Raw genomic sequence first — 288358 nt, forward strand, 5'->3', positions numbered from 1 at the left:
TACAGAATATGCCATCATTTCATTGCCTTGATTCTAACTGTTTGTGTCCTAAGATGCAAAAGAGGTCAGTGGCTTTTAACTGTTTACAAATAGGATGTGATTGTAGATGTACAGTTTGGTTGTGTTGAATTATGAGATCTTCAGATAATAAACCATGACTTTTTTGGCTGCTCAACATTAATTGTCTCTTTTTTGTGAATTTATTTGTAGGCTTTTTATAATGAAAGTTACAAAGTCGCTGCACATGAGGCTCTTCTCATAGAGCAGCAGATTAAAAATCTAAGCAAATATTTGAACATTTTACCTGAACTTCTCCACAATCACCCTGAGATAATGTGAGAACAGTGGAAGCTGTAGCTTGCTCCCTCCTCCCCCGAGCATCTTTGGGATCTTGTTGCTCTTCTGTGGCTTCACCTTCCCCACCATCTGTGCCCATCTCAAGCCTCAGCGGGACCATTCGGAACATGAAGCTTAGTGACTTGACAGCATCCTAGTGTTAACCTCTCATACCTCTCACACAGTGGGGATGCCTCCGCCGTGCCCCTTGCTCCCTGCTGCAGGAGCCCAGGGCAGAACTGTGTCTGTATTCCAGTGTATGACTTCAAATCCCGCTCCAGCTTGCCAGCTGTACGCTATTGTCGGACACCATAGCCTAAGCAGATGTTCAGTGATTCATTCGGTGTGTATTGACTTCCATGCTGGTTTTTCCAAAACCAAAGGTAGCTTTGAAAAACCATGTGTGGAGATGTTCAGAACATTAAGCCGAGTGACCTTTTGGGGCTTTGAGTAGTATATAACTGACTTCATAACTTCGTTAATTGTATTGTTAAAAGTGTTTGGGAGTTTTTTGCGCTTGTTATGTGGAAATAAAGTGTTTGGTTTAAAAAAAAATTCAGTGGTTTTGATATTTACCTCATTCTTTTTTTTTCCTTTTTTTTTTATTGATAAAAGGAGAATAAAGAAAAAAAACAAATTTCCACCTCCTCCCAGCCTCCCATTTCCCTCCCCCTCCTCCCACCCCTCTCCCCTTCCCCCCACTCCTCTCCCCCTCCCTCTCCAGTCCAAAGAGCAGTCAGGGTTCCCTGCCCTGTGGTAAGTCCTAGGTCCTCCCCCCTCCGTCCATATCTAGGAAGGTGAACATCCAAACTGGCTAGGCTCCCACCAAGCCAGCAGTTCTCTATTCTCTTGTCATTCTTGAGTCATTCTGAATCCCTCCCCGTTACCAGTACCTCATTCTTGGCCATCGCTTCCCACTGACCCGGCTGACAGACCTCAAGTTCCCTGTGGCCTTTGGGAGTCAGCTTGGTGGAATGTGCTCCCATCCATCCAGCTGTGCTCTTAGCTCTGCCTGCCCTGAGCCGCCCTGCAGACTGTATCCCAACGTGGCAGCCCTTCCTCAGACAAGGCTGTTTTCCCTGATTGTTGGCCCCCAGCAAAGCAGTCCCCTCCCACCTCTGCTTGCTACAGAACCAAAATTCATTGCTGATCATTGTGCAGATACAAGATCAGACCCCCAAGCATCCACTGAGCTCGCCTGTAACCTTCCCTGTCATATATCATAGTGCTTGTTGACATTGGAAGGCAGCAATCGGGATGAGACCTTGGCAGGTCAGAGCACCTGTAAGCCTGGGGTCTGAAGATGGGGCTGTGCCTCTGATGACCGAGCAAGACTGGTGGCATTCAGCTGCCCACCCTCTACAAAGTTCCCCTCTGTTCTTGCTGATTGCTAGGTTTGTGACGCTACAATTGTGTTTCTTAGAGCTAGAATCCTCCAAACAAACCTGAGAGACCCTAACCCTGACATGACTAGGGTTTGGGCCCCAGTGGGACCCTGGGTAGCCTTTAGAAGGTTCAGCGGGAGGGAGAGTCGCTGTGTGTGTAAGACACTGTATACACATGCTCTTGCTCAGCCTTGCTCTTGCTCAGCCTTGAAGCATCTCTGGAGAGCCGTGCTTCTCAGAATGTACCACTTGCCAGCTCCCCCGACTTCTTAAGCTTTTATTTACTTACTGTGTGTGTGTGGTGCACACACCCAGGTTTTCACACATGCCAGAGGAAGTCGTTGGATGTGTTCCTCCATCACTCCGCACCTCATCCTCTCGGGCACGTCTCTCCTTCATGGGCACTAGGCACCCGGCCTCAAGTCCTTGTGGGCTCCCAGAATGCACTTTCCCCACCCCAGCCTCAGTTAAGCTTTAATTTTAGGTCCAGCTGCATACAGATGTTGCATTCTGCTGCTGTTTTCATCTGAAAAATGCTGCTGTAAGTAGGTAGTTGCCTTGCTGTCTTTCAGAAAGCCCCCTAGGACACTGGACAAGGGTGCTGCCTCACTTTTTTTAAAGTTGACTATAGCCAGGTGTGGTGGTGCACACCTTTAGCCCCATTTGGGAGGCAGAGACGGGTAGATTTCTATGAGTGAGAATAGCCAGGACTACATAGAGAAACCCTCTCAAAGGAAAAAAATGAAAAAACCTGACAGGTAAGGTTGCTGAGCCACTGACTGTCGCCTTGAGCTTGCAGCCCTGCCCAAGCCTAGGATGCCTTGTTCTGGCTAGTGGAGCTGATCCGCAGATAGGAAAGCCGTGTTTAGGGGCACTGAAGGAGAACTTGACTTACAGCCCTACCCAGATGGCCCTGGATGGAACAGTCTGTAGCCAGGCATGCAGTGTGGGGGCCTCTGGGTTGTTTCCCTAAGTCATCCAGGTTTTTGGTTTGCTTTGGATTTTTTTGTTGTTGTTGTTTGTTTTTTGTTTTTCGAGACAGGGTTTCTCTGTGGTTTTGGAGCCTGTCCTGGAACTAGCTCTTGTAGACCAGGCTGGTCTCGAACTCACAGAGATCCGCCTGCCTCTGCCTCCCGAGTGCTGGGATTAAAGGCGTGCGCCACCACTGCCCGGCTGCTTTGGATTTTTTTAAACATACTACTTTATGTATGGGTGTTTTGCCTGTTTGTGTATTTTATTTGTGCATCATGTGCACACATGTCTGGTGCTTGTGGACGCTCCCTGGAACTGGTGTTAAACATGGTGTGAGATACTGTGTGGATGCTGGGGATTGAACCCAAGTCCTCTGCAGGAACAGCCAGTGCTCTTAACTGTTGAGCCATGGCTCCAATCCCAGTTGCCTAGATTTTAATGAGTTTGATTGTTTAAAAACAAAACAAAAAAACGATGTCTTTGCAAAGGAAAGCTGGTGATACCTGACATAGAAAAAAAAAAAACCTACACTACCACCTTTTAAGGGTTGGCCTCCAAGCAGGTACCTAGATGGCATGCCACAGCAGCCACACCTGGCCAAAGAGCACCTGAGAGCAAGACTGGCCAGGAGGGCCACCAGGGAACAGATAAAGGAAGCTGGCTAGAGAGGGACTGAGCCAGGACTCTTGGACAGGAGCCATGCTTCTCAGTCCCGCCTGCCTGTGAGGAGCACCCGTGTGCTGGTCCCATGCCTCATTTCATAGGGCACAAGGTTTCAAAGCTTTCTTAGTTCTACAAGCCATCACGTAGGTTCTAGCATTTTGTCTGCCGATTCCTGCAAGGTGTATCCCCAGGCCCAGCCTTATTTCCCACATTACTGGCATGCCACCAGCAGCCCAATTGTTGGTTCTGTGCCAGATCCCAGAGGTAATAGAATGCTTGTGTCCTGAGTTGATACTGCAGCTTAAACAACGTAAACAACGTCACCTCAACCATGGAGACAACACACATGCCTGTGAACGTCTGGATGAGGTCAGCAGACCAGCTGGCTGGGTGGCAACGTCTAGTTGTGACGTTAGACAGTGACAGATGTAACCTAGAGTCATTGAGATTCTTTATTCCAGTTGCATGTGGATCAACAAATATAAATAAAAATTTCAATTAAAAAATGTGAACTAGGGGCTGAGGAGATGGCTTAGTGGGTCTGCTGCTTGCTGTGTGAGTTCAGGTCCCAGTACACACCTAAAAGGTGGGGTGGGGCAGTGTGCTCCGGTAATCCCAGCACTGAACGGCAGAGGCAAGCAATCCTAGGGACTTGCCCAGTAAGCCAGTCCAGCAGACTTAGTGAGCTCAAGGCTCAGTGAGAGACTCCGTCTCAAGAAATAAGGAATAATGGCTCATTAAATTTAAAAAGAAAAAAGTCCTTGCTGCAAAAACTGATGACCTCATTGTTCATTGTTCAGTTTCTGGAGATCACATAAAGGTGTAAGGGGGCAACTGAGGCCACAAAGTAGTCTGACCTTCACAAGAGTGCCACCACCTCATCTACACAAACAATAATAGAGAAAAGAAAGAAGCTAGGTAGTGACAAAGGGAGATGCCAAAAATTGACCTCTGAACTTCACAGCCACATGCACACCTATACACACATATTCATACACCACACACCCATACTCACTCCACAACATGCACACACCACCCACACTCATACACCACACACTCATACACCACACACTCATACACCACACACTCATAATACGCCGCACACTCATAATACGCCGCACACTCATAATACGCCGCACACTCATAATACGCCGCACACTCATAATACGCCGCACACTCATAATATGCTGCACACTCATAATACGCCGCACACTCATAATACGCCACACACTCATGCCGCACACCGCACACTCATAATATGCCACACACTCATAATACGCCGCACACTCATAATACGCCGCACACTCATAATACGCCGCACACTCATAATACGCCGCACACTCATAATACGCCACACACTCATAATACGCCACACACTCATAATACGCCACACACTCATAATACACCACACACTCATAATACACCACACACTCATAATACGCCACACATAATACGCCACACACTCATAATACGCCACACACTCATAATACGCCACACACTCATAATACGCCGCACACTCATAATACGCCACACACTCATAATACGCCGCACACTCATAATACACCACACACTCATAATACACCACAAACTCATAATACGCCACACACTCATAATACGCCACAAACTCATAATACGCCACACACTCATAATACGCCACACACTCATAGTACGCCGCACACTCATAATACGCCACACACTCATAGTACGCCGCACACTCATAGTACGCCGCACACTCATAGTACGCCGCACACTCATAGTATGCCACACACCTCATGTAGAAGGAGCTGCGAGCTATGTTCCTGCCACCTGGCTCCCGGTTGCCTGGCTAGCTTATGCCCCGAAATAATTATACGGAAACTGTATTCTTTTAAACATTGCCTGGCCCATTATATCTAGCCCCTTATTGGCTAACTCTCATATCTTGACTAACCCATTTCTAATAATCTGTATAGCACCACAAGGTGGTGTCTTACTGGGAAAGATTCTAGTGTATGTCCTTCTTAGGCTGGAGCTTCATCATGTCTGACCCAGAGAGGAGCGGCATGGCATCTGCCTCCCTTCCTCCCAGCATTCTGTTCTGTCTACTCCACCCACCTAAGAGCTGGCCTATCAAATGGGCCAAGGCAGTTTCTTTATTAACCAATGAAATCAACAGATTGACATATGACCTTCCCACATCACACTCATATGCCACACAGCCATAACCACCCACATTCAGACACCACACATACCCATACACCACACATTCACATACATCACACACTCAGATACCACACACACCCATATGCACACACTCATACACCACATACACACACACTCCAGCTGGGATGCAGTTGAGAAGCAGATCACTTGCCTAGCATATTTAAGGCACTGGGAAAAAATAAAAATAATTTTTTCTCTCTTAATTTTATAGGTATTGGGCTGGAGAAATGGCTCAGAGGTTAAGAGCATTGCCTGCTTTTCCAAAGGTCTTGAGTTCAATTCCCAGCAACCACATGGTGGCTCACAACCATCTGTAATAGGGTCTGGTGCCCTCTTCTGGCCTGCAGGTATGCACACAGACAGAATATTGTATACATAATAAATAAATAAATAAATAAGTATTTTTAAAAAATTATAGGTATGGGTGTCTTGCCTGAATGTGTGTCTGTGCACTACATGCAAGCAGACCCAAGGAGGCCAGAAGAGAGAGTCAGGTCCCAGGGGACTAGAGTTACAGGTGGTTGTGAGCTGCCATGTGGGTGTTGGGAATTGAACCTGGGTCCTCTGGAAGAGCAGCCAGTGTTCTTAACCTCTGAGCCATCTCTCCAGGCCCCCAAATAAATATTGTTAAATTGAGTCTTGCTTTTGAAGTGAACCAAGCTTTAGAAACCGCTTAAGTGGGGCTGGAGCAGTTAAGAGAATTGACTGCTCTTGCAGAGGACCCCAGGTTCAGTTCCCCACACCCCATGATAGCTCACAACCATCTGTAACTATGATCCCTGGGGAACGTACAAGGGATCCCTTTAAAGTCATCAGACAAGCACATGGTGCACATATACACAAGCAGGAACTCATGCACACCCATAAATAAGTGTAAATTTTTGAAAAAATAAATAAAAGCTCTCAGGTGCAACCCTGAGTGTCCCTGAGAGTAAGGGAGCAGACCAGGGAAGAGCTCTTGCTTCATGCCAGGCCCTGGGAGCTGGTGCGGGACAATCGTCTATATTCTGTCAATTATATTTTAAATAAACACTGATTGGCTGGTAGCCAGGCAGGAAGTATAGGCAGGAAAACCAGACAGGAAGTAGAGGTGGAGCAATGAGAACAGGAGTATTCTGGGAAGAAGGAAGCTCTTCCTGCAGTCCTGTCCAGACACCTAAGAAGCAGGATGTGAGCTACCCTGATGAAAAAGGTACTGAGCTATGTGGCTAACACAGATAAGAATAATGGGTTAATATAAGTTATAAGAGCTAATACAAAGCCTGAGCTAATGGGCCAATCAGTTTATAATTTATGTAGACCTCTGTGTGATTTTCTTTGGGACCTAATGATTGTGGGAACCTGGCAGGACAGAAACCCCAACAAAGCAGGCCCCTCATGTTACAAGAGCTAAGAACACGGATTCAGACACAGAGGCTTGCTCACCTGCCCCCAGAGCCACCACCACAGTCAAGACAGCATCTGGCCTTCTTTCTTGAGCTCAGTCCCGTCCCTCCCATGATTACAGCCCTCCAATGGCTGTCTTCAGCAACTGGGGAGAACCAGTCCCTCAGCCCAGCTCAGAGGCCGGGACCCCCAAACTTGTCTCCTGGTATCTGTGGCAACCTCTTCCCTCCTGCCTCAGAACATTTGTCAACTGCCTGAACCACTCTAATCTCAAATGCACAGCAGCTGCCTCCTGACTCCATCATAGGCTCTGGTACTAGCTGAGGGAACTCTTCCTGGGACTTCAGTGCAATGTTCCTCTCAACTAGAGAAATTTTGTCTCCATCCTTTCTGGGACGTTTGGCTTAAATGCAGTCTGTAGTCTGTAGACTCTGTTAATGGAGAGAAGAGTGAGCTCCCTTCCCCACCAAAGATGAGAAGCTAAATGTTGCTAAACTTAGCACGCAACAGGCAGCCTCAGAGAAAGCCCACAGTGTTGAGGACAGCAGCGGTGGTTCATCACTCGCAGGCTGTCCACATCCTCAGTGCCATGCTGTTTCAGACAAAGCCAGTGCATCCCCGCCATCCATCGGCTCCAAAGGCGATGAGAATGACTCACGGAGGAACTCCCAGCTGCCAGGTCTATGATATGTGCCCCGATCTTACCATAGCATGGGGGTCCCGTGTGATCTGCTCCTATAGTGGACTCCTGCCGGCTTTGCCGCTTGTTCATGCCCTCAAGGCTTCTAGCCCTTTCTTCTCTATTTGGCTTCAGGTTTCCTGGCAACTTTCCTGGCCCCAACACAGCTCCCTGTTTAAGAGACTGGGGGGAGCTACAGCAGGCAAGATCTAAGAGGCACCCACTTACTCACAAGGTAACCTGCACCTTCGGGAAAGGACCCCCACCCTGGAGACAGGAAATTAAAGGGATAAGGGCAGGGACTTGTGTTTGTTTTCCTTTTTGTCCTTTCAAGAGAGGCTCTTACTTGCAGCCCCAGGCTAACCTCCTACACACCATCCTCCGCCACAGCTTCTAGAGTGCTGGGCATACAGGGATGCACCCTGCTCTCGTTAGAGACTGCTCTTAACGCCCTGGTTAGAAAAGGTGGGCGGCTGCTGAGGCACCCTGGCCCTCTGTCCTCTGACCTCCCAGTCCTTGCAATTCACGTCGCATAATTTTCAGAGGCTGAGGATTGTGCTCAGCAGTGCTGGTTTCCAGGTTACATTGCGAGCACCGTACAAACAGCGTTAAATGTGCTCAGAATCCAGCTGGCATCACCGACGAGCTTACAGCCCGTTCAACACTGTGTTTACCAGGTCTCCCCCCACATCCTCCACAAACTGTCCCTCCCTGTCTAGGCATCCAAGTTGGATGGGTGGAGGGCGAGAGCAGAACCATGAGTCAGACCTGAGCCACCCCAACACCCTGCCTCTGCATTGTGCCACTGTGTATGCTGGGCTGGTTTGTATTTCTTGATTCTCCTGCCTCTGCCTCCTGAGTGCTATCAGGGGGCGGTCACTTTGCCTGCCTAGTCTGGATGTTTCTATAACTGGAATCTCCCAATACACAGGCTGCTAGGTCTGGCTTCCTTCAGGCAGTTCATGCGAGTCGCAGCATTGGCACCCAGCTCTTTTCCACACCCTGCTCGCCCCACTGCTGCCACTTCTTCCCCTGTGTGGGCTTTTCGGTTCCCTCCCCTCTGACGCTGTTAAGGACAGAGCTTCTGTAAATATTCCTGTGTAGTTTTGTGCAGAACATCAGCTTTCCAAGAGAAGGGTGGGGGACCTGTTCTCCCCACCCCTCAGTACCCGAGATTGCAAACAGAGGCACAGCACCTATGTGACATTGTGATGGGCGCTTCATTGTTTCAAGTCTCTGCTTCCTCTGCTGGAGACACGTGTTATGAGGCCACATGTGTGCCGTTCTAAAGCTCCGAACACCAAAAACCTTTCGGTAGATTTGTGTTAAACCCATGTGGGACAGAATTGGCTGCATGGAGTTTGTGTAAAGGATTTGTTGTTATTTTCTTAGATGCTAACGATGACGCTCGGGGCTTTACACACATGCTGGGCTCTGTTCACCAAACGACACCCCAACCTTATTCACAGGCTTTATTTTTCTTCTAAAAGGTTTGTCTGGGGAGGGGGAGATGGCACAGTGAGGAAGAGAGCTTGCTGTGTGAGCATGAGGACCGGAGTTCAAATCCCTAGCAACTGTGTAAATAAAGCCAGGATTTGCCGCATGCAACTGTAACCTCAGTGGGAAAGGGCATGGAGACTGGATTCAGTGGCCACCAGCTTGGCCGAAAAGATCAAACTCCAGGTTCAGTGAGAAACCCTGTGGAAGAGGACACTTACATGGGTGCAAGCATGCGTACTTGCACATGGTAGACACGCACACATAAACATCCTTTAATGGATAAATGAAATGGAAATATGAAGTCCTGTTCTCAGGTGGAAACACGGCCGTGCTTGCTCCTGGAGGATTGCTGAAGATGTCACCAGGGCTAGTTAAAAAGCAGAAAGAACAATGTGTGTCCCTCCTCCCCCAATAATGCCACTTGGGCCGGGCTAATTTTGCTTGCTATGCAGTATTCCAGTAACTGAAACAGGTTTTGCAAGCGTTTGTTGGCCAGATAGCCAAGCATGGAAGCAGAAACCCAGCTCTCCAATGCTTCTTCTCCCCATTGTGTGCACATAGAATAGAGAAGCTGGTAATTGGAGGTGTGGGCAAAGGTGACTGCAGATACCCTGGGCTCTGCACATGCATCACCAACCACAGCTCTTCATGGGACCCCTGGTTAGGAAATAGCAGCATCAGCATATCCCACGGGTAGAGTTTGGGACCTGTGAAGTTAAAATGTCATCCACCCGTCACCTGTGAAGGCCTAAGTCAAGGGTTAGTGAACTTGACAAGAGTGATCATCAGGTCCCTGAGAAGTAATCTTGGTTAAGTGTTATCATCATAGCACATATGAGAGATGCTATCTATATCAGAGCTAGCAGGAGACTATGTCACACAGTGCACATGAACACACACATAAACACACACATGAACACACATAAACACACACATGAACACACACATAAACACACACATAAACACACACATAGATGGATTTTTATTTTGTTCTATGTTTGAACAGGTAAAAGGCATCTGTCAACTTTATAAGTTTGTTTGGACTGCATAACCAAAGTGTAATATAAATCTCTACCCACACCGTATGAAAGGACGGCATGTAATAATAAGTCGTGAGGCCTCTGTAGCCAACAAGATTTATTGTGTCTCGTCTCCTCCTCCTGCTGTTCCCATGCAGAGGGATCAGTTTACATGTCACCTGTCCTGTAGTCTTTCTTGGGTTCCTCTCATGTCTGTAGCCAAGATCCTCAGGAGGACTCCCCTTTTCAAATCTGATCATTATTAATTTTGAAGGAATCCACAGCTTTTCACTTCCTGTGGGAACAAAAGCGCAACCTCTCCCCCCAACACTTTTCATTGTGAACTTCCATTCTGAAGCTAAGACACCCATAAAGCATATAGGCTGGTTTAATGCAGCTGTCCCTTCCACAATCCAATGTCTCTCAGAGCTGTCGTTTCCTGTTAATTGACATTTAAAAAATTCAAAATTAACAAAGCTCCATATAAGGTCCAAACTCCCTGTGATATAATTTATATTTTCATCCTTATGTGACTTTTTTATATGACTTCACTCTTTCTTTGAAGACTTTATTACTTTTAAACTATTTTTTTTCTATGACTGTCTACAGTTTTTTTTCCTGTCTGGACCTGGTTTTACTGGGTGCCTGCAGCATTCTCTGACCACGAGTCAAACCTTAAGCCCACTGTGTAGCTCAGCTCATAGGGTTGGTGACTCAAGCCCACAGGCAGTGGCCAGGAGACCCGTCTCTGCACAATGCAGCCTGCCTGAGAGACTGCAGAACGAGAAAACCGCATCTGGCTCTGTGTTTGTGTTTTTGGAATTTTTGTTTTTAATCCCGTTCAGGTCCTATGTGGAAGTACGTGCCCCCATGGTGGACACCACATGTAGATGGAATTTTACTTGGGCCCCAGCTCAGAAAACATGATAACAGAGACTTGTTATTAATTATGAAAGCTCAGCCTATAACTTAGGCTTGTCTCACTAGCTCTTATAATTTTAATTAACCCATTCAATGAATCTATGTTTTTGCCTAGTGGCTTTTTGCCTTTCCTTCATCTTGTACCTCACGTTTCCTCACCATGTCCTCTGGTGACTTCAACTTTCTTCTTTCCACAACTCTCTGTCCCCAGAAGTCCCACCTAACCTCTTCCTGCCTAGCTAATGGCCATTCAGCTCTTATCAAACCAACCACACTGGCACATCTTCACACAGTGTAAAAGAACATTCCAGAACACATATACAAATACACATAAACATACACATACACAAACCCCCACACACACACTTTTCCCTTTTTTGATTTAGGGGGCCTTAGGCATACAAGGCAAACACTACAGACTGACTTATCCCCAGCCCCAAATTAGTGATTTTTAATGTCAACCTAGAGCAATTGAAGCCAGGAAGTTTGTTCAAATTTCTCCTCTATCTGACTAAGAAACGCATGAAATCCATGATCCGATCAAAGACTTTGTGATCAAAGTCAAGACAAGATGGGATGTGAAGGCATGTTGGTGAGGAGCAGCCTGAAACCCACAGTTTGCAAGGTTTGAAGAGGTCCTGACAGAATTCATGGCAGGCATGGTGTGGTGGTCTGGATGAGAATGGTCCCACAGGCTCATGGGTTTAAATACTTGGTCCCCAGTTGGTGGAGCTGTTTGGAAGGATGAGGAGGTGTGGCCTAGTTTGAAGAAGTGCATTACTGGAGCAGGCTTGGAAGTTTCCAAAACCCACGCTATCCCCAATTAGCTCTCTCTGCTTCGTGCTTGTGAATCAGACGCGAGCTCTCAGCTACCATGGGCCCATTTCATACCCAGAGCCATGCCTTCCTGCCCGCTGCCATGCTCCCCATCATGATGGCCATGAACTGTGTGATAGACAGAACGTAATTGGCCCCCATAAGCTCATAGGCAGGGGCACTATTGGGAGGTGTGGCTTTGTTGAAGGAAGTGAGTCTTTTTCTGTTCCTGACCACCAGCTCTCAAATAATGATGCAGAGACTTATTAATTATGAAAGCTCGGCCTATAGCTTAGGCTTGTTCCAAACTTGCTCTTATAACTTAACCCATTTATATTAAATATAATATATATTATATTTACACTCTATCTGCATTCTTTCATGTGGTATTATCTCTCTTCCACCTTGCACCTCCTATTTCCTCTCAGTGTCTCATGGCTTCTCTGTGCACCTAGATTCCTCTTCCTCTTTCTTTCTCTCTCCAAAAATCCCATCTATACCTCCTGCCTAGCTATTGGCCATTCAGCTTTTTATTATACCAGTCACAGAAATACACTTACGGTATACAAATATCCCACAACATTTGTGTGTCACTGTGGGGGCAGGCTTTGAGGTGTCTTTTGATTAAGTTTTGCCCAGTGTCATAGACCATTTCCTGTTGCCTTCTGATCAAGATGTAGCTGGTACCACATCTGCTTGCATGCTGCCATGCTCCCTGCCATGATGATAATGGACTTAACCTCTGAAACTGTAAACTTCCATCTCAATTAAATGTTTTTCTTTATAAAAGTTTCTGTGGTTGCCGGGCAGTGTTGGTGCACTCCTTTAATCCCAGCACTCGGGAGGCAGAGGCAGGCGGATCTCTGGGAGTTCGAGGCCAGCCTGGTCTACAGAGCTAGTTCCAGGACAGGCTCCAAAACCACAGAGAAACCCTGTCTTGAAAAACAGAAAAAAAAAGAAAAGAAAAGAAAGAAAGAAGAAAGAAAGAAAGAAAGAAAGAAAGAAAGAAAGAAAGAAAGAAAGAGGAAGTTTCTGTGGTCATGGTGTCTCTTCATAGCAATAGAAACCCTAACTGAGATATTCCTCTGGAACTGTGAGCACAAATAACTCTTTTATATATTGCCTTGGTCATGGTGTCTTATGGCAGCAATAGGACAGCAGCTGAGGCACACAGCAAGTGCATGGCAGGATCTTAGTCAAAATACCAAGCCACCCCAAATCTGCACAAACCAGGGCCTTTGGAAGTTTAAAATGCCGGTTCCAAAGCCAGCTGGTGGTGAGGTGGGACTCAACAAAGCTAGAGCTTCTGTGTGACTTCAGAACTGCCCAAAGAGCCCCTGTGTGCAACTCATGTCCCACCGGGCAGACAGACAGTAACACAGTGACTTGGGGACAGCTTGGCTGTTTCTGAATAAACACATACCGACCACAGGTTCCGTGCTTTCATTTCCTGGCCACCCAGACCCAAATAATCACACACAAGCTATATTGATTACAACACTGTTATGGGAGGTCCTCCCACTCTTCCAGCCTATCGCCACTGAGATACCAGCCCCTTGGGGCGTGGTCTCTCTCCCTTTAAAAAAGCGGCCACTTCCCTCTCCTCTCTCTCTTCACTTCCTGCTCCGCCGGTGACTTGACTTCCTTCCTGGTTACGCAGAGGGCTGACAGTGATCTGTAAGTTTTTTCCCCTTTAAATAAATATCACCCTATTAATCATAATCCCAAATTGGTGTGGCATTGTTTGTGACTTACGCCTTCATTTGGCGCCCAACGTTTGGTTTTAGAACCTCTCCCGGCTCGCAGCCGCGAGTTCGGCTTGGCGGCCGGAAGTTCGGCTTGGCGGCCGCAAGTTCGGCTTGGCGGGCGCTTGTTCAGCTTGGCGGGAGCCCTTGCTTCCTCAGCCGCTGCCTGTGGATTTAAACTCCACAGGCCCGCGTAGTCTCTGCCCGCGTGATTTGCTCTTTTCTGAGTCGTTTTCAAATCTCCCTTGCAAGCACAGCTCTTAAGTGGCGCGAACCAGAGCACGCGGTTGCTGAAAGCTGCAATCCCTCAGGGTGACTCTGTCACGTGGAGGCATAAGCGGCTTCCAGGTTGCTCTTCTCTACCCCTGGATTCTGGTTTCTGGTTCCATCTCTGGAATTGATTTAATTACATTTACTTTGTTGAGCAACTTACATTTTCCAGTTTTTAACAAATACTAGGCGGACTCTGAAACAGGACCGTGTTTTCGTCGAGACTTGGCAACAGCGCCACCTGCTGGATAATAGGTAATAATGGCAGTTCTCGTTTCCAACGCGAATTTTACTGTTCTGGTTACCAATACAATGGGTTATATCATGCAAGGTTTATATGACTATGGGGATAACTTAATTTACTGGTTACTAGGTTTCAGTATTCTTTTGCATATTCTATCATTTAGGAAGATCATGGCACTCCTAAGAACCATACAATCTTTACTAGAAACTCATGCAGGTCAGGAGATTAAGGATTCAAAAGAGACAATAATAAAAAGACTTGAAATGATTGAAGAAATGATTGGAGCTGGTGAACAGAGTAATAAGGCACAAGGACAGGATACAATGCCAACACCAGCTATTAGAACTGGCTTACCAAAGGTTTTAGCAGCATACCCTATACTTAATTCTGACAAAGCGTCAACTTCTAAAGGCTCAAAGGGAGTCAGAGAAGCTAGATGGACGCCAATAGCAATGAATGATCTAAAAGAAATTAAGCAAGCTATTGTTAATTTTGGCTTGCACTCTGCATACGTAAAGGAAATGATAAGGACTTGGGCTTCTAATGCTAGAGCTACCCCCCATGATTTCCATCAGTTAGTGTCTGCAGTTTTAGATAATGGACCTTCCTTGATGTTTGGAATTTATTTCAGAGAAGAATCCAAACATATGGAACAGCAAGGAAGAGCAAAAGGTATTGAGGTTTCCCAAGATCAAATTCTTGGTGCAGGAGAATATGCTGATCCACAGGTCCAAGCTCTTTATGATGATGAAGTACTGTGTCTATGTCACCAAGCAGCTTTAAATGCTTGGAATAGGATACAAGATCCAGCAAAAAGGGTTGAATCATATACCAGAATTAGGCAGGGACAGAGAGAACCCTTTATTGACTTTTTGCAAAGATTAATTAAGGCTCTGGACATAGGGGTAACAGACCCAGAAGGTAGACGAATACTTCTTGAATCTCTAGCTTTTGAGAATGCAAACATAGAATGCAAAAAGATAATTGGGCCTTTAAAGTCTAGATCAGCACCTATGGATGAATGGATTCAGCATACGATGAATGTTGAGACGTTTAGCTATAACGATGAATCTTGGGTAGGAGAAGCGATTTCCACAGCAATGAGGAGACATCAAACTGCCAGGTGTTTTAATTGTGGTAAATTAGGACATCTGAAAAGGGATTGCAGGCACAGAATTTCTAGGAATATTATCTCCTCTGGGAATGACAAAGATAGGAGACCTAGGCCTTCAGGTATATGTAGGAGATGTGGTAAAGGCCGACATTGGTCCAATGAATGCAGGTCAACAACAGACAAACAAGGCAACCCGATACCGTCGGGAAACTCCTTGAGGGGCCTCTCGCAGGCCCCCAAGCCAACAGTGGCCCAGTCATTCCCAGTCACAGTGGAACGTCCCTCACCAAGAAAATTAAAAGCTCCAATTTCTGCTGTAAAAAGTAATACTGGTCTAAATGATGAAATCCATGTGGAGGATGAGTCAAAAAACCCAGTTGGACAGAGTAAACGTATATTTTGGCAGACTTCTATTAATGATCAAAGACCAAAGCTAAGAGTCTGTATAAATGGCACTTTTATTGAAGGCTTATTAGACACAGGTGCGGATGTAAGTATCATTACCCCAGAATCTTGGCATCCGAATTGGCCTCTTCAAGAGGTAGATGTTCAGTTCCTAGGAATTGGAACCCTATCTCGTGTAAAACAAAGCACAAGATGGGTTGAATGCATAGGGCCCGAAGGGCAAATAGGAAGACTAAGGCCATATATAGCCAATATTGCCATAAATTTATGGGGCCGTGACCTGCTACAGCAATGGAATACCCAGATTAACATTCCTGTAGTTCCAGGAACTCATAATTCTGGGAAGTATATGATGAGGTATTATGGAAAAAGGTCACTAGCCATTCAGGCTGTACAAGAACATACAGCAAATACCAAACCTTTAGAGGTACCAACAGCCCTACCTTTAAAATGGCTAACTGAGAAGCCAATATGGATCAAACAGTGGCCTCTAGCTGAAGATAAACTACAGGCATTGGAACAGCTGGTGCAGGAGCAACTAGATGCTCACCACATTGAAGAATCAACCAGCCCTTGGAATTCTCCTGTGTTTGTTGTAAAAAAGAAATCTGGTAAATGGAGAATGGTGACAGATCTAAGAGCTGTCAACAAAGTAATTCAACCTATGGGCTCACTACAATCTGGAATTCCTTTGCCTTCTCTGTTACCAAAAGGATGGCCTCTTATAGTTATTGATTTGAAAGATTGTTTTTTCACTATACCGTTACAAGAAAAGGATAGAGAAAAATTTGCCTTCACAGTGCCTACTTATAATAATTCTCAGCCCAATAGGAGATATCAATGGACTGTCCTCCCACAGGGTATGCTCAATAGTCCTACACTGTGCCAATATTTTGTAAGTAAGCCATTGGAAATAATTCGTAAACAATTCCCCAAGTCCATTATTTATCATTACATGGATGACATCTTGTTATCTGATTCAAATAAAGATACTTTAGAAAGGATGTTTGAAGAAGTAAAGAAAGTCTTGCCTAGGTGGGGATTACAAATTGCCCCTGAAAAGATTCAAAGAGGAAATTCTATTAATTACCTAGGTTACAGAATAGGGTTAGAGAAAATTAAAACGCAAAAGGCACAAATTAGGAGAGACCGGTTAAAGATTCTTAATGACTTCCAAAGATTGTTAGGAGACATTTCCAGTCTACGACCAGCTGTTGGGATAACACCTGATCTAATAGTTCATTTAAACAAAACCTTAGATGGTGATAAAGATTTGAATAGTCCAAGAAAACTGACAGCTGAAGCAGAAAAGGAACTGACAATGATTGAGGAAAAATTACAGGAGGCACATGTGGATAGGGTGAACCCAAATCTTAGCTGCATCCTAGTCATATTGCCTTCCAGAATTTCCCCTACAGGGATTCTAATGCAGAGGGAAGATATTATTTTAGAGTGGATATTTATACCTAATAAACCAAGTAAAAAATTAAAAACTTATGTGGAAAAAGTCTCTGAATTAATTATAAAAGGTAAGCTGAGACTTCGTCAACTAGCAGGTATAGACCCAGCAGAAATTATAGTGCCTTTTACTACAGAAGAAATAAAAAAGTTATGGGAAGACAATGAACCGTGGCAAAGAGCTTGTGCTAATTTTTTGGGAGAAATTAATAGCAACTATCCCAAAAGTGGTAGACTTAACCTCATAAAAAGAACTTCTTGGATTCTTCCTAGAATTGTACGTGATGCTCCAATAACTGGAGCCCGTACATTCTATACTGATGCAAATAAATCAGGGAAAGCAGGTTACAAGTCAGATGAATTGAGTAAGGTGGAACAAAGCCCTTATAATTCTGTCCAGAAGGCAGAATTATATGCCATTCTTATGGTGCTAAGGGATTTTAAAGAACCTCTTAATATAGTTACAGATTCACAATATGCAGAAAGAGTTATCTTGCATATTGAAACCGCTGAATTTATACCAGATGACACAGAGTTGACTTCATTGTTTATCCAGGTACAAGACATAATCAGGAACAGGCTTTGTCCGATGTACATAACACACATCCGTTCCCATACAGGTCTGCCTGGTCCTCTAGCCCAAGGCAACGCTGAGATTGATCAATTATTGATTGGAAGTGTGTTGCAGGCCTCAGAATTTCATAAGAAGCATCATGTCAATAGTAAAGGCCTAAAGAAAGAATTTTCCATTACTTGGCAGCAAGCTAAGGACATTATAAAGAGATGTCCTACTTGTTCTTTCTATAATCAAACACCGTTGCCTGCAGGGAGTAACCCAAAGGGCACTAAGAGAAATGAAATCTGGCAGATGGATGTGTTCCACTTTATAGAATTTGGTAAATTAAAATATGTACACCACACCATAGACACGTATTCAGGTTTTCAATGGGCTACTGCCCTGAGCTCAGAAAAGGCTGATTCAGTAATCACACATTTATTGGAAGTTATGGCCATCATGGGTATACCTGCGCAAATAAAGACAGATAATGGTCCAGCATATGTATCTAAGAAAATGAAACGCTTTTTTGATTATTATAATATAAAACACATTACAGGTATACCAAATAATCCTACAGGTCAGGCAGTTATAGAAAGATCAAATCGTACTATAAAGGATATGCTGAACAAACAGAAAGGGACCGAAAATACCCCCAGAAATAGATTACATAATGCTTTATTAACCTTGAATTTTCTTAACGCTAATGAGAAAGGAACGACAGCAGCAGAAAGACATTGGATAATGGAAAAGTCTGCTGAACTAAATCAACCGATTTATTTCAAAGATGTGCTGACCTCTCAGTGGAAGCCAGGAGATGTGCTACGTTGGGGAAGGGGTTTTGCTCTTGTTTCCACAGGAGAAGAAAAATTGTGGATACCATCAAAATTAATAAAGTTTCGATTTGAAGAGGAGAAACCTCTTGGAAAGGAGAAATGACAACTCATCCACAATGATGATATTCATACAGGTGGTAAGAAAAACATATAGAATGGGGGCAGGGTTCTGTTCTTATCTCCACAGGAAAACACTCATCTTTGAGAAATTCAAGGGACCCTGGATGTTTGGATACTGACAGATGGAAAAATACCTGCCCGATAGGAAATATCAAGAAAACTGAATGGGTTGTGTAAGTAATATTAAACCATATTTCTAAATTTATAAAGCTGGTTTTGAAGTTGGACTCTGGCTCAGTCCCTCTCCAATTCCAAGCCTGTTAGTAAGAGAAAAACCCAGAGTTTCTGGAGTTTCTGTCTCATGTCAAGAGCCATGATGTGGGACAGAAAGAAATATGAGTTTAGAAAACATCTTTGCTTTTCTTCATATCTATCATACTTTTCATTGAATATATCTATCATGTCTTTCATTGAATATATATATATATATGTCTATATGATTAATGCTTAAGTTTTTCATAATGAACAATGAGTTTTTCCTGAAGTGACATTTGAAGTTTCCAGGAAGAAGATGGGGCCCCATAACAACAACTCCACCTGGTTGATATGACGTCATGATACTGATAGCGCTACAACAAGACCTGCTTTGGGTACCAGCTGCACAAGACAGTTCCAACTTGGTTAGCTGAAATGGTGCACATCTTATACAACATTTTGGCCAGACCTGCACAAAATACTCAGAGACTATTGGCAATTTTAAAAGACATTGATCTTGAAATTTAACCATCATTTTACTTTCACAGGATCCCCCAGAAAGAACGTCGCCCCCATGACAGCTGGAAGTAATTCTAGAGGACGACGTCCCCTCTCCCAGTAAAGTTTGCCCTTGGGTTTAGGGACATCATTTAGGGGTTGATTATAATTAGTATACGATTGAGGGTTGGGGGAGGAATTTTATAAGCTCAGGGATCATTTTGAAAAAAAAAAGAGGGATGATGGGATAATAGATTTGTAATTGTGAGTTACTGTTTTTAGACAAATATATTGGTATAGATTCTTGTATATTGATACAAAGTTAAATTATATCGACTATTGTATGCATGCATGTTTCTACCTTGTTTAAAACATTATGTATTGACATATATTGTATTGTATATATTTACCATATTGCTGTGTACATTTCTACCTCTGATTAAGATACTTATATAATGTTTGTGTATTGATATATATTTACCCACTACAATGTATATTTGTACATTGTTTATCTTTGGAGGTCATTGTCCTCATTTGTTTCACAGTCGTTTATTGTCTTAGTCTTTAAGTTAGATAGTATTGAGAATTATATAGACTAATAGTCATCTAAGTTTGTCATTTATAATTAGACTAATCAGGTTCTTTAGATATATAGAGATTATACTCAGTATAGATAGATAATCTTCAACTTCTTCAAAGAGCTGTAGAAAATGGCCTTTAATCTAACTCAGAGTTTTGTGGTAGTGAGACACAATTGCTCCTGGCAACACCACTCTATTCCCGAGAGAATGTTGAGCACCAAAGACACTCCATCTGGAGCCTTTCCTTTTGGCAGAACTGGCCTTTGGGCAAAGAAATGCCCGTACCTCAACCACCGACAAAGATACAGAGCATGCATCAATGGATAAAACAGGACTGTCTTATCCTGCCAAGACAGGGTAAGATAGTTTTGAAAAGTTGCTTGCCTTTGAAAATGGTGTGTCAGTTATGTTAGGCCTTAGCCAAAGTTGGTTGCTTCAACGCTGCTAATGTGACTTTGGGTGATTGCCTAGGTAGCTAGTTGTCTCTGTGATTTGTTGCATGTTTTGGAAGTTGTTTTATTGAACTTCCTAATTAACCAGGTAACATTATTTCCCTTCTCAGATCTTTGATGGGGTTGAAGACTATATAGATGTAGTTACTTTTCTCTCATGACTTGGCCAAGTTATTTATTATACAAGACCTAAGCTAGTTAGAATAGGATATTTGTACTTATTGTATATAATTTCATAGTAGGTTTAGAACTCTCTTATTTAAACAAAAGGGGGAGGTGTTATGGGAGGTCCTCCCACTCCTCCAGCCTATCGCCACTGAGATACCAGCCCCTTGGGGCGTGGTCTCTCTCCCTTTAAAAAAGCGGCCACTTCCCTCTCCTCTCTCTCTTCACTTCCTGCTCCGCCGGTGACTTGACTTCCTTCCTGGTTACGCAGAGGGCTGACAGTGATCTGTAAGTTTTTTCCCCTTTAAATAAATATCACCCTATTAATCATAATCCCAAATTGGTGTGGCATTGTTTGTGACTTACGCCTTCACAACACTGGTTGGCTGATGGCTCAGGCATATTTCTAGCTAGCTCTTCCATCTTAAATGAACCCATTTCTATTAGTGTATGTATTGCCACATGGCTTTGGCGTTACCTCATTTTCTACATGTCTTGTTTCCCTAGTGGCTGGCTGGCATCTGCTTGACTCTGCCTACTCTCTCTATATATCTCTGTTCAGATTTCCTGCCTGGCTTTACTCTGCTAAGCCATTGGCCAAAACAGCTTTATTCATTACCCAATAAAAACAACACATATACAGAAGGACATCCCACATCAGCTCCCTTCCCTAGCCGTTACCGAGAGAAAAGATGTGTCTACATCGGTATGTCTACTATTGCTCATGGCAATCTGACCACGGAGGGGCCAATCCAAATGTCCACTAGTAGAATAGCTGAGGAGCAAACTGCAGCATAGCCCTGTTGATCCAAGCAATGGGAACAAGTGCCAAAATCATTACGCCAAGGGAAGCAAGCAACACCCAACATGTAGAGAGTGTGTATGTGATAGATACACGGACACATCTGTAAAGACGTCGATCACAATCAGGGGTTGTGGTGGGGGTGAGGCCTGGGGAGAGTGACAGCATTCAGACACTAGAAGGGACAATGGCTGTTACCTTGTAGTGATGGTTTTGGCAGTACGTGAATTCTCCAGGCTTGGGTTTTTAGCATGTGTGGTTGTCAGTCTCCATAGAACCACTTATTAATAATTCTATTTTTTAATTAACTAGTTAATTAATAAATTATTTATTTTTCTATTTATTGTGTCTGTGTGACTTGGAACAGCTTGAAGAAATCAGTCTTCTCCTTCCACATGGGGTGGAGGATTGTACTCGGGTCATCCGGCTTGGTGTCAGGAGCCTTTACTGAGACATCTTTCTGGTCTTGTTTTCTGTTTTTATTGCTTTACCTTGAAAAGGGGGTATTAACTGATTGATATGTGTGTGAGCGCGGGCAAATGTGGGTGACTTGTGCTGTCTGACGTTTGCTGTGGTGCTTATCTGTGTCTAAGGAACCAGTTGCAAGATTTTTCCCTCCGGGACCCACTCTATCTGTAAATGGAGGAGGCGGCCACAGGGGGGCGCACCGAGATGCTGTCTTCTGATAAAAAGACCAGCAACCTTGTTTAGAAGAATGCTCAGCGGGCTTTCCCACGTGATCCTACTTGACCAACACTTGTAGATTTCACCCTGGAGAGCGCGACAATTTCTCACATCTCTGACCTGGCTGACACACTCTCAGGAAAGCAGATCGCCTCACTCCTTTTCTGTCCACGGACCCACTAGGAGATTTTGCTTAAACGCAGGGCTTGGCTTGCAAAATCAGGGATAGAGCCAGAGGGTGGACTACAACAGGCTTAGGCTGTAGATCCCCAGCGGAACCTTCTAGAGGAGTAGATTCATCCACAGAGAACTGCACCTCTGCAATCACTCTGTCTCTGGTTGCCCGCTGAGAATGGTCCAGAGATGCCTTACTCCTCTCCATCCTGGAGGGTTAGCTTCATGCACGGAGATCAAGGGAACACTCTGTCACTCCCCTGTCACAGTGGGAAAGGAGTCACTGGGGTGCTGGACAGCCTGGGTTCTCAGTCTCATATCAAGGGTCAGTGCATTCCGCTGGGCAAAGCGTCACACAGTGAGGCTATGGCTTACTGTCCTTGTCACTGCCACATCCCCAGCTCTGTTTCTGGAGAAGATGGCACCGCCCAAAGAAGCATGCCAGCAGTACTTGCTGCCAGAGGGGACCAGTTAAATAAACCACAGTGCACCCAGAAACTGGAATACTCAGACACCAGACAGTGAAGTACATTTATGGAGATGACAATAGGGTGTCGTTTTTTATTTTGAGGGAAAATACTATCAATGAGTCACACTTCCCCTCCAATGACTGTGCCGAATCTTAGAAAGCATATTCGGAGCCGGGGTGGGAGTGGGGGTGTGAGGCCAGGTACAGTTTGGTCGCGGGCATGGTTGTATAATTGGAAAGGGGTCATAGTAATATGATAAAAATCAAACAGCAGCCCCTACCTCAGATCGACTCAGGATATCTGATGTCGGGGGGTCGGAAAGATGGACCCACACAGGGAGTTAAAGCTACACCCGACCACACTTTCCAGTTAATACTTATCCAAGCCAGCAAGCTGAGGCGGTGGGTCTGTAGACTCGTCTGTACAGCACACCTCCCCAGTTCTAGAAACTCCAAACTAGTTTCCTTCTAGGAATAACGGGCGGGTGATCAGACAAAGCACATTCGGTCTCTCCGCTGTGATTTGTGCATAGTTGAGCATATGACCCAATGGGAACCAATGAAAATCTAGTCCAGCGAGTTAGGCCTGTTGTCAAATCTCTTAAGGAATCTTGGCTTCCTACTGGCCTTGAACTTTTGAGGAAGTCCTCGGTGCTTTTCAAGATCGAGGTGGAGAAAACGTTTGCTCTTGAGAGAAGACAAGAGGAAGCCTAGGCTGAGAAGCAACCCGAAGGCCGCAATCTGAGTGCCTGGAATCTGCAGCACCCGAAGCTTTGGATTCCGAGCCAACATTTTTGCTCAAACTAGTGTGAACTTAGTAGCTCACTCGCCTGCGCCAACTAATAAAGATACTTCGGACAATGATGCAATATCCCCATTGCCTGTGGGCAAAACAATGTTATTGTTGGTTTTTCTAAAACTTTTTTTTTTGAAAGAGCTAGACCCAGAGATTCTTCTCTTAGAAATATATTAACATTTCACTGCTCAAAAGTAGAAATTGTACCCGTGGGATAGCAACCTCATAGCGCGGCCATGTGCAGCTCCTCCCGCAGGCAGCAGGAGACCACTTGAGACAAATTCCACCGAGAGAGTGGTGTCATACGCCAAAGAACTCCAACAATTTTTTTTTTTGCATGGGTGGAGGAGTGGGCAGGTAGGCCCTCCCCACTGAGGTCCAGGCAGGGTTAGCCAAGTGCAAGTGACCCTCCTGCAGCTTGGCATTTTCAGAAAGGAGTAGTTTGTTGGAGTCCGGGGAAGCTGCAGCCTCAGAGGACTAAAGCCCCTAGCAGACCATGGGGAGAACTATGGAGACCAGGATGATCCCGCCTTCTGCTGTCAGTAAGGGGAGAACCGTTGAGAACCCACTTCTTACCGCTCGTTATGGGATGGAGCCTGTTGTAATGGTGAGGACTGTAGCATTCAGAGGTCACTGCCGCTGGTGTGGTGATGGACACTGGTCATCAGGAGGCTAAGTCAGGAGGATGACATGTTCAAGGCCAGCTTGGGCAACATTGCAAGTTCCAGGCTGAACTGGACAATTTAGTGAGACTCTGTCTCAAAACTAACACAAAAATAACATTAGAGGGCTATGTTATAAATTATGACCTATGAACATTTGCAACAACCTGCTTCTTCTGGCCAAGGGCAGAGTAGGCACCACTGTAGGACTATAGTGTCAACAGGTGCCTTGCAGGCAAGTGACGCTTCCCAGTGGCTGAGGGCCCCCTATCTGCCGTCTCAGCCTGAACCCTGCTTCCTATGGGGTGCGGTAACAGGCCTGGAGCCAGGTGTTTTGAACTGTCAAGATTGTACCTGAGAGGTTCAGGGGAGGAACCTAGTTATGAGCCAACAATCCCAACAGTACTAAAAATGATCGTGAAGGTAATTTAATACACAGGAAAAAAGGCATGTTTGTTTCTCACAGAGCAAAGCTCAGCAATTGGCTTGCCTTCTCTCCAAGCCTCAGCCACACCTGGGTGGTTGATTCCTCTTTTTACAGATGTGCAAGTTTGAGTGGGTAGAGCAACTTCTTCCGGCCATACGCCAGCTGAGCCACAGGGTCTCTCAACAGAAAACGCCTGTGCAGGGGCCTTCCTGGTCTATTGAGATACCAGCACCTTCATTAATGCAGCCCCTACGGCCCTTACGTGTGTTCCAGCATCTGCCCTTGTCAAAAGACACTGTTGTTTGTGTGTATGCGAGTGTGTGCACACATGTGAAGCCCCGCGGTCCATGTCAGGACCTCCATGCCTTTCCATCTTACTCTTTGAGACAGGGTCTCCTAATAGACCCAGAGCTTGCCAGTTTGGCTAGACTGTCTAGCCAGCAAGTCCCTGCATCCTTCAGTCTCTGTCCACCTCCTCTACAGGGATTATAGGCACACACTACTGTCTCTGGCTTTTATGTGGGTGCTGGGGGTTTGATGGGGGAGTGTCATATATCAATCTGTTGATTTCATTGGTTAAGCAATAAAGAAACTGCTTGGCCCTCATAGGTTAAAACATAGGTGGGAGGAGTAAACAGAACCGAATGCTGGGAGAGAGAAGCTGAGTCAGGGAGTAGCCATGATTCTCCCACTCCAGGCAGACGCAGGTTAAGATCATTCCTGGTAAGCCAGCTCGTGGGCTACAGCAGATTATTAGAAATGGGCTAGTCCAGGTGAGAGAGTTAGCCGAGAAAAGGCTAGATATAATGGGCCAAGTGGTGTTTAAATGAATACAGTTTGTGTGTTGTTATTTCGGGGCATAAGCTAGAGCTAGCCATGTGGGCGGCTGGGTGCTGGGGATGCAGCCCCGCCGCTCTTATTACTACAGGGGTTGAACTCAGGTTCTTCCTGGTACTCACACAACACGCATGTCACAGACTGAGCTGTGCCACATTGTCACACATACCACGTGCCTCTGGGTGTAGGCAGGATGCTTGCCAGTATGTGCAGGACAGGTGCAGGCTTGGGCCAGTTAACAAGGGGACAGTGGTTCTCAGAGCTTTTGGCCTGGGGAACCCCTCATTCTGAAAGACTTCAAAGAGCTTTTGCAGTCAAACGTCTGGTTCTGACTTACCCTTACACACAGGAGTTTTTGTTAGGTAAACTAGTTCCAGAGTTTATTAGACACTTACGAAGCTATTTTAAATATTTATTGATCCTAAGACCAACCTCCCTGCATGTTTGTTCAAATCAGTCCTGTTCCCCCAAAGTCTCAACAAAGAAAGTGTCACTGTCCCTAGTGTTTGCAAATTTCTCTTTCTTTTTTTCTTTTCTGTTATTATGTAACCCAAGCTGGCTTTGAACATCTGATCCCCCTGCCTCAGCATCCCTCATAGCACAATCACAACAATATTGGATTTTGCAAATTTCCTTAAGACTTGGCTTCATAGAAGATCCCTGGATTCTCACAGCCGCTGGAAAACTTAGCTGTGGGATAATCCTTTTGTACACTGTGAAGATTTGTTACTCGGATTAGTTTTTTTAAAAAAAGCTGATTGGCTGGTAGCCAGGCAGGAATTATAGGTGGGACAACCAAACCAGGAGAATTATGGGAAGGGTGGAGTCAGGGAGACTCCAGCCAGCTGCTGAGGAAGAAGGACATGTAGAAAATGAGGTAACAGGCTTTGAGTCACATGGCAGAGCATAGATAAGAAATATGGGCTAGTTTAAATGTAAGAATAAGCTAGTAACAAGCCTGAGCTATTGGTCGAGTATTTGTAATTAATACTAAGCCTTTGAAAGTGGCTGCAGGACAGGAAAACTCTGCCTACATATGGTGCCCAATGTGGGGCCACATACATCCACATAAAACTTGAGAGAGTTTAGAAAAAGATTCTAAACACACGAAAGAACAGAGTCAAGCACTGCTTCTTGATAGCAGTATTTTCTCAGGTGAGCTCTGTTTGCTGGGTAGGAACAGAGGCATGGCTCCTTTAAGAGCCAGAGCTATTGGCCAAGCATTTGTAATTAATATTAAGTTTCTGAGTGATTATTTGAGAGCAGCTGTGGAACAGCAAAACTCCGCCTACAGAACTCCGTAGAATGTTCCTGAGCTGATGATGAAATCAGATGAGAAAGAAAGGAGCCCTTGGGGCTGGGAAGACCGTTATAGGCAGCATCTCATGGCATCTACATGGTGGAATATCTAGGTACTATTATCATACATCTCTTCAGATGGGAAAATACTGGATACTTCAGGCATTTGCTCTTAGGCTCTGACCTCATTCACCTGCAGCTGCTGTAGATAAGGCGCCAGGTCTGTGAGACCTTGAAACTGAACCCCCAGAACCGTGAGCACAGTAAATCTTTATGCTTCGTAAGTTATACAGGCTCTGAAAGTGAGCTATAGCAACAACAACAAGCAAACGAAGATAGTGAACCAGCAGCTTCCACCAGCACCAGTCTGGGTTAAAAACCAAAAAGAGTGTTACTTTCTCTCTCTGAAGAGAAAGAATATGCCTTGGAGTTCTTGGCCCATCAGGGAGAGTGCTAGAGCAAAGGCTAGCCCTTTGCAGGCTAGCTCTTCACACAGAGCGTCTTTCTCACCATCATCACACCTTTGGGCACCTGCTACACTGTGGACATCCGTTTGCAAGGGAGTGTTTGGAAGCCTGCACCTGCAAAGTGGGTCCCTTAAGCATCTGTCTCATGACATCCATCAGAGGAGCTCACGGTTACTAAGCTGGAAATGTCCCATGTTCTACTCCCAGCTGGGACTCTTTCTCTCGTGTTTGCCTGATGTCTAGGGAAGCTGGTCTGTTTCAACTTGGCTGGCTCTTCCAGCGGCAAGAGACAGCAATATCTGGAGAAAGCATTGTGGGGTGGTTGAAAGTGGATTTTCTTTCTTTCTTTCTTTCTTTGTGTGTGAGTGTGTGTTGCCTGCACATGAGTGTGCACATGTTAAGGTCCAGAGGAAGATGTGAATGCCTTCCTCCAGATGTGGATATCTTCCTCTATTGCTCTCCACCTTGAGACAGAGTCTCTCATTACACTGAAAACACACTGTTTCAGCTAGGCTGGGTGGTCAGTGAGCTCTTGGGATCCATCTGTCTCTTCGTCCTTTCAATCCTGGAGTTACAGGCAACATGCAGCTATGCCTAGCTTTGGTATGGGTGCTGGGGATTTGAACTCTGGCCCTCAGATTTGCAACATAAGCAACTGTACACATTGAGCCATCTCCCAGCCCAGTGAAGATATTTTTAAAGATTGTAGATGTGTTGTATCCATAGCCCAGGATATGGATAGAATGCTCTTTCAGCATGCACAAGGCCCTGGGTTCTATCCCCAGCATCAGAAGAAGAAACAGAGAAAGAAGAAGATGTGGAAGCTTCAGATATTTCGAGGAGGAATCACAAGTTCATGCAGAGCTTAGCCTAGGACTTGTAGATTGAGAGACCAGGGGGCTCAGAGGTACAGCATATCCATGACAAACACTCCGTTTTAACTTTGATTAAGACAAAAAACTATATCAATGAAGAGAGTCCATTAAAAAAGAAAATCCAGACCAATGGTTCTCAACCTGTGGGTCACGACTCCACTAGGGATCACATATTATTATAATGTAAACATTATATTTACATTATAATTCATAGCTGTAGCAAAATTACAGTTATGAAATAGCATCGAAATAATTTTGTGGTTGGGGGGTTCACTACAATGTGAGGAACTGTATCAAAGGGTCACAGCAGTAGGAAGGTTGAGAACCACTCATCTAGGCTTTGGAATTTCTCTTGAAAAATCAGGAACTCTGGTTCCTCGAGACCCATGTTCTTAAGTAGCAGCGAATACCTGGGAGGAACGAGCTTGAAAAGGACCTGAGCTGCCACCAACCTGGTACGAGAAACCATACCAGCCAGGCTTATTCACACAGTTGCTTCCACCTAAAAACCTTGTATTGTTTTTAGTGGTGTGTCTTTGCCTGTGTATGTGTATAGGTATGTGCAGGTTACCATAGAGACCAGAGGTATCAGATCCCCATGGAGCAGCCTGATGTGGGTGCTGGGAACAGAACTCTAGTCCTCTGGAAAAACAGTACCTGCTCTAGCACTGAGTCATCTCTCCAGCCTTGCTCCCATTTGTAAAGGAGAATTTTAAATATGGTGAAATGCAACATTTCAACCTATTCAGTGCTCAGTGCTGAAGGTAAGGGGCAGGGGGCAGGAATAGGTGGATCCCTGGAGCACACCGGCCAGCCGGCCAGCTGAACTGATAAGTTCCTGGCTCCTTGAGAGAGACTCTGTCTGTGAAGGCTGTTCTTGGTTATCAATTTGACTCTATCAGGAATGAACTATAATCCATAAATGGAGGGCACACCTGTGACCCAAATCTTGAGGCGAGGGGACAACCTGCCTTTGATTAGAAGAATCTTTGATGTGGAAGACACAGGCCTTTAATCCAGACCTTGAGCCAGGGATGGGTTAGGGGTGTGTGTGGCAGGGGAAGACACCTTTTATCCATACCTTGAGGCTGGCTGTAAAGCACACTTTTAATCTGGGCACACCTTCTGCTGGAATCCTATAGAAGGACAATGGAAGAAGGAAGGATTTGTGCTTTGCCTGCTTGTCCTTGCCTCATCAGCACGGCCATTCCAGCTGAGACACAGCCTCGTGGGACCAGACAGCTTCTAGATTCTTGGGCTTTCCATTCACGACCAGTCACTGTTGGACTGCAGTCTGTAAGTCATTCTAATAAATTCTATTAAATTCCATATCTCTATCAATCTATCCATCTATATCTATCTATCTATCTATCATCTATCTATCTCTATCGCTATAGATGATATAGATATATGTAGAGATTCATTCCATATGTTCTGTGACTCTAGAGAACTCTGACTAATACAGACCCTGTCCCAAAACTAAGATGGAGAATGACTGAGGAAGACACTGAGGATCACACAGACACACAGACACACACACACACACACACACACACACACACACACACACACTTTCTCTCTCCTCCACCGGTGGAGAGAGTGCCCCGAGTTCTACTTTCAGCCACTCCATTCTCCCACTGTGGTCTTCCCGACCTTTGAACTTCCTGTCCCGGGGGTATCAGGTGTGTGCTCTTTTGTTTGTGAAACTCACTGCTGACATTGTGAGTCGCAGCGGCTTGTTCTTGGTTTGCTGTGTTTGTTTTGCTATGCTGGGGATGAAGTGCAGGGCCCGGCACTTGCCAGGCAAGTGTTCTGCCATGGACCCCAAGCAGCCCGGTGGGATCCCCCTATGCAGCTGTTTCGAACAGTATCCCAAGGTGCCTGCGCTGCTTCCTGCTCTCCTGTCCCAGGATGTCTGTCACTTTCCTGCTTTGCCACAACTCTGCTGTGCGTGGGTGTTTGCAGGAGGTGAGTTATCACTGCCCTTGAGAGGTATCTAGGGGCGGGACCGCTGTGTCACAGGAGACACGCCCACCTGGCAGGGACATCTGCACAATTTTATAGATAACATACCTGGGCATTATGTTAAGTATAATAAGCCAGACTCAGTAAGGTAAACAGACATCTTTTCTCTCATAAGTGCAATTCAGATTAGAAAAAAGTGTGCCCATGTGTATGACAAGGAAGCAGAAGGAGCCATCCGGGGTATGGACACATTCATTCAAGTGGGAAGGAGGAGCGAGAGGGGGTGACAGAGGCAAAGAAAGACAGGTACCGCACACATAGATTTCTTCTCGTATGTAGAACATAGATTTAAACTTGTATATGGGAGGGTCTAGAAACTGGGGAGGGGGGATCTTGAGAACAGCTCTTTAACAGAAGCAGAGGGAAGAAAGAGGGCACATGTTACCCATCTGGGAGGAGGAAAAGAGCCGGCTGGAGGGGGGCAGAGGATGGCTTGGATGAGCACAGGGTGCAGGTGTGAGAACGCCGTTGTGCAGCCCATCGCTTTGTAGGCGATCTTAATTAAGTTTTCAAGTGGAAGGAAATATATGGGGCATGCAGGGAAGGGGAAGGGTGGACAATGGGGGAGGGGAGACCGAGGAAGATGATGGGGGCTGGGGAATGAAAGTACAGCATACACACATATGTGAATAGCCTCAGTGGAAGCCGTTAACTGAAAAACATAAAGCAAACCAAAAATTAATAAAAAGAAAGGCCCCAGAAACAGGGAGGGGGTGCTGAATGGGTCAGCCCTGGCCCTCACATATGACAATCATGAGCTTTGTAGAACATTACAAAAAGGTTCCTAATTTGTGACGCCACTGGGGAGTGGCTCCCTCCCATGGGGGTGCATTCTCTGAGTTGGTGGCAGCACCCCGTGTCCTGCTTTACTGGATATACGGGCTTCCTCTGAAAGCTCCTGGAACCTGTCCCCTCTCCCCAAATGTGCTCAAAGAAGTTAGGACTGGATTGGGGCTGCAATGTGTCATCCGCAACAACCCACTTCTGTCCCCGGTGCTGTGTCCTCCAGCCACAGAGTCTCAGCGGCTCCTTTTGAAAATCTCTCTCTCTGGCAGGCTCTGCCCTCAGGACCAACGAACAAATAACACTAGGTCCCTCTGCCCAGCTGCACACACCTCCAAGCCACTGCCTCTGCCCTCTGAAGACTCTAGAATTCCTTGGTCTGCATTTACACCTTAGCTCTGCCATTTGTATTAGCTGGATAGTCACCTTTCCCTACCTGGCTCCTGGCCAGGAAAATGGGCATACCAACAGAACCTTCCTCGGAGTCTGTTGGAAATACACACACACACACACACACACACACACACACACACACACACACCCCAAGCACTTAGAACAGAACCTGGTGTGGACAGTCACAAGATTGTGTTTCTCTTGCCTACAGGCTACTCTATGCCAGGGCAGGCACAGAGAGAGAATGTAGCCACAACTACGCTCCAGCCGTGACTGTCTTGTGGTGCATTGCCACAGACTGACTCTCTTGGAGATCGAAGACCGAGGGATAACAGGGGTGAAGGCTTAGGAGAACCCAGGATTCGGCGAATGACAGACAGACACAACTCTAATGAGATTTGAATCTGCTGCAACTTTACTAAAATTCAAGCATCACTTTTAAGAGATTACAGAAGGAAGTTGGCAGACATAAAAGTTTCTATAGAAAAATGATTACAGGCAGTTGATTATTCTCAGCAAGTCTTGTGGTCAGGGCCAGGTGGGCAGAGCTTTTCTTTGAAATTCGTCTCACACCACTAACTGTGCTTTCTCATGGCCCTAAATCATATCTGCCCTCAAGGTAACCAAGGTAACCCAAACACCATTCTTCAGGATTCCACACCCAGGGTTTGTTCCAATATTGAATGGCTGGCTTCATGTTATCAAGAATAGCTTGCCTTTGTTTTCCTATCTAAAATGCACCAGGGGTTTCTCATTCTGGCTAGCCTCTCCATAAATGGTAACTCATGCCATTCCATACATTTTCCTTCATAATTTGCCCATCTTCTACCAAATCTCCTATCATGAGCTCTTTCTGTTCTAGGGTATCTGTAAATTCCCCCAGAGAGCGATCCAGAGTCTTAATGGCCTGAATCAAGGGAGGGAACTGCCTCATCCTCCGTATTCAAGGAGCCATTGGAAATGTTTTCTGGTTCCTTGAACAGATTAAATTTTTGTCAAGAGAAAAATAGAACAGAAGAAAGGATAGCAGAGCCAATGCAAGAAATCATCGCCAGGAACAAAGTGAACGAGGTCGTTGAGGCTAATCAGGCACCTCAACTTGAGCAGACTGCCAGGGAACCGCGGGGGGCCAAGCTCCAAGAAGCACGAGCCCCTCATTTTGAGACGGCCACCACCTGAGAGAGGCATTTTGTCACACAGGCGAGACAGCCGTGGATGTGGCAGTGTATGCCTGCTGTGGCCAGCTCTCTGTATTACTCTAGAAAGGAGGGACACTCAGGATAGAGTCTCGAGCTGTGCTTTGGGTTGCTATGACAAACGTAGCTGACAAAAGCAAATCAAACTGCAGTGATGAAGTCATCTGGCTTCAAAGCAGCGGGTGAAGCAGCAGCAGCGGGAGGCACAAGTCATGTACCCACAGTCAAGAGGCAGAGAAGGATGAATGTGCTCTGCTCACTTGTGTGTGTGTGTGTGTGTGTGTGTGCAATGTGTGTGGGTGCACTCACCCTCACACGTGTATAGAAGCCAGAGGTTGAAGTCAGGTGCCTTTCTCTGTCATTGGCTATATGATGGCGAAAGTTTTCAAAATAGGGTCTCACTATATAGCCATGACTATCCTAGAACTCACTGTATAGACCAGGCTGGCTTCAAACCCACAGAGATCTGCCTGCCTCTGTCTCCCCAGTGCTGGGATTAAAGGCGTGCGCCACTACACCTTCCTCCTACCTTATTTTTTAGGCAGAGTCACTAAACCTGAAGCTCATTGACTGATAGACAGGCTGGCCCGTGAGCCCTGGGATCTGCCTGTCTCCTCCTTCTAGTGCTGGGATTACAGACATGCCCTTGATGCCCAGTTCTTTTCATGGAAGCTGGGGGTTCAAAGCTCAGGTCAAAGCTTGCACAACCCTCCTCTCCTGCTTTCTTTTTAACTCATCCCATAGGACTATGTTGCCCACATTCAGGGTAGGTTTCCCGGGTTACACCTCTCTGCAAACATCCAGGCAGACATACGGACAGGTCTCACCTAGGTGGTTTTTAATCCAGGTACACCGATGGTGAAGGTTAAGCATAGCAATCTGCAAATGCTAGAAATGAAAGTGTTTGCATCCCCGAGCAGCTGAAAGCCTTGCGGCTCTTCTCCTGACTACCCTGGAGTACTGCCTGCTATGTACGCTTTGTCTGTGGCTCAGGGCTCAGCACTGCCTAGATGCCGTGTGCCTGCCCTGCTTCAGTCTGAAGAGATGAAAAAGCAGTTACAGCCACACTGATTGCTACTGTCAGTGGTTGGGGCTGGAAAAGTCCTTCTGGGCATGTCCCTTTTGTCTCCTGCACCCCCTCCTCCCCCTCCTCCTCCAGCTGTCCTAAGGCTGCCTACTCCCAGAGTGGAGGGGAGGCGGGAGAGTGGGGGAGAAAGGCAGCCCAGTGCCCAGGCTCCAGTCTCCCCTGCCTCTCCAGGCCATGGGCCCCCTGCCAGGTGAGGGCACTGGCCAAGGCCCAGTGAGAGCAGGGAAGGCCCCTTCCCTTGCAGGGGCCTGCTCAGAGTTCAAGGGTTCTGAGGAGATCATCCAGGCTTCCTTTAAAACTGCTGCCGCTGCCGAGGCTGGAGTTTGGAGTTTGACCTGTGTGGAACCTTTCTCAGCAACAGGCAAGGAGGAGGCAGAACCCCTGCTGTCCCTGCCACTCTCTGCTGCAAAGGACAAGAAATCCTAGGGGTCTCCCTTCTCCCAGTCACTGCTTTCTGCCTCTGAAGTCCCTAAGAGCCTAGGGCGGCAGAGTCTGCGTCCAGAAGAAGGTAAGATCCCTCCTCCCCAAGACACTCACTCTCCAAACTGAGAAGCCCCTCGGGTCCAAGGACTGGATAGCCACTCTGACGGGGTCCCACCTGTGAACTTCATGGGAGTCAGAGAAGGTTCGTTTGCTCCTAGCCTGCAGAAGGTGGTTTGGGGGTATCAGTAGCAAAGGCCAGGGGCCCTCAGTTCTTCCACATCACCAAGTTCAGAGACACTGAAGAATGGGAGCCTTGGGTGCCTTGTCTGTCAGGTGAGGATTTGGAGGTCAGCCTGGCCCAGCCCCCAGGTGTGGCAGAGTAGGTTCCAGAGAGCTAAGGAAGGGAAAGAGCTGCGGGGGTCACAGGAAGCTGGGCTGGAAGGATGTGTTACTGCTGATAATGAGCAAAGATGAAGTTATGGCCCACCTGCATGCCCACCTGCACTTCTGGGATCTCTTCCAACTGCACAGCTGCCAGGGAGGGTGGGTACACAGACAAACCCTAAGGCCATTGAATACACTCCAGGAACAGAGCTTAGGGCAAAGCTGAGAGCCAACCCCCGTGGCTATGAGCTGGTCAGCTCTGGGAAATGGCTGATGGGTGGTTCTGGACCTCTGACTTGGAGAAATGCTGCCCTTGTTGGGATATTTGTTTGCAAGACCGGAGTTTATGGAGTGTCTGCTTTGGGGGCACAAGATGAAACAGACGAAACATCCCTGCCTTCCTGGTGTTTACAGTGCCATGAGACAAGGAGGTACAGGAGAGTTCTACAGATCATGGGCCACGCTTCATTAAACCACAGAGTCAAATCACATTTGGTGTGAAAGGAAATAACTTGGGGACCTGACAGAGGCCAGGAGAAGGCAGTTGGCCTCTAAATAGTGAGGGGGTAGGGGGAAAGTGTATCAGAGTGAACGGGTAACCGAGGACCCTGAGATCATAGATAACTTTCACGGAATAGACAGAAGCCAGCAAGTGATCTTATCTATGTTCAAATACCTCTTTGGCTTCCATAGAAGGGAGAGGTGAAAAGGAATCTAAATTAGCCGTGGGTAGGAAGAGCGGAACTCCTTGCTCCGGGCTGGACCAGAGTGAAGGTGGCTGGAATGATGGTGATTTAAGTGAAAGGAGCAGATTCGAGGCTTGTTTTGGAAGTAAAAGAGAATAGAGCTAGAGTTGACTAGATTCAGGACGTTGAGAAGAACATGATGAATTATTTGATGGATGTCGATATGCTATGATATTTTTGGTTCTTGGACACAGTGCTTGGCACACCAAGCTCTCGTATGTCACTTGTTGAAGGAATGGTGGGGCATACTGATGGATGCACGGATGTGTGGATAGGTGGACAGATGGATGAATGGGCGGGTGGGTGAATGGATGGATGGATGGATGGATGGACGGATGGACAGATGGATTCTTGAGTGGGTAAACACATGAAAGAGGAATTAATAAGCTGGTGGATGATTGGATCCACGGCTGGACGTGACTTAAGGGTGCTTTGGGCTCTTCAGGTGTGAGTGGCTAGTGGCATGGCCAGAGCGGCAGAGGCACCTGCTTTCCTGATGAAGAGTTTGGTCTCTAGCTGGTGCATGCTAACTTTGACTATCTGTAGGCGTCTCTGTGAGATGCCACGTTGGCATTTGAATGACCACGTCCTGTGACTTCTACTCTGCTATTTCAGGGCAGAGCCGTGACTGAATGGGATAGGTGAATGGAGAAGACTCATCCAGTTCCCCTGCACGCCCATCTGTCGCCCTCTGTGGCCCACTGGGGCACAATGCCTTGCTCTGCCATGCTTAGAAATTCTCCCTTCACCAGCAGAGCTGTGGTTTTTCCTAATGTCTCAGAGTCTACCTTCAGCCCTTTCTACAGTCTACAGTCCTATGCCAAGCATCAAGAGGCCAGAAGCCACAGAGGCCGGTGAGCCCCGTCTTGTGGTAGCCCTAGGCCACCTCATCCTTCTTGGCCTTGCAGTGGTGCCGCTCCCTGTAGCTAGGCTGGTCAACCACCAACTCCCTAGGCCAGGCCAGTCAAAAGGCCAGCTTGGGGTTTTGAAGTGACAGGTTCCTCCACAGCTGTGACTGCTGAGGAGTAGGAAGGAGGGTATGAGTGGCTTCAGATCAAGGCTTGGTGTCACATCCAGGATTCTCCTGCCAGGGGTTCCTATCTGATGGTGGGTAGAAGTCGAGGAGTTAAACCCAGGCTGGGGCCTCGTTCAGTCATTTACCAGGGGCATGACTTCAGGTCAGGCCTTGGCTTTACCTGTGCAGTGGGAACAAGGATGTGGGGTGGTGTTAATAAGAGGCCTGACCTCGTAAAGGTGGGTTACAGGTGAGATTCACTCGTAAGCAGCCAGGTCTTCCTGACGGCTAAGTCCGCGCTCTGCCTTCTTCCTCACTGCCGGCATTTGAAGGCTGTGAACACATAAAACATCCACTTCTAAACGATGTGGCACAGCTTGTTTGTTCACTGTGATGGATCCCTGACTGTTTTCCCATTTTATAGTTGTGGAAACAGTCTTGGGGAGAGCTTATTGTTCGATGTCACAGCTAGAGGAAGCAGAGGTGAGATCCGAGCCAGAGCTCTGAGGTCCTGAAGTCTACACAGCTGGTTTACAATGACACATCTATTTCCCAGGGAGTCTTGGCCCAGAGTTAACATCTGTAACTAGATGGTAGCTGTCATTTTTTCCGTGGTGCAAGGGAACCACTTCCTGCCTCCCCTTTTGTCTTTTTTTTTTCTTTTTCTTTCTGGGAAACTTGCCAGTGCCTTGGCAGAAGTATCAAGCTTGACACTTCACGTCAGGAGTGTCTCTAACATACAAGGGGGGCTGCGAACACTAGGTCATAGGTAACACTTCTTTTCTACCCGTTGTGAAAAGTTTGAAACACACATAAGTTATAAATTTAAAAGAAAAATGTGACCCTCCTCAGCAGGCACACAGAGGGCCAGGCTGAGACAGAACAAAAAGGAGCAAAAAAGGAGGCTACCTGTGGCCCGTTAGCCTGCTTGCCTGCTCTGGTTCTCTTGGCCCTTGCACTGTGGTGTGGAAAATTTTCACATCTCCCATAGCACAATCACTGTGTAAAAGGCCAGAAGGGAAGGGTGGGAGCTGTCCCTGTTTAACTGAGCTTCCTTTTGTGCTCTGGCCACTAGGCAACCTCAAGGGCAGCCTGTTCTGTTTGCAAAGAACGCCTTTGTCAGGACTCTGCCCTCACCCCACCCCTCAGGAAGCGAGCTGGCAGGGGCTCTGAGAAGAGAACCTCGGGCCCACCGTCACTTGGCCCTCTAAGGCAGGCTGGGATCAGCAACCATGGTGCTCTGCGCAGAAGGTGCTGAGCGGAGGCCATTGTACTGAGCAGTTCTGGGTAGCCACAGCATGGCAAGGGACTGCGGAGAAAACTCATGGGGATGGGAGCAAGGTTGCCTCCCTAGATGTCGAGAACTTGGCACACAGGTAGTACCTGATAAATACTTGCTCTGCTGAGCCCCCGAAGTCTGATGGAGCTCACCATGTAGAGCCTAACACAGAGATAATATCTAATGATGTTCCATTGAACTTCCAGGGCCTAACACAGGGCCTGGCACACAGCTGGTACCCACTAAATAAATGTCTTATTGAGGGGCTAGAGAGATGGCTCAGTGATTAAGAGCCCTTGCTGCTCTTCCAGAGGACTTGGGTTCTGTTCCTGGTTACCACACAGTGGCTCATAACATCCTATAATCCTGGTGCCAGAGGATCTAGCACTCCTTCCTGACCTCATGCACTTACACAGTACACATATGCACATACATGCACACAGACAGGCACACACACGTAAAGTAAGTAAATAAAACACTTTAACTATCTTACTGCATGTCCAGCGTATAACATGGCATAACATAGCTGGGGCTTAACAAATACTTTACTGAGTACCAGTTCTTAGCACAAAGAAGATGTAGTGGTACCTATTGAGTGTTTGTGAAAAAAGAGCAGAGATAAAGGAAGAAAAGGAGGGACAGGAGAGAAAGGTGTGGGGCGGGGAGCAAGACAGACAGTTGCCTGGAAACACAGTGACCTTCTACCTGATATTCCGGTAGCACCTATGGCTTTGACTGTGGCACGTGCAGGATTTGACCCGGCTCACTTTGGCTTCTTGATGTCTTGTTTCTGTGAGCTGAAGGTGTGACGAGGAGGGTGAAATGAGGGAGTGTGTTATATACTCTGCACCTGCCTGGAAACACAATGACCTTCTACCTGATATTCCGGTAGCACCTATGGCCTTGACTGTGGCACGTGCAGGGTTTTACCCGGCTCATTTTGGCCTCTTGATGTCTTGTTTCTGTGAGCTGAAGGTGTGACGAGGAGGGTGAAATGAGGGAGTGTGTGATATACTCTGCACCTACACTAGTCACAGTGAGGTCACACAGCTGTGTGCTGAATGTCAAGGAAGCTGAAGGCAGGCATGCGGCAGCACTGCAGGGTTCCTAGCATTTGGTCCATCTGTCCGAACCATGAAGATGCAGTCTCCTAGCTCCACTTCTGAATCACTTAGAAGCTGTGCCAGCCTCCCCTGCAGTGATGAAAGACTTGTTTATCTGCAGGGCCCCTCAGTGCCTGGCAAGCAATGCACAGGAAGGGGCCTGGGGGTGAAGCTGGGGACACGGATGGCCCTGCTATCTCTCCTCCTTCTAGCTTCCCTCCCTTTCCAGACCTATTTTCTAGATCCATCTACCCCTTTCCAAGGTATAGCAACTATCCCAACCTGTAGCTACATCCTATGCTTACCCAGGATCCCCTGTTTTTGGAGCAGCCGATCAGCTGAGCTGGGCTCCAGGTCCACTCACGAGCTGTGTGACTTCAGACAGGATGCTTTGTCCCTAGGACCCACAGCTTCCTCACCTTTAAAGTCAGAGAGAACATTTTCTACCCAGTGGGGTTTTGACCCTTGAGATTGCACCCAAAGTCCATGGAGCTCCTCTCCAAGCCTCCAGAGTCTCTCCATGCTGGAACCTATAAAACCCCACCCCCACTCTAAATCCTGTCTCTGGTTCACACAATACCATGGCTCAGATATCATCATCCCATTCCTCAGGGGCCAAGGATCATACCTGGCTGGGGCTCAGGTGAGGGCAGAGCTGGATGGGCATTTGCCTACTCCTTCCTTACGTGTTAGGACACGAGACACAATGCCCATCTTCCAGGGGCCTTCCTTCCTCCCCTTCTTGCTTCCTTCTTCGCCATAAGAGCTTATATCAGCACTCGCTCTTGTCTTCTCTTCCTTTGAGAGGGCCTCCGGCCCAGGTCTGAAAAGCTAGGACCATCACTGCATCAGAACTAAAAGCATGGTTTTACCTAGGGAGAGACTGTCAAGGCTGGTCAAGGGGGCCTTGCAGGGCCCGGAGCACCCTGAAGGCAGCATCTCCTGTATGGATTCTTGCCAGAGTGATTAGGGGTTCTGGTCTCAAAAAGGATGTGGGCAGGCAGAGCGGGTGGGTAGGGGAGGACACGGACACAATCTGAGGGTGAATCTGGATGATATAAAGAAAATGGAATTTGGGAACTAGAGAGATGACTCAGCAAGTATAAGTATGTACTACTCTTCCCAGCACCCTCATGACAAACCAGACATTCCTACAAAGGCCTGGAATTCCACACATGAGTAGACACATGTACACACGGATGTAATACAGGCACATACAACACATAAATAAACCAGCAATCTAACATGTAAGTAGCAGGCTGGGCCATGCTGATGCAGACTCGCAGCAGGTTCAGAGCCAGCCTGGGCTACATAGTGATTCAGGCTGTACTATATAGCAGGATCCATTCTAGAAGCCAAAGCAAAAGAAATAAACCGCTCAATAAGTCAACAGTACTGAGAAAGAGAAAGCCAGCTCTAAGGACTAAGAATACCCTGCTAAGGTGCTTAGACCCATTCTAAAAGTCAAAGCAAAACAAGCAAACCACCCCAAAAGTCAATAGCACTGAGAAAGAGAAAGTCAGCTCTAAAGACCAGGTGTATCCTGCTCAGGTGACCTGGGCTCTGTGCAGCTCCCAGCAGAAGCAGGACCCCATTTCCCTGTCCCTCTTACCCCATCACCAAGTCTTATCAGCAAATTCCCAATAATTTCTCTACTCCTCTCCCTGCGCTGTGGTTAGAGTGTGTGTGTCTCCTTAAGAGTTCATAGGTCACAACCCAAGCCCCATTGCTATCTATAGTGATAAGGGATGGGGCCGTTGAGAGGTGCTTAGGTCATATAGCAAATCTCTCACAAACGGGATTGGTTTCCTTATAAGAGAAGCTTGCTGGAGGCTGCTTGCTCTTTCCACCCTGGGAGAAGGCAGAAAAGGCATCATTTAAAGGAGATCAGCCTTCGCCAGACAGCAAATCGGTCGTCACCTTGATCATGGGCTCCAAGGCCTCTAGAGTTGCAGTCAATGGAGTCACGCCATTGAGAACTTTTTCTGGGGACTGGAGAGATGACCCAGTTGCTCAGAGCCCTTGCTGCTCTAGCAAAGCACCTGGGTTCAGTTCCCCCCCGCTCCTATCAGGCATCTCCCCCCCCCCCCAACACACACCTGTAATTTCAGTTCCAGCAGCTCCAGCACCTTCTTCTGGCTCTGCAGACAGCGGCATGCAAATGGCACACATACATACGCTCAGGCACAAGTATGTACACATAAAAATGTATTCAGGCTAAGGTGTTTTGTTATAGCAGCAGCTGAGGGTGAAGAGATAGGCTCAAGTAGCAGCCAGAGGTAGGCAGGAAAGTGAGCATGAAGAGCCCATGGCTCTGCCTGGACGATGTATCTCTTCACCCTCAGCTGCTCACATTATCGCCTTGTTATTACCGTCAGCATTATACTGCAGGGCTGGGAATGGAACCTGCGGCCTCGTGCACACTAGGCAAGCGCGCCACCACCGAGCCACTTTTCCAGGCTTTATTAAAAATTCTTTGATGACATTCTTTTTAGATTCATTTTATGTGCATTAGTGTGAAGGTGTCAAATCCCCTGGAACTGGAATGACAGACAGTTGTGAGCTGTCATGTGGGTGCTAGGAATTGAACCCGGGTCCTCTTAACCACTGAGCCATCTCTCCAGCCCCCTTTGATGACATTCTTTAGCCTAGAGCAAAAGTGTGCACTAGGGATATTGGTCTTTCAGGATGTGAGAGCGTTTTGATTGTGACAGTTTACACCACTAGACACGTAGTATGTAGAGACTTGTTGCAATGCCCAGAACTACTTCATAGCTAAGGTTTCCAGACATCCCAGACAGTCATGTGGGCAAAAGGCATGCTTGCAATATCTAGAACCTTCTCCAATTTATGAGAGATACGTGTGTACTTGTTTTGGGTTGTTTGTTTGTTTGTTTGTTTTTTGAGACAAGGTTTCTCTGTAGCTTTGGAGCCTGTCCTGGAACTAACTCTTGTAGACCAGGCTGGCCTCGAACTCACAGAGATCCGCTTGCCTCTGCCTCCCGAGTGCTGGGATTAAAGCCCTGCACCACCACCACCCAGCCCAATTTTGGGTTTTTTGTTTATTTCTTTGTTTTTTCTGAGATAGGGTCACTCTACATAGTCCTGGATGTACTGGAATTCACTACATAGACCAGGCTAGCCTCGAACTCACAGAGATCTTTCTGCTTTTGTCTCCCAACTGTTGGGATTAAAGGTGTGGGCCACCATACTCAGCCATGTACTTGTTTTTATTATTCATAATATCTTCTACAATATTTTTCCTAAGATTTTTTCTTAAATTAGAAGCATGGTTACCATAGTGATAGCGATAGCTCAGTTGTAAATTTGTTTTTCTTTCTTTCCTTCCTTCCTTCCTTTCTTTCTTCCTTCCTTCTTTCTTTCTTTCATTCTCTTTCCCTCTCTCCCTCTTTCCCTTTCCTCCGTCTTCCCTCCTCCCTCCCTCTTCCCTCTGGTGCATATACAAGGTCATGTATGCAAGTATGTGTACACTTGAGTGCACATGCAAGTGGATGCTAGAAGTCAAGTTGGATCAACTCCAAAAGTCTCTCTTTGAAGACCACACACCTTGCTTTTTTGAGATGGCATCTCACTGGGATCTGTGTCTCACAATTAGGCTAGCCTGACTGGCCTGCGAGCCCCAGAGACTTTCCTGTTTCTGCCTCCCAAGAGCCTAGATGACAAGATCGGATTACTAATCCCAGTTTTTGTTTTGTTGTGTGTTTCACTGCAATACTGAGGATCAAACTCGGGCCCTCACGCTCATATGGAAAGCACTTTACCAGTGACCACCCCCAGCCCCAGAGCTTAAATTCTTAACATTTTACTTGTTTGTTTCTTTGAGACAGGGTTTCTCTGTACGTAGCTCTGGCTATCCTGGAACTCACTCTGTAGACCAGGTTAGCCTTGAATTCACAGAGATCTGCCTGCCTCTGCTTCCTGAGTGCTGGGATTAAAGGTGAGTGCCACCACTGCTTGGGCAAGAACTTGGATTCTTTAAAGATCTGGTTTGTCTGAGTCTCTCCATTTGTCATAGACTGTCACTGTCTTTGGGGAATTAGTTCCAGTACAGGACTGCACACCAGGGACTGTCAGGGCTGGCCACTCCTTACCCCACAGTTTATAGGGAATGGCATAATTATGCCCATGCCCCAGTTAGAACCACCTAAGGGATTTTGCTGGTTTCTCATGGTTGCTGCAGCCTGTTATCCCAGACTCAGTGGCTAAAACAATCCACTCTTATTATCTTGAGTTCAAAGTGCTAGATGGGCCTTACTGGGCTCAAATCTAGTTGTCAGCAAAGACTGGGGAGACAGCTCAATGAGCAAAGTACTTGATGTACAAGCATGAAGACCTGAGTTCAGATCCCCAGTCCCCCTCTATAAAGCTGTGTGCTGCATGCCTGTAATGCATATAATGTACGTAATATCTGTAAGCTCTGAGAAGGTCAGAGACAGGCAGATCCCTGGGGCTTTCTGGGTAGCCAGTCTAGGCACTGGGTCAGCTCCATGTTCATTGAGAGACCTTATCTCAAAAAATAAGGTGGAAAGCCCCAAAATGAAGACACCTAATGCTGACTTCTGCATCCCCCACACACACACCAGGTCTGTGCAGTGACACACACATAGGCCCATCCACAGCCTGCATACCTTCTACCACACACAGGCACACACATATGACTTGCACACCCTCCACCACACACACACAGGCCTCAGCAGAGCTGAGTTCTTTCTGGAGGCCTTGGGCCAGTCTTCTCATTTGCTTTGTCAGCTTCTAGAAGCCACCTGCATTCTTTGGTTCAGGGCCCCTTCATCCCGTGTCCAAAGCCGGCAATGCCAAACTGCACACTTCTAAGGCTGTCACCTCTGGCCCCTCTGATTCGCTGTCATTTGTGATTGTATTAGATGCTCCGAGGTACTTGCAAATTTTAAGGTCAGCTGGGTAGCGGTCTTATTTCTCTCTGTGAACACCACACAGTCACAGGTTCTGGAGATTAAATGTACATACCTTTGGGGTCATTATTCTGGCTATCAAAGGACTCTCTTAAAATGTCCACAGAAGAGCAATCTCCAGAGAAATGGTTTCTAATAGTAGTTGAAAGCATGGATTCTGGAGCAAGGTTATTCAGGTTCAAATCCGAATCCTTCCACTTGAGCTGTGTTACCTGGGCAAGCTAGTTAACACTTCTAATTCCTTCTACAAAATGAGGATGATAACGAAAGTGATGGCTTTGCAGGGTAGAAAACACTTAGAGGGAGTCCAAGCAGGCCGCAGCTGCTGTAATGGGTGTATATTAAATGTATGCAATTAGGCCGAGCGGTGGTGGCACACACCTTTAATCCCAGCACTCGGGAGGCAGAGACAGGTGGATCTTTGTGAGTTCGAGGCCAGCCTGATCTACAACCCCCACCCCCAAATGCTTGCAATTAATGGGCAGATGCAGTGTTAGAACAAGACTGCTGTGTCTGGCCAACTCTTCCCATTTTACTCACTGTAAACTACATGCTTACCAAGTAGAAGAGTGTGCAGACTGTTTTTTTTTCTTTTTTGTCTTTTCAACACAAATTTAGACATATGTAAGAAGAGGGACTTTCAGCTGAGGCATTGTCTTCATCAGATTGGCCCTGGGGCAAGTCTGTGGGACATTTTCCTGACTAATGGTTGTTGTGGAAGGGTCCAGACCACTATGGACAATGCCACCCTAGGTAAGCAGTCCTGGGTGATCTAAGAAAGAAGTCTGAGCAAGCCAGGAAGCAGCACCGCTTATGGCCTCTGCAACAACTCCTGCCTTCAGGTCCTTGCATGAGTTCCTGTCCTGACCTCCCTTGGTGATGGCCTGTGACATGGAAGTGTAAGCCAAAAAAACCCTTTACTTACCAAGTTGCATTTGGTCATGGTGTTTATTACAGCTGAGAAAGCAAACTAAGATACCTGGAAAGAGAGAAGCTCAGCTGAGGAATTATCTCCACTGGATTAGCCCATGGTCATACAAGATATTTGCTAACTGACATGGGAAAGCCCAGTCGCTGTGGGCAGGGCCGTCCCTGGGAGGTAGGCCTGGACTGTATAACAAAGGTAGGGCAACATGAACCTAGGAAGGAGCAAGCCAGTAAGCAGTGTTCCTCCATGGTCTCTACTTCTGTTCCTGCACTGAGCATCTGACTTTTCTTTCCTCAGTCATGGACCGTAGCATGAAAGACAAGATAAACTCTTTTCCAAGTTGCTTTTGGTCATGGTGTTTGCCACAGCAACAGAAACCAGACTGAGACAAAAAGCATGCTGGGACTTTATGTATCTTATTCTCTTTTTAACAGCATTGTGCTATTTAGCCCAGGTTAGCCTCACACCCAGTAATCCTTTTGGCTCAATCTCTAGAGTTCTGGGATGACTAACCTGCCCAGTGTTGTCTGTACTCTTTGAATTGTTTGTTCTTTATATTTTGCTGAGCAAGAAGTTGAATTGTTAGCAAAACCAAACAAAGAAATCAACTGTAGCAATGTGAGCACCTTCTTTGTGTTTTCTAGGTGGGTGGAAGGGTGGGTGGATGGTAATGGTGTGTGGGGGGATGGACCTGACTTCCTGAAGCTGGCTCCACCACACTTCCATGCAGGTAGATCTTTGTAGTTGTTGCTGCTGCTTCATGGGGGGAAGCCACAGATGGAGTGAGGGAAGGGGCTCTGGGATCTGGAATCTAACTGCTTTGCTCTCCCCAGGACTGGGACGTTCGTTCAGCACCATGGAGAGTGGCATCCTCAGCCCTCAGCCTCCACAGTCTGATGCCCTGGAGGCTTTTCCCCAGAAGAATCTGGAGCCCGGGGACATCGCTGTCCTGGTTCTGTACTTCCTCTTTGTCCTGGCTGTTGGATTATGGGTAAGCCAGGAGATGAGGTGAGAGATGGGGCGAGGAGGGAATATCTGGTCCAACTCCAAAATAAATCCTATCCTTTGGGAAAACAAGATACTGAGAGAGGAAGAAATAAACTACAGCAATTAGAACTTGAAGTATGTGGAGGCAAGTGATCTCTGTGAGTTCAAGGCCAGACTGGCCTATATAACAAATTTCAGACCAGTCAGGGATACACAGTGAAACTCTGTTTCAAGAAAAAAAAATCCCCCCAAATATGTGGAGTGCCTGGAGTACAAGTCAGGAGTTAGAATACGGGAGGTTCGGGAATTCTTTTTTCTTAAATGCACTGTATATCAACTGTGTTGGTCAGTAAGTCAATGCATGTTCACTTGTTATTTTGGGTAATTTGCAAGGAAGGTCTCTTTTTAGAAAACCAGTATTTGTCTTACTCTATGCACATGTGCATATATGATCATACCCACAGAAGTCAGAAGAGACCAGAAGAGAGTGTGGGGTCCCCTGAGTTACAGAGGGTTGTGGGTCAGTTGATGTGTGTGCTGGGAACAAAATTCTGGACCTCTGAGAGAACCATATGCACTTTTAATCACTTAGTTGTCTCTCCAGCCCCTCAATGAAGATCTTTTTTAAAAAAAATTATATATATATATGTATATATATACATATACATATATATATATATATATATATATATATATATATATATATATATATATATATATTGCATGTATGCCTACAGGTCATAAGAGGGAACCAGATCTCATTACAGATGGTGTTGAGTTGCCATGTGGGTGCTGGGAATTGAATTTATTCAGTGCTCTTAACCTCTGAGTCATCTTTCCAGCCCCACCTCAAGGAAGATCTTATATCATTTTACAAACTAAAGAAACCTAGGTCCAAAGAATTTAGATTTTTTTTTTGTTTTTTGTTTGTTTGTTTGTTTGTTTCAAGACAGGGTTTCTCTGTAGCTTTGGAGCCTGTCCTGGAAGTAGCTTTTGTAGACCAGGCTGGCTTCGAACTCACAGAGATCTGCCTGCCTCTGCCTCCTGAGCCACCACCACCTGGCCAGAATTTAGATTCTTTAGTCTGATACTAAATTATGAGACTTGAAGCTAGAATCTGCACTTCCTTTACTTTGAAGCCTATGCTCTCATATACACACACGTATATATGAGTGTTGTATGTATATAAGTATATGCATGTATATATGTTCATTTTTATGGTAATATAGCTATAGTCACATGGTTCAAAATTAATAGTAGTTTAATAAATAGCACATAAAGTCCCACTGAGACCATTCCCTTCATAGGTGACCACTATTATTAACTTGTGAGCATTTGACATACTGTTCACTAATGTACTCTTCCAGGTTTAAAAGCAAATCAGAACAAATTATATGTACTTTGTAGCCAATGTCTTGCTACATAACCCAGTCTAGCTTCAAATTTGTGATCCTCCTGCCACCGGCATGCCTTCCTTGGGCTGGCATTAGTCTGCACACTCAGCAGTGATGTATGCCAGCCTGCTCACTCTTAGTAACAGTGCGTTGATTTCATTTTTGCCAGCCTGCTCTACATAGTGAATTCCAGGTCAGCCAGGGCTACATTGCAAACTCATCTCAAAATTTAAAATAAAAAATGTAATTCACAGCTGTAACTTTTCATTACAGTTCCTAATTAATTTATTTAAAATATAATTATTTTAAATGTATCTGAGCTGGCGCTTGTGAAAGACCTTACAGAAACATTTTCTAGAACACTAAAACAATGAAATCCATTATTAGCTGCCACTGGCAAGCCACTGATCTGCAGCTCAGACGTCTAGAGGATCCTGTAGGTTATCACAAACATGTGAGCCGGGTGGTGGTGGCACACACCTTTAATCCCAGAACTTGGGAGGCAGAGGCAGGTGGAACTCTGAGTTTGAGGCCAGCTTGGTCTTCAAAGCGACTTCCATGACAGAATCTAAAGCCAGAGAAACCCTGTCTCAACAAACCAAACCCAAAACCAAACCAAACCAAACCAACAAAAAACCAACCAAACAAAACACCAGCAGCAGCAACAACAAAAACAAGTGACGTGGGGACTGGCAGGGTGGCACTGGCCAGAGATGAGGTCTGAGGTCGCCTTAAGACATTCACATCGAAGTTTCAGTCAGACAAAATGAATCTCGCTCCATGGCCTCCCCATTCACAGTCCCCAGCCTCTTCGGATGCCTGAGCACTGGCGTTCTCCTCACCAGCCCTCTCCTTCCTTGCAGTCCACGGTGAAGACCAAGAGGGACACAGTGAAGGGTTACTTCCTGGCTGGAGGCAACATGGTGTGGTGGCCTGTAAGTGGTCTCTGGTTGCGTTCCTCACTTGGCAGACTGGGAGGAGTTCTGTGGTGGGCGTTTGCACAAGGCTCTGCTTCCCAATCCAGTCATCCCTCAAAGACTCTTCAAGCCCTGCCATTGTTTTGCTCCATATTGTCTTCAGGTTGGAGTGAAAGCTAAAGAAAGTCTTGCTCCAATTCAAATTTATTTACACAAAAGAACCCATCAGTGCACCTCTAGGATGGTTGCAGAGGCCCAATTTATCAATATTACCACAATCTGCTGACCTAGTTTCTCAAAATATCCCTCCACCATCTATTGATCTGCCATCTACCTTCATCTATCCATCCCTCAATCCATCCATCATCTGTCACTTGTCTGCTTTGTCTTCTCTCCTGTAAACGGAGACTGCTCGTTCATTTCCCAGCTGCCCAGACCTGAATAATCACACAGAAACTATAGTAATTACAACATTGTTTGGCCTATTAGCTCAGGCTTCTTATTAACTAACTCTTACATCTTAAATTAACCCATTTCTATTCATCTGTGTATCGCCATGAGGCTGTGGCTTACTGGGTAAGGTTCTGTCTTCTGAGTCTTTCTCCTTAGGCCGCTACATGGCATCTCCTTGGCTCTGCCTACTCTTTCTCTCTCTACCTCTGTTCAGACTTCCTGCCTGGCTTTACTCTGCTAAGCCATTGGCTGAAACAGCTTCTTTATTAACCAATGGCAATAAAATATATTCACAGTATACAAAGGGGACTCTCATATAATCTCCCCTTTTCTGTCTAAATAAAAAGGAAACTTTTAACTTTAACATAGTAAAATTACATATAACAAAACAGGTATCAAGCAAGAATTGCAGTTAAAATATTTCTTTGTGAATCTAAAGTTTTATATCTAATTTATCTTTTATTATAACTAAGGAAAACTATAACTATCTGTTTTCAACTGTTCAAAGACCCCAGAAGGATATAATATTACCTAAGTAAACAGGAAGCGCATTGTAAGCAACTTCCAAAACTCTAGTATTGACAGAGACATTTGGCTGTTTGGTCAGTCACCCAAAGTTCTTCTCTAACATTGGGGCACCCATCTTCAGCCTACAGTAGCTGGTAGATTTTTCCATGAAGCGGGAAATTTGAAAGACTGCTTTGCCTATATTGGCAGTTTGTCAGTTACTTTCTTTTGTGTCCTGCAGAATGTCTGGCAGACTCTATCATGAAGCAGGAACCCCGAAGAACTGTCTCACCCTCTTTAGGCAACTTCAGCAGTCATTTTTCTGTGGGTCCTGCATATCCACTTCATACAGCATACCATCAAGCAGTCCAGGCAAGAGCAGTTTCTTGCCCAAATGGCTAACAAACTCTATAAAGAACCTTTTTGATGCTCATCTTAAAGGAGCCGCACCTCTGTTCACTGCCAGCAAACAGAGTCTATTTTTAAAAAATGTGGCTACTAAGAAGCTATGCTTAACTCTGTTCTTTTGTGTCTACAATTCCTTCCCAAGACCTCTTAGTTTTTATGTGGATATAGTTGACCCTATTGGGCACCATTTGTAAACAGAGACTGCTTGTTCATTTCCAGGCCACCAAGACCCGAATAATCACACAGAAACTATATTAATTACAACACAGTTTGGCCTATTAGCTTGGGCTTCTTATTAACTAACTCTTACATCTTAAATTAACCCATTTCTGTTAATATGTGCATTGCCATGAGGCTGTGGCTTACTGGGTAAGGTTCTGTCTGCTGAATCTTTCTCCTTAGGCAACTACATGGTATCTCCTTGACTCTGCCTACTCTCTCTTCTATCTCTGTTCAGATTTCCTGCCTGGGTTTACTCTGCTAAGCCATTGACTCGAACAGCTTTTTTATTAACCAATGGTAATAAAACATATTCACACTATATAGAGGGGAATCCCACATCACTCTCCTACTGTAATATCTCAATAGACAAACAATTCCAACTTCATGGAAAACACCACTCCAGACTGTTCACCCTCTCCAGGCCCAGGCTAGCATGGGAAATGTTTTATTTCCTGACAGCATCCCTGGGAAATGTTTTATCTCTGATTACATCTCAAGTTCATCGTTGTACCATCACCACGGCTAGGGTAGACTGCTGCACTGCCTGAGCTCCAGTGTAGCATGATTATTAAGAACCCACAGGCTGAAGACCAGAAAAGCAAAGCCGCCAATCACTAGAGAGTTCTTACCTCTATGACATCTTCAGATTGAAAGGAGAGTGAGCACTGTCTGTCAAACACACGTACACACACATACACACACATACAGGTGCACACACACATGCATGCACATGTTGTTGAGTTGGAAAGCAGAGCTGGTTTGCGTTATGAAGTATTTAGCAGGAATCCTGTCCATCATGGATGCTACACACAGTTGTTCAAGCTGTGCCCTACACACATATGGCATGTAGGATAGAATGGTCCAACATTCTCTATTTCCCCACCTGTCTTGGTCTCTTTGAAGAATGGTTCAAACTAGGAATAGGGACAATTTCCCAAGTCCAGCTCCAGGACCTTTCCCATTTGTCTCCACACAGGTAGGTGCATCCTTGTTCGCCAGCAATGTTGGAAGCGGACACTTCATTGGCCTAGCAGGGTCCGGTGCTGCTGTGGGCATTTCTGTTGCTGCCTATGAGCTTAACGTGAGTTTTGCCGTGATACGGACATCTCCCCTTTGTTCCGCAGTAGAACCCTGGGGAGGTGTGGGAATGCTTGCCACTTTAAACGTGAAATGGCATTTTTAGTTCAGCAAACAGGAGGTTTTAAATGTACTCCTAGCCAACAAAATTTATGTGGATCTCTCTGTATCTGCTTGGTGGGGACCCATTGGGCCACAACCCCCAAAATCAAGAGGTGAGAGCTCAGGATGCTTCCTCGGAGAAGTAAAAAATGGCAGGTGGCGGGTGACAGGAGGCATAGCTGTATATTTTAAGTGTCAGTTGACCATTACTGGAACAAAGTGCTCAGTAGGATGTGCCCCTCATGTCCCTAAAGACACGGAGATGTCCTATCAGGCCTCTCAGAGTGCCTTCTCCTGCATGTGGTTTTTATTTACAATCATGAGCACTTTTACAGTTTTTACAGACACCTTTGTCACATACACTCACACGGTAGGAGTCGCGCCTCCAGGCTAGGACTAGGTGGCCTCAGCATTCATGCTTGTAAGCACTGCGACCTTGGTCAAGCTACTTGACTTTTCTGGACTTCCTGGATACATTAGGGAGTAACCATGGGTCCCTGCCATGTAGCATCCACATGCTACATGTATTGATTGAACTCCTAACTGTGAAGGGTGCAGAGGAGATGCTGGCATAGGTTAATTGTTCCTTCAGTACCATTGGGCCGATTCTCCTGAAGCAATCTAGTGAGGCCCTCTGATGTCTAATTCATACGGGAGGAAGATGGCTCTTGAGACCTGTGGTAACTCTCCCAGAATCCTCAGCTCCCTTTTGGTATAACCCACCACTGCAGGGGAAGAGAAGGGGTGCAGAAGTGACCACTGCAGGGGAAGAGAACGGGGTGCAGAACTGACCAAAGAGGACAGTGCTGTGTTTAGGAGACAGAATTAAATGTCCCCCAAGTCTTTTAGTCTTTTATTTCCATTTTCTTCTCTCCTACTTTATCATCTTCTCTCTCTCTGTTTTGGGGTTTTTGTTTTGTTTTATTTTGAGGGCCTCACTATGTTGCTCAGACTGGTCTCAAATTCTTTGGCTCAAATGACCCCGTCTTATCCTCTAAGAAGTTGAGGCCTCGGGCGCTCTGCCCTGTGCTGTTAACCTCTTGCCATTTTAAACATGGAAATACATAAAAGCCAGGAAAAGTGAACCACTCAGCAAGGAAGTGACCAATGCAGGGGCGGAGTGTAGGCTAGACCAACTCAAGACACAGGGGAAGGGCTCCATCGTGTGGGCAGAGCTGACTGTGTTCTGCCTGTGTTCTTTTGAGCAGGGCTTGTTTTCTGTGCTGATGCTAGCCTGGATCTTCCTTCCCATCTACATTGCTGGCCAGGTGAGTGTGAAGGGAGTGGGGGACACAATATGGCATGGGAACACCTTTGGGAGGCCAGCCTGCATCCCCTCCCTCCTGTGGATAGCCATCTGACAGCCATTAAGTCTCCTGGCACTGGGGACAGACGTTGTAACAGGTGAGAAAGAACAAAGGAACCCCATCCCACACAGATCTGACTGGTACCCAGTATCCTCAGCACACACGGGGTACTCAGAGGCTGACCTCAAAGCATCTTTTCAATGTCAGAACACAAAGATAAGCCTTACAATCCCTTACATGTATAAGCCATAACATGTTGCTTTTAGCTAAAATTCAAGCACACATATATATCCATATGCATGTATTTGATGCAGTGGTTCCTTTCCTTTATGCTCAAATCTATAAAAGCTATTTCTGACTGAGATGGAATGCCAACATTGTGTTGCACAAACAAGAAATCTACGTATGTTTGTGTGTGTGTGTGTTTGGCTGCTGGGGATGGAGTCAGGACTGCTAACACTGAGCCACACCCCTAGCCTAGACTTGGTGGAAAGCAGTTTGCAAGGGCTTTCTAATGCCACTGTCAGCCGCTTGTCACTCATGTTCCTGAGGCCTTCGTCTCTGTCAGGTCACATGACATCATAACCACCCACTGAGCAAGCAATAGCTGACTTTAACTTTGTAATATGTAAATTTAGAAATAGACAAAATGGGAGGAGTTTGGACATTAGACATTATGTAAAGTTAAAAAGTGGTAGTGTAGGGACAGAGGGATTCCCCTGGGGAGGTTGTCAAGAGTCTAAAGGAGGCTTGGATGAGCAAGGGGTCCTGGGTCTGCTCATGAACTCTTGCAAAATAGGTAAAATAGGGTGCATACATAAAATATCTCAGGTATTCCAACACAGGACTGGGAGTGATGAGCATGAATGTGTGTGTGTGTGTGTGTGTGTGTGTGTGTGTGTGTGTGTGTGTGTGTAAGTATCAATACATGTGTACCATAGAATTTGTGCAGGTCAGAGGACAACTTTCAGGAACTGGTTCTGTCTTTCCATAGGTTCTGAGGATCTCAGGTTGTCAGACTTGGGCTGCCAAGCACCTTTACCTACTGCAAAGCGATGGATTTTAACTGACAGACTGGGGGCAGGAAAGGGGATGGTGAGACGCAGGTTGTTCATCAGAGTTGAAGGGGGATTGACGGGTGTTCTCAGCTGACGGATCCCATTTTTTTTCTGGCCAGTAGAAAACAATGTCACCTGCTGAGGGGTTGGCTAGGGGGCATGGGGTGAGATTGAGAAAAGCCACAAAGATCTGAGAAAACTCAGGATGCTGTAGCTGTTTGTAGTGGTGAACCCGTCAACAGCCACGTTGCCTTCCAATGAAGAGGGGACATCTTTTCATGGTACACGAGGCCAGGAAAAGGGACGATGAAAACAGAGCTGAGCAACTCTTCTGTTCTCTAACAAGATGAAATTGGGACTATGGTGGCGGCCAGTGGTACCTTAGAAGCCCAGACAGATGAGGCCCTGGGTTCCATGCTCAGCACTCCAAAATAAGGAAAAATAAAATAAAATGCCTGGGAATTTTTTTAGACATCCTTTGGGCGGCATCTTTCAAGTATACAAAGGAGAGAGTGAGCCCATGCTGGGTAAGTGCCACGGTACCGAGAGCGTAAACCACCATCCAGTTTGCTTTTACTGGAAGTCAAGGCAGGCATGGCAACACATAGCAAACCTGCAGCAAAGCCATAAAGCACAAGCGTGTCACTTAGCAAACAGTTGTAAAATGAACACCATATCCGGATGTGAACCTCTCTTCCAGATGCTTTCTTCCCCTTGAGTCCTAGCCACTCACAGCTTTGGTTATACACCCTGCAGAATGTCGCTTCGTTTAGCTGATGTAGCGCCTTAAAGCTGTGTGTGGGTAGAACCGGGATGTGGGTAGCTAGCCGTCCTCAACTACAGAGTGAGGTGAGATGGGAATCCGCTGCCCTCGCCACTGTGGGGCAGGTCGGCTCCAGCTCCTGTAACTAACTGTTCGGCCACATGTGGGCTTTTAGTTTGTTCTGCTGGGCTGTGAGGGACAATGCTCCTTAATGATACCTTCTTCCAAGTTATTTTGAGATGAGGTCTTGCTTAGGCTGGCCCCCCACTCACAATCCTCCTGCCTCGGCCTCCTGAGTCCTGGGATTGCAGGTAGCTTCTACGCCTGGCTTACACAAGTCTTAACGCGCGAAAACACATGCCGAGGGTGAGACTCTTCGGTGAGGGGAGCCCCCAGACTTATCTTAGGCTCACATGAGGCGGCAACCCCTCACCCAGAGCAGTTTCACTCCGCACCCCTCGAAGCGTTTCAGAGCCCATGTTGTCCAGTATTTAACATCCTTGCCAAAGTTTTGGTATTACCTGATGTTAAAACTCTGTGAGCTGTGTGCGCGTGCATGCGTGCGTGTGCGTGTGTGAATACAGCATCCATGGAGGCCAAGGAGTCAGATCCCTGGAGTTGGAGCGACAGGTGGTCGCAAGCCACTCGATGTAACTTGTTGCAAGAGCAGTAAGAGTTCCTAACTACACAGCCGTCACTCCAGCGCCACCTCTGACCTTTTAGTTGTCAATTCAAATGACTTTCTGGTCATTTGAAAATCATCTCTGAAGCTTGTAGACACAGTCTGGGCCTGGACTGTCCCCTGAAGGTCATAGTGTTACCCTGGATCTCCAGTGAGGTGCCGTTAGAGGAGGGATTTAAGAGGTGGAGCCCTTGGAAAGGACTGTGGGACCACTGTCTCTTCCATTTCTTCTCTTTACTTCCTGGCAGTGAGGAAGGCACCTTTCTAGGCCATAGGCTCCCAGTGTGGTGCCGCCTCAGGTCTAAAGAGACAGGGACAACATCAAAGACAACACCATGAGCAAGTGAGCCCAGATTAAACTGTGAGCCTTCACGAATTGATCACCTTGAGTGAAGGAAAGAGAGTCGTCTAGAACTTTCACCCAGTTTTATGTTTTTAAGCTGTATCACTTGTTTCATTGATTTATAAATTCTGGAGTTTACAAAGTCAGTTCTAGAAATAAGCTGTTGGAATACTTAGGAGTTACAAATATCATTTCTATCCCGAGGCTTGTCTTTTTCGCTGCCCCCCTTTGTGTGTGCGTGCGTGTGTGTGTCCGGGGATGGACCCTGGCCTTTCACAGGTCAGGGAGGCATTCTATCTTGTTACACCCAGTCATTCACTTAATTACTGGAGTTTCTCCATAGACGGATGTCAGTCTTAGCATAGTCTCATTGATCACCTTTCATTTCAATGTCTTGCTTAAAATGCCTTTTCCTAGTTAGGTGTGATGGTTCATGCCTGTTATAGTAAGATTCAGAAGGCTGAGGCAGGAGGATTGCCATGAGTTTGAGACAAGCCTAGGCTACGAGTTCCAGGCTAGTTTGGCCTATAAAGTATATAAACCTTTTCTCGTGTAATAACAGAAACAAAAATCTTTACCTACTCCCAAGGCCAAAGATGTTTTTCTGAATACTATCTTCTAGAACTTCCCCATTTGCTGTTATCCACTGAGAATTTATTATCTCTTCATTATTTGTGTGTGCCTATATGTGTGTGCACACATATGTGGTATACATGCATGTTTATGCACATGTACATCGGGGCTAGAGTTCAGCCTTAGGCATTGTTTCTCAGGGGCTGACACAACCTTAGTTTTTTAAGAGAGGAATTCTTACTGGGATCTGGGGCTCACCAATTTGACTAGGCTGACGGGGCAGGATCCTGTCTCTGCCTCCCCAGTACTGGGATTTCTAAGTGTGCTCCACACCCATTTTTACATGGGTTCTGAGAATTGGACTCTGGTCCTCATAGACTGAGACCTCCCCAGCCCTTCAATACAACTACGCTTTACAGACTGAAACCTCCGCACGCTAGAGGACAGCGTCAAATACTTGCATCCTTAGAGACTAGCTTTGCTTATGAACATGGAGATTGAGCCATAGCCCTCAGGTGCCACCAAGCAGCCGTGGTGCACTCTGTGATTTCCTCTGTGTGACCATCCAGTGAAGAGCCACGCATTAAGCTTCATGCAGGTGACAGTGACGTCACAGAGTGGTGAGGGAGTTCCCATGGGCATGGGTGACTGGATCTGATCTGGAGAGAGGACACAGTTTCTGGGATCCCCCTCCACACCCTCCACCATCAGGGGAGAGTGTGTGTGTCAGCCAGAGCTCTGGGAGCTGGAGCGGTAATCTCTAAGGTTGGTGTCTTTTGTTCAACTTATCTTGTTTGAGTTAGCTTTTGGGACAGTCTCGGCACTGGCTCAAGCTGACCTTGAATCTGTGATCTTCCTGCCAGGATTATGGGTGTGTGCTACCTTATCTTGGCTGCTGTGTCTATTTCTTTGGCCCAGTCATTCAGCACCAGCAAGAGGGATGGTCCCTCTGTGATCCCTTGGGCTGTGGTTTATGTCTGTAGTCGGAGGAGTCTGTGGCCTAGACTTTCTGACTCACTGGCCTATTTCCTGAATGGCTTGGACTTTAGAATAAAGGCTACCTTCAAGATTGGAAAGCTTTTTGTGTAGTGTGTGAATGAAGCAAGCTCTCCTTTGTTTCCTTCCTCCTCCTCCTCTTCCTCCTCTTCTCCTGTCTCTAGAAACTTCCTGTAGCAGCTATCCTCCATTGACCCCAGGGTCAACTGATAGTGAGAGCCAATGAGAGGAATCTAGCTCAGGAGCCAAGCCCAGATGGCAGTTGTCTTGTCAATGGCAGATTAGATAGTGGTTGTCCAGAGTGTCTTTTCTTGGTACATTTATCTGAATGGACCAGAGCACCCACTGTACTCCCTGATCAAGTCTCAAGTCCCAGAGTGTACAAGGCTTGCACTATTCCGACAGTGTCAGAACTTCATATAAAATACTTCTGGAAACTTCCTGCTGAGATTACCTTGGAGAAAATCAGAAGACTTATGCAGGACATCCATGGGAGTCAGAATCCCAACTTGTCTTTTGAGGAGAAGAGATGAATAGAGAAGCTTTATTAAACCTGTCAAAACTATCTATTGTTATCTTTATTGTTTGCCAGTGTTTTAATATGAAAAATTCAAAGATGCCTAAACATTTAACTTATCTCACTTAAAACACTAGAACATTCAGTCAGATTCTACTATTAAGTTACTAGTTTAACTTTTTTGAGTCAGGTTTTTACCAGGTAGCCCAGGCCGGCTTCAAACTGATAATCCTCCTGCCTCAGTCTCCAGAATGGCCACTCAGCCCATATTAATCATTTTTTCATCACTGCAACATAATACCTGAGATAAACAGGGGTGGGGTTTATTTTCACATTTCCAGAGGTTTCAATCTCTTGTTAGCAGGCTCCCTTCCTTTAGACCCATGACAAGGAAGAAACATCATGGAGGGGAATGATGGTGGGGAAGGTGGTTCACTTCATGGCCCCCAGGAAGCAGAGAGACAGGGAGGAGCTGGTGACAAGGTCTATCCCTCAAGGCAGGTCTTCAGTGACCCACCCTTCCAAACAGGTCTTCTTAGCTCCCACCACCTCCCGATAATATCATTAAGTTAGGAACCCATCAGGAGATGAATTCATTGCTAAGTCAGAGCCCTCCGGATCCAAACACTTCTCTGACTGGGTCCGTCGACTGGGACCACGCCTTCCACATGTGAGCTTCTGGAAGAGGTTATGAGACCAAACGCAGCCTTTCCAAATGAAGAAATATGCCCCATGAGTGTCATTATCCTATCCTTCCCCATCTGACTCCTGGGACCCGTGGAAGAACACCCGCTGGTTAGAGGTCCCAGAGTGGCACCCCAATCATGGTTCTCAGCAGCACGGCCATCCCGGAAGCATCCCACATGGAGTGACAGTCTCTGCTTCAGACTCCCATCCCCACATCCGGGCACTGCCAGAACTCAGTGCCTCTGGGATGAAGACGCTCTGTGCACCATTGCTTCCTTCTGGATATTCTAGTCCCAGAATTCCAAAGGGAGGATGAGCAGATGGAGATTCCTGCAGTGATTTCCGTGCTGTTTGTGGGGCCAACTACGCCGCACCATGGAGTGAAACTCCTCTTTCCAAGGTCTTTTAGGGCTGTTTTTTGTTTTGTTTTTATCTTTTTGGTAACAGGGTCTTACTGTACAACCTTAAACTCTCAATCCTCCAGCCTCAGTCTCCTGAATGCTGGGATTACAAGCATATACCGCCTTGCTTGGTGGGTTTTGCCCCTTAAGTTTTGAAGTGAGTTATATTTTGCTCTTAACTGACATGCAATCACTGTGGGCATTTCATCTTATCAGGGGACAGAGAGGGCAAAGTCTCGTGTGCAGCCTGGGTATCCTTAGCACTTCAGCAACGTTCTCTCTAGCTCCTCTCTTTTAAAATAAGAACATTATTCTTTGACAATTTCATGTATGTACAGGACATGTTATGACCATATACACATTTCCTCCTCCAATTCCCCACCCTAGGTTGCCCCATTGTGTCCCCTTACGATTGAATGCTATTGTTGTCCCCTCCTCCTCCTGATACCCCGCTGTGTCCAGTTAAAGCTGCGCATCCGCTCATCTCTGGCCCCAGGAGCGGCTCTCAGCATCAGGAAGTTGCTAAAAGAGAACAGACGGCATACATCATTGCTTTATTCTTCCCTATATTTATTTTTCTGGGTTCCCTTAAATTTGTAAATTTCCACTTACAGTAGTAATTTAAAGTTTCAAGGGTTGAAGTTAGCTCAGGGGAAAAACACTTACCTAACATGCAAGAGGCCCAGAATTCAATTCCCAGAACTTCTTTTAAAAAATCATTTTGGGGAGCGGGGATGAAGTTATTTCGGTAAAAAGATAAGTTCACTTAAATAGAGAAAACTAAGCTAAATCCAGCATACAGTAAAACTAGGCTGGAGAACAGAATGCCTCATGTTTATAAACACAGTAGTTGGGGTATGCCCGGGGGGGCGGGGGGGGGTTGAAGTGGCTCAGCCAGGAAAGGTGCTTGCTGCCAAACCTAACAACCTGAGAGTCAACTCCTGCAAGCTATCCTCCGACTTCCACACTTCTCCTGCAAGCAAGCTGTCTTCCGATTTCCATACTTGTGCACCCATCACACACACACACACACACACACACACACACACACACACACACACACACACACACACACACACAAATAAATAAACCTGAAACAATAGTTAGGTTAGGTGCACAGCCCTGTACAGAACCCAGCCTGCCCCCTTTCCAAGTCTCCAAGTCTTCTTCCTCCTTAAGTCTGCTGTGGAGAAGCCCAAGATGATGCTCCATCCTTCTAAATTTGTGGGGTTGGAGGAGGTGGGCAGGGCTGGTGGCCAGGCTGAGGAGACAAATGCCCAAAGTCAGCTGAGTTTGATAAAGCTGTTTTAACTCCTAGGTAACCACGATGCCGGAATACCTCAGGAGACGATTCGGGGGCAAGAGGATCTCCATCACCCTGGCTGTGCTCTATCTGTTCATCTACATCTTCACCAAGATCTCGGTAAGGTGGACACATGGCCTGGCCACCTTCCTGCAGCACAGTGAGAAGCTGGCCTTAGTGTATGAGGGTTTCCTCCATATCTGTTTCTCCTCCCCTGGGGCTGGTTTGATGTTGGAAGTAGAGGGAAGGGGGTAAGATGGGCGGAAGAAGCATGTAGGAAGGAGAGGCAGAGGCAAGGAATCCTTCCCGATGCCTGTCAAAGCTGGCTTGAATACGTCTCAGCTTGACAGTAGGGTCACTGAATAGAGACACAAGAACCACTCCCACCCCCCTGCTCTTGGGTAGGACTGTGACCTTCCTCCAGAATCAGGGAGTGGTAAGATGTTAATCGGCTGTTTTGAGATAGCCTGGGCCTGCCTCACCCTGACCTTTGGATGACCTCCAGGAAGGTGACAAAGAGCAGGTGCATCAGAACTTCCAGACGTGGGCTGCTCACTAGGTTTGGCTCTGGGGGTGGCAATGATCTTGTCCCACATGGAGTAGGGGCAGAAGAGATTCCACTAAAGACAAACAGCAGCAACTGACTGTCCTAGCTGCAGACACAAGGTACTGCTAGGATGGTTACTTATAGTCTGGTAAGGGGTGAGTGTCATCTCAGGAGGAATCCACCAGTTGGAAATAGGGGTGCTGCCATGCCAGATGGCTGGACCACCACCGGTCAAAGCTGGAAGATGCATCCAAACATATTATGTTGGGAGACAGACTGTTTCTGAAAGCCCAGAGCCTTAGAAAATCAGAGTGAATAAAGGTTAAGCCTGCCAACTTTGAAGGGCTGGTGTAAGCTCTCACCCAGCTCTGTTGCGGATGAGGGGAAAGTCACACAAGAGCTTTAATGAGAGAAGGATGATGTCATCCTGGGTGGAGCATGAAGGCTGCAGTGTGGAGGAGAGTGGGCAGAAAGACCCACAGAAGAAGCAGGAAGGTCATGAGGCTGTTGCCAGAGTACAGGGCAGGCATCTCAAACTCACTTGCCCACGGGGCTTCATTTTGATCCCCCCAGTTTAGGATGAGATGGATGAGGAAATAAATGTGTGTGACTCTTCTGTATTAGTCAGAATCTGGGAGAGAGCCTGTTCCTGGGAGCTGCTGCTGTTGCTGCCCATCTTCCATCCACTGCTGCCTCAATCCACCATCCATTCCGTGGTCCATGCATCCACCCACTCCTGCCTCAATCCACCATCCATTCCGTGGTCCATGCATCCACCCACTCCTGCCTCAATCCACCATCCATTCCGTGGTCCATGCATCCACCCACTCCTGCCTCAATCCACCCATCCATTCCGTGGTCCATGCATCCACCTGCTCCTGCCTCAATCCACCCATCCATTCCGTGGTCCATGCATCCACCCATGTCTGCCTCAATCCACCATCCATCCTGTGGTCCATGCATCCACCCATGTCTGCCTCAATCCACCCATCCATCCTGTGGTCCATGCATCCACCCATGTCTGCCTCAATCCACCCATCCATTCCGTGGTCCATGCATCCACCCACTCCTGCCTCAATCCACCATCCATCCTGTGGTCCATGTATCCACCCACTGCCTCCTCCATATCCATCCATTCTCTAGTTCATCACCCATTCATTCACCGATTGACTTCTCATCCTACAGGGAGACATGTATGAGGGTGCCACCTTCATCCACCCACTGATTTCTAATCCTACAGGTAGACATGTATGCAGGTGCCATCTTCATTCAGCAGTCCCTGCACCTGGATCTGTACCTGGCCATCGTGGGGCTCCTGGCAATCACAGCTCTGTACACTGTTGCAGGTATAATGGGACGTGCATGATGCTCAGAGTTGATGGGCAGGGCTGTGGGCCACCCATTTTGTTCTGGCACACCTTCTGGTGTTCTAGTGTGCTAAGGCCATCTACTCACTAAATCTCATCCCACTACCCTGAACGATGACATTTTGTTAGCCATTATCCAAAGGAAAGAGGGATACTTAATAAGAAAAGGAATTATCCAAGAGCATCACAAATGAGCCAGACAAGGTGGTTTATGCCCATCATTCCAATACTCAGGAGGCTAAGGCAGGAGGATTCTGTGTTTGAGGCCAGCTTGGGCTATGGACTGAGACCCTGTTTCAACAAACAAGCAAAACATCCCACAGCTACACAATGTTTTCCTATTCTATGTTCCAAAAGGACTAGTTGAAAACCTACTAAGTGCTAAGCATGTGAGTCCACATGTATGATCCGAAGCTGGGCAATAAACAGCCGATTTTGAAGCCTGAGTTTAGGCAGCTTTATTTTTTTTTCCTCTTAGATTTGTGACCAAGAAAGTGATTGGTGCATAGAGGGCTTTCAAGTAGCTGGGGTATTTTGTTTTGTTTTGTTTTTTTTTAAATAGTCACCTGTTTACGCTGGCTTTGCCCTTCCTGCCTCCTCTTGGTATAATTCATCCCACAAATGTACATGCATACACACATCTTCACGTTGTGGATCACCTACTATGTGCCAGGCACCATAGACAACGGGATGGGAAGGAACCAGAAAGACAAAGTCTGTCCCAGAACTTAAGGACCTGAGGTAGAAGAATGTTGAGCTCAAGGCCAGCCTAAGCTATACAGAGAGACCCTGTTTCTTAAGAACACCATATAACAAAAGAAAACCACCAAAACCAAATTAATAATAAACCCAAAACTCTTGTGTTCACACATGCATGTTCTCTCTCTCTCTCTCTCTCTCTCTCTCTCTCTCTCTCTCTCTCTCTCGCTATGAGGAAACAAATGAACAAGGAAATCAATTGGTAATGTCAGAGTATATTATTATACTTGATAAAAGCTATCAAGGGTGACCATGAGGCTGGGGACCAACCAATAAAAGGAAAGCTTTTTAAAACACATAAAGCACTCAGTCAAGGGCTCTCAAAGGCAATCTTTCAACCAAATTGAAACGGCATGAGAAGTGAGGAGAACCCCAAGCAGAGGGAAAGACAACTGTAAAGCCCGAGGAATGAAAGCACCCTTTCCCCAGCCATGGAATAGCAGGGGGCGTCAGTGGCAATGACAATGCGCCTGTGTTCACTGAACTCCAGGCAGTGCTGCGAGAAGGGTGTCCTCAGAACCTAACTGCAATGGCTCTGACGAGGAACCAGCGAGGAGGCAGGGAAGGACCGAGCTCTGGGGCAATATCAGGGAAGGGACACCATCCAACACTTGGCAGAGGCCCCAATACAGAAAGCCTACTGGAAGCCACGCACTCAGAACAGGAGGAGAGAGTGAGCTAATTGTCATGGCCATCTACAAGTTCCTTCTACAAGTTCCTTGTTTGGAGGAGTCGGTCTCCTCTGTGAGGCTGGATGTTGTATGAGGGCAGGAGCATGCCACTTGGTGGGCACACAGAACCTGATAGCATGCTCGCCAGATATTCAGTGGCCAATTAAACAAAATGTTTAACTGCGCCACGGTACTTGGTAAGTAGGCGGGATTCAGTACGTATTGGTATAGAAATAAGATGGGCTCAGTGGTACCAACTGTGGACTTTTATGACTTCTGGCTCACTTGAGGGAACATCAGAGAACTAGGGTGGGATTGTAAACCAAGTCCCCCATTACTTGAGAGAGGGCTCCATTACTACTGACCAGGAAAGGGACTTTAAGGGTACCAAACCCTTCTACATGCTTGTTTTTCTCTTTCCTTCTCTCTCCCTCCCTCCCTCCCTCCCTCCCTCCCTCCCTCCCTCCCTCCCTCCCTTTCTCCCTCTCTCCCTTTCTTCCTTCCTTCCTCTCTTCCTTCCTTCCTCCCTCTCTTTTTCTTCCTTCCCTTTCTTTCTTTCTTTCTTTCTTTCTTTCTTTCTTTCTTTCTTTCTTTCTTTCTTTCTTTTTCTTTGAGACAGGGTTTCTCTGTGTAACAGCCCTGGTTGGTCATTTTGTAGAGCAGGCTGTCCTGGAACTCACAGAGATCCACCTGCCTCTGCTTCCCGAGTGCTGGGTTTAAAGGCGTGCGCCACCACCACCCAGCCTACATGTTTTTCTTAACTGTGTAGCAGTTGCCCTCACATAAACACGTTTATATCAGGTAACAGGTCAACGCCCCTTTCCCTTACAGAGGGGGACACTGGAGAGTGGCTGGGCCTAGTACTCTGTCCATGTTGATGGCCCTGAAAACACCACAAAGGTTTTTAGGGAGGGCAAGTTCAAGAGAATCCTCTTAGGTAACCATGATGGTGTCAAAGAAGCCTAGGTGGATTCCGGATACCTAGGACTCACATTCTTCTTCCAGCCTTAAAAATGAGGGGTGTTGGGCCAGAGAGATGGCTCGGGGGGTAAAGGTGCTGACCACAAAGCCTGTCAGAGTGAGTTCAACTCCGGACCCCACATGGTGGGAGAAGAGGCCGAGCCCCTCAAGCTGTCTTCTGACCTCCATGCACGCGCTGTGTCACACGGGTACATGCACACGCAAATAGGGAAAAGGAAACACTGAAGCAAGGGAGAGGGCGACAGGGCACGGGTGACATCACATGTGACATGAAAGCAGAAATGAAGCTGTGGCGAAAGGGGGCCAGGGTGATGTGGGACAAGAGGGAGAAGAGAATTCAGAACTAATTCTGTTTAACTATTCCATAATGAAACCTCATATTTGGCATGCTAAATGCTAATCTAACTTTTTTTAAAGATTTATTTATATATTTATTATATATACAACATCCTGCCTCTATGTATTCCTGCATGCCAGATCTCATTACGGATGCTTGTGAGCCACCATGTGGTTGCTAGGAATTGAACTCAGGTCCTCTGGAAGAGCAGCCAGTGCTCTTAACCACTGAGCAATCTCTCCAGCCCCTAATCTAATTTTTTTTAATAAAAAAGGAAAACATTCAGAGTTAGGCCTGTGGTCCAGATCCACTTCCTCTATCAGTGAGGAACTGCTGTGTAACAAGCAAGCCACATGCCCTGTAACAAGACACCTATACAGCGAGGGGCTTAAACAATGGCTTGCTAATCCCCGGTAGTCTGTCGGTTGCCTGGATGGCTGATTTGATGGTCTTATCTGGCTTTGTGGAATTGTAGTTCAGTGGCAGCTGGAACAGCTGGCTGAAACAGATAGCCTCTCTCATGTGGTGGATGGTTAGCTTGGGCTGTGGGGAGCAGATTCCCTTCCTTTGAGTTAAGTGGGGCTGGAGACTGAACCTAAGGCTTGGCAAGTGCTCTACTTCCAAGTTCCTTCCAGCGGCCTTAGACTTATTTTTGTTATGCCCAAATCCATGAAGTCCTCCAAAAGCCAACAAGGAGACCGAGTCCCATATGTAAAAGCAAAGAGCCTTTGTTTTATGCAAGTTTGCAAACTAGGTCTGTCTGCATGTCCAATCTATTGGAATAAATGGAGAGCCCCGAGCTCAATTAGTGTTGGGTTTTTATAGTAGTAAAGATGGGGGTGAGGGGTTTCTGAGTGAGGTTCAGGACCCCTGATTGGCTGACATTTGTCTAGGGGTGTCCTGGTGAGTGTGTGCTGGCAGGTGATCCTATCTACAGCAGTTGGAACGTTAGGCATTTCCTTTGGATGGTTTGTTCTTGAGTGGTGCTCAGGTAATCTCAGTTTGTGGTTCTTCCTGCAACCAGGTATTGCTTCAGGGTAAACTACTGAGACTCAGGCCTTCATTAAACTTATCAGTGGCTGAGTCCTACACTGGCAGGTGATAATGGCTGGAAGTAAAGAACTTCCTTTGGGTGGTCTGTTCATATTTAGCTATCACGGCTGGCTCCTACAGTTTTAAGACATGGTCTTAAGCAGGACAGAACTCCTGCCTCTCCTGCCTCTACTTTCCAAATGCTAGGATTCCAGGCATGCGGGACACAGTTCCTGAGGCTTCTTACAGCATACTGTTCTTTAAAAAAAAAAAAAAAAAAACGAAAGAAAGAAAGAAAGAAACTATTCAAAATCAAAAAAAAAAAAAGAAAAGAAAAAAAGAAAAGAAACTAAGCATACTGTTCTCAGGGCAGCAAAATCCCAGCGCTCCTAAAGGGAGCCACATGCAAGCGTGTCCACTCTATCTATTCCTTTGATCACAGCAAGTCACAAGGCCAGGCCCATACCACAGAAGTAGAGACATCAACCTCAGCTCCCCATGAAGGTGCAGCAAAGCAATACTGTGAAATGTTCACGGAACACAGGGACCAGCTGAGGCAGCCATCTGGGCGGGCCTCAGTCCTGAGAATTTGGTGGCATTTCCACCTTCTAGGCTCCCTCCAGCCCAGAGTAATCCTCCCACATGACCTGGCCCTAACCTGTGCTCCTCCTTCCAGGTGGTCTGGCTGCTGTTATCTACACAGATGCTCTGCAGACTGGGATCATGCTCATAGGGGCATTCACCCTGATGGGCTACAGTAAGTGGGGACCTTGGCTTTCATCAGTAGGATGCGAAAACGCAGGGACCAGGAAACATGCTTAGTTACTACCTGGTCCCTCCCATTCCAGTGGGGGAGGGGGGAGGGAAAGGGAGAGAGAGAGAGAGAGAGAGAGGGCATTTGCATGTACAACATCAGATTTCTTCTTTAGTTACTCTTCACCTTAATGTTTTGAAACAGTCTCACTGAGCTTGGAGCTCACTGATCCACCTACACTGGCTGGAGTTGCTTGTTTGCCCCTCCCCCAGGCTCTGGGGTCACAGCCATGCCCCCACCCCTGAAATTTATTTATTTTCTTTTTCCTTTTTTTAGTTTAAATTAAACTATAATTACACCACCTCCCCCTTCCCTTTCTTCCCTCCAGCCCCTCTTGTATGCCCCTCCACTTCCTTTCAAATTTATGGTTCCTTTTTCTTTACGTATTATTGTTACACACATATAAGTATATAAATACAACCTGCTAAGTCTTGTATTTTTGTTGCCTGTGTGTATATGATTTCAGGGATGACCACTTTGTATTGGATAACCAATGGATCTACTAATTTTCAAAGTGAAAACTTTGATAGTTTTTCTGATAATGGTATGGATAAATGATGACATAAATCATTTATGAATGAAAGGGAGAAAGGGATAACTTTCAGTCAGGGATGGTTTTGACCTTGGGAGATGATTTAGACACAGAAGACTATGACAGCAGGACAGTGTTTTCATACGCTCTGCACCCGGTGTCACCACTGTCTTACATGACACGTTAAAACACGACATTTAGATGCATGTCCGTGTAAAGTTCGGGCCAGTGACATCAGGGGTCTCCATCATTCTCTCTCTCTCTCTCTCTCTCTCTCTCTCTCTCTCTCTCTCTCTCTCTCTCCCTCTCTCCCTCTCTCCCTCCCTTTCTCTCTCTCTCTCTCCCTCTCTCCCTCCCTTTCTCTCTCTCTCTCTCTCTCTCTCTCTCTCTGGTATGTGTGTGCGGTGCACGCATGTATGTATACACGCATATTTGCTTCTGTGTGAGCACATATGCAGGGGTTTTGTACTTGCGTGTAGAGGTCAAGGTTGACATTGGGTGTCTTGTGTCTTCATCTCTTCACATGAACTCATCAGTTCTAGCACAACTAGTCAGCTCGCCATGGAGGGTCGGTCTCCACCTATTACAGGCTGATGTTACAGATGAGTTATCACACCCAACTGGTGCATCCGTGGGCTCTGGGCATCCAATTCTGGTCCTCATACTCACATGACAAGTGCCTTAGCTCCTGAGCCTTCTCCCTAACCTGCTCGTCTCTTAGATTGCAAAGCTCAAAGCTCAGCTGCTAAACAACCCAGCAGATAGAGGAAGACGGTCGTCAGGTGTGGTGACGTACATGTGCAGTCCAGGTACTTGAGAAGCTGAAGATGGCTTGAGCCTAGGCGTTCAAGGTCAACTTGGACAACATAAAGAGACATACTATTTTAAAAACAAACAAAAATGTTTGGTAATTGGCTCCAGACCTCAAACCTCAATCATCTTGCTGCTGCCCGTGAAACTGGTAATATATCCGTGGAGATGCAGAGGACTGGGTGCCCAAGGCACCGGAAGTTATTTGGCTTTTAGCATTGCGCAGGGCACATGTCTGCATTTTGGATATACGCCACTTTCGACTTTCAATTGAGATTTCAAAGAAATAATCACAGAGTAATACATTTGTCTCATGATTCAAACGACAAAAACCACTTGCTAGCTTTTAGATAGATTCTTCTGCACTCTTGTGAAGGAGAAAAAATATTCATTTCTATTTTCTCTCCCTCTCGTAGTAAATCTTTGTCTGAAAACGTCCCTGTTTATTGATTACTTTTGAAAAATGCCTTCACTGTATATAAAAACCTTGGCTGTGGTTTGTCTTCCCGGTACGTTAGAGGAGCCTCTGCTGCCCCTGTACCGCAGTAGGGAGGTCTGCAATTCTCATTTTTAGTCCTGTTACCCCGAGTCCCACCTCCTACTTCGGTTGCCTTGAAGGAAACGATTCTGCTTCATCTTTTTTATTTTTAACTTTTAACACCTTTTGCCTTTTTCCTCACAACGTCTCTGAGGCTGGCCCTGAACTTCTGACCCTCCTCCTTCTCCCCCTAATCCCCCCACCCCACCAGTACAGGAACTATAGGCATGAGCCGCTGTGCCCGGTCCCTTTACCTTTCATTTTCAGCCTTTCTAGTACAATAGATGGAAATGGGGGTTGTGTTTATCCTGATTGATTGGTTACTCCTGAGATTTGGAGAATTGTAATTTAAATCCTGGCTGTCCTGGACTTGCTATGTGGACCACACTGGCTTCCATCTCGCAAAGACTCCCCTGCCTCTGTCTCAGGCATGCATTACCACACCTGGCTAGTGTCTTTTACTCTTGGGACTCCAGTGTCACCAAATCTGCTGTATGCCAGCGCCTCACGGCCTCTTTTCTTTTGTATTTCACTTTGAGTTATTTCTATTCTCCTGTTTCCCAGCTTGCCGATGGCTTCTTTGGCTGTGTTGTCTGTTAATGAGCTGACTGATGAGAGATTTGTCATCTCTGTTACCATCCCCATTATATTCTTTCACCGTTTCCTCTCTCTTTCCTCCCCCTTCTCTTCCTTCTCCTTCATTTTTTCAGCCTCTATATGTTGGCTAAGCATACACTCCGGCACTGAACTATGCCCCCCAGTCCCATTCAGTCCTTCCTCATGTATCTCTTTGCTGAGATTGTCCATCTAGTCGTGAATATCGCCCACGTTCCCACTACAGCCTATAACCTATTAATCAGTTATTTTTCATTTCCTATCTGACAGTTGCAACATCTGGGGCACCTATCAGTTTGCCTTTATGACTTTGTTTCGTGACGGTAGGTCATTTTTCTTTCTTTCTTGGGTACCTCATAATTTTCTTGGACGTTGGACATAATCTATAAGACAGTAGAGATTGGGGTAATTTGAAGTTATGTTTGAATACGAGCATAGCTCTTTGGCCAAGTTGCTAATGGAGGGGCCAGTCTGGTTAGGGGCTGAGCTGGAGTTTAGATTTTTCAGTGACTTCTCTGGTTGCCTTTCATGCACCGTCAGCTTCAGATGCCTTGGGCATTATCTCTGCTGTGGGGTCTGCATCTTCAGAATTTGTTTCTTTTTAAACGTCTGTGTTAGCTTCCCCATGGCTGTAATAGAATGCCTGACATGAACAACTTGGAAACAGGAAAGATTTGTTTCGCAAATCTGGCTCACAGTTTCAGAGATTTCAGTCTGTTATTGTGGGGAGGACTCTGTGGGACACAAGTTTACATCATTACAGCCAGGAAGCAAGCAGATGACAGGACACAGCAGGGTGAGAGACAGACACCTTGCTTTGCTCATATACAGAGCGTGACATTAAATTTGATTCAAGAGAAAGTAAAAAAACCTTAATAGTCCAGTGTCTAAAGAAGTAGCCAGAACACTTGACACCAGAAGCCGTCCTAGGAAAAGGAACATTCTTATTACTTCATGACATATAAAATATAAAATATATCTATTGAAATCAATGAGACAAAGTTATTATTTACAGATACTGATATGATCGGCTGTTTAAAGACCTGGAAAAATGACCTGAAGAAGTTGAGTAGATAGAGACTAAAATCAAAAGCATGATCCTTTATCAAAGTGAAGCTTCACATGGTACCCTGACAGTGCCTGCACTGTTGCTACTCAGAGCGCACTTCATGGACGGCAACACAGCGTCACCCTGGAGCTCATGATAGGAATCTCAGCCCCCAGCCTACCTGCTGAGCTTCAGAAATCAGACAGAATCATAGCCCCTAGCCATCCCTCTGGCCCACGCATTGTCTGTACTTCAACAATCAGACAGAATCCCAGCCCCTAGCCATCTCTCTGGCCCATGCATTGTCTGTACTTCAACAATCAGACAGAATCCCAGCCCCTAGCCATCCCTCTGGCCCATGGTCTGTACTTCAACAATCAGACAAATCCCAGCCCCAACCTTCCCTCTGGCCCATGGTCTGTACTTCAACAATCAGACAAATCCCAGCCCCAACCTTCCCTCTGGCCCATGGTCTGCGCTTCAGAGATCACCAAGTGATTCATGCTAGCTTTAGGAAGCTGGACCCCACTCCTATTCTAACTCTATCCCAACTGCTCTAATTGCTGTCGTTTATCTGTTCAAGTTCACTTGCTTCTCAAAAAATTTTAATTTCTTTTATATGTTTGGGTGTTTTGCCTGCTTGTTTGCCTGTTCATGTGTGTGTGCAGTACAAGCTGAGGCCAAAAGAGGGCGCTGGATTCCCTGGACTGGAGCTAGAGATGGTGTGAGTGCTGGGTATCGAACCCTGGTCCTCTTGAAGACTCTTAACTGCTCTTAACTGCTGAAGCATCTCTCCAGTCCTCACTTGCTTTTTATATGGCTATCTTACATTACTGACAAAAACCGCAGCCCCAACTGCTACCACAAAATAACTTTTCAGCTGATAATGATTAGCAATAATTATTACATATTTCAAAATAACTGGGAGAAAGGCTATTGAATAATCCTCAATACAAAGAGATGAAAAACTCTTTGACATGATAGGCATGTTTAATTACCTTGGCGTAATCATTATAGACTGTACACATACATATCAAAATATATTATTCCCATTAATATGTGTAATTATGTATCATTCAGAAGTAAAATAACATTTTTTTAGGGCAGTGAAGATGAACAAAACTCTAACATCCAATAGCTAGGTTTTGTTTTCTCCGTGTTTTTTGTGCACCTGTCTGCAGGAATCCTGAGGGTGTGTGTCATCCCTCCCCACGTGCTCCTATGGAAAAGCAAACAAACAAGCACCCCCTCCCCAAATTCTACCTTCCAAAACCAACTATACTGAATCTTTTCAACAAATGAAGAGGAACAAATGATCTGCAGCTTTTACTAGTCTGCTTTTCAGAACTGTTGTGGCAGAGTCAATGCTAAGCATTTTGTGGGAATTACATCATTCTTCCATGCCCTGGCCTCAGGGGGCTGCTGCACAGTCCCTACCCACAGCAGGGAAGGCTGACAGCAGAGGCAGGAAGTGGCTTGCTTAAGGCCACCTCTTGTGGTACTATGGCAGATGAATAGCTGAGAAGTTCTGAGGCAAAAGCCTCAGGCCCATGGACCAGATCAGGGTACCTGTGAACTTGGATGGGAAAAAAGATAAAATAAAAAAGAAACACCCTGTCTCTATTTCTATCCATTTCCCAATTATAAAGGTAGGTCACACACAACAGCAGTATTTGCAGGACCTATGGCTTTGATAACAAAAGATATCCCAAGTTTCTTTTAACTGCATTAGAGTTATTGCTGATTGTATGTATGTGTGTGCATGCATGTGTGTGTGCGTGCATGTGTGTGTGCGCGCACGTGTGTGTTATATGCGCACATGTATATGGGTGTACTTGTTTATGAGTATATATGTGGAGGCCAGATGTTGATATTAGGTGTCTTCCTCAATCTTTCTACCTTTTTTCTTTTTCTTTTCTTTCTTTCTCTTTTTTGTGACAGGATCTCCCACTGAATGTGGAGATCAACTATTGACTAGACTAGATGACCAGCAGACCCTTCTTTTTGCCAACCCAGTGGTATGGTTACAGATGTTCACCAGCATGCCTAGCTTTTATGTGGATGCTGGGGATCCAAACTCAGGTCTTCATGAGCCATGTCCCCAGCCCACTGCTATTAGAATGCCTATGTGAGTGTGTGTGTTCGCAGCTTCATAACTAAACTATTCTAAGACCTACTATTTTATTGTTTATCATTAGACCAATTATTTAATGGAGCAGGTAAATTATTGTGTCACATTTTTGTAGTTTGATGATTGCTTTCTACACACGCACACTCCTCTGTGTTATGTCCAAATCCGTGAAGTCCCCCAAAAGCTAACAAGGAGACCAAATCCCATATGTAAAAACAAAGAGCCTTTGTTTTATGCAAGTTTGCAAACTTGGTCTCTCCGCATGTCCAATGTATTGGAATAAACGGAGAGCCCCAAGCTCAGTTGGAGTTGGGTTTTTATAGTAGTAAAGGTGGGGGGTGAGGGAATTCTGAGGTTCAGGACCTTTGATTGGCTGACATTTGTCTAGGGGTGTCCTGGTGAGTGTGTGCTGGCAGGTGATCCTATCTACAGCAGTTGGAACGTTAGGCACTTCCTTTGGATGGTCTGTTCTTGGATGATGCTCTGGTAATCTCAGTTTGTGGTTCTTCCTGCAAGCAGGTATTGCTTCAGGTTAAACTACTGGGACTCAGGCCTCCATTAAACTTATCGATGGCTGAGTCCTACTCTGGCAGGTGATAATGGTTGGAAGTAAAGAATTTCCTTTGGGCGATCTGTTCATATCACGGCCGGCTCCTACACTCTGTTCTTTATATTGTGCATTTAGAGTTGATAGTCAGGGCCAGTGAGATGAGTCAGTGGGTGAAGACATTTGCCGCCAAGCCTGATGACCTGAGCGCAGTCCCTGGAATTCACACACTGGAGGAGCACTGGCTCCCACAAGTCGCCCTCTGATCTAACTTTGACACACTGTGGCCTGTGCACACGGATACACCCATACACCCAAGTCTCTGCTAGTGAATAACTAAGTTTCATTAAAAAATTATTCTGAGATACCATCTACAGTGGCTATCAAAGGCACAAGAGAAAAAGGACAGAGGTGAAGAACCCTTAAGGGGACACTGTTGCTCAATAGCTCTGCTCCCACTAGGCCATCATCTTGCGACAGGCTCCACGAGCTCCTGGCAACCTTAGGTTTCCTCTGCATCCTAGGTTTTGCAGCTGTCGGTGGGATGGAAGGCCTGAAGGACCAGTACTTCTCAGCCCTGGCTAGTAACCGGAGTGAGAACAGCAGCTGTGGGCTGCCCAGAGAAGACGCCTTCCACATCTTCAGAGACCCGGTGACCTCTGACCTCCCCTGGCCTGGGATTCTGTTTGGAATGTCTGTCCCGTCTCTCTGGTACTGGTGCACAGATCAGGTACGGGAGCTGGCTGACCCCCCGCCCCCCATGCTTCTTTGCTGGGCTGACTGGCTTCAATGGTGTGGCTTGGCTGTGTATGTTCCTCTGTCCCCCATCTCATCTATCCCCTCCACTTTCTTCTGCTCTGCCTGCCGTTTTGCTTTTTACAAATGCTAATGGAAATTCAGGAGCCACTGATTTTTGAAAAAGGGGGAACTTAATATACCCTACTTGTCTGGAAAGAGCCAGTCATAAGCTCAATCATACGGAAGATGATAAATTTCAAGATTTGCAATGAGCATCTTCTGTTCAACAAATATACCCCAGGCATGCCTCTGGGCACTTGAGGAATCTGGAATGATTGAGCTATCCTATTATTGCCTGGGGAAGACAGAGAGTTGACAAATAAGCATTTTCTGTGGGACATTAAAGGGTGAGGCAAAAAAAGTCTGAGTGAGGGGAATGCAATTTAAAATAGGTTGCAAGAAAGAGTGTGGCTGAGGAGGGACCTGAACAAAGTTGGTCTCTAACACACACACACATACACGCACATACACACGAAATTAAAAACAGAAAGAACCACCCAACTGCTACAATTTCTATCATTTTTAGAATCTGAAAGTCACAGACTGATGATGCCCAGTCATGACCAGGTTTTTTTTTTGAGTTCCCAATGGACGAATCCCTTGGATTTATGTTTCCCGCCAGCACTTACTTATTGTTATCTGGGAGCTGCATGGATCAACACCAGAGCCTTGCATACGCTAGGCAGGTGGTCTGTTTCTGAGTTGCAGCTCAAGGCCTGGCTCTCCTTAAGTATCAGACTTTGTGGGGGATATGGGGAAAATGGGTGGGGGAAACTCAGATGCTATTGATGACCAGACATCAAAATATGGGGTTAAACCCTTACATTTGTCCACTTCTCTCTCTTTTTTAAAAATTGTTTTCATTGAGCTCTATATTTTTATCTGCTCCTCTCCCTTCTTCCCGCTTCTTCTACCCTCTCCCACAGTCCCCATGCTCCCAATTTACCCAGGAGATCTTGTCTTTTTCTATTCCTCATGTTGATTATGTCCATGTACATCTCTCTTAGGGTCCTCTTTGTTCTCTGGGATTGTGATTTGTAGGTTGGTTTTCTTTGTTTTATGTCTAAAACCCACTTATGAGTGATTATATATGATTAATTGTCTTTCTGGGTCTGGATTACCTAACTCAATCAATATGATGTTTTCTAGATCCATCCATTTGCCCGCAAATTTCAAGATGTCATTTTTTCTGCTGTGTAGTACTCCATTGTGTAAATTTAGCACATTTTCCTTATCCATTCTTCAGTTTAGGGGCATTTAGGTTGTTTTCAGGTTCTGGCTATGACAAATAATGCTGCTATGAACATAGATGAGCACATGTCCTTGTGGTATGATTGAGCATCCTTTAGGTATATACCCAAAATTGATATTGTTGGGTCTTGAGGAAATTTGTTTCCTAATTTTCTGAGAAATCACCACACTGACATCCAAAGGGGCTGTACCAGTTTGCACATCCACCAGCAATGTAGAAGTGTTCCCTTTTCCTCACAACCTCTCCAACCTAAGTTCTCATCAGTGTTTTTGATCTTGGCCATTCTTATAGGTGTAAGACAGAATCTCAGAGTTGTTTTGATTTGCATTTCTTTGATGGCTAAGGATGTTGAGCATTTCCTTAAGTGTCTTTCATCCATTTTAGATCCCTCTATTGAGAATTCTCTGTTTAGGTTTGTACCCCATTTTTTATTAGATTATTTGTTCTTTCGATGACCAATTTCTTGAGTTCTTTATATATTTTGGAGATCAGTCTTCTGTCCAATGTGGGGCTAGTAAAGATCTTTTCCCATTCTGTAGGCTGTCGTTTTGCCTTGTTGACCACATCCTTTGCTTTACAGCAGCGAGAAATGCTTTCCTATAAATAAGATAGGCAGACTCAGATCTCAGTTCCACCAGTGAACTACACAGGGCCAGTGAACACACCGTCCTCAACTTCCAACCACCTCCACTCTGCTCCAGGTGATCGTTCAGCGGAGTCTGGCTGCCAAGAACCTGTCTCATGCCAAAGGTGGCTCCCTGGTGGCTGCGTACCTGAAAGTGCTTCCCCTTTTCCTGATGGTGTTCCCCGGTATGGTCAGCAGGGTCCTCTTTCCAGGTGAGGAGGCTGTTGGGGGCAGCGGTCATCGTCTGTATGCAAGTCTCAGGCTCTAGGCAATGTTCTAAATGCGACACTCATTGTCACACAAGAACAGGTCAAAAGGCTTGGCCTGGTGACGGGATGGAGGTCTCCCCATCTGTCTACTGACTTCACACTGCTGTCCAGCACTGACTCAGCACACGCGACCCACTGGTATTCCAAGACGAGGGAGCAGATGCTTACACGGAGCCTGACACTGTATTCTTCCAACCCACAAAGTAGTCTAAGGTTATGTGGTTTCACATGCGTGCTTATTCCCATAGAACAAGTCACGTGCCCATGCTTTAGGGTTGAAACTCAGTGTTCTGGTAACTTTGGTCTGATGGAACCCCTCCTGTGATAGTAAATATCAGGGGACATAAATAATCCTGCAAGGACACACACACACAAACACACACACACACTTTAATTTTTGAGACAGGATCTTACGTGGCCTTGGCTGGTCTTGATCTGCCTCTCAAATGCTGGGATTACAGGTGTGCGCCACCATGTTTGGCTAGCTATTTTTCTTTACATGCAAACAAGAGGTTTCTACATGTGCACAAACAATACTTAGGCGGGTAATGTGACCTGGAGTCTCTGGTGTCAGGAGATGGTGATCTACACAGAAAAAAATCTGTTTCTCTTTTAAACAGTGAGCATTCTTCCATAAGCACCAAGGCTGTTACTAACTCAAAGGAGACCATAATTCAGAAAACATCGTCCCATCCCTTATCCCTGCAGGTTATACCAGTGGTTCTCAACCTGTGTCTCATAACAGATTATGTGACATTATGACTTAAAATATTAGCAAAGTTACAGTTAGGAAGTAGACATGAAATAATTTTATGGTTGGGGGCCACCACAACATGAGGAACTGTATTAAAGGGTCACAGCATTAGGAAGGTTGAGAGCCACTGAATTATAGATGCAAAGAAAGAATAGAATGACCGAGTGGTGGTGCACACCCTTAATCCCAGTAGAGGCAGAAGCAGGCAGGTCTCTGTGGGTTAGATGCCAGCCTGGTCTACGGAGTGAGTTCCAGGACAGCCAGAACTATGCAGAGAAACCCTGTCTCGAAAAGCCAAAATAAAATAGTAGGTTGCATGACCATTCATTAACCAGCCCAGTTAGGTCTAAGTCATTTAGAATCTTGACAAATGAAGGGGGAGCTGGGGGTAGGACACCAACCACGGTGTTGAATTCCGAAAGCTTGCCTCTCCAGCCCTGATGGGGATCGCAGGTCATGCCTCCATGCAGAGGGCACACAGCATGGTAAAAACCATGAGGGGGCAAAGCCCGAGATCTTGGCTTCTTGGTGATTTGATGGAAAGCACATGGCTGCTGAGTTAAACCTGACAGATTAAAGCAACCGCATTGACTGCGGACCTGCTAAGGGTCCTGCGGATAGACAGCACTGATGGTGGGCTTCATTCTGGAGTGCCTATGCTTGAACCTCACTCAGCTCTGCCGCTCAGGAGCGATGTGGCCTTGGATACATCATTTAACCTCTGTTTCCTTTGTTTCTTCATCTGTAAGATGGGTGGGAGTGAAATCTATGTCAAGTGAACTTATTTTTTTTTAAGATTTATTTATGTATTATGTATACAACATTCTGCCTCGATGTATGCCCGCACGCCAGAAGAGGGCGCCAGATCTCATTACAGATGGTTGTGAGCCACCATGTGGTTGCTAGGAATTGAACTCAGGACCTCTGGAAGAGCAGCCAGTGCTCTTAACCTCTGAGCCACCTGTTATGTGTACGTAGTTGGTTAACTAACAGGTAGCAATGCTATTGAAGAGTGTGTTAATTATCACAGGGCCTCTGGAGTCAATTAAAACTTAGTTGAACCAATCAATTTCACCAAGGTGAACAATCTCTGTGTGTGTGTGCGTGTGCGTGTGTGTGTGTGCGTGTGCGTGTGTGTGTGCGTGTGCGTGCGTGTGTGTGTGTGTGTGCGTGTGTGTGTGTGTGTGCGTGTGTGTGTGCGTGTGTGTGTGTGTGCAGATGCATATGCACAGCAACGGTTGACCTTACTTTGTGAAATGGCCTTACTGACCTTGGTGCTCACTGATTCAGCTGGACTAGGGGGCCCTGAGTCCCAGGGATCAGCCTGTCTCCACCTCCTTGGCACTTGGATTACAGACCTGCACTGTGCTCAGCTTTTTTGGGTGCTGGGCACCCAGCTCCGTCCTCATGCTGTGGAGTAAGCACTTTACCGACAGGCCACTTCCCCGATCCTGGACAGACTACAGGAAGAACACTGTGTTCTTCACTGGGCGCGATTTGTAGACTTTGCTCCAGTCACGTGCCCCATACTTGAAGGGTAGGAAAACCCTTTGTAGGAAAAACCCTTGGGAATTAATGATCAGCTAACTGTCTGAGAGGCCCCTGCTCCTTCCCAGTCTGTGGAGAAGGGGAGTCTCCCCAGAACAGAACGGAGCTACACAGGTTTGAACTTCAGCAATGGGAGGCTTCTGTGCCCCAGCAGTGAGAATGTTGAGTGTTTCCTTATCTGCTGGTTTCCTCAAAAGCTCTTGATTTTTCTGAGGGGTGGGTGGGGCGTGTATATATGTGGCATATGGTGTATATGGTTTTACATGTGTGCAGGCACACATACATATGTGTGCATGTACATGTGTTGGCCAAAAGTTGATATGATGTGTCTTCCTCAACTACGGTCTTATTTTTAGTATAAGACAGGGTCTCCCAGAGAACCTGGAGCTCACTGATTTGTCTAGGACAACTGGCCAGCAAGCTGCAGCAATCACCCCGTCTGCTTCCCTAGCCCTTACTCCTATCCTGGCATTACCAGTGTGTGCCACTGCCCCAAGCTTTTCTTATAGGTGCTAGGAGCTCAACTCAGGTTCCCATGCTTGTTCAGCAAACATTTTACTCACTGAGCCATCTCCCCAGCTCAATCTTAACCCCTTCTGAGGGACACATCCCAATGACCTAAGGGCCTCCTACGAAGCTCCACCTCTTAAAGGGCCCACCATCTCTCAATATTGCCACACTAAGTACCAAAACTCCCAACACAGGAATCCAAACCACGCCCTAGCCACAAAGAGGTGCACTGTGGAGACCAACTGGAGAACCAGGGTGGATAGAAATCAGAGCAGCGCTAGGGAGGGAAAAGAGAGGGGACTGGAGAGGTGGCTGCTAATGTGCTTCCAGAGGACCTGAGTTCAGTTCCCAGCACCCAGGCTGGGACCCTTGCTGGCCTCTGTGGACACTGACATTCATGAGCACAAGCCTATATACAGACGCAAGCATGGACATATAATTCAAAAATAAGATTTTTTTTTTAAAGAGAGAAGAGATACTCAGAGTTTGAAGCTCACAGTGAGTTTGAATCTAAACTGAGCAGCTGCACCTGAACTCTCTGAGCAGCTGAGGGAGGCAGGGAAGGAGGGGTGGGAAAGTATTGACAGGGCTGGGGTGCAGCTCAGTAGCAGTAGGGTGGACGCCCGCTCTGCACAAAGCCCTGAGGTTTAGATCCAACACCAAGAAGAAAAAAGTTGAGTGTTTCTCAAAAAGTATCATGGAGGAACTTCACCATAGTTTTAATGTGCATGATGTCAGCCAATTGTTACGCTCTTTTTTTTCCCCATTGACTTATTTTTAATTTTAGTATGTGTGTGTGTGTGTGTGTGTGTGTGTGTGTGTGCGCGCGCACGCACATATGTATGCCAGCGTGCCCTGTCACCTGTGTGAAGTCAGAGGACAACTTACAGGAGTCACTTCTCTCCTATAGAGTAGCACATTAGGATCGAACTAAGGTTGCTGGGCTTGCTAGCCCTTCCTTTACTTCTGAACTGTGTGTAGGTCGGGGGAGGGGGTGTGGAGTGGAGGTACGTGTGCATGTGTGTGCGTGCCTCATGGAATCCATGCAGAGGTCAGAGAGTCATGTGGGCTTTGATTCTCTCCTTCGGCCACACGGTCCCTGGGGATCGAACGGGTTGTCAGCCTTGCCAGCCCTGTCGTTCTGACTGTGTGAAACTGTGTCTTAGCAGTATAGTTTCAGAGAACAGCCATGCTAATGTTATGAGATGGTTACGTCATCATCCCCTCCCCCCACTGCTCTACAGACCAGCAGCGGGGGCCCAGAGAGCTGAAGGGGCTTGGAGTTGGGCTCTTTTCTATTTCCCTCAGCTCTAAGCTCATAGACCCTTCTTCTGGTGCCGGTCTGCTTCTGGCACACGGTAGCCAGGCTCAGGGCCTGTCTGCCTCACTCTGGCCTTACATTTCCTCCATAGATCAAGTGGCCTGTGCTCACCCTGACATCTGCCAGCAGGTCTGTAGCAATCCCTCTGGCTGCTCAGACATCGCATATCCCAAACTTGTGCTGGAACTTTTGCCCACAGGTAATGTCCCCTCACCCCTATACTTAGTCCCCTGAACCACCTAGAAAGGAGGATATTGTTTGGGTGCTGATCTGAGGTAGGGACAAGATGTAAGAGCTATGGGAACCCCAAAGACTAGATTTTTGGGAGGCCCACAAAGTCTTGTCTGACTACCCCACCAAAGGGTCTACTTCAGAGCTGAGCCATCAGGATCAGCTGGCTTTAGGCCTGGGATGGCAGGGTCACAAGAGAAGGCAGAAGCGATCAGCAGAAAGCCCAAGGCCTATAGACCTCCCTTCTGCCTCCCAGGACTTCGTGGGCTCATGATGGCTGTGATGGTGGCGGCTCTCATGTCCTCCCTCACCTCCATATTTAACAGTTCCAGCACCATCTTCACCATGGACCTGTGGACCCACATCCGGCCACGGGCATCTGAAAGGGAGCTCATGATTGTGGGCAGGTAAGGCCATATAGAGTAGGGACTCGGAAGTGAAAAGCCCAGATACCTAGCAAGGAGGGAACTGAGCTCACAGACAGGCAAAGCCAATGTGCCTGAGCTTGCTCAGCCTCTGCCGTTTACTCTGCACGAGTTAGTCGCTCATTCAGGAGACGCTCTGTGAACACCTGCTGTGTTCCAGTACTTAAAACACTACCTAAAAATGTTCCAGCATTTAAAAACAGTCCTCCAGTACCGGAGCACAACACCAAAAGATGTGCACCTGTAGGCATGAAGCTAGAGGTGGGGAAGAAGTCAAGCAGATGATTAAAGCCCTAATGAGTGTTCCGACTGGGAATCAGGAGACCAAACTTTCAGACGGGAAGCACCAATCTGGGTTAGGATCTAGGGGATGGTAGGGAGTAGCTGGGTAAGACTGGGGGGTGGTGATTTCTATTCCAAGACTCCCACAAAGTCCTGACGTCTAGTAGGAGAGCAGAAGTGAGCGTCATGAAAATGTAATGGAAAATAGACACATGTAGAGAGATGTCTCAGCCATGCGTCAGGGAGAGAGGACTTAGACATGACCCTGAATGTTAACCCACTAAAGAAAAGCCAGAGCCGGGCGGTGGTGGCGCACGCCTTTAATCCCAGCACTCGGGAGGCAGAGGCAGGTGGATCTCTGTGAGTTCGAGGCCAGCCTGGTCTACAGGACAGGAACCAAAAGCTGTGGAGAAACCCTGTCTCGAAAAATAAATAAGCCAGATGCACTGTACTTGATCACTTGAAAAGCACCAATAAAGAGATATAAAGATAAGTCACAGACTGGAGAGAATATTCGCAAGTCACATTATAGGCTTAATGTGTAATCTAGAAAATATGAAGAATTCTTGGAACATAGTATGGCCAACCATGAAAACAGCTGAATAAACATCACCAATGAAGATGCAGAAATGACTATGAGCCAGGGACAAGATTCTCAGCATCATTTATTACACGAGATAACACTACATCCCACTAGAATGCCAGTAACAGCCAGGCATAGTGGTGCATGCCTATCACCCCAGCTCTTGGAAAGCTGATGCAGGAAGACCTTGAGTGTGAGACCAGCCTGGACCACATAGCAAGTTCTAGCTGTCCTCACATTTTTTTTTTGAGACAGAGTTTCTCTGTAGCTTTGGGACCTGTCCTGAAACTAGCTCTTGTAGACCAGGCTGGCATTGAACTCAGAGATCCAGAAATCTGCCTGCCTCTGCCTTCTGAGTTCTGGGATTAAAGGTGTGCGCCACTATAGAACTCTTATACACTGCAGGTGGGATTATGAATGGTTCTATTTAAAAAAAATCCTACAGCTTCTTAAAACATAAAGCATAAACTTATTCCATGGTTCAACAGTTTCCATTCCTAGAAATGAGAATGTATGTTCCAAAGACTTATACCCAGATGTGTATAGAAGTAGATTACAGTATCCAGATGTTTATAGAAGTAGTTTACTGTATCTAGATGTTCATAGAAGTAGTTTACTGCACCCAAATGTTTATAGGAGTAGTTTGTTGTATCCATATGTTTATAGTAGTTTACTGTATCCAGATGCTTATAGAAGTAGTTTACTGTATCCAGATGTTTATAGAAGTAGTTTGTTGTATCCATATGTTTATAGAAGTAGTTTAGTGTATCCAGATGTTTATAGAAGTAGTTTGCTGTACCCATATGTTTATAGAAGTAGTTTACTATATCCATATGTTTATAGAAGTAGTTTGCTGTATCCAGATGTTTATAGAAGTAGTTTAGTGTATCCAGATGTTTATAGAAGTAGTTTGTTGTATCCATATGTTTATAGAAGTAGTTTGCTGTATCCAGATGTTTATAGAAGTAGTTTGCTGTACCCATATGTTTATAGAAGTAGTTTGCTGTACCCATATGTTTATAGAAGTAGTTTACTGTATCCAGATGTTTATAGAAGTAGTTTGTTGTATCCATATGTTTATAGAAGTAGTTTAGTGTATCCAGATGTTTATAGAAGTAGTTTGCTGTACCCATATGTTTATAGAAGTAGTTTAGTGTATCCATATGTTTATAGAAGTAGTTTGCTGTATCCAGATGTTTATAGAAGTAGTTTGCTGTATCCATATGTTTATAGAAGTAGTGTAGTGTATCCAGATGTTTATAGAAGTAGTTTGCTGTATCCATATGTTTATAGAAGTAGTTTGCTGTATCCAGATGTTTATAGAAGTAGTTTAGTGTATCCAGATGTTTATAGAAGTAGTTTGCTGTATCCAGATGTTTATAGAAGTAGTTTGCTGTTGCAAAGAAGGGGCAGGAATTCTGTCATAACTGCTGAAAGACAATACATGGGAAGAAGTGGTGTTCATGATACACTTTTCAGAAGCATTGGTCAGGTGAGATGGCACGACTGGTAAGGATGCTTACAATCAAGCTTGATGACCTGCATTTGATACTCAGGTACCACATGGGGGAAGGAGAGAACCAATTCCCATAAGTTCTCTGACCTCCACGTGAGGGTCATCCACCCTGAATGCCCCTATAAAGTAAGAATTTCTTTTTCAGACAGGGTTTCTCGTGTACAGCTCTGGCTGTGCTAGAACTCACTTTGTAGACCAGGCTGGCTTCAAACTCAAAGAGATCTCCCTGCCTCTGCCTCCTGAGTGCTGGGATTAAAGGTGTGTGCCACCACTGCCTGGCCCAAAATAAGAATTTTAAAGATTTATTTACTGTGTACGACTGTTTTGCCTGCATATATGTCTGTGCACCATGTGTGTGCCTGGTGCCCTTGGAGGCCAGAAGAGGGCACCAGATCCCCTATAACTGGAGTTACAGACAGTTGTGAGCTGCCATGTGGGTACTGGAACTTGAACCCCGGTCTTCTGGAAAAGCAGTCAGTGCTTTTAACTGCCAAGCCATCTTCCCAGCTCCAATAATTTTTTAAAAGCTCAATGAAATATCCCAGTGAGTTAGAACACACACGAATTCCCAGCCCTTGAGAGGATGAGACATGAGGATCATATATTTAAGGTCAGCCTGAGCTACACAGGAAGTCCCTATCTCAGAAAGGGAGTATGGAATATGGGTATGTGTTACCCCTGATATGGACCTCAAAGACCAATATGCAGCCGAGTGAGCAGCTGAAGGCCACATTCCGTATGGCAGAGAGCATTTGTAGGGAGCTCCAGGAGAGGCGAGCGTGGAGGGAACAAGCACATTCATGACTACTCAGGGGTAGCAGAAACAAAGAATCAATGGGGAGCATTTGGCATGAGGGGTGTGCTCAATGTTGAGAGTCATTTGGGTTGCATAACTGCAAATTCAGTGAAGGGCACGGTATCATACGCTTAGGAGGGATGGAGCTTGTGTAACTATGGCTCAGTGGGGCTGCATGATCAAGGGGGGAAAGCAGGTGTTCAGAGGGGACAGACGCGTCGCTCTCTCTCCTTGCAGGGTGTTTGTGTTTGTGCTGGTGGTGGTCTCCATCCTCTGGATCCCCGTGGTGCAGGCCAGCCAGGGAGGCCAACTTTTCATCTATATCCAAGCCATCAGCTCTTACCTGCAGCCGCCGGTGGCTGTGGTCTTCATTATGGGATGTTTCTGGAAGCGTACCAATGAAAAGGTAAATCTGGGATCTGGAGAGATGGCTCAGCAGTTGAGAGCAGTGGCTGTTCTTCCAGGGAACCTGGGTTCTAGTCTCAGCACCCATATGGCAGCTCACAACTGTCTGTAACTCTAGTTCCGGGGGATCTGATACCTTCACACTGATGCATATAAAATAAAGTCAAATAATTTTGTTTAAAAAAGATAAATCTGGATTGGCAACATAATACCCAGGTACTGCCCGTGAGCACTGGGAGAAATGGTAGGGAATGGTCTGGCGGGGGGCTTGCCTGTGTGGGCTAGACTTGGGTGTCACCAGGGAGAATGAGTTCTGTATGGGAGACAAAGGAAGGGGCCGTCAGGCCTTAAAAAGATATGATGGGAGTTCTCAGACGTGTCTTCATGTGTTTGCTTTTTTGAGTCAGGGCCTTCCTATGTAGCACATGTCTATTTCTGTGTTAAAACATCCTGACAAGAAGCGATGTAGAGGAGAAAGAGTCTCCATGAGCCTGCAGTTCCAGGTCACAGTCCGTGGTATGGTCAAGGTAGCAGGAATTGAAGCAGGCAGTCACATTATAGCCTCATATCACATCCAGTCCAGAGTTGGGAGTGTCTGAGTTTTCCACTGGTGTGAAGAGACACCATGCCACAGCAACTCTTTTTTTTTTTTCGAGACAGGGTTTCTCTATAGCTTTGAAGCCTGTCCTGGAACTAGCTCTTGTAGACCAGGCTGGCTTCGAACTCACAGAGATCTGCCTGCCTCTGCCTCCCGAGTGCTCGGATTAAAGGCGTGCGCCACCACCGCCCAGCTCAACACAGCAACTCTTATCAAGGAAAACATTTTATTGGGGCTGGCTTACAGTTCAGAGGTTTAGTTCATTGTCATCATGGCAGGAAGTATGGCCGCACACAGGCAGACATGGCACTGGAGAGGTAGTTGGGAGTTCTACATCCGTATCTGCAGGCAGCAGGAAGACACTAGGCCTGGCTTGAGCTTGAGCACCTGCGACCTCAAACCCCGCCCCCAGTGACACACCTCCTCTAACAAGGCCACACCTCCCAGTAGTGCCAGTCCCTATGAGCCTATGGGGACCATTTTCTTTCAAACCACCACAGGAAGGGTGATACAAACATGCTGAGTGTTCAGCTAGCCCAGGACTAGCCAGGCTAACATAGCCCAGGACCCCAGAGCAGAGAATAGCGCTGCACTTTCAGGCTGAGTCTTCCTATATCAAGACAATCCTTCCCCAGGCAGGCCCACTGACAAACCTGATCAAGACAGTCCCTCACTGAGCCTCCTTTCTCAGATGATTCTAAGTTCTGTCAAGCTGACAAAACTAACCATTATACTCAGGTTGGCCTCAAACTCACAACCTTCATGCCTGAGCATGGGTATCAGAAGTTTTAACCACCATACTTGGCTTCATGACACAACTCTTGCCATTAATAGAGAAGCCAGAGTAGAAGGGAATGAGTGTGTCAAGTGTAATCAGTTCACTATAGTTGGGCATCGACATCTGCTGTGAGCTCAACCGGACTCAACCAACAGCAGAGTGAAAATATTTAGAGAGAGAGAGAGAGAGAGAGAGAGAGAGAGAGAGAGAAAGCCATGTCCTTCCTGAGCAAGTACAGACTTTTTTTCTGATGTTAACCTCTAAATCAATGATTCTCAACCTATGGGTCATGACCCCTTTGGGAGTTGAATGATCCTTCACAGGGGTTGCCCAAGACCTTCAGTAAACAGATATTTACATTAAGATTTGTAAAGATAGCAAAATTACAATTATGAAGTAGCAAAGAAAATAATTTTATGGTTGGGGTCACCACAACATGAGGAACTGTATTAAAGGGTCGCAGCATTAGGAAGGTTGAGAATCACTGCTCTAAATAATATAAGGTACCAACTATTTACATAATACTCACATTGCACTGGGTACTATATGTAATCTAATAAAGCATATAGGTGGGTATGCACAGGCCATGTGCAAACACTATGCTGTTCCATACAAGGGACATGAGCAGCTATGGACTCTTATCTATGGGTCCAGGAACTGATCCTTCATGATACCAAAGGCTGACTGTATTTGTAGGAGATGAACAGGTACATAGCTCCGAACCTTTGCAATGGAGTGAGCATCGTGGGGAAGACAGACTCTTGAAATGGCTTCTGCAAGCTTTGCTGCCCTTGGTGTCCCTAAGATGGCTTTGCTCTGGTTTGCAGGGTGCCTTCTCAGGTCTGATCTTGGGTCTGCTGTTAGGATTGGTCAGGCTGGCCCTGGACTTTGTCTACGTGGAGCCTCGGTGTGACCAGCCCGATGAGCGGCCGTCGGTGGTGAAGGACGTCCACTACCTCTACTTCTCCATGATTCTGTCTTCTGCCACCCTCATCACTGTGTTCACCGTGAGCTGCTTCACAGAGACGCCCTCCAGAGAGATGGTACATTTGGGTTGACGGGCAGAGCCTCTGAGACTCATCCAAAGTGACAGAACAGGGACTCCAGGTTTAAGCAAGATGACTGAATGTTCAGAAAGTCCAGAGTGAGACTTTGGGGACATGTCGATGCAGAACTCAGAAAAGGTCACCAGACTCCATTTCTTACTTCTGCTTCAATTCCCAGGCCCATGGAAAGCCAAGGAGTTCTTAGGGCTGTGTCCCTGCCCCACCCCACCCCTTTTATTTAAAACGCCATTAAGTAAAGTCATAAGCATTCCTAGACCTGGTTCTTAGCAGCTCCAATCAGCTCAGGTGCAACCTTGTCCTTGAACCAGAAGAAAGGTTGAGCTGCAGGGCCAATCTGGTGACTCACACAGTACCCTGGGGCTAGGACAGTTAGATGCCAGTGAGAGGGTGCTACCAGAAGACTGGGGGGGGGGGGGATGACTGGGACGACAAGACAAAGGATGCACACAGCAAGAGGTACAGCCTTGGGCTCTGAGGAGTGGAGGGAATTGACACTGCTTGGAGGAGAAGGTACTGCAGCGGTGTCCAACGTGAAGGCTGAGGTGGATGCTGGGTTAAGGGAAAGGAGGAAAAAGAAAACCCGGCAGCTTCCATCTGCGTCTCACAGTTACCTCTCTTCTCAGGTCAGCCGCCTGACTTGGTTTACTCGCCATGAGCCTGTGGTCCAGAAGGACCCGGTGCCACCTGCAACCCCCCTGTCTCCGACCCTTCCTCAGAATGGGACTACAGAGGCCACCAGCACCAGCATCCAGCTGGAGACAGTTGAAGAGACTAAGAGCAAAGCCCATAGCGGTGAGTTGTCTCCGGTCTCGGGTACAGGTGAGCTTATGAAACATTATGCATGCAGATCTGTTAGATCACCACCCCAAAAAGGGGGAAGGTTTTGAAATCCAGCATCCCCTGGCTCTGATGCCTTCCCCGCCTAACCAGAGGGGTCTCTCCAGAGACACACAAACAGCACACCTAGAGCCTAGCAGGACTTCATGCAAGCCTACACCATAAGCTGCAGCACTTCTGCAATCTTCAAATTCCTTATTTCAGGCTAGCTCACTTTATAAAATGTGAGTTAACATTTTATTGGATATTTCACATGAGATTTCCAAATTTCCATCTCTTGAATGATGGGAAAATCTTGGGACACCAGGCTTCCATGTTGACATGGCAAAGCTATATAACTCCATGGTATGAAGAATCATATTACCATTAAAAATATAATTGGATACTAACCTATAACAACTCAAGTTAAGAAACTCCGCAGATATTTTTTCTTGAGCCCCCCCCCCCCCCCCCCGTGCTAGGGATTGAACCAAGGGCCTCACGCATGCTCAGTCATTCAGTCTGGAAAGCAGGAAACTCCAGATCACATTTTTTTATATATAAAATATTTAATTTTTAAAACACAGGCTAGTCATGTCACATAAATAGTTCCAATTTTAGGTTAGCTGCTGTGGCCAGCAGAAGTGTCATGTGTGATGAATAAGAATAATTTAGATGTTGTCCCTTATAGCAAAGTCTGAAGTGCTAAGACTCACCAAGTCACATGTTTTAAAACCTGGGGAGAACATATTTCTTCATAGAGGTGAAGACACTGTCACCACATTCAGTGTGTTAACTGGCTTCCCCTGACTCAGCTGTCTGGATTCCTGTAAGCCCAGGCTGCACGCAGAGAAACAGAACTTCACAAAAGTGTCTCAAGTCCTTCATCCTCCTGGAAGGCATTGTGATGCAGAAGGGAAATCACAGCTGGGTCCTAAGGCCATCTCAGTCACTACTGACCTGCTATGTGGCTTTGCTAAAGTTAGTGTTACCCTTGATTTCTTCATGTGAAGACAGGGATACTCTTCCAGACTTAAGGTACTAATGGATACAGTCGTTCCTCAGTGCCTGAAAGAAACTGATCCCAGGACCCACAAGAGTACTTAAAATCTCTAGAAATTCAAGCCCCTTGTATAAAATGGCAAAGTAGGGGATGGCAAGACAGCTGTGCTTGCCTTGAAAGCATGAAGATCTGAATTTGATCCCCAAAACTCATGTTAAGAAAAAAGCAGCAGGCTCATGGTGACATGTGCTTGTAATCCCAGCACCTGGAAGGTGGAGCCAGGCGAAAGAAAGAAAGAAAGAAAGAAAGAAAGAAAGAAAGAAAGAAAGAAAGAAAGAAAGACACCTCCTGAAGAATGACATGAGGTTGTCCCCTGGTCACATGCAGGCAACACATGTGTACCCCTACACACATGTATTCACAAATGCCACAGTATTTGCATATATCCTATGTACATCCTGTGTACTTGAACCATCTCTATACATCCCGTATGATGTCGGTGCTGCGTGAGTAGCTGTTATACTGAATTGTTGGGGAGGAATGATGAAAATCTCTGCACTCCTCTGAGAATTTCTGATTCACATGTGGTTAAATCTCCAAATACGGAAGGCTGGCTATGCCTTCCACAAGAACAACAGGGATTCCATGTCTCCGTTCATGAACGCACGTTCAGTCCGCTTCCTCCTCTTGACCTTCCTTTGCTGGGTCCTTCCTAGACGATGTGACCCCCAAGCAGTCCAAGGTGCTGAAGGCTATCCTGTGGCTCTGTGGAATGGCAAAGGACAAAGAGGACCCCCCAAGCAAAGCAGAACCTGTCATAGCTTCCTTGGAGGAAAACCCCTTGGTGAAAACCCTGCTGGACGTCAACTGCCTGCTATGCATCTGCTGCGCCTTCTTCCTCTGGGGCTACTTCGCCTAACGCAGGGTGAGCCCTGGACTCGAAGCTCTGTTTTCAGTATCTTGTTGTTGTTGTTGTTTTTTAACAATAGAAAACAAAACGATAATAAAGCTTGTGTTTGTTTACCATGAAGCTTCAGAGGTGCTGCTGATGGCCCAGTTGGCATTCTCTTCTCGAAAGGAACGGCTGGCCCTGGAGCTCCTCTCACTGTGGCACCTGCTCCTGCTTAGACTTTATGGGAAACACACCTGTGTGCCGAGCCCTGACACTTCACGCACTAAAAACCAGGGGCTGTGTGGTGGCACATGCCTGGAATCCCAGCCCCTTCTGAATTAGAACTCCAAGTTTGAGGCCAGTTCGGGCTACGTGGCAAGACTCTGTCTCAAACAAAACAAAACAAAAACAAAAACAAAAACAAAAACAACCCTCCCAAAACAAACAACAAAACCCCTAAGTAGTGGTGTACTTCTATAATTCCCAGCATCTGGGAGGAGCAGGAACAGGAGTTTTAGGGTTAATGTCAACCAGCCTGGGCAACATGAATATAAAATATGAAAGGAAAAAAAATGAGAAAATGAGGTAACTGTGTGCACTTCTCAAATTCCAGCTTAGTGGCTGGAGAGATGGCTCAGAAGTTAGGAGTCCTCGCTGCTCCTGCAGAGGACCACAGCTTGTTCCCAGGGTCTCCTAGCAACTCCAGCTCCAGGGATCCAATACTCCCTTGTGGCCACTTCCATGTATTTGCATGCATGTACACATACACATGGACACACACACACACACACATACATAAATAAATAAAAATAAATCTTTCTAAAATATTCTGACACCAGACAGCTAGAAGGATCCATCTGCACAAAGCCTCCAACTGGTTGGGGGCCAGTCATGTCCAGGACTTTGTTCTGTGTGGAGCCCTTCTCTGGCAGCTTCTCTCTTCTGGGTCCTGATGGAATGGCTCAGATTCGCATTTGCTGTGTGGACAGCTAAGAGCAATGCCACCTCTGAGGTATCCCAGGACACAAGCTGCCCAGAGCTAATATAAAAGGATGATGGGTATATCTACTTATGGGCCCCACCCCACTCTCCTGAGACTCCAAGTTCGAGGAATTTCAAAGCTAAATAGAAGTCACTTGGCCACCTACTCATTCAGTAACCTGAGTTCCTAGGTGACAGTCACAGTGACAGGGACCAGCTGATCCAAGGGGAGAGGTTCACCTGTGCATACCTTTCCAACACTAATCCAAACAAAAGACACCCTAAGCCCTCCCAGACAAGCACACCGGAGGTTTGTTGCTAACATAATTCCTAGTCAGTCCCATGCAAGTGAATTCTGGCAAGAGCCCAAGATGACTTGGGAGGCAAAAGCGTTCAAGGGTCAACTCCACAAAGTAAGTTTTCCTCTCCAGGAGCTAAAGGAGGACATGGGGAGGCGAAAGGACTTCCACTAGAGTCCTGTACTCGTTGCAATCCTAACCCCAGAGACCTCTACTGCCTCTGGTTGGAGTCAAAGGTAAGTTTCCTGGGGTGGGGGTGGGGGTGGGGGGTTAGTTCTCACAGCTGTCATTCAGGACACAGACATGTCTCTCCTGAATTGCTGTCACCGGCCTTCTGACAGGCCATCCCACCTCTCTCTTGACCACTCGGCTGCCCCAGGCAGAGGGCAGGTTGACCAGGACTCCTTCTGGTTTCGGTTCTTACCACTCTCCCTTGGGAAGTCTAAGTCAAGCACACTCACGTTCTCTCCTCTGTACCTAATGTAGATGGTGTGAGGGAGCCTCGGGAGTGTGGTCAAATATTGAACAAATAGGTCTTTACCCACACTCTTATACCAGCAGCCTCAACTAATTAAATTCTACTCTATGATTTAGCCGCGCACACAGAGACATCACTTCTTCTGGAAAGTCTTCCTTAATCAGCGCCCTCCCATGGCATATGCATTCAAAATGTACCAAGGGCCTGGGAAGATAGCTCAGTCAGCAAAGCACTTCCGTGTAAACATGAGGGTCTGGGAACACATCCCCAGCACCCACCTTGAAAGCCAGGTGTGCTAGAGAGACAGACAGGAGGATCCTTGGGGCTTGATGATCACCCATCCTACTTGAATCAGTGAGTCTCAGGTGCAGTGAGACTTTGCCTCAGAACATAGAAGACACCTGGAACATCAGCCTCAGGCCTCCACATGCACACAGGTGGGCTTTCACACGTGCAAAAACACAAGCATACATACACGTGAAATTGGAAAGGAAAAAGAAAATGTTGAGAGCAGGCCTGAGGCAGTGAACTCCACAGAAGCAGGACCGAGCCAGCGACCTGGGTTGGAGCAGGCCTGGAAGGTAAACTCCACGGGAGGAGGAGCAGATCCAGACCAGGGACATTTGTGGAGGCAGGACTGAGCCAGTGGCCTGGGCCAGAGCATATCTGAGACAGCAAACCCCCCAGGAGCTTGTACAGGGGAGCGACTGCTGAGCAAGTGGGCCAGAGCCAGAGACTGCTGTGTGTCCAGGTGTGAATCTGGAACGTTCAAGGGAGTAGACCTGAGCTAGGACCCTTGCAGGTCTGGGCATGAGTCTGGGACCTCTGAGGGAGTAAGCCTGAGCCAGGTCCTCTGCGGGTCTGGGCGCACCCAAGTCTGGGACCTACAAGGGAGAAGATCAGAGCCAGACCTTTGCAGGACCAACCCCAAGCCAGGAACCTCCACAGGAGCAGATCCAGACCAGGGACATTTATAGAAACAGGTCTGACCCGGCAACCTAGGCTAGAGCAGGCCTGAGACAGCAAACTCCAAGGGAGTGGAGCAAACCCCGGGAGCGCTGAGTGATGTCCTGGAACACGGAGTGACCAATGGGTTAACTAGAATCATGGCACTGACAGTACCATGAGGAACAACCATCTGAGTCTTGGACCCACTGGCACCTAGAAGATTAATCACCAGAGTCACAGGCAGCCCCAAGTACACACATTAGAGGACAAGATGAGTAGGCAAAGTAAGAACACACACAACATCTCAAAGAGCAACACAACGCCAGTAAAATCTAGAGACCCCACAACAACAAGACTTGAACAACCAAACATAGATGAAGCAGAAGAAAATGACCTAAAAAATAACTTCAGGAGAATGTCTGAGACTCTTTTTTGTCATTTTTTTAAAAATTTATTTATTTATTAAAGATTTCTGCCTCCTCCCCGCCACCGCCTCCCATTTCCTTCCCCCTCCCCCGATCAAGTCCCCCTCCCCTGATCAAGTCCCCTTCCCTCATCAGCTCGAAGAGCAATCAGGGTTCCCTGACCTGTGGGAAGTCCAAGGACCACCCACCTCCTTCCAGGTCTAGTAAGGTGAGCATCCAAACTGCCTAGGCTCCCACAAAGCCAGTACGTGCAGTAGGATCAAAAACCCATTGCCATTGTTCTTGAGTTCTCAGTAGTCCTCATTGTCCTCTATGTTCAGCAAGTCCGGTTTTATCCCATGCTTTTTCAGACCCAGGCCAGCTGGCCTTGGTGAGTTCCCAATAGAACATCCCCATTGTCTCAGTGTGTGAGTGCACCCCTCGCGGTCCTGAGTTCCTTGCTCGTGCTCCCTCTCCTTCTGCTCCTGATTTGGACCTTGAGATTTCTGTCTGGTGTCTGAGACTCTTAAAGAGGAAATGAGAAATTTCCTCAAAGAAATGGAGGGAAAGACAAACAAAAAATTGGAAGATATCAGAAAATCCCTTAGAGAAAGTCACCACAGAGATCCCACTTGCCTCTGCCTCTCAAGCCTAGCATATTTTGTTTTGTTTTGATTTTCGAGACAGAGTTTCTCTGTGAAACAGTCCTGGATGTCCTGAACTCACTCTGTAGACCAGGCTGGCCTTGAACTCACAGAGCTCCGACTGCCTCTGCCTCCCAAGTGCTGGGATTAAAGGCACTCACCACCACAGTCAGACCTAAGCCTAGCACTTTTAAAGATTTATTTTTATATGTATGAGGGTTTACCTCATGTATGTATGTGTACCACTGTGGAAGCCAAGAGGGCCTCAGAACCACCTCAACCACACACTGGAATTACAGATGGTTGTCATCGGCCATATGAGCACCGGGCACCCAACTCTGGTCCTCTGCAAGATCAGAAAACGCTCTTAATCTAGCCCCTCCTTCTGCTCTGGTTGTATCTCATGACTCCATCTTCCTCTGACTTGAACCCTCACTGACTGAACTTATCGACACCACCCCCATTGATGCCGTCTCTGTCACCCATTCTCTTCACTGCTTCTCACTGATTCCTCCTCTGGTTGATTCCGTCTCCCACCTCTCTCTCCACCTGACACTCCAGCCTCATCTCCCTAGCCCTCCTCACAGCCACCCCTTCTTCATGGGTCATCCACTTGATCTTCAAGCTCTCTCTTTTCTCAAGTGCACTCTGTGCACAAAGAATGAGCTTGGATTTAGGTAGAAAGGATGGGAACAAGCTTGACGAAGCACTCCTCTTATCAAATACAACCTTGTGTGCCATTTGTGGTGACCTTTAATGTGCTGGCGGGTGGAACTGACATTCAGTGGTCCTTTCCTGCCTTGTTCCCTTCCTTTGCCTGCGGGAAGAAGCCATGACTTGCATGTAAACTACAGAATATGGTCACAGAATATGGGACGCCACCGTCCTGTCTTATGTGTAATGGTTATATTACACATGACTGTCTTGGGCTGAAGAGACAGCTTAGCTTGTCTAGTGCTTGACCTGGGTTTGAGCCCCAGAACCTGAATTAAAGGTGAGGCATGGGGGTAAACACTTACAATCCTAGCTCTAGTGAGGTGAGACAAGCTCACTGCCAGCCAGCCTATCCTTTTCAGAGAGTTTTGGACCAATGAGAGACCTTGTCTTAACAAACAAGATGGACTGATCCTGAGGAATGTTAGCTGTCCTCTGGTCTACACTCACCTGCACACACACACACACACACACCTGCACACACACACACTCACCTGCACACACACACACACACACACCTGCACACACACACTCACCTGCACACACCACACACACACCTGCACACACACACCACACTCTCACCTGTACACACACACACTCACCTGCACACACACACTACACACACCTGCACATACACCACACACACCTGCACACACCACACACACCTGCACACACACACCTATACACACACTCACCTGCACACACACCACACACACTTGCACACACACACTCACCTGCACACACACCTGCACACACACACACCTGCACACACACACTCACCTGCACACACACCACACACACCACACACACCTTCACACACCTACACACACACCTGCATGCACACACTCACCTGCACACACACCACACACAACTGCACACATATTCACCTGCACACACACACTCACCTGCACACACACCACACACACCTGCACACACCACACACACCTGCACACACACCACACACACCTGCGCGCACACACACACACACACACACACACACACACACACACACAAACAGCTGGAGAGATGGCCCAGCAGTTAAGAGAACCTGTGTATGTGGAAGGCCCAGTTTTGGTTCCCAGAACCCACATGGTGGCTCACATCTATAACTCCAGTTCCAGGGGATTCAAAACCCTCTTCTGACCCCTGTGGGCACCAGGCACACATATAGCAAAACGAGTAGGCAAAACACTCATACTCATAAAATAAATAACTCCAAATTAAAAAAATAAAGACGACGACAGTCTTGTTAGTTGACTCACTACGGCGACTTCCTGGCTCGGTTGATGAAGCCGCTGAGCTAATGTAAAAGAAGCCGAGGAACTGCTGCAGCCTCCAGGAACTGCCACCTGCAAATGATGGCCAGAAAGAAGTCAGGACCTCAGACTTGTGGCCAGAAACGCAAAGAAATAAAGTTTGACATCCTGCCTGGGGGTGGCGAAATCTTCCTTCTCAGCTACGGCCTCCAGACAAAATCACAGCTCCTACCTGACCCTTCCCTGCAGCCTTGTGAGACCTGGCGCAGGGGTCCCAGCTGAGCTTTCCCTAGTCCCTGACCCTCAGGAGCTAGGACGTGTGTGGTCCTCTGTCAGAGACTCATCACTGACAGGCATGAGGTGTGAAGGCAAAGGGTGGAGAGATGGGGAGTGGGAAGCAGGGAGCAGAGGCTGGGCACTTGCCCGATGGCTGTGTGGGGTGGGCTGGCCATGGCCTGCTGATGAGAAGCAGCCAGCTTCTTTAGACTAGCGAGTAGGAGGCATTTGGCTGGCTGTCATAGAAACAAACTCAGCCAACTTTATGGAAAACAGAAACAAAGCGATTTACTGTGAGGACATAGTACAAAAAAAAAATATAAAATAGTCCCAAGGACATGTGGAGACTCTTGGAAAACCCCTTCAGCCTTTGTACCTGCCTCCCAGTACAATGAAAGATTGCTTCCTTCCAGGCGGGTTTTCTCTGGCATGCGTGGTTAGCTACTGATTGTCACCTAGAGATCCTAAGGGGTGCGCCAGGAGAGATGGCCCTGCCTTCTGGATAAGAGGCTCATGAATGCGTACAGCCGTGTAAATCCACAGTGGCCCGGGAGGTACAGCCACTGGAGTGTCGACAGTCTCATTGTTTGGCTGCCCAGGGCCAGTGGCTTCCCCCTGAGGCACACTTCTCCTTCCTAGCTCCAATGTTACACGATAGAGGTGGAAGCGGCTGATCTAGAAGCATCTAGTGGAGACTGAGTCTGAGAGCCCGTGTGGACTCTAACATACAGGGATGAACAGCAGAATCTGGAAGAGGCTGGAGGAGCTACCGCATGCAGGAAGCCTGAAGGCAGACGACAGACGAGCAACCGGAACTAAGCTTTGTCTTAGTATCTTCAGATGAGCTCACACTGGGAGGTGGAGCCCCAAGGGATCCAGTCCCACTAGGGAACCAGGTCAGTATAATCACCTCTACTCTTGAGTGACCACAATGTACACCTCTGACATTCGGTGGCCTTCATGAGCAGGATCAAGAGCAGGAGGCCGAGTGGGCACTCGAGAGTGGAGAGAGGAAAGGGTCTGTGACCCTGGTGTTATGTGGGGCACACAGCACTCTGAGCACACCACCCGAGCTCTTGAGAAAACTGCAGAAGAGGGAAACCATCTGAAAGGCGGATTCCAGAAGCATCTTTCTGGAGGCCATCATTTTTTCTGGATTGCCAGAGATGCCACCATGTATTAAGATGAGGCTTCTTCTGGACAGACGGGGTAAAGCACTCTGCCATATGCAACGTCACAAAGGGGCACAAGCAGCTCCCCTAAAAGAGGCAGTGCAAGTCCTTACAGTGAAGGAGGACAGAGGAGCCAGGTGCCATGCTTGGGTCTGCATCTGGAGAGCCTTGGATGTGACCTGGAAGCTTGAGCTGAGCCACTAGGTGCCTGGACCTCAGTGAGGATGGTGGTAGCTTCGGTTTGGTATTTTTTTTTTCTGACATATGTAGAATCAAATTTTCATTTTTATCCTGAGGACTGGGCAGCCAAGACTTAAGACAGGGTACCACAATTAAACAATGGGAGTTTGGTAAGTCATAGAAGCACTGACTCCAGGCATGAGCCACAGGTAGGAAGAGCTAGTATGAACCATCCTCGTTCCCAGCCCTGCCCTCTCTCCAGAGTGACGGCTGCAGCATTACAGTGAGGTTATCATCAGGATCTGTTGACACTGCTCACACAGGGTTTGCCCTGGAAGAGGGGGCAGTGCTAAGTACAACCTGCAGAGACACTCCCCACAGGCTTGGCTGGTCCTGTAAGAAAACCAAAGACAAGGGAAGACGTGGGAGCCTTCAGCAGACAGAGACTTCAACTTATGTTTTACAAGATTTATTTTCTCTTATGTGTGCTTTGTCTGTATTTATATATGTGCACCACATGAGTGTCTGATATTCACGGAGGTCAGAAGAGGGCACTGGATCCTCTGGAGCTGGAGTTACAGCTGTGAATCCTCACGTGGGTGCCAGAAATTGAACCTGTGTTCTCTGCTGGAGGAACAAACACTCTTAATGGCTGAGTCCTCTCTCCAGTCCCCAGACAGGAACTGAAAAGGTGGGGAAAATGTTTCTAGGTGCATATATTCATTGTAATCAACAAATATAGCAATTTAAAGTGTTTTGGGGATGGAGGGAACTATGAGGGAAGAGAAGTATTTGACTGTTCTTGCTTAGATGTGTGTGTATGTCGAGATAATGACACTATATGCACAGACGGGTGTAATTTTTGGTTCATTTTGTGGGATGCTTGCAGCTCAGACTGGCCTGAACCCATGATGCTCTTGCTTCAATCTCTTGAGTGCCTGGATTCCAAGCAGGCAGATACTATGCCCAGTCACAGTGTCTTCTAAGCCAGAGGTGGTCACAGATATCTCAATATGCAGTTTCAGGCATCTAACTCTGTCGGTGTCTGCCCCTCTGTGTTACCAAGAAAGCCACCCTTTGTGGGCCCCCAATAAGAACAAATGTCTGCACTGACAGCCTCACATTCTGCTTTTCCCAGGAGTCTTACTTTTAAACGGGCAGGAGGACATTCAGGTTACTGGAAAAGAGAATCCCCATAAAGTCACAGTTCCTGATGCACACGCAAGCCCTGGAAGTCATTGGGAGTCAGCTTCTGAGTCTAAGACAGTCTGGACAGACCAGAAAGAGACATTAAGACTGTGCGACCCCAAAGCAGTCTAACCATGGAAGGTTGCTAAGGAACAACCAGGCAGCTGGGTCTTACACTTGTCAGTCTTTCCCACCAATGTGATTTTTGTCTCTAATCTTTCTTTCACCTTTCAGAGACAGGGTCTCATGCAGTGCTTTCTGGCCTATAAATCATTCTGTAGTTGAGGACAAATGACCTTGAACATCTGATCCTTCTGCCTGTATCTCCCAAATACTGGGAAACGGGTATGTACTACCATACCCAGTTCCCCACCCCCACCCCAGTCTTGCTATATAACCCAGGCTGGCCTCAAACCTATAGCCCTCTCCTCTCCAATGCTGAAAATAGCAAGCTAGCATCTTTCTATTCTTTCAAATTACACACACACACACACACACACACACACACACACACGCCAGAATTTGCCTCCAAGAATTAGCAAGTTTTTATATAAACCACAGAATATATTTAATTCAAATTAAACATGAAACTAGAATAACATTCGGTCTTTATCAAGTAGCAATTATATTGTTTTGTTTTTTAAAAAAGAACAGTATATTTCTCTCCATATTCTGGCAATCCACAAGGCACGACTCACATCCAGTTTGATGAGGCAACAGAGCCAGCAGTCGCCATCAATGCTCAAGGTTCTGGGGATGGGAGGAGACACAGACTGTATTTAATACAAAATGATTCTGCAGCAAGTCTGAAGGAACGGAAGCTCCCTCTGGTATGTGACAACCAAAGTCCGAGTAGCAGGAAGTAGGCAACTTGCATAATTAATGTGTTTTATTAAATAGATAGGTAAGTCTCTTCTTAGTCACTCCAAGTTGCTGTCTGTGTTAACAGCGCAGGCAAAGGCTTCCCATACATTTCTCAGCAGTAATACTCGTTCCACTGCAGGTATTTCTTTGTTCTATCATTTTTGGCATGATTTTCGTCTTATATAAAACAATCCAACTTCGTCCCGACACAGGTCATTCAGCTTTGAGTACTGGCCCTTTACCTTCTCCTCGGGCCGTGGGAGTCGAGTCCTGCGTGGTCAGACTTTCCTTCCCCCACTGAAAGCTTTCACTGTTTGTCTGTAGGGACAGAGGCTTGCCTGACCCAGTTCTGCTCACAGGATGGAGGGCCAAAGGCTGGCAAGTGGCTTTCTTCACAATGCGGTACTTTCTGTGTCATTGTCAATGTCCAGCAGAATGTGTCCTGGCACTTCTTTGCTTGCCAAGTCTGAATGTATTTCAGGAAAGACGCTGCGAAGTGATTCTGAAACCCTAGAATTGGTGTCTGGACAAAAACATGAAGAAGCATGGTATCAGTGAGGGTAAGGTCCAAGATGCCCCCAAAGGCACTGAGAAGAGAGGCTGGAAGGTTTGAGTCAGCCCACATACAAACACAGTCTCTTTCTAGAGGCTGCAGGAGCCATGAGAAGTGAAGCCCTTGAGAGTCTAGACACAATTGCCTACTGCAGTCCACGGGTGCTCCTGAGAGCCTGGGCAGCCTCAGAGATGCGACCCTTGAAATATGCTTGCTTTGAGCAAAGGACATTCCACTCTCACCTAGATCTCCAATGACTAACTGTGGGTTCCTAACAACCTCTAAGTTGCAGGGGAAGAGCACCCGGTGAGAACTAACTCCTGAGGACAAACTGCGACCTCAACCTCTACTGAGTCAAAGCTGGACTGAGCCGTTCTGAGTTGCAGGACTATCCTGGGCACTGCAGAAAGCTGAGAAGTCCTGGCTTTTACCCACCAGATGCTGGTGGCATACGGACTACTGACCCCCCAGAGCGACAACCTGAAATGTCTCCAGGCCCTGTTAAGTGTCCCCCATGGGGCACACATACCACGCTGACAACTAAAGCAGACCACCAAATCTCTAATTACTTTCTTCTAATGCTAATACACTGAAATCTTTCCATGTCTTCTTAAGTTGACGGAAAATTCTTTCAGTAATATGGCAAATATACGTTCCTTAAGCCACTGCTCCTCCCCTTCCATGCTCACAAGACCCCTTTGCTCACCACAGCTCTCTTCCAGACTACCACCTGCCGGGGCCTGATCTGCTTGCTGAGGACACAGTGATAGTGAATGAGACAGACATGGCCTTGATGAAACCCACAGATAAGCCAGGAGACTGGTTTCTGTCCCTTCCCTGAAAGCCCTTCCTTGCCTCTGTCCCTGTAGTTTTGAGCTATGGTCTTCTTTTTCCTAGGGGTATACCCCTTTTATCTCAGACTCCAGGATCAAGAGACTTGTCCTTGCACCATAACTGTGGGAAATGCCTAGATTATGGAGGTGCTGAGGAGTTGAAGGTCCCGGGCATTCAGTGCCATTTCAGACAGTTCAGGTTTTACAGTAACTAGAAAACCAACGGAACAGGTTGAATCTCCTTGTTCAGAGATAGAGCAGCAGCAGTGCGCGTGCACAGAATCAGGGATGTCAGAGACTTGTGGCTCACCCCGGGCAAGGGCAGATCTGTCTCGTTCAGTGCCTTACAGCCATGACGGGCACAGAGCAGACACTATGAATCCTACAGCTGGGCAGATAGATAGTGGGCTGGTGCAAACATCCTTCCAACCCTCCCTTTTCACAGCCTCAGGCAGAGAGGTAGCCATGACTCAAAGGCAGCAGCAAACAAGAAAACCATTGCAAATTCAGTGTCTTCCCTGCTATCCTACCATGGATGGCACTGCCAGTCCAGAGAGTTCCCAAAGACAAAGGAACAGGCATGAGCTGGTGGAGCATGCACAATGCAAAGACACACTAACCAGATTTCTGCTTGTCAGTATCTCTACTTGTGTGCCAGCTATGAACCCTTTCTAGAGAACAAACTGGCTCTTTTTTCCCCCTCAACCATCAGACAGAGGGAGGTGCCCAGGGGCACCACTTTATCAAGGTGACAAGCCAGCATGAATCAGACATGAAGCAAAGCCAGCAGGTCTGGGCTCTCTGGAATTACATTTCTCTACCTCCCCAAGGACTGCGCTATTCCTCCATGAGGGTCCTGAAGGAGAAGACATCATCTGAGGAGAGAATGGCTGAAGTCTTGAACACCCAGTTCATTGCAGCAAAGGAAAGGGTTACTTCAGAAGATACCCACAGCCTTCTTTTCTTCTCTTAATGCTTCTACACATCTCTAGGTATGAATTTATATGCTTTTGGTATATAGCTTGGTCTATAAGTTTGCTGGTTGGAGTTAAGTTCATATTACAGATAATTTAATAAATAACAAGAAATCCAGAAAAGAGCATCTGGTAACAGGCCTTGGCCTCAAGGCACAGTGAAGACAGTGTAATGAACTTGGGGCCCCTACAAATGGAACCCATTCTTTGCTGAATGAATATTTTTATTTGGGAGACAGGCCCTCCAGGGGGCAGGACTGGCATGCTACAGTTTTGGGTATGATCTAGAAGAATTTTCACTCAAATAATTTTGATTATGTGCTTTAGGTTGTAACTCTTTTCTTAAAAAAAATGCTATTTTGATAATGACTCGTACAAGTATCAGATCCAAACACACCTGGAAAGCAACACAATGCAAAGAGAAACATCAAACACCACTGCCACTGCCCAGGCTCTCCTCGGTTCTGACATCAAACACCACTGCCACTGCCCAGGCTCTCTCCTCGGTTCTGACATCAAACACCACTGCCACTGCCCAGGCTCTCTCCTCGGTTCTGACATCAAACACCACTGCCACTGCCCAGGCTCTCTCCTCGGTTCTGACATCAAACACCACTGCCACTGCCCAGGCTCTCTCCTCGGTTCTGACATCAAACACCACTGCCACTGCCCAGGCTCTCTCCTCGGTTCTGACATCAAACACCACTGCCACTGCCCAGGCTCTCTCCTCGGTTCTGACACCCTGGATCCTCCTATCCCTTACCAAGCTCTGTCTGTGAACAAGAGTCAGTTTCTCGCTACTCCAGCCCAGTGGTTCTCAGCCTTCCTGATGCTGAGACCCTTCAATACCGTTCCCATGTTGTGGTGATCCCCAACCATAAAATTGTTTCGTTGATGCTTCCTAACTATAATTTTGCTACTGTTATGAGTTGTAATGCAATCTTTGTTTTCCGATGGTTGTCTGAGGGTTGTGACTCACAGGTTGAGAACCACCGTTCTAATCAAAGGGGAGATTATACTCACTCTCACTCAATATCTGACTTCCCATGAATATGCCGTCTACATATTAAGCTGCAATTAGAAGTAGAAGCCCAGCAAATGTTTAGCTACTGTCATAACAGCACACGTAGCTGGTGAAATAGTGAATACTATGTTACTATGTGGGCAATGACATGATGTAAAGGAAAATCAAAATGTTGGGGTAAAATCCACACAGGGCAAAAGAGATCATGGACCACGATGTCTTCAGAAAACAGAATAAGGCACCCTTTAAAGGCAGGCGATATGCAGACTTCCACAACTATAATAAATGAAGATCTGAACAAGTGGCACCCCTAACCTCTGCCTCTCTGGGTCCTAGCAGGCCTAGGCTGACACATGACATGACAATAGATAACTATCTTTCACTCATCTGCTGCCCAATACGGACTGTCGGAACCTTTCTTAATCCATCTAATTTAATTCCTTTACCACTTGTGCCTTCCCAAGAATGTCTCCGATGCTACAGCACATGCTCTGTCTACTACATCTCAAGCCTGCTGGGATGCAAATGAAGGAGTCATGAGGCCAGCCCAGGACCACCTGTTACAAGTCTGTGAACACATTTAGTACTTAGAACAAATGGACAGCAAGCACGGATAAGGCCAGCCCTCCTTAGTGCATGCACTATTAGTAGGGATGCAGGCAGGCAGGGTTAGGGTGACTGGTTAGTGACAGCCATTAGTGCACAAATATGATCATAAAGTAGCAAAAATGCTTTGGCCAATCAGTTGCCTTTTCCTTACCATTAAACATTCCAATTTCAGATCTTACTGAATATGGCAGGTCATACATCTAAATTAATTATTAAAACGTTTGAATTAGAATACTCTTTCTAAAATCCTCCTGCTTTGCAGAGTTACAGTGAGAGTTTGACATTCAGAATGACTGAGAGTCCTTCCCTTCTCCAGAGCTTTGCAGAGCCCCGAACTTTGGAGAGGGGAGTGGACTATTAAGTCAGCTTGGCATTCACCTTAGTCCCTTAAGCCTTACCCAGCTCTTTACAATTAAATAATTAATGGGTGAGATGTTCTCAGGTATCTTTCCAAAGTTCTCCAAGCTAAAGCATGTCATAACAGACTGTGCTACAAAATCACAGGCTATCTCCAGGAAGTGTCGCTAACAAAATGACCTAGGGGATTCCTAAATTCCAAATGCTAGCCTTCTGTACATTTCCAAGGGTAGGCCAGTGGATGTTAAGATTAACTTTATGTTAATGCTATAATAATACAAAGGGAATTGCAGAGGCCATGTATTTCCTGTGCTAAGAAAATTTACAGTAAAGATTAAAACAAATCGGTAGCATCTTAGATCATTTTTGAATGTAAAATTTCACCTACCTAACTATAAAGTATAGTGAATAATAAATCAATTAAAACAATCTGTTGGCATAAAACACCACAAGTGACTATGGTATTACAGAGTGGGCATAATTCTGGTTTGCAGTCTTCGTTCTAGTCTAGATAAAAGGACAAGTTTGAGTAAAATTTTGGTGTCATAAGTATTAAAGTGTTAAAAGGCTCAGCCTAAGCTAGGCAGTGGTGGCGGCGTGCGCCTTTAATCCCAGCACTCGGGAGGCAGAGGCAGGTGGATTTCTGTGAGTTCGAGGCCAGCCTGGGCTACAAGAGCTAGTTCCAGGACAGGCTCCAAAGTAACCCTGTCTCAGAAAAAAAAACAACAACAAAACCCCAAAAAACAAACAAAACAAAACAAAATAAAACAAAAGGCTCAGCCTTTTAGTTTAATCACTCAAATACTGGACTAATCCAGGCCCTGAGAAGAGCAGACAGATGCCTGTATCCTCCTCCATCGTTTCAACTTGAACTAAGCTGTATACATCCTACAAAAGGCTAAGGGGTCTGATTAAAGCAACTGTACCGTACAGGAGTCTTCTGCTGGCCCACTATGTGCCCAAAGGGATGATCAGATGAGCCTCATTGTTTTAAATGCCCATACAGCTTAGGAAAGCAAAATGTAAGCACACTGGAATGCAAAGGGACTTAAGGGAATTCAGGGGAGGATTATTTGGGGAAGTTTGGAGGGGGCTGAGAATTTTAGACACCAATTAAGAAGCTCCATGCAGTTACCTTGCATTTAAGATACAAAATTAAAAATTAAAGCACAAAACACGGATGCACAATTTTCTGTGTGATGGTTCCCTGGGCCTCTTTGTTGGGCGCTGATAGGCCAGTGACAGGTGAAATGGTACTGAGAAGAGCAGAACACTGGGAGAGGGTAACTCAAATGAAAACTGGAACAACACAGCATCTTACTGAGGGTTTCAAACTGAGATCTCAGCCTAGGGACAGCCACCTCTTAGACTTGGGGCAAACCAAAGCCAAAAGTGCTTCTGATGGGACAAAAGGCGTAGCTCTATGTCACAGAATGGACGGCTGACTGATGGCTACGGCATGGCCGCCCTGAGCACAAAGTCAAAAGCACACACACAGAACATGGCTAAGCAGGAGCGTTTGCAGCTGCAGTTCAAGCTGCTGAGGGGTTACAGACCTTAGTTCTGGAAACCTTCCCCACCTGTGAGGGCACTGGGAAGGGCATCTAGTGGGAAACAAACAGCAAACAAACCAATGTGGCTTTGTGCTAATCAAATAAACATCCTGCTGTCATAGGAACAGTTATTAAACTATAATAACATATGTTAAACTAAGCATTATATTCCTGGAAAGGATCTCCTGTAGTTAGCTGACTCGTTATCTGGTGCAGTGCTGGGTCATCCTCTATTGAGAAGTCCACTGTGAGGGTGGAAGCACCGGAGTGCAGTCCATGTAGGACAGCCCACAGCTAGGCTGCTGAGATTAAAAGCAAGCTGCTGTTAAGAAATGCTGCACAGTTCAAATGACCATTAAAAACACTAAAGAACACTATCTTTTCAAACTATAAAGCAAAATCCAGTACCTGGAGTAGCAATATTCTTGATATAATAAAATAAAACAATCATGCTTTGTAGGATATCTATAAAAACATCCCTCAAAGTAGCACTACAATCTGTACAATCAACTCCATGCCCAGGGCAGATCCAAGAGGATGATGCAAAAAATCTCCACTCATCCCTGCCAAGCCATTGGAGGCTAGTGTGGGTTTGCTTGGGAGATCTGCCTTCCCGAGCATCTGACTTAGCATATATAGTGCTTCCTACTACACCCACTTCTGAAATTCTGCACTTGGTATGTGCATTTTTTACTTTTAGAAAAGTAGTTAAGTCCAGGATGACCTGGAACTTGTTTTGTGAATGAGGCTCCTGATCCTCCCATCTTCAAGGATGGATCACCAAGAAGGAATTCACTAAGATCTCCACGCGTATGTCGTACAATACCTTCTATCTGGACTTAAACGCATTTACACTTTCCAGAATGTGAATGAAGATAATCTTACACCCAGAAGAAAACGACAGGCTTTATGATCTGTGTCATTGGTATTCATCTCTGCTGTCTTGGCATGAAAACAGCCATAAACGGCTTGACAGAGCAGGTGTGACTGCGCTCCCAACATATGTGACTTGCACCTGGCTTGGGAATGACTGCCATCAAGGGAAGGCTGAGGGAACACTGCATCCCTTGCTACTCACCAGTGACGATTCTGGAGGCGGTGGGTGCTGTGGGCATGAGGCTGCCATCCCCTGTGTGGGCACCGGGAGGGTGTGGGGGTGGCGGCACGCTAGGCCGGTTGCGGGGCTTGGGTACTGGCCGGGGCCTTGGGAGGGTTCCATGCGGTTGTGTGGTCTCGCTGTGCGAGGGATTCTGCTTGGCCAAGGGTGGGGTGCTGGGTGGTGTGGGGGTTTGCGGTGGCGTGGGGCCCGGCTCTGGTCCCTGCTCGCCCAGCCGGGGCTGTGTGGGGGGCTGCGGTGGCGGGTGGTTGGGCGCCTGGATGGGAGGCAGACTGCTGGAGCAGCGGCGCATGCCCTGTGCCTGCTGCGAGGTTGGTGACGGGCTGCGAGTGCTCGGCTTTGGTGAGGTGCCTGTGCCTGGGGAGCTCTGCCCACCAGGGTGGCCAGGAGGTGGGTTTCCTGGTTTGGGGGGTGCCGGGGCAGGTTTCTTCACAGCTGCACAGAAGAGTGAAAACAGGGTCAGTAAGGGGAGAATGCGGCTCAGCAGGCCCTCATGCCTTCCCCCATGAGTCAAGAGGGGGGTCTGCTGTGCGAACCCCAAACCCTAGACCAGTCCACCCCCAAGAACATCTGACAAACAGCTATGGAAACCCAAGTAAAAACCAAACTGGACTCTTGTGCCAGGGAAGTCTCTTGGGCGGGAACTGGTATGGAAGATGGCCACTAGGAAGAAATAGAAAATTTGAACCCAGTGTGGAAGTAATGACTGCTGTCACTGGTGTCTCAGTTGTGGCAAATGCAGTCTGATGTTGGATGGTAACTGTGGGGGTAACAGGGCCAAGTGCAAGAGGGAACACAACTTCTCTGTAAACCTAAAGTAGTCCAACATAAGGGATTTATGTAAAAAGCTAAGTACATGATATACAGAGGCCTTTAGTGACCTGTCATTTTACAAGTTCAAAAGGAAGAAAACTGAAAACTGAGTATAACAGAGGCCACACACCCATATAAAACAGCAAACTGTGGGCCCTCAATGGCCCTTTTTCCAGAGTCCCCTCATGACTTCAGTGTGGAAACAAACCCAGGAGGGAAGAACAGAGAGGCAGCCCACCCCACTCAGAACTCCGCCCAAGGGAGGCGTGAGGAGGGTGGCTGCTGGGGGTCTCCATGATGGGCAATCATTCTACTGTAGGACTGGTTTTTACTCAAGGAAATTCTACCAATTCCAGACACATTCTAGGTAGAATTAATTAGAAATAAGCCTGCAGCTGTTTCTCTAACATGAGCTGAAACAAATTCCTACTCTGAGACCAGCTGAGATCTGAACAGACTGTAGGAGAAGATGGAGGGGCAGAGAGGAGAACCCTGGACATGTTTCTGTTTCTCCTGAAGTCACACAGACAATCCTGAGACAGGGAGAAGGAATCAGAGGACAGAAGAAAGTGGTGCCCACTCAGCTGCACACCAGGCTTGCACACACTGCATGCCCATCCCTGGGGCACACTGTGGGACTGGCCCACTCAGCTGCACACCAGGCTTGCACACACTGCATGCCCATCCCTGGAGCTCACTGTGGGACTGGTCCACTCAGCTGCACACCAGGCTTGCACACACTGCATGCCCATCCCTGGGGCACACTGTGGGACTGGTCCACTCAGCTGCACACCAGGCTTGCACACACTGCATGCCCATCCCTGGGGCACACTGTGGGACTGGTCCACTCAGCTGCACACCAGGCTTGCACACACTGCATGTCCACCCCAGGAGCTCACTGTGGGACTGGTCCACTCAGCTGCACACCAGGCTTGCACACACTGCATGCCCATCCCTGGGGCACACTGTGGGACTGGTCCACTCAGCTGCACACCAGGCTTGCACACACTGCATGCCCATCCCTGGGGCACACTGTGGGACTGGTCCACTCAGCTGCACACCAGGCTTGCACACACTGCATGCCCATCCCTGGGGCACACTGTGGGACTGGTCCACTCAGCTGCACACCAGGCTTGCACACACTGCATGCCCATCCCTGGGGCACACTGTGGGACTGGTCCACTCAGCTGCACACCAGGCTTGCACACACTGCATGCCCATCCCTGGAGCTCACTGTGGGACTGGTCCACTCAGCTGCACACCAGGCTTGCACACACTGCATGCCCATCCCTGGAGCTCACTGTGGGACTGGTCCACTCAGCTGCACACCAGGCTTGCACACACTGCATGCCCATCCCTGGAGCTCACTGTGGGACTGGTCCACTCAGCTGCACACCAGGCTTGCACACACTGCATGCCCATCCCTGGAGCTCACTGTGGGACTGGTCCATTCAGCTGCACACCAGGCTTGCACACACTGCATGCCCATCCCTGGAGCTCACTGTGGGACTGGTCCACTCAGCTGCACACCAGGCTTGCACACACTGCATGTCCACCCCAGGAGCTCACTGTGGGACTGGCCCAGAGTGGAGAAAGGAAGCCCAGGGCAGGCTGGTTACTTTCTAAGCAATCACATACCTAATAAATGATGGAATAGATTCACACCTATGTCCTGTGGCCTCCCTGGATTCTTTTTCTTCTTTCTCACACAGTTTCTCTTCCTATTTATGGGTCCAGAATCCAGTGGTGCCTGCTCTGCTAAACTAGCCTAGAACTCTGAGCCCAGCAATTCAGAAGACCTTTCCCCACAGAAACAACCAGTCAGTTTATAAAGGAAAAGTTCTCTGGAATCAGTTACACTCTGGTTGATGAAAGCAATGAGAAGAAAAAAGTTTGGTTTCCTGCTCTAAGCAGTACTAACTGTACACTCACACTGAAGAGAAATTCACGCCTGACATTTACAGCGCAGGAGACTCAGAACAGGAAGCCTGAGAAGAGGGCAGCAGGGCCCAAGGAAGGGCTAGAGAAAAAGGGGTCTTATCTGGGACCATGGTGGAGGCGCTAGCATGCTGAGGTGTGGCTGTCCTGTGGGGAGGCCTGGGTTTTTGGAGACAACTCTCTGAAAGCTGAACTACAGCTGAGCTCAGGTAGGAAGACTGTAGGCAGGACAGATGAAAAGGACAGCAGTCGAGGATAGGTAGCATAAGGATGAAGTGGGGGCCTGGAGCCAGACCGGTACGGAGCTTGCCTTCTTGCCTGAAAGATGCGTTAATGTACATTAACATTTGTGGAGTGCTTTTAAAAAGCATAGATACACAATGCCACAGGTGAGTGAGAGTGGCAAAAATCTGCAATTCCAGCACCCAGAAAGCTGAGGCTGGAGTGTTTAGGCTGTATGAGGCTAGTCTGGGCTACACAGTGAGACCAACAATGAATCTAATACTTGTAACGCTCCTCCACTTTTGATCCTCCTATATCTTACCGCTCCTCATATTTTTATTTCTCCTGGATACATTAGGAAAGGTCAAGCTAGCATCCTATAACCAGTGTGTACCTTTAGGCTAAAGCAGAACACATACTTTGGAGTCCAGGGCCTTGTTCCTCCTCTACAACAGCCTTGCATTAAGGGTAGCATCAAAGACACCTCCTGCATTCCTCTCCTGCAGCCGTTGAGCTTCCATGGGTCACTGCAATGGTCTAGTCAAACGTTCTGATGACACTGCCTGAGAACTGCCCATCATCTCCCCACCTCACCCGCCTCATCCCAAGCAGCTCCACTACTTAGCTGCCCTGCTTCATTAACTGGCTTTGTGGGGAAAACATTCCAACCCTTCCTAATCTACTCAGCTTGGAAGAGTCTGGACGCCTCTCCCAAGCAGTCAGTCCTGCGCCTTCCATGTTCCCCATTACAGTATGGTGCCAGAGACACGTGCTTACCCTTGCATGTGAGGATCAAATGACAAGAGCATGGCCAGAAAGAAAGGGTACAGAGCAGCCAAGTAGAGTGGCCTGGCTGCTGCTCCTGGAGCCCTTGCAGCCCACATGCCTAAGTGTGAGCATCTCCCATGCTGAACACATACAGTTAAGGCATCAGCTGGAGAACTAAGATCTAGTAAGGGAAGAGGCTCTCACTGTTGCCGTGCGTTTTTCTAATGGCCTGACCCTGGACAAAGTGCCGCAGCCTCTCTGGAAGTACAGTGGCTCCTCTTTTCTCCTAATCTGTCCTCTTTTCTCCTAATCTGCACACTCCCATGAGCACGTGTACAAGAGTCTATGCAATATTATCACAGGCCTAGTGCTATGACTTCAGTGCCCTGCCCCCAGGCTGTGTGTTGGTGTTGGGAAGCAAGGCCTAGTGAGGAGCCTCATGAATGGCTCCTTGCCTTTCTGGAGGGAATAGGTGCTCTAGGGTAGGAGTCTGGCTCCCCAGCTCTCTTCTGAAGCCCTCTCCCTTCTGCTTTGCACAGTGCCCTCACCATATGCTGAGCAGAGACTTGCATCATGTTATCCTTGGATTTCCCAGCCTCCAGGACTAGAATCCCAAAGAAATCTCTTCCCTTTACAAGTCAGATAGTCTCAGTCCTAACACCCAGTTATCCTGGCGGTCCCGAGGTGTGACTTCCCTGCTGTATCATGTCTACACCCTCCTCATCCCTCCTACCTGAAGGGTTTCCAATGGTAAAGGACTGTCTTTCCCTAGTCTTAATTTCAGGGAGATGTAAACATGTACACACACACACACACACACACACACACACACATACACACAAAACTCAGAAGCATATGTTTCACACATGTGCCCCTTGCTATGACAAATTCCCTGTCTCTTGGTAGCCACATTACAAGACCCTGTAAGGTGTGGATCTTTTACACTCTAGTAAGCACTGCTAGGGAACTCAGGACAACCCCGGCAACATGGAATTTAATTGGCTTGGCCTGGAGTAAGGGTGTGGCTTCCCTGGTACATCTCTTCTGGAACTTGCTCCTCTCTAACTATGGTTCCTCCACTTCAGCACCACTAACAGATGGGCTGCACATTACTTCAGAAGACTGCACACTATGGTTGCTTAGTAGCATCCATGGCTTTTGTCCTCTAAATATATGTAACCTCTTTCCTTTTGAGACAACCAAAACCAGCTCCAGATATCAACAAAGGTTCAGCATCAGGGATTGTGGTGTTTTGAATGAAAAAGGTTCTCACAGGCTCATGTGTTTGAATGCTTAGTCACCAGTTAGTGGAATTGTTTGAAAGATTAGGAGATGTGGCCTTGGTAGAGGAGGTGTGTCATTGGGGGTGGGCTCTTTAAACCTCAAAGCCCACCCCAGGCCCAGTGTATGTATCTCTATGTATCTACTGCTTGTAGATCAACATGTAAAGCTCTCGCTACTGCTCCAGCACCAGGCCCGCCTGCTTCCTGCCATGAATTCATGGACTAACCCTTTGAAACTGTAAGCAAGCCCTCAATGAAATGCTTTCATCTAAAGGGTTGCCTTGATCATGGTGTCTCCTAACAGCACTAGAACAGTGACTCGGGAAGGGAGAAGGTCAGTTCCAGGTCTTCTAGTCTGTGAGGTACCGAGAGTCCAGACCATACGAGCTTGCTGAGTGCCATCTTTGTGGCAGACACACGTAAGGACAGGATGCTGAGGTGCACAGACAAGGAAGACCTGAGCTCGTTAAGATCTTGGAGAGAATAATAAACAAGACTTAAAAATTCATGTCAAGACAAATGCTCGGTAGCCAGGACAAGGCCTCAGGCAGGTAAAGCAGTGGCTATGCAAATGTGAGGACCAGGCACAGGAGCACACCTGGGATGCCATGGCTCCAGTGGAGGGTGGGAGGTGGAGACAAGAGACTCCCCACAAGCTCCCATGCAGCTGGCACAGCATACACAGTGGAAAAACAAGAGACCCTGTTTCAAACAAGGAGGAAGGTGAGGCCCAACACTCAAGGCTGTCTTTCGACCTCCACGTGTGCACTGTGGCCAGGGGCTTGGGAAGATTAAAGAAGAAAAATGCTCTGACAAATATCCCCAGCAAAGCCAAAGAGCAGCAGGACAGAATGACTCGTGCCTGTAGCAGAGATGGGATTTGGTGACACAGCTCCTTTGTGTTTGAAGGCAATGGCCCTGGCTGCTGGGTTGAGGAGGGCGAAGGAGACAGATGGAAACTGTTTAGATTATGTTACTCCAAAACCAGAAAACCCTGTGCCCTGAAGCTCCAGTTCACAAAGCTTGGAAGCAGAGAGGCTGCAGTGGCTCCGAATCACAGCAAGACTTGGGACCCCAAATCCCTAGAGACCCGGGAGTGACTGTAGAGTCCTCTTCCTGCTGTTAAGCTTTAGCGTTCCTGTATTTCCTTTCTCTATTTTCTTCAGTTTCTTCCATGTTTTCCCTCTTTAACAACTGATTTTCCTGCTTGATTTTTGGTAACAGTCATGAAAAAGATTTCTTAGGGCTTTCATAACCGACTTTGGAGTAATTACAGGAAGTTCTTCCACCCTCCTAAGCACAAGGAGTACAGGTCACTTACCTCGCCGCACAGTGTGAGGACTGGGACCAGCTGCACTGTGAGGTGTGCCCGCTGAGAGCTGATGGGAGCCGCCACCAGCCTGGGCCTGGCTTGGGCCCGTGGCCGCCTGGTTGTTGTTTCTTCCTGGTGCAGGGACAGCTGCAGATGCAGCCTCTTTGGGTTTTGGAGGGCTGAGAGGATAAAGGTGAAGTTAGATCTCAGGCTTTCCCTGATAGACCAGCTAAGCACTCCATAGAATAGTTGTTCCTTGGTACGGGGTTTGGGGTGGGAAGTCCCGGGACTTCCTACAGATACCAAAATTCAAGGATGCTCAAGCCCGGTATGTAAAAAGGCATCAGAACCTGTCAGCACCTTTCTGTGTACCTTAAGTCAACTCTCATAATTAGCAATAAAGTGGAAGAGCTACAGGAATGTCTGGAGAATGGCAAACAAAATGTTTGATACAGTGGTTTCTTTGTCTTTAAGATTATGTGAGCTGGGCAGTGGTGGCTCACAGCTTTAATCCCAGCACTCAGGAGGCAGAGGCAGGTGGAGAGTTTGAGGCCAACCCGAGTTCCAGGACAGGCTCCAAAGCAACACAGAGAAACCCTGTCTCAAAAAACAAAAACAAAAAAGTGTGTGTGCACATACAGGTGCTTGGAGAAGCTAGAAGACTAGGGTTACAGGTAGTTGCAAGCCTGTGGGTGCTGAGACCTCAACTCTGGTCATTTGAAAGAGCACCAAGTAATTTAAACCACTGAGCCATCTCTCCAGCCCTTTAGAAACAGTTTTTTTGTTTTGTTTTTGTTTTTAATTATCTGAACCACAGTCAGCTGGATCTGTGGATGCCAGAACCCAGGAAGATGAGGATTATTTGAAATTTTCAATAGCTTGTATTGGGCTAGTAAGCTGATAATTACTCAGAGACTAGACATTTTGAAATTCCCTGCAACAGACTAAGTTTCAGCTACTCTGGCACAGAAATTAAGGTCAGTCACTTCAGACCACCCACAGGAAACCTCAAGTTCTGTTCTGCACGTACTTAAACTGGGCGCTATTTTAAGAAAATAAGGCTTGGGGATTTTTGTTAGCTATTGTACAAAATGAACACTGCAAAGTGACACTCTGATTAAGAAGGGCTTAAGTCACATCGTCTGGATCGAGAGAAGAGAAATTCTGAGAAGCTGCTCGATGACTCAGCCTAAAGCTGACAGCAACAGGGAAGGGTCAATTCGGGCTTCCTACTTCCTGGGTCACGACTTTCTATAACAAATATTACAGTCATTTTGTCAAGGTCACCAAAGGGCAGATGTGAAGAATGCAGAGAAATATCTCAGCATAAGAAACAAAGAGGAGACTGATGGCTGGCATTCCACTCCCCCTGCAGTAAAGACTAGCTACTTTCTTCTTTAGCTTTGGCTAAACAAACAGAGTCACGAGGAAATGAAGATTTGTGCATTTGCTTATACTCTCTTTCTGACATAAAAAAATATCCCCTAAAGCCAAGCCATGTATGGGGAGGGGTCACGAACAAGCCAGCCTGGCATCTACGGCACATACATAGAGCTGGCCAAGGGCAAAGCTTCAGATTTCTTGACTGAGAGATGAACTTCCCTAGATTATGGGAATGGAGGAGGACTGAAGAATGCACAGAAGCACTGGGTCCAGCTATGGTAAGAGAATAAGAGTCCTTTCCTGTGCTTCTGTTTCTCTCTGACGCTGTCTGCCATGTTTGAGACAAGGTCTCACCATTACCTAGACTGGCCTTGAACTTGTGATCCTTCTGCCACCCAAGGAACTGGGATTATGGGCGGCACCACCAGGACCAGGTATATTCCTATCTTATCAACAACTTCACTTCCCTCAACCAAAAGATGCAATGAGAGGTTCTCCAAGGAAAATGCACCCGAGTGTGGTAAACTATGCATGGGGTAAGTGGTTTTGTTTTGCGCATACTCATTTCACCTGATATATGATCATTTGGCACTGTGTGGCTGGCCAAAGATGAGGACAAAAACAGTGACAATTAAAAATGCACTCTCTGGCATGGCTCATCTTCTACACAGAGAAAACTGTGGCCTCTGCCTGATCGGCATGGTGAACTGAGTAACAGCAGCAGAATGAAGGTCTCCTCTTAAAAGTGATTTACTGTGAAGCCTAACTCCAAGTGGCTTGTCAAAAGTTCAAGTGACTGAACAGGCCTTTTAAGGAGACATGGCACTTTGTTTTCTTCCTTGAACCCATGTGTCAGCTCCCTGTACAACTGAAAGCCCTGAGTGGTGGAGGAACCCTTAGTCAGCCAGTGTGCTGGTAGCCTGGTGCAACAGCAGCTACTTGGTGAATCTGTGCAACTGAATGTAATTACTGAACGCGAGCATGGATGACGAATGCCGAGAACACTGTGACTCAGCTGGCTCACTGCTTCCAAATGCTTCTCAGCATTGACAACAAGCAGAGTGCATGTGAACACCGACAGCTGCACACTGAAGAGGCCGAGCACACCGTTAGACACCTGTTAGTCTCTACTCTGCAGCACCAGAGCACACAAGCAAGTACTGCTTTTCTCTGAAGACAGAAAAGCAGACAAGCAATCTGCAGTATTTTCTCCCCTATAACCAAAGGCATGAAAGCAAATCTGATTCATTCTCTGGGCATGGCTACCATGCCAAAGACTGCCACCTGGAAGAAGGCAGGGGCATCTAGCCTTGACTGCCAGCAGAAGTGGGCTCCTTACCTGCTGTCACCTGGGCTCAGCCCCTGCTCCAATATGCCCGCAGAAGAGGGGACAGGCCCACCCCCTGAGCTGCTGTCAGCCCTAGAGCTCTGAGAAGAGGGCTCTGGACCTGCTGGAGCCAAGGTGTTGCCATCTGTGGGCGGGAGTGGTGGCTGGAAAGCAGGGGATATATGCTTTCTATTTAGAGTGCCACCCCGCCGATGAGCCTGGAAGTCCACAAGCTTCACACCAAAGCTACACAGAGAGAAGAAATAGTCAGCACACCACGCAAGCCAACTAAAGAGACAGAAGCCCGCTGGTCCTCACAGGTTAAAACCACAAACGGGACGGCCGCCCACATTCCCCAGCATGCAGTTAGGTGGCAAGGTTGTATCAGTGGTCATCCCTGTTACCAAAGTGAGCGCTTGGATCTGGCTTTAAGCCCCAGCAAAGCCAGCGCCTCACACTGATCAGGTTGGTGTATGCAGCTGAGAGCAAACAGGCAGGTCTCATGTGGAGTAACGCGATGTTCTGTGTCAGTTTCCCTCCTACCTGATTCCCACCTCAAACCTGAGTGTGGGAAAGAGGTGGAAGCCAAGCCCAGAAGCATACCAGTGCTGGCAAGAACACACCACACTGCTTCTCAGCTTGCATGGGATACAGAAACATTCACGTGTACACATGAGGAAACAGCCGAAAGCTATGTATGGCTGGAAAAAATAACTGCATTTGGGAGGGTGGCATCTGGAGGATGGGGCAGAAGGAAGACACTCTTCATTCAAGACCATTAATGCGTAGACTTTAAAACTTTTTTTTTTTTTTTTAAGTTTGGAAAAGTAAAAGATACGGGACTCCATTAACTGATGTTTACTGGAGAACACACAAAACAGACAGCTGAGAATGGTGTGTCATGGCTAGTGAGTCTTGTAATGCTGAAACTTGAAATAGGGGACTATCTGTTCTACTAGGCCACCAGGGAACAATGGTAAGGCGCTGAATGGTGCTCAGGTGTCAGAACTCAATTATACAGGATGATGGTGGATTTATTTCAGAGAGAGACCAGGGAAGTAAAGCTGTCTTGAATAAGAGAAGGCCACTGTGAGACTCAGCCCGACGACTCTGGATGAAGATGGTGCGCTGCTTAACACAGCTCTTATGGGGAGCTACTGTAAGTTGCTCTCCAAAGGCGAGAATCATACGTGATCTAAATTAGCACTGAACATCTCATAAGTTGTCCATAGACAATACGATGGAAAGATGCTGCCTCTAAGTTTAAAACATACGTTTTACCCCTCTAGAACTGTCAAATTCTGGGGCCTCTCCAGCTCAATGTTAGATTCAGCAGTTAGCAAATAAAGCAAGGCCAAGTAATGTCAAAAATATGCTTCTTTACAGCTCTCTGGGAAATGTGGTTATCCTTATATGATGCTCAGCCAAAATCCACATGTGTTATTATGTTTCTTTTCTCTTGTTTCCTAACACTCAAATACACTGGTAGATTTAATATGTGTGATGCTATTCCATTGTGGGGCACACAGGGCATCAAATAAAGCCTGACACACAAGGCATGGATGTTAACAGACAATCTACACCCCCCCCCCCCCACACACACACACTTTGTGGTCAGATTAACACCTGCAGAGACTGACAGTGTGGTTTCTGAATTATCTAGACTTTGTAAGGCAGGATTACACAGGGGGTCAGTAAGCCAGTACAGGATACATGGGTCAAATGTCCTCCGACACGATACCTACTACTTCTGTGGAAGTGACCAACTCCATACGTACCTCTCCTTCTTCACCAAGTCCCCTTCCATCACTGCCATGCTGGCAGGTCGCTTCCTCTCCAGAGTGCCCGAGTCAGAGTCATTTCCAGTGTGGGTTGAGTGATTAGAATTTGGGGTAGCAAGAGGAACAAATGCTTCTGATACATTGAATTCTATCTCTGTCATAAGAGAGATAAATAAATGAGAGACTTGGCACAAAGGGGAAGCTCTCCAACACCCCAGCAGAGTGACAGCCTCCATATTCCACAAGGGCAGCTCAAGCACTCTGATCTGAAAAACAGATCCTGACCCCAGTGGGAGGCAGGCCAAGAAAGGCCAGCTGAGCACACACTTCTACTGCTCTAAGAGAAATCCAAGAGTTCAGAAGGAGACAGGACCATGGAGAACTTACTGAACCATTTAAAAAGGGACAGAGCAGTACTTTGATATAAAATAGGAACAAAAAGCATCATCAAATGCTCAATGTCTTTGGCATTTTTTTTTTTTGCAAGAAACACTTTCTTGAAGGAAATCCCAGACAGCATGTCGATCTTCAGTCTCCTACTCATCTTCGCTAAGTAACTGCAATGAGTGATTCTTGAGGACAGGAAGGCAGAAGAGAAGAACTGAGCCCAGCCCAGGCATCAGGAGCTTACACTGCAGTGGACTGGGCAGCTAGGCTGCACTCAGAAAAGCAGGGCTGGGACATGTGGACTCAACACATATGCAACCAGTTCCTGAAGAGGAAGCCATGGGAACCTCTGTGGATCCCAGGATTGCAACAAGAGAAACTGGAAAACTGACTAGCTACAGAATGAAAATGTAGCTCTCTGACTTCATAAACCAGGTCCAATCAGCCCTAGCCTTGCCTGCTTTACTTTGTATCTTTGCACAAACCAAACAACTATGCAGGTAGAGTCAAGAAGAAACCCTGTTCTCAGGGAAGAGCCTCTGGGCAGTCAGTATCACCCACCCCTGAAAACGGACCCTGGTTCCCTTTTCCCAGCATCCGAGTTTGTCAAACCTTTCTCTCTCCAATATCCTAATTTGCTATATGTTTTAAATTTATTTTATCTATGTGGCTGCCTTCTCAGGGAACCCAGGTTCCTTCAAAGAAGACAGTATGCAATCATAGCAACAAATAAGCATTTAATATATACTGTGTGAATATGTTTTAGTGAAGTTAAAGGAAACAGAAAATAATATAATTACCATTATATCAAAATGTAAATGCACATGAATAAAATCCAAAGCAGTGTGAGAAAGTGAAACCAATTACATAATCATCAACAGGTTTTCTTCTTTTTAAAAATGTGGTATACTGTAGAAGAATGAAAACAGACCCACATCTATCACCAGGCACAAAACTCAAGTCCAAATGGATCAAAGAACTCAACAAAAAGCCAGCCACACTGAACCTTATAGAAGAAAAAGTGGGAAATACACTTGAATGTATTGGCATAGAAGACCACTTCCTGTATATAGCCCCAGCAGCATAGACACTGAGAGAAACAATTAATAAATGGGACCTCCTGAAACTGAAAAGCTTCTGTAAAGCAAAGGACATGGTCAACACGACAAAATGACAGCCCACAGAATGGGAAAAGATCTTTACTAACCCCACATCAGACAGAGGTCTGATCTCTAAAATATACCAAGAACTCAAGAAATTGGTCACCAAAAGAACACATAATCCAATTTTAAAAAAAATGGAGTACAGACCTTAACAGAAAACTCTCAACAGAGGAATGTAAAATGATTGAAAGACACTTAAGGAAATGTTCAACATCCTTAGTCATCAGAGAAATGCAAATCAAAACAACTCTGAGATTCCATCTTACAACTGTAAGAATGGCCAAGATCAAAAACACTGATGACAACTTATGCTGGAGAGGTTGTGGGGAAAAGGGAACACTTCTGCATTGCTGGTGGAAATGCAAGCTAGTACAACCCCTTTGGATATCAGTGTGGTGATTTCTCAGAAAATTAGGAAACAACCTTCCTCAAGACCCAGTAATACCACTTTTGGGTATATATCCAAAGGATGCTCAATCGTGCCACAAGGACATGTGCTCAACTATGTTCATGGCAGCTTTGTTTGTCATAGCCAGAACCTGGAAACAACCTAAATGCTCCTCGATCAAAGAATGGATAAAGAAAATGTGGTACATTTACACAATGGAGTACTACACAGCAGAAACGACATCTTGAATTTTTCAGAAAAATGGATGGATCTAGAAAACATTATTTTGAGTGAGGTAACCTAGACACAGAAAGCCAATTATCACATGTACTCACTCATAGGTGGTTTTTAAACATAAAACAAAGAAAACAAGCCTACAGACCACAATCCCAGAGAACTTAGACAACAATGAGGGCACTTAAGAGAGACTTACATAGATCTTATCTACATGGGAAGTAGAAAAAGACAAGATCTCCTGAGTAAATTGGGAGCATGGGGACCTTGGGGGAGAGGAAAAGCAGGGAGGGGAGCAGAGAAAAATGTAGAGCTCAATAAAAATCAATTTAAAAAAAGTGGTATATTACTGTGATATAGCTTCATCAATCAATGAGTCTGGAACCATGATTACCTCCAGGGAAGAACCAATCTGCATGCTGGATGATAGGTTCAATTACCGCGACCACGTGGACAGATGTGGCAGCTGCTATTTCAGCCAGTGTTCTGCAAGGAAGTTTACATAATTAAAATTCTCCACCGTGGCAGTCTCATTTCTGCAGGCTGCCAGGGCATCTCAAAGATTGCTGATGGATAAAATACTTACACACAGATACAAAATTTAAACCCACAGGCCCTATCCTATGAGTTTGTCTGTAATGGCCCAAGAGGAAAAATTATCCAACTACTATCAATTCTTCCCCAGCAGAGTGGTAACCACTGCTGTGTCCAATGGGCGGGCACCAGGGCAGTGACACCAAGAATTAAAGATGCATCAGAGCTGGGTTTGAAATTGACTGGAAGAGGGCTTGCATTTCCACACTGTAACAGTAGCACACCTGATAGGCAGACCCAAGATCATCTAAACTACTACTGCCCATGATGTCACCAAGCACATGGGTTCTAAGTATACTCATAGCCCCTGCCTTCTATGGCAGGGCAACATACATATATATGCTCTGGTTCAAGATAATAGTCCAGATGCTGAAAGGGTTTGTTACTAGGGCTCAAGAAAAAAAAAATACAGTCACTATCACTGCCACCAAACATCCTTAAGCAAAACACTACCAAAGCAAGCCACTTGCAATGTGCCTGGAGGTTACAATGCACTCACAAAGCCTTAGGTTCTCAAAAGACCTAAATTGATTTTAATATGTTATGGAGCTGTTATAGTTTAGACATAAAGTGTCCTAAGCAGTGGATTCAATCTTGGACAGGGACTGGAAAATAAGGGCTCTGACCTAATCAATGGATTCATAATTTGATGGCATTATGAGGAGTTGGGGCATGGAGGGAGCTGGTCACTAGGGTGTATGTGTCATGAGTTACTATCTTCTGAGTCAAGCAACATCCATCTTGGTGAGTTCAGCTACCCCCACCCTCACCCTGACAAAAGATCAACCCAGCAGGGTGTGTTGATGGTGTACGCCCCTGCACAGAAGGGTGGATCAAGTCATGAGACACTCACCTGAGTATCTAGCTGCTCTTGACCCACCTGGACCTATTTGACCAAGTGCCCTGGGGTAGGGTGGGGTGTGGAGCATTATACAGGCTGAGGAAGACCAGTGTTGGAGCTCCACCTATTTGACTATGAGGGAAACCCTTATCTCTGTTCAGTAAGGCTTTCCAGATGCAGCCAGTTGGGGCAGGAGTGCCCACACCCCTATAAGTAATCACTGCACTGAGGCTCTGTAAGGAAACCCAGTAATTCACTGGTTCCCCAGAATACACTGTGGCAGAACCAAGCCTCGGTTTGTTACTGGGCCATCAGGAGAAGAGACAGATGCTGCTTTACAACTTGAGGAAGGAATTTTATCAACAGTGCCTTTAAAGACTTCTGGTCCTTTTCTCTCTGGTTCTCTGCATCCTGGCCAGTGCGAAGTGGTGACACTTTCTGCCTTGTCAGATGCTCACAGCTATGAAAGCAGCTGATACCTGAGACCAGGAGCCTAAATAAACCCTTTCTACTTTTGAGCTGTTCTCTCAGGTAACTGTTACCATAATGAAAAATCTGAGTCACAGGGGCCTGATTTAGGAATCAAAACTGGACTCCTAGAAACTTTCTCAGGTCTGACTGCCTCAAACCAACCTCTCCTGTCTCAATGTCACTTTAACCTCAGCCCCTATCAGACAGTATCACTCATTTTCTAACCAAGCAAAACATAGAGATTCTTTTGAATTCCAGCACGATGCAAGCTCTGCTGGCAAATTACCCTTTCCCCTTCCTCCCTGAGGATTCTGATCAGCTTTCATGCTCAAGTGCCCCACCACACTGGGAGACTGTCCACGTGCATTCTATTCCAGTGATCCTTTTAAAGGAGACTCTGCTGATTATTCGCAAAGCTTCCTTTCAGGCCTTTTGCAGAATTTTGGAGCTCCTTCCTAGCCTTTGTTTATGGCGTTTCCTGACAAGTTTCTGGGTGTTACAAAGTGTGTCTACTACTGTTAAATGTACTGACTTTTAACTAACTGAGCCACACTGTTTTTTGAAGTTTGTTTTTTCCTTTGAACATTCTTCGTGCCCCCAGAGTTAAACAGCTACATCACTTTCTCTGTTGGTGTTTTGGTCGGGGTTTATCTGCTCTATGACCTCTGCAGTTAGCCTGTCTTCCTACTTACTTGTAGTTTTGCTTTATTACACTGTATGCTGACAACTATTTTTCAAAACAAGACTGGGCATACATGAGCAAGGGAATGACTGATTTGAACTGTGTCTTTGCAAAGCAGGCCAGCAGCAATGATGCAGTGACGGGTAAGGATACAGACTCTGACCAGTGTCTGAACCCCACCACTGCCCTGACCTGTAGCCCTGGGCAAAAGACTGGCTCTCCTCAGACTCAGCATCCTCATCTATGGATCTGGGAGTAGCACTTACTGCACAAGATGATGTGTGAGGACAAGGACCATCTGCAGATGACAACCTGCTCTCCAGCTCATCTTTGTGCCCACCTGTTCTACTTAACCCACACTGCTCAATGCCAGCAAAAGCTTCCTAAATGCAGCCCTGCGAAGTCGCTCTGCTTAGGATCCTATCAGTTACTTCCACACCACTGTGACAGAAGGGCTCAAGGAAGCAGAGGTTTGTTTTGGCTCGTGGTTTCCATTATACCAAGGTGAAAGAACTATCACGGCAGTCAGAACTGTTTATTTGGAGGATGTTCATGTGGTGGAGAACCAGCAGGCAGGAACCAGGGGCAGGCATCACCTTCAAAGGCAACCCCTAGAGACCTACCTCCACCAGGCATGCCCCATTTCTCAACAGCTCTGAAACCCCACAAAATAGTGCCATGAGTGGGAAATAAATGTTTAAAATGAGCCCATGAGGAACATTTTAGATTAAAAACACAGCAGGAACCTTGACAATTCTCAAAGGACCCAGGAAAGAAAGTTCCAAACAAGCCAGCAGCATGCGCAGGCCCTTCATAGCCTGCCTCTGATCTGAGACATTTTCCAGTTACCCAGGACCATCCTCAAAGGGCAGACACCACGCTCTGCCTGCCTATGGGGCTTTCCCTGGTCTCAGTGCCAGGGGCAGGAAACTATTCCTTCACTAAGGTGAACACGTGCTGCTCCCCGAGGCGGGTGCTCACCAGCCTCCTCAGTCTGCCACATCAGTTCACCTACACTGCCAGCCTGAAGGGGCAGAACACCCCTGAGGTACAGGGCTATTCTGAGGTTAAAGCATGTGGGAAAAGTAGATGCTAGAGGGAGCTCTGAATTTCTTTTCCTTTCCGAGGGCAGGAGATAAACTCGTGAAAAACACCTTCCCCACACCAAAGAAAAGAAACATTCTTGGCACCCATGACAGGCTGACAGGGCCAATCTGTACCCATAAACTGTTGGGCCAATCCATATCTTCCTAGCACGTCTCTACACTCAACTGTCCAGCCTAAATCATCTCGCCACATGCTCACAACTACCACACTGCTCAGCTATAGCAGCACTTCCTGTTTCATGCAGAAACCTGTAGGTTTTTCTTCTGTCAATTTGTTTTATGTCAGTTAATTCTCAGGCACAGCTACAGACACTTAAGGACTTGGGTCACAAGCCTATCCCCCTTGTACTGTAGCACACAGATATGTGTCTAGCTTTTTACCACACAGGCTGTTTGATTGCTCAGGAATGGAGGCTCTCTTAGGACAGGAACAATGTCTCTCTGTGTGTGCTGCACAGAGACATCACAGAGTTCACGGCTGTGTCCTTAAAACACCAGTTGGATGAAAAGGCAACTTTGGAACACCCTGAAGTCACCTACAGTCTGAGTGTGTCTTTTGAACTCTACTGCTACCCATGCTAATTGCCAGGAAGGAGAAGTTTAGGCATGAGGTGAAGAAGAATCACTTACCCTTCTTGTTTGGCCCACAACAAGTTAGGGCCCAGCACAATGGCAATGTTGCTAGGAGTCATTTTATTAACATCACTGGTCTGGGCAAGCTTCGCAAGGAACTTGATTAAATACCTAGGAGACAAAACAGAAGGGCAGGAGCATCACCGAAACACTACGAGGGTCCCTGTGCTGCCTGCCTAGTTTGGCACAGGTAGCTCAGGTGCTTACTACAGGCTGTGGCTAAACTGGGACCCGGCTCACGGACAGTGCTGCTCACACTTCTCGTGCACTCATTCTCTCTCTCTCTCTCTCTCTCTCTATATATATATATATAGAGAGAGAGAGAGAGAGAGAAATTTCAAAAAAGAAAATGTTATTTTTAAAAAGTGGGCAATGAGAGAAAAAATATGTATTATGAATTATTATGAATGTACTTGCACATGGGCACACACATACATGTATGCACACAAACACGTGCACACACACAGAGGCTCTTGTAGAGTGGAAAGATACTGAAGAAACTATATATTCTGTATTCTGTATCTCAGAAGAACTAGGTGGCTAGGGACAAGAGATTGTTCAATGTGTATCTTTTTGAACTTTGGGACCATCAAAATGCCCTTCATTATTATTTTTTTTAAAAAAGCAAAGATTATGGAGAAAAAAAAAAGAAACCAAAAGATCAAACACCAACATGCTAAGGTCTGTAACTGAGATGCCACATCACACCAAACAGATTCCCATTATCTGCCATCTGACAAGGTATGTTATACTTTATCAACTAGCAGCTCGCAAGGCAAAGTCAATCCTTCAAATGAGGAGAAGGAATATCAGATATAGCTGAGATAAAGACCAAAACCAAGCTCAAGTCAGGTAGCATTTCACACAAATCACCTGCAAAGTGAATTTTAAACAAATCTCATACACGCACACATGCACACACACATTATATTTATTCCTGTGTGTGTATCAGAGAGGAGAAGTGGGGAGAGACAAGGAGAGGACAGAAGGACACATCCTTCAGGAGTCACTTCTCTCCCTCTTTCTCGTGGGTCCCAGGAACTCAGCTTGTTGGGCCTTTACCCACTGAGCCATCTTGCTGGACCCTTGGCTTGGTTTTAACTGGCAGTTCCCTGGGGCTACCTTTCCTTCACACCTCTTCCAGGTTATAGAAGTCCAAGGAAAAGCAGCAGTCCCAGAAGTTTGCCCATGGGAAGTTTTCTTAAAGACATTATTTAATAACATACTGAAATACAATCTCCACTGTACAGTGACTTGAGCACATAAAAGGGCACAGAAACAGTAACTACTGATTAACTGTGCATTTACATAGGGACAGCATGGGCTCCAAATACAATGTACAGCCACTGAAGCTTCTCATAGCAGTGTTTCTGCTAACAGCTAAGGTGTCGAAATGATCAGACCATCTGTCTACATATCAGCATCACCAGTACACTAAGCAACCCACCCCATCCCAGCAGCTCCGTATTATTCTGCAAAGCCTTCTGAATGTGCCAAGCATGCTTGAGGTAGGGTCATCTTGGAAGAAACATATCCACTTCAGGGTCACTGCACCTTCATTTATAGAATCATATACACTCTGAAGGCTAATTTGATGTCAACCTGACACACCTGGGAAGAGGTAATAACTGGGGAAAAGCATCTACCGGACTGGCCTGTGGGCATGTCTGTGGTGCTTTTTCTTAATGACTGAGGTAGGCGGGCCCAGCCTACTGCAGATAGTGCCATCCTTGGGTAGGTTGGCCCAGGCTATGTGACAGCTAAAGAGTAAGGCTGGGAGTAAGTATAACACAGTGCCTTCCATAGTCTCTCCTTCATTTGTGCCTCCAGGCTCCTGCCAGAGTCCTGCCTTGGCTTCCCTCACTGATGGATTGTAACCTTAAAGACAACCCTTTTCCACCCCAGCAGCTTTTGACTATGATGCTTAGCACACAGCAAACTCAAACACATACCTAAAGTTAACAAAGTTTTGTGGTGGCAACTTCTGACACGTCGTCCATAAATATTGAAGTTTTTTGTCTTGATCCTGCACACTAGGAAAGAAATGTACACAAGAATTGATAAAAGCACATGCTATTGATCCCCATATTAATGTACTATTATAGCTCAGATCTGCAATGTCTCTCAGAGGCGCCTGTGCTAAAGGCTTGGATGACAGTCTGTGTTGCTAGCAGGAGATGCTGGAAGCCTGAGGTAGGGTACAGTTGGAAGACTTGATGCTAGAGGGAGGTCTTAGAACTCCAGTCCCTACCTTGTGTCTACTGGCCAGCATGAGGCACATGCTTCTACCACCATGATGTATGGCGTAGCCACAAGTCTGAAGCAACAGGAACTGAACCTATGACCCCAAGAACCATAATAAACCTATTTCTTATAGCAGAAAACTAACGCATGTTCTTTATCAAGTGAAGCTTGTCTCTGTTTTCAAAACTGCAAGATAGCACTGATCTGAGAAATAAATAATTTTGGGGTCAAATCCCAGTTCCACACTATTAGACTGGGAGCAGGTACTTCATCTCACCAAGTTTTGCAGGACAGAGGAAGAATGTTGATTCTGTTGAACGTTATTAAGGCTAGAGGCAGAATCCTGTGAAATCACAATGCCCCAAGCTTGGCACAAGCAGACGCCTACCACTGAAAATTCTAAGAATGTGTGTATTAATTAGCGGCACTATGAAGCCTAGCGTTCCTTAACATAAAGGCAGCCTGATCACAGAACAATAGCCAAGACCAGGAGCCCAGACCTCTGCTCTTTCTTGGTGTCACCTCTGCTCCAAAGTCCAGGCTGGGGCTAATCCCTGTGTGGAACAGTTTTAAGAGCTCTGACTCTACACAGGCCAGGCTGGGGCTAATCCCTGTGTGGAACAGTTTTAAGAGCTCTGGTTCTACACAGTCCAGGCTGGGGCTAATCCCTGTGTGGAACAGTTTTAAGAGCTCTGGTTCTACACAGCTTTGATGCACAAACTTCCATAAACACAAGATGGGAAGAAGAGAACCTACAAAGTCACAACTCTGTCCTCTAGAGAGTGCAGCAGGTAGCCACAATGCTGATGAGTTACAGTGCAGGAAGTCATCTGATTATTCTTTAGAGGACAGTTACCAAGCCAACAGGATGGCTTTTTCCAACATTTTTCTACTATAGCGTCTACCTGCCAGCAGAGAGACACCTCCTCCTTAAGGAAGAATTTTAGAGTCTAGGAACCTAGAGGAGAGTTGAGGTGAGGAGACTACCCGATACAAGGAACCCTATTGATGCTGACTGCTGACTCATTTAACTCAGTCAAAAGACAGACTGAGAACTTGTCCTTGAACTTAAAACCTCACCACCTACCAGGGAGAAAGTCTCTTAGTCCACAGTGATCGCAGATCCCTGAGAAGTCACATAGAAGCCATGATGGCTCTATCTAATCATGGTCAGCTGGGAAGGAAAGTGACAGAGTGAGCTGAAGGGGGAAGGGCGGAGGTGGAGGTGAAACTAGTTGGTCCTTCCTCAGGACTGAAGAATCAGACAATCCAGAGAGGAAGTGAGAAGTAACAATATCACCCAGCTGGCCAAGGAGAAGCTGACGGCATCTGAAATACACTGTCCTGTTACTAGGCAGGCTAAGCTGAGGGTGGAAGACAAGATCAAAGTATGGGTAAAAACTTTGGGGCAGAGAAGCCTCCATCTGGATGCCAGTTCTGACAATTCCCAGTTCCTGTATCTGTACAATGAAGATAACAAGAATATGTGCCTATTCTGGATGCTCGATGCTTATTAAGAATGGCAGGAGGGAGTACGGCAAAGCTTAGCACACAGTGGACACTGAGAAAAACACTATTTCTGCAAGTAAGGGTCTTATTCTATTGCTGAAGAGCTGAACCTGCAAGCAGCCGGTAGCACAGGTACCCTATAACGTATGACCCAGTCACAGAGGGGTTTGAGATCAGCTCCTTCATTAATGCGGTGAAGCAATACTAGTTCAAACAACAGCACAATCCGTGAGCTCTTTATAGTAGCAATACTGAGTATGCTCACTCTGGATGCAGGTGGAACAGGGACACATCCTTATGCATGTATTTCAGTGTCCCGTGAATCCTGAGAGTCAAGGACTTATAAATGGGACACAGTATTTCATCATTGCTTTGAACTTTTAAAACTGAGCATTTAAAACTTACCTTGCAACTTGTGTCCATTCTTCATACAGATTGAAAGTCATCAAGGGCTCAGGTAATTCCCGCAAATAGGACTTCAAAGCACCTAAAACCATGAACACATTCTGAGCATGCAGTGGGGGCCAAAGCTGCATTGTTCTGCAAATGAAAAATATCTCACATACAGTCTTCCAAGATGCACAGAACAAATCATGATCTGGCAGCAGTGCTTATACAATAAAGCCTTGCAAAAGAAATTCAGTTCTTTGCAAAAATACACCAAGAGAGCAATGGAAAATAAAATTCACTTTAAGGTAATTCTATTAACATACAAAATTTCTCCAGGCAAACGTAGGTCATGAGTGTGACAGGAAGAAATATATTTTCAAAATAAATAAAAACTACATTTGAGCACACTGTCTTTACTGAAAAGAAATTTACTCTAGCCACACAAAGCAGGGCTGGCCTCATGGGTAGAAGACAAGAAAGAGACTCCATCACGTGAAAGGACAATCCTTGGCATTTCAAATAAGGGTGCCGTGTTTGTCACCTTCGCTTAACAGAGAGTGAGGGGGAGAAGAGAACCCAGAAAGAAGAGAAAAGATGTATACATGTGCACACACAGTGCAGGTTAGGAGATTCCATCAGTGACTTGATCAACCACTCCTCAAATGACAGCTGTTCTTTCTGCTGGCAATCTGAGCTAGAACTTGCTTCCACTAAAGACAGGTAGGTTTGCAAACAATCCTTGGAGCTTACCTGCTACAGCATGGGGGTCTGAATAGAATTCATCCAGGTGAGATGTGGAGCAGTCCAGAGCAGCTTTCAACTTCTTTAGCTTAGAGGCTCCAGCCCCAATCCGAAAAAGGCCCTAAAGACAATAAAAAGCCACCAGCAGCAAGTCAGAGCAGAATCTCACCCTGGGATCTTCAGCTTGCTTGTGAGAGCAGCCACAGTGCCCATCTTACAACACCATTCCAAGGAATGAAGAGTGTGGTGTGTGCCCAGTGTATGGTGACAGGCAGAACAAAGACCTTCTTTTTATGTTTAAAATGATTTTATTGAACTATACATTTTCTGTGTTCCTCTCCCTTTCTCTCCCCTCCCCTTTAACCCTCTCTCATCTTCCCCATGCTCCCAACTTACTCAGGAGATCTTGTCTTTTTCTACTTCCCATGTAGATTAGATCCACATATATCTCTTTTAGGATCCTCATTGCTGTCTAGATTTTCTGGGACTGTGATTTGTAGGCTGGTTTTCTTTGCTTTATGTTTAAAAAACACTTACGAGTGAATACATATGATATTTGTCTTTCTGGGTCTGGGTTACACTCAATATGATGTTTTCTAGGTCCATCCATTTGCCTGCAAATTTCAAGACGTTGCACTTGCATAGGAGACCACTTCCTATATATAACCCCAGTAGCACAGACACTGAGAAAAACAACTAATAAATGGGACCTTCTGAAACTGAAAAGCTTCTGTAAAGCAAAGGACACAGTCAACAAGACAAAACAAGCAGCCTACAGAATAGGAAAAGATCTTCACCAGAACAAAGACCTTCTTAATGCTAGTTCTCGATCTCTGGAAAAGCTTTTATATGTCAGGGCATTGATTACTGACTACTACACCTTACAAATTTAGTTTATTCTTTTTAAAAATGACATCTCAGTAAAAACAGACCAGACTGCATGCCACTTTCACTGACCTCAATGTGACTAAGAAAGAAAGAAAGAAAGAAAGAAAGGAAGGAAGGAAGGAAGGAAGGAAGGAAGGAAGGAAGGAAGGAAGGAAGGAAGGAAAGAAGGCAGGCAGGCAGACACATAGAGATCAAACCAAGAGTGGCGGGTATATGAAGGACAGTGGATCAGGATTTAGGAAACGGGCTTAAGCAGTAAGTGTCAGGTTTCTCAACACTTCATACACCCAGAGATTCTTCACTGGGAACAAGAAGGAAGTGGTGGGAGGTGTCAATGACAATCAGAAGTCACTGGAGAACAAAAGCAGGCCCAGTTGAGAAGCACAGATTGGGGCTTTTGAAAGTTGAAGTTAGATACCAGAAGCCAACATGAGAGCTTCTGGGATGTTCTTAATTTGGGTTGGATTAAATACCAAAGTTTTATTTGTGAAAACTCACGTTGCTGTTCACCTGCAGCGCCTCTGTTCTTCTGCACGCGAGACTTCAACAGACAATTCTTTTTTTTTTTTCAGACAGGGTTTCTCTGTGTAGCCCTGGCTGTTCTAGGACTCTCTCTCTCTCTCTCTCTCTCTCTCTCTCTCTCTCTCTCTCTCTCTCTCTCTCTCTCTCTCTCTCTGCAGACCAAGCTGGCCTCAAAGTCAGAGATCCAGCTGCCTCTGCCTCCTAAATGCTGGGATTAAATGCATACACCAGCATCACCCAGCTACAAAAGATTCTTTAAAGGACAAAGAATCTTACATTTTGAATCTAGCTCTGCCCTGGCATGAACTCTTTGCATGTTTACTTCTATGTATGGGGAGAAATAAGAGCTGTCCTGCTTGGTTCATGCAGGTATTTTTGGTATGGATCATATAAAATGCAATACATAAATGTACCCTTTAAAACCACTGTACACCACACAACAAAAGGTCATGGATGTTCTCAGCTACCAAAGCATTGTCCCAAACCATAAACAGAGATTGAAAGGAGACAGGACGGTGAAAGGTCAGAGCGCACTGCAAGCAGAACGAGAGCACTGCTCTGTGAGGCCGCACCTTTATCTATTAAATCAAGGTCCATGAATCATTGGAAAACAGGGAGCATGGGGACAGAGGTTTGCAAGCCAATGAATGGTCTGTACCTCCACATTGGCTGTAGCATAAAAGTGCATGGGGGGGGGCAGGTGGTAGTGATGTGGATAGAGGAAGGGTTAAATGATTTGGCAGGTGGAACCTGGGGTGCCTCTCACCTCCTCCTTCATGCCAGTCTCCAGCAACAACATGACACAGGCCTCAATAGGGAGAGCAATCTCACGACCACTCCTCTTCAGGTGTTCCTCCAGGGGTGTACCGAAGGCTGGCTTCTCTGCCCACTTATCTAGAGCAGAAAAGAGCTGGTAAGACCTCTGACCACCTCATGAATCCCTGAGAATTTTCTTTCCATAGAACCAAATGGCTCCTTTGTAGACTGGTGGCTGGGGCTTGGGGAAAGGAGAAACACTCAGACATTTGTAAACGTAAGTGAGCACAGCCCATGTATCAGGCCGGGACAATCACTGGGGGACAGAGGCTCCTAGCACACCCTATGGCACGACTTGCCCAGGGGAGATACTGATGGTGGCCTTGAACCTGTACCACACACAGTGAACACTTGTGGAGCTAGAGCCTTGCATTAAAATACAGGCTACATCTGAGCACACCGTCTTTACTGAAATTGACTCTAGCCATGCAACGCAGGGCTGGCCTCATGGGTAGAGACTCCATCACGTGAAAGGGCAATCCTTGGCATTCCAAATAGGAGTTTTTGTTTGTCATCAAGACCAAAAAAGGTCAAGGGGAAGGCAAAGTAGAAAACACACTGTGGTATGCAATACTGTCCGCTAACCTGCGTCTACTTTAGAAACCTCTGGGAGAAAAACTTTTATGTATGTGGTTCCCAAGCAGCTTGGGCTAAAGGCTGTGCTGATGGTGGCATCATTGTTTTATGACTTTTGGGTCACAGGCCCCAATTCATACACTACAGATCTGAGGCAACTCAGCAGAAACATGCACAATGAAGCAGTCATACAAGAATTTGGAACATGGACATGCTAAATCAGAATATGAGGTGCTCGTTTGGCCTGGCCCGCCTGTGGGCACTGCAGAGGTCTAGTGCTGCCTGGAGAACACACAGAAACCAAAGAAGGAACCAGCACATGAGCCTGTGCAGCTAAGGAAGAGCACATTCTCCCCAGCCTCTGATGGATGGCCCTCCCATCACCACCCAACTGGAGGGCTGGGTCTGGACAGGGCTGTCCAGGGACACTTCCCTCCCCTCCAAGCGTGAGATGGGGCTCCTTCCCCCTATACAGAGAGGAAGGGAGAAAACAAAACACCACAGATGCACAGGCCTAAGAAATGATTGGAAGTTTAAAATGACAGTAAGAGGAAGTGAGGAAAGATGAGAGAAAGGGGTGGAGACAGAAGACAGAGAATAAAAACACAGACCAAGTATATGCCACTCTCAGCTTCTCACCTTTGGCCAAGTCCTAGCCCTGTCCCGGGGAATTTTCTCCTGTCCTACAAGACAGATCTATGACAGTTGTCTAGAAGTCTAGATCTTATCAGAATACTCTGTCCCTTTTACTTAAAGCATTGATGGTCAACCTTGCTCAAAATGGTCATAAGACTGTTTTCTTAGTGGATACATGAGAGGTACTTGGAAGTTTTGCATATGATACCTATAATCACCTCTACAACATATCCAACCCTAGACACTAACGTCAAACAGAAGACAGACAAGCTGGGAGGAAGGAGCCCAATGCCTTGCCCAACTCCTGCTTCCTGTCTCTGTATTCTATTATAAAACTATGGTCTCAGCCCTCAAACTAAAAATCCCAACTTTTTTTTTTTTTTTTTGGTTTTCGAGACAGGGTTTCTCTGTGGCTTTGGAGCCTGTCCTGGAACTAGCTCTTGTAGACCAGGCTGGTCTCGAACTCACAGAGATTCACCTGCCTCTGCCTCCCAAGTGCTAAAATTCCAACTTTTAAAAGAGCAAAATGTCTTTACTGAGAGTCATAATTTCAGTCACGAACCTTGAACAATCTCAAAAGGGAGTTAGGTAGGAGGCAACCAAGAGAACTGCAGCAGCATTTTTGTGGCTGTGTCTCCTGTCAGTCAGCATGCCCTGTGGTGAACGTCCTTGAAGCTGCTCATGGGTCAGGACTGCTACACAGAACACCACTTCCCCACACACGTGCACCAACCAAGGCTCTGCATCTCGACCCCTCAGTGAACTTGTCCAGAGCATCAGAAAAGAACCATAAAAGGGAGATCCAACCCACCACCACCTACCTCATAAATATTTATACAAACTTTAAAACCAATGGCACAGGAGCCACTGTGCTGCCTCTTGCCTTTGGGGCAGCCCACTGCAATCTCTCTTTGGAGTGCCTGTCCTGCCAAATGAACTGCTGCTTAAGCTTTTCCTGTCTCTCCACTCTTCTTTGAGAAGACAAGAACTGCGACCTCCATATCACTGAGAGATGGCTACACTCCGTCCTCTCTTGGGATGCTGTAGTAAACACTAGCAGAGGATGGCTCACCACCTACTGAGGAGTGTCAGCAGCAGGGGGAACAAACGAGAACCTTCTGACCTAGACACAATTCCAAAGGCAAGTTCCAGTTCAAACAACAGGCCTACTTTGTGCCAAGTATTGCAGCAGGCACACAAAATTCATAAGGACCCCTCCCCCCAACACACACTTTCACAGTAAGAGCAACTGAGCTATGAAGGACACATAAGACAGACACATAAACATGTAACAGCCATTAAACAGACAGGACATAATGCTAAGACGTGGCGATCAATGGTATAGACGAGGGTCGCAAACACAGTTGTTGGGCCAGGCTGGAGAGGCTCTGGCTGCAGCCACTCTGAGAGCTGGATGGAGGTCTCCACAGTGGAAAGCATGCTGTGCTGAGATCTTTGAAATATTGACGAGAAGCCTGAGGTCAGGACTGTTCAAAAGTGTCTGGTCTTTCAATGGTGGCAACTAATTTTTAAAATAAATTTGAATGAGCTATGGTTGTTTGCGACTTCTGGTGTAGACCATCAATGTGACAGCAATTGAGAGACAAAGAACTCAGTGCTCGCTGCAGTGGTTAGAGAAGGCTCCTCAAAGGAAAGAGTGAGGCAGGGCATCAAGAAGCAGACAAGCACACATAAGGGAGTTGGCTGGGAACAGCACTAAGGGACAAGGAAATGAAAGTGCAGGGGGCTGGTGGGACAGAAGGAAGGTGGAGCTCAGTGCCAACTACCCAGAACCCAGTCATAGGTAGGCAAGGGGATAGAATGCTGGCTCTCAGGTTTCACAGTTGCAGAGTTTTGTGAAAAAGGCCAGTAAGAGAAGACAAGGAGGGAAAAACAGCTGAGCAGGAGGTCTTGGGTGCTGTCTATGGTCAAAGGCAAAGGAGCACAGATCCAAGGGAACTAACTGATGCTCACAGTGCAGTGAGGCGGGAGGGAGCTGTCAAGATGCAAAATGTCTAGAAAGAAAAACCGGATGAGGGAGGAGAGGAAGAACAGAAGAATGGGAATGGACCTCAGAAAAGGCTGACTGCTGGGTGGTACAGGATCAAAGACATACGGAATCCTAACCTGACTGCTGGGTGGTACAGGATCAAAGACATACGGAATCCTAACTGGGAAGGAAGAATGAAACCAGGAAGATGTCCTCAGTGCTCACCTGGGCTGTGTCAAACACCAAGATTTGGGGGAAAGGTTGCTGTTCCTTGGGGAACTGTAATTTCCTTTAATGGTGGAGTGGGCACATAAAGCAAACTGCAAAGGGTTATGGGTAGGAAGGTGGACAGCAAGGTGGATATTGGAGTTCTCCAGGTTTGGGGACAGAAAGTTCCCACTGCATAATTTTTTTTTCTTTCTAAAGATATGCTGAGTCTTTCTGAGAGAAGGCCACTGAAGAAAAGATGGGCCCAAAAGAAAGGTAGGTACAAAGGCAGGTAGAGGCGAGCGAGTGACCTGGGAAAGACAGAGCACGCTTCTTCACAGCAATGCCTGTCACAGTCCAGCCTTCCCTCTTCTGTCCTGAGCTCCCCTCTGCTCCCCTGACTTTCTGTAGATTTCTCTGAGGAAGAACACTGAACAGGGAAAGTATGACTTAGGAAGCAAGGGCAGCCTGTCCTGAAAAGAACGGCCAGGTAACGAGACACACTGCACTGCACACGGCATTGCTCCAGACCCTATGCTCGCAGTCAGGCTAGAGGAGCTCAGAGTCCACAGTGTAAAGCATCCACACAGAGTAACTAACTCATCAGGACTTCCTGAAACTTAGGAGAACACATGGCATTCTCTAGGGGACCAGCCGCACACACATTTGTGAACACCACACATTTGTCACACTCAGCACCTGGACAGATACCCTTGCAGTACCAGCTCAATGGCTCCACAGGGGATGTACAGTCCGAATGTCAGCTCTCTGTAACTGTGAACTAACAAAGTCAACAACTGTAGACCAAAAGCCTCTGGAAAGGCTGTGGGCACAAGGCACTCGCCTCATATGTGTATGACCATTCACATATGTGTATGACCATCCCTAGTACTACAAGGGAAAAAGGAGAAAAGAAAGAAAAAGATGCTAGAAAAGGCTGATCTGAACCGAGTTTGTAGGAACCTTCGTTTTCTTGTCATTATTTCTCAAACAATGCTATTTTTATGTATTATCATAATACACATTGTAAGTCATCTGGAAATTAAAAACTGTGTGGAGGGTGTTTGCGAACACTATGCTGCTTTACATAAGGGACTTGGAAGGCTGGGACTTTTGTTCTAGAGAACCAATTCCCTCATGGACACCAAGAGGCAATTACAGAAACCCAAAGATAACAGAATAATTTCTGCCTCAACAACTGCCCACATATGCTGATAACTATTCCATAGTAAATCAGTGAGAAATAACAGCAAGAACTGAGATTGGGGGAGGCTTTACATACCCAACTTAAAACTACACACTAGGAGAGAGTTCAACACACTGCTAGACAAAAAAGTTACATGCTTCGGTAGAGCAGACAAAATATCAAAGCTGGTAAGAGAGCAAGAAATGGAAGAAAGAATCTTTCTACTGAAGGTTAGAAAGAGGCAGCCATGGCCTTGTGATTTGATTACAGTAACTGATGTGGCATCAAGGGCTGGCTTGTCAAATTCTTCCTTGAAAAATCTGGAATCCATTTTCTAAAGGGATGGACGCTCTACGGAAAAGACAAGCGCTGGAAAAGGATAATTAGATGGCAGAGACTTGCAAACCTCTTCAAGGAGCAGAGGCTGCTTATCTTCAGTGGAAGGTGTTGGAAAGTGCAATGCTCCGTTAGTGTGTTAATTAGGGTTTGGAAGAAATTAGAGAATGCAGCAAGAATGAAATTACGCTGGGAAATGCTAGGCAGAGAGGCTCATCTCAAGGAAAGGCATGCAGAGGCAGGGTGAAGAAGAACAGAGGCGGGGGAGGGGCGAGAGGAGGCATCAGCGGACACGCAGGTTACATTACCTTGATGGGTGCGCATTTCGGGAAGGGCCTTTTCTAAGACTGCTAATGCTTTTCTATGGTAATCTGCTTGGGCTTCTAATAACTGAGAACAGACCCACATTCAAAAACAAAAGTAACGTTAGCATTGGATGGACACAGACACAATGGTTGAGCAAAACTGAAAATCAACTCTTTCCATAACGCTTAAATCATTCAATCTTTATAACGTGTTAACATTTGGTTGAGGGAAGGTACTTACCGTTACAAAGAATCTGCCGTACTCTCCTTCTTTGGCCATGAAGTTGTACATATCTGCTGCCAGTTGATCCTGGGTAGAAGATGTGTCACTAACATCAGTAAAGAAACTGGCACCTGACAACAACCTCTAGGATTTCTTAGATTAAAGGGGACGTGAGCAGCCACAGGTGAAATGTCTACTGACCGAGTTACTGCACTGAGGCCCGATGGTGCGAGGGCTCAGCCGATAAGGCACCTGCCTCCCTAGAGATGGCTCAGCTGATAAAGCACCTGCCTCCCAAGGGTGAGGACTCGAGTACAGTTGGGTACTATGTATGCAACTGTAATCTGATACTCCTACAGTAAGATGGTGGCCCACACGGGACAATCTCTGGAAGTTTGTGGGTCAACTAGCTTGGGTACACAGTGCTGAACAGAGCCTGACTCAGAGAGAATGGAAGGCAAGGAGCAACACCTAAGACTGTCCTCTGACACCTCCAAACCCACCCACCTATCACCACACAAACACCAAAACAGAAAGAGAAAAGAACAGAAAAAATTTTTGATTGGCATGGAAGGAAATCAGAATGTAAGGGTTAGTGTTAATTCTCAACGTGACAGGATCCAGAAACCTTTAAGAGACAGGCGTCCAAGCACCGCCCCCTACCCACCCTTGAAGGAATGCCTTGGAAGGATTAAGTTAACCAGGTTGGGGTAGAAAGACCCACCCTAAAAGTGTTTGGGTCCTAGACTGTATAAACCTAGATATTTGCTGGTAAAAATCAAAGTGTAGACTATAATTTGGCATTTATTGCCATTTGGGCTCTGGATAACAAAAAGGAGGGAAAAGGTCATATTTCTATTGTCATATAAATATAAAAATGTTTATGGAAAAACCCAGGGTGCTAGAAGCAGTAGTTTTCTGTTAGCAGCAGTAGATGTGGGCAAAGAGAAGGAGAAATGGAAGCAAGACTTCACTCCGTAGCGACACTTTTTAATACGTGAACTAATGTAAATAATCGTTATGTAAAAATTGCTGTTATTTTTATTACCTTGCAGCACTGCACCGAATCTCAGGCCTTGTACATTCTAGGTAAGTTCTCTATCACTGAGCCCAATTTCTGCCTTTTATTTTTAGACAGTGTCACTGATGTCCTAGTTGGCCCTGAGCACTTCCTGTAGCCCAGGCTGGCCCTGAACTTCTAATCCTTTTGTTTTAGCCTCTCAAGTAGCTGATATTACAGGCTTATACCATCAGGACAGAAATTTAAAAGACAGATTTAGCGTTTGAGTATACATTTCTAATGTTTCAAACATGTATCTATAGACATTCTACATGTATACAGAAAACCCAAATATTAGAAAAACAATACATACAGCCTGAGTGAGCTTTGATTTGCTTTGTTTTTCCGAGACAGGGGTTCTCTGTGTAGTAGCCCTACCTGTCCTGGAACTAACCCTTGTGGACCAGTTTGAGGCTGGTCTCGAATGCACAGAGAGCCTCCCTACCTTTGCCTCCCAAGTGCTGGATTAAAGGCGTGTGCGCGCCAGCTTGAGTGAGCTTTTTAATGTATTATCTTCTGTTTTTACCACAAGGTGCACAAAGTTACATGAGGATTCTCTTATTCAGAAATGCACATTAAGAACAACAAATATCCCTTTAGAATAAATGAGAAAGCAAGAAGTAGATTTCCTCAGACCTCGCCTTGCTCCTAACCAGAAAGGGAAGGAAAGAAAAATAACAAACAGTTAAATAAACGCTAAACACAAACTAAAGCTGGGGACAACCTCTGCTGCCCAACACACTGGAACGCGGCAGTCCTGTAGGCTCAAGGATCAGAAAATTGCTAAGCATGGAGCCTGGTGAATTAAGGAAGAACTATATATACATCATGCATAACGACAGCTTATCTTTTATTTTTTGAAACAGGGTCTCACTATGTAGGTTAGCTGTCCTGGAACTCACTATGTAGACCAGGCTGGCTTCAAACTCAGAGATCCACCTGCCTCTGCCTCCAGTGTGATGGAATCAAAGGCGTGTGCCACCATGCCCAGTTTGCTCAAGGACAGTATTTCTAAAGAATTAGATCATCAGCACACGGAGAGAATGGAGCAGTGTCTGTGGGCCGGGCTGAGTCTAGGAAAGAACAATGCCTATGAGACACTCCTCCAGTTCCCAGAACCCCGGAGATAATGCCTTTCTCTACTGGGTTGGACATGTGCCCCTCTAAACATATCATACTCGTAGCAGTCTCGCTGGAATATGAATTTTTTTAGTATTCTTTTTTGTTTCTTTCTCCCTGAGTTAGAGTCTTGTGTAGTAGCCTATGCTGGTCTCAAGCTTGAAGCCAAAGATGACCCTGAACTTCTGATCCTCTAACTTCTACTTCTCAAGTGTTACAGTCACTACTCCCAGTCTGTATGGTTCTGGGACTGAACCCAGAGCTCTGTGCATACCAAGCCAGCATTCTACCTACTAAGCTAAATATGATCCTTTATAAACATAAAAATTGTGGTGCAACTCTGTGAGGTACAGTTTCATTTTTACCTGTTTTATTCAGCATTTAACAGTTTGGAGAACAATAACTGCTATTTTTCCTTTTTTGGTTTTTCAAGACAGGGTTTCTCTGTGTAACAGCCTTGGCTGTCCTGGAACTCACTCTGTAGACCAGGCTGACTTCACAGAGATCCACCTGCCTCTGCCTCCCAAATGCTGGAATTAAAGGTGTGCACCACCAACTGCCCAGCAATAATTGCTATTTTAAGGGTGTGATTGTAACATGGCCCAAACAAACCAAAATGTAAGAGTTCCAACACAACCTAGGAGGAAATGAGTATTTCTGGAAAAAGATGAGCAACAGCAAGAAAAAAAAAATTGAAGATCCTAAGAGTCACCAAAGACTTGCTTCCTTAGCACCTCTAAAAGAAGCGGAATAAGTATCTATTTTCATGACTAGACCTGGGGAGAAAAATATCACTTAGTAATATAGCCAGCATAGAGTTTTTGAAAGTATTTTTGGAATTAAATTTTTGAGAGAAAAAAAATATTATTCTCCTAAATTACAAACCAATTGTTGTAGAAACATTAAAAAAAAAATTCTTCCTGCCTGAAATGGTGGCCCAGGCCTTTAATCCCAGCATTTGGGAATAAGAGGTAGGGGGGAATCTCTTGAATTGAAGTCAGCCTGATCTATAGTGGAGTTCAAGAACAACCAGGGCTACATAGTGAGATCCTGTCTACAAACAAACAAACAAAAAACAAAACAACAAAATCCTTACCTTATTAAAGTAAATAAGAGCAATTCACTATATAATAGATGTCATGTTTATATCAGAAAACCTATACAATACTGCTGTCTTTATACTGCCATCTGTCATTTTAATTGTAACTTTATATTATATTTAGTTTCTTTCCCTCTCTCAACTGATTATTTTTAAGTAAGCCCAGTCAAGTTTTCCTTAAACATCCCACTTGCATTTTAAGATTTATTTTAGTTATTCTTAGGTTATTCCGTGACTGTGCTGTGTATGGGTATGAGCATTTGAGTGTGAGTACCTGCAGAGGCCAGAAGAGGATGCTGGATTCCCCGGAGAAGTGGGGGCAGGTAGTTGTGATCCACCCACTGTGTGCGCTAGGAACTAAATTCAGGTCCTCTGCAAGAGCACTATGGACTCTTTAACCACTGAGCATCTCTCCAGACCCCACTTGGATTTTAAAATATATATTCTTTTGATTGTAAAATAATGTACAGTATTAGAAAATAAAAACTAACCTGTGGTCAGGATGTAGTATATGAGAGGAGAGTAAATAAAAATAATAACAAAATAAAAACTACTCTTCAATATCATTCATAGTATTCTGATATGAACTAGGTGAACACTGAAGAATTTATAACATGACGTTTTGCCTATGATTTACAGAAAACAACAGGCGGCTGAAGGTCTCCCCAGATAAGGGACTCCCATACCTTGCACTGTTCAACTTTGTTCCCAGCTTCATCCATCTCTTCCTTTAGGGTGTCTATTTTGGATGGAAGCCCCTGAAAGTTGGTTCCTGAAGACTTGTGTGCTTGGTTCCACCTGCAAAACAGGAAGAGCCAGATTGAGAAGAAGCAGTGCAATTTTAACCAGGAGGCAGGCCCTGAAGACAGAGACTTCCCTAGCTGACTCCCCTGTACTGGAAGCAGACTCCAGAAGGCCTTCTTTCCTAGGTGTGGCCTCCAGAACAGAAGCAGGCAACACCAGGCACTGGCTTCTCCACAGGCAGGACTCCTGTGGTGCTGGGGGTGGCATTACCAAGAATATCCTATGTCACACAGCACCGCTGCTGGAACACAATCTGTGGACCTTCTTTTCTGCAGGGCCCAATCACTGAGTCCTTGCCATGAGGCACCCTCTTCTGGTTTGATCTGGAATGTTCCCTATATACTAAGAACAAGTCCCTGCTCTTGAGGACTCCGTATGATGCACCTTGTGACCATGTGAGACCTGTGATTGTTCTTAGCAGCAAAAGTTAGAACGTCAAGCCTGTAGCTATGAAAGCATTTCAGATACACATAGGAATAGCAGAGGGGCAGATGCAAATAATGGGTCTGTAACATTATTTCTGGTTTTCAAATATGCTTTGACCCTCTGAATATAGATAATGTCTGGTCTTCTTGAATATTTAAATATCAATAGTATGCACACACAGCATGAAAACCTACACTAGCAACTTTATAAGTTTCCCATTCTGCTGCCCTGCCCTGCAAATGCCATATTGTACCTATTCCCCGTCCCCAGTATGAGGCACAGAACGCTTCCCATGTCTACAGAGGCAAAACAGTCAATGCTGGGCTTGAGAAAAGCACAGAATTTGGAGTGTGACATCTTGTTTGCAGAGCAGTTCCAGCTTATGTAGCTGTGTAACCTGGCATCTAATCTCTGCCTAGGTTGTCTCATCTATTAGGTGAAGCTGATGAATACTGTCTATCTTGCAGAACTAAGACAGGGAATAAAAGAAGGGACAAGCAGCCAGGCATGGTGGCACATACTTTAACCCCAGCACTTCCAGAAGCAGAGGCAGGCAGATCTATGTTGAGTTCGAGGCCAGCCTGATATACATAGTGAGCTCCAGGACAGTCAGAGTTACGTGAGACTATGTCCCAGAACTTCAAAACAAAACAAAACAAAATAAAACAAACAGAAACAAAAAACCAAAAACAAAACAAAAACCCAAAAAGGAGGGGATAGGCACAACTGCCTGCAGAGCATGTACCACAGACTCTCACTGCATTAGATTCCATTTTCCTTCAGCAGAGCCACAGGAACAAGTAAAGGCAAACAAGGAATACTCACCCACTGCAGTTTCTCTGATACCCACTTCAGTTAACTCAGTGAGTATGATTATGGACTAAGAATCAGAGTTGGATATCCTAGGGCACATGTGCTTGAGATGTTCATGTCCTGACAGATAAACTTCTATGTTTTGCTTAGCCAAGCACAGTGAAGGGCGCACACAATTAACTCAATTAACTAAGCAACAGACATTCTTTCTCCTGAGTAAAAACATATGTAGGGGGGCATACTCCTGATCTCGCTGTCTTGCAGGGCTCTAGACACACATGTATACATGACAAGGCCACAGCAGAACTCTCTGTCAGAGTACTAGTCCTGCCATCTGCTATTTCTAGGGCATGGAGTAAATTATACAGTCAGCATGTGTTGGTCTCAGTCTGTCTGTGAAACAATCCTCTTCAGAGAAACAGAAGGTGCTTGTATCAACCCCATCCTGGCCTTTCCAGCCACTTACTCCCGAGGCATTGCTGGCAGAGATGCCTTCAACCCTGCATAGAGCCACAAGGAACTCACAGTGTTCCGTTCGTGAGTCCTTCCCTTCTTGATCATGGAGGTTTAAGACCTCATAAGATGTCCGGATCACAGATCTATTATCTCTCAACTCCAATGTCTTGAGAGTTGTGATCTTGGAAGTGTCAGCCGCCAACCCTTTTCCTATTAAAAGCCTTAGTTTAGAATGTTCTAACAATATCCCCACTGTCATACTTGGAAGGAGGTACACACAGGTTGTGATCTGGCCACTGACAGAGGTGTCTGTCTGACTCTGCCAGGCTTGAATGCTGACCACAGGACAGAATTCTGCTGCATTCATCACTGATCTCACAGCGTCACCTTACCTTGCTCGGACTGAATCCCAGTCCAACACCAGTCTGGCCAGCTGTTTCCTTTGCTTTTGGATGTTGGGAATCTCCACCTAGAAGGAAGAATAGATCATACAGTTACATCTGGGGATTTTAGATGAGTTCTTCAAAGAAGAAAACTTATTTACAATGGATTTTTATTTTTTATTTTTTCAAAGACACAAACTTCCCTTACTTCCCCAAAAAGTTCTACATTAAAGCTGATGCTGATTTAAATTCTAGGCCCACAATAACCATTTACTATCTGATCCCTATCAGGCCGGGCAGCACAAGAACCCACCTCTGCTATGCCGTAGAGAGGGTCCACTATCTCCTTCTCAACAAAGACTTCGTGCTGGGAGAGCTCAAGAGCCAGCTGGTTCTCAGCATCACCACAGGTCTCCAGCATCTTCCTTTAGAGACAAGACACCAAACAACAACCATGCACTCAGAAACAGGTACCAAGTGGTCACGTGGCTGCATTCTACTCTATGACAGGAACATAGCAGCGCACTTCCCAATGCAGCCATTACGAAGTATGCGCATGGGCTATCACCTAAAATACAAGTCCAGATTTATGCTTTAAATGAAATGAACTGAGACTGAAGGGTGGCTCACTGATGCCCTCAGTTCTGACCTGAGAACAGAGGGCTGAAGGGAGGAGGGGAGGACTGTCTCTGGCATATACTTATTGCATAGGGAGATAATGTGTGAACAGTGCAGCCAGAGCTCAAAGAATCAGGTTCTCATGTCAGGTGAAAAGAGTGTTGTCAAAACACCCTGAAAAATTTTAACATGTGCAAAAGGTCACTCACTACGTGTGTCTGTTATTGCATCTGGCTTTAGCAACACTTCCTCTAGAGTTAACACCAAAACTGGGTCTCTAGCTTACCAAGTATAGATGTGGGTTTCTCCCCAGCACCACAAGGTTGAAAACAAGGTTCTCAACTGCAGATGAAGTGGCTGACTAAATGGGCCAAGAACACGGTGCTACTCAAACATCATACTTCCTTTTTGTTTTCCTTAAATACACAGCTGATATAGCCAAAAATATATGTGCAAATATGTAACCCCATTAGCTCATGCCTCCCTCCTGCCTGTCTTCTGCACCATGACCCTCCAGCGGAGCTCTTTTGGCTACAGAAAGGGTGTGGTGTGGTGAGAGGTGGCTGTGGTATCACAGCCAAGCTGAAGAGTTTGAATGCAGGCTTTGTACTCTGCAGCTGTGTGGTCTCAGGCAGTCTCCCTGCCCTTTCTCCTGCCAGCATCCCTCGTGTAAAATGGAAACGTTAGTACTGTCTACTTCCTAGGTTGTTTTGAAGGCTAAGTGAACTAATACCTGGAGAGAATTCGGACTGGGCTTGTACGCAGCATCACTGCTGTGAGGAAAATGACATCAGCACAAGGAAGCAAAGATGGAGATATGCACTGGTTTTAATTTAAAAAATCTTGAAGAAAAAACTTAAAATTTTCTAAACATACACACAGTACGTGAGCACACATGTGTGGTGATAAGCATTCTAATTACCCAGATAAAATCATTATATATCATACCACCATAGACCATAAGTATACAATTATATATGTATCAATTAAAAATAAATATATGTTAAAAAGAAAATAGACTAGATATAACATTTTGAAGATAAAACAACTACCACATAAGCCACATAATTTAGGAAATGCATTCTTTTGAAACCACCACCTTCTGTGTTTTGATGGCCATACTTAAAGTCAGTGACTCAGAAGGACCGAGAAGGACTTGTCAATACTAACTCAGAGCCTACATTGTCATCGGCAAGTCTACAAGTTCATGCATAAACATGGGGAACACATCCTGACTCCCTGTGCATGGTTCCTTTTCTACCCAATTCCATCCAAACTCCTAATAGAGAAAGACATTCCCAGCACCCCTGCCCTGGGTGCTGCTCCCCTGATGAAATAGACCCCACTGCTGTGCTCTGAATTCCTATGGTGGCTGCCAGACACAGCAGCTGTGCACTTCCCCCAGACTCTGGGCCAAGGGCTCTCCAGAGCACCACTCTTACCCCAGAAGAGACTCTTCTAGCTGGGCTGAAGCCTCTTGCAAGTTCTGGGCGAGCGCTGTCAGAGGAAGCTTTTTCTGGAAGGCAAAGATAAGGTGGGTTTTTATCTGCCGTTCACAACCATTCTCATTGGTCTGCTTCAGGTCACTCTGGGTACCCCTGCCCTCCAGGAAATCTGTAGAAGGAAAAGAGTTGTCCCTGTAGCTCAGCCTGCGGCTGTCCTTGGACTAAATTAACTCAGGTGTCCTGGCACACAGGGTGTGTTCAGCACACGGAGTGTGCCTCCCACATGGGGAATGGCCAGCACGTGGTGTGTGTCCAGTACATGGGGAGTGGCGAGCATAAGGGGTGTGCTCAGCACACGGGGAGTGCTCCCACAGAGGTGTGCTCACCTGGGGCTCAGCAGCTGCTACTGTTGCTGCTGTTGTTATTGTTACTAATTAATCAGGTGCATAGAAGTGCAGATAAGTATTACTTATCTGAAATCTTGGGACCACAAGTGTTTTAGATTTTTAGGCTTTGGAATAGGTGCACTGCCTTTACTGATTAAATACCCTGAACATGAAAATCTAAAATGTGAAATGGTCCAAAATCTGTACTCATAAAGGTTTTAATTTAAAAACATTTTGGATTTTAGATTTTAATTTAATTAAAAATAAAAAATCATTAAAAAGTAATTCATTTGCGGTGTGTGGGAGGGTATACCTGCACTGATGCCAATGTGGAAGTCGGAGGACAATTTGTGGAGTCAGTTCTCTCCTTCCTCCCTGTAGCCCTCTGGAACTGAACTCAAGTCATCTAGCATGATGGCAAGCACCTCTACCAGCTGAGCCATCTTGCTGACCCTTGTTTGTTAACAGGGTCTCCTGTATCCTGAGCTGGCTTTGAACTCACTACGTAGCCAAGGATGACTCTGAACTTCTGATACCTCCGTATCAACATCCCAGAGTGCTAGAAATAAAGGTAAGAACTGTTACGCCCAGTCTGGTGCTGGGGACTGAATCAGAGTTTCACGCATGCCAGGCCAGCCAGCACTCTATCAGCTGGGTAGCAAAGTTTCAGGGTTTCAGATTGTGTTCTATGAACAGAACTTGCTCTCTAAATATCATCACAAGTAAATACAATAAAATGTTCAACTTCAAAACTTAAGCTAGAACATTCTTAATCTGGGTCTTGATTTGGCTATAATCCTAAAATTCAGCTTTAAATATTTAAAAATAGCTGAACAACTTTTGTGGTGTTTCTAAGCACAAAGCCAATCATTTTCCCATCAGTGATCTGTTCTTTATCAGCAATAGGATCATCTGACCAGGGGAATCAGACCCAGAGGTGAAATGGCTAGCCTGGAGCCTCCCAGAGCGCAGAAGTGCAGACCTCACTACTGATCAGCAACACAGCCCCAGTCTGGCTGGCATTATCTCAGAGCACACGGAGAAGAGAAGAGGCCTGGAAAGTAACAGAGGCTGCTTCTAACAACGTGGAGCTTGCATTCTGTAAAGCCACCTCACTCTGCCTTCCCAGTGAAGAGGACACAAGGTCAGACATTGCCTATTGCCTGCTTGCCTGAATCCATGGCTTGTGCCATTTGGGAGTCCTTCTAGACAGCCATCCACGAAAGTACCAATAGTGGTGCTCTGGGGGAGGGAGTGGGTGGGAGAAACAGGTCTGGGACAAACTTCACTCATGTTCTTTTGCACATTCTGAATTCAAGTTTATCCACATGGCTGGAGAGATGTCTCAGCAGTTAAAAGCGCTTGCTACTCTTCCATATGACCTGGGTTTGATTCCCAGCAACCATAAGGAGACCACCACTAGCTGCCGTGCTCTCAGAACAGAAAGATCTGAGCATGACTAAGGATAATTCAAGGTTTGGGTGAGCTCCTTTCAAAAAGAGATGAAATGTAAGATAAACATAGTAATCAAAAGAGACAGACTTCATGCAATTCTAGAACTCCATGGGTCTAGGAGGAAAAAAAAATCATAAAGAACCTATTTGAGAAGTGCCATTCGTGATTCCTGACTCTACAGCTGTGATCCTGTTTCCTGAAACACATAAACAAGGAAATGCCGCTGAACGAATGGGTGAATAGCTCTCCATTGATGACGGCAACCACAGAGAGGCCAGCCGAGCGCTCTTAAAGGCTCACTTCATGAGTTCTGCTATGTCCGCTCGGGCTCACAGAGCTGAGAGAGCTGTTCTCCATCCCTCTTCCCACCCTCTGTCTCCTCCCATGTGGTGGAGCTATTGCTATGCCCTTGGGAGACATCTGCTTCCTGGAGTCCCTCTCCATAGCATATGCTCTCCTGAGGACTCCTATTTTCTCATCACTGTCATGGCAACTCTTCTTGACTCTCCCCAGAACCTTTCATTTGGCACAATTGCTTGAAGCTGTATATAAAAACAAAAAACAAACTAAGGTATCAGACATCAGGATGAAGCCCTTGCTCCTCTTGCTGGCATGTTCCCACCGCTACCAGTAACTCTCCTCTTTACAGCCCAGGCACTGACTACTCCTTTGCTATCTGTCCCCAGCCCTCCCATCGCATCCTACGCACGTTTTATTCACTATGTTGTTTTGCAATTACTCAGTGGTGGCATCCATCACCCAGCTGGGCCATGAGCACATTCGTTCAGTTTTATCTCTAGCACTCAAACATATTTGATAAACATTCTGTTTGCTTTCAATGACTAGGTGTGGCGGTTGGGAAGACAACGGAAACAAATAGGACATGGCTGTGTAAAGGACAATGCTATATTTAGGGACTGCTGGTATTATGTGGCTGGACTGCAGTGGGAATGAAGGAAGCAAGAGACAAAGAAGCTGCAAAATGGAATTAGAATACAAAGAGCTTAAGGCATGCCAAAGAGTCTGACTGTATTCTAGGCAATGGTAACCAGCAGAGCCCCTCGAGAGGTCCCACTCGTTTTTCGGACCCCTCCTTGTGTCCAGGTACGCTACCAGTAGCACAGAATATTCAGTATCTTCTCACCTTGGCGACTGACTCTGATAATAAGACTGAAGCCTGACTAGAAAGGATGAAAACTGGAGGCAGGAAATGTGGTTCAGCAGGGAACCAGGACAACAGCCCACACAGTTCAGTTCAGGTATTCAGGATAGCCAGGTCTCACCTTAAGGAGCAGGTAGGGATGAGGCAGGGTTGAGGAATTTTAAAGATATCCACAATGAGAGTCACAGGGCTGACTAGCAAGGCAGCTACAGGAGGGCGGAGACAAGGATGGAAGGTCAGCGGAGCAGAAGCCAAGCTGGAAGAGGAGCAGTGGGAACAGAAGCAATGACTCGGTCTGTCTCTGAGAGGCAGACCAAACCCAGAGGTGTATGCAAATGTCCACTCCATTTACATAATTGCAGAATCCTAACTATTGTGCAAGGCTGGGAAAACCTTATGGTCAGATGCCCTGTAAGTAACTGTGGGAAACAAAAGAAGCAACAGACACTAGCTTCCTGGTGCACCACTCAACTGTCATTTGAATGTGGCTCCAAGATGCATCTACTACTCACATGTCTCCTCTCGGCATCGGTGCCATGCTGACCCTGGAAGCACGCTAGCAAACGCTTATGCGAATGGTGGCACATTGACCGCACAGTGTCCAGGCGCCGCTCAATCTGTCAAAGCAGAGACAAAAGGTCTTAAGGAGAAATCCAGCTTCTTCCACGTGTGGTGTGTGTACAGAGGTAGGAAAAGCAAACTGCAGTGAAACTTCACAGCTCTTGGGTGTTGACAGAGAGCCCCTATTCACTCACACCACAGTTCTTACTGCTGACACTTGAAAGTCCTGGGTTGCAGGAGGCTGTCCTGTACACTGTGGTTGTTAACAGCATCTCTGGTCTCTACTTATCAGATGCAAGGAACACTCCCCTCCTCAAGATGTCAATATCTCCAGGAAAGCAAGAGCTGGCTTCTTTATACTGAAATGTTCTAGAATCCTCCAAAGCTGAACCTGTTCCAGCTAAGAAGACATTCATGACTATGCCTATGAGGCCAAGAGTGGCAGTCAGTTTACTGGCTAGAGCACCATCAAAGCTCTGGTCCATTCAAACAAACTCCTATCTAGGGTCACATGGGAAAAGTCAATTGGGACACCAGAAGCACAGACAATGGGGTCTTCCTCACAGGGCAGGAGACCCACAATCCACATAGCACAACTGAAACAAGACCAGTATCAAAAACCTTCATACTAGGTTTCAGGTAGGTTTTGGTTTCTGTTTAAAGACTCCCCATAGTAGAATGGACACCCAGCAGTAAGAAACACTGACCCAGGGACCCACACATCTTGAATAGTCTCCCAAAATAAGACTGCTTGGATATAGCTGTTTATGGCAATGAGGACTGCTTGTTACAGAAAGGAATGCCAAAAATGTGTATTCTGATGACTCATGAAGACTGAGAGCAAGCCTCAGGGATGCTTTCTAGCCTAACGAGAAATCAGCAAATTCAAAGCAGAATACATTTTGACCCCTAGTTGCTTTGTAGCTGTTTCTCAAAGGTACCGGGTACTAGATGCTTCTCTTTCAGGGCTGTGACATGCAGACAAGCTGACATTCAGGAGCATGTGCCACAGCACCTCCCATGCACAGTGGCCACAGGTCAGAGCACCTGAGAACTAGCACTCTCCATTTGCCACAAGAGCAAATGAAATAATTGAAATCCTGGCACTTTTTACCAACACGCCAACTCCATGAGGACAGGAACCCTGTCTGTTTTGTTCACTGGTTTCCCCAGGTGCCTAGACTAGTGGCTGCTACAGGATCAGAAAGGTCTCTACTTTTGACTATGGTAGACAAGTACCTAGTACCCTCCTGTGCCTGGTCTTAGAAAAGCAACAGGGAATACAGTCCAGTCTCTGCCTGCCGGGATTCACAGCCTCCTGGGGCAACACCATGCTACTAAAATAAAAGGCAGCTCCGGCAGAGAGAGATGGGGGAAGGAGGCAGTGTTACCTCAGAGGCAGGCTAGCAATACATACCTGGTAGCCTGGAATAGAGAAAGAGCAAAACCAAACCCCTCTCTCAGGCTCCAGTGTCAGGACCCCCCACCATTTGGTTCATTCTCTCACTAGTCCTCCCAGTAAGCCCATTGGGTAGAGACAAGATTGGTGGAAACTGAGGCACTGGGGGACTAACTCAAACCTAGGCCACAGGGCCAGCTCGAGGCAGACCTGTAGTGGAGTTAGCAGTGGGAACCATTTTTCCCCCCTTCAAGTTAAAAACAGTAGAAAAGAAAAAGGAAAAACATCTGTAGCACTTACAACAAAGAACAGTCTGTTACCAAACCAGGGTGGTCCAGCAGGGGCAAAGCTTTCACACTCCACAGACAACAATGAAGAGCTACCTCTGAGCGCCATCAGCCCTTGGCTCTCTGATCTCAGAACTTCAAGGATTAAAAGAGATAATGTGTATTACTGGGGCAGGATGGCATGAAAACCTAGCTAAGACTTGGCTGACACAAACAGTACTTCAGGAAGTCAGAAAATGAATTTAAAATATGTGCCCTGAACTAAGAAATGTCAAGAATGTAACTCTCTAACAAATCTTTTGTGTTGTTTTCTGACACAAGGTCTCACTATACACATGCACACACACACACACACACACACACACACCACGGCAGAGACTGGCCTTGAACCTAGAATCTCCCTGCCTTGAAAGACAAGAGGGAGAACACAGGCTTGGCCTGCTCTAGGGTCCAATCCCCAGCACCAAACCCCAAATCAAGCGGCCCTCCACATCTATGGTTTAACATCCTTGTAGTTAGCCAACTACAGACCAGAAAACATTCAAAGCAAAAATGTTTTTGTAAGACCATGTGTGCACTTCTCATTGCCGTTCTCTGAACAACACAGCACTAACATCGTTCAAGGCGCTGAGTAACCAAGAGGGGATTTAAAGTGCAGACGAGGCTGGCATGAGACTCAGTGGCAGAGCACTGCCTACTATAAGTGAATAAATAAATAAGAATGCTATCTAAAGGATATCGTACAAGCTAAATTCAAATGCTGCATTGTTTTGTGTGAGAACATCTAGAATTAATCTGTCCATGGAAACCGAGATGACTATATTCTACCTGCAGACTGCTGACACAATTTGAAATGTCTGGCAGGCTGTGATGAAGCCCTTTTCTGACTGAGGAAGGGATGACAGTCTGCGGGGACCAGAGACTCACTGGAGTAGACAGACTGCTGTGTAAGTTAAGGAACCACAAGGATGAGCAGTTTAACAAAGACTCCATGCAGCCAAGGCTCACTCTCCCTGAGCCTTCTGTAGTGGGTGGAGATGTGAGCAGAGATGAGGCATAGAAAGGCCCCAGTGTCTTTTCCAAGACCAAAGACAGGGAAACATATTGACAGATGGACTAGAGTGGCCCTGGCCATGGTATCCTGGCAGGAAAATGGAGGAAGGTCTGAGCTGATGACACAATGTGTCCCAGACCTCCAGCTGGTTATGCTAGATCTAGCCATAAACAATACAAGCCTAAGTCCTGAGACCCGAGCAGCCCAGAGATGGGGAGAAGCAGCAGGAGCAGGAGAGTCTCTCTAGGTTAGAGCTCTAGGTTAGAGCCAATGGGGCCTCTAGCAGTGGGCAGGACCTGTCCCCTCAGGGGCAGCATCACAGCAGTGGATCAGAGTACCAGCCAGCCCAGAGCTTGTGGTCAGGCCACTGTGCCTGGGGACAAACTGGGCCCTGCCCCATCCCCAAACTTGGAGCTTGGGAGCAGGAACTCCCAAGATGACAGAGGGTTTCAGATCCCCTCCTCTCACCATCCCATCTCACGCTTCTCTGTTCCCACTCAACGCCACGCTAATTCAGTTATTCTGTTCCACCTAGGAAAGAGGAAGTGAAAGGCCTCAAAGAGCCAAGTCTCACCATGTCTACGTCACCCCCCCCCCCCCCCCGTCCCCAAGTCTTCCCTTCTAACTATCTCCTTTGTTGGGTTTGAACCCAGGGCTTGTGCATGCTAGGGAAGAGCTTTACCAGAGTCACACTGCCAGCAATAGACTTATTATTTGTTTTCATTTCATGTCTTTAAAGAGATTGTTTTAAGACAACTTTATTTTGATAGGCCTAGAAGTGTAGACCTCATGGGAGGCTAAGGTAGAAGGGCCGACAGACAGTTCAAGGCCTGGAAGGGCTACAGAGTAAGTCTGAGGCCAGCCTGGGCAAAGCAGTGAGAGCTTGTCTCATAAATGACAATAGCTGGTGGTGTAGCTCAGTGCTAGAGCGCTCGCCCAACATGCATGCATGCAACTGACCTGGGTTGTGATCCTAGTCATGAAAAACATGTATTTTGTTACCTGTAGCAGATCTTCACTCAGGACTTCTGTTTTCTCAGCTCTATGGGAAAAATAAAATTCAGAATTAGAAGTGCAGGAAAAGTAACCTGTGAAACTTAAAAATGGGTAACTGGGGATTTCCAACCAAACAAGCAGGAAGAAACTTACATTACAGGGCAACTTAAGCAAAACCAAAGGAAAACAAACGAACATGCTGAGCAGCATCCCAACAGAAGGCCATGGTGTGGGGCTGTGGGGAGTCTCACTCACAGCCTTTCTCCAGGGTTGGTCACACAGCATTCCAGACTGAGTCTGTGTGTCCAGAGTATGATCCTGCATTAGAAAGGCCCACACAGGCCATGCTTTGAGAACCACCTCCTTTGAGAACCGTCTTCTGAAGGTTCAACTTCAGGCACTAAAATGATCAATCTAAGTTTTCATGCCAGCCCTACTGAGAGAAGTCTGTCCTGAATCTCTACAGCTTGGACCTCACACACCACAGTGGCAAAGGCTCCTCCTTTCTTTAATGTCAAGGGGAAAGGGAGTTCTTTCCCAGGGCGGTCTTTGCAGGGCTCTGCCGTCAGAGCTCCTTCTGTCAATTACCTAGGTTGCAAAATAGGTTGACAGAAAATTAGAACACAAAAGGCACAAATTAGGAGAGATCGATTGTGGACTCTTAATGGATCTCAAAGATTGTTAGGAGCTATTTCCAGTCTAGACTAGCTGTTGGGATAACACCTGACCTAATAGTTCATTTATGCAAAACCTTAGATGGTGACAAAGACTTAAATAGTCCCAGAGAATTAACAGCTGAAGCGGAAAAAAGAATTGATGATAGTTGAAGAGAAATTACAGGAGGCAAATGTAAATAGAGTGAATCCAAATCTTAGTTGTATTCTAGTCATATTGCCTTCCAGAATTTCCCCTACAGGAATTTTAATGCAGAGTGAAGATATTATCTTAGAATGAATCTTTTTACCACATACACCAAGGAAAAAATTAAAAACTTATGTCGAAAAAGTCTCTGAATTAATTATAAAAGAAAAATTGAGACTTTGTCAACTAGCAGGTATAGACCCAGCAGAGATTATAGTTCCTTTTACTGCCGATGAAATTAGAAAATTATAGAAAGACAATGAACCTTGGCAAAGAGCTTGTGCTATTTTCGGGGGGGGGGGAATTAATAGCAATTATCCCAAAAGTGATAGAATTAACCTTACAAAGAGAACTACTTGGATTCTTCCCCGAATTGTATGTAATGCACCAATAACTGGAGCCTGGACATTGTATACAACTAGGTTAAAAATCAGAAGAATTAAGTAAGGTGGAACAAAGCCCTTATAATTCTGTCTAAAAGGCACAATTATATGCTATTCTCATGGTGCTAAGGGATTTTAAAGAACCTCTCAATATAGTTACTGACTCACAATATGCAAAAGGAGTTGTCTTGCATATTAAAACTGCTGAATTTATACCAGATGATACAGAATTAACTTCACTGTTCATACAGGTTCAAGATACAATCATGAATAGGCTCTGTCCTATACACATAACACAAATCTGATCCCATATGGGTCTGCCAGGTCCTCTAGCACAAGGTAATACAGAAACTGATTATTGACTAGAAGTGTGCTGAAGGCCTCAGAATTTCATAAGAAACATCATGTCAATAGCAAAGGTTTAAAGAAAGAGTTTTCTATTACATGACAACAAGCTAAGGAGATTATAAAGAGATGCCCTACTTGCTCTTTCTATAACCAAACACCATTACCAGCAGGGAGTAACCCAAAGGGTACTAAAAGGAATAAGGATCTGGCAGATGGATGTGTTCCACTTTACAGAATTTAGAAAATTAAAATATGTATACCACATATCTTATTCAGGTTTTCAATGAGCAACTGTCTTGAGCTCAGAAAAGGCTGATTCAGTAATCACACATTTATTAGAAGTTATGACCATGCCATCATGGGTATCCCTGCACAAATAAAGACAATGGTCCAGTATATGTGTCTAAGAAAATGAACCGGTTTCTTGCTTATTAAAATATAAAGCATATTACAGGTATACCAAACAATCCTACAGGTCAGGCAGTTATAGAAAGATCAAATTGAACTATAAAGGATATACTAAACAAATAGAAAGGGATGGAAAATACCCCCAGAAATAGATTGCATAATGCTTTATTAACCTTGAATTTTCTTAATGCTAATGAAAAAGGAACAACAGCAGCAGAGACATTGAATAATAGAAAAAACTTCTGAATTAAATCAGCCAGTATATTTCAAGGAGTGCTGACCTCACAATGGAAACCAGGAGATGTGCTACGTTGGGGAAGGGGTTTTGCTCTTATTTCCACAGGAGAAGAGAAGCTATGGATACCATCAAAATTGATAAAAATTCAGTTTGAAAAAAAGAAACCTCTTGAGAAAGAGAAATGACGGCTTTATCCACAGAGGTGGCAATCATACAGGTGGTAAGAAAACCTCATAGTGATTGGGGCAGGGTTCTGTTCTTGTCTTTGCAGGAAAATATTTGAGTAGAGAGACCTTGGACATCTAGATGCCTAAAGACAAAAAGATATCAACAAGCAAAAAGAAATCTGCCTTATGATGCTGTATTATCTACATGGTTAAATTTGATTATTTGGACACGTATACATCTCTACTTAAAATTAAGAGCTGGCTTTGGAGTTGGACAATGGCTATTCTCTAAATCCAAGCATGTTGTTAAAATTCAGAATTTCTGTCTCAGGTGAAGAAAAATTCAGAATTTCTGTCTCATGTAAGGAGCCATCTGGTATGGGACAGAAAGAAGATAGATTTTAAGGAAATATTTTAGTTGTCTCCATGCCCATTTCGTTTATATCATATCTTTCATTGAATATATGTCTATACGAATAAGTTCTCCACAATGAACAGTAGATTTTCCTGCAGTAAACTTTGAAGCTTCCAGGAAGAAGATGGGGCCCCATAACGACTCCACCTGGTTGATAAGATGTCATGATGCTGATAGCACTACTATGAGACTGGTTTTTGGGTACCAGCTGTGGAAATGGTACACCTTCTTACAACGTTCTGGCCAGAACTCCAAATAAGAACTTCACAACAAACAAACAAACAAACAAACAAATAGAACCTATCGACTACTCATAGACAGACCATTTGTAATTATACAAAACAGCAATTAATCATCATTTTACTTTACAGGATCCTAAAGAAAAAAACATTGCTCCCATAATAGTAGGAAGCAATTCTAGAAAGTGACGTCCCCTCTCCCAACAAAGTTTGTCTTCAAGATTAGAGACACCATTTAGGGGTTGATTATTACTCACATGGGGTAAGGGGTATGAAAATTATGTAGGCCTAGAGATCTCAAAAAAAAGAAAGATTGAATGGGATAATAGGCAATTTAGTGTAAAACTTATTCACACTAATAAAATAATAATAATAATAGTGAGCAATAGAGTGAATACTTGTGAGCTATTATTCATGGACAATTTACACTGGTATTTCTTGTATATTGATACAAGTTCAAATTATATTTGTTATTTCTGTTCATAATATCTGTACATCTATGCAAAGTTATTCTGTCATATTGTATGCATTTTCTACCTCTGTTTAAGACATTTTGTATATTGATACAATTTTAGGGTATATTTATCATATTTCATTATATATTTCTACCTCTGATTAGATATTTATGCATTGTTTACATTTTGATGTCATTGTCCTCCTTTACTACACAGTTATTTAAAGACTGTTTAATATTCTGATATGAATTCTTTTTTTTTTTGATTTTTCGAGACAGGGTTTCTCTGTAGCTTTTGGTTCCTGTCCTGGAACTAGCTCTTGTAGCCCAGGCTGGCCTCGAACTCACAGAGATCCACCTGCCTCTGCCTCCCGAGTGCTGGGATTAAAGGCGTGCGCCACCACTGCCCGGCTTCTGATATAAATTCTTAATCTTTAGGTTATATAGGTATTAAGTATTATAGATCAATAGTCATTCATGTTTGTTATACTTTTAATCAGACTAATTAGGTTCTTTAGATACACAGAGAATGTACTCTGCATAGATAGGTAACCTTCAACCACTTCAAAGATCTGTAGAACATGGCATTTAAATAATTTAGAATTCTGTTGCCATGAGACACAATTGTTCCTGCCAACAGTGACCAATTCCCAAGAGAGTGTTGAGCACCAGAGACACTCCACTTGGAGTTTGTCTTCTTCTTGGCACAACTGGCCTTTGGACAAGAAACTGCCCATGCCTTAATCACTGACAAAGTGCACGATGTCCGGACTGGACAAGCAGGATACAAGAAAAAAGACTGTCAAATCTTGCCAAGACAGGGAAAGATGGTTTTGAAAAATTCCCTGCCTCTGAAAATTGTCAGTTACTGTAGCCTTAGCCAAAGTTGGTTGCTTTAACATTGCAAATGAGACTTTGGGTGATTGCTCAGGCAGCCAGTTGTCTCTGTCATCTACTGTACATTTTGGAAGCTGCTTGATTGCACTTCCTGCCTACTCAAGTAATATTATCTCCCTTCTCAGGCCTTCAGTGGGGTTGAAGATTAGATAGTCGTAGTTACCATCCTCTTATGATCCAGCCAAGCCATTTCCAATACAAGATTTAGACTCCTTAGAATAGAATGTTTATTAAAGCATTTAGCATACGTTCCTTGCTTAATATTATTTATGCTGGTTGTAATTCTAATCTTATACTTGATATCTGTTCCTAGTATATATAGTTTTGTATCGGGTTTGAAACTCTCTTATTTAAACAAAAGGGGGAGGTGCTGTGGGAGCTCCTTTCGCTCCTTCAGCCAATAGCCTTTAAGATACCAGTCCACTTGGGCATGGCCTCATATACTATAAAGGCAGCTGTGAAGTGTGTGCTAACTCTCTTGCTTCTGGCTCTCACTTTCAGCTGCCAGACTCTGTTCCTGTTCCCTGTTTGTGCAGAGGACTACGTTCTAGGACAGTGATCTGTGAGTCTCCCCTAAATAAATAACCATTTATTACATGTAATTCTGAATTAGTGTGGGATTATTTTGTATCTTCCACCATCAGTGCCCAGAGCAACTACTAGATGGACTGAACTTTACAGAGAAGGGGTGTGGCCAGCTATCAGAAGAAGGCATGTTTAGGTTGTTGGAGTCCAAAGCTGAAGAAAACTGCCCAGAGAACCAGTTGCTAAAGGCTAGCTGCTATTATTAGGAGGATGACTCTTTAGGAGATAGGGCCTAGCCGGAGAATTTAGGACACTAGGCACGCCCTTGGGTAAGATGTGGGGATTTCAGCCCTTTCCTGTCTCTCTCATTTTTTTTTTGATACCATGCAGTGGTCAGATATTGCTTGTATTCTCATAATATTCTGTGCCATCATAGGCCCAAAGCAACAGAGAGCCAAGCAAACATGGGCTGAAACTATGAAGCCATAAGCCAAAATAAACCTTTCTTCCTTTTTTGTTGACACAGATATGTGTGTGTGTATGTATGTATGTGTATGTGTATGCGTGCTATTCCCAAGTGTGTGGGAGCACGTGTGCACAGGTGCACATGCTTGTGTGTAGGTACTCATGTAAAGGCCAGAAGTTGATGCCTGGTGTCCTCCTCAATTGTTCTCTACCTTTTAAATAGTGTCTTCCACTTGAACCCAGAGCTTAAGGACCCAGCTAATCTAGCAAACAATCTTGTCCTGAGGACGCCACATCAGCTACCACACTCACTAGCTCTTCAGCCACAGAGCCACCTCACCGGCCACCCTTTCCTCAAGTGGCAAGTGTTTTGTCCCAGCAGAGGATGCTTCTCTGCAATCCACAGGGCTGTTCACTGACATATAAAACCTAAAATTACTAGAGTCAAAAGTATTATTTTTGGAATTGTGGTTCAACTAGTGATTTGAGAAACTGTTTGCAATACCTTCCAAATTTCCAGTAAAGATAAACAAGAAGAGTTTCAAAGAAAAATAAAATTCTGAATAGTTGGGGAGTTTAGAAGAGGCCCGAATGAACTAGAAATCTGAGGCCCTCCCTCCTGACTTTCAAAACAGGGTATCATCACTATGTAACACTGGCTTAGAAGTCACTATGTACACCAGGCTGGCCTCAAATTTAGAGTTCTGCCTGCCTCTGCCTCCTAAATGCTGGGGCTAAAGCATGCACCACACACCTTGCAGAAATGACTTTTTAACAAACTATGGCAGAATGTTGGGCTGCATAATCTTAGCCTTGACCCAATATAAAAGGAAAAGCTGTGTCCAGAAAGTGGGGGAGATCATTACAATGACCTGAAAACACAGCTCAGATCAGGCCTATGTGTGAGCAAGGGAAAGAAGCATCAGTGCCCTCTGGCCTCCACTTGGGACAGTGGCATGTATCACAACGGGCAGGGCTACAGAAGATTCTAGCATCAGGTGTGATACGGTGTCCCAGGTAACCTAGAGATGCCTAGAGAAGTGGCTCACTTATCAGATTCTGCAGGTCACCAGAACTCTGCCCTGATTCAGATGTCTCCCCACACCAGAGGGGCAGAAGCTAGAGAGAGCCAAAGCCGCAGTGAGCAGAAGCAGAGCTCTGATCTCCATGAAGGAGTTCCACAGCCAACAGTCTCAGCCTCGGCTTGAGAGGCTTGGACACTGCTGAAGTGCAGACACTGGTAATCACACCAGCTGGGGAAGCGCAACAGGGCCCCACTGACTGGGAGATCAAACGTACTTTAAAATGAGACCTGGAGTCAGTCTCAAGGAGTGCACCTGGCATGAGACCCCCAGGTATGTGAAGTACCCAGATCCCTCCACATCTCTTACCTACAGCCTCATCTCTGGTAAAAGACCATCCTGGACTTTGACCTTGTTCCTCTCTCATCAGGACCTGTAAGCACCAGTCTGCACCTACCTCCACCCTGAAGCCACTTCGTCCCAAGGCTCTAAGCATTCTCACAACTCTAAATAAGAGCATGAAAGTGAGAAGAGCCAATCTGTCATCTCACAAAACACCCAACACGTAACCAGCAGAGGGAAGCATGCTCTACAACCCCACTGTGAGCGCTAGAAGTAGCTCAGAAGGATGGTTTAGCTGGTCCAGGAGAACTAACTGCATGTGGTTTTCTTCAATTCCTTGTTCAGTGATCTTCTATGGGTAGACTTGAAATCAACTATAAGGGCTGGGTACAGCTCAGAAACAAAGGCTGGCATGTGCAAGGCCCTAGTTCAAACCCTTGGACTGAAGATACAAAACCAGAAAAACAAATATAATACAACCACCACAAACAATTCAAATTATTGCTTTGTAAATTTCTGGTTGCTTGAATTTGGGGGTGGGGGCAGAATCTTATGTAGCCCAGGCTGGCCTCGTTATGCAGTTAAGTATGATCTTGAACTTCTGGTTGTCCTGCCTCTACCTCCTAAGCATTGGGACTATGCAGGTATACTATCATACTGATGTTGCAGGGAGCGGGCCCTTTTGTTTTGTCCCAGACGCCCCACTAGTTTACACCCAAAATAATCACACAGGAACTGTATTCATTTAAACACTGCCTGGTCCATTAGCTCTAACTTCTTATTGGCTAACTCTTACATATTAGTTTAACCCATCTCCGTTAATGTGTATCGCCACATGACTGTGGCTTACCAGCAAGATTCTAACCAGCATCCATCTCAGGCAAGAAATCCATGGCTTCTGCCACTCTTCCCTTCTTTCCAGCATTCAGTTCTGTCTACTCTGCCTACCTAAGTTCTGCCCTATCAAAAGGCCAGGGCAGTTTCTTTATTCAACCAATGAAAGCAACACATAAACAGAAGGACCTCCTACATCATACTGACCTTTATTAGAGTTTAGAGATATAGGTTTTTAAGATTTATGAATTTATAAGCAGTGATATAATAATCAAATATAAGTAAGCAAACATAAACAGAAAGCAAGTAATAACTTTTTAAAAAACTAAAAATGAAAGACCAATTAGGAAGAGTCACAATACATTACTACACTGAGCTGCAAACAATTAGTTCTAATAACTTAAAGATCAAATAGTAATATAGCCAAAAATTATACCATGTATTATAAGGATGCAGAACAGAAGTAAGAGAGGTCTACAATAGTTCTCTAATCAGAGAATAGCAGTTTGTTTATAAACACAGATATAAATAGCTGTCATAATAAATGGCTATAATTCCTTACTGCTAGGCAGCTCAGCAGTCTCCACCTCCTCAGGACTGGTGTGAGATACCGCATCTGACTTTCCTTGATGGTCCCTTCCTGTTTCTTAGCAGTCTCCTTTCTGCTTTTAGTAACATTTTGAAGGCATTTATCTTTACCAGAGATGTAAAACTCTTACCTGGGGAAAGGCTAGCAATTATTCAGAATATTAGCCAAAATGCACACTCAGGAAGGAGTAAACTAGCTATAAAATCTGCAGGATTTCCTAAGATGTATTATATTTACTGACTGTAGTGCTTTCTCACAAGGTAAATGTGAACTGTGTTAATTCTGACTAGTTGTCACTGTTTTTAACTTGTTAGAACAAAGATTGGGGACAATGACTGAACTAAGACATCTAAAGGTGAGAACAAAGAAAACAATTTTACAAAACAAGCCAGTTGTACAAGATGTTTGCTGAGTCTCACATCTTACTACTAACTTCAACTCTGTACGGTCAGAGCCTCTTTGTGTCCAATGTTCTGTGCTTGAAAACACACTCCAAAGTTTCCTGTCTGTAACTGGAAACAATAACACTCAGGAAGGAACTTCCCACTCGCCATGCTACTCTGGGCTTGTTTTTTCCTATGCAGGCCACTCTGCCATCTCACAAGGCATTCACACACGGCTTACTCCACACAGAGTACTTTTTCTTTTTTTTTAAATTTGTGTGTGTGCTATAGGCATGCGTGCAAATGTGTGTATAGGGAGGCCAGAAAAGGACATTAGGTGTCTCTTACCACTCTCTTGAGACAGGGTCTCTTACTAAACCTGGAGGTCACAGTTTTGGGCGGCAATTAAGATCCAGGTCTCTGTGCCCCTTGCAGGGATTACAGACTTTTATGCAGGTGTTGGGGATTCAAACTAAGGTCATATTGTTCAGCAAGAGCTCTGGTCTGCTGAGCCACTACTACCCCACCCTAAACACTCTCCCCAGGCAGGATTTTTCTCGGAGTTTTTCTAAAGCCCTAAGATTTCTCCTGGAATTCTTGAGGCCTCAGAGCAGGGTTGTGTGTGCCTTCACATGCTTCCATGTCCCGGGATGAGGTCTGGGAACTCAGCCCTCCATGGCCAACAGTAAGTTGTTTTCAGCCCACTGTCTAGGCAAGGAGAAAACATGACTATTTCCAAACTGAAGCGTTCAACTTACAAAACCAGAAAATACCCAGAGTCATGCATAAAACACTTCTAGTTGGCTTGACAATACTCTCATGCAACCATGGACTCATGTCTGGCAAAGCTACTGTCATGGTGACACCCACACACCAAATACTAGTGTTATAAACTGCCATCTTGTCTCCTGCAATGCCAAGAACACTAGCCTAGAACATCTGTCATGGAAACCACAGGCTTCCTAAAGACCCCGAAGTCCACACCATCCAAGTAACCTGTGAGCTTGCAATCACTGAGCACTGCTGACCAGACTGTGGCATACCAGTGTCTGAGAGCAGCCCTCACTCCTCCCATGCACTGAGTGCAGAATTCACCTGCCACACAGGAGGAGACATGGAGTAGAGGACTGTATCCCCAGTAAAACCCAACTAGGACACTCTTTTTCAAAGAAATGAGCAGGGCAGTGTAGGCTTGAATTCAGTGTTCACAATGGGGAGGCTGGAGGTCAGGAGTTCAAGGTCATCCTCAGCAAGTTTAACACCAGCCCCAACTGTATTAAAATTTTATCTATGCTTCCCTGTGTTGCTCTAAATTGAAGCTAGTGATCCCCAACTAGAAGTGGTTGTCCCTTTACCACCTAACATCCGAGGGCATCTCGTTTGAGCTGGTGCTGGGAGGATGCAACTGGTGTCTGAAGAGTGGAAGATGAGTCGATCATCCCAGTACGCTGCTGTCTCCTCACCAGGGCAGAGGACCAGGGCAGAGTGACTGGCTTGCTTCTGCCTTAGTTCTCCTCTGCTGCTGGAACAGACTGCCACAAACTGAGTGGCTCAAACAATACACATGTATTAACTTGCAATTCTGGAGGTCAAAAGTTCAAAGCAGGTCTCTCTCACTGGGCAGAAATCCAGGTGTCAGCACTGCCAGGCTCTTTTCTGGACACTCAGAGGAGAATCCATTTCCTTCCCTTTCCAGCTCCTGGAAGCCACCCACATTCCTTGGCCCTTTTCTGTACCGCTCATGCCAGCAACATGCAATGTGCACTCAGTGCTCTTCTTCCCAGCCCAGCCTCCTACACAGAACTGTCAGGGACCTCCTCCTTCTTCCATGATGACAACGGGTCCACCTGAAAACCCAGTGTAGTTGCCACACATGCACAGGTTCTAGAGATTACAGTGTTGACACCTGCAGAGACAGCATCCTTTTGCCCATCCCAGATCCTACATATGGACAGTGCCAGGGCTGAAGAATCTGATTTCAATGACACATTCACACAAATATGGAGTCATGCATATATGACACCCACCCACACAGGTCCCAATGGGCAGATACACCCGAGAAGCATTCTCATGGGTCAGAACCCTCGGCCCTACCTCATTGTTTTCATGAGCTAGCACATAAATTCCTACGTGTGCTGTCTGTTTAGACACACAGATCATCACTGAATGAAATTAAGGCAGTGTTTCCCAAGCCCTCCACCTTTCTGTGGAGTCTACTTGACTGTGACTTAAGACAGGTCCAGAGTGTCAACCTCTATATCACGAAAGAGTCCTCCAAGGGCTGCAGGACACCTCTAAGAGCCCTTCTGGTAGCTGAGACATCACAGCTAAGCTTGCTGGGTGCATCACAGGCCCGGATAAGCTGCCCCACCTCTGATCTCTCACTCAGTTCTTGCTCCATTTCCCATGAACAAAGTGAGGCTCTGGAAGTAACTTGCCTATGGCCACAGCATTAGTGTCAAGACTCAAATTCAAACCCAGTGTAACTCATCCTCAAGCATTAGATAGTGTTATTACAGGGTTCAACAAGCTACATCTGCATGCCAAAGCCAGTCAGAGAAGCTAAGAGAGTGGTATTTTTCAATAGTTAAAAAAGGAAGAATAATGTTTGCTAGCACTTGCAGTTCAAATGTCAGCATGCGTGATTTTGTGTGTGTGTGTGTGTGTGTGTGTGTGTGTGTGTGTGTGTGATGGCGTTTAGCTTCACTTGCGACTACTTGCAACCCTCTTAGAAGAAAGCCTCCATAGAGGAATTCTCTAGATCAGGCTGGCTTGTGGGCGTGTCTGTGGGTGATTGTTTTCACTGTTGACTGATAAAGAAGGACCAGCCCATTGTGGGGAGCACCACTCCCTAGGTAGGGGATCCTGAACAAGGTAAGGGGGAAAAGCACACCTACAGCAAAAGCAGCAGCAATAAGCAGACAACATGGGGGCAGCTGCCCCCTCTGCTCTTGACTGTGGATGTGATACGTTCTTCTGCTTAAGCTCACAGCTTGCCTTCTGCTCAAGGATGGACTAGAACCTGGAATTACAAACAATATAAACCCTTGCCTCCATCAAGCTGCTTCTGGTCAGGGTGTTTTATTACTGCAACAGAAATGAAGCTAGGATAAATAAACAGTCTATAAATAAAGTCTACTGGAGCACTGCAAGGCCTGGCAGAGGAGATAGTGTGTCATCAGAGCTCCAGGTACCCACTATCATGGCATTTACGGAAAGCGCGTGCCAACCTGGTCCATACGAGCAGCTCTGACAGGCCTTGCCAAGACCCTGAAAGCTAGCTTTTGAGCATCACTCTGTGGACTGGCGTATGGGGCTAGTCTCAGTTAGATTTTCTTTCTCAATATTCTGCATTTTATTCAAAATGTGCCTACCAACTACTGCGCACAGTGGTGGCTGAAATTCTCACACAGCCCCAAAGCAGACACAACTCAGGGCTGGATACAGTGGTGACAAAGGAAATGAGGAGGTACGTGTGTCCTCAGCCACCCCGGTCCTTCAGGCACAGAGACAGTACACTCGTTTCTCTCTGCTCACTAACAAACTTCAGGACACAACTGAAAAAAGCACAGCTCTCTACACAAAAAAGGGCCCAGCTAATTTTCTTCTGGAAAGACCAAGAGAGAAATATTCCAGGCTTGCAGACCACACTGTGCTTCGGTTGCTCAACTCTGCCAAAAGTAACCACAGATAACACATGGGTGAATTTGACTGCTAAGACTTAGCCAAATTGGTTCTTTCAGAGTAGAGGCTCCTATTTCCAACCCTGATGTGCTAACAGAGGTAAGCGAGTATACAGATGGGGTACCAATACTGATACCAAACACCAATGCCATCCCATTGCCTCTGAGATCACACAGATCTATTTGGCTTATCACACAGATATATTTGGCTTATATATTTGTATGTAAGATCACTGTCCTGTCCACACATCCATTTTGATAAGTAATAACAAGAAACTACCACTGAATGTTAAATTTATTTATTTATTTATTGTTTTTTTGAGACAGGGTTTTTCCATAGTTTTGGAGCCTATCCTAGAACTAGCTCTTGTAGACCAGGCTGGCCTTGAACTCACAAAGATCTGCCTCCTCAGTGCTGGGATTAAAGGTGTGTACCACCACTGCCAGAAATGTTGTAATAATTTTAATAAACTGATTTTAATTCTACTTACCCGGAAACAGATAAATGTATCTGTGAAGAACAAGGGAAGCTACAGCTCACCAAGGAATCGCACTGTTCTACACAGCTGCACATTGCACACACAATCGACAGGGAATCACAGAGGCCAGTCTCACAGATAAGAAGTGCACTGCAAGCTGGCGGTGGTGGCGCAAACCTCCCAGCACTCAGGAGGCAGAGGCAGGGCAGGCAGTTCTCTGCAAATTTGAGTCCAGCCTGGTCTACGTGAGCTAGTTCCACGACAGCTAGGGCAGTTACATGGAGAAACCTTATGAAAGAGAGAGACAGAGAGAGAGAGAGAGAGAGAGACAGAGAGAGAGAGAGAGAGAGAGAGAGAGACAGAGAGAGAGAGACAGAGAGAGAGAGACAGAGAGAGAGAGAGAGAGAGAGAGAGAGAGAGAGAGAGAGAGAGAGAAGTAGATTTCAATCCCTAGAAATTCAAGTTTTGCAACATTATCATCTCCTGATTCCAAATCCCAGAGAACTGCAGGCACTGGGTAAGTTCTTACCACTTTCTTTCACCAGCTCTGCTGTCTTCTGAGCTGCTAAAAAGGAATCTACAATCTACTTAATTGGATTTTTAAAAATAAAAGCCCCTCTCATACTTTATACATCAAACAATTTGTTACACATTCCACTAAGTAGTTTCAAAGTCCTGAGTTCACAGAACTCTAAAGGGGTCACATGGGGGCACGGAGCTCCCATGCATGACATGTAAAGGGGAAGGTGCTTCTCCTGGGAAAGATCATACAGTAAGTATGTAAAAGGACACGGGCAAAGAGTGCTAACATTTCTATACTCTGAATGCCGAAGCATAGGGTTTGTTTAGTTTCTCTACAATGGAGCTACAACTATTTATTTTTACTTTAAAAAACACAAAGCCTTATCAATCTTAATCTTTTCAGACTATTACTTGAATCTCAGCCAATGACTAAGCCCAACAGTGACATCTTATCGTTCTCTCACATACGTGAGCATGTCCGCAGTTTTCTGTTTGCTTGCTGGCCTTCTCACCTCTGGCACATGAAATGGAATCTATTTGCCAGCCCTATTCTAACCATGTGGCCTAAGTCTCAAAGCTTCACCAAAACATACTGCCTACGACAAGGTTCAAGGAATCTTCTGTCACCAGCACACTGCCTTTGTCTTGGGAGAAGAGACTCCTAGCGGACCCCCCACGTGCCTCATTCCCTAGCCCACTTCAGCGGTTTGTGTCACCTGCCTGGGCCTGGAAGAGAGTTTCAGATTGCAACTTTTCTTCTAGCAGTCAGAAATGGAAGAAACACACAAGATACTGCAAGGCAGACAGAGCACGGCGCACCATGGCCTATGGGAAAAGTTACAAGAAGGGGACCTATTTATTGCTACGTAAGGCAAAAAGAGGCCTGAAGGAGCTGAGAACCACACACAAAGTCTCCAGCAGTCTGGGGCTCAGTGGCTGAGCAACTGTCTAGTATAGAAGAGACATGAGAGCTCTAGGGTCTACACACAGACACAGACACAGGTGTGCGTGCACACACACACAGCCAAAAGACCACAAGTTTACATGCTCAGCAGTCTACCCTAAGCTAACTCAGTGCTGGTATCTTGACTTTGGAAAGTGAGTTTCCACAGAAATCAAGTTATAGATGACCACAGAATTCCCAACTCAGCTCACAAAGTTTTAGCTGATGTAAATGGTAGCCCTAGGAGGGGTCTACTGTTTCTAGTGAGCCACTTCAGACCCAGAGAATAGTGATGAAAAAAATAAAGAGAAAAACAGTAGCTGCTAACCTGAGGTGCTACTATTCTGGCACTCTGAAAATGGCCAAAAGAGGCCACTGGCAGGGCAGTAAAGCAGAGCAGCGGTTGGCTAGGAGGAATGGTAATCGCGTTTCACTCTAAAAGGGCTTGAGGGATCATACTCAGGGTGATGAGAAATTTGCTAGAACTCACTGAGTTGTGATGGAGAAAGGTCATTGGTTAATTAATAAAAAAACTGCTTGGCCTCATAGGTTAGAACATAGGTGGGTGGAGTAAACAGAACAGAATGCTGGGAGGAAGAGGAAGTGAGGTAAGATGCCATGCTCCCCTCTCCCGGGCAGACGCAATGAAGCTCCGACCCAGGATGGACATAGGCTAGAATCTTCCCGGTAAGCGCACCTTGGGATGCTACACACATTAATAGAAATGGGCCAAGCAGTGTTTAAAAGAATACAGTTTGTGTGTTGTTATTTTGGGGCATAAGCTAGCCAGGCAGCCAGGAGCTGGGGCAGCAGGAACACAGCCCGCAGCTCCTTCAACAGAATGGCCCCCAACGTGTGGACAACTGCATCCACATAAAGCCTGAGAAAGCTTGGGGAAGAATAGAGTAAAGCATGTTGTCTTGGTAGCAGCAATTTCTCGGGTCCACTCTGCTTGCTAGAGGCAAACAAGTGCTCTCATCTAAGAGAGGCTTCCTGACTCAGCTTTAGCTGCAAAACTCTGCAGCTCTTTTAAGAGGTCCTGCCACGAAACACGAAAAGCTGAATGCATGCTTTTCGGTTTTCAGCCATAACAGGAAATAAGTTGTGCTGTTTTAAAATGCCGGTTTTCTGGGCCGTCCTGCCAGGGCAAACTCTGACTCAGACTCAAGCAGGTAGTCTGACTGAATGTGGTCTGTGAGCAGAATGCTGCAGTTTGCTTGCTGGCAGGGACCTTAAAACACCATAGAGTTGTGGCGGTAAACACAACCGGTACCTCCGTCATGAGGCTGGAAAGCTAAAGAATGGGCTGGATCTAGCTGCCAAAGCCACGGCTTTAATCCTACCCATACTGCTCTGTAATTTAAAGGCTCATGTGTTCAGAAAAAGGGAGATACAGTAAAGAGAGATTCGAAAACAAAGAAAACCTCTAAATGATTTACAGTGTGTTGAAAATATATGCAGACTAAAAGTTAAAGTTCTTAAAGTAAAAAACAAAAAAAAGGAAGACAGAAAGTAGTTGGGTGTGGTAGGACACACCTTTAATTCCAGTGCCTAGAAGGCAGAGACAAACAGATCTCTGTGAGTTCAAGGTGTAGTAGGTACACCTTTAATCCCAATGCCTGGGAGGCAGAGACAGATGGATCTATGAGAGTTCAAGGACAGCCTGGTCTACAGAGTTATTCCAGGTCAAAGATATAAAGAAAACCTGTCTCAAAAAGTAAAAATAAACAAAATAGAGTTAAAATAAAGCTGCACAAAGATGGAAAATAAACAGAGAATTTTGATACTGTATGCTATTATGCTCTCTTTGAATTGCTTGAATGCTGAGGAAAGAGCAACAGCTGCTAAAAGATATTTGTTTATAAATACTGATAAACTAATCCAAGATAGATATTTTGAAAATACCTTGACTTTAAAATTTGTATCTAAAAATATGATGCTTTGGAAAGGAGTTTCTTCTTTTGTTTTCACAGAGGATGAAACCCTGTGGATTGCTTCTATCCCAGTATGGTATGATAGACCACGCCCTCCTGAAAGGTTGCTGTGAACACCTCCAGAAAATTACTTCACTCAAATGCTGACTGAGATGAACCTGGCACACAGGTTATACTATAAAAGACCTAATTAACAGCGCCCCTATACAGCAGGAAGGAGTTTGGAGAGAAATAACTACGTCCATATTCCAAATATTGTTTATAAATGTTCTTTTACATTTAAAGGGGGATATGATATAGGTATGAATAATTTGCATTGATATGGATTTTGCTTTAGTGATTTAAATTTAAGGTCAATTTTGTTATATGTATATGTGTTTCTGATCTTGATTAAGGTATTGTGATTGTGTAGTTCATTTAAAAATCTAACAAATATAGGTTGTTAATGGATAATCATCAATAATAGTCAAGCTTGTAGTTATGTTAGATTTTCTAGATGTACATAGATATATTTTAGATAAACATTCTTCATATCTTTCACAGACTACAGAATATGACATTTAATGTTTTAATAACTTAGGGTTTTTCATGACATTGAGACACTCTGCTCCTGGCAGCACCAATCTACTTCAAGAGGAAGATGGGCATAGAAAAGGCTCCTTATGGAGTTTGAAAGCCATTTGGGCAAGAAACTGCTCTAGCCTGGACTATTGCATAAACTGGACACAGAGAACCCGCAGAGAGAGGATTACTGAACTTGCCTAAAGGTGAGATGATCTTTCGGGGTTCCTGATTCATGAAGGAGTCTGCAAGAGATTCTGCAGGACACAACAGATAGTGACTGAACTGCCTTTGAAATTTCCTGCTTCATGGAAATGTCTGCTGGAAACTATGGGCCTGAAGGCCAAAGATGGATGCCCCAATGGTACAAAAAAATTTTGGGTGACTGTCCAGGCAGCGAGATGTCTCTGTCATTTCTAGAGTTTGGAAGTTGCTTATTTTTTTGTTTGCTTAGATGATACTGTATTCTTCTGGAGTCTTTGATGGAGTTGAAGAATAGATAGATAGTTATAGTTTTCCTTTGTTATGATAAAAGATAAAGTAAATGTAAATATTGTAACTAATTCTTGCTTTATAACTGTTTTGTTGTATGTAATTTTTTTTTTTTTGCTTTTTCGAGACAGGGTTTCTCTGTGGTTTTGGAGCCTGTCCTGGAACTAGCTTTTGTAGACCAGGCTGGTCTCGAACTCACAGAGATCCTCCTTCCTCTGCCTCCCAAGTGCTGGGATTAAAGGTGTGCGCCACCACCGCCCGGCTGTTGTATGTAATTTTGCTATGTTAAAGTTAAAGCCTTCCTTTTTGTTTAAACAGAAAAGAGGAAATGATGGAGGAAGGTCATTTGTTAATTAATAAAAAAATTGCTTGGCCTCATAGGTTAGAACATAGGTGGGTGGAGTAAACAGAACAGAATGCTGGGAGGAAGAGGAAGTGAGGTATGACGCCATGCTCCCCTCTCCTGGGCAGACGCGATGAAGCTCTGACCCAGGATGGACATAGGCTAGAATCTTCCTGGTAAGCGCACCTTGGGGTGCTACACACATTAATAGAAATGGGCCAAGCAGTGTTTAAAAGAATACAGTTTGTGTGTTGTTATTTCGGGTAAAGCTAGCTGGTGGCAGAAGCTGGGTGGCAGAATGCAACCCGCAGCTCCCTCAACAGAGTTGGACATGTGTAACAAGTGACTATTATGATCCATAGCAACCATGTGTCTTCTAACGGCACCGCCAACGCTGATGGACCAATCTCCTGCATAGGGAAGGAGTCCCAGAAGACGCAACTAAAAGCTCCATCACTGAGGAACAGTGCACTGTGGAAGCATTTCCCACAGATCTGTAGAGATGCTGCTGCAAACATACCTTTGTGCCCACCACAGGAAGACAGGGCACAACGCTTGATAAAGGAGAATGGCTACCACTTTATGTATTTACTGCTGTTCTAGTTTCACTGCTGTACCTGTGGGAAAATACCCAGACAAAAAGCAACTCAAGGGGAGGAGACAGAGGTTGATATCAGCGTACAACTCCATCACTGAGGAGAATCCATGGCAGCTAATCGCAGGACACACACAGTCAAGAGCAGAAAGAAATGAATGCACATGCTCACTTGCTTGCCTGCACTCAGCTCTACTTCTCCATTCTTACACAGCCAGGTACCCAGAGCAGTCTCGCTGGGTTGGGTCTTCCCACGCCAATTAAGACAACACTCTATAGACATGCCCACAGTCAACCCAATGAACACAATCCCTCACTGAGAGTCTTTTCCTAGGTGACTCTAGCTTATGCCAAGTTGATAATTAAAACTAATCATCACACCTACATTTTCATTGTTATTTTAGAAAGTACTTCTGAAGCCAGACATGGTGGTATAAATCTTTAATCCTGGCACTCAGGCAGAGGCAGGTGGATCTGAGTTTGAAGCCAGTCTGGCCTACAGAGTGAGTTCTATAATAGCCAGGGCTACATAATACAGAGACCTGTCCTAGGGGAAAAAAGGAAAAAGGAAAGAATGTACTTCTTCATTTACAATGGCAACAGCCTCCTATATCTCAAGCTTAACGATTCTCTTGCTCTGATCATGTTCTTTTGGGACTGATTTAATCTCATACATCATGTAACAGAAGAACAGGCCACACCACACAGCCCAGGTACACAGCAGGTCTATCATCTAGATGTGAAGTATACTCCATAATGATTCCACAGAGATGAACTCACATTACACTTCTGAAGTGCAAACCTGTCCTTAAGGGAACCATGGCTCAATATCCCTATGCCTGGATGCAACACAGAGCCACTGGGAATTAGTAGCAGATCTTACCTGCCTCCTCTTTTAAATGTTTATGACATGAAAATATGTACACACGTACGCACATGCGCTTGTGTGCAGCACTCTGATCACATTTGGAGGCCAGAGGTGAATGTCAGGTGTCTTCTCTACAGCCCTCCACCCCCGCTCCTTTCCTTTAAAGAGAAAGCTCTGCGCTGGTCTGCAAGCACAGCTGGCACGGGGAGACACTGTAGCAGAAGTCTCAGGGGAGGCAGAGTCAGGAGGACAGAGCAGTGGGACCCAGCAGTGAGCAGCTGCAGGTACAGCCATCCAAAAGCCTCCCATACACTGGGGGAGAGCATACTCTTCCCAGCTCAGGGCTGCCTGGAGGACATCTCAAGTGTGTGACTCACGGCTGGATCTACTCTTGCCTTCTTTTCTTCCAGGAAGTCACTCAGCAATAAGAATCTGGCTGTGCCAGAGACTGAGTTTCATTTCAGGGAAGGAGAGGAATTAGAATGTGACAGGAACCAGGAACTAGGTCTGTGGATTCAAGTACTCCTGACTTTGTGTGAGTGTCCATTCCACTGTTAAAATGGTAGTCATCATGACTCCAAGACAGAAATAAAATACCTTCATACTGGTTACTTAGAAACAGTCTTTCTCTTTTATTTCGTATGCATGTATTTTATGTGTGTGGGTACTTTGACTGCATGTATTACATATGTGAAAAACGCGTGTGCCTGGTGCCTGCAGAACCATTACGGGAACTGGATCCCTTGGAACTGGAGTTAAGGATGGCTGTGAGCCAGCATATGAGTGCTGGGAATTGAACTTGGGACCTCTGGAAAAGCAGCCAGTGCTCTTAACCACTGAGCTATCTCTCCAGTCCCAAAACCATCCTTCTGATTACTTATCTCATTTACAATGGTCCTTGGTCTTGTCATGGGATTGTCAGCTATTCAGAAAAGTACAACAAATTTGAACACTCTTTGGACAAAAACCACGTGTTACTCAAAGGTTACCAAGCCAGTCTAGTTTCTCCCAGGAAGAAGGTACTGTGCAAACATCTCACAGTAACAAAAGATAACGCTAACAGAGGGCAGGGCAGAACAGCTTCCAAGGGGAAAAAGGGACGGTGGTGGTGATGACACCCGTGGAATGGGAGCCATCAGAGAATCACGGGTACACAAGAAATAGGACATGGAGAGACAGGATTCGAGGGGCAGTGCTGTCCTCCATTAAAGGCTCAACATTTTAAGCTGCTGAGCAACACTGGCTGGAGGAAGCAGTTCCCAGGTAAGCGTTCACAGGGCCAGAGCCAGCTTCTTCCAGGAAGCACAGGGCCCAGAATGAACTTGCCCTAAAGCATTCAGATTTTAGATTGCCGTTCATTCACCCAGTATTTATGGAATACACAAAGGTCAAGAACTGAAGAGGGGGAAAAAAGAGACTGAAGTGAGTCAGCCCCCACCCTTGAGAAGTTTAAGAGAAAGAGAAATGTCAATGAACAACCCCATCCACAGGAGAGTAATGGTCTGTGTGTCCAGGACAGGCTTCTGAAGCAATTCATGCAGACTTCAGATGGGTCTAGGGAAAGGCGTGGAAGGGTCGGACTCAGCAGGGCGGAGCCCTAAGGGATCCGACTGTGGCGTACAAGAACAGAGGTAGAGGCTGACTCAGGCCTCTGCAGCTATCGCAGACTCAAGAGCACAGACCCCGAGCCAGCTAAGCAGCTACTTATTTCAACAGCCCAGTTACCATAGCAAAACCACTGGTGCAAACTACACACCAGAGAAACCCTTAGAAAGAAGGGGAGGGACAACGGAACAGGACCTATAGACTAAAGACTGGGGAACTGGGATTCCTGGGCAAAGGATGTAATTCAGCAGGCAGAGTTCTTGCCTAATATACATAAAGCATTGAGGGTCTAAGCCAGAGTTTGTCACCCCCCCCCACAAACTCTTGTGGGGGGGTGTCAAACAATCACAGGGGTTGCCTAAGACTATCAGAAAACACAGATATTTACATTACGATTCATAACAGTAGCAAAAATAGTTATAAAGTAGCAATGAAACTAATTTTATGGTTGCAGGTCAGCAGAACATGAGGAACTGTATGAAAGGGTTGCAGCATTAGGAAGTTTGAGAACCACTGTTATAAGCACTACATAAACCAGGTGTGCTGGTACAGGCTAGTAATCACACGATGTGGGAGGAATAGGTGGGAACATCAGAAGTTCAAGGCCAGCCTGAGATATGAGACTCTCTATCTCACCATAAAGCCACACACCCCACCCAAACCCAGAATTTCTATCAAGAGAGTGTCCCACTTAATACCAGACTGCCGACATTAACATTCTGGAAGGTCTTAGGAAGGTAGAACACGTGGTTAGCACATACAAGGTCCTCATATCTACCCCAGCACCACAGAAAAGTTTAATAGCTGAACAGGCGACATTTGTACATTATCATCTTTTATGAGAACACTCAGTACACTAATAAAATGATAAGAACATTTATAGCCCAATCCTTACTTTCTGAGGCACACATGGCTAGAATCACACCATGTGACCAGACTGAGCCTCAGAAAAAAAGGGACCTCAGCGTCACACAAAGTCGGGTTCCTCTTCTGTTTTCATGACAGATCCTGCTGGCAACTCCACCATGAACTAAGCATATGATCTGAAAATACATGCCTTCACCTTCCGGCCCTCATTTTATTCTATGTGCATGATCATTCTCACAGAGGCTACAATTAAATAGTCAAAAAGAGAATACCCAAACCTGCTTTGAAAATGCAGGACCATCTCTACATCTTCCAGATGTGAGCGGCACTGAGAACCTGAATAACCGAGCTCATCTAGGTTTCTACAAAGACTACAGTCACAGAGGTAGCCCACAGAAAGTTCCAAGTCGGGCATGCTCACAAAATGAAAGGAAAATCTGTTCACTTGGAAAATCCGGGTGAGGCTGCTCTGGAGGGAGGATAGGGAAATTCTGGGTGTGGAATACTATAAATCTTGACTTGATTTTTCAAAAGTCCAGGGAGCACTTGGAGGATGAGAAGTGTTGTAGACAGTCAAAATAGAAAACTCATTCAAACATGTGTTTGTTTATTTTTTCTCAGAAGGATCCACGGAATAACTTAATGGAAGCTGGGTGGGGCTGTGCAGCAGCGCTGAATCCAACCCCAGCTGCTATCGAGCACGCTCACCACAACCCTCTCGTGATTCAGTCACTGAATAAACATTTGTTCAGTTCACCTCCATGAGCCATCATGAGTAAGAGATACGGCCCCTGTCCTAACAGACAGCGAGACTGTCGAGGAAAATGAGCAGTTTCTTCTAGGCAACGAGCACTCCAACAGGGAAGCTCGTGGCACCCTGGACACTCTCTGCCATCACAGCTATCTACCGGACCCATTATTGTGGGCTCCATGTGACCGAGTTTCTCTGTCGGAAATAATCCTAAAATAACTCTGTGATGTGTATTATTATTCCCATTCTATCGGTAAGGAAACTGAGGCACAGAGAGGTAACTTGCTCAGGTATCACGAGTGGGCTCTGAAACTGGATGCCATCTGCAACGATGATCTTAACCATCTCATGGATTCACCTTTTATGCCTCAGGACAGCCTTGAAAGTATCACTATTACTATACCCAGTTCACAGATGAGACACCCAGATACAGACAAGTTAATTACCTGCAGAACAGTGGATGTCGCACAGTAGCAGAGTACTTGCCTACTCTGGCTCTAGGTTCAATTCTCTGTTAATAAAAATAAAAAATCAAAACCGCTTGCAGAGAAAATTAGAAAACAGAAGGAACCTGAACACCGATCCCGGATATCAAAAAGGTTTTCTGAAAGCAGTGACTCCCGTTGTCTAATCTAACGGGAGAGTTGGAGACGTGAACATTGGTAGGACAAGCAGACTGATAGTACCTAAACTGAAGGGCATGGGGCTGCTAATCTATTATCCTGGCCTTGTCCAGTACAGGGGTAGCTGCAACAGACCTCTGGGGAACTGGTGGCATTAACACACATCATGAAGTCAAATGAGGTAAAGGGATGCAGAGCCTGCTGCAGAACAGTCGGAAACCTGAGAGAACACTGTGGGGCTCTGGACCTTAAAGTGAGGGGCAGGCAGTCATCCTCTCGGGCAGGGAGGCAGGAGGCTCAGCTCTCAGTGCATGGACACAGGCCTGATAAGCTCTGGGGAAGACAGCAGAGCGACAAGACAGCCCAAAGGAGACTATGCAAAGCACCAACAAGCAAGACCCAAATACTGCAAGCTAAATTAAGACATGAACAGCCTAGAAGGGGCAAGCCATTCTCACTTTCCATACGCAGCTAGAATATGGTCACAAACAACTATGGGAGGGGGACCAACCCAGAAGACAATATGACAGTCAACAGAACTAGACTCAGAGACAGCAAAGGTACTGGCTGAAATTATCGCACAGGAACTTTAAAAAATATATATGATAGACATATAAAAGGGGTTAGTAAAAAGGTAAACAGAACACATGAGCAGATGAGCAATCTGGAAATGTACAGAAATTCTTCTGTCAAAAACACAGGGAGAAAAAATTAGAACAAACTGCCTAGGATCGCCGGGCAGTGGTGGCGCACGCCTTTAATCCCAGCACTCGGGAGGCAGAGGCAGGCAGATCTCTGTGAGTTCGAGACCAGCCTGGTCTACAGAGCTAGTTCCAGGACAGGCTCCAAAGCCACAGAGAAACCCTGTCTCGAAAAAACAAAAAAACAAAACAAAACAAAAAAAAAAAAAGTGCCTAGGATCTACAAGACAAAATCAAGTCTATCGCTTACGTCATGAGTTCTAGGTAGGGAAATGAGGGCACAGAGACAGAAGAAGCATCTGTAGAGCCGACACCTGAGGATGTTCTAAAATAAACTAGGGAAGGCTGGAGAGACGACACAGTGGCTAGAGCATCTGCTGCACACCCATGAGGAATGGAGTTCAGGGGGCAGAACCCACATAAGCTAGGTATCCCATCTAGAATTGGAACCCTAACTCTGAGGGGGAGCAAAGAAGGATTGCTGGGGCTTGCTGACTTCCACCTAACAAAGGAAGTACAAGGCCAGGTTCAGGGAGAGACCCTGCTTCAAATGGATAGGTGGAGAGTGACAGAGGACCCCTGATACCTCTTATGACATACCCACCCACCCAAATACAGCCACAAGACATGAGTGGACAGTTTTTTTTAAAGATTTATTTATTTATTGTGTATACAACATTCTGCCTCCATGTATGCCCACATGGCAGAAGAGAGCACCAGATCTCATTACAGATGGTTGTGAGCCTTCATGTGGTTGCTGGGAATTGAACTCATGACCTCTGGAAGAGCAATCAGTGCTCTTAACCATGAAGCCATCTCTCCAGCCCCGAGTGGACAGTTTTTAAAAAAACAAATGAAGGACATTAACCTAAAGATTCAACAAGACCATGATCAGGACAATTATCTATATTCTGTCAATTATGTTTTTAAATAAACGTCGATTGGCCAGTAGCCAGGCAGGAAGTATAGGCAGGACAACCAGACAGGAAGTAGAGGTAGGTCAAGGAGAACAGGAGAATTCTGGGAAGGAGGAAGCCCATTTCTCCCCAGTCCTGTCCAGACATGGAAGAAGCGAGATGTGACCTGCCCCACTGAAAAAGGTACTGAGCCATGTGGCTAACATATACTACAATAATGGGCTAATATAAGTTATAAGAGTTAATAAGAAGCCTGAGCTTATGGGCCAATCAGTTTATAACTTATGTAGAATTCTACATGATTTTTCTTTGGGACCCAACAACTGTGGGAATCAGGCAGGACAGAAACCCCAATAAGCAGGCCCTCATGTTACAAGACCAGAACCCCCCAAGTTGGATAAATAAAAAGAAAAAAAAATGTCAGTATTATAAAAACTGTTGTGTAAATGTTCAAAGCAGACAGAAGGGGGAAGGACATACAGAGAACAGAAAGGGGAAGGACATACAGGGAACAGAAAAGGAATGATGGCTGATTTGCAAAAATACCAAGACCAAGGGACAACAGAACAGCATCCTGGGGACCTGGAGAAAAATGCCATATTTAAAGAGACAAAAGCCAAAAGGCCACCTCCAGGAACCCCTGTTCACCCCTGGAGTGGGGAGGGAAAGGCAGATGAAGGGAGGGGCTGGGAAGAGCGCACTGACAGGACTGCTGTGGGCTGGAAAGACTCTTAGGGAAGCACAGCCTGCTCTGCAGAGGCTGCATGCACTCCCCGAGAGAAAGCTCAGCATGGGAGGAGAGGGACTCTGCTCCAGGCCGGTGCTCTTGCTATCATACTTTCAGGCCCAGTTTGCAAGCAGATAGTCTAGCAACAATCAGTTTAAAGACTTTATCTACTTTCCAGGAGAGTTTCAGCATGGTATGGCTTTTAAAAGATTACCAAGTTTCAACTCTCAAGACTTGAACTGGTCTCTGAGGCCTTGGGAGATAGAAAAGCTCGGGCTGCGAGCCAGGTAGGCTCTTTAGAATTTTAGTATTTCTCAAACCTGACACTGCTGACATTATGACCTAGGTAATTCCTTCCTGTGGGGGCTGACCTGAGCACTGTGAATTACTTCATAGCATCCTGGCCTCTACCCACAGAGAAATGAGTGACAATGTGTTCTATTCTCTCCTTCACCCACAGTCATCACAGAAAGAATGCCTGCAGATATTCCCAAACATCCCTGGGAGAAAAGGGGCCAAAACTGCCCTCAGCAGAGCATATTCAGAGAGGTGTGTCTGTGTGTCGAGGTAACTGTAGTGGCCTGGCTGTTGGGGAGAGCCCTCGATCCTGGGAAATGATTGACTTTCTGTCCACACTTGATTTCCTCTTCTGAGCAGGTAAGAGTGGGTTAGTTGTTATTTTGCATTCTGTTTAGTTGCCCACCTTTTGTCAAAGGCTGGGTGCAATGGCATTTCTGAAGTATGTCTAATGTCCCACTGTCCGGATCTGGACAAAGAATGAGTGAACAAACTGTACTTGATTTCCCTGCCCAGCGACCCCCTTCTTAATAGGCACACCTGGGACTTTTGCTAAATAGCTTCCACTACCTTTTTTTCCCTAGAACTTAAAAAAAAAAAGTCTGACATTTAATGGATTTTAACAGGGGAGAAAAAAAAATATACAGGTTCAGTCAATCATCTTAAACTAATGTAGTAGTTCTCAACCAGTGGGCCACAACGCCTTCAGTGGTTGAATAGCTCAGGAGTCGCCTAAAATCACCAGAAAACACAGACATTTATATCATAATCCATAACAGTAGCACAATTACAGTTATGAAGTAGCAATAATTTCATGGTAGGGGTTCACCACAACATGAGGAACTGTGTTAAAGGGTCGCAGCATGTTCATCAATGTTCTAGGTTCCCTCCTCACCGGGTTTGAGATGTACTGATAGACAGCACACCAATGTACTGTACAGCAGCAGCGTGCTATTGTTGGTCATCATTTGCCTAAGACTTTGTCAAAAATAAATTTATAGCTGGGTGTGGTGGTATACTACGCGCCTTTAATCCCAACTCTTGGGAGACAGAGGCAGGTGGATTTCTATGAGTTTGAGGCCAGCATGGTCTATATAGTGAGTTCCAGGACCAGCCAGGGCTACATAGTGAGACCGTCTCAAAACAAAATCAATTAATGAAGGGGGGGCGGGCAGGAGATAGAGTGCTTGACCTCCAGGATTACTGGGAAATGTAGCGTTCCTGCATGAGTTATCTGGATGCTGTACAAAGAGGATATTAGTTTTCTCCTGCAACCATGAGAACATCTTCAAATGCTCTGGTATGGCTCTGGTCCTTGATCACGCTAAGCAGGAGCTCTCCTTCCCACCAGCCGTCGAACTCTGAAGGTGGAACCTAAAACATCCCCATAAGTCTATTTGGAAGCTCCCCCGACCCCCCCCCCCCCAGAAATGTACTGGCTCTTTAGGGTTGGGGAATATGTCCAATAAGCCTGGAGCCAAGTTCAACCACTACCTAAGACCTGAGCAACCATGAGCAAATTACTTGGTATCTCTGTGCCTGTGCTTATTACAAAATGAAGCTAGGAAGAATATCTTATAGAATTGAAAGATTCTAATTAATACATAGGCAAAGCGCCTATGTCCTAGAAAGCATGTAACAAACTGTTTTTGTTTAGTTGCAACATAAAATAGCTATGGCTCCAAACTCTACCAGGTCTGTGACCTCTGCTCCTGTCTTACCACTAAAAAGGGGCAACAGCAGTCACTTCCCAGGACTTGTTGAGTCTAAAACAAGTTGGTACATGACTAATATTTGAAACAGTACTGATACCTAGCAAAAATCTAGTAAGTATTAGCTATCATCATTGTAGCTGTTTTTCCAGAAAGTTCCTCCAGGTAGTTGTGTGAAAGATGTGATGGGGATCACATATTGGAGTCTGTGTTGAAGAGTTTTATGTCAACTTGATAAAAGCTAGGGTCATCTGAGAGGAGGGAACCTCAACTGGGAAAATGTCTCCAAAGGATCAGACTACAGAGCTGGGAATAGTTGTGTATGCCTTTAATCCCAGCACCTGCAAGGCAGAGGCAAGCGGATATCTGTGAGTTCCAGGACAGCCAGAGTTACCCAGCAAGACCCTGTCTCCAAAACAAAATAAATCTATCAGGCTGCATGCAAGCCTGTAGAGTATTTACTTAATTAGTGATTGGGGTGGGAGGGTCTAGTCTATGTGGGTGGAGCCACCCCCAGGCTGGTGGTCCTGGGTTCTGTAAGAGCACTAAACAAGCCAGTAAGTAACACCCCTCCATGGCCTCTGCCTCCAGGTCTCTGCCCTCTTGAGTTCCTGTCCTAACTTCCTTTGATAATGAACTATGATGTGGAAGCAGAAGCTGAATAAATTGTTTTCCTCTCCAGGCTGTTTTGGTCATGGTTTTTCATCACAGCAATAGTAACCATGACTAAAACAGAGGCAAAGAAAATACCAAAGGCCATAAGAAGATGGGACTCAAGTGAGGAGGGGAGAGCCCATACAAATAGTCAGACTCCTGCAGAGGGAACAGGAAACTGGTACAACCACGGATTGAGCAGGAACTGTCCCAATGGCGATGAGCAGGCCTCCATGAGTGGGAAGTAGGAGCCTCACACAACCACCAAGAGCATCTACTTGATGCCTGCTGGATACAAGCAGTCTTCATTCTAAGGAAGTATCTGAAAGATCTGACATGGTGGAGTGAGATCAGCTATGGAAACGCTGAGTTCCAGGGACCTGCAGATGGCAGGCCAGTGGGCACGTCCAATGGGATACAGAGGCACCTGGACCAGAGGTGCAGCACGCTGTGGGTACTGGCAGCAACTGTGTATTTCAGGAGTTTGCTGTGACAGAGCCTCAGGCGTACCAGGAAGATGCACAGCAGGGAACAGAGAGACTCCCTGCAGAAGGAAGGGAAGGTGCCAGGAGACGGGTGTTTAGAAAGCAAGGCTGAGTGACAGGCGCAGGAGAGTTGAGGACAAGAAGGCATGTGGGTGTGAGGCTGAGAGGAATGGATAGTGCACAGGAAGAAGAGAAGCACTCCAACCCCCACAAAACCCATTTCCAATTACTTTTCCCTATATTTATCCAAAATTAATATTGCTATCACTCCTTTTCTACAAAAGTCTAGTTTCTACAAAAACTGACTTAAAGATTTCACTTGGGGGCTGGAGAGATGGCTCAGAAGTTAAGAGCACTGATGATATTCCAGAGGACCTGGGTTCAGTTCCCAATATCCATAGGGCAGCTCACAACCATCTGTAACTCCAGTTCTGGGAGATACGATGCTCTCTCCTGGCCTCCGTCAGCAACAGACACACATGTGGTACAGAGACAAACATGCATGCAAAACACCCATACATATAAATAAAAGCAAATTTAAAAAGCCAGGTGGTGGGGCAAGTAGATCTCTGTGAGTTCGAGGCCAATTGGTTTGGGACTCATTCGTTAAAATAATATCTTTGTTGGGTCTTGTGGATACAGAAATAAGCCAAATGGGTACCAGAGGTCAAGATTCAGGGCACTGACACGAAGGTAGGGGAAACTGTTATCAACTGGAAGACAGAGTTCTGTAGAAGAAAGGGAGCTGAGAAGGAAGGGCAGAGGAGGAAGGGAGTCAGGACCTCAGGAGGCGGGAGGATGAAGACATACCTGCCAAATGACAAGAACAGAGTCTGGTCAACTCGACCCTAAGGCTGATAGTAGGATCTCCAGTTTTCTCTGGAAATTGGAAAGGCAATCCAAGGGGAGTGGGTGTGTCTGGGGTAGGGTGGAGCAGCTGTGAGAAGAGCGAAAGTCTGCCAAAGGCACTCGAGAAAATGAACTGGAAAGGAGCCAAGGATGGGAAGGCAGCACTACAGCCCAGTGGAGCTGGAGGTGGGAGGTTTTGTCAGCCCCAACCTGCACAATTAGACTGTCTTTCTGGACTAAAACCCACATCCCAGGTACAAGAGAAGCCAAAGGCAAACACTTTGCAGAAGAGGTGAAGAGAAAGGCCAGCTGCACCGAGTTTTGACAGTGGCGTTCAAAAGGAAAGGGCACAACTGACTACGGACACACAAGAAGCTCAGAGGGAACTGCCTCGGAAGGGGACTCCAAGAAGGGACAGATTGTGATCAGAGCAGACAAAGGATCAGAGGGGAGCTTCTAGAAGTGGTGTAAATTACACTGACATTCCCACCAACAGTGTATGGCACAGGCTCTTGCCCTCCGGTGACAGCAGCATACCGTTATCTTGAACTTGGCCAATTTTACAGGCGAAAAATTGAGTCTTGAAGCTTTGAATTTCTGAAAAGTCACAGCGGCATGGTGGCCACGCCTTTAATCCCAGCACTCGGGAGACAGGAGGACACAGCACTATAAATCTGAGGTCAGCCTAGACTAGTCATGCTTTGGGCCACCCTGAGCAAAGCCCCATCTCAATGAAACAAACAACAACAAAGAGAGAGAGAGAGAGAGAGAGAGAGAGAGAGAGAGAGAGAGAGAGAGAGAGAGAGAGAGAGGAGAGAATCTCCTCCATTCTTAGTTACCTGTACGCAGCTATGAACGTTCTGTTTATTGGCGCATTGGGCTAGTGTTTTTTAAATTGAAAGCTTTATACATTAGGATATTAGCCATCAATTATGGCTACTATTTTTGCCAAACAGCATTCAACATAGCATTCAACATAGTCACAACAAGCCGGGCGGTGGTGGCGCACGCCTTTAATCCCAGCACTTGGGAGGCAGAGGCAGGCGGATCTCTGTGAGTTCGAGACCAGCCTGGTCTACAAGAGCTAGTTCCAGGACAGGCTCCAAAACCACAGAGAAACCCTGTCTCGAAAAACCAAAAAAAAAAAAAAAAAAACCATAGTCACAACAGACAAAGTGACTTATTTTGTTGTGCTAAGAAATAAACCTAAGGCCTTGAGCACCTAGAAGTGCTCTACCCAAAATTTAATTGCTTAAATATGCAGTTATCTATTGTTCTTTCTCTGCACTTTTATACCAAATCACGAAGTACTTTACTTCCTATGATAAACTGCATTTATTTCTATTAATTTTTTAATGACGTTTTTCCCTTAAACTGGGCATTGAACCAAAGAGCTTCAAGCATGTTAGGCAGGTTCTCAAACACTGAACTGCTCCCAGGTGGTGCAGGAGGTCCTTCTGTTTATGTGTTGCTTTCACTGGTTGAATAAAGAAACTGCCCTGGCCTTTTGATAGAGAAGAACTTAGATAGGCTTGGAGAAGACAGAACTGAATGCTGGAAAGAAGGGCAGAGTGAGAGACACCATGGATCTCCTGCCTGAGACGGACACTGGTTAGAATCTTGCTGGTAAGCCAGTCATGTGGCGATACACAGATTAATAGAAATGCGTTAAATTAAGATGTAAGAATTAGCCAATAAGAAACTAGAGCTAATGGGCCAAAGAGTAATTTAATGAATACAGTTTCTGTGTGGTTATTTGGGGTGTAAGCTAGCCAAGCGGCCAGGACAGAACAAGGGCCCGCTCTCCGTGCAACACCCAGGCACTGTATAAAACTCTTAATCCATTTGGGGTTTACTTTGGCATACGATGGTGAGGTGAAATCTAACCTGACTGGTCCCCAACCAATGCTAACCCGTTGTCTCAGGCCATTTCCTTACTGTCTTGTGATACCTCTTTATCACAAATGCATGTCTTAAACATACCAGGGCTCGTTCCACCGTGACGTCAGGAGCCCCTGAAGCACAGCAGAGGCAGACCAGGCCAAGGTGAGAGGAAGAAAGGGGGCAGGGTAGGGAAAGAGAGAGTGGGGGGAAAAAGGGGATGGAGGGGAAAAGAGAGGAAGGGAAGAGGGAAGGCGAGGTGAAGAGGGAGAGAGAGGATGTGCTGGCAGGCTGGAGATGGGCATGGGGGCACCTCAGCTCCTCGGCTCAAGTTCAGCACACTCACTACACACCACAGCCAGATCTTTAAAATACCTCAGGCAACTCGCCTGAAGAAAGGCGATTCTGCCGGGAAATGACTTGATGACTAGGAATTCTCCTCCCAGAGGGAACACTTCTGCTTGGGGGGAGCTCACATCTAACATGTGAGCAAGTGTTCTAGAAACTGGTGAAAGAGCAGAGACCCACATGGACGTGAACGCTGCTATGGCATCTCTCCAGAGAGCGGCCACAACACGAGCTCTGGCTGAGCTTCTTCAAGAACTGCTGGGTTTGCTGAGCTGCCAGACTGGAAGAGGGGGAGTAGCTCACCTTAAAGCTCTTGCCCATGGCCTTGATACCTCTGGAGCCTGTGAAATTACAAACAGCTCCTCTTGGAGAGTGAAAGGAGTTCGGACCTGAGAACTGTTACAACCTCTACCTAAAATCTTCAGCAAAGCCTCTATTGAAGGATGCCCTAGCAGTCAGAGCCTACAATTAAGTCTATTGCCTTGTGACTTGCTAACTAGTTCCTCCACCAATAATCCATTGCAAGTGCTTTACCATTGCTCATCTTGCAGTTCCTTGTCTGAAGTTCACTGGTTTTCTCCATAGTCAGACTAGGAAAAACTCAGCATCCTGCCAGGCAGACACAGAACAAGTGGGCCATGTAAAATGGACTCGGCCCATGCGACTGTGAGAGGAAATGCACAGTTCACAGCTGACTACAGTGGTGTATGGCTGCCATCCAAACACTTGGAAGGCTGAAGCAGAAGGGCTGCCAGGAGTTCTGGGCTAGGCCAGCCTTGGCTACATGTCAATCCCAGTCCAGCCTGGGCTACGCAGTGAGACACTGTCTCCCGCTCCGACCCCTATACATACACACAAGTAAATGGAATACATAGTCACCCTCTACCTTCCTATTAGAAACGCATATTCCAAGCCTCCAGCAAGGAATGGTTCCTAGAAAGAGCTGGATGAGATCACCTGGGACGTGAGAGCTAAGTCCCAAAACGAGAAATGTCAAAAAGTGAGACGCAAACCTGTCAGTCCAGCTGAGGCCTTCTTCCCAGCGCACGCTACCATTTCCACTCTTCTGAGGGCAGAGGTCCAGTCACCCTCATGTGGGAAGGTCATTTGTCTATCTGTTGCTTTCATTGGTTAATTAATAAAGAAACTGCTTGGCCTGATAGGTCAGAACATAGGTGGGTGGTGTAGACAGAACAGAATGCTGGGAAGAAGGGAAGTGAGGGCAGACATGATGGAGTCAGCCGCCAGGTCAGACATGCTGAATCTTTCCCTGTAAGCCACCACCTCGTGGTGCTACACAGATTATTAGAAATGGGTTAATCAAGATGTGAGAACTAGCCAATAAGAGGCTAGAACTAACGGGCCAAGCAGTGTTTAAAAGAATACAATTTGTGTGTTGTTATTTTGGGGCATAAGCTAACCAGGCGGCTGGGAGCTGGGTGGCAGGAAGCGGCCCACTGCTCCTACAATGAAGGATGCTCTCTCTCCTAGTTTACAAACCTCACTTTCACCTGCCTATTGGCCCTTTTCTTCAGTTTTTCTTCAGTTCATCTCAGCCCCTCCAAATGCAGGCAACATTTGAGAAGCATATCTGCTATGTTTATTCTCAGATTTACCCATAAGAATATCACATTCCAGTATGATCTGACTGGTCAACATGTTGGGCTCCCCTTTTCCCAATTGGCTCTGGAAGTATCATTAAGAGACAAGTTTGCTTTCTTCAGCAAAAATACTCATCTGCAAGCCTTATAGTTGGACTCAAATAGGGAGACACACTACACGCTGTGTCTTAAGGGAGCGATGCTTACAGGCTTCATGAGTAACCCAGATTATAACACCTGCATTTCAGTAGGATTGGTGCTGGAGAGTTTCATGTCAACTTGATACAAGCTAAAATCATCTGAGAGAAGGGAACATCATCTAAAAAAATGCCTCTATAAGATTGGGCTATAGGGCGATGGGGGCACACGCCTTTAATCCTAGCTCTCAGGAGGCAGAGGCAGGCAGATCTCTGTGAGTTTGAGGCCAGCCTGGTCTACAAGAGCTAGTTTCAGAACAGGCTCCAAAGCTAGAGAAACCCTGCCAAAAAAAAAAAAATTGGGCGATTGGGCTATATGAGCTGGAGAGATGGTTCAGTGGTCTTGAGTTCAGTTCCCAGCAAGAACATGGTGGCTTACAACCATCTATATCTGGTGTGCTCTTCTGTTGTGCAGGCATACATGTAGGCAGAACACTGTACACATAATAAGTAAATCTTCTTTTAAAAGATAATTTTAAAAAAAATTGGTCTGCAGGCAAGTCTATGAGGCATTTTCTTTATTAGTGATTGATGGGAGAGGGCCCAACCCATTGTGAGTGGTGCCATAACAGGATCTTGGAGTCTGTAGGAAAGTAGACTGATCAAGCCATGAGGAGCAAGTCAGTAGCAGCACCCCTCCGTGGCCTCTGCATCAGCTCCTGCCTCCAAGATCCTGCCCTGTTTTGAGTTCCTGTCCTGGCTTCTGTCAATGGTGGACTACAACATGGAAAAGTAAGCCCAATAAACCCTTTCCTCCCCAATTTGCCTTTTGGTCATGGTATTTTACTGAAGCAATAGAAACTCTAAGTAAAACAGGATTCAAGTACTCCTGATGCTTCTGCAAAGCCAGGTAGGAATAGACTCACAGACCTTCCACACAACAACAATACAAATAAGGATACAGCAACACACACACACACACAGAGAGAGAGAGAGAGAGAGAGAGAGAGAGAGAGAGAGAGAGAGAGAGAGAGAGAAGAGATGGATGAGTGGATGGAGGGATGAAGGGATGGATAGATAGATAGATAGATAGATAGATAGATAGATAGATAGATAGATAGATAGATAGATAGAATGAATGAAAAAAGAAAACATCTGGAAAGCACATAAAAGTCTGTATTATATGAAAAGAAGTGCCATGCCCAGTCTCCCTATGACCCCAGGTAGATCTGCCTTTACCAAGTCTTCCTGAAGCTTTCAGCCCACAGATTACTAAATCATACATTTCTGGTAAATAAATTATTTTTGTACCAAAATAAATTACGGCCTAGTCTTTAACCAACAACAACAACTTAGGGCTTCACACAGAGTAGGTACCCAATAAATACTACTATTGGTTTATTTATTTTATTTTTCAGACAAGTGGTCACTAGCTCAGGCTGCCAGGAATTCACCATTTTCCTGTTTCTGCCTCCTGCGTCCTGGGATTCTGGCATATACCACTACCACACCTAGCCCAATTAATATTTTAATGAGTGCCATCTCCAAACAATCAGAATTTTAAATTCCTTAGAAGCTAGAAAAGACACAAAACTGAAAATGATCATATGAAAAGGACTGGCTAAAATCCTGATTAAAAATCCCTACAGCAGATTGTGACCACCAGTCCCTGAGACAGTGCAGAACTGGCGCTCACACATTTGCTGATCCCGAAGCAGTGGGAGCAACAGGGGCCAGCAGAAGACCATAAGAAAGAGGAGCACGAGACACACAACACAGAGGTGAAGAGTCACCCAGGAGCCTGTGTCAGCAAGGAGCAGCTGTGCCTCACTGTCCTCACCTCTCCCTGTCCTTGCTCTCTTTGCAGCTTGAACACTGTAGCACTGTCTGAGGTGCTATGGCCTTAGGTCTGCTTGTCCTCACCTCTCCCTGTCCTTCCTCTGCAGCTTGAACACTGTAGCACTATTTCCCCTATCTGAGGTGCTATGGCCTTAGGTCTGCTTGTCCTCACCTCTCCCTGTCCTTCCTCTGCAGCTTGAACACTGTAGCACTATTTCCCCTATCTGAGGTGCTGTCTGTCACCTTAGGTCTGCTTGTCCTCACCTCTCGGCCTCGTGCCACAGTTTCCTAGCCATACCTGCTCCCAGACTTCAAGCCCAAAAGCATCATCTTCACTTTCTGAGCTGCCACACAAAAGGGCCCCCAAATCTGATTGCAGTAGTCTGCAAACCATGATCTCTTCAAATTGGAAAAGGAAATTAACAACAGGCTGCAAAAAGGCGCAAGCTATGAACACTGCCTGTCTCCAGGAGTTGGTGGTAGTGGTCAAAGACTATATTTTTCATCTTGACATCTGGGAGTTTAGAAGGTGTGACAAGTATATTATTACCTGCTAACATACCCAGATGCAATCACAATGAGGGTCTTACCATTGTCTGAAGAGAGGCATAAACCTGCTGAAAACTGGGCAATCACCATCATGCATGACAGAGGACTCTGTGAGGCCCTGTTCACCATGAAGCACTGCGGGCAGTTAACGGCTGTTAGTGGAGGGGGTATCATTCTTTCTAGCCTATTCCTGCTCATGCAAACAATCATGATTAAGCTAAGTGGGTCACATACAAAAGCTATGAAAGTAGGGGCTAAGTGAAACCCATTATATACATGAATAAAATTATCAAAAATCTTCTTTTAAAAAGAAACAAGTACAGAAAATTAAAAGTGCACTACAATAAATATAATAACAACACAATGGAATTTCAATGAGCAACCAAATTTCTCCTGGGAGGAAAGATGTAATCAGTTAATATCAGGTTGGTTTTTTTTTTAAGGACACAGCAATTCTAATGTTTCTGAAAGCTTCAAGAAGGAAGCTACACTCTACACTGTCAGTGCATGCCAACGGCCGTCCTCTACCCAAGCGACCATAAAACAAGTGCTAAGAAGCAGACACAGCTGTCTTTCTGATTTATAAGCAGAAGACATTAAAGGACAGAATACACAGGGTCAGGTCCCCTAAGTTTATGTCTGACCTGTTGCAATTCTGTTGTCACCTACTATCTCCATGAGTCTGTATCCAGAGAGGCCCTAACTGAAGACATGCCCCTCCAGCCACATGTCAGAGATCTCTGTGCTACACCCAACATCCTCAATCCTAGACATCCCCCCCCCCCATATAAAGTGAGTGAAGTACTCCAGTGTATTCCTTCAGGTATGGCCGGGTTTGGTTTCAATCAGCCACTCCAGCCCATACATCTGCAAGTATCCAATGACCATGTGAAATCCAAGCTGGTGGACTTCTAAATGTGTACACTGCCGAGTGACAGGTAGCTGAAAGACCCTCCCTGCATCTCTCAACATGCGTTGATATAAATATTTGTGTTCATCTGAGTCCCTCTTGACTTGTCCTGTGACTTATGATGTAAAGCATTTATAAAGCACTCTTTGACTCATGTGACAGAGGAGAAACTAGAGAAGAAAAGCTGATGAAATATTAAAGGAGAGACCAAACGGATGGCTAGACAAAGCATCTCTGATAAGGCAGACGCCTAAAAAGAAAAACTGTGGGGAGGGAGGAGAAGAGAGAAACTTCTTCAGCAGTCAATATCCAGTAATAGGGAAACCCAAACCAGGAATCACTGAAAGGGCGTGGCCCAGAATCTCCAGTCCTTACCACTAACTGAAAGAGATTGGACACTGTTTCCACGGTAAACATGCTCTCCTTCACGTGCAGCAATTCGGAGCTACCCACTCAACACAGTTCCTCATCCAACACAGAAGCTTTCCACGGATCTGTTCTATCTTCTGGAATTTGCCTTAGCTGCAAACTATTCCAGAGCATATTGCTCCGCACAATTTACTGCTGCGCTCCCTTCGGCAGCAAACTAGTTGGAAGACAATCTTCAGTTCAGGAGAAAAATGAGAGCTGACTAAGGTGACAGGAAGGATGTCCATGAAGAACAGAAACCACGTGAAAGGATCAGAACAGGAAGCTGGGGGGCAGCGGGGGGGGGGGGGGCGTGTAATAACTTTAATCCCAGCACTTAGGAGGCAGAGGCAGGCAAAGTTCAAGGCCAGCTGGTCTACAGAGCCAGTTCCAGGACAGCCAGGGCTACAAAGAGAAACCCTGTTTTCAAGAAACTAAAACTAAAACTAAAAAAAAAAAAAAAAAAAAAAAGAATAGGAAGCTCATGACAGTGATAGCAGGATGTAAAATGTAGGGGAGAAACAGGACTTGCAGAACCGCTTGCTGGGGGCTGTGATGGCATTTGTGTCCTTGGAGAAGGAAGAAAAATTTTTGTTCTGTTTTATGGTCAATGAGGACAGAACTCTGGGCTTCACATATGCCACAGAAGCACTCACTGGTGAGCAGCATACCCAGCCCAGCAAACTCACTGTAAACTCTCTGGGTTCTATGGGCCAACCAGGTCACCGTTCTAATGACTCAACCCTAGTATTGTAGTGTATGACTATGCTTGTTGCAAAAAGCCTCCTTTGACAAAACAGGATGGATTAGATTCAGCCTGAGGCAAGTCTGGTGATCCATCGTGTAGGAAAGTTAAGAAAATGAGAATTTAAGATGAAGGTCATGATGAGTTCAATTTCTGCAGCACACTTAGCCAGAGATGTTCAAGACTAAGATGGCAGTATCACCTGGGAGTGAAGTGAAGCCAGGACCAACCAGATCTTAAAACTACAAACTATCAGTCAGGCGGCGGTGGTACACACCTTTAATCCCAGCACTCGGGAGGCGGAGGCAGGTGGATCTCTGTGTGTTCGAAGCCAGCCTGGTCTACAAGAGCTAGTTCCAGGACAGGCTCCAAAGCTACAGAGAAACCCTGTCCCTAATAACAAACAAGCAAACAAAAAAAAACTGCAAACCATCAACCAAGAAGTGAGAGTTATGGGGCTGAGGTCACCCAGGGAATGGTTTGGGAGGAGAAGCAACCAACAGCGCTTCTATAGTGCCACTATAGTTGGCTTTCCTCTGTATTCCCATGTATGGATTCAACCAACCTGGGTATGAAATACTTCAGGGAAAATTACTTTCGTCCTCAACAGATTTTTCCTTTACCATTCTTCCCTAAAATATACAGCATAACATTTATATAGTATTTACAATGCACTAATTATACTAAGTAATCCAGAGATGATTTAAAATACATAGGACAATAGCAATGGCTATATGCAAACACTATAGCATTTTCTGATACCTGAGCATCCTAGACCAATACTAAAGGTACCCAGTGACAAATATACGAGTGTGCAGTGTTTTCTAGGACCATTATGCTCCTGGAAATGGAGGAATAGCATAGCACAACCTTTCTTAACTCATTCTTTTTTTTTTAAAGGTGTCTCATTTTTAAAGATTTATTTTTTATGTTTGTAAGCGCTTTGCCTACATGTAGTATGTATGTATGTATGTATTATGTATCTATGTACAGCAGGTGTATGCAGTGTCCAGGCCAGAAGGGGATACTGTATACCGTGGACTAGAGTTACAGACAGCTGTGAGCAGACCTTTTGGTGCTAGGAACCCAGTCCTCTGGAAGAGCAGGAAGTACTCTTAAGGTCTGAGCCCTCTCTCCAGCTCCAAGGATTCCTCTTTTTAAAGTAGGCTTTCATTACCTTTTCTAAGGTAAATAACTTTAAGTCCAACTGTCTAGAAAATAAGGCAGTTCTAAAATAAAATACCTACCAACATTTTTTGTTTTCTTCTTCTTAGAAGGTATTTCATATAAAAGTAACACATATATAAAAATAATATATGACTAACAAATTAGCCATCTACATCTTAAGAAGTAGCTAACTAGCTGGGCAGTGGTGGCGCACGCCTTTAATCCCAGCACTCGGGAGGCAGAGGCAGGCGGATCTCTGTGAGTTCGAGGCCAGCCTGGTCTACAAGAGCTAGTTCCAGGACAGGAACCAAAACTACAGAGAAACCTTGTCTCGAAAATCAAAAAAAAAAAAAGAAGAAGAAGAAGAAGTAGCTAACTACTACCACCAGACAACTTTTCATGCCACAAGTATCAGTCTCTAAGCTAGAGGTCAAAGCAGACGGCCCAAAGCCAGATAAAGTTTGCAGATATGTTTTCTTTGGTTTACATGAATAGAGTTTTTCTTTTTAGTTGCTAACACTTAGGTATCATAAAACTTTACAGAAAAATCAGCATTCTGCTGCATCATTGAAAATGGGAGATGTGAGGGGGCTGGAGAGATGGCTCAGGATAGGTAAAACCACTTGCTGTTCTTGCAGATGACCTAGGTTTAGTTTTCAGTACCCACATGGTAGCTCACAGCCATTTGTAACTCCAGTTCCAGGGGATCTGGTGCCTTCTCTGACCTCTGAAGGCTCCTGCATGTATGTGGTGCACATATAGATGCACAAGCACTCACACTTACAAAATACATGTCTGTCCCTCTCTTTTAAAAAGAGAGATGTATGTACGTTTACCAAGGCAACAATTGGCTGAAGGTAAAAAGTAACCCCCTCTTTAAATGGATAAGTGTTCAATAGCCCCCACCACTCCCTGTTCTCAAACCCACTCCCACTCCATTTCTTTATCTGCCCGGGCACTTGAGTTTGTGATCCCTGCTCATACACTATTAATTGTAGTTTCTGATCTCTTGAAGTAAGGAAAGCAGTATTTGAAATGAAAGACTTACAGTCATTCATATAGGTACATTACTATAACTAGAATAGATCCACAATCCTTTTCATGGCGGTGGGGCAAAAATAAAATTAAATTTGAAACTTACCAGGCATACTTGAAATCCACTGACTATAAACTTGACCTGTGATGACTAGAAGCTACCATGGGCAGCTACAGTTTTCTATGTCCTTTGGGATAATTATATGTACACGTTTTGCTACAGAAACAGGATGGGTTTGAAGCTGTTACTCAAGACTCAGCTGGTGGTTATCTATAATACCAGCATATATGCACACTACTCCAGGGCCTGAAAAGTTCTGAAATCTGAAACTTGTCTGAAGGTGACAAAAAGGCATGCCTGTCATCACAGCATTTAGGAGGCTGAGGTAGGACAATCAGGAGTTCAAAGCCATGATGGCCTATAGAGCAAGACCCTTTTGTCAAAACAAAAACAAAGGCCTCAAGGGTTTCACATCTGGAACTGTGGGTCCTTAGGCCTTCAGGAAATTAGATGCCAAGTAGATGGAATGAAATAACTTGTTTCAGTGGATTTTTACTTGGTTACCATGGTATCCACCTACGTTTAGAAACAGAATGATACATACAAAGTATTCCATAGTAGGCATGGTGCACCCTCCATTACAACTGCAAACCATGCAGGGTGGTGCCCAGCACCAGGAACTTGTGTCATGGGGTGATTCATGAGTCCCATGTTGTCGTCATAAATAAAGCTGATGCTAGGTGACCACATCCTTCTGTGGCTGTTTTTAACTCCCCCGACTCCCCAGAGGGAGATGGATTGTCATACACCTGTAAATAGGCTGTTTAGTATTCTAGAATTCCTCAACCTGCAACCCACCCAAGGCGACCTCAGATGATCCAACAAAGAAGATACCCAGATGTGGATCTTTTCCCCACTCCTGCTGTATTGGAGGCTGGGTGGAAGCCACTGGGCTTGGTACCTAGATTTCCTTGGGTTCAGAGATCTCTGGGGGAGAGGTAAAGTGAAACCCAAGGAGAGGAAAGAAGCCGTTAATTAGTGAGAAGCAGATGCTATGGCAGGCAAAGCAAGCAGCTGGTGTGTGAGAGACACGCACAGGAAGTGCTGCCTCACAGAGTTTTATCAACACGGTGCCAGGGGACCACTGTGATATCAGCAGGTAGCAATGTCTTCTGGCTAACGGACGGCTGCCTCTGCTCCTGGAAAGGCTCCTTGGATCTCAATGATGAGGAAGAGGTCAGCAAGGACTATAAAGAGGTAAAGCCCACTAGCTACGGGCTGCGCACGCGGGGAGTGGATGCCTACAATGTGAAAGCTGCAGCTGGCTCCAGGACCTGTACTAGACAGGGATATTTGATACTGACAGAATTTCCAAGATTCTTCTAGAAGAAGCACAAGATCCATATTTTTCAGAGGAGAAGCACTAAATCTTTAAAGTTAACAATACATGAATAAGCACTGAATAAAATGAACAGAATGCATCTATGACCCGCAAGCCAATAGTCTGCCACCTTGGGCTGTGACCACTCACATACCCAGAACACTGAGGAGGACTAAGTCGGGTTTCTAAACCTCCGCACCAAGGCAGCTGGTACTGTACAATTCCTTGCTGTTGGCACTGTTCAGGATTTGCAGCCTCAACCCACCAGATGCCAGCAAAAAATGCCAGCAGCAACACTGTCCCCACCTACCCAAGTCATAACAATCAAGGCTGAATAATGGCTCAGTGGCAGAGCTCTTGCCCTCAGCAAAGCCTCTAAAAGCCTCCAGATAGGCCCAGGGTCCCCTGAGGAAACACAGCCTCAGGTTGAGAGCCACTGAGTTACAGCAGCATCGCACACAGCTTCCGAGATCTGATGGAGGCAGCTCTGAAGATGAATGAAGCACCACACATGTCCGCTTCAACAGCACAAATCCAGTTTGGAGCCACAACTCTGTCACGGACCAGCTCCATGACCTCTTTGATCTCTGGCTTCCTTATTGTTAAATCGAGAATGAACACATCACTCCAGAGCTGCTGGGAGAATTCAGGGAAACTCCTTATGAGAAGGAGGGCATTGGGTTAACGATCATGGAAGATGTTTAAGATGTTTGTTCATAAACATGACACCCTTCCTGGTGAAAGGGCAGCCTGAGTTCTGTGGTCAGAAGGACATGGGCTGCAGGGGCAGAAGCCCCACACCATGTTCTGCATGGGTCACTTAGTCGCTGTGCCAACCAGGCGAGTCATTTGTCCTCCTTCATAAAATATAAATGGTAGGCGCTGTGGGTGAGAACCAGGCCAGGAGGGGGGGCACAGCCCTTGGTAAAAACACACTGTAGAAAGGTGAAATAATTACTGAGGCCCTAATAAAGGTCTTGGCAAAAGAAAATGAGCTCCCCAACAAAGTTAGAGAACCAACGATGCCATGGTATCAGGTAAAGAAGGAACCAAAAAGAGGTAACTCCCAGGTCCTCTGAGATAAGCAGATGCCAGCACAGAGCCACTGACCACACAGTTTTGTGTCGTGTCGTGTTACAGTGCTTGTTTAACTTGAGTTAAATGCCATCTAATGGTCACCACAATCTACATTTCCGGCATCTTCCTGAGAACTCCAGAAGTTGGGACCCACATTCCCATAGTCCCCATAATCAGAACTTGCCTTCCAGGTTCTCTGTAGTCCTTCCCCGGCCCTGACTTAGCAACGACAGCACTCGGATAACTCCCGTGGGGCAGACTCTGCCAGGGAGATGCTCCTAACTACATCCCTCCAGTTCCTCTCTTGACACATGCATCTCCTCACTTCATACTTCTCATCCTCCGGGACAGCCTCCTCAGCTCCGGACAGCATTCTCCATCTGCCACCATCCTGATCCCCTGGTATACCATCCGCCTCCACGAGATTAACTGAAGCTAAGAGTTTTCCAGAGAGAATGCCTCTCCGTTTCCACAGCAAGACTGGAAAAGCCCTGTGGGGTTTTTCTTGCTTGCCTAATCAGAGTCTGCCCATTCTCCTTCTGCTTGTAACAGCACCCCAGTTTACCTTGGGGAACCAGCACTCCTACACTCTCTGGGTGGGGTTAAGTCCATTCCATTTCCCAGGAAAGGCATGTGACCCAGAAAGAGAGCCAATCCCGGGGCTTTGGTCACAGTCACAAAGTATTTTTTTCCTCTGAGACTTGTGCTGAGGATAATGAAAGTCTGTGAACCCAGCCTGTCTAAAGAGTAAGCCTTCCTGGATGCTACCAAATCCAACACTGGTGTGGCTGGGGCAGGAGGACTGGGACTCCTGGGCTACACAGTGAGACTGTCTCAACAAAAGCTGCGCTGTCTGGACTCCGGCTCACAAGTCAATGACTTCCTTCCTGCTCAGGCACCTTGAATTGTGTTTTCTCATCACCAGAAGAAACCTAATCATTACAAGAAAATCTGAAAGAAGTACTGGAAGGCAGAAGGAAACAAAAGGCCCTGCACATCTCCAGTGTGCAGCTTTTGTGGCCTCCTCCATCCAGCGGCAGACAGGTTCTCCTCTGTGTACTAGCTCTCCTCCGAAAGTGCTTATCTTATGTTTACAATTATGTGGGGCTTGCCTATCTCCTCCACAGATCTACTGAGCAGCTCCAGGGCAGAAATCCTGTATTTATCTGATTCTTTACTGTCGCGCGGCGGAATGCATTAAGGTCTCAGTGTCCACTGAATATCTGACTCACCAAAGAGCAGGTGGGCAAAACCAACCCTCCCCATTACTCTTCTTTAGGGCACCCACATCATAAGCCTTGCTCACATCACCAATAGACTCATCCATCCTCTGTACACACATTGCATCATGATAGCTCATCCTTTCTTGGCATTACTAATCCTCCACCTGCTGGTCCCATGAAACTTTATGGTGGAGCTACTCCCAAGTATTCCATCCTACAGGAATACCTCCCTGCAAGGCGCCATCTAGAACTCTACAAACTAACAGTGGGCTTTCACATATATAAATTCCTTCTCTATACAGATCACGGCTGGGAGAAATCTGTGCTAGAAAAGCATTGATCTTTGAACTAAATTACACCCATGTCTGCTTCCGGTGTCTATCAACCATCTGGCTCCATTCAATAATAATTCTCAGCTCTGTCCTCCCATTTTTTTTCTACCACGTAGGGTTAAACAGGAATACACACACACACACACACACACACACACAGAGAGAGAGAGAGAGAGAGAGAGAGAGAGAGAGAGAGAGAGAGAGATCGGCCTAGGAAATCGACAGCAAGAGAGCAACAGGTTTTCTCCCCAGTAAAAACAGATGTTCTGACTTGAGTCTCACAACTGCCACACCCTTACAGCTCGGCAATAGCTGCAGCTTCCACTGGCATCTAGTAATAAAGATTTTTAAACAGAGTCAAAGGTCAGGGCCAGAATTACTGTCCCAGTATGAATCACCACCACTCTATCCTGTTCACATTTTCCCATACTTAATCCCACAGCACCGGGCAATGTAGTCAAGAGCCAGACTCCTGGAATTAACCATTTCGACAGCCCATCTGTCATGGGATAAGGGTCACAAGCCTTGGGAATCAAAGACACACAGGAAAGACACTCAGGGTGCTCAGTCCGACAGGCGACTCAAGCAGGTAAGGCTGCAGTTTGATTATAGAAAAGCGGTATCATGACGGTGCCCATCTGGGGCATCATGGATCTTCACAGGACACAGAGACTATCTAACGCCGAGAGACCCGAAGAATCCCTAAGAGGTGTCTATCAGCTAGATGTGAGGAAAGAGGCTTCCGGGATGTCCAGGAAGAGGATAATGCTTAAAGGGCTCTCAGGGAAACTGAAAGTGGGTAGGCACGGCTGGAATGTAAAAGTAGGAAGGGAGGCTAAGGGGAAGCAGGAGTCCACAGAACTCTAAATAGCTTTAAAGATAGAAAGCTCTCAGAACTTTACATAGAAACAGCAGTTATCCCTTTTTGCACACAATACAAAACCTAATAAATTAATTAATTAAGAAATAAAAACGATCTAACAAATAATATATCTTGGTATTCACTAAGTTTTGATTCTGCCATGCGTACTGCTGAGAAAGGGGTACAAAACATAAATTATTATTTTTATATAATATTTTTATTTGAGCCATTAGGATTATTTGCCTTGATCTTCCTCTTTCTTAATTCTACAAGCAACAGAAAAATAGACGTGTGGGTTTAAGGGGCAGGATCTGATTCTGGATAAAAGATAATGCATACCAAAATTACAAGACGGGGTTTTTTTTGAAACTTCGTAACAAAACTTAGCAGAAAGTTGAGGGAAACGAAACATTCTAAAAAGCAAATTTAGAAAACTCAAGAGGAAGTAAAAGTATTTTCCTACACATAAAAAAAAGAAGTGTCTCACGTGCTTCAACCAAACCAAACTCCCCTTAACTGTCAGGGGAGGAGGGAAAGAGCGAGAGCTACGAAAAAAATTCATCTATCTCCGTGCAGAATAAACAGCAAATTGGTTCAGCACGGCTACCCGGCTATCCGCCCTGCAAGACCTTGAAATATTTGTTGCAGATAGCACAGCACACGACAACAGCCTCCTGGAGCTCTAAAAACCGCACACATCGTTCCTGTTCTACAGCCACCCATGTGCAGTCCCTCCTGTATTCTTTCATTAAAAAAAAAAAATCAGTGTTTCCTGTCAAGCACTCCTGCAGTATCAAAGAAACACAAAATATCTGTTTCCACATCCAAGATGAGAAAAGACATCCTTTTCCCTTTCCAAACTTCTGAACGTCAAGAACTAGCAACAAGTTCCCAATAGTCTAGATTTTGAGATCGCACTTCTCGACTCCTTCACAGGGAGACTGAACTTCTCTGGTCTAACACCCCTTCAGGTCTTCTGGGAGAAGAAAGGCTGCAACAGCGGGTCGGCGGGGAGAGCCTGGGAACGCCGCCCCCAAAGCTGCGCGCCTGGCACTGCGTTAGGAACACAAGTTTGCGGAGTTTTCGCGGCAGGCGGAGAGCTCGGGCTGGCGGGGACACAGGGCAGTAAAGGCTCGCGGGGGTCTCCCGAGGGCGATGTTTCTCTGGGCAGGACAATGGGCAGCGCCCAAGCCGCAGCTTGGCGCAGACCCCCGCCCGGCTGGCCCAGGCCGGGCCGCGCCCGGTTCTCCCCGTTCCCCGGCTCGTCGCGCGCAGGACCGGCCCGCCCCCCGCGCGCCCCCCGCCGGCGCGCCCCGCGCACTCGCCTGCCGACAGTCTGGTTGGCCAGCTGCTTCATGCGATTGAATTGCTTCTTCATGGCGGCGGCGCGACGGCGGCAGGCCGCGGGGCTCTGGCCGGGGAGAGCTGGGGACTGTCTGGCGGTTCCTACATCGCTTCCCGGCCCGGGAGGCGGCGACGGAGCATACAGTTCGGCCCCGCCCTCGCCGCGTCACTTCCAGCTCGGCCGCCCGCCCCTTCTGCTCGACCGACCGAGTGAAGCCGAGCCGAGCCGAACAAGGCCGAAACTAGAGGGGTGGAGTCGAGCAGGTGCGAACGGACCCGAGATGGGTGGAGCTAAGCCAATCAGGGCGGCCCAAAGGAGGTGGGTGGGGCCAAGCCGAACGGGTCCGAAGTCAGATAGGTGGAGTCGAACCGTGCCGGTCAGAGCCGGGCCGAAACCAGAGAAATCTGGCCGAGCAAGACCAAGGGAAGCTAGGCGAACTTAAGGGTGGAGCTGAACTAATCGTCAAGCGGAGAAGGGTGAAGTTGAGCCAATCGGGGATAGACGAGCGTGGCTCAACCAAGAAGGGCGGAGCCAAGACCCGCGAGGGCCCCTGAATGCTGGCCATTCTTAGCTAGTGCCCAGCGTTAAAAGCCGAGCGGAGCCGAGCTTGGGTACCTACTCTAGAGGGGTCAGCTAGAACTCGGGTGAGCCCAGTAGATCCGGGTCTGGTCGCTCAAGGCGGAACACAGAGAGCTGGGGCCTTGTCCAGCCGGACCCGCGAGCCGAGCCATCCTAGAAAGAGAGGAGCCGGGCCAAGCCAAGCCGAATAGAAGGTGTGCTCCTAATTGAGTGTGCGAGTCAAGCGAGGGAGAGCAGAACCGAACTAAGTGAAGTTAAATTGAGCTGGTAGACCGAACCTAGAGCGGTAGATCAGACCAGGGTATATCCTAGCAGAACAGGAGCGAGGCAGCTAGAAAGCGGAGCGAAGAAGCCCTGCGAGGAGCTCCAGGCCCTGAACAGTCGCACCCCTTGTCCTCTGTCCTGCTCAAAGGGCAAAGTAGAGAGAGCGAGCGAGCGAGCGAGCGAGAGAGAGAGAGAGAGAGAGAGAGAGAGAGAGAGTCATGGAGGCCTGCGACTCTTTTCAGTAGCTGCTCACTGGTCCACGAGAAAGGCTAAAAGAGTAGGATCCATCAGATAAGGACCACCCCTTGAGTATACACACATAGGACCTCAGCCAAAGGAGACTGGTCTTCACTCTGCACTCACGAGTCTCTGAGTCCCTGCTGCCTTAAATGACCATAGTCCCACAGGCAAAGTGAGGCAAGAAAACTTGCTGGGATCATTTGCTCCAACTGAACCAGGTGCATTTTTTGACCTACAGCCTTGTTCTCTTTGCTCTGCAGCCCTTGATCCGTGTAGACAATACTCCCTGCATCCAGTGGGCTGTGGCTTCCTTCACAAGCTTTGTGATACTTTAAAGTGTCAACAGGATCTAGAATCACCTTAGAAACAAATATCCGCCCATGTCTGTGAAGAATTATCTACATTAGGGTAATTGAGATGGGGAGATCCACTCAAAATGTAGGCCACAGTGTTCCATGATCTGTGGCCTCAAGCTGCCTGGAAAGGAGAAAGCTAGCTGAACCGAAGCCATCAATGCCTTCTGCTGTCTCTGACCGTGGGGGCGTGTGGCCTACAAGCAGAATCATACTCCTACTCCTTCCTCATCATGGCCGACATCAGACTAAACCTTTCCTCCCTCAGATTGTATCTTGTCCAGCATTTGCTCACAATGGAGATCAAAGTAACTATAATACAGGGGGAGAACAAAGGACCAAGAAACTTAAAAATCTGTAGCAAAAGCCAGGCAATTGTGGCACATGCCTTTAATCCCAGCACTTGGGAGGCAAAGGCAGGTGGATCTCAGTAAGTTCGAGGCCAGCCTAGTCTACAGAATGAGTTCTAGGACAGCTAGGACTGTTACACAGAGAAACCCTGACTCGTAAAAAGGAAGGAAGGAAGGAAGGAAGGAAGGAAGGAAGGAAGGAAGGAAGGAAGAAAAAAATCTGTAACAATCACAACTCAAGTGTGAAGCCTTGAGTCAGGCAAGTCATCAACATTAGTTACAACAGAAAGAGTTGAAATAAGGTTTTGCTTCTTGAGAAGGAGTCTCATGCAGCTGAGGATGGCCTTAAAATTTAAATCCTCTTGCCTCCACCTGCCAAATGCTAGAATCACAGGCTTATGCCACCCCACCCAACAAGACTTATTAAAGCAAGACCCACTGGGGCTTCTAAATCATTTGCCAAACGTGAGTCAGCCATTGAGTCACTACGTTCAGATGCTACCACGAAACTAGACTTTGGTGACACAGGCCTGAAATCGCAGCTACTCGGGAAGCTGCGACAGGACGATCACAAATTCCAGGTCAGCCTGGGCTGCAAAGGAAAACAACAATGAAAAACAGATGCTCTCATTATATCGGGGACCACTGGACAGTCTTCTTTCAGTTGTGGTGAAGGGTTGGTTTATTCTTTATTTAAAAAACAAAAACATGGGCTGGAGAGATGGCTCAGCGGTTAAGAGCATTGCCTGCTCTTCCAAAGGTCCTGAGTTCAATTCCCAGCAACCATATGGTGGCTCACAACCATCTGTAAGGTCTGGTGCCCTTTTCTGGCCTGCAGGCATACACACAGATAGAATATTGTATACATAACAAATAAATATTTAAAAAAAAACCCTCAAGATTCAGATATGGGGTAAAAACCTGATTGATCAGAGAAATGGCAGAGAAACTACCAGTGACCTCCTCTCCCCTTCCTCAACCCAAAAGGACTGAGAATCTTTCTAAACCCCTCCCTACTACTTGCTGTGTCTCTCTATATGTTCTCGGTCCTCCAAAACCTCTATGGCTAACTTTGGTGGACTAGTAACAAGCTCCACCCTCTGATTCAAAGTAAACTTTATTGTCAGTCTCAGGAATGCAATCAAAATATCCCACAACATTGCGATACCTATCATGCATTAGCTTTACAAGTGGATGACATGATTTTTAATGTCAGTTTGGTCATAACATTGACAGATGAAGTTGCTTTTTTCGTTTGTTTGTTTGTTTGGTTGGTTGGTTGATTGGTTTTGATTTTTCAAGACAGAGTTTCTCTATATAGCCCAGGCTGTCCTGGAACTCACTATGTAACCAGGCTGGCCTTGAACCTAGAGGTTCTGCCTCTGCTTCCTAAGGGCTAGGATTAAAAGCATGTGCCTGGCACAACAGATGAAGTTTTAAGACGTGAGTCTGAAGCTAACCTTTAAGGTATGTTGGTCAGGCTCCTAGTATAGAAGGGAAAGCTATTAGGTGAAAAATGGAGTCTACCAACAATAAAAAGACATCAAATTGAACATAAACAGAACAGAAGCTAGGGTATTGTCAATCACCAAATTTAATCATCAATCACAGGCATCCAGAAACCTCAGTGACTGTGAACCAAAGACAGAAGAGTTAGAGATTATCTTTCAACCAAGTGGTTCAGAAACTGAAGTCACTGATCTCTAAACCTCAGACTGCTAAACACTGGTCTAGTGCCAGAGGCATAACTCATCAAGTAAAGATGCTTGCTGTCAAACCTCACAAACTGAATTCTATCCCTGGAACCAACATGGTAGATGCAGAGAACTGACTGCAGCAAGTTGTTCTCTGACCTTCAAGTGCATACTGTGGCACATGCGCATGTGTGTGTGCGCGCGCACACACACACACACACACTTAGAAATTTTTACTGATCTACCTACAGAAAAAAGAAGAGCTAAACCCCAAAAGTGAAGAACTTGAAGACACAGTTAAAGTCTTAAATAAACTATTATGCCCTATAGTGATGGAGGAGGGTCTATGTGTTACTTTCATTGGTTAATAAAGAAACTGCCTTGGCCTTTGATAGGCCAGCCCTTAGGTGGGTGGAGAAGACAGAACAGAAGGCCAGGAGAAAGAAGCTAAGTCAGGCAGTCGCCATGATTCTCCCACCCGAGACAGACGCAGGTTAAGATCTTTCCTGGTAAGCCACCACCTTGTGGTGCTACACAGATTATTAGAAATGGGTTAATCAAGATGTGAGAGTTAGCCAATAAGAGGCTAGAAATAATGGGCCAGGCAGTGTTTAAAAAAAAAAACAGTTTCCGTGTAATTATTTTGGGTAAAGCTAGCTGGCGGCCGGGAACCCTCCCTGGAGGCAGGAAGCAGCCCTCCGCTTTATACTACACTATAGAATATAACACATAGGGTTTGACACAGGAAGAACTCATCTCTGTGCAAAAGAAACAAAGTTTAAATATAGACCTTTGAAAGTACAGACACTATAGAGCAAAGTGATGGAGTGGAAGAAGAGGGGACATCTGAAAAACCTAAGAGAGGTTCAGAGCTTACAGAGGAATTTAATATATACTCCTAAAAAAAACAAAAGTTATAGCAAAGCATAGGAGAAAAAATGCCTTGCATTCACAACTGAAACATGGAAGAACACCTCAGGGAACGACAGAGTGGAGTGACCCTGTGCCTAACCCTGAAGTGCTAGATGCTGTCACAGAACTACAAGCCATGGTGTGTCGATCAAATGTTAGAAAGATGCACTCAAGGAGGAAGCAAACGTCGGTAAAAAAAAAAATACTGAATATAGGAGCTGGAGAGATGGCTCAGAGGTTAAGAGCATTGCCTACTCTTCCAAAGGTCCTGAGTTCAATTCCCAGCAACCACATGGTGACTCACAACCATCTGTAATGGGGTCTGGTGCCCTCTTCTGGCCTGCAGACATACACACAGAATATTGTAAACATAAGAAATAAATAAAATATTTAAAAAAATACTGAATATAAAAAGCAGTGTAAGATGCCTGCTCCAGTCTTTGAAAAGAAGGGCAGGGGTTAGTTTAAAAGCTAGCATGTGAATAACTGTCTCTCCTGTAGCCAGCTCTTTTCAGAGAAGAGTCCAGAAGCACAGTAGGAACTGCAGCTCTGCTGGTAGAGTGCTTGTCTAGCTCACATGGGGCTCTGGGTTCAGTCCTTGGCACTGTGCACATTGGCTATGGCAATACATGCCTGTAATTCAGCAATTGGAAGGCAGAGAGAGAAGGGTTGGGACTCCAAAGTTATTTTTGGCTATATACAGAGTTGGAGATCAGCCTGGGCTACATGAGACCCCGTTGCAAAAAAAAAAAAATGTAATTTTCAAAACACAGTAGAAAGATAAAAAAATTGACTGCAGGAAAAAGATGGATTCAAACAGATTTTCATGTTTTCCAAAGAGGGAAAAGTCCAGTATCTGGATATAGAAACTAATGGAAAAGGAAGAAAAAAAAACAATCATTCCATTGTTCAAGTTGGAAACTCTACTTGCAAATGAAGAGAATGTGTCTCTCATAAACAACAACCACAAACAAGATAAGGCTCCTAAATCAGCTCGAGTTAGATGACCTGACTAATTGCCTGCTGGGAGATTTAAAGGTGAAAGGTCTTCATTAGTTCATGTGCTCACACCTAGGCCAGGCCTCAGCACTGGGTAGCCTGTGAGCTTAGAGAGACATGAGGAGCCTTTAGAGCAGGACTCCTAGAACTTATTCTGCTTGCAAACATCACCTGAGGAATTTTTATGCCATTTGCTTATCATATGTATATCATAAAGAGTATATTTTAAAACACTTTTTACCACTTGTTAAAGATGAAAGCAAATTATACTCTAATGATTAAAAACTAGCTCCATTTCAAATTAAATTTTAAACTGTTACTATGTATAAAAGAAAAACCTAGGAGTCAACAGGACCTTATTCTTAACCTAAGGATTATTAACCACCAGATGTCTGGACCATGACCCTAAGGGCAGCCCTGTCAGCAGTTGAGTCTTGACAGCAATCTAAAGAGGATGCTGATCTCAGAGTCACCTGGCTCATTTCACAAAGTGTTCCCCAAGCCCTTATTGTATAATTGTTATTCTAAAATACTAACCTGATGCTCATTCTGCTTCTGTAATCTCATTTGACCACTGCTTGCTCAGAATAAAAAATAAAATAAAACAAAACAAAACTATATAATGCTTCATGGAACAGAAAATCCCCACAGCTGAGACAGTTATGTTTGTGCCTTTGAAAATTCCAGTCCTGTCCTCACCTTTGTAGCAGCTATCAGGTTGTCAAAGGAGACTGTTGTTGCAAAGTTTCTATTAAAATAAGCTTGTCTTTTTGTTTTTTAAATTGAAAGAAGTTTTGTCTGTTAGAGTCTGTCCATGGTGGTTCAAACTCCACAATTATGGAGGGCCCAGCAAGACTCCTGGGAGACCCTGACTCAGGTCTGGGCATCAGGAAGAAGCTCCAAGACATAGGAGTGTAGGGAGCCTGAGATCATGGCTGCCCCAAATCAATGGTCACTAACCTGGGATAGGTCCCCACGTGGGAGCAAGTCCAAAGTAGATTTGATAGTCCCTAGGCAGGAGCCCAGTGTGTCACCATCAACAAATTCCCGAACTGAAAGCCAGGCATTGGTGACACACGCCTTTAATCCCAGCACTCGGGAGGCAAAGGCAATCAGATCTCTGTGAGTTCGAAGCCAGCCTGTTCTACAGAGTGAGTTCTAGGACAGCCAGGACTGTTACATAGAGAAACAAAACAAAGTAAAATTTTCTGAATTGAAAATAAAAACAAGAATTGCTGACCACAATGTGCATCTGAAACTCGGACCAATCATTGTCCTGTTTTGTTCCGTTGCGGAATCCGAACAGTCTGGGGAGGTTTTAGGGTGGATTGGATGCTGTTGTGAACCAGCCTCTGGGCAGAAGAGAAGGTGTTCTTTTATCCCCTTGGTTAGGAACTGTTAGGTGTGTGATGAAGGTGGCAACTGCATGTTTGTTCTTGTTTGTTTTCCTCTGACTGCATGCATGAATGTTCTGTCTCTTTAAGTTATTGTTTGATGGATCTGTGTTTTCTGGTGTGCCCATAAGTTTTGTTGCAGACACGGGAGCCATACCGAGCAAGCAAGGGAAAGTGGGGGGGGGGGAGGCAAGCACAGCTGCACCAAGTGTGCCCCTCACTAGTTCATCTCTCAGCTCCCTCCTGTAGTGTCCTCTGTCTCTAGCCAAGGCTGGCTTGTCTCTCCTCATCACAACCTAGGAACACCCTGATCTGTCTTAATGGCAGCTCTGGCTGCTGCCTCCCTCTGCGCTGACAATTCTTCAGGTGAGGCTCCCTACTTAGGTGATTCTAATTTGTGTTACATTGACATTAAAAGAAAGAAAGGAAAAAAAGAAAGAAGGGAGGAAGGAAAGAAGGAAAGAAAGAAAGACCCAAAACAGTTTTTTACCTGCAGACAAATGATGGTAGAAAAATATTAAAGTAAGTATTGGATTTTAACCTCAAGAATATTATTACAACGGGCCCTTTTACAACTGTAAGCTTTGATGATGTTGGAGCCTTCTAGGGAGCAGGAGAATTAACCAGCAGGTACTCTGCCAGGTAAGGGAGGACCACGGACGAGATGGACTAACTAATCGGATTTGGGCTTTCATGATGTCTCCCTTTTGGTCTATGCAGATAATCAAGGGAGCTGTGTGGCATTGTTGCAGAGACTGTGTGTGCTCAGCAGGCATAACTGATAACTGTCAGGTGAAGGGTGGGAAGTTAGAGTAATGTACAACACCGTGAGAATTTTGGAGTAGACTATAAACACCTCTTGGTCACAAGTGGAAGTTTCAGTGAATGCTTATTTTGTATTATAGGGTTTTTGTTGTTCGTTTGTTTGATGTTCATTTGTTTTGAGACAAGGTCTTTGTCCATAGCTCAGGCTAACTTTATATATCTCAGGTTAACTTCAAACTTACGATTCTCCCTCCTCAGCCTCTCAAGTGCCACCATGCAAAACAAGCTCCCTGATCATGAGCACTGATGTATGGGACTCTGAAGACAATGGGAGTCCTCTGGCAATGCTTTATGTCATGGCCTTAGAGAACGCAGAGGCAACTGTTACCTTGGCATATGTTTTAAGTATGTATCTGTAAGGCAAGAGATGATCTGAGGTCTTCACCCACAAGGCAAACTCACGATGCTTGAGTTTCTGAAAAATATTCAGATGGAGCCACTTGTTGGGTGGGACATTGCCACAGTTTTAATGTTTGAGTTTAATTCAAATATTGAGATCTTAAGCCTTAAGATAATAATGTTTGAAGGTGGAGATTTGAGGATATGATTAGGTAATTTGGACAAAAAAAGGTCCTCATGATGGGATTAGGGGCTCTTGTAAAAAAAAAAAAAGCTTGAGAGACCCCTGATGCTTTCTCCAAGTGAGAACACAGCGAGAAGGCATGATCTGTGAACTGGAAAGATGCTCACCAGACACCAAATATGGTCATTAGCTTCCCAGCCTCTAAGACTGTAAGAAACAACCTTGTCATCTGTGAACCACCAGATTTATGGTCGCTTGTGAGAGCAGACTGAATGAACTGAGACAACACTCAGCACGCAGATGACTACCTGGAGTTGGGCGATTGTGCCCACCTTTGTGTATTGTTTTTAATTTTATAAGCCTTATTATTAAAACATTGAAAATAAAAACATCACCTCCATGATTAACCAGACCCAAATTTTACAACTCAATGAACTTTTATACAGTTAGACTTGTCATTCAAAACAAATCTGTGGATCTTCACATTAAATTTTGCACTTTTTCTGGGGAGGGGGTTTGAAACATGGTTTCTCTGTCCTGGAACTTGCTCTATAGACCAGGCTGGTCTCGAACCCACCGCCTGGCTAAATTTTATACTTTCACTGTCTCATTATTTTTTAATTTTTTTTTTCGAGACAGGGTTTCTCCGTAGCTTTTTGGTTCCTGTCCTGGAACTAGCTCCTGTAGACCAGGCTGGCCTCGAACTCACAAAGATCTGCCTGCCTCCCTAGTGCTGGGATTAAAGGCGTGCGCCACCGCCACCCAGCTCACCGTCTCATTTTTATTGAGGATATGCTAGCTATGGGGGAAACAACACTGCGATGAGCTTCATCAACTATGATGGTGGATGGCTCATTTTCTTTCTCTTTTGGATTTTTATTTATTTATTTATTTATTTATTTATTTATTTATTTATTTAAATATTTATTATGTATTCAATATTCTGTGTGTATGCCTACAGGCCAGAAGAGGGCACCAGACCTCATTACAGATGGTTGTGAGCCACCATGTGGTTGCTGGGACTTGAACTCAGGACCTTTGGAAGAGCAGGCAATGCTCTTAACCACTGAGCCATCTCTCCAGACCCTCTCTTTTGAGATTTTTAAGACAAGGTTTCTCTGTGAGGCCTGGCTGTCCTGGAACTCACTCTGTAGGTCAGGCTGGCCCCAAGCTCAGAGAGCCACTTGCCTCTGTCTCCCGAGTGCTGGGATTAAAGCCATCACTGCCTGGCTGCACAGACACTCTAATGGGAGTTCACTCAGTCGATCCCCAGGTTAGAAAGGGGTCTAAGGGAGGGGTGATTCTCCAGTGCCACCTCATCTAACAAGATGTTGCAAACAGGAAGGCTACCCCTAGCATCAGGTCAAATATGCTAGAAAATTCCATTTTGGCTCCAATCTGTAGGAAGGTCGTCTTCTTCATGCTTAGCTGTGCTGATGCTTCCATGGCCCAAGGGCTAATGTGTGTCTTGTTTAGGGTCACAAGCTCAGGGTGTGTGTGAGCCTCCACTGCCAGAAAAGCCCAGAGTGTGGCCAGAATGTGTGCCACTCTATTGGCAGTAGTACACAGCCAAGAAAGTGATTTGCATTAGAAGTCCACAGACAATTTATAATCACACTGAGTCACCCAGAGCCCCCAGGAAACATGGGTGGATATCATTAAGCTCACTGAAGGAGTTTCTGATAGTAACAGCAGGAGCGCCTGTTGGTTTCATTTTAGAGAAAGAAATTCTAGAGCTTTTTGTTGGAGAAGCCTATCCACGGCAGGCTAGGTTGTTAGTAACAGCACAGCTGTGCTTGAGTTCAATTTGTAAACAAAATATATTCTCATAATAATCCAAAAAGGACTAGAAAATAGTGATTAGTTATTATTATTATTGACACTTATTAAAGTGTTTCTCTGGAGGTTGTCACAATGCAATGTCGTCCTGTGTTGTAGGAGGAGGCTTGTTTGTTTCCCAACCACCCAGACTCCTGAAATAACTACACACAAACTGTATTAATTAAATCACTTCTTGGCCTATTAGCTCTAACTTCTTATTGGCTAGCTTTTACATCTTAATTTAATCCATTTTCATTATTTTATATTTTACAACTAGGCTCGAGGTCTACCAGCAAGGTTCCAGCATGTCTGTCTCTGGCAGTGGCTCCATGGCTTCTCTCTGACTCTGCCCTTCTTTCTCCCAGCATTCAGTTTAGTTTTCCCTGCCTAGCTCTGCTCTACTCTATCACAGGCCCAAAACAGCTTCTTTATTAACCAGTGGTATTCACAATACACAGAGGGGAATACCACATCAGTACTGTACTCTTGGAGAAAGGCAGAGGTGTTAGGGTCATCCCAACAAAGATTGTGTCTAGTGGCAGGGTTGTTCAGGTACCCTGGGGGTATCCTGTCCCTTTCAAGGTGAAAGCAAATTGTGACTGAAGGGCCATTCAAAGAGGCCCTTCAATTCTAGACCATATGGGACCGCTATCCCAGAAAACTTGCTGTCGATGTTTTTTTTACCTACCAACACCAGAGGTGATATACACTGCCAAGATGGGACACTAAGCCTGTGATGTGCTTTGCAGGGAACCACTTCAGGAAAAGGCATGTTTGTTCCCTGTGGTGGTTAGTGTTAAATGTCAACTTGACAGAATCTAGAATTCCTTGGGACACAGGCTTCTGAGAATGTTTGTAGATGATTCTCTTGTTATTATTTAAGCGAGAAAGACCTACACACCATGGGCAGCAGTATTCTCTGACTGGATCTTGGGTTATGTAACTAGAGAAAGGGAGCTGAGCCCCAGGAGGCATCCACTGCTCTCTGCTTCCTGACTGTGGATCCCATGTGACCAGTAAGCCTCCTGGTCCGGCCAGCATGCCTCCCCTGCCCACTCCCATGTCTTCCCTGCCATTGATCCCTCTGGAACTGTGTGATAGTCTGAATAAGAATGACCCCCATAGGCTCATATATTTGAATGCTTGGTCCCTAATTGGTGGAACTGTTTTAGAAAGGATTAGGAAGTGAGGCCTTGTTGGAGGACATGTGTTACTGGGGGCAGGCTTTGAGGTTTCAATGGCCCATAGCAGGCCCAGGCCCAGTCTCTCTCAGTCACTCACTTGCTTTCCCTCCCTCCTTCCCTCCCTCTTCCTCTTCATAGAGTCTCTCTCTCTCTCTCTCTCTCTCTCTCTCTCTCTCTCTCTCTCTCTCTCTCTCTCTCTCTCTGCCTCCACCTTTCAGGTGAGATGTAAGCTCTCCTACTGCCGCAGCACATGCCCGCCTACATTCTCACTCGCTCACCACCTTGATGCTCACCACCATGATCTCATCCTTTAAAAATATGAGCAAGCCCCTAATTAAATGCTCTCTTTTATAAGCTGCCTTGGTCATGGTCTCCCTTCACAGCAGTAGAACAGTGACTGAAACAAACTCTAAGACAATATAAAGTGTTTGTCCTTTAAGTCGCTTTCGTCAGGGTACTTTATCACGGCACCTCAGGATTATCTCCTACAACATATCAGAACTCCAGTTGTTCCTATTGCCATTTTCCCTGGAAGTTATCAGTGATGACCTGTGCCTCCAGTAAATAGGAAGTAAAACCAAAGATATGAACACGCATATTGATTTATTATTTTTCTTTTGAACAGACTGAGTCAGGTTGTAGTTCAATTGGTACAGTGTTTGTCTAGAATGCACAAAGCTCTGGCGGTGGTGCATACCTACAATCCCAGTACTGGAGAAACGGGGGGGGGGGGATTAGAAATTCAAGGTCATTTTTGTTTACACAGTGAGTTAAAAGCCAGGCTGGGTTATAGGAGAAACTACCTACAATTTTTTAAAAGTTGAAATGTAGTCTTGCTATATTATCCAAGCTGACCTCCAACACAAGGCTCAAGGGGTCCTTTTGGCCAAGCTTCCCAAGAAGCTAGGACTAGAGGTGTGGACCATGATGACTGAGTACACGCGCGTGTGTATGTGTGCGTGTGCATGTGTGTGTGTGTGTGTGTGTGTGTGCGTGTGTGCGTGTGTGCGTGTGTGTGTGTGTGTGTGTGTGTGTGTGTGTGCGTGTTTCTGGTCTTAGACCCAAAACCTCGGGAAGGATAGGCAAGTGTTCATCACTGCCCTATCTTCACACACCTTTTATAGACGTGATTCAAACTTCATAAAACTAGATTTTTTCTTTTACTCACTCCCAAACAACAGACAAAAAAAATAAACCCTTCAGTTTTATTTAGAAGGTGTTTTATAGTGATCCACCATGAAATACGGACAATGCACATTTGAAGGCGCACAATTACGAAACATCGGCGAAACTGAACTCCCTCTCTAGCGTCACAGACCTCTCCTTTTCCCACCATTTTATGTCATTTAAACCTTGATTCCTATATACTCCTCATGTACTATTTTTTTTATTATATACATTATCTAAAATTAGTTTTGCTTGGCATGAACTTTATAAACATGTAAAAATATCTCTCACAGCCGGGCGGTGGTGGCGCACGCCTTTAATCCCAGCACTTGGGAGGCAGAGGCAGGCGGATCTCTGAGTTCGAGGCCAGCCTGGTCTACAAGAGCTAGTTCCAGGACAGGAACCAAAAGCTACGGAGAAACCCTGTCTCGAAAAATCCAAAAAAATAAAAAAAATTATCTCACGGAATATCCGCTGTTTCTGAAACAGAAGTCAAGGAATTTTTGTCTCGCCACAGCCCCCACACCAGCCCTAGTTTACTGTCACGGTTATGCAGTTTTCCATTCTATTTTTTACAAATTTTTCTTCTCGGTTGTCAAGAACCCTAACCAGACAAACGCTCTGAGCCACTTCCTAATATTTCAAATCGTGGGACCTGCCACAGTGTTGACTCTAAAATTTGTTACATTGTTGAATGACACTGAGAGGCGACAGAAAGTAATACTTTAGACTTGTTTCTTCTCCATGGATTCTCTGCTCTTTGTCCCAGTGCTAAGGATCCTCCTCGCACTTCTGCCCTGAGTTGACCATACTTATAAAAATTCCTGACCAACAATAAAGCAAAAGAAAACCCCAGAGCACCTAAGACTACATATCCCAGAAAGCACCGCGGCTTTCCTAGCCTCTCGGGGTTACCTTAAGAAACTTCCGGGGTTTGTGGGCGGAGCTTAAAGAGCCTTACAATGGGCCGCTCCGTGGTCTGACTGGACGAGGAGCTTGGTCTAATAAACGTCATGACCCAGGCGCCAATCAGCAGGAAGGTGGCAGGGCGGCCCGCGGGGGCGGCGTCACTGGGCTGCGCCCACCTAGCGAGCCCCTAGTCCTGCCGCTCTGGTCCTTGTCTGTGTTTTTTGTCGCGTCTCCCACTGCTCGTCGCCCCCGTTTCCATGTCCCTGGTGGGTGCCGCACCCCAGAACATCCCACGAACATGGCCACCAGCTCGAGGGAGTCCTCGTTCTCTTCCTGCGCTTCGAACTCTGACCTGGATGACGAGGGAGTGCGCGGCACCTGCGAAGATGCTTCTCTTTGCAAGAGGTGCGTGGGGGCGCGGGGCTCGAGATGGGCGCCGGGGTCTCGGGCCTAGGTGGCAGGCAGGTCGCTGTCCAAAACCCACGCTTGGACACTGGGGGAGGAGCTGCCGCACCCACCTGGAGCGGACCTTTCTTTACGCCTGGGAAGTGCACGGAGCAGGGAGGGGTTCATTTAAGTCATACTGACCGAGTGTGTGTGAACCTGGGGTACCACGACTGGTCGTAAGGAGCTGAACCAAGCTTACTTGATCTTAGCCTTCAGGTAAGACGGGGTATGTTGCAAGTATTAACTACAGCTTTGATGGGTTGGAAGTGCAAATTTTCTTGCTTTGTAGGTTACAGCCTGTTAAAATTGGGCATGATTCCTGTGCTCTTGGAACTCAGTCCTCCGAGGGGTAGGATGTAGGTCCTGGGCCCCCGCAGTGTTTGTTTGTAGAGTCGGTACCACACAGAGACCCCCGTATTTGTGGAGTGGTAGCAGATTGTGGTGGGGCATTGCCAGTGCAGGTGTACCTAGAGAAAACACAAAGCTTGCATGCCATTCATTCATTTTTATTTCTCGCAACAAAGTTATTGAGACATTACATTGTGCTAGTTGGCAGGGTTTCAGTGATTGCGAATACTGGTGGAGCAGAGCAGACTTGGCGTGGACCTACTAGACTCACAGCCCAGTTGGGAGGAAGAGTAAGCTCATCCTTTAGTTCTGGGCTCTTAGAGAGTCAGCAATATCTTTAGAGTGTGGAATTTTTACAGGGATGTTTAAACTGGCAAGAAAAGATGGAAAAGGGAGTAGGACAATGTTTAGAACAAGGGAGGAGTGGGGGGGCTTTAGAATTAGGACAATGGAATAAGAGCTGGGGGCCGGAGAGTATTATAACAGTGTGGGGAATACAACCTTTTGAGTGAAGTCTTAGGGATTTAAAGGACCAGTTCTGGAGCCAGACTCTGCCAGAGTATAAACTTGCTCCTAACTTAAAAAAAAAATGTGTGTGTGTGTTTGTGGTGTATGTGCACACACACGTGTGTGGGTGTATAAACCTGTGGATGCTGGAGGGGGATGTTGGGTGTCCTGCTCTGTCACCCTGCCCTGTTCTCTTGAAGCAGGATCTCTCGCTGAACCCAAGACTAACCTTTTCAACTAGACCTTAGCAATGTCAGCAATCCGCTCTTTCCTGCAGCTCTGGGAATACTAGTGTGTGCAGTCATACTCCTTTTAATGGGTTGCTGGGAATCCGTCTTGGGTCCTCTTGTACAAAAAGTGTTCTTACCCACTGACCATCTCATCAGCCCTCTAAGGTTTTTTTTTTCCTTTTTTCTTTTTTCTTTAGTTTTCTTGTCTCTGAAGTAGGGTTGGTGGGGCTGGGAAGATAGCTTAATTGGTGAAACGCTTGCTGTGCAGGCATGAGAACCTGAGTCCACATCTCCACCACCCATTAAAAAACTGGGCATGGCATGCCTGCGACCCCAGCCTGGGGAGGTGGAGACAAAGGGATCCCTGGAGCTTACTGACCAGCTAGTCTAGCCAAGTTGGCAAGTTCCAGGTTCAGTGAGAAAACCTGTCTCAAAACATAAGGTGGAAAGTGGTAGAGGAAGACACCTAACACCAACATAAGGGCTGTGCATATGTATATTAGCGTAAATGAAGGCAGACAGAAATTATAAGAATATATTCAGCTTTAATTAGGGAAAGACTCACAGAACCCGTGGTTCCAGCAGAGAACAGGAAAGCAGAAGGGGCGGGGGAGAGCACACCAGCAGTATTTATTAGTAAAAAATCTCCTCAGGCGACCCTGCCCTACAAGCAAGGTGATTGGCTGGGGCTACCCCTACACATGTGTATGTGCATGCAGAGCCGTACACACCTGCACATGCATGTGCAAACACACATGTATATCACACAGAGTAAAAACCAAAAATACAAAAGACAGTGGAGATGCCAATGCTGGTTTCTTAAGTGCTTTTGAAGATTCAGTGATGTTTACTATCAGTAAAGCGTCTAGAGCCATGTGGGCACATGGTAGGTGTTGCTGGTGGTTGTGTTATGCATTCAGAGGTATTTTGCACTGGGTCCTTGTCTGTGAGAATCAGTATATTTTTAAAAACGTATTCATATCTGAGTTGTGTGAGTGCACACTGTGTTGGCAGGCAGGGGTTGCCTGCAGAGGCCAGAAGAAGGTGTCAGGACCCCTAGAGCTGGAGCTATAGGCAGTTGTAAACCACCCAGTGTGGGTGCTGGGAGTTGTGCTTGGGCTTCAGTACTTGATCTTAACCACTGAGCCATTTCTTCAGCCCCCATAAATTAATTCTTAAGATATACATGAGGATTCATTGTCTTTGCTTTCTGTGATGCTGTGATCAGCATCCTTGAAAGTTTTTTAAATTACATTTATTCACTTTGCATATGTGTATAACAGCAGATAGTTTAGACCAGTGGTTCTCAACCTTCCTAGAGCTGCGGTTCTTTAATATAGTTCCCCATGTTGTGGTGACCCCCACAACATAAAATTATTTTCACTGCTACTTCATAACTGTAAATTTACTATTGTTATGAATCATAATGTAATTGTCTGTGGTTTCCAATGGTCTTAGACAAGCCCTGTGAAAGGGTTGTTTGCTGCTCACAGGTTGAGAACTGCTGGTGGAAGCCGAGTCAATTCTTTCCTTTTTATCCAGTGGATCCTGGGACTTGAACTCAGGTCATTAGATTTGGTTGCAAGCTTTTTTTCTTGCTGAGCCATCTTGCCTGTGAGATCAACGTCTTCATGTCACATAAAACTTTTCAGTCTTGCCAAAAGTTGTGATATCACTTGATTGCTTTTGGGACATATGAACAAAATATTCTTCTCTTTGCCTAAATCTTCTTCCCTATCCCTTGCTTTTTTAAAAAAAAATGGTAATAAGGGGCTGGAGAGATGGCTCAGAGGTTAAGAGCACTGACTGCTCTTCTAGAGGTCCTGAGTTCAATTCCCAGCAACCACATGGTGGCTCACAGCCATCTGTAATGAGATCTGGTGCCCTCTTCTGGCCTGCAAGCATACATACATATAAAACACTATATAGATGATAAATAAATAAAAAATGGTAATAATAAAGTTAACATATCTTTTAGATGTGAGGTTTAAGTGAGATAATGGATGCAAGTTGATGCAAAAAAAGAAAATTGATACTAATGTACCAATTGATAATTTGGTACAAAGTAAAGTTGTCAAAAACTAGTAATAGTTTGGATTTGGGTTTGTTTTGTGTTTTTCTTTTCTTTTCTTTTCTTTTCTTTTCTTTTCTTTTCTTTTTTTCTTTTTTTGTTGAAGATGCTGACCACACTGTAGCTGGCTCCTGCCACCCTGAGTTACAGCATCAAATCCTGAAACAACATTTAAATAGTCAGCCCGCCTCCCAGGGCCCCTACAGTTCTGTCACTGTGTTTTGGTTCGCTCCCTCCTTTGGTGCAGAGTCCTGGAACAGTGGTGAAGTTGTCTGTGTCTGAGGTTGTGCCGAGGATGAGTATGGAGTGTCTTCAGCCATAGCAGGTGTTTCAGGTTGGATGTTATTGCCACTTTCAGCCACGTCATCATCAGGCCGCCAGCCTCCTTTGATACCAATGCTAGCAGCAGTCAATGGAAGACTGACTGGCTATCATAGCCAACTCTCCCTGTGCTGTCGCTGAGTATGGTTTATCCCCTCCCAGGATGGCAAGGCTTGGTTCCTGATGTGTCACTGTGGGAAATCATGCCTTTGAGAGCAGTAGAGGCCTTTAAAAAGGCTTAATGCATTTCTTTTCTTTTTTCTTCTTGGTGTATATGTGTGTGAATATTTGTTTGTCTGTGAGTGTTGGTGGTGCATTTGTGCGCACACACACACCTGTGAAGACCAGAAAAGGATGTTGTAAATGTCCTTAATCATACCCTTTTCCTTTGAGGCAGGGTCTCTTGCTGAACCAGGAGCTTTTGGTTTCCAATCAGGTTTAGAACCCGTAAGCCTTCCCACCCTACCCTGGGATTACACGCATGTGCAAGACCAGGTTTGGGTTTTTATGTGTGTGCTGAGGTGCTTGCTTTTAACTACTAAGTCCTGTCTCCAACCCTGGATATTATATTTCTTGAAAAAGGGAGTTTTTATTCTTTGGGACTTGGTTGGTTGTTGTGAGAGTGGGCTGTCATGAAAATCCTTGTTTCTTTCTTTTTTATATGCCTCTTCCCCATCCACTTCTCTCTTACTACGGCACAGTCAGGGGTCTTGCCAGGTTGGTGCCTTGCTGTTTGGACCTCTAGCCACCAGAATTATTTGTCAAATGAATGTCTTTGCCATTTAAGGTACTAAACAGAGCTGTTCTGTCACAGCAGCAGGAAAGAGACCCCGACTCTCTTTGTGTTCGTCATGCTGTGCTGCCAGGCGCCCTGTTTTTTGTTTCCTAGCATCCGCAGTACCTGCACTATTTCCTCTGGGATGACTGCCCCTCCAGTGTCTCAGCCTCTGTAGCCATTCCCTGTGCCTAATGTTGATGTTTCCCTAGGGGTGTCCTTTACTCGAAAACTTCCCAAGTGTTCCCTCGTTTCTCACCTATAGCCCCAAGGATCAGGTGTTTGAGGATATATGAGGTGTTCGTGTTCTCTGTGCTATTTGTTACCCTTCCCATTTTTTTGAGGTTCATTATATCCATCTGGATTGCTCCCCCTTTCCCAGTTACTCAGCCAATTCCTTAAAGACCTGGGTGCATGGCTCACCTCTTCTAGCCTTCCTTATTTCTGTCTTTCTACGCATGGGCCTTGGGGCAACCTCTCCAAATCCCACAGCTGGTTTTTGTATCATCCTTTATAGGGTCTGATATAAGATATGGAGCACTTCAAAAATTTTTGTATCATCTGTGCACAAAGGCCAGACTGACCTCTGTGCCGTTGCAGTTTTAGAACATGTGGTGCTGAAACACGCACCTCCTGTAATTCTTAATATAGTCAATATGTGAGCTCAGTGTCCCTGTGAGCACCAGTTTGCCTAGAGGTACTCAATCCTTTGTGACCACCCTTTCCCACCATGATACCGTGATTCTCCACCCTTGGGTACAGTCTTCCTCTTTTGTAGTTGGTTTGTTCAGTTATTGACGCTTCACCCACTTTCCTTAGGGCCATGGCTTTCCCTATCCTCGAGTCAGAGCCCAGAGTTCATAGTCCACCCTTCAGCAGTTGGTTGGCAGTGCCCCTATCTCTCTCGTCCTTTGGTCTTAGTAGACTTCTTCAGTGGATTAAGTGAGCCGCTAGAAGGCAGACAGTAGCAAGGAGTGGTCCTGCTGGGTGTGGTGGATCTCAGAGAAATGTTACTGCTTCTGGTTTTCATTTCCTCCTGGAATATTTGTAGAACACATAGTAGGGCAACTTGATACTACTGTAAATGTGTATCTGTCAACCCTGTCTGTGCCCCTAACAGCTTGTCCGTAAAGAAATTCTGTCTGTGTCTGCTTGTGCACACGCACTTCCACGCATACACATGTGTGTGCTTATGTATGTACTGGTGCAGTGCACATGTATGTGCATGTGGACATCAGGGCTGGATGTCAGGTGACTTCCTCTATTGTATTCTACTCTAGTTTTTGAGGAAGAATTTCTGACTGAACCTGGAGCTCACAGATTCAGCTAGATTCTTGGCCAGTGAGCTCCAGGGTCTCCTTATCTGCCTTCCCCCAGAACTGGGGTGGCAGTTTTACAGTTTCTGGCTTTGTACATGAGCGCTGGGGATCTAAACTTAGGGCATCTATTTTGCTTGCACAGAAAGAGCTTTGTTTGCTAGGAACACTAGGATTATAGATATTCATGCTAGGTGTCTGGCTTTTTTGTGTGTGTCCTGGGGTCTAGGAGCTAAAACTCACACCCTCATGCTTGTATGTCAAGCACTTTTTACCTGTTAAGCCATCTCCCTAGCACCTGGTTTGTCTGTTTGTGAGACAGGTTTTATTGTATAGCCTAGACAAGTCTTGAACTCCTGTCCTTTGTCTCAGTCTTGTGAGTAGCTGGGATTAAATTTCCTAATACTGTATCTACTTTCAGACTTCCTTCCCCCTCCAGTATACTGCTTAACAGAGGCTACAGAAGCCTTCGAATGGCACTGCATTAGTGTCCCTCTAAGAGCCTTAATAGTCCTTCCCTGTGGTGACATTTGCCTTTGCCCTGTAGATCACACCTGAAGCCAGAGAAGATGAGTTTAGTAGCTGTACTCTCTAAGCAGGAGGGGAGAGAAAATACTTCTTCGGATGTGTGCGTCAGCCTGGTTGTTTGTAGGAGGGTCCATGGAACAGATTTTCTATGGCTCAAGTGCTAATAGGCGAGGCCAGGCAGTTCTACTGGGGTGGTGCCCTCAGGCATGTTGAAAGGTTTGTCAGGGAGGGATTGAAACCGTGAGAGAACCTGGTCACTTGAGAGCTGGAAGAGGGGGATGCCTGGTATTTTTGTAGGTGACCCAGTGCCTGTGCTGGATAGTTTTTGGTCTACTTGACACAAGCTCGGGTCATCTAGGAAGAAGGAACCTCAACTGAGAAAAGGTCTCCATGAGATTGACTTGTAGGCAAGTCTGTGGGGGCATTTTTTGGATTCATGATTGATGTGGGAGGGCCCAGTCCACCGTGGACAAGTGACAGTGCCACCCTGAACAAGTGGTCCTGAGTTGTTTAAGAAAGCAGGGGGAGCAAACCCTGGAGGGCAAGGACACAGTAACACCAGTAACTAGTGTTCCCCAGAGCTTCCACTTTGGTGCCTGCCGACTTTCATTTGTGATAGACTGTGATCAGGGCATGTAAGCCGAATATATCCTTCTCTGTAAGTTGTTTGTGGTCATGGGGTTTCATCACAGCAATAGTAAGCAAACTGAAACAGTGATCTTGGATGCCTTGTGTGAGTGTTCTGCAAGGTTGCTCACGTCCCACAGGAAAACAGCGCGGTCTTGCTGTGGGTGCCAAGCCAGCTGACCTCAGGTGAAGACCTGGCTCCTGCTAGCCAGCCAGTTCCTAGAGGTAGGTCAAGGCTGCTTTCCGTGCACGCTGGAAGAGGCGCTAGGTATGAGCAGAAGCATTGGCCCTGAGGCGGAGCAATATGTTAGAACTTGCCAGAGATGGGCAGTGGGCAGCAGGAGAGGCTTCTGCAGGAGGATGCTGGGGAGACCCACAGAGGGAGGATGTAATGGGTGCACTGACGTGCCTCCATTCATCGTGCAGGAGATGGGTGGTGACAAAGGGAGCCTTCTCTCCGTTGCCACAGCCAGTGCTTCACCTCCCTCCCTCAGTCCCCTAATACATGTCTGTATTCTACCTGCTAGTCAGGGTCATTTTTTTTATAATCACAAATATTATTCTGTCACTTGAAAATCTAGATCTTTATCAGCCACAACGTACAAATCTCCAGTGTGATGTTTACCCACTGTGCCTTCCTGTGATCTGTTCACTCTCCATTGACATCTGTCTAATTAGAAATCCCCACTCAGCTGTCTCAGAATGGCACCCAATGCCTACTGCTAACTCCCAGCTAAAGATTACCCTGGCATGTTCTTCTGCTGCCCATCCCTCAGCACAGTGACCCCTGGTCTTCAGTTCACAGATGTGGTATGTTCTGTTACCTTTTCCTCCCAAAGTGTTTCTGGAATCTACTTCCTTCTTCTGCCTCAGCTCCTGGTTTCTCAGTGCAAGATGAGGCTCGGTGTGATCAGAGTTAAGGCATTAGTCTGCCTCCTGGGCTGCCTTGGTCGTTCTTTCTTCTAATATATGTGTCATAGTGCAGCCAGAAGTTTGGAAAAGGCTGGCCTGGGTTAACGGCTTCCTATTGATAATGACCTTCCCCAGTCGGCGGGGCCCTGCTCTTTCGGACTTGTGTCCCAGCATCACTTCGTCAGCACCACTCTGCCTTCCTCTGTGCTCCCCTTCCTCAGAGCCGCTGAGCTTGCTGGTCCCTCTGCTTCAAATTAGTTGGTTTCATGTAATTTTACAGATCTGTACATTCCTTTACCCAGAATTCTATCAGTACAGACATGAAAAACCAAATGGACCTCTTAGAAACCAGACAGAAAACTAGCCACATACCTGTCATGCCATATGTGATTTGTGTGTTGGGGTGTGTGTGACTAATGAAGGTTCCACTGAGAAGATACATCTACAGTAAACACTTGGAGAAGTTGAGGGGGTGAGCCCTGGGGACATCTGAGGAAACAGTATCCTAGGCAGAAAAAGCCCCCCACCCCACCCAGCATAGCCTGCTGCTGGACCTGTTCCATAAGCAGCAATACAGAGTGATTGAAAGAGAGAAGAGTCTGTGCATGATAGGTTCTCATAATTAAAACAATAATTATTTTATGTGTATGAGTGCTCCGCCTACATGTGTGTATGTGTACCACATGCATCCCAGGTACCCACCAAAGTCAGAAAAGGACATTGGATCCTGTGGGACTAGAGTCACAGATGGTTGTGGCTGATGGGAATCAAACCTGCATCTTCTGGAAGGACAGCAAGTACTCTTAACCACTGAGCCAGCTCCCCGTCCCCTCTTATAACCTTTCTCTTATGAGTTAGGAGCCATTAGAGGATTTTGAGCTGGAGAATAAAGTTGCCTGATTTGGGTTTTAAAAGGATCTGGACAGCTTCCCTGTGAAGAACAGACTGTAGGGGGCAAAGATGAAGGCAGGAAGATGAAGACCAGGAATACCTTCAGTGAGAGCTGCTGGCGTTCAGGGCAGGCTGGTCGTGGGGGCAGGACTGCAAATCCATCACATTCTGGATGCTTTGGGAAGGAGGAATAACTGATAGAGAGGCCAACAGATGGATGTGGGTGAGACTGAGTACTCTCAAGATGATTACAGGATGTTTATCTTAGCTCAGCTGGGATGGGGCTCCCTCAAACAGATGCCTCCGATACCCACATGCTATGACCTGCATGGGATGTCTTGATTGGGGTGGTAGGAGGATGAAGAAATGACAGACTCATAGAAATGTACAAAAAAGCTGAAATTGGAAGGGCCATGCTCTCTGAAAGTACACCAGCAGCCCAGACACTCTGTGTTTTTATTATGTACTGCTAAAGGAGTCAGGCTAGCTGATCTTTGTTAGGAGAGCAGTCTCGGGCTGCAGTCACCCCAGAGGAGGAATTTGTCAGCATTTGTACAGACATAAGGACCAGAAGAAGGCCTTGCCGTTCCTCCAAGCCTGACCTGGGGAAGTCCTTGCCAGTACCATGAGTCTGAGGCATTAAGGTTCGTGACATGGCTGTTCCCATATCAGCAGTGCACATTGACTCAATGCTGCATCTGTTCCCATACCTTTGTTAATTGTTTGTCTAGCACTCTGTGTGTTTTCTTTGTGGTCAGCAGCTCAGGCATAGTTTACAAATCCATTGCTTAATGTTGAGTCTCCAGGAGAATAATAAACTCCGCACAGAGCAGGGATGCATACCTGTGAGCCATGTGCCACAAGAGCAGGTTACAGAGTTACCTTTAGGCAGAGCTACATTTGCCCAGAGGGCTTTGGCCCAGGTCTTTCTGGTGCACTGATTACATCTTTAGAACTGTGCACCAGAGAGCAAGGTGGAGATTTTGATCTAAAATATTTCCAAAGCAGGTTCTATTTTCCATTTCAAGAGAAAATATACTATTATAGAAGTGGACCATTCTACTGAAGATAAATGAGCTTCACAACTTGCCCATGAGTGAAGTAAATTACCACTTACAGGTGGGTGCTCCCTTCCACCCACCTGTCTTCCTTCCCTCCTTCGTTCCCTTCCTCCTCTTTTTCCTTCTTCCCTTTCTCTTTCTGATTTATCTCTGTAGCCCTAGATGGCCTCAGGTTTATGACCTTCCTACCCCAGTTGGGAATGTATCCATACCTCACTCAGTCTGCGTTTGTGCTTTGCCAAACCTACTTTCTCTTTTCTTTTTCTTTTAAATTGCATTTGTTTGTGTATGTGTGTAGATGCGTCGGAACAATGGAACACATGTAGAGAGGTCATACTCATTAAATTTCTAAAGAATAGAAAGGAGAAAATCATCGTATTGTGACCACCACCACTTTTCCATATGCTTTCCAGTAAACGATTCTGGGGTGTAGTTGCAGAATCATCTCAGAAGAGAGTTGTGTGGGTTGTATTCTTACGCAAAGTGAACATGTTATGAATTACGGAATCGCCTCAGTTTCTTAAGTTGTTTATCAACTGCCAGGTAGAAAATATTCTCTCCTGTTAGTTTCTATTGAGTAGTAGCTCCTATTTTAATTTATATTTACAACTTAGAATGTTCATTTTTAATCTGCTGTCTGTTGGCTTTATGTGGATAGTCACCATTTCATTTTTTCTTTTGGGTTGTCTTTTTCCTGTTCTCTGGTTTGGTTTTGCTTGCACAGCGTTGTAATTGGACCCAGGGCCTTGGATTAGTGCTAGGCAAGAGCTGCATTGAGCTACATTCTTCTTATTGGTTATTTATATTTTTATTTTTGATTTTTAAGATTTTTGAACCCTAAGGATCGTAATTTTCCTTCTGTATTTGATGAGGTATTTTCTGTAAGGCTGATGTGTGTCTTTCAGTTAAATTTGTTTGGTACATTTCATAATAAAGGAAGTTATTAATGTTCATGATGCTATTTCTGACACTAGTTGGGTGTATGTGTGTGCATGAATGTGCTCATATGTGCACACACTCTCTCACGCATGTGAAAGCATGGAGATGTCAGGTACCTTTTTTTTTTTTTTCGAGACGGAGTTTTTCTGTAGCTTTGGGGCCTGTCCTGGAACTAGCTCTTGTAGACCAGGCTGGCCTCGAACTCAACAGAGATCTGCCTGCCCCTGCCTCCCGCGTGCTGGGATTAAAGGGGTGCAACATCACCGCCTGGCTGTCAGGTATCTTTTCTTGATGGCTCTTCACTTTTATTTTTTGAGACAGGACCTTATGGAATCTGAAGCTCATTGATCAGTCAAGCTCTGGCCATTGAGCAGCAGGGATCCACTTGTCTCTGCTCCACCCAGTACTGAGGTTACAATATACCATTGTGCCTGAGGTTTACCATGGGCCCTGGGGATCTCAGCTCGGGTCCTTATTGTGCATGGCAGGCATTTTATTAAGTGAGCCACCTCCCCAGTGCATTCTTTACTTGGGAAGGCCATTCCTGTTCATTGTAAGGGTTGCTTTTAGCATTTTGGTGGGTTTTGTTTTTATGTTTTGAAATAAGATTTATTATATGTGTTATAAGGTTACAGTGTTAATTTTACCCCTTATCTGCTGACTTTGGTGACTTGAACCGCATGCTCTGTATGTACTGAATTTTCATGTTTAGTGTGTATATGTCTACCTTATTGCTTTTGTTCACTTTGATGACTTAAATCATTGACTTAAAAGTTACTTAATTGTATGTTATCCTGAGCCCTTTCCCTTGTTTTCAGGATAAGGAAAGTTTATAAAATTCTCCTAGTTCATTTGATCAGCAGTGGTTTAGGAAGGAAAAGCAAAAGGAGAAGATGGTGGCTGCAGATATGTGCCGTGAGCCCCCTTTCATCAAGGGGGAAAACCTACCGAAGAGACTTCTTTTTGTTTTTGTTTTTTAAATATTTATTTATTATGTGTACTATATTCTGTCTGCATGTATCCCTGAAGGCCAGAAGAGGGCACCAGACCTCATTACAGATGGTTGTGAGCCACCATGTGGTTGCTGGGAATTGAACTCAGGACCTTTGGAAGAGCAGCCAATGCTCTTAACCGCTGAGCCATCTCTCCAGCCCTTTGTTGTTGTTTTGAGACAGGGTCTCTTCATGTAGCCTTGGCTGCCCTGGAGCTTTCTATGTAGACCTCAATCTCCCGCTCTGCCTACCCTCCCACATGCTGGATTTAAGGCATGTGCCGTCATCAGAGAGCTATATCCCCAGCCCTAGATTAGACTATTCTTGGACATTCTACAATTAATCATGTAGTATATATTCTTTTTTTCTTTTTTGACATAGGATTTCACTGTGTAACCCTGGCTGGCCTGGAACTTACTGTATAGAACAGTAACCTTGCACTCAGAAAGTGCTGGAATTAGAGGCTTGTTCTAGCATTCAGTGTATTCTTTGAGGTTTATTGATGTGTATATCATCAAAGATATACAGACACAGACAACAAAGTAGATTTTAATCAGGAAAACTCCTGCATTCCAACTTGGTCTAGCATGAACTGAACCAGGCTTCCAGTTCAATAGAATCGACTGGCTGAGTGTTTCAAGGAAGAATGAGAAAACACCGAAGTGTGCAGAGGCTCAGTGGGGTTAGGGAGTTGGGGCTTACAAACCCTGGGAAGGCAGGGTTGGCTCATGTCAGACCTGCCTGGTTTTGTTAACTGATGTTTGTGATGTCAGCCCTCCCTCACCTGCCAGGCCAGGAGACAAGCAGGGCCCAGCTGGAAGAACAGTTGGCTCCTTGCAGCAGCCTCAGCCTTTCTTAGACAGGTGCCCTAAGGTGGGCTAGGGTCGTCCTGGAGGTGGGTCCCTGAGCTGTGAGCAGTAGTGTTCATGCAGATCTGGATAGCCTGTGGCTAAGGCCTGGTCAGCAAGCGAGCTTAGGAGTCTGCTTGGTCAGAAGCCGACCACGCCTGTTTCTGTTGTCTGATCTGTTCACTCACCTGCTGATGGACATTCAGTGGGTCCTTTGCTCAGCGTTCTTTTTTCAGTCTTCGTTTCTCTCAGATTTTTTTTTTTGGAGTTGCCTAGTTGTGGCTGTTATTTTCAGTAATCTGAAAATATCTCTTACATTCTAAGAGACTGGAACTTTCTCTGGACCACACAGCCAGTTAATAATACACCTTGAGGTCACTTAAGACCAAAGACTGATAGCCTCCTGTATACTCAGACTGTTTGCTTAACCTGCCTTAAGGAGAACAATGGAACAATCAACCTTACTTGCCTTGGATTCCCGTGAAGCCAGCTTTTACAACCTTAGCCAAGGCGTAGCTGCACTCTTCAGTTCTGTACTCTTCTGTTCCCCTGGCCAGAGTAAAGCACGCGAGTCATTAGCTGAAAGCAGCAAATACAGAAACTGGAAGCAGCTCCCAAAGAGCTGCCATAAAGGTTGAAAGCACCCGTTTATGGATACTGGTTGGTAAACAATATTGTCTAGTCAGGTGGGATCAGTTGGAGCCAGTGACTTAACTCCTTGTAGAACTCTGTTAAAGATTTCTGTCAAGTATCCCATTCCTTCTCCATGGGATGCTTTCTGTGCTGTTCAGTAAGTATAAAACAAAAGCCTTTGTGAGGGACAGACACACAGACACAGATAGACACATAGAGAGACTTAGTTACACACAAGACAGACAGACACACACAGACAGAACATGCAGGGGACAGATTCACAAGACAGCCTTTGGCAGGCACAGATTGAGACTCATACACAGATGACAGAGGACACAGGGAGCACAAAGTAGAGATTTCAGATCTGGCCTTGGTTAAATGACTCCAAGGGGAAATCATTTTATTTCTTTTCTTCATGCCATGGTGACTCAGTTAATCACTAATGTGTTCTAATTGTTGAACCCAGTCATAGTGTGGGCTAATTTTCAGCCACCATGCCGATTTCCCTCCTGGCTCATGTGTTTACAAGTCCCTCCAGCGATGCACTAGAACTCCAGTCTCTAGATTGTTGTCACATGTGGCATGCCTGTATGTGTGAAATGCATCTCATTATGGTTTTAAATTATATTTTTCTGGTGGCTAATGACATCAAGCTCTTTTTTCATGTACTTATTGGCCATTTTTACATCATTTGTCTGGTGTGTTCAAATATTTTACCTGTTTTTGTTGATGTTATTTTTCATTTGTTGGAGGTCACATTATATATTCTAGATAGAATCTTGTCAGGCAGATATATTGTATGTGCATATATTTGCATGCACAGGAAAATAAACTACTAGAATATCATTTATAATAGGACAGAAGATAAACTCTGTACGGTAGGAATAAATCTAATGAGAGACATGAAACCTCTCTACATAGACAGTTGCAAAATATTGCTGATCAATATTAAAGACTTAAATGGAAATGTGCTTTCTCATATTGGAAGATTTCTGAGTCAGGTACGAGATAGTGCACACTTGTAATCACAGCGTGTGTGAAGTGGAGGCAGGAGGATCGGGAGTTTCAGGCCATTTCAGCTACATAGTGAGTTTAGAGTCAATCTGGGAACATGTCTCAGAAACAAAATAAAACAAAAAATAGGTTTTTGTTTTATTCAAATTGATATATAGTCATCGTAGTTTAATCAAAATCCTGTCCATCTTTTTTGAAGAAATAGCAGGTTCACTCTAAAATGCATATGGAAATACAAAGGATCTGGAAAAAAGATCCAAAATGTCTTCTTGAAAAGATCAAAGTTGGAGAATTTCCACTAACTTTAATTATAAAGCTTACTGACAAACTGTGGAATGAACAGTGGCATAGTACAAACAGTACAAAAGCCAGGCAGCAGAGAGAGATGAACATTGGTACTCAGCTTGCTTCTTTTTATTCAGTTTAAAACTCCAGCCCATGAATGGCAAGGGCAAGGGAAATAGGCCCTTCCTCCCAACCCCTTGCTTCTGCGACAAGACAGGCAGGAGCACCGACCTGGACCTTGGGAGCATGAGAGCTGGCCCTGCCACTCACCAAGTGCAGCTCTCTAGAGAGCAGGCCCTGCACCTCGCTCCTGACTAAACAGTAGAGCTGGCCCTGGTGTTAGGAGTGTGGGTGAGCTGAACCCAAGGCTGTGAGCTCTCCTTCTGTCTGCTACATTGGGTGAGCTAGCTGGGGCAGTGTTGGGGAGCATCATCACTGGGTAGTGATGATGAGGGAAAGCTGCCAGGCTGACGAGCTAAGCTACCACCCAGGCCCAGAACCAGGCCTATGAGTTAGCACCCCCCACCCACCCATCTCATCTATGAACTGCTAGAGCTTGTGAAGGGGCTGGACCTACAAACTCAAAGCTTCAGGATCTCCATGCACAAGGCAACAGTAGGATATCCAAGAGTCCCAGTGAGGGCCCAGTATCGAGAGTGTGGCAGAAGCCAGAGGCCTTGAACCAGACCAGTGACTCACTGCAGTGACACAAGTACAGATGTGTGGACTAAAGGGTGTACTGTGCAATTCTGGGCTGCACTGCAGCTTCCACACTGAGATTTTGTGTTGTTTGTTTGTTTTAGTGGTTTTACTCTTAAATTTTGTTTTGCGGGGGGGGGGGGAGCAGCTTGCAAGGGCAGAGGGTAGAAGCAAGAGGACAGGGAGAGATGAGTGGTATCAGGATGCATGATGTGAAATCCACAAAGAATCAATAAAAAGTTAAAAAAACAAAAACAAACCCACTCTGACCTGTGGGATGGTGCTGCTCACTTGTCTCCGTTAACCTAGTCTGCAGACTCCCTCACAAATGTGCCCAGAGGTTTGCTTCTGTGGTAATCCCCTCCAGTTGACAGTGGATTGACCATCACAGCATCTTAGCCTTGTATTACATAGTGACTCTTCCTTTGCTGAGTTGGAGACACCATACCGAAGAACCTTTCTGGTTGAACTCTTGCCATTTGTGTTAAGTGATGCTTTCAACAGTGCATGGGCTCCTTTTCCATGCCTAAATTGCCTGGTGTAGATAACTGAAGGGGGGAGCGATTTCTTTCGGCTCCCAGTGTTAGAGGGCACAGTCAGTCCACAGTGTCCTTGCCTCAGAAGCCTGAGCAGGAACATCATGGTGGAAGAGAAATGTTCCGTCCATGGCAGACCAGGAGGAGGGGAATGCCAGTGCTCACTTGACTTTTCCTTTCCCTCCTTTAATTTCTTTTTTTTTTATTTTTTTATTTTTTGGTTTTTCGAGACAGGGTTTCTCTGTAGCTTTGGAGCCTGTCCTGTCCCTCCTTTAATTTCATCCAGGCCCCCAGGATGGCCTGGCACGTCCCACATGTGTGTGGGTCTCCGAGGTATATATTTCCTTGTATGCTTCAAGAAGTCAGGTCTGGCAGGTGCACTCAGCCCTCAGAACATGCTTAGGTGTAGCCTGTCACCCTGAAGATGCTGCTTCCTGCTTTCTATATATAAAGCAAGAAGATGCCCAGGCAATGGGATGTAAACGTGGAAGTGAGGGAAGTGAAAGAGCAGTAATAAAATGATAGCTGGAGGCAGTGAGAGGCCTTAGAGACCACAGCACAATGCAGTTCACATCCAGGGTTGAAGTTTGCAGCCAAGAGTATGTGTGCTGTTTACATATCTAGACAGACACACGCGTGCACAAAGACAGACAGATACACACACACTGATTTTCTACATTCTAAGAAGCTCCCAGCTTGTGATGTGCACCTTACCTGCTGCCTGTAAAGCAGTACCACCCCTCAAGGAGAGTGTCAACATTTGCAATAATGCCTAGCATGCAGTGAAGATTTAAGGAACGTCCAAGTGGAACTTGAGGCACCAGCCTTGATTCTCAGGCTGGAAGATGAGGAGGGCCTTACCCAGAACCCAGTCGAAGGGATTTTGCACCTCTCAGATGAAGGACTTGTTGTAGTTGACACTCAGGCAAATTGGATGTGGTCAGCAAACATTTCTTGAATGAATAGGTGGTTGGACTAGATTGGTGTTTCCAATGGGAATAATGTGAGGTGGTTATAGGTAGGACAAAGACATTTTATATCTTAGTAAGTAAGTGTTTATTACAGTGTGTGTTAGAAGAAAATACAAGCGAGCAGTTATATGTGAAAAAGAAAAGCAAGTCATTTAAAGACCTACTGTGTTGAGCAGGCAGTGGATGAGTATTTGGAAGTTAAAGCAGGAGTGAATTAAATAAAGACTGGGCCACTGTTCAGTGTCTTTGCAAGTCGGAGAGCTCTGTCTCTTTGGATATAGGCATTGAAAAGAAAGCTGGGTCTACAGAGAAGTGTTCTAGGGTTTTTTGGGGGGGGGGAGGGGAGCACAGTAGAACTGGCAAGTAGAGTTGGTGCTTAGCATCGTGGGCGGTGCAGATTAACTGCTGCTGATAGCGTTGTAAGTGTTCGCTATCTATGGGGCAGTCCTGGGTTCCTGGGTCAGTTAGTTCTTAACAAAATTGGGACATCTGCATGTGGAGTTTTCATAGCCAGTGTTCGTGCGGAAAACTGTTTGTTCCCATTCTTGGTTATTTTCTGAGGATAAACCCTAAAGTGGGATCGTGGGCTCATCATGTGTGTGTGTATTCCGTGGCACAGATCTTGTGGGCTCATCATGTGTGCGTGTATTCCGTGGCACAGATCTTGTGGGCTCATCATGTGTGCGTGTATTCCGTGGCACAGATCTTGTGGGCTCATCATGTGTGCGTGTATTCCGTGGCACAGACCTTGTGGGCTCATCATGTGTGCGTGTATTCCGTGGCACAGATCTTGTGGGCTCATCATGTGTGCGTGTATTCCGTGGCACAGATCTTGTGGGCTCATCATGTGTGCGTGTATTCCGTGGCACAGCACCTTATGGGCTCATCATGTGTGCGTGTATTCCGTGGCGCAGCACCTTATGGGCTCATCATGTGTGCGTGTATTCCGTGGCGCAGCACCTTATGGGCTCATCATGTGTGCGTGTATTCCGTGGCACAGATCTTGTGGGCTCATCATGTGTGCGTGTATTCCGTGGCGCAGCACCTTGTGGGCTCATCATGTGTGCGTGTATTCCGTGGCACAGCACCTTGTGGGCTCATCATGTGTGCGTGTATTCCGTGGCACAGCACCTTGTGGGCTCATCATGTGTGCGTGTATTCCGTGGCACAGACCTTGTGGGCTCATCATGTGTGCGTGTATTCCGTGGCACAGCACCTTGTGGGCTCATCATGTGTGCATGTATTCCGTGGCACAGCACCTTATGGGCTCATCATGTGTGCGTGTATTCCGTGGCACAGACCTTGTGGGTTCATCATGTGTGCGTGTATTTCGTGGCACAGCACCTTATGGGCTCATGTGTGCATGTATTCCGTGGCACAGACCTTGTGGCACAAGTGTGCCTGGTCACCACCTGGCAGCAGAGCTTGAGCGCCCTCTTCCTTCTCTAAACCCAAGGTCTACTCAGAAACGATTTTGTTGCCAGTTTGAAAGGAGAAATAGCACTCTTATTTGCGCTTTTATTTTCCCTTTAAAAAGTATTATTGAGGCTAAGTCTTTTGTGTTTGTTAGTTAGTTGTATTTCTTTTGTGAATTGTCCCCAAATATGGCTTTTCATCCATTTTTGTTTCTTCTGGGAATTTGGGGGTGCTTCCTCTCTAATTTGTGAGAGTTCTTTATTTTGTGAGGATATAAGTGTTTTGTGGTAGGCTTCTGGTAGTTCTGGTTTAATCCTTGCCATTTAGGTTTATTGGCTAGTCAGGCTTAAGTGTCTCATGGGGAAGGCGGCTCTTTGATTGTATGGTGCGCAGGTCTTTGCACTTTACTCCTTTGGAGTGAGATCTTTTTATCCTGTGTGTGTCTCACGGTCTCTTGTCAGTGAGGGCTGCCGTCCCCTGTGCCGCCAGGTGCGGTAGGTATTTGCTGGCTTGGCTGCGTAGTTTCCACTATAGCCACAAGTGCCTTTCTCACTGTGGTGGTTAAAGACCATTGAACATAGACCTGAATTGCTCTTTGAAACTATGTTTTGATGCCTTCTGATCCAAGTCAGATGAAAGGGCCAATATTCAAACTCACAGAGTGAGAGTCAGAACTTCAAAAAAAAAAAACTCAGACAATACAGTGACACTTTCTTTTAAAAAGCCCCCTGTAACTCATGGATTCTGTGCCCTGGAGGCCAGTAAGCATTTCTTTGTGTGAATACGCCAGTTCGTTTAGTTAATCTCACATTGGTGACCTGTAAATCCCAGAATCTGACGCTCATCCTCCTTCCTTTAAGCAGCCTTCTTTTCCTTCCTCACCTACCGTGTGTTGTAAAAAGTCCTGTATGTTGGCTGTCTGCCCGGTCAAATGGTGAGGTCCTGATCTATCGACTCCAGAACACTCCCTTCTCCTTTCCTGTGGTAAGGATTGGAAAGAATTGTGGTTGCTTCAGCTAAAGATACGCTTTTGCCACTAGATGGCACTACAAGATTCCTCTGAAAACAATCTCCACAATGAGAAGATAGCTCACTGCACCTCAACATGTACCTCAAAACTTCCCGAAACAGTCTTCATTCTTCCTGTGTGTAACACATGGTGCTATTTTCTATTTTTATTCTTGTCTTCATAGTTAAAAAATGAAGATTTTTCACAGTGTTCAAATTGAATTTGATAGTAATGAGGCACACACTGTTGAAATCCATACTGTTTAATTTTTTGTTCTTATTCATTTACTTTGTGGTATTAGGGTTGAATGTAGTGCCTTAAGCAAGAACGGTTCCACTGAGTTGCTTTGTTTTGTATTTTTGCTTGCTGAGACAGGATTTCATTACTTAGCCCCAGCTTGCCTGCCTGGAACTTGCTATGTAGATCAGGCTAGCCTAGATCTCTCAGAGATCCGCCTACCTCTGCCTCCTAAATGCTGGGATTAAAGGTGTGAACCGCCATGACTGGCTCTACAACTGAGCTTTACCCTCTGTCTACAGACTGAGTAAACTCACTGTGGTCAGACTGTAAGTGTGTTGTTTGCTTTGGACTGTGTAGACTCAGGTAGCAAGGCCTGGCCATTAGTGAGCATGTTTGCATACTGTATTAAACACCTCACTCCACGTGCTTCCTCATGGTATCTGCACATGTGCAAACACCAGTGAGAGACAAGCCTGTACAGAAATAATGTCACTTACTAGGGCAAGGCAGAAGTCAGTCTTGTTACCTAGTGTAACACATCTGTAACCTCAGCCCTTGGGAGGGTGAGACAGGAGGAATGCAGATGCTGAGACCAGTCAGGATATACAGGAGACCTTGTCTCAAAACCAAAATCAAATAAGAAAAGGTGTTTTTTTTTAAAAGATCTATTTATTTATTATATATACATTGTTCTGCCTGCATGTATTCCTGCGGCCAGAAGAGGGCACCAGATCTCATTATGAATGTGAACCACCATGTGATTGCTGGGAATTGAACTCAGTACCTCTGGAAGAGCGGCCAGTGTTTTTAGCCTCCGAGCCTTCTCTTTAGCACAAGAGAAAGAAGTCTTATTGGTAGTTACAAGGAAAAGATGTAGTGTCTGCTTCTGGGAGCTTAGACTGTAGCGTGATGTACTTACTGCACACACCCTTTAATCCTGACTTAGTTTTAACGAACATGGGGTTAGAGGTGTAAAGATTCAGAGTAGGAGTTAGGAAATTTTCTGTTACAATTGATAATCTTGACATAATGTTTACCTAGTGAACAGATGATCATAAGTCCCTGTGAAGAGTGAGATGGGTTATTCTTATTTAGGGTCCTGGGAAAGGAATTAGTGATAAGAAGAGAGGTGAGACATGATTGAAGTGGGAACCATTCATGGTGGTGCCATGTTAGTGTGAAGATGTCAGGTGGGTCTTGTTAAGGGGGTTGGGAGGCAGTCCATGTGCATTTATTGGCCTTTTGAAGTAGTTATTTTTTACCTACATGATTCTTGGGAATTTGACAGTGATATGTAGGACTGAAAAATCTATGCTCACTGCCTTCCTTTTCGACTTTCCCAGGTTTGCGGTGAGCATTGGCTACTGGCATGATCCATACATCGAGCATCTTGTGAGGCAGTCTAAAGAGAGGAAGGCCCCTGAAATTAACAGAGGTAAGTGACCATCTGCCTTCCCACCATCTCAGCACCCTGAGCCCTGAGGCTTTACAGATTTGCTCTTAGGGAGCCTTCCAGGGTATATGCTTCACAAAGCATAGGGAAGGCCTTAGTTTCCAGTGTTCTCACGAACCAGGGATTCTATAAAACTTTCTCATCTCAACCTGATCATAAAAATGGTGTTACTGAAAGTTGTTTTCTATTTCCTTTGTTTATAAAAGAGATTACATTTTCCTGTTTAAAATCTATTAATGTCTACAGATGTGGCTCATTCATAGAGTGCTTGCTTAGCATGCACAAGTTCAGGGGTTCAGTTTCTAGTATTGAAAAATATGCGCGCGCACACACACACACACACAAAACCTCTTTATAAGCCAAGCGTGGTGGGGCATGACTGTATTTCTAGCACTCTGAAAGTTAAGGCAGGAAAATAGTGAGTTAAAAACCATCTGAACTATACAATAAGGCCCTGTCTCAAAACAAACAAACAAAAAAACAACCACACACACACACACAAAACACTAAGCAAAAGAAAACTATCATGTATCATTCACTATGAACTGTCTGCGTGAGGGTAACCTTTTGTGCCTTTTTATAGTGTTTAACACTGTTGGCCTTTTAAGTCATTTTATCAAGGGTTTGAGGCAGAAACATGGCTTACTTTCTGTCCCAGTGAAAACTAACTGAGAGATCTTAATTCAGCTGTGTGCAGTGTTGGGGAACTTTTGGCTCCTAGCGGTAGATCCTTGCAGATAGTTTCTGTGAGCCATGCAAAAAGATTTAAATACCACGGTTCCCCAGGTAAGGCCATGCTAGTTTCCTTGGGGTTCCTCCCCGTGGTCTTGAGGCAGATTTCCTGATGAGTGTTTCAGAGCCAGTGACCCTTGTGGCACCTGGTTCTCTGGAGGCTGTGAGGGACAGTGTGTGTTGTCCCTGAGTGACTCACAGCTTGTTTCTCTGGAACTTTCTTGAAGGATATTTTGCTCGAGTTCATGGTGTCAGCCAGCTTATTAAAGCTTTTCTCCGGAAGACAGAATGTCGTTGTCAAATTCTCAACCTTGGGGCTGGGATGGACACCACCTTCTGGAAGTTAAAGGTAATTAAAGGTTCTACTACAGTTGCTCCAGTTTAGTTCTTTGGAGATGATTACTTAGTTTAAACTTTTAAAAAATATATTAGGAGAGGGGACTGTCTCAGCTGGTAAAGAAGAGACCCGATTTCAGTCCCTAGGATCCACATAAAAGCTGGGCATAGTGGTTTGCACTTGCAACCCTACACTGGGGAGTTGGGGTGGGGCAGAGACTGGTGATCCCTGGAAGTTCTTGGGCCATCTAGCTTAGCCTATGTGGGGGTTTCCAAGACAATGAGAAATCCTGTTTTGAACAAAAAGTAGGATGCACCTGAGAGGAATGACATTTGAGGTGTTCCTCTGCTCCACATGCATGTGCAAACACAGTGATCATGCAAACACACGTGTACAGATGAACATGCATGGAAATTAAAAAAATAAATATATTGAAAGCAATTCAATAGGCTTTTTCATCCCATTCCATCTGCCTAGATACATCCCATAGTCACCCCTACTATAACTGTCAACCCTTTGTTTTTCCTCAGGGCCCAATAAGTTAGATGGTTTCTAATTGTTTTTATACTAAAATTCAATGTGTTTTCTTCTGTGTGTTGATATACAGCAGGAAGAAAAAATTTTTTCACCAGAATCACTGAGACCAAATCTATAAATTTATAAATTTGTAATTTTGGTAGTCACTATGATCTGTTGACCATGTAATGTCATTTAGGGAAAGAGTCAGAGATTTGTGAGATGGGTATGCAGGGTTGTTCTGGTTGGAGCTCTGGCTACTCTGAGGGGTAGAGAGGCAGATCTGATCATACTCACAAGGAAGGGACATGACTCTGCTGAAGTTCTGCCTTGACTCCATGATCCTGGTTTTTCTGTGACGTGTCCTCTCTGTCACATGTCCTTGCAGGTTTGTGCAGATGTTTTGACTTCTCTGTGAGGTCAGTCGTGTGTAGTGATGGGTCTGTACATTTCCCTAGATCCTTGTAAGTGTAGAATAAGATAAATAAGAATGTATGCACATAACCCAGCCTGCTTAGATCATTGGTCTCTAATCAGTTCACCTGATAAGGACTTTGGTCATCAAAGCACCTAGCTTTTGTTTTACGTGAGAAACCAATGGCCAGTGTGATCTTGGTGTTCTTGTTGGCACTGATGAGAGCTTTTATGTGATACAGTGTTAGAGTGAGAGCGCTGTGAGGGGTTTCTCAGATGGAGGAAGAGGGCCTGGGACAGAGTGTCTTCTGGGATCCAACAACCTGTGGCTTTAGAATGGGGACACACATTGCAGTGAGCTCAAGTCCTTGTTTACACACAGTGCTTTGGTTATTTGGGGAGGCCTTATTAGTGACATCATTTCCGCAGGCCTATTTTGTCTTTGTAGCAGAGTGTCACGTGGTTGGTATAAGGAACTTGAGCAGATTCTGTGTAAAGGTGTTGCTCTTGAGAGATCCCTCCACTGGGCCTGGGATCCCTTGATCACATGGGTTGCTTTCTTCCTCCTTATTGTAGATAACTTGATAATTATAAATTTGAGATTTTTACTTACAAGCAAAGTTTACTTCTTCTAAGAAGAAAAGTTGCCTGTCAGTAGTAAGAAAGAAAATGGCAGAAAGTTTGAAAGTCCTTTGTGGCAAATTTTATATTTCTATTGATAGTCATGTTGATCTGGACCACTTTTTTTCTTAAATCCAAACTTCCTTTTTTTAAAATATTTATTTATTATGTATACAATATTATGTCTGTATGTCTGCAGGCCAGAAGAGGGCACCAGATCTCATTACAGATCCACCACGTAAGCCACCATGTGGTTGCTGGGAATTGAACTCAGGACCTTTGGAAGAGCAGGCAATGCTCTTAACCGCTGAGCCATCTCTCCAGCTCCTCCAAACTTCCTTTTTAAGGATATTGTAGATATTTTTCTTGTTTGTTCTTTTATTTTTTTTTTTAATTTATGTGTGTAGGTGTTTTGCATGCATGTATGCTTGTGCATGAAGTGCGTGCCTCATGTCCACAGAAGCTAGAAGAGGCTGTCAGATCCCCTGGAACTGGAGTTTAAGATGTGGGTCCTGGGAATGGGTCCTAGGAGTTAAACCCATGTTCTTTGAAAGAGCAGTCAATGCTCTTAACTGCGGAGCTGTCTTTCCAGATCCCTGTTTGCTCTTAGAGAGCAAGAGTTTTAAACAAGTGATAGGCTAAATCTGGCCCACCACCTGTTTTTATAAATAAAGCCTTATTAGAACACAGTCACTTTCATTTGTTTGTATAGTGTTTATATTTAGCAGCTTTATGACTAGGATGACAACAGAGTTGACTAGTTACAACAGAGTCCATCTGACCAGAAAAGATTAAACTCTTTTTTTTTTTTGGCTCTTTGCAGAAAAGAATTACGAATATATGCCTTAGAGATAATATGCCTTCCCATAAAAGCATAGAAAGAGCTTATCCATGCTCTTACTGTGTCTTTTACCTTCTAGCTAGAAAGGCTGAATCTGCAGAGGTGAAGCTACTACTATGGACTTCCTACTCTTTCTGTGTGTTCTTGGGGAACCCAAGACCCTTTGTATAGATGGGGGTTTCCTGTAGACAAGAAAACTGGGACTGTCACAAAAAGAATGAGGGATAAAGGGTAAAGCCTCTTAAGGTACCTCACCTTCTTAATGTCTCTTTAGTCCTGTGGAAGGAAACAGCATTGACTTTGGCAGTGTGGGAAATGGTCAGCTGTGGTGGCTTCCCTCTGCATCTAAGTGATGCTCTTCCCGGCTGCCCTGCCCTGGACTTGAGGCCTCTGTATCAGCTGATTATCTAGGAGCTCTTTAGGCTTGTGGTGTTAATGCACAGGGAATCAGAGCAACAGTGATTGAAGTATGATTTGCCACAGTTGTTTTTCCTTCAACTGGGAAGGATACTAGGTGGCTCAGGAGGGCAAGTGCCTGGACTAGCCCTGGAAAGAGGACACTGTCTTGTGAGTTATAGGTCATTGTGAATAACCATGTGGGTGCTGGGAATCAAACTTTGCTCCTCTAGAAGTACACTTTTAACCACTTGAACCCTCTCTCCAGCCCTTGTAAGTGTTCACTCCTTGGCCAATTCAGATAAATAGTGGCTCTGGGATCTGGAAGAACAGTTATTGCTCTTAACCACTCAGCCTCCCCCCCTCCCCCACAGCCCCTGTTTTCACTTTTGGCCCATTCAGATGAATGGTGGAGCTGGGATTTGAGTGTTGTAAGGAGGCCGCTAGTTAGGTTCCTGATCCCCCAGCAGCTCAGTCGGTGGCACCAATTGTGAGAAGGAGGCCACTTGTTGGTTCCTGGATGCTCAGCCCCAAAATAATCACACAGAAACTGTATTAATTAAATCACTGCTTGGCCCATTAGCTCTAGCTTCTTGTTTGCTAACTCTTACATCTTACTTTAACACATCTCCATCAATCTGTGCATCGCTACAAGGTCGTGCCCTACCAGCAAAGTTTCAGTGTGTCTGTCTCTGGCATCTGCTCTATGGCTTCTCCCTGACTCTGCCTTCTCTCTCCCAGTATTCAGTTTAGTACTTCCTGCCTAGCTAAGTTCTGTCTTGCTATAGGTCCAAAGCAGTTTCTTTATTAATCAATGGTATTCACAGCATACAGAGGGGGATCCCACATTATTTGAGCCTTATTCTTCATTGGCTTTGTTGCAGCAGCAAAGAAATGATCCTAACCCTATGCATGGGATGCTTCTTCATAGTAACTGTTTCATTCTAAATGAATCCCTAAAATGCTGGGCATTACAGATTCTACATTGACTTCATGATGGTCTCTAATGGTTTCAAGTACTTTTGGAAGAATACGTACTGTGTTTGGACACCTCACAACTCCTTCCCAACCACCTCAGTTTCGAGCTCTGTAAACCTTACCTGGACAAATACAGAAACCTCTTTGTTTTTCTTGTATCTATTTTTAAATGCATGTATATGTGTGTGTTTTTTGTGTGTGTACATGTATATATGCGTGTGTATGTGTACGTGTGTGTGTGTATGTGCCTGTGTATACAAACACATCTAGAGGCCAGAAAACAACCTTGGGTCATCCTTAGGAACACCATTTACCTCCACTGAGACAGGTTTCTCACTGGCTTAGAGCTTAACAGTCAGGCTAGACCACCTGAATAAAGAGCCTCAGGGACCATCCTGTCATTGCCTCCTCAGCACTGGGATTACAAACTCACACCACCATGATTGGCATTTTACATGGGAATTACACTCCGGTCCTGGCACTTGTCAGACAAGCACTTCGCTGACTATCTCCCAGCTTCTGTATTTACTCCTGCTCTTCTCGAATACATTTTCAATGAGACCATGGTAATTTGAAAATGCTCTTCTGGGGCCGCAGAGATGGCTTACTAGCTAAGAGCACTGCTGTTCTTGCAGAGGACCCCGGTTCAGTTCCAGCATCCACATGATGGTTCATAACCATCTTTAATTCCAGAGGATTGAATGCTCTGTAAGGGCAGAAGGTACACACATGTTGCACAGGCATTCATACAGGCTCAGGGAACATTCGTGCACATGAATAAAAATAAATAAAACACTTCTGATCATGTGAGTCTCCTGACCTAAAATCCCCAAGTACCGCCATTGCGGTTAGATAATTAGTGCTAGCTCCGTGCAGTGACTACGTGTGTTAAGGATGCTTCTGTGTGCTTTTCTCCAGGATGAAGGTCTTCTCCCAAATAAATATTTTGAAGTCGACTTTCCAATGATAGTCACGAGAAAGCTGCACACCATCAAGTAAGTGTGGCTTTGTTTGGGGACAGTATGTCAGTTGGTGGAGACACAGCTCATGTGTAGTGGCTGGATGCGAGAGACCTCACTGGTCTCTCCCTTCCCTTGGAGCCAGCAGCCCTGCATGTGTGACCGTCAACATTCAGTGTACATTCTGGGCAACTTTCCTTACCCATTAAGGAAACTTCTCTGAATATTAAAGATTGGTCTATGCAGAGCATAGTTGAATACTCTGCATTTTTTTGGTGTATTTTGATTATTGCTTTATCCTGAGATATAGACAGTAACCTGGCCCCAAATTGATGTAGTGGTTTTTTTCTTGATTTGAGTGTGTGGAATGTTTGATGGCTATTCTGAGGGACTTGAGGAGATTTGGATGCCTCTTGCTCTCTTGTTTTTTTTTTGTTTGTTTGTTTGTTTTTTGCTGGGGGCTTGGGGTGACTCACTCCTCATGGTAGACTTGAGAACTGAGTTCTCAGAACCCTTTTTGTAGATGAAGAATCTCCTGCTCAGAGATTTTGACTTGCCCAGGGTCACCTGACTAGCGTGGGTGGAGCTATGATCTAAACCTGACTTCAAAAGCCCTCTTTCAGGACTTAATAGGTTTTTTTTTTTTAATTATTTTTTATACTCTTATCCCACTTTAAGTAGTTACTTTTCAAAAAGCCTAATTATTATATATTTTAGAATTCCATAGACATTGAAACTTTGAGTTTATTCTGTAGAGCTACTATATCCCTATGTGTTGGGAGTGTTTTTCGCTTTCCTGTGGTCTGTACTATGAGTTTTCCAGTTTTTCTAAATATTAGCTACATTTTATATTTTTTTAATGATGAATGGTGACTCTTGGAACTGTATAGTTCTGCTGAGCTCATTCGAACTCTGGGTGAGGTGGGCATGAATGGGCCTTCGATGAAGCTCAGGATGACTTCCTGGAAAGAAAAACAGGCTTTACTTTTGCATAGTTGTGTGGTTCTCTGATTTCTGATTTTTCTTCATTTGCTGGATTACAGGAGTTATATTACAAATATTACTGAGCTTTTATTCATGACAAAGAACAGACAGGATCATAAGATACAATTTTGCTCGAGAATAAGCAAGAACTGGAGGTAGCTGGGAAATCCTGGACCTTTTAGAAAATTTGTGTTAGCCTACTTCTAGTTATTTTTAAATCAGTTACTTGTGATCATTGTGTGATTTAAATGACAGATGCGATAGTGCAGAGCTGACGTAACCTGCAGCCTGTGTGAACTGCTGCTGTGCACATAGGGTCAAGTGCAGGTAGACTGAAGAAAGACTTCCAGAGTGGCCCTTGTTCTGCACATTAGCAGTACACCAAACTTCCCTCATCCAAAAATACAAAATAAAAATGCTCCAGAATCAGAAATATTTTCAGCATTATGTTCAATTAGGGAAGTGTTACAGTAATCTATGCAAATATTTCAGAATCTCACAGACATCCCAAATCTGTACAGTTTCTCATCCCAAGCATTTTGGATAAGGAGTATTCGGTATGTGCTCACAGTTTGTGACAGACGTCTGCATTTGGCAGTAAGTGCACTCATGTGTTAATTGACTCTTTTCTCCTCTTTCCCATCTTCCCATAGAAACAAGCCACTTCTGTTCAGACCCATCATGGAGTTACACCCAGAGGACACTCTGCAATTAGGCAAGTAGCCTTGCGAGCCGCACAGTGGGATCATAACACATTTTGCTTGTTGAGATGCGGCCCTCTCTGCCGTCCTTTCATTATGCTCATCTGCTCAGCTCTGCCTGTCCATATTGCTGCTCAACAGTTTTTTCTTTTTGGTAGTGCTGGGGGTCAAATCTAGGACCTTCTATGTGCTAGTCAAGCCTTGTACCACTTAGCCACATCCCTGAACCCCATGTAATTGTAGTTGTTCCTGACATGTTCTCTCAGTGCCGAGCCTTCCGGATTGTGGGTATTTTTTAGATCTCTACCAGAATTTTCCATTGTGTTCAGTTGTGATTGACAGAGAAGGTCAAGGGGTTTAATAGTCTTTCAGACTCTGAGAGTGGTGTTTTCTAATTATCTACATAGTAGCCTTCAGGCACCCAGACAGACCTCCTTTTGTGCACACCTGCAGAGCCATAGTCGAGTTCCCTGTGACTGGAGTCTTGATAAAGCTCCCGCATATGTGTGTGTGGCTGCCGGCCTTTGTTTTCCCATACAGACTGGCTGTACCTGTTGCGACTATTCCCTTTTCTGTAGCAGTTACTGTAAGCTTGGTTAATTGGTGTCACATCAGGATCTGTCGTGAGCATCCTTGTATTTTGCGTTACTTTGATCAACAATGTAGAAGTGTATGGAGTAGAACCTCTTCCCATTGCACACTCTCAATGCAGCATTACCATGCTTGTTATGTTCATTTTTCACCTTTCTTTTTGAATTATGAGCCCTATGATTACAAGGGGTTTATTGTTGGTTTTTGTTGTTTCTTTAGGATCCTGCTGGGTAGCTTGGGTTGAACTAGAACTTAGGTATCTTTTACCTATATCTCCTCAGAGCTGGGGTCACAGGCAGTGCCATCATGCCCAGCTTAGACCACATCTTCTTGGGCATCTTTGTATTCCAGAATTGGCTCAGTGTTCTATACATAATACCAACAAATTATCAGATTGGTGGGCCGATGGGTAAATTAATCTTATATATAGTGAAGAAATCCACCTGAGACGGATTCTCTCTTACTTTAAAACTTTTGTTTTAAAAACTCAAGTGTTCTGGGAAAATTTCTTATCTAAAAAGTCTCTCACTGAAAAGGTCATGGGTTGGATTGGTTGAGTTCAGCCAAGATCAGCTTGCCTTTTAAAAAGCTTACCTGAAAAACACCAGCACTGATGAGTCATTCTTTGCACAAGTGTGAGTGTTATTTATAGACCATGTACCATGGCTCACACCTTCTCTTTGGTCATGCCTTTTCCTGAACTGTAGCTTCAGGCAGCAGTTATCACAGCCTTTATCAGTTGCCCTTTGCTCTGTAGCAAACCACTGCGAGCCACGTGGCCCAAGGCAGCTGCCGTCTGCTTAGCTCACAGTGTGGCTTGTCTCTTTCAGTTTGGTTCATTTGGATAGAACCTCTGAGTTGGGCTCTCTCTTTGCTAAAGACCTCCAGTGTGTCTCTACGCATTGAGCTAACCCTGTCTGTTTAGAATTACAGTTCCTTGAAGGTCTCAGTAACTTGACAATACCCTAGGCCAAAATATATTTTCCACACTTCAGTTTATTAATTAGTTGTGTTCAGACATCCAAAATATATATGTTGTAGCAATTTATTAGTCATTTAAAAAGCAACAGACAAGTTGGACAAGCACAATCTATACAATCATACATTTAGACAAGTCTTGCTATGCAGTCAAGGCTGCCTTAAAATTGCCATCCCTTTGCCTCTGCCTCACAAGTGGTAGGATTCCTCATGTGTGACTGTTTCTTTCTTTAAAAACTGCAGGTACTAATGAGACCTGTGTACCTGTTTGATACTGTTAGGAAAAAATCTTAAGAAGAGCCTCTCTGCCGATGCAAAATAACTCCAATTAAATCAGATTAGACCAAATAAACAATGCCGACGTTTAATAAATGCCACACTCTCAGGTGGCCAGGAGCAAGATGGAGGGAAGACTAGCACACGTGGGTACCCTTACCAAAGATGGTGGTGAGGTTAAAATGGCGGCTACCCGTGTGTTTGTATTTTGAAAGCTGCTGTAATCTGTAGATATAAGTTTTACTGATCTTAACATAAGAACACATGGATACAGAAAATTAAATTGAGCATATCACAAAAACACATTTACACATTCACATAGACATACTGTGGCCACATCATTCTAGCAGACAGACAAATAAAACACTTGGAAGCCTGTGCTAGGGAACGGGAGTATGGGGGTGAAGGGAGCAGGGGAGCGGGGAGGGAGTGCACATCTAGGAACTGCGTACTTTTGGAGCGTTGTTTGTTTTCGATAGCCCCATTTAAAAGGGTTTTTGTAAAAGGCTGCTGAAGGGCCTCCCTCCCAATGCAAAATAAATCCAATTAAACCAGATTAGACCAAATCAAAAATGCCCACGGTTAATGAATGCTGCACTCCCAGGTGGATCAGGACAGCACAGCGGGGGGAGGAGCCCAGTCAAACCCTGGAGACCACGTGTTCCTTTTTCTGGCACAAGCCTAAATTTGGTCCCTGGTCAGGACCAAAGCAACTCCCAGGCCAGCGGCTGGGGTGAAGCTTCCAATCAGATACCTCACAACTTCACCTTGGAATCAGGTTGGGCACCACCTTTGTCCACATTGTCATTCACAGTGTTGACTTTTTATTCACAGTACATAAGAGCTTAGCTTCCCAGAGGGATGATAACATTGGAGGAATTCAGAGTGATTAGTATTGAAAAGTTTTGGTCTAGTAGTTTGCTCATATCTGACTGATGTTGAGTATCTGTTTCTTGCAGAAATTCAATACACTCTGCTTCACCCCTGTGAATTTGCTATGCCACCCAATGTATCTCAGTACACATTTAGAAACCTTGAACTCATCAGTTTAGCATCTTCAGTACTAAATATAATCATTTGAGATCAGTACTATCCACATTTTACGATTAAAAGATAGTCACGTGGATATGTTATTTGCCCAGAGACACAAGGCTGGCAGTGGGCTAAGTTGAAATGTGCCCATTTTACTTGAAAGAAGGTTTTTTTTGTTTTTTTTTTTTAATGATCTGCATAGACCACAATGTGTTGTGTGATTCCTCCTTTTGTTTGTCCAGGCTGATGTTGAATTCCAGGACTCAAGCAATCCTCTTGCCTCAGCCTCTTGAGTGCTGGCACTGTGTGGTAGTTACTGCATGACTTTTAAGAGTTTACTGTTGACTAGTAGATCTTGAGTTTTGACGCCTCTCTTTATGTCAGGGTCTCTGTGTCTTCATTACTGATATTTCAGGTCTGATTCTGCTGGGGTGGCCCTGCTCTTCATGGGATACTCCCACAACACAGCCTTCAGTCACGACAAGCAAGTGTGTCTTTAGATATGCTACATGCTCCTGAGAGGCGAAGTTGTTCCCGGTTGAGAACCTCCACTTAGGCTGAAGAATGACTGAGCTTATGTAATGCGAATTTTCATAATTGTCTCTTCATTTTGGCCATGTATAAGCTAGTTCTTAATTTTTAAGCCTTATCAGTTGTATTTTCAAAGCTTTGCCTTTGTCCCCTTAGCAACAAGTCCTCTAAAGGAATTTTGATTATGAAACTACCAGTAGTAATGCATAGGTGTCATTTTTAATTTTTTTTCCCCTGTGACAGGTCTCATGAAACTCAGGCTGGCCCAAAGTCACTATATAACTGAAACTGTCTTTCAGCTGTCAGTACTGTGCCTCTACCTTCAAGTGCTAGGATTTTAGGCTTATACTCCCTTACCCAATACCCAGGATTTAAACCAATGCTAATTAGCTTTCCAGACCTGGACATTCCCATTCTGTAAGCATCACATAAAAAACTTTGACCCTTCCTCCATGTTCTCATATATATTTATAAACTTAGAAGAAAAGGAGGGATGCAACTTCCATGGTCATGGTCAAGACCCTTCTGTCATCTTCTTTGGGGAGCACTCCAGTATGCATGGCTTTCCACTTGATCTGTGGTCTCTGGCCAATGCTGAATTTCATAGATGTGTATGTTTTCTCAAATAATAAAACCTCATTGGAACTTGCTCTAAGCCCATGTCTTCTACAGGTCCATTCTGTTCTCTGTGACATAGCAGAGAGGCTTCCTCTGAGGACAGACAGTGGATCTCATATTATCTAAATAACAGTTTGAGTCAGAGCCAACTGCGTGTGGTGCTGATGTGTGCTGTTCCAGTCCTTAGGTCACGTTGTCCAGGGCTTCCTGCCTGTGGTGTGACACAGGCTGGGGCTGAGAGCCTGTGAACACTGTGCGTTCACATCTGCTGTCTTTGTTCACTGCTTTTTACTGTTTCGATACTGGTCCTAGTAAGATAAGTCTCTTCCAAACTACTTGCTTGCCTCTTTCCACCACTGTGTTCTGTATTAGAAAACTACATGCTTCAAAATTCTGTTGTGTGTCTTTTGGGTTTTGGTCAGGAATGGAAAAACTCATTCAAGATTTCTTGCCATCAATGTATTATTTTTTAAGAAGGCATATAGGAATTGTTTGTTTATATTATAGGCAAACAAGTGTTTTGCATTCTTTATATTATTTTCTTGAGCCAGCACTGTGGTACCCTGGGACTGACTCTGGGTTCCCTGTTTGTCCTTTATTGCTTCACTGACAGCTAAGGGGTTTTCAGGATATGTTTATATTTTCTTTCAGTGTGCTTGAATCAGCCAAATGGGCTGACGAAGATAAGGGCACCTGCTTACTTGCTATAATTTTTCCCCCTTAGTCCTGGGAATTGACTAGAGGGTTTTATACATGCTAGACAGATGCTCTACCATTTTCAGCACCTTTTGTGAGGGTTCTCAGAGCCAGAATGTGAATCAGTAGCAGTGGTTCAGGATGGCTGTGGTCTCACCTTCCCACATGGTCTGTACCAGTGAGGAGACAGTAAAATAAGGTCTGTGTAGAGATATAATAGGTCTGTCATGGTGATACACACCTGTTACCCCAAACTCAAGTAGTGGGAGGTTTCTGGGAGTGCAAAACCAGACTGCGCTAAAAAACAAACGCGTCATTCAATAATTGAAAGAGTTTCTAAGGACACACCAAAGTATCATGACTACATTGATGACCCTCGAAGCTGGGGTCACTGCATTTGTAGCCATTGCTTTCTAAGTGTAGGCTCCAGACCGACAACATCAGAGCCACCTGGGAATGTGCTAGAGATGCAGTTGTCTGCAGTGGGGAGGTCTACACAATCCTAACTCAGTGCAGCCCTCAGGGAGACTGTGATGGTCCTAAAGCTTGAGAACCGTTGCAGACACCATTCCCACCTCTGGCACAGCTGAAAACACAGTTCTTACTCATTTGTAAATGCATTGCTACATAAACTACTTTCTTTTAAACGTAACACTTTACAGATGGTGTAGTGTTTGTAGAACCACCCACTCAGTATTTCAATAACTCAATCTTGGACTTCTTAATTCCACTCACATTCCTGTGCCTTGAAGAAGTAACTGACAGGTACTTCATCCGTGTATGTCCCAGAGTGCTCATTAGTGTCTCAAAGGGAGAAAATTTGGCAATACCATGTGTCTGGTAGTAAGGGATTGGCTGAATATGAAGTGTTTTAGTTTGGTGATCCCATGTGTTCTGTAGTGAGTGTGGGACCCTCATCCCTTATTCTCAAAGGGGCAAGAAGAAATTTCCTAGCAGAATGTTTTCCCAGGAAGATAGTGGCCTTCCCCTCTCCCACCCAGGAGATTCCGAGCACAAGGTCACTTAGCTCAGCTGTGGCCTTGCTCTAAAAACAAGGAAAAAGCTGACTTAACAAAATGGGAGGGAGCAAAAGTCCTTGTACCCATGCCAAAGCATCTTTAAAGATTCTCTTTGTAGTTATGTCTTTAAAAGCTTACCCCACAGAGGAGATACAACTCTTCTCTACCTTGTGGTAACGGGGATGGAGATGAGTTTCAAACATGTTTGTATTATGCTGATTAAACCTTGCTTATTACAGTCTGGGCCTCTCTGGTGGTCTCTCTCTGGGGGTCGTAATCTGGGCACAACATATGGTGCGTTGGCTGGGAACCCCAGAGATTCCACCAGGATGATGGAAGTCTGCAGGTTTATTAGCATCTACCGGTGAGAGAGCACTCTTTGTCTTTTGTCTCTGCCATTTTGTCTTGTCTGTCTGACTATGGCTGCTTTGGTTTTGTACCGGTCGACCAATTTGGGATTTTGGTATTGACAGGTGTTCTCTGAAGTGGATGCACTTGTACAGAGACGCTGGAGAAGCAAGGGACACCTTGTCTTTCATTTCCAGATAGGGATGGGAATTCTCCCACTCCCAGGTCATTTTCAGACAGTGAGTTTTGCTCCCGGGTCATTTCCAGACAGGGATGGGAATTCTCCCACTCCCGGGTTAGTTCCAGACAGGGGCCTTTCTGGCTCCGGGTCATTTTCAGATAGCGTTGGGAATTCTCCCACTCCCGGGTCATTTCCAGACAGGGAGTTTTGCTCCCGGGTCATTAGACAGGGGCCGGCATTCTACCTACAGGCCCTGGGTCATTTGCAGCTACCTCAGAGATAGCTGTTTGGGTTTTTCCCACCATGGGAGAAAATATGTCTTGTCCCAGGAATTTGTCAGAGTCCTTTTATATTATGGTAATTGTTGCTTTGTTTTTTTCTCTCTCAACTTCTATCCTGGAGGCTCCTATGGAGCCTGTTAGGGATGGAGAGGAGAGAGACAAAATCTTGGAGAGCACCCAAAAAAAAAAAAAACTGGGCGCAAAGAGGGTAGGGAGTGCATGCCTGTGACTTGAAATGTCTCTGGGGCCACTACATTGGGTGCATGGTGATCCCCTGGAGTTCCAGAAAACTGTTGTCTCTTTGTTTATTATGTTTAAGACTGGACTGACGAGAAAAAAAAAAGATAAAACTTAAATGTAAAGTGCAGATGACTTGACTGCAGCCTATCTAGGGTCTGTATCCCTAGCCCTGAGCCAGGTCTGATGGCAGAGAATACACTGGGTGCTGAGAGCTAAGCCTTGAGACTGCGGGAAGTGCAATATGGCAGAGGATCTGGGTGGGGGCTGGGGGACTCTGAGGCCAGGGAGCAAGGACACCTGAGATGGAGCGGGTGGCAAAATCATCTGCACCGGCTGAGGGCAGAGGAATGCCTATTCAAAAGGCAGGCTGTGGAGCTAGTGACTGAGAGGGGCCGGCTGCAGCAGAACAGGGCAGCCCCTTCTCCCTGTTCTCTCTCTGTATCTTGAGGGTCTTTGCCTTAGGCAGGAGAGAGGGACCTGATGGAGGTGGCAGGAAATTGACCACTTACAATTAAGAAACTGTGCAAATGTAAAACAAAAAATCTGAGATCACGGTCAAAAAGCTAACAACAACAACAAAAAACTTTTTAAAAAAGCATTGACAGCCAAGGACACTCTCTGTGCCCACTGCTGCTGCCCCCTCTTTTCTTTTCTGAGCCAAGTTCCTCAATATGATAACACTCAAGGTCTCTTCTACTGACCAGCAGTTTCCCGTCTTAACCGTCTTAACCCGTTCCTGTTCTGATACTGCTTATAAGAAATTTTCAATTATACCAACCTGTAACTTCAAAAAATGTTAATTTTAAAGTAAATGTCAAAAGATACATTATGTTTAAAAATGTTTTTGTTTCCACAGGAAAAAAATATATATATGGGTTACAAATACTTATCACCTTTAGTTAAGATGCATATTTCTGCTTTTGTTTTATGCAATGTTCTGCTAAATAAAATCACAAAAAAGACTGATAAAAATTTACACATTGTCAAAAAGGGTTTTTAATAGAGGTTTTTATGTTGTCCAAAAAACAAAAAAAGACAAAAGACTAAAATAATAATAATAATAAAAATGTTTGTCTAAAAATGTCTGACTAAACCAAAAAAAAAAGAGAGCCAGACTTAAAATTATAAAAGGCCAAAAGATGTTCGCTATAATTTCTTGTACCTAAATGTTTAACAGTTAATTTTGGTTTTAAAAAGCTTTGTCTTGTTAAAGGGTCATGGTTATTTCTTAAAAAATTACATATGTTTATTTTGTTAAAAAAATTAGTCTTTGGTAATTATAAGTTTTGTACTTGTTATTTTTCTCTGAGCTCTGGTCATTAGATTCGGGTTCACAAAAATTTGGATGTCTTTTTGATATAGATAATGTTAAAACTGTTTTATGCTGTTCTTTATTGATATACAAGAATGTCAGTTACCACCGGGAATAGCTGAAATTAGACACCCAAAGGAAAAAAACCAGCTACAAAGAAAGAAACATGTATTGAGTGGTTCCATTTTATTACATGTATGTGAAAGAGAGGTGTTTCGCTATGTGAGTTTAAGCATAAAGGAAAAAGGCTACAATGTTATACTTACTACTTTAGAAGATGTGGTTTGGATTAATTTTTTCTCTCCTATGATGTGATTTATTTATGTGTGTGTGGTATTGGGGTCCAGCACCGACATAAATTATTTTTTGAACCAGAGTGGAGGTGTGGGAATAAAGACACAACTCACATGACTTTATCGGGAGGGAGTTTTCAGGGATCCTTTATGATGTCCAAATTTGCATCCTGAAAATCATCTGCGTTTATCTTTCAAACAGCTTTTATACCAAAATGTGACCTGAGAGGGAAGTTCATTAGCATTCTGTTTCCTAGGTAGGGGAAGAATGACTGTGGTCACGTCCGCCTCATCCATGTCCATTTTGTCACGTCTTCCTGTCTATCTTCCTGTGCTGTATGCTTAACTCGGTCATGTAGACTGAATTAACACCTCTTCCCCAGGTGACCTCCCAAATTACAAAGAAGGAGCAGAGCGACATTAGCGTATCCCGACCACTTGCTTTGGATGGTGTCAGTTTGTCTCAAAAGGCCAGGTGACCACTTTTTGTGTGGCAATGTAGAAATATGGGCCCCTATAGTGTGGATGTGCGTTTGAGGCTGCATGTGCCCATGCGACCAGAAGAGGTGTCCTCTTCTATCCTTATCCACAGGGTCTTTCACTGAACCTAAAGATTGCTGTTTCAGTAATAATAGTAGTAATAAAAATAATAATTACTTTTATTATTTTAACTAATAATAACAACTATTATTCTTTTGTTCTTTTTTGGGGGGCTAGGGTTTCTCTGTGTAACTCTGGCTGACTTGCTATGTTGATTAGATTTACCTTTAATTCACAGAGATCTATCTGTTTCTGCCTCCCAGGTATTAGGATTAAAGGTGTGTGCCACCATACCTGGATTAAAGTTACTTTAATTTTGAAAAAGCTGTATCTAGGTTTAAGGGATGGCTCAGCATTAAGAGCACTTGCTGTCCTTCTAGAGGACCTAGGCTTGGTTCCCAGCATCCACAAAGAAGGCTCCAAACCATCTGTAACTCCAGTTCCAGGCGATCTGGTCCCCTTTTCTGGCTTGCGAAGACACAAGGCTTGCACATTATATACAGCCATACATGCAAGCAAAACATCCATACACGTAAAAAAAATTTAAAATAAAGTAACCTTTTTTTTAAAAAAAAGGAAAAGGCCATGTTCATTAAAAGAATGATGTTATTGACTTGTGTTGAAATGAGATTTTATTTTTATTTTTTGTATTTACAGATGGGCACATGCTGGATTCAAAGAGATATGCCATCATTGGAGCAGATCTCCGAGACCTTTCTGAGCTGGAAGAGAAGCTAAAGAAATGTAACATGAATACACAGTGAGATTTTTTTTTAACCCCTTATGTGTTTGTGATTTTTATGTGAGCTATGAGATGCAGTTAGTCATGGTGTAGCTTGTTACTTGCTACTGGTCTTCATTGTATCATTTCTACCTAGTGTAGCTTTTTGAGATTTTTGTTTTCTCATTTGTTTTTGTTTTTCAAGACAGAGATTCTTGTGTGACCCTGGCCGTCCTGGAACTCACTGTAGACCAGGCTGGCCTCAAACTCAGAGATCTGTCTGCCTCTGCCTCCAGGATGTTGGAATTAATGGCGTGTGCCACTACTGACTGCCTGGTGTTTTCTGAGATTTCTAAGCATTCTTTTCCTTGTCTGCTTTTTAAAGTGCTGGCCTTAATATAATAAACTAAGTGTGAGAGAGCTTATAACAACATGTAAAGAGAGAGCTAGTTTCATAATTCATGGAGACTAACATGTACCAGGCTTTTCTCTTTTGGGCCACCAACCAGCTCCCAAATCATGACATCAAGACTTATTAGTTATGAATGCTTGGCCTAGCTTAGACTTGTTTCTGGCTAGTTCTTTTAACTTTAATTAACCTGTTTCTCTTTATCTACCTTTTGCCTTGGGGCTTTTTACCTTTTCTTCCTGTATTCCTACTTTTCCTGCTCTTCTGTGTCTGGCTGCCTGCCTGGCTACAGGTGTGTCTCTCTCTTTCTCCCTTGTTCTCCTCTCTTTTGTTCCCTCTCTTTTTGGCCTAGACTTTTCCCTCCTATTTATTCTCTCTGCCCCCCAGCCCTGCCTATCCTTTTTCTGCCTAGCTATTGGGCGTTCAGCCTTTTATTAGACCAATCAGGTGCCTTAGGCAGGCAAGGTGAAACAACAGTACCTCTTTTCATAATTAAACAAATGCAGCAGAAACAAATGTAGCACACCTTTACACAGTTAAATATTCCACAACACTAGTGCTCATGAAAAGTGCTCCATAAATGACCAAAGTGACAGAATTTCAGGATATATGATATATGCATATCATGCAAGCCCACAGTAGCCTCCAGATGAGCAGGGCTATCAAACCACAGTAGCCTCCAGATGATCACAGCTATCAAACCACAGTAATCACCAGATAACCAGGGCTATCAAACCACAGTAGCCACCAGATGACCACGGCTATCAAACCACAGTAGCCTCCAGATGACCAGGGCTATCAAATCACAGTAGCCACCAGATAACCAGGGCTATCAAACCACAGTAGTCTCCAGATGACTAGGGCTATCAAACCACAGTAACCACCAGATGACCCAGGCTATCAAACCACAGTAACCACCAGATGACCTGGGCTATCAAACCATAGTAGCCTCCAGATGACCCGGGCTATCAAACCACAGTAGCCTCCAGATGACCCGGGCTATCAAACCATAGTAGCCTCCAGATGACCAGGGCTATCAAACCACAGAAACCATCAGATGAAACTCTGGTTTTTCTCCCATCAAGGGGGGAAGAATGTGTAAATCTGACTGTATATAGTGTTGATCAGGATGAGAGTGGTGGGGAGTAGGCTGTAGTGACTTACTTACCATGTGGGAATGAACTGGCTACAAGCCATGATGAGGAATAGTGGGAAGTAGCTAGCAGAGTTTAAATGTGCGATTCAAAAGTTCCATTTTGGGTATATTTTCCAAACAAGGTGCTTCATGCTTAAGGTAGGTGTTAATTACAACAAGCAGAACAGAGGAAAACTGGAAATGCCCACTAGAAGGATAACGGATGAATAAAACATGAAGTGCATGACTCAAATCAACATGGAGACAACTCAGAATCTAATGATGAATTTAAAATGATGAAGTTGCAAAATAATGCCCTCATTGTGAGACCAGATATGTAAAGCTCACACCTCCAGACTACTGACTGTCTTTTCATAAGTACACTTACATTGCAGAAGTGGCTCATAAGTAACAAGAAGGTTCCTCCGTCCACACCAAGCTTCTGAGAGCTCTCCTCTGTGGAGATGAGGGAATGAAGTGTGGATTTAGAACCAGGATGCTGGTCAAAGTAATACTGCAGTTCAACACATAGTGGGAGGTGTCTGCACAGATGAAGATGACATTGGGGTGAATATTTGAAGTTAGTACACAGAAGTACATTTAAAGGGAAGAGATGGTCAAGGGAATGCTGCTCAGAAAAACAAAGCAAAACAAAGCATCCACTGCAGAAAGTTAAAGAAATGAGCAGCTGGAGAAATAAGTGCCAGGACAAGTGTATTGGGGATAGAGCCTGGCTAAGCTTAGCTGTCCCTGGGGCAGGGGAAGACCTCTGTTCTTCTGAGGAAGGTGGGAGGATGTGAAATATGGGCAAGCTCTGGGAGAAGGGGTAGCATCGAGTCTTCATGGGTTTTCTAACATGTCTGCCACCGTCAGTGTGGGAACGGGGTCTTTGCACACTGATGATCTTCTTGACCTGTTCAACCCACACTCAGCAGCAGGGTTATTCTTTGTAGAACTTGTAGATCCACCTGTCCCATGCGAGAGATGGCTCTTATGGCCTAGTGCTGCCATGGAGTCTCTGGCTCACTGAGAATTCAGAGAGTACTGTTGGTTCCCAGGCCGTGGTGCTGTTAGGAGGGATGGAACCTCTAGGAAGGGGAACTGGGTAGGAGTTACTTTGGGAGCATGCTCCTGAAGGATGTTGGAGTCACAGTCCGTCCCTCTGCTCCTGGTTATGAAGTGTACCCTATTTTGCCATTTGTTTCTGGCTATATCGAGCCTGGCCTTGGGCCCAAAGCAACAGGGCCAACTGGTCTTGGATGGAAAACTCTAAAACTGTGTGCCAAAGTAAACCTCTTCTCTTTATGGCTTTCAGGTATGTGTTAGAGGATGAGAGAGAAGTGAGTCAGTGAACGCCGAGTTCGTGCCTCTTGTCCCTGGGATTTCCCACTCACAGTTCTCAGACTATAGCATGTAGCGTATTCTTCTGTTGGCTCAGTGCACATACTGATATTCAGGGACACTGGTTTCCTTAGGTTTGTGCTTTGAGAGGATGTCAGTAAGTAACTCAGCGTAGATTGATTGACTTGGATGCTCCTAGGTAACCGTGGCTCCCTCATCATCAGGAGTCTTAGCTCAATCAAGATATCCCACAGACATTATCAGAGGCCTGTCTCCATCGTGATTCTAGATGCTGCCAAGTTGACAACACTGTCTTTTTGATGAAATTTCCTTCTAGTCATAGCTTATATAATAGTGATAAAACTTTTGCCACCAAGTCTGGCAGGCTGAGTTGATCTTTATGACTTACATGATGGGAAAAGAGAACCGACTCCCACAGGTTGTCCTCTGACCTCCATATACATACTCATAAACAAATGTGATTAAGGACTCTTTTCTAAAGCTTGAGCAACTATATCTCTTCAGTCATTGATTTATTAGATGAGATATGGTAATACGGTTTTTCTTCCTTTTGTAACATTTCTAATAATATAATGTGAGGTTTTGTTTTGTTTGTTCTGTTTTTTGACAAGGTTTTCATGTACTCCATGCTGGCTTTGAACTTGCTATGCAGCCAAGGATGACCACAAACTTCTGATCATCCTTTCCCTACCCCACCCCCCAGACCCCCAGTGCTGAGATTGCAGGCATGTACCACCATGCCTAGTTTATGCACTGCTGGAGATCGCAGGGGATGCTAGCCTGAGCTGTAATCCCATACCATATGACTTAAGGTTGTAGGATTAGATCATGGTGTTAATTTGGAGAGACAGTCTTCCTTTCAGCGGTTTACTTTCTGATAGTCACCGTGTTTGCAGCATAGACTTACTTCTGTCTCTTTGATTCAGGGTTTGCCCTTCTGTACTGTCATTCAGCTGCATTGGGTTTGAGATGTCTGGTGGAGCTGGGAAGATGGCACAGTGGTATGAGGCTTGCCGTGCACATATTTGGACCTGTGTGCGCCCATAACCTCAGTGTGGTGGCGAGGAGACAGGTAGATCCTGGTAGTTCATTGGTCGGCCAGCCTAGCCAAAATGAAGAGCTTCTGGTTCTGTGAGAAGCAGTAAGGTCAGAGTGATAGAGGAAGACACCCGATGTCCTCTTCTCCCTGCCCACCCACATACACACGCACGTGTATGGAGACTGGCCAGTGTTCCAGTGAGCACTGGGTGTGCATCTTAGCCAAGTGGAGGTATAGGTAATTTTACTGTTTAAAAAGCCAAAATGGAATTCTTGGGAACAGAGTGGCTGGTTGGCACCATCAGGTCAGTGCTAGACTTTGCTGTGGACACCATTTCCTTTCTCATAACTGATGTCAGTTATGAGCATAGGTGCCGTGTCCAGTTATACAGATTGGACTTGTGATAGCATGTGTACTGGGGGGTGATTGTGAGCAGCTTATTTCACTGCTGTGTTTCTGAAGTTTTCTCTTTGAGTACTGGAATAATATCAGAACCCAGTAATCCACGTTACAAGTTTATAGGAATGATAGCTGGTTTTTAAAAATCTGAGCCAGGGTGTGGGTGGCGCACACCTTTAGTTCCTGCAGGGCTAGAGAGATGGCTCAGCTGGTTAAGAGCACTGACTGCTCTTCCAGAGGACCCGGGTTCAATTCCCAGCACCCACATGGCAGCTCACAACTGTCTGAAAATGCAGTTCCATGAGATCTGATACCTTCACACCAATGCACATAAAGTTAAATCATTAAAAAAAAAAAAGAATGTGCCTTTAATTCCAGCAGAGGCAGAGACAGGCGGATCTTTGTGTGTTCAAGGCCAGCCTGGTCTACAAGAGCTAGTTCCAGGACAGACTCCAAAGCTACAGAGAAACCCTGTCTCAATAAACCAAAAGAAAAAGAAAGAAAAAAAGAGAAAAAGGAAAGTGTTGGACTCTAACGTCCAAACACCAAGAAGGAGTCACCCCCAGAGACCATCTCACACACCACAGCCGATGCAAAAGCATGAGGATTTTATTAATTCTGTCATGACAGGGTCCCCCAGCATTCGGGGAGCCGAGGGACCTCGAATAGCTGGTACAGTCTACTTTTAAAGGGGCCACAGAAACAAGGGGGGTTGTTCTTTGACTATTCTGATTGGCTTATTTGAAAGGGCTATTACCAATAATTGACTGGAGAGCTGTTGCCAGATCAGATGAGGTAAGAGGGCATTTTGACCCCGTTTCCCAGGGGACTGAATCAAAACATACGTATATGGGTAATTGTTCAGGAACTGAGTACGTGCGAGTGTAGCTGTTAGGTCCTTGGTTCCCAGGGGAAGAGGGGAAGCACTATGGCACAGAGGCTGAGAGGATTCAGAATTGTCAAAAATGGCTTCAGGATTGTCTTAAAGTCTTACAAAAGAAAAAAAATCTGAGAAATGTGATTGGGGATATAGGATTGGGGACTTGCCCAGCGTACACGTGGCCCTAGGTTTAGTCCTCAGTACTGAAAAAATAAAGGGGGAAAAAAAGGAAAATGAGAGAAATGGTTAGGTGTAATGGTATAGTGTATACCTATAATACTAGCCTTAGGCTGGAGGATCATGAGTTCATCACCAGCCTGGTCTTCAAAGTGAGAACCTGTCTCAAAAAACAAACAGAAAATCTGAGATGCTATTTCGTTTTTATAATCTTAGTTGTTGCTTATGGTGATTAGGGGAGAAGTTATGAATAACTTTTAACTTTGGTATGTAGAGATTATTGTAGTTTTGTAGTAATATGTTTAAAAGATATACTATGTTCTTTTTTATTAGTTTCTTATTTTTTATCATTTGATTTCATGTAGTTTATTTGTTCCACAATCTAAAATTAAAGACAAAACAGGTCAGTTAATTTTGGAGAAATAGCCAGTCCTGAGACTCATATGACTTACAGTGAAGGGAAGGGATAGGGACCTAGCAGAGGAGTCAGAAGGACTGCAAATGAATTAAGAAAGGACCAGTGGAGATGTTCTAGAACCACAACAGAGTATTGGGCAGAATGGTGGACGTGGACCCGCCCTAAACAAGTCACTAATACCATCCTGCTATGGCTTAGGGTGTGTTGAGGAAGAGGGAGGGTGGGAAGTGTGTAAGAGCCACAAGATAGGCTAAGCACTAGGAGATGCCATGCTGGACTTGACAACCATTACAGTCATTAATTCACATCAACTGGTTTCCTGCACTAATCCACACGGGACCACTCCTGTCAGCAGCTAGTCGAGGGAGGAGGAGGGGCTCACAGAGCCCTAACCTTTACCCTGGACTACTGACTATTGATAAATTTTGGAAAAAGAGTGATTGTTGTTTCTAATTGTCCCTCTGGTGCTGAGCCCATCAGGCTGCAACAGACGGCTCCGAACACATTCTCACAGCGATGGCCCTCAGGAATCTTGGTGGATCATAAAACAAAGAATAATCATGAACATGAGAGATATTTGTTGGAAGTGGGGGAGAGGAGAGGATTGGTGACAGAGGAGGTGAGAGTAGCCAGTATGCAAGGCATACGTATGTGAAGTCATTAAAAGGTTTTTGCATCTACTTTGTGTCTGGTAGATCAGTGCATGCTATTAATGGAATCTTGTAGAACATAACCATTCAAAACAACATTGTTATTAGCTTTTTAATTTTATTTGGTGTTGGGGATGAAACATAGGGCCTGATACATGCTAGGAAAGCACTGAGCCACTTAATAAAAACAAACAAACAAGCAAATAAATAAATAAAAGGCTTAGGTATTCTAAGCCTTTATTTTTTAGCTTTTTATGGGAGACCTTCACTTAAGAGGAATTAGAGTCTGTCAAGTGAATATTGTAATTGCTGCATATCTCAGCTCAGGGGTTTGAGACAACTCACATGTTGCAAAGGATGCTGTGAGTTGACAGTGGATGCTGGACTGAACTGGGTGCCTCTTTCTTGGGGCCAGGCATGCAGATAGCTCCAGGGGCCTGAGCAACCAATGGATGGGCCAGCTGGCAGCCGTCAGCCACAATGCTTCCTCAATCTCCTCCCATCACTTGGCTGCCTGGAACCCATTTATTTCTATCAGAATTCTGTTGTAGGAAAAGGTCAGGCTTCACTGCAGGTGATGGCCACACTGTCTTGTGTTTGCTGCTGCTCATTGCTGTGATGGCCAGAGCAAGGGCTTAAGTTCCCGGGAAAAAGAATGAACTCCTGTGATAGGAGAATCTGCAGGGTGCCATTGCCCCAGGACAGTAGGTGCACGGCAGCAGCAGGTCCGGCTCCTTTTCTGCATCCCACCCCACGTACTGAAGTGATTTTCATAGAGGGACAGACCTCTGCTCCTTGTGCTCTTCTCAGGAGTTATGTCTTTTGACACCTGTACTAGACATTGATCATACAGTGCTTGCTGCGTCTGGATTTCTTGAAGATGAACCGCCAGTGCCACCACGTTTGTGTAAATCGATGCCCTGACTTGATGAAAACATACTTACCTCTTCTTTTTTTTTTCCTTAAGATTGCCAACACTCCTGATAACTGAATGTGTGCTGGTTTACATGACTCCAGAGCAGTCAGCCAACCTCCTAAAATGGGCAGCCAGCAGTTTTGAGACGGCCATGTTCATAAACTACGAGCAGGTAAGAGTTTCCCAAGGTGGATTCTGCATGGGCTTCCAGTGTAGCTTTGCCTCAGTTCTTCCTTGTTCATTCCTTTCTGTCTGCAGCCATCGGTCTGTTCTAGCAGCCCCTTTTCTCTTGGTTTCTTGACTTCCCAACAGCTATTAGCAGAGATTTTGGAACTTAATTCTTGGGAAAAGTTTTAAAAATTTTTATTTTATCATTCTATTATCTACAGATATCTATAGAACTTGAGGCATAATGGCATGAGGTAATTTTGACAGTATTAGCAGGAGGAGCAAACTCAAAGGCCATTAGACAAGCAGGGATGTGAGTGGAAGGCGTTGACTGTGACTGTGTAGAGGATGGAGACTAAGGGACCTGGGGCTGCCACTCAGGAGTCGCATGGAAGGTGTGGCCTGAGGGGGCTGGGGAGGTTGGGGACAGAGGTAGCCTAGACTGGCTACTTGTGAACCACATGGAGATGGGGACTGATGGACTCCTCAGGTCCAGCCAGGAGTTTCATGTGGGCATTTGACCTAGAGTTGCAAGAGCTTCTAATTTTGTAAGGGAAGTTTGATATACTCCTGTATTGCAGCATAAAATGCCCTAGTCCTACGATCACTGACATTGGTCTGGTAGCTGCAGGGGAAAAAAACCCTCTTGGAGCTTTGAAATGGTCCTGCCTGAGTCTGAATCCTGTGTGATGAGGACAAGTTGCGTCCAGTCTTTGTGCCTGTTTCCTCGCCGAGAACAGTAGCACCCAGCTTCCGAGTGTGTTGTGAGGCACGCATGACTTAGTATATGCATTTCCCCCTCCACACTGCCTCAGTTCTCTAAGTGTGGGCTCTTGAGAGTCTTCTGAGCTCTAGTTGTGTACTGCTGGGAGAGGTGGGGGTCATGATATACCCATGTGCACCATGTGGAGGCCTCTGTTGCTCTGTCTTGTTCCTATGAGATGGGGTCTTTACACAGAACCTGGAGCTTGTCCTCCATTTCCACCCCCCTCCCCCAGCTCTGAATTATAGTTGCTGTAATGGTTTGGATAAAACGGTGCAGTTCCTTGAGGTGTGGCAGCGGGCCATGAGGGGCAGCTGGTCCCACCACCCGAGGCCTCTGTGTGAGAGGCAGCGGGTGAAAGATCTTGGCGGATTGGCGGGGCAGCTGGTCCCATGAGGAGCCACAGTAGGTGAGAGATTGATAGACATCATGCAGAGAGAGACAGGAGAGGGAGAGGTAAGGGGGGAGATGAGAAGAGGCAGCAGTCACCTCTTCCCAAGAGAGAGCCCACTCAGGCTGAAGATCTGCTTGCCCCAGGGAAAGGGGGGGCAGGGCGGGACTTGTCTCTTAAAGGGACAGGACAAGCCAACAGCAGATCATAACATTTCCATCTCTTTTTTAATTTTTTTATTTTTATTTATATGTTTTTAAGATCTATTTATTTATTTATTATGCATACAATGTTCTGTTAACATATATACACCAAAAGAGGCACCAGATCTCATTATGGATGGTTGTGAGCCACCATGTGGTTGCTGGGAATTGAACTCAGGACCTCTGGAAGAGCAGCTAGTGCTCTTAACCTCTGAGCCATCTCTCCATCTCTTTTTTATAATAAAAAGGCAGGAAGTTAGGCAAACAGATGAAAGGAATTGATTAGGTAAAGTGGCACAGTTCCACAAGGGGCAGTGGGTACAAGGTGGGGAAAGGCCAGTTCCAGGAGGAGCTGCTGCACGTGACCTGAGACCTGTGGCCCTCAGTGGGTGAGAGATGGATAGACACACTGCAGAGACTGTGGGTATAGTTTATTTAGTGGGTATGGAAGGGAAGGGGGGAAGAGAGAGAGAGGTGGGAGAGGAGAGGTGGTGGGACAGAGAGAGCCCACTCAGAAGAAAGCCCTGATGGAAGGGGGAGTGGGCGGGGCTTGTGTCTTAAAGGGCAGGACAGACCATTACATTCCCATCTCTTTTTTATAATAAAAAGGCAGGAGATTAGGCACAATAGGTTAAAGGAATTGGGATGGCGGGTTATCAAGACTGCTTTTTGCTTATTTGTGGGCGTTGTCTTGGGGGGAACCTGAGAAAGCTGGATGCTGGTCACATCCTGGGGTAACTGGCCACTTTACTCCTGTCCAGGGTTTGTGGTATGGAACTGTCCAGTGTCTCTTGGACCTGTTTAAGGTATTGGCAGAACAGAGGACAAAGTTAAGATTAGGAAAAAAAAATTTAGGACCAGGGAATCGAGAGGGGTGTATCTGACCTGTTTAAGGTGGATCCTTCAATTTGGCTCCTTGGAACTCACAAGAATTCTTTGGGTTTGTAAAAACATAAGTTTTAGACATATATATTGTATTAACGGTCACATATTTATGTCAGAATGACTGTGACAGATATTTTTGCATAATGAAAAGTATCTTTAAAGATACTGTGGAAGGCAACCTGAGAGAGAATTTTGTTAACTTGTAGCTTATTGAAATTTGTTTGGTGAGGCTGTCTTTTTAAAGGACAAAACCTCTCAGCTGTCAAACTGCATCAGAGATCTTTGAGAAGGATAAAGTTTTACTTGAGTTATTGATTAAAAAATGACAGAGAACTTACTTGGTTGGTACCTAGAGCAGTAGCTTTACTCCTCAGGGTCCTCCATGGTCGCTGAGAGTCATATTTGCCTTTTGCTGTCTAGCGCAGGGCCTGCCAGGCTTCAGAAGATCCTGTGGGCTAAGAAATCTGTAGGAAGACAAGCCTACCTTGACCTGAGCAGCAAGGCTGTCAATTCTAGCGATTCTGTCCACTGTGTGGAGATCTTCAGTTTAGATAAAAGGCAGTTTTTCCCAGTGGTCAGTGCTTGCAGTTGAAGCAAATTGCAGATGGACACTGTTTTGTGCCCATCTGTCTTCTGTCTTCTTGGTAGGAGGTAGAGTGCTGTTGCTAGGAGCCAACCTGTCTCTTTGTTTTGAAAAGTCTTTTAATAATTAAATATTTAAATACCATATTCCCCAGATCTTTGAGCAGTTGAGGGCTGTTTGCTGGGTATAGATGAGTTATAATTACAGTATAGAATCTGCCTGGAGAGCTGGGTCCAAGCTTGACTGTACTGCCTCTCAACAGGTAAGATTTATACTTGTAAAAGACATAGAAGAAAAAACTGCTTGCAATAGAAGCTTAACAGTAAAACTGACAATGATAGAGAACAGCTTAATATATTTTAAAGCAGGGTTGGATTAAATATACCGTATTTTTGTAAGAGACTTAAAAGTACATCCCAATTTAAGACATGAGACTTACTGCTTTTTTTTAGTCTGGAATGAGACGTAATGGACAGTTATAACATTTAACAGTAAACATAAGTATATTTAAGTCACATGTATGCACACATACACACATTAGAGTTAACTCAAGTCACATGTACATACACATACACATATACAAACAGGAATTGGGCAAAGTGGATGCTTTTGGTGGGCTCCACCAAAATCATGTCCCTGTGTAAAACATAACAGAATCAGTAAGAGGAATTTAGAGACAAAAACTTAAGTAAATCAGGGAACTAGGCATGGAATATCTCAGTAAAGATGGTGGGACTTGGTCACCCAACCTGGACTTCAGTTAAGATGGCGGTAAGGTGAGGTCACCTGACCTCAGTTAAAATGGCAGTTGTCATGTGTTGTCGGAGAAGCCACATTTTTTGAGCTGCGGGAGTTTTAAATTGATAACAACAAAGACATAGAGGCCGTGTAGAACATACATTTAAAACAGAATTACATCTGTGTGGCCACACCATTCACACATTCTTTTATATATGAAGTAAAGAGAAAAATTGCTCAGTACCATGATCCACCCTGTCTCCAAGCTGCTGAGCCACAAGTCACAGCGGGGAGCAAAGGCTGAAATTGAAAACAGCTGCCTCGTGGATCCGACTAATCTTGTTGGTTTCTACTGGACCAGCAGTAGCAGTGGCAGGGGTAGAATAGAAGGAATGGGAGCAAGAGGAAAAGAGCATTTTCAGACAGGTGGCAAAGGGGCTGCCCAGTGAAAGGAAAACGGAGCCAGCGGGACAGCGGCAGAGGCGGGTGGCTGATAGTTTCTAAGGGGTTGTTTCCTATGCCGAAACCGTGAAAACCCTCGAAAACAGCAGGCACCTCAAGGCCTGTAGGGAAATGTCTTCTCTCAATAGGCAGGGTGATAATGTAGCCTGGCTGACTCTGGTCCAAGGTGATTCTGCTGTCAGAGGCTAGAGGCTGCCCCTGGTGGTCTCTCACAGTGGGGAGAGACAAAACAAAACAAATCCGAGGGCCCCCTGGTCTCAAAGTGAACGTACCACTCGGTGTGTGCAGTGCTAGCGTGGGAGGACCTCCTCTGGTGGTCCTGTCATGTTTTTAGCTAGGAGAAGCAACCATAGATGAATGTCGGTGAAGGATTCAACTGTAGTCATGAAGGCCATGGTTGGGGGCTTTCCCCCCATTTTTAGGAACACCAGAAAGTTGCCAGGAGTTCAGCGGTCAAGGCCTCAGGTTCGGAGAAACGGTTAAACTGATAGAAGGGGAAAACTCATCAATTCAAGCCACTGGTGTGTGTGTGTGGGGGGGGGGTCAGCATCCAGGCAGGTAGCCAGTTCCTGAGCCCAGGGTTCCACGTGTCCTCACCTGGCCCAGGGAGGGAACGTGGAGAGAGGCTGGCCGAGTCACGGAGCACCAATGTAATGGTTTAGATAAAACAGCACAGTTCCCTGAGGGGTGGCAGCGGGCCACAAGGGGTAGCTGGTCCCACCACCTGAGGTCTCTGTGGGTCCCAGGTGGGTAGGAGGCTACAGGTGAGAGACCTGGGGGATTGGCAGGGCAGACAGTCACAAGAAGAGCTGCGGCCCTGGGTGAGAAACAAATAGGCATGCCATGCAGAGAGAGTGTGGGTGTAGAGTTTATTTAGTAGGTTATGGAAGGGAAGGGGAAGGGTGGAAGGGAGAGAGAGAGAGAGAGAGAGAGAGAGAGAGAGAGAGAGAGAGAGAGAGAGAGGGGGGGGGGGGAAAGGGAGAGGAAAGGAGGGGAGAGGAGAAGCAGTGACCTCTTCTGAAGAGATATGGGACAGAGAGAGAGAGAGAGAGACAGAGACAGAGAGAGAGAGACAGAGAGAGAGAGCTCAGACCGAAGGAGGGAGTGGGCACAGGACTTGTTTCTTAAAGGGACAGGACAGACCATTACAGTTGCTATGCGGCCAAACTGACTTTTATGTGGGTTCTGAGCATCTAAACAAGATATTCAGGTTTGTGTAGTATATGGAACCACCTTCCTAGTTACAGTTCTTTGCTGTTTAGAACTTACCTTATAGAAATTCATGAAATGCTACATAGCACCAGGCAAGTGTCGGGGACCAGCCTTGACAAAAATACCTCTTGCCAGGTAAGGGTGTGGGGATTAGAAATATAGTAAAGTATATGAAGAATATGAAGACACAAATGAAAGTAATAAAATGCAGAAACATATAGCATTGGGAGGGAATTTTTTAGTGAGTACTGAAATTTGCGTTTAATTTCCAACTGCTTAAAAAGGTAGGAGTAAGACAAGAGACTGCATTAACATACCAATTGAAAGTCACAGGCTAAGTTCATAGTTAAGCATTCTGTTACTAGAACAAAGCAAGTTACCAAGTCACGCTCACACCCTAGACCAAACACTTTGTAGGCAAACCACTCCCTGGGTGGAATCCCAAGTTATTTCCATAAAGGGCACTGGAACTTAGTTGGATTCTTAGACTTTTGTTTTAGGTAGGAACAAACCACTTCCCTATTCCTGGAGTGCAGGGCCTGGCAATTAGCCACACCTGTTGACAATAGCTTTGAGAGAGCAGAACTCTGATTTACAACTAGGTGGAGCTTTGTGTAAGGCAGAAGCACAATAACCTTGAAGAACCTAGAAGCAAGTCACAAACTCTGACCTTTGGCCTTTTGGGGCAAGTAACAAGCAGAATGCATGCTAGCTGTTTTTATTATTTACTTACTTAGGTCTTTTTGAGACAGTCTTACTGTGTACCCTGGCTAGCTTGGAACTTGCTATGTAGACCTCATTCTTGGGTGATGATCCTGCTTCTGCCTCCCAAGTGTTGGGATTCCAGGTGTTCACCATCATAACTAGCTTTTTAAAAAATTATTTTCAGTGGGATCTCACTTTATAATTTCCTTTTTAATTCATTGCATGCAAGAGCAGCGAGAAGACTTGGCCAAGTAGTGGAGAGGTCCAGGCTAGATTGGGGTTCAGTACGTCCTCTCCACTCCAGCCTGGGTTCAGGTTCTTGGTTGGCTGACTGTCCTCCTTTCCACTTTACAACTGCAAATGTTCCTCAGCCTGCCTTCCCTCCAGGACCACTGGCCATGGAAGCCAGCCCTCAGCTTTTCTCTGGAAGCATCCTTGGTATGGCCTGCATACCCATGGAGAATGGCTGCTGTAATGGTCTGCTCAGCCCCTTGCTCAGACAAGTCCCGCCCCCGCCCCCCAGGCAAGCTGGTCTTCAGCTTCCAGCCTGAGTCCCTCCCTTTCCATCTCTCTCTTGAAGAAGCAGCTCCTGTCTCTCCCTTCTCCCCACTTCTCCTCTTACCCCCTCAGTTTCTCTCTCTCTTTCTTCCTCTTCATCTCTCCCTCTCTCTCTGCTCTTCCTCCTTCTCCCCTTTCCTTCCATAACCCACTGAATAAATATCCAATTTCACTCTGCATAGCGTGCCTATTGGTCTCTGTCTCTCATCTGCTGGGATTGCAGCTCCCTACCTGGGACTCGCTGCCCCTCATGGCCCCCACTGCAGCCACTTGGGGAACTGCACCATCCCTGCCTGGGACTGGCTGCTCTCGGGGCCCACTGCCCACTACCTGCAGCCACTTAGGGGGACCTGCAGCATGGTCTCATGGCCTGCTGCCTGCCGCAGCCACTCGAGGATCTGCAGCGTTTTACTTTTACCATTACAGCCATCACATGTCGTGTGTGTGCTGCTTTGCTCACTGGCCTCTGCACTCTGTCCAGAAGCATTTATCTAGCACTCTCTGGAAGGTGCTGGGCTGATTCTAACTCAAGGCCTTTTACTCGGGAGCACACCTGGGACTGCGCCAGATTTCAGTGCCCTGCCTCCAGCTGTTCCTCACCTGGTTCAGCTCCCACCATCTTCACTTTGTCAATAGAAATGAAACTTAAATCAACAGTCCTCAACTATCAGCAGCCTCACAGTGTAGATTAGTTGCTTATGTGCTTTTCCCAGTAAATGGTTTACACTGACAAAGCCATGTTGGTGGTCGGGTGGGCAGCACCCACTTCCCTTCCCACATATTCTGTGCTCAGCACTGCTGTGTAAGTTCTCCACGTCTTTGTTTACTTCACTGTCATATAAATCCCTAAGGTTGGTCTTAGTACTGCCAGATAGACTTAAGTTGCCCAGCTTCTCCAGGGTCACAGCTACTGTCAAGCCAGGATTCAAACCAGGCAATAAAATGAAGAAGAATGTGCTCTAAGACACCTGCCCTGAGGCACAGGAGAGAGGATAGCATTGCTGTTGTCTGGCTTTGTGTGTGACAGGTGCTGGTATGTGTGCTGTGACATGTTTTCTGGCACTCGGGAGGCTAAAGCAGGAGGGGCAGGAGGAGCACCAGTTTAAGGCTCGCACAGACAAAAGACTATCTCAGAAACAAAATAAAACCAAATAATCAGAAAGGTTATATTGAGACAAGCAGATCTCTCTCTGACCCTAGACCTCAGTCTTCTGCTTGGGAAATAGTGCTGCCTGCTCTGTATTTGTTAAATGCAGTAAAGACAGATTAGCTTGTCTCTTGAAAGCACACGGTAACATTCTGTTCACATTTCTCTATTCCTTGCTTCTTCTTAATTTTTTAAATATTTATTTATTGTATATGATTCTGCATGTATATGGCCACACATGTGCCATGGGGAGTGTGTGTTATGTGTGTAAGTCAGAGGATAACCTGTAGGAGTTGGTTCTCTTCTACCGTGTAGTCCTGGTGATTGAATTTAGGTAGTCAGGCTTTGCAACAAGTGACTTCACCTGTTGAGCCCCTCTCACCAGTCCTATACTTTGCTACTACTTCTTCTTTTTGGGGGAGGTGGTTTAGGACAGGATTTGTGTAGCCCTGGCTGTCCTGGAACTAGCTCTGTATACCAGGCTGTTCTCAAACTCCACTTGCTTCTACCTCTTAAATGCTGGGATTAAAGGTGTGCGCCACTGCCTGGCTATAATTTGCTCTTAAGAGTTTATCTTAAAATCATTCTGTGCCTATCTCTATATTTTTCTTGTCTGCTTTCACAGCTATATGGTATTTCATTTTATGAAGGTAATAGAATCGATTGAAGTTAACAGATAATTCTCCCCACATTCCAGTTACACTTAACATTGCATCTTTGCACATGTGTGTGAGCCTCTCTGCCAACAATAGAATTGTTGTACTAGGTAGGCATGTAAGTGGGTGTGTGCTGCCCTTTATGGGGGATACATCAGCTCAGTTTTCTGTCACACACCCCTCCTAAGCTGCTCCCGTGTGTCTTTCCAAATGTCAGCCTTGACTGGATATTATGTTTTGCTTATTTAGGACACAGACCTTTAAGGTTGTGGCTAACCAGCGTTTTCCCTTCTCAGGTGAACATGGATGACCGGTTTGGGCAGATCATGATTGAAAACCTCCGAAGGCGACAGTGCGACCTGGCGGGAGTGGAAACCTGCAAGTCACTAGAGTCCCAGGTCAGAGCAGATTCTGAGCACTTGCTCTCCGTGGCAGCTACACCATGAGAAGCCCTGTTATGTCTGTGACACAGGCAGAGGGTGCTCCTAGTGGTAGGAGAACTCAAGTCCTGTCTGTCCCCTTGATAGAGAAAACACAAATTGACATTTCCCTACAGTTTGTTTTCATTATGCATATTTTTTGTATAAATCACTTTGTATTATGCAGAATTCCAGACATGCATAAAAGACTAGATTAGCAAACACCCATATCCTATCAGTCAGCTTCAGTAATTGTCAGTATTTTGTTACTGTTTTCTCACCACCCCCCACGATATTATTTGTTGGTGTCATCAAAATATTTTTCAGAGAAACCCTGTCTTGAAAAACCAAAAAAAAAAAAAAAATATTTTTCTACATTTGCTAGACAATACATGTTTCCATGCTAAGTGCTTGTTAAGGGCCCTCCTACTGTTGAGCTTTCTTCCAGGGTAATGTTACCACGATCACTCCCTACAACTCAACAGTAGCTCTTCTATGCTTCTGCTTCCCAGACCGGCTTCAGTTTGTCTGGTAGATTGAAGGCATGTTTTATAGTGTGTTTGACTTGGCATCTATCCATGGTCTACATTTTATAGGTGATTAATACAGCTTTGTGTTGCTCTTAATCTTTGGTAGGCCCTTTGAAAAGGAAAAAGGCATTTGTTTGCTGGAGATAACCTCCCATACCTGCCACCATTTAAATAAACTGTGTCACATGACTACTAAGTGGCATGTTGCTCACACCTGCAATCCTATCGCTTGGTAGACTGAGGCAGAAAGATCATATGTTTGAGACCAGCCTGGGCTAGCAAGCTCCAAAACCTGGCAAAACTCTGAAGCCAGCCAGCCATCGAACCAAACAAATAACTGTTGTTTGTAGGAGAAATTCTTTCATTGTGTCTCTGTACTCTAATGGGTTTCCCCAGGAAAACACTGCATGTGCGTATAGAATAGAAAAGGGACTAGACATGGGCTTTTGGAACGGAACTACTCTCAGAGAAATCCTGTGTGCTTCACGGTCTCAGGTGTACATGCTGGGAATCACCCATGTCTCTCCACCCCCTTTCAGAAGGAACGGCTGCTATTGAACGGGTGGGAGACAGCATCCGCAGTGGACATGATGGAGCTGTACAGTGGGCTTCCACGGGCAGAGGTGAACAGGTACGTGAGTGCTGAGCCCAGGCTTCAGATGGTTGCCAGTGAGAGGCTGACCGTCTGTGTTCTTCAGTGTGAACACAAGGCTAACCTTAGCCAGGCTTATTTTGAAATAAGGTAAACATTGGTAAAAGCTTGAGAGAGTAACTCATTAGCCACTGGCTGAGAGAGCGCCTTTGCCAAAGCAGATGATTTGAACTGAAATAAGTAGTTACTCCCGGAAAATTCCCAGAGCCACCTCTTTGTAGAATCCCTGTCTTAGAGAGAAGATGATGTTACCCATGACTTCTAAGGGATAAGACCTCGAATGACATCTTTAAATGGACTCTTTCTTTGTTATAAAAGAAAGATATAGTCATTGTTCTAAAACTGTTTCATGCTGAAGGCATGAAGTCTTATATATTTACATGATACAGTTAGCTCTTATTAACAAGTTGGACCTGTTCTCCAGTAGTCCTTTACACAGATAAATATTTATTGATACATAGACTCTGGTTTCTAAATCAGGGGGTTCATACTATACACGGTGGTCACAGAAGTCAGATTCCCTTTTTAAAGCTTAATGGATTATATTTATATTTGTAATATCAAAGTCTTGAACCCTTCATATTTTGTTTACATGCTTGCATAGCAGTGTAGATAACAATAACTAATATTGTGGTAATTGTAAAGAAATTTAAAGAGGGACAGTTTGGACATTTACTCGTGTGGTCTTGTAGCTTACTTGTTTTAGCATCGCCAATGCATCAGTACTAGGGAACATCACTGTGCCTGCATAGATCTGTGTTGCTGCCTGTTTGGTTCATTTCTTAGTTGTTCTGTGCGTCCTCGTCTGTCCTTCCTCTCTCCTTTGGAGACCTTGAGGTACAATTTGGGGTCTGTTACAAGATCATGTGAGGAACTTTTGGACTTGCTCGTCCTTAGATCTTGCTGACATTTAGAAAAATATCATTTCTTTTGTGTTGTTTGTTTTTCTTGTGTCCAAGTATCAGTTATCTAGGCAGTGAATGCTTTGAGAGTGCCCTCTCATAGGTTGATGATTTATGGGTTCTTGTGGAAGCTTCTTTTTTTTTTAATAGGCTAGCTTCTACTTCATAGGTGTCGAGGTGATGTTTTGAACATCTCTGGTCTGACATGTAATGCTGTTGCTCTGGCAGATTTATTCTAAGCAGCCAGAGGGGAGTCTGTAATGAGCATCAGGTGCTAAGAACCATACCTTGGGCTCAGCTGTACTGGCTCTTTTTCTGTCTAGCCTGCCTGTTCTGTTTTTTTTTTTTTGCTATTAGATAATTTCTGTAGCTATGATAAAACACTAAAACCAAAACAACTTGGGGAAGAGAAGGTTTGTTTGGCTTATACTTTCAGGTTGTAATCCATCCTTGAAGGAAGTCAAGGCAGGAACTCCAGACAGGAACTGAAGCAGAAACCATAAAGGAATACTGCTTACTGACTCATTCTATCCCAGGTCCATGCTCAGCCCCCTTTCTTTACAACCCAGGACCACCTGCTTAGGGACTCTACTGCTCATGGGCCTGGGTCCTCCTACTTCCGTCAGACATACCCATAGGACAGTCTGGTCTACACAGTTCTTCGAGGTTCTCTCTTCTCGGGTGACCCTTGATTGTGTCTAGTTGGCAATAAAAACTAACCACACCATTTTTTTAAAATTATGTCTATGTTTATGTATGCTCTATTTGCATGGGTGCTTGTAGAGGCCAGAAGAGTGCATAGGATCCCCTGGAGCTGTATTTGCAGGTAGTTGTGAGCTGCCCAGTTTGGGTGCTGGGAACCGGATTCTGGTGTCCTTTGTAGTGAGTGCTGATGAAAGACCTGGATAAATCCAGACCATCCAAGCAGAAAAAATAGAGCCAAAATCTAAGCAGGGAGAGAAGAATCAGAAATCTAGATTAGCTGGTTCAGTGACTCTGTTTCAGGAACTAGCTGAAGATAAGTTAGATTATAATCTTGAGAAACAGGGAGTCACCCCCTTGTGATTATCACTAGTATTTTCGGAATTTTCACTGATCACTGGTATTTTCGGAATTTTCCAATGATGCCCTCCCTACCCTCTTTGGATTATTGGGTTGTGGTTTCTTCCCTTAAATGCCCCTTCTCCCAGCTACTTGAGGTCGAACTCCTCCCCTGTGTGGGATATGAGTCTCGGTCCCAGCGCTGGTTCCTGTCAATAAACCTTGTGTGATTGCAGCAAGGACGGTCTCTCGTGAGTTCCTGGGGGGGTCGTGTTATTTTGAGACTTGAGTGAGAGTCTCCCCACACTGGGGGTCTTTCACTGAGAACTGGACTTAGGTCCTGTGGAAGAGCAGGAAGCAGTCTTTCCTAATGAGCATTTTTCCGGCTCCTGCACTGCGTTCTTTGTGAGTGTCTCCTCCGTCACATCGGCTTCTGCGTCTCACTGCACAGTCCTGGTGCTGCACACCATTGCCTTGCTCCCGTGCCGCCTCCGCCATCAGATAAATTCGTCGTCCATTATTTTGCATCTCTGCCGCACAAAGTCCCTGGCATGGGCAAGATGCAATCAGGTTGTTTGCCACAGAGTGACAGGGGTGGCCTCATATCCAGTTCCTAGTCCATTTTCATTTCCACCCTAAACTTCCCCAGCATCGCCATGTTTTCTGGGTTTTTACCAGCATTTTGGCCTCACTCTGGCCTGCTTCTCTACACTTCTTTGGCACACCACACTCCAAAAGCCATGCAGTAAGCAGGTCTGTGGCAGCAGAGAAACCTGTCTTACTTTCTGTGCTAATTTTCTGCACTAGTTAGCTTTCTGTTACTATAACAAACACTTAAGGTTAAGTGAAAATATTTATTTTTCCTCAGAGTTTTAGAGTCATTCACCCAAAACAGGTGCATGCTGCTTTCTTTGCACTGGTGGTGTTATACTAAGCACACATTCCTTGCTAAACACCCTGTCTGAAATGCTCCAGGGTATGTCTTGGAATTATCCCATATTAACCCATGTAGAGCTGCCCTGGTTCATAGTCTGGCTGTAGAGACCTGAGGTATGAGCATGTTTTAGTTCATGCAGATGGTCTCCTATAGTTCAGTTTTTGCTTGTTACCAGATTGGAAGTGCTGCTGTAGAAATGCTCTTGACCATTTATCTTTGCATGCAGGGTAAGCTCTTCAAGAGGCAGATTGATCACAGGATTAGAGGATGTTCTTTCTTTGTGTTGAAAGAGGCTAAAATGGCTTCAAGGGAGGCAGTCCTCTTTTGTCATATTGCTAGCAACTGAGAAAGTGCCTTTTCTTCTGTGTTCAGCCTTCAATCTTTGTCTGTCTGAGTGTTGAAAAACTACTGTTCTGGCTAGTTTTATGTCAACTAACACAAGTGAAAGTCATCTAAGAGGAGGGAAGGATAGAGAAATACCTCCATAAGATCAGGCTATAGGCTGGCCTGTAGGGCATTTTGTTAATTGAGGTTTATGAGGTAGGGCCTAGTCCATTGTGGGTGAGTACCATCTCTGAGTCCTGGATTCTATAAGCAGGCTGAGCAAGCCAGTAAGCAGCACCCTTCCATGGCCTCTGCATCAGCTCCTGCCTCCAGGTTCCTGCTCTGTTTGAGTTCCTGTTCTAACTTCTTTGGTGCTGAACAGCAATGAGAAAGTATGAGCTGAATAAACCCTCTCCTCCCCAAGTTGCTTTTGGCCATGGTCTTTCATCACAGCAGTAGAGGTCTTAAGACAACTATCTTGTGTTTTCATTTTTATTTGTTTTCTCGTAAATGAATTTGAAGACCTCTTGTTTTTCTTTTCTATTGGACTGTTCTTTTCTTCTTCTTTTAAATTATTATGAAAGTTTTTCATGCTGAAGTTCTAGAACTCTATAAAGAGTTGCAGGGCAAAGAAAGTAGTCCTTTGCCATTAGCATTCCAGAGACCTTTCTAGTTCATTTGTCTTGACCTTTGAGGTAACCCTTCTTCCTCTTCCTCCTTTTCCTTTCTCCACTAACCCTTCCTTGTTCTCCCGCCCTCTCTTTCTTCCCATTCCTTCCTTACTCTCCTTCTCCTTTCTTCAAGACTGCACATTCCAAGTGTGTACTGTTCCCCTGAGCTAAACTTCCTGAATTCCTTCTTCTTTTTGAAAATTTATTTTAATTTCATGTGTGTGAACATCTTTTTTTTTTTTTACAAACAATTCTTATGGCTTAACAACTTTTAATTTTTTCTTGTAATTGATTTTATTTGTAGTGTTTGCCATGGAACAATTGAGGATGAGTCTTTATTTAAATATTTAAAGACATATTCGTAAATGTCTTTAAAGATAATAAATCTTACTTTAAATTTATCTTTTTTTTCTTTTGAGCCCTTCTCAGCTTTCCCATCATACTTCTTTTTTTTCTATTGTTTTTATTGAGCTATACATTTTCTCTGCTCCTCTCCCTTCCTTCCCTCCCCCTTGTACTCTCTCCCATAACCCCCATACTCCCAATTTACTCAGAAGATCTTGTCTTTTCTCTCATTCCTATAAGATCCATGTATGTCTCTCTTGGGTTCTCTTTGTTGTCTAGGTTCTTTGGGGTTGTGGACTGTAGGCTGGTTTTTCTTTGCTTTATGTCTAAAAGCCACTTATGTCTAAAAGACACATATGACATTTGTCTTTCTGGGTCTGGGTTACCTCATTCAATATGTTTTTTTCTTTTTCTTTTTTTTTTTTTTGGTTTTTCGAGACAGGGTTTCTCTGTGGTTTTGGAGCCTGTCCTGGAACTAGCTTTTGTAGACCAGGCTGGTCTCGAACTCAGAGATCCGCCTGCCTCTGCCTCCCGAGTGCTGGGATTAAAGGCGTGCACCACCACCGCCTGGCTAATATGTTTTTTTCTAGATCCATCCATTTGCCTGAAAATTTCAAGATGTCAAAATTTCAAGTATTCCATTGTGTAAATTACCACATTTTCTTTATTCATTCTTTGGTCGAGGGGCATTTAGGTTATTTCCAGGTTCTGACTATGACAAACAATGCTTCTATGAACATAGTTGAGCACATGTCCTTGTGGTATGATTGAGCGTCCTTTGAGTATATACTCAAAAGTGGTATTGCTTGGTCTTGAGGTAGATTATTTCCTAATTGTCTGAGTAATCGCCACACTGATTTCCAAAGCAGCTGTACCAGCTGGCACTCCCACCAGCAATGCAGGAGTGTTTCCTTTACCCCACATCCTCTCCAGCAGAAGTTGTCATCAGTGTTTTTTATCTTGGCCATTCTTACAGGTATAAGATGGGATCTCAGAGTTGTTTTATTTGCATTCTCTGATAGCTAAGGATATTGAACATTTCCTTAAGTGTTCTTTGGCCATTTGAGATTCGTATTTTGAGACTTCTCTATTTAGGTCTGTACCCCTTTTTTTTTTATTGGATTATTTGTTCTTTTCTTGTCCAGTTTCTTGAGTTCTTTGTACATTTTTTAAAGATTAGTCCTTTGTCCAATATGGGGTTGGTGAAGATCTTTTCCCATCCTGTAGGCTGCCATTTTGTCTTGTTGACCATGTCCTTTGCTTTATGGAAGTGTCTCAGTCTCAGGAGGTCCTATTAATTAATTAATTAATTGATTAATTGTTGTTCTCAGTGTATGTGCTACTGGGGTTATACTTAGGAAGTGGTCTCCTATGCCAATGCGTTCAAGTGTACTTCCCACTTTCTCTTTTATGAGATTTAGTGTGATTGGTTTTATTTTGGTCTTTGATCCATTTGGACTTGAGTTTTGTGTATGGTGATACATATGGATCTATTTACATATGAGTGTTTTGCCTGCGTGTGCGTGTGTGTGTGTGTGTGTGTGTGTGTGTGTGTGTGTGTGTGCGCGCATGCAGTGGTGCCTGGTATCCCCAGAGGCCAAAAGAGGGAGCCAGATCCCCTGGAACTGGAGTTAAATACAGTTGTAAGCCTCCATGTGAGTGGGTGCTGAAAATTGAACCTGGATCCTCTGGAAGAGCAGCAAGTGCCCTTAACTTAGCTGAGCCATTTCTCCAGACCTTCCCCATTCCCCATTTTTCTTAGCCACAGCATGCATACTGTTGTGTATCGAAGTTCTTTCCATGTGGTATCATGAACATGTCATTACTACGGACTAGCTCTTCCTAACTGCGATCTCCATCTCCTGTTCTGACTTCTGCACAGAATAGAATCCCTCGAGTTCCTGGATGAACTGGAGCTTCTGGAGCAGCTTATGCGGCATTACTGCCTCTGCTGGGCCACCCGTGGAGGCCAAGAACTCGGTAAGAGAGTGCCTCTGTCTGTCACCTGGGCCGGAGGCAGGACAGCTTTCTCCCAAGAATGAAAGGTGCACCAGGCAGTTGAGGTTCAGAGAACTAGAGAAACATGGATGCATACCCACAGAGTGTCCAGAGAAGTCATCATTTGTTCTTCCAGGTTTTTATAGCACGGAATTAGGCGAACTCTCTAAACCACAAATCCTCAACCAGGTAGCCAGCCCTCCTCGGGCCTGCCGTAGGATTTCCGCATTTGGGAGGTTGAAAGCCTTGAGAGTTTAAAGTAATAGTCTTAATAAAAATAACCAGCGTTTGCCCTTTCACCAGCGCACAGCCATCTTTGCTGGATACTAACACATGGATTGTTTGGTTTCTAAAAGACTCATCCAGTTTCCAGGGCAGTTTCTCCCTCCTCTCTCTAAGGTTGAGGCGCAGTTTCCTGACAGAGGCATGCAATACCTCGAGGCTCAAGGAGGGACCTGAGCACCTGGCTCTCAGGTTTGGATCCAGCCTCCGCTGACTCCTGTCCCAGTTGCTCTTGCTTCCCAGGGCCTGGTTATTTCTGAGCAGAACAGCCCCGCAAGACCACATCAGGTTCCAGGTCCCCAGTGCCTTCCAGCTTCTCACAATGTGATCCGATGGCAGCTGGTAGTCCAGCCTGCTTGGGCTCTGCAATTCAGCCTACAGAGTCCTTCCAACATGGTTTTGGGTGGAAATTCCTTTATTGTTGTGTTTTATGTTAGACTCTCCTCTAATAATAAAGGAAATTGTAGTTGGAACTTGGGGAACTTGAAAAAGGTAGAGCACAGAAGCTCTGGTCTCAGGCAGCCTCTTAGTGATGCTTCCTCTGCTGTGTTCTGGATACTTTATTTATTTAAAAAATATATTTACACACACTCATATATAGTTTATTTATTTACCTTTTTTGTTTGATTCTTTGAGACTTGTAAAGCATCCTGGCCTTAACCTTGGCATTCCTCCTACTTTGACCTACCAGAATTACAGGTGTGCCCCTGGAACCTCATACATGTGAAAGCAGAAAAACCATGAAGAGAGTGTGGCACTGCCCTGGTCTACACCCTCTGCCCTTTTGCTGAACTCTGATCTTATCTTCAGTAGAGCTGACTTTACATGTTCCTATAACTGGACTTCTGAGCTTTTCCAATTTCATCATGTGACATAAGCATTTTATCCCTTGCCACCAAACTTCTCAACATAATTGCAATGAGTGTATTAAATCCTATCACAAGACTGTGTCTGAATGTATTTAAACTTGCCAAGATTTGGGAACTGCAGGTTTCTAGCAGGTTTAAGTTGCCTGTCATTAAACAGTAAGTTGAACTGCTTCTGTTTTTGTCCCCCCACCGCCTTTTTTGGTGTGCTTTGGGAAGGGGTCTGAAACCCAGGCTGGCCTCCTGCTCCAGCCTCCCGAGTGCTGTGTTTACAGATATACACCAGCATGCCCAGGTTGGGATAATAAACATTTTAATGTCAGAGGCTTCTTCAGTGTATCAGCACACAGTGAAGAACCAGCTCTGTGTTTGTTCAAAGGTCAGCAGTTAGCAGGTAGATTTTGGACATTTACTGCTGAGAGCCCATAAATTGTTATGAGATGCTTTCTTAATCCATTTTAAACCACCCATAAACAAAAGCTAGCGTGACCTCTCACTTTCTTTTGAAATCTCGTTTCACACAGGAAGGGTTCGAGGTCCAGCAGTGAGCTGTGCTGGTGCCCAGGGCCAGCGCTTGGACATGTAGCTGTGTCGTGCTCACCCCCCCCCCCCAGCTTCTTTACTCCGCCACAGGCATCTGACTGTATCTGTGTTTCCTCCCCTTAGGTTTGAAGGAGATAACCTATTAATCTGTGATGGTTCGTGCTGAGGTGGAAGTCCAAGTCTCCAGCCGAGGGAGTGCCCTGGGCCCCCTGAGGGATGGGTAGCTCGTCTCTCTTGTGGGCCCCGTTGCATATCCAGAACCCTTGGTTACAAAGGTGGTCACACCAGATCCTGCTCCTGTCACTATCATTGTTTAAATAAATCTCACTTGCCATTTGTCTGTGTGTCAGACTTGGCTGGCGTCTGTTCACCTTCTTTGCTCTGTGGGTGGACCAGGGTTCACATCCATGGCAGCTAAAACCCAGAAGCCTGCATCTTACTTGGACCTTGGTTTGCCCTGTGAGTCAGAATCCATTTGGGAATTTTCTCCTCCCTGTGCTCTTTATTGCGACACCTCATGGACCCTGACCCTTGACCTGCCACAGATGCTGGAGCTCTTCTGTGGTGTTGCTGCTGCCGTGGCTGGGCTAGCCTGCTGCCTTGCCTCGTTCATTCCAGTTGCCATGGCAGGTTGTGTAACTCCTCCTTACATACCCTGGCTGCTTGGAACCTGTATACTGTCACCTTCTGCGGCAAATGGGCATTTGGCCAATGAGATTAAGATAAGGGTCTCAAAACAAAGTTGTTAGGGGTCATCTGGGGCTCTGATGCAATCACAAGGATCCACATGAGCCAGACAAGAAGACACAGCCAGACAGTGGACATGACTGAAGGAGATTGCGGAGGGAGGGGTTTTGAGGATGGTGGGAAGGGCCAAAAGATAAGGAATATAAGCAGTTTCTATAAGCTAAAAGAGACAAGAGGCTGGAGCGATGACTCAGGTTAAGAGCACATACTGTTCTTACAGAGGAACCAAGTCCAGTTCCCAGCACCCATACTGGGTGGCTCCTGACTGTTACTCCAGCTCCAGGGGGATCTGAAGTCCCCATTCTCTGTGGGCATCTGCACTCACTTGCACACACCCACACATGGGTGCACACATACTTACATCACTAAAACTAATAAAAATTAAGTCTTTTAAAAGGCCGGGAGTCCCCAGAAAGATGCCCCCCATCCCCATACACCCTCAAAAACTTGACAGACTAAAGTTCCAGCTTTCTTCTTTCTGATCTCCAGAACCACAAGTAAATAAATGTGTGGTGTTTTTCAGGCTCTGGAGTTATGATAAGCCACAGCAACAGTAATGAGATTAATACGGTCATTATGCTGCCGATTAGGGCCCCACAGTTTAGGGGGGAAAAACTCCAGCCCTATGCTGGAGCTGCATGAATAGACATGGCTGTGGAGAAGCTCCGGCATGGTCCTCAGCTGAGGTCACAGTTCCCTGCTCCACTTGGAACCAGTATTCCCTGGGCACTCAGCTGTGCTCCACCTGTGGTGTGCCTGTCATTGGAGTAGTGTGTTTAGACAGCCTGAAAGAAAGAAAGAGAAGGCTTTTCCTTTTAATCTCAGGACAGGAAGGTCTTGGGTTTGGAATGGTGTGTCTTATTTTCTTAAATATTCTTAACATAGTGTATATGGAACCCTGGGGCCATAGTGGGAAGCTCAGTTTAGTGGAGCAAGTCTGTGATTTAATAAGATAAGGAATGGAATAAACATAAAGGCACATCTTCACTGGTAAATGTGGGCATTGTTTTTGCTTGTTTTTGTAGCCTGTGATGGTTTGAAAGAAAATGGATCCCAGAGGCTCATAGAGAAGTGGCACTATTAGGAGGTGGCCTTGCTGGAGTCAACGTGGTTTAGTTGGAGGAAGTGTGTCACTAGGGGGTGGGCCTTGAGGTCTCAGATGCGCAAGCCACACCCAGAGTGGCATTCTCTTTGTGCTGTCTGCAGATTCAGATGTAGAACTCTCAGCTCCTTCTCCAGCACCATGTCTGCCTGCGTGCTACCATGCTTCCCATCATGATGATAATGGACCGAACCTCTGAACTATGAGCCAGCCCCAGTGAAATGCTTTCCTTTTATAGGAGTTGCTGTAGTTATGGTGTCTCTTCAGAGCAGTAAAACCCAGACTAAGAGATAGCATAGCTTTTTTCATTTTAATGTTTTAAGTACTTAGTTTTGAGACCAAGTTCAAGTTCTCACTATATATATATATATATATATATATATATATATATATATATATGAAATGGACTTAACCAAACACAAACACGAAAAATCCTAGCCTACTCATCCATCACCCACATAGTCTCTATTTTACCATACAATCCATCACTAACAACCCTAAATCTCCTAATCTACATCATTATAACTGTCCCCATATTTCTTATCTTCCACGCCCACTCATTTACATCAATCACTTCCATGTCACTCATATGAAATAAAATACCAATAGCTCTACCAATAATCTCATTAATTTTATTATCAACAGGAGGACTGCCACCACTCACAGGATTTTTACCTAAATGAACTATTATCACTGAACTCATAAAAAACAATAACTTATCTTTAGCCACATTAATAGCAATAGCCGCCCTAATCAATCTATTCTTTTACACACGACTAATTTATTCAACCTCACTAACCACCTTCCCAAGCAATAACAACTCCAAAATATATATTCTCCAAGACCATACAAAAATCAATTTTACATTTGTTGAAGCATGTATTTTGAAAAAAACCTTTAAAATAATAGGTAATTGTCAGATTTATTAATCATAGTTTTATATTTTAAACTTTGACTAATAAGGCTGAATCTGAATAGTATAATTTTCAGCCTTGAATATGGTGACCCTTCAACCTCAGGCGCAGAAGCACGATGACAAAAGGAAGACCGTCTTTTGGGAAACATCACAATCAGATGCGTGTTGTCCTGCTGTGGCAAATGTGGCTGCCCTGCCCTGCCAAGTGCAAGTATAAGTAGGGTCCTGAGACTAAGGGATGAACCGCTGCTAGGACCGGGCAGATATGACGCCTACGATTTGTTTATCGTATATTCAGACATGGATTCTGTGTAGGAACAATCTAAAGCCAAGAGGTAGCTGTTGCAGCATTCAGTTCATCTTGAAGAGTCCAACAATCATTCAGGAAACAACTGTTCTGGTTTGAAAAGACTTTCATTTTTAAAGACTGTGTTTTTAGGGTTGTGTGAGTGTGTGTGGAAGTTAGAAGACAAACTTTGGAAGCTGGTTCTTTCCAGAGGGTACCAGGGATCAGGTGAGCCATCAGGCCTGGCATGGCAAAAGCTGCATCCTCCAGGTCAGCTCATCAACTTGCCATCTCTTCACATGTGCATTTGTGTGCTTCAGGAGTAGACACTATGTTCTTCCCCTACCCTCTACTGATGGGATGGGTAGGTCTTGTCTCCAGCCTTGGTCCTATCTCCCACCCAGACAGTACCTAGCTAAAAGGAGCCTAACATGTTCATTTTATTTCTTCTTTGCCAGTACTCCTCAAATTATTTCACAAAATAGATACAAATGGAACATTGCTTAATTCTTTCCATGAGGCCAAAGTTATTCTGATGCCTAAACCACATAAAGACTCAATGAAGAAAGAGAATTACAGACCAATTTCCCTTATGAATATATATGCAAAAATTCTCAATAAAATACTTGTAAACTGAATCTAAGAGCACATCATAATGCTCATTCACCATAACCAAGTAGATTTCATCCCAGACGTGCCAGAATGGTTCAATATACATAAATCAATAAACATAATTCATCACATAAAAATACTAAAAGACAAAAACCACATGATCATCTCGTGAAATGCAGAAAAGGCCACAAAATCCAACAGACCTTCATGATAAAAGTCCTGGAAAGATTAGGGATATAGGGACACACCACAAAATAAAAGAAGCAATTCACAGCAAGCCCACACCCAACATTACCCTAAATGGACAGAAACCTTAAAGCACTTCCACTGAAATCAGGAACAAGACAAAGTTGTCCACTTTCTCCATACCTATTTATATGGCTATTCTTGGTTGTCAACTTGACTACATCTGGAATTAACTAAAACCCGAAATGGGACACACCTGTGAGAGATTTTTGCTTAAAGAGGGAAATTTGCTTAATTTCAATTCCATCCTTTGAGATGGGAAGACGCATATTTAATCCAGACCTTTTGAGGTAGAAGACCTGCCTTTAATCTGGGTTATGACTTCTGCTAGAAGCCTAGACAAGAATATGGAAAAAGAAGCTTTTTCTCCTTGCCTGCTTACTCTTGCCCTTACTAGCAAGTTCATTTCTTCACTGGCATTTGAGTCTATTTCTTTGGGATTCCAGTGTATACTGAAGACAAGCTGAGGCATTCAGCCTGGTAGACTGAACAACTACTAGATTTTGGGAACTTCCATTCACAGGCAGATGGGCAGCCATATAATCTATCTGTCTGTCTATTCTATTCTATTCTATTCTATTCTATTCTATTCTATTCTATTCTATTCTATTCTATTATCTCTGTTACTCTTGAGAACCCTGACTAATACAGTATAACGTCCGTACTACTATGTGTACTGGGGTTCTGTAGCACCAGTACTACGTGTACTATGATACTATGCCTGTAGCATACCGCCTGCACCTGCACTATGGGATGGTTCACTAGTTGGGCAAGGGCCTGGAGATCGAAGTACACACACATAGACAGAGACACAGGTCATCCTTGAAACAAGAATGCCAACTTTATTGTATTCCAGGGTAGCTTTTATAGTGCCTTCCCTGACCAATGGCCACACCCTAGCTCTCAGGATTCTTCAGCTGCAAGCTACCCGAAACCACTCCCCTGCCATCAGGGTCTCATGCTCAGAGCAGCTGCAAAACAAGTTGTTTGCTCAGAGCAGCTGCAAGCATAGGAAAACAAGTTGTTTACTCCGGCAGGCAGGGTCATAGAAAATTCAGGGTCTGATGGTCTGCAGTCCCCAACAATATAGCATCTTCAACAAGCAGCGATGCTTAAACTGCATGGCTGCATGTAGGATAATGCAAATAGATCCATATTTATCACCCTACACAAAATGGAACTCCAAATGGATCAACGACCTCAACATAAGATAATTTGAATCTGCCGGGCGATGGTGGCGCACGCCTTTAATCCCAGCACTCGGGAGGCAGAGGCAGGCAGATCTCTGTGAGTTCAAGACAAGCCTGGTCTACAGAGCTAGTTCCAGGACAGGCTCCAAAGCCACAGAGAAACCCTGTCTCGAAAAACCAAAAAAAAAAAAAAAAGATAATTTGAATCTGATAGAAGAGAAAATGGGAAATAGGCTTCAAGTCATTGACACAGGAAAAGACTTTCTGAACAAGACACGAGAGAGAGAGAGAGAGAGAGAGAGAGAGAGAGAGAGAGAGAGAGACAAGGCATGGGCTTTTGAAACCTCAAAGTTCACACTCAGTGACACTTTTTCCAACAAGGCCACACCTCCTAATCCTTCTAATCCTTTTTAACAGTTCCACCCTTTGGTGATTAAACTTGCAAATATATGAACCTGTGTGGGCCATTCTCATTCAAACCACCACACCATCCCTGATGCTGCTCTGATGGCCAGAAACCTAAAACCAGATAGGCCAGGGACCTAGGGGAAAAGCAAATGCTACTATTCTAAAAACACATAGCAATAAAATGACATCTAACTACATTTTGCTATATCCATAGTCTAGTGTCTCACTTAGCCATCATCAGAGACCATTCCTCCAGGAGTAGGTAGGAACAAATACAGAGACCCACAGCCAACAATGTGCAGAGAATGGGAGACCATCAGACACTCAGTTCTGATGTCTCTATCAAATCCCTCCCTGATGGCTCAAGACGCCCTATAGTAGAGGAGGTAGAAAGATTGTAAGAGCCAGAAAGGATGGCACATGCTAAAGAAATAAGGCCTTCTAAACACAGTAGGACCAACACACATGTGAGCTAAGAGACTGTGGCAGCATGCACAGGGCTGACATGGGTCTGCTCCAGATGGAGTTCCAGCACTGAGAGGAGGGAACACAAGCCCCCATCTCGAACCCAGAAGCAACTGATAACCACTCACAGATGAACTATTAGTTTTCTCCAAGAGTCTCCTGGGAATATAACGGTAGGCCATGTGCCCAGAAGTAGATGGCCAACACAAGGTGAGCTCTGGTGTCTTCAGAGGTTCTCTGTCTCATGTTAGTCAGGGCGTTGCTTTTTTCCCCTTCCTTCCTTCCTTCCTTCCTTCCTTCCTTCCTTCCTTCCTTCCTTCCTTCCTTCCCTCCCTCCCTCCCTCCCTCCCTCCCTCCCTCTCTCCCTCCTTCCTTCCTTCCTTCCTTTCTTTCTTTCAACTTTACAGTTCTTTGTGCATATATTATAGCTTCAGGTTTTCTGGTTTTGTGGGATTCCTCTGTGTACAAACGTGTATGTCTCTATGTCTATGTGTGTTTCTTGTATTTTTTTTCTTTGGCTATTTTTTTCTGTTAGCTTTGTCCTATTCCAGTTTGTTTTTGGTTTTATCTTATTTTATCATTATTCTTTAGAGGCCTGTTTGTTTTTTAAGAAGAGATAGGAAAGGCATGACTTCAGATAGGAGGGGAGGTGGGGAGGATCTTGGTGGATTTGAGGGAGGAGAAACCATAATCTGAATATATTATGTAAAAAATAAAATTTCAATAAAAGAAGAATAGGGAGGGGAAAACTGTTTCTTGGTTTCTGTTTCTCGCTAAGAATATCTTGCCCAAGACTGTCAACAGATGTGTCGGTGTGGTGTTATGGGTGACTGAGAACAATGTCTTAAAACCTTCTTAGAGGGGTGTTTTTCAAAGAGTCTGAGAAACTCTGCTTTACCCATCTCCAGCCCCTCACCCCTGTTCTGTACCCCCAACCCCATTACCCCTCTTTTCCCACTTGGCCCCTGTCTTCACTGCAGTCTTTTGCTCTGCGTTAAACAAGACCAGTGAGTAGTTAGAAGCAGCAATGTAGACACGGCACTGTTCACAGGATAAAGATCACACTAAAGCTCCAGCTTTAGTTATCTGAATCCTCTCGGTACAGTGCTGGGGGTGGGATTCCAACCCTGGCTCTCCAGCATGTCAGGTGAGCACTCTGCCACAGAGCTACGTACACAGCCCAGGAAGTGCTCTTTGCTTTGTCGAGGGAGGCTATGATAGAGGTGTCAGCTTGATTAAATTTTTACATACTAGTAGGCCACCGTACTGGTCAGTCTTTATTGTCAACCTGATGGAATTAGAATCTTTAAAAACCTGCACTCAGGGCCGGCGTGGTGATGCATGCCTTTAATCCTAGCACTGGGGAGGCAGAAGCAGGAGAATCTCTGGGAGTTCCGGGCTAACTTGCTCTACATAGTGAGCTTCAACGCATACAGGACTACTGAGTGTACTGACTGATAGAGAGATCCTGTCTCAAAAACAAGACAAACAGAAAGCTCTACACTCACGTTAGGGTTTTATTTGGCAGAACATTGGGAAGACCTTGACGCATCCGCTCATTTTCTTCAATTGTATGGTGTTTCTTTCCTTAAAAATTTTTATTTTATGTGTATGAATGTTTTGTTTGTAGATATGTAAATGCACCATCCAGTGCCCACAGCAGCCAGAAGAGGACACCGGATCCTCTGGAGTTGAAGTTACAGGCAGTGTGAACTTCCTGGTGGGTGCTGGAAACTGAATCCAGAGCCTCTGAAAGATTAGTCTGTGGGTGCTCTTAATCACTGAGTCCTGTCTGCAGTGCCCTGTAGTCCTGTATGGCGTTTCTTAATTGAGGGGTAGCAGAATGCAGTCAACAGTTGATAAGTTCTATAACTCCCCCCCCCCTTTTTATTTCATGCATAGCACTGCAGCAGATATCTCCGAAGCTGTCATGGGAAATTGAGAAATAGGGTCACTGTAATGGGGGAGGGTGTGGTTTCCATTCTGAAAGACGCTCCCCCTAACTTTCCCCTGGTAAGTACAAGTTTTCCACTAAGGTGGTTTGAAAACACGTTTTCTTTGTTTTTATCACCATGTAAAAATTACATTAAATACCAAATTGTGTTAAGTGAGCATAGTGGTGCATGCCTGCAATCCTAGTACTCGGGAAGCAGAGGCAGAAGGAGCAGAGGTTCAAGACCATCTTCAGCTGCATAGCGAGGCCAGTCTGGGTTACATGAGTCAAGGAAGGGAGGGAGGAAGGAAGGAAGGAAGGAAGGAAGGAAGGAAGGAAGGAAGGAAGGAAAGAAGGAGAAAGGAAGGAAGGAGGAAGGAAGAAGAAAGGAAGGAAGGAAGGAGGAAGGAGAAAGGAAGGAAGGGTAGAGGGAAGAAGGGAGGGAAGGGGAAGAGGAAGAAAAAGAAGAGAATGCCCAACTGGTTGAAGAAAAAAGCACATACTGCTCTTCCAGAGGACATGAGTTCAGTTCCCAGCACCCTTGTCAGGTGGCCCCCAGCAGCCTGTAACTCCAGCTCCAGGGGATCCAATGTCTCTGGCCTCCTCAGGCCACCACACTTACATGCAATACCTCCCCCTGGCCCCATAATTACATGTACATTTTAAAGTAAATATTTAATCTTCTTTTTACCATTTTATTTTGTGTCTATGGGTGGGTGTGCATGTGAAGGTCAGAGGACAACTTTTGAGAGTTGGTTCTCTGCCTCCACCGTGTGGGTCAAGGGACTAAGCTCAGGTAGTAAGGAAATCTTTCATTTATTTATGTATTTTTTATGTGCATTGATGTTTTGCCATGGATGTTGGGTCCTCCAGAACTAGAGTTAGAGATGGTTGTGAGCCACCATGTAGGTGCTGGGAATTGTACTCAGGACCTCTGGAAGAGTAGCCAGTGCTCTTAACTGCTGAGCCATTTCTCCAGCTCAGTATTTATTTATTTTTGTTTTTCCATGCCAACCAAAGTTTCTCCTCCCTCCCCTCTACCCACCTCCATCCACTCCTCCTCCACTGTTTCTCTTCAGATGCAGGCAGGCCTCCCTTGGATATCAGCCTGTCCCAATCTCTCCACTGGAAGTCGTGCCCCGTTCCAGGAGATGGCCGGCTCGGGCACTGTATCCTTCATTGCTAGGAGTCTTCACTAGGGTCACACTCATAGATTCCTGGGGGTTTCCATTGCTCTGGGTTTCTAGCTCATCCCAGAGATGCCCCAGATTCCAGTTGTCTCTCCCACTACTCTCTCCCTCCATCCTCCCCCCACCTAATCCATTTCCATCTCCATTCCCCCTTCTAGACTCTTCCCCCATCTACTGGCAATACCCATTCTATTTCCCCTTCACAGTGAGAGTCATGCACCCCCAACTTGAGCCCCCTTTGTTACTTAGCTTCTCTGGGACTCGGGATTGTAGCATGTTGCTCTTTTGTTTTACAGTTAATATCTGCTTACGAATGAGTACATACTGTTTGTTTTTCTGGGTCTAGTTACCTCACTCAGGATAGTCTTTTCTAGTTCCATCAGTTTGCCAATAACCTTCCTAATGTCATTGTTTTTAACAGCTGAGTAGTATTCCACTGTGCAAATGTACCACATTTTCTTTATCCATTCTTTGGTTGAGGGACATCTAGATTGTTTCCAACTTCTGGCTGTTACAAATAGTGCTGAAGTGAACACAGTTGTGTGAGTGTCCTTGTGGTACTGTGGACCATCCTTTGGGATTTCATCTCACACCTGTCAGAATGGCTAAGATCAGAGACAATTCTCTCCATTTGTGTTCCTGTAGCCATGAACGAAGCTAAGATGTCATGAATGACATTGTGCAGCTTTTCAGGGTCATTAGAGGCTTACACCTCTTTTTTTTTTTTGTTTCACCTGATTAAAATCTGGGTTACCTTTAATAGTGTGTGGGGACTCTCCAAATTACAGAGTGAGTTAGGCCTGCTTCCATTGTGTGCAAATATTATCCTGATTTCCACTTATTTTTTGTTTTTGTGTGCTTTCATATGTTTTGCATTTTAAATGAAATTTGGGTTATCTTTCCCAAATCAGGCTTTCATTTTGAAATAATTACATACGGCATGCATTTGTAAGAAAAGATTCAGAGAAAGCTTGCGTAACCTTTATTCATTTCTCCTGGTGGTAACATTGTTCTGTTGGTTTGTTGAGATCAGATCTTTCTACATAGCCCAGGCTGGCCTCAAACTCACAATCTTCCTACCTTGGCTTCCAGAGTGTCGGAACTGAGGAGGTATGCCATCACACTCAGCTCTTGACCAATGGTAATTTTGTTGTTGTTATTGCTTTTAGAATAGGTGTTACTATGTAGCCTGGCCGGCCTGGCACTTGCTATGTAGACAAGACTGGCCAAATTCACATAGACCTGCTCATCTCTGCCTCCTGAGTGAGAGCCACCATTCCCGCTGGTAAAATAAGAAACTGTAGCACAATGGTACAGTCAGGACACAGACGATTTCCATTGTCCAACCATCCCTCTGGGTCTTCCTTATGGCCCCAACCATTCCTTTCCCAACACAGCTCCTCCTAAAACCATGGCAATCACTAATTTCTCTCAATTGCTCTCATTTTCTTCATGACTCCCTAGCCACAGGCCCTTGATCTCCTCTGATGTTCTCAAGGGCCTGTGGTTAGGGGAGTAATAAACTCTAGAGGGAGCTCCTACTGTCGTTGTTTTGCTAAGTGGACATGTCCGGTCTGCTTTCTAAATAGTTACCTTTCTAGCTATAAATTGGTGCTGTTCTCAGCATGCCTTAGAGCAACTTCCTTATCAGTGGGTGGTGACTAAGGCAGACACTCATAAGTGGTCAAATTGCCACGTCTGTCTGCCTGCCAACATGCTTTCCACCACAATGATCATGGTAACTCTCTGAAACTGTAAGCGAGTCCCCAATTAAATGCTTTCTTTCACGGGCTGCCTTGGTCTTGCTGTTTCTTCATAGCAGTAGAACAGTGACTAAGTCACTTGTCCCTCTCTGAGGAGCTATTGGTGGTTAGTAGGGGCTGGGGATAGAGGAATCCTTCCCTTCAATGGTGTAGCCACTGACAGTTCCCATGCTCCAGGAAATAATCTTCTACGCATATTCCTGCAAGCACCCCTAATTATAATAACCCAGTGAGTTACAAAGACATGAAAGCAAAAGTGGGGATTTGGAGGAAGAAGAAGGGGTTTATCAGGAAGGGGGGTTAGAGTCAGTGATAGGGGTTAAAAATGACCTCAATTCATTATATATATATATACACACACACATATATGTGTGAAATGTCAAATAACTTTTTAAAAAGGTATAGGTAGGTGGGTAGGTGCGGTGTCTCTGCAATCCCAGCACTCAAGAGCTGAGGCCAGAGGATCCTAAGTACAGGCCAGTACGAGCTCCCTGGGGAAACTGTCTCAAAGCAAAGCGACAAACAAAAGAGGAGCTGCGAGCCGGGAGTCTGAATCACTAAACTTTCAATGTTAATGCAACATTGTGATTATAACCAATACACTAACTATCATTTGCTGTATTTCCCTAACTCTCGCTCTGTGGTGTGTAGGGTGGGTAAGAGGGCACTAACACCACACCCTACTGTGCATGGCACCCGTTTAGATTAGTCTTCAGTACCATTCACAGATGCTGACTGTTCACAGGCCACCGTGTTCAGACACCTCTCTGTGCAGGCAGTCGCATATCGAATCTGCATTCGGTTTGCCTAAATGGAATCATATGGCGCCTTCTGTTTTAGGAATTGGTTTCATTGTTATTTTGTTGCTTTCCTTCCTTTCGCCTCTTTCTCGGGACAGGCTCTTCCGTAGCTGAGGCTAGCTCTGAACTTACGATGTAGCTCCAGCAGGTTCTCCTGCCTCTGCCTCTCACTGTGGTGATTACAGATATGCTTCCACACATCTGGATTTATTTGTTTTTTTTTTTTTTCCAAATAGAGTCTCATCATGCAGCTCGGGCTGCTCTGAGATTCGCTATGTAGTCCAGGCTGGCTTTGAACTCATGATCCCCTTCCCTAAGCCTCCTAAGTCCATAGACTGTCTTTTTCCTCCAAAATTCCTAAAAATATGTTGAGATCAAAGCCAGAGATTAGTAGCTCTCCCTTCCCCAGAAGTCTAGATAGTAAACAGCTTTGATTTTATGGGACAGAAGGAAGCTATATTTTCTTAATAATTATTTAAAATGTAGAATCCTTTCAGTTTATAGTTTATAACATAGCAAACCCGCTCTCCACAGTTGACCAACAGCTGCAGTTCACCAACTTCTAACACACATGATCAGCTGCACGCCCCTGACTTAGCTGCTCCGTGTGCTGTGTGCAGTGATTCTAATTCATTACCGTCAGTGAACATCCTTGTGTGGACGTCAGGGATGGACCCTAGAAATGGCTATTGAGTCAAAGCGTGTGGTATTCTTCTCTTTGATTTCTGCTTATGCGCGTTTAGACTCTGGTCAAGTACACGTGAGAACGCCTGTCTTACCTGGTCCTGTCTGGCCTGGCATTCATCACCTTTAATTTGTTGAGTCCAGGCAGCTCCCCAGTGTTTCTCTGTTTGTTCTTCATTTAGTTCCCAAGGCTTCTTGTCACCCATGAGTTCATTACTGATCAGGTCCCGGGTTGTGTCTTTGGCTTGTTTGCCCCCGTGGCTTTTTTCATAATTTATAAGATTTTCATGTGTATGTTTGGTGGGGGGATCGTGTACTGCACATGGACATGGTAGATGTGGAAGGCCGTAGGTCCCAGCCAGTGCTTCCTCCATCACCCTCCACCTTACCTCAGAGACAGGCCTCTCTTTGCACTTGAAGCTAACTGACTCAGTCAGACTAGTTGCTTGGAAACTCCCAGGATCCTTTGTCCTCACCTCCTCAGCCATGGTTTTTTTCATGAGTGCTGGGAACCTGGACTTGGGTCCTCCTGCTGCAGGACAAACATTTTATTATCTACCTTGCCCCATTAAGAACTTTTTACACAATAGAGATAACAACACTGTGTCCATTAAAAAAAAAAAAGATTGCTCGAATACTCCCAGATGGTTTTCGTTTCGCAAAGCTATTTTCCCTAAAGTTCTAGAACGCCCTGTTTCACGATGATGCTAGTTAGAGGACCAATATCTTGAGGATTCCCAGATGATTCATGCCTTCACAACCTTGAACCTTGGTGTATAGTACTTTTCCTCAGTTCTTGGTCTTGTTTCTGGGGATGACTCTTCTGATTTACAGGTTCTGTTTGTGGTCTCGTGAGGACCGATGGACCCCTTTATGAGAGTGCCTCGCTTTCAGGGCAGACCCTCCACCATCTTTATAGGGATGCTCTCTGTGCTTTATCCTCTTACATGATGACCTTTGGTTCACTTCGCATTTATTTTGAAATAAAGGATGAGATTCAGCTTCTACTTTGATTTTTTTTAACCAGGCAGCCCAGCTTTCCTTATACTATGTAGGTACTTTAGGCACTAACTACAAACCCAGTTATTTCCATACATATTCTTGAGCCTTAAAGGACTCATTTTTTTAAAAAATCCTTTAAGTTTTATTTGTCCTGGCTTTAAGTCGAGAATTCTTTGAAAAGCAAAGAAAAGGCTGATAGTCTTATATGCCAGAGAGCTTTCGTCTTGTTGCTGTTCAGGTTGATAGGATTGCTTGCGGTTCGCCCTAGGCAGTGTGAAATTGAGAACCTTGCCCATACATATCAAGGGTCTCTCTTGCTCACCCTCTCTCCACCAATGTGGCAATGGAAACAAATGGTTTGCAGTGCAAGTTCTAAACCTGATGAGGTCCAAAGGAAGCAGATTGCAAACCTGCATTTTACCAAGTCAGACAGACAAAAAGGATGGGGTCTGGCTTTGGGGGGCCTTTCCCTCTCTGAGCCTTGACTCTATCCTACGTCAAACAAAGGAATAATCATAAAACCCACCTCCCATAAAGGACTGAGTCCAATAAATGAGGCCATAACCCACTGGGTCTGGGTTTATCCATTGACATTCATGAACCCCCACCTCTGTTTGCCTCTGTGTGTGGGCTCAGGTGTGTGCACGTGAGTTTGTGGTTAGAGACCAGACATCAGTGTTGAGTGTGTCTTCCTTAGTCTTTCTTCACCTTGCTCTTTCTTTAAAAAATTTATTTATTTTTATTTTATGTGTATGAATGCTTTGCCTCAATGTAGGCATGTGTGCCATATACGTGCTGGTGCCCACAAGGTCAGAGGAGGGTTTGGGGTCCCCTGGATCTAAAATGATTTGTGGTTGTGAACTGTCATGTGCACGCTGAGAACCAACCCTCCGGAAGTTCAACAAGTGCTTTGAATCTCTGAGCCATCTCTCCAGCCCTCCCTCCACACGTACTTTAGTTTGTGAAACAGAGTCTCTCTCACAGAACCTGGGGCTTGCTGATATAAACCAGCTTGCTACCGAGCTCCTCAGTTCTTCCTAGCTCCATCTCCCTAACACTGGGATTAGAGGCCAGGCCCAGCTTTTCTTCACAGGGACACTGGGTGTCAAGCACCGGCCCTCATACCTGTACTTGTAGCCCACTTCACTGACTGAGCCGTTGCCCACCGAGTCGTCTTAGTTTAGCCTTCAACCCCATTTCCCATTGGCACCTCACCTCCCTTCAGCATCTGGCTCTTCTTAACGAGCCAGCTCAACTACACAGTGTACTCAGCTGAACTCTTGACCCTTGGCCCGGTCACTCCTAACTGTTGCCTGGAGTCCTGCTCTCCTTGAAGACCAGGGTCACTTCATTTCCAGTCTTGTTGGGAAAGTCTTGACCCACCCACAGTGAAAACTTGTGGCTTCAGTCAGAGGCCACCACACCCCTAAGGTCCCTACATGGGACCTTGACACCATTCCTTCCTTTCTTGACCTATGGTACTGGGGCCCCAGATGGAATATGGGTTATTATAGTTTTTTAATCCTCATAGGGGACATTTGCATCTCTGAAATGATGATGGAGAATGACTCCTCATGCTGTCAGCATTCCTGAAAGTGTGACAAAGAAGGGTGTCCAGCCTACTGTTGACCCTGGGGTCAGGTCACTGATGGTGTCACAAAGTCCAGGGCAGTTTCTCTGAGTGTGGCTTTTGCTCTCACCTTCTACCCCATGGAACAGCTAGTTATGTTACTGGGCTGCCTATAAACTCCTGAGATAGCATCTGTTACTCATCTTTCTCCTGAAGGATGACTAACTGTAGCCCTTCCCTTCACCTCTGAGCAATGTTGGTGGTCCAGGAGATGAGGGGCTTGCCTTCCTGCTCTGATGTGTCTGGCTTAATGGCTCCTAGAAATTCTGAAATCTGAAAAGCCAATAGTAGCTATGGGAGAAGAATGGATGCAGAAAGTGGGGTGTTTCCTTTTTCCTTTTTGCCAAGAGAAGCCCCCAACTTGAAGTGACTTAAGGAAGGGGCCTGAGCAGAACGGATGGCTAGACCCAAGGTCCACATGGGCCAATAGTCTTGTTCTATACATAGCTCTTCCTTCCTCTAGCATCTCTGGCCTTCTCTTTTTCTGTCGCAGTGGTGAGCGTGACTTCCAGTCTCCTC

The 288358-nt window shown here is 45.4% G+C and overlaps 3 protein-coding genes across 10 annotated transcripts; 2 read left to right on the forward strand and 1 right to left on the reverse strand.

The window, feature by feature from the left end:
- The first annotated feature begins 33573 nt into the window (after positions 1-33573).
- Slc5a11 (solute carrier family 5 member 11) lies at positions 33574-88355 on the forward strand. 2 transcript variants are annotated; one of them, XM_075974849.1, is made up of 16 exons: positions 33574-34002; positions 45158-45315; positions 47569-47640; positions 50189-50293; positions 51600-51659; positions 59037-59141; positions 60809-60914; positions 65392-65472; positions 72275-72480; positions 74502-74637; positions 78919-79026; positions 79315-79465; positions 82898-83066; positions 85269-85484; positions 86132-86327; positions 88044-88353. In XM_075974849.1, exons 2-16 carry the CDS (start codon positions 45181-45183, stop codon positions 88244-88246), a joined length of 2049 nt encoding a protein of 682 aa, XP_075830964.1. In that variant the 5' UTR covers positions 33574-34002; positions 45158-45180; the 3' UTR covers positions 88247-88353. The 2 variants fall into 2 exon arrangements, with proteins under 2 accessions (XP_075830964.1, XP_075830965.1); XM_075974850.1 differs by having other exon boundaries at positions 33595-34002; positions 86132-86300; positions 88044-88355.
- Positions 88356-97302: 8947 nt separating this feature from the next.
- Positions 97303-196245, reverse strand: Arhgap17 (Rho GTPase activating protein 17). Of its 7 annotated transcripts, XR_012910611.1 has the most exons (22): positions 196061-196228; positions 150068-150107; positions 146277-146381; positions 142759-142832; positions 141012-141123; positions 140708-140784; positions 138503-138614; positions 134557-134625; positions 134319-134400; positions 129030-129157; positions 126863-126974; positions 126128-126209; positions 123922-124002; positions 121967-122080; positions 118037-118128; positions 115468-115624; positions 113702-113935; positions 110989-111158; positions 104605-105078; positions 103530-103577; positions 101768-101816; positions 98034-98146 (listed from the first exon to the last, which is right to left on the reverse strand). XR_012910611.1 is itself a non-coding variant. In XM_075972121.1 (21 exons), the coding sequence occupies exons 1-20, from the start codon at positions 196111-196113 to the stop codon at positions 101809-101811; spliced, it is 2376 nt and encodes a 791-aa protein (XP_075828236.1). In that variant the 5' UTR covers positions 196114-196233; the 3' UTR covers positions 97303-98146; positions 101768-101808. The 7 variants fall into 7 exon arrangements, 6 of the variants coding, with proteins under 6 accessions (XP_075828236.1, XP_075828235.1, XP_075828240.1 ...); XM_075972121.1 differs by lacking the exon at positions 103530-103577 and having other exon boundaries at positions 97303-98146; positions 196061-196233; XM_075972120.1 differs by lacking the exon at positions 101768-101816 and having other exon boundaries at positions 97303-98146.
- Positions 196246-209330: 13085 nt separating this feature from the next.
- Lcmt1 (leucine carboxyl methyltransferase 1) lies at positions 209331-273203 on the forward strand. The gene is made up of 11 exons (XM_075972126.1): positions 209331-209699; positions 230254-230345; positions 231323-231444; positions 236117-236193; positions 237795-237856; positions 247436-247538; positions 254936-255056; positions 263652-263753; positions 264844-264935; positions 271059-271156; positions 272989-273203. Exons 1-11 carry the CDS (start codon positions 209593-209595, stop codon positions 273009-273011), a joined length of 999 nt encoding a protein of 332 aa, XP_075828241.1. The 5' UTR covers positions 209331-209592; the 3' UTR covers positions 273012-273203.
- Positions 273204-288358: the final 15155 nt, after the last annotated feature.

This window comes from Microtus pennsylvanicus, chromosome 5 (assembly GCF_037038515.1).
Source record: "Microtus pennsylvanicus isolate mMicPen1 chromosome 5, mMicPen1.hap1, whole genome shotgun sequence".
Taxonomy (NCBI): Eukaryota; Metazoa; Chordata; class Mammalia; order Rodentia; family Cricetidae; genus Microtus; species Microtus pennsylvanicus.

Bases quoted from the DNA above. Each gene is read 5' to 3' on its own strand.
- Slc5a11 (XM_075974849.1), top strand. From the start codon at position 45,181: ATGGAGAGTGGCATCCTCAGCCCTCAGCCTCCACAGTCTGATGCCCTG. The intron at 79,027-79,314 runs GTAATGTCCCCT...TCTGCCTCCCAG, and splicing joins GCTGGAACTTTTGCCCACAG to GACTTCGTGGGCTCATGATG. The intron at 85,485-86,131 runs GTACATTTGGGT...CTCTCTTCTCAG, and splicing joins AGACGCCCTCCAGAGAGATG to GTCAGCCGCCTGACTTGGTT.
- Arhgap17 (XM_075972125.1), bottom strand. From the start codon at position 196,113: ATGAAGAAGCAATTCAATCGCATGAAGCAGCTGGCCAACCAGACTGTC. The intron at 141,124-142,758 runs GTAAGAGTGGTG...TTGTCTCTAAAG, and splicing joins CTAGAAGAGTCTCTTCTGGG to GAAGATGCTGGAGACCTGTG. The intron at 105,079-110,988 runs GTAAGTGACCTG...TCTTCTGTGCAG, and splicing joins TCCTCACACTGTGCGGCGAG to CTGTGAAGAAACCTGCCCCG.
- Lcmt1 (XM_075972126.1), top strand. From the start codon at position 209,593: ATGGCCACCAGCTCGAGGGAGTCCTCGTTCTCTTCCTGCGCTTCGAAC. The intron at 231,445-236,116 runs GTAATTAAAGGT...GCTTTTCTCCAG, and splicing joins CCACCTTCTGGAAGTTAAAG to GATGAAGGTCTTCTCCCAAA. The intron at 263,754-264,843 runs GTCAGAGCAGAT...ACCCCCTTTCAG, and splicing joins GCAAGTCACTAGAGTCCCAG to AAGGAACGGCTGCTATTGAA.